Raw genomic sequence first — 275,604 nt, 5'->3', positions numbered from 1 at the left:
GGCATTTATATCTCGGAGGACCTCTCATGGACTATGAATGTTAACATGCTTGTGAAGAAGGCACAGAAGAAGCTGTACTTCCTGAGAACGCTCAGGAAGATAAATCTATCTCAGCATCTACTTCTGTCCTACTATCACAGCACCATTGAGAGTGTCCTGACATACGGCATTCTTGCATGGTATGGGAGCAGCTCTGTAGCGGACAAAAAACGCTCTACAGAGAATCATTAAAACTGCCCAGAATATCATCGGGCTCCAGCTTCCAGCCCTGGATGACATCTTCGAATCTCGCTGTTTGAGAAAGTTGCATAACATTCTCAGAGACTCTTCCCATCCTGCTTACAATCTTTTTGGACTGTTGCCTTCTGGCAGAAGATACAGAACAATTAAAACTTGGACCACACGTCTTCTGAATAGTTTTTATCCCAGAGCTATAATTGCACTCAACAATGAACTAAAGGGCCACCATCAGGGAGCTGTTGGACAGCATTACTTGGTCTGTTGTGTGGATGTTTGGGTGGTTTAGGGGTGGGGAATTTGTGGTGGGTGGGGATGTGTTTAGGGATTGTTATGTGTGTGGTCTTTGGGTGTTAAGTGAATTTCGTTGTATGGGTATACTGTGTATACATGTACAATGACAATAAAGTTATTATTATTATAAGAAAACTAGGAAATTTTCCAGTTTCTCCCTTTTGCTGATGGAAAGCATGGTAGATTATCCAAAAGGAGTATTTTTTTTAAAAAGGAAACTGGATTTTCCTGTTTTTCTTTGAAGACGTTTTGCTTCTCATCCAAGAAGCTTCTTCAGCTCAGAGCTAAAGAAGCTTCTTGGAGGAAAAGCGAAACATCTTCAAAGAAAAACAGAAAAGTCCAGTTGCCTCTTGAAAAAGCATCTTTGGGACAACCATGGCTTGGATGACTGAGAATCCTCCACAGATGTGGTAGATTATAAATCTCTGTTATTCTCTCCCTTGAACCTTGGAATTGAAACCCAGCTTCAGCCCCGTAGGATGCTCAGAAGGGATGCTTGCTTTGGCAAGACCAATGGAAAGGAAGGTCACTCACCATATCTGGGAACAGGGCTGTCGCGGTGGAGCCTTCGAGAGTGAAGAGCTGGGGGATATCAATGATGTCTCGTTCGGTCAGTCCAAGTTCTCGCTTTAAAATACTCCGGTTCCAGTCAATACAACTCTGGGAAGAGGGACAGAAAGACAAGTGTGTGTGTGATGGGTTCCCATCAGGTTAAAGCAGGGGTCTCCAATCTTGGCAACTTTAAGACTTGCGGACTTCCACTCCCAGAATTTTTTTTTTTAACATTTTTATTGAATTACATAATATTACAATTCAACTAATATCGGTTAAGCAGTGTTCATACATATACATATATATAGGTTACTTACATGGTGTCTCTTAAGTCACTTATTCCTATTAATAGTTACACCATCTCCTTCTTTTATTTTATCCTCCATCCACTTGTACCACCCTTCCCACACTATATAGTATTCCGAATTTTCATCATCATTTAACTCATACGTTAATTTACTCATCTCAGCTCATTCAAATACTTTTCTAATTATGTGCTCCTCTGATGGTAATCCCTTTTCTTTCCAGTATTGTGCATATATTATTCTGGCAGCCGTAATAATATGTATAATTAGATACTTCTTTTTTTTTCATATGTCCTTTTTAGTATTCCCAGGAGAAATGTTTCGGGCCCCAAATCAATGTTATCCTCAATTATTTCTTGTATCCATTTTCTAATTTTTTTCCAGTATTTCTTCGCTTCGGGGCATGCCCACCACATATGATAGAAGGTACCCTGATGATAGCCACATTTCCAACAATTTGGGCTTGCAGAGCCAGCAGAGGAATTCTGGGAATTGAAGTCCACAAGTCTTAAAAGTTGCCAAGTTTGGGGACTCCTGTGTTAAAGCTTTAATTCATATTAAAGGTATCCTTTAATATGGTATCCTGTCCTTAAGGTATTTTATACAAAAAGAGTTGTGGGACATGTTATAGAAAGGGACACCTAGGCTTAAAATATACATGCAGTTGTTGATTTAAGGAGTGATTTCAATCTTTCTAAAACGAAACAATAGTCCTTTGCTCAGTTGGAGACACCAAGGAGGTAGTATCAACTATGTGGTATTTCAAAGGATAATAGACCACTTTTCCATCGGATGCAGGGTTTTCTAAACCAAACGCAAAAAAGGACTTTTTTCTACTTGTTAGGAAATAAGAATTTCCTAGGGATTTGAAAACAGGCAGCTGGTAACTCCCTGTTACAATTATTTGACAGATGTCATCCTTAGATCCAAAAAGAGGATCTGACACCAGTCAAGGAAGGAAATTACTAAGAATGGTCTAGACAAAATCTTAGAAGTTGGCTGTTGCAAACCAGCTTCTTAGGAAAGTCTTATGCAAAGGAGCATCCTAAGATTCTGGGTTCATTTTCACACCTCTAAATCCTTGGTAAACGGTTTCTTAATGGTGGGGAATGAATTATGCAATGGAGAACTTCTGCCTTTTGCTGAGAATCAGTTTTTTTTTCTTTAATGTGGTGTGAATTTCCTACCTAATGTAGAAAATGTCACACTTTTGTTACTGTTTTACCTGAACATATTTGCTGTCTTGGCGCACATTTCTGTCCGTCAGGATCTCATCGACGGTAATTTTCCCCACCCTCCTTAGACCTGGAAAAAAATTAAAGATTTATACATGAGGATGGGTAGTCTGGTCTCCCATGGAATCAGCCGGGAAGAATAACCTTAGAGCTCACCTTCAAACAGGGCAGCCTTCCCATAACCTTCTTTTTGCTTCTCTTCAAACAGCTTCAAGCAAGCGAGGGGACTGGCCAGAAGAAGCCGGAAACCCTGCGTGGAGACACACACGCACACAGGAGGGTAAGAATCTGAGTTAAATTTTATTCCCACAGTATAACCGGATGCGGGATGTTTACTGTGGTTTGTTTCAGTGGTGAAATTCAATTTTTTTTACTACCATTTCTGTGGGCGTGGCTTGGTGGGCATGGCAGGGGAAGGATGCTGCAAAATCTCCATTCCCTCCCCATTCCTGGGGGAAGGATGCTGCAAAATCTCCATTCCCAGCCCAGTCCAAGGGAAGGATATTGCAAAATCTCCATTCCCTCCCCACTCCAGGGGAAGGATATTGCAAAATCTCCATTCCCTCCCCACTCCAGGAGAAGGATGCTGCAAAATCTCCATTCCCTCTCCACTCCAGAGGAAGGATATTGCAAAATCTCCATTCCCACCCCACTCCAGGGGAAGGATATTTGCAAAATCTCCATTCCCTCCCTACTCCTGAGGGAAGCATACTGCAAAATCTCCATTCCCTCCCCACTCTGGGGCCAGCCAGAGGTGGCATTTGCCGGTTCTCCGAACTACTCAAAATTTCTGCTACCGGTTTTCCAGAACCTGTCAGAACCTGCTGGATTTCACCCCAGGTTTGCTTCCTGCGATGTCAGTTGAACTAACATGCCGGTTAGTTAGTTAGAATGACAATAGAGGTACTCCTCGACTTACGACCGCAACGGAGACCAAATGTCCCGTTCCTAAGCGAGGCAGTTCTTAAGCTTGTTTTGCCTCATTTTACCACCTTTCTTGCCAGAGTGATTAAGTGGACTGCTGCCATTAGTATCACGGGTTGTGAAGTGAATTTGGCTTCCCCCATTGACTTTGCTGGCCAGAAGATCGCAAAAGGGAATTGTGTGACCGCAACCATCATAAGTATGAATCAGTTGCCAAGCGTCCGAATTTCAATCACGGGACCATGGGGATGCTGAAAATGGTCCTAAGTCGTTTTTTTCCCCAGCCCCTGTATAACTGAGCAGTGACTAAACTGTTGTAAATAGCAGATTACCTGCATAGACAGACCAATTCTATTATTTTACAGAGAAGGAAGATATTATAAAAGAAAAGTTCACACGGGGTTATGCAGATGGCTCAGAGAGCAACAGGTGATACCTGTCAGCGCTTCGACGCTGGCATAGAGAGCAGAGGAGAGAGAGAGGTAAGCTCTGAACTTTTGCCTGCTAAATCCCTTTGAAGTCGGGTTGTTGTGGAAATGAGGGGGGGAGACATTCCTGGGAAATGATGAGGCAAGAAATCTGAAGAATGACTTGGAAGATAGCCAATGAGAAGCAGAGATTTGGGGATCGGAAAGGGAGGGATTGGGGGGCAAAAGGTCAGTCTTATCAGCATCGAGTCATGATCCGGTGGCTGTGCTCAATTAAAGAAAAGATTTCCTTAAAGATTGGCAGTTTGAAAATTCATTTATTTTGAGATAGCATCGAAGTCTGACAATACCTTTGCAGCCAAATAAACTTTTGTAATCTATTAGCAATAGCACTTAGACTTATATACCGCTTCACAATACTTTACATCCCCCTCTAAGTGGCTTACAGAATCAGCATCTATTGCCCCCCAACAATCTGGCTCCTCATTTTACCGACCTTGGAAGGATGGAAGGCTGAGTCAACCTTGAGCCGCTTCAGGATCGAACCGCTGGCAGTCAGCGGAATTAGCCTGCAATACTGCATTTTAACCACTGCGCCACTACGGCTCATCTATGGCTATGCAGGTGAATGCAAGCTTAATTGGGAAAGGGAATTATACAACATAGAGTAATTGGCTTGGAAGGGACCTTGGAGGTCTTCTATGTAATCCAAGGGTCGGCAACCTTAAACACTCAAAGAGCCACAAAGGTCCTAACTGGAAGCCCCATTCAATTCTGGAGCCGACCGGAAGTCCAGTTCCCCCATCATAGTCTCCTCCTAGTGCAGCGTCCTTTTTCCTCTGCTGACCAGAAGTCCGGTTCCCCCACCATAGAGTCTCCTCCTAGCATGGCGTCCTTTTTCCTCTACCTGTCCTAACCGAAAGCCCTATCAATTGTGGAGCCGACCAGCAACAGGGAGCTGCAGCAGAGAGATGAAAGAGCCACATGCGGCTCCAGAGCCACACGGATTGCCGACCCCTGATGTAGTCCAACCCTCTGCCCAATTCCCACATCAATCCATACCTTCTTGCCTGGAGCCGGAACGAAGCTCAAGAATTCATCCACATGACCCACCGTCAGCCAGTCTGAATAAAGCTCTACAGGAGCTTGAACTTTCTGAGCGTAAAGAAAATCTCGGACAACTTTTGTCATTTTCCTGTTGCCGGATCTAAGCGTTGGATAAAGAGAGAAGCGTGAAATGCAGAAGTTCCAGAACAATTCTGATGTCCTACATGTCAAGAAGGATCTCTTGGGGATGTCTCTTTCGAGGTAAAGCTTATAGAAAAACTCCAGGTTTATGTCGCCTCTGGCTCTACATTATTGGTGGGGTAAATAGAAGATTTAGGTCTGGGCTTCCCAACCTTGGCCACCAAATGAGAAGAGAGAACTGATTGGAGAAGACCCTAACGTTTGGAATGATGGACTGCATCATTCTGAAAACGGCCTTCCCCATCCCACTGAAGGCCCTCCAGAGGCCTCTGGGGCGGTGGGGAAGGCCGTTTTAGCCCTCCCCAGGCTCCTAGAAAGGCTCTGGAGCCTGGGGAGAGTGAACAATGTGCCTTTCCCACCCCCACCCCCCAAGGCCCTCTGGAGGCCGGAAGCAGCCTGTTTCCCTACTTCTGGTGGGCCCACTAGGCCCAAAAATCAGTGGGTGTTTCGCTGCGCACTGAAGACCCTGTTGTTCTGTCAGGCAGGGCTATCAACATAATAATTTTAAATTGGGGTATTTTAAATTTTTGGGGTTTTAAATCGGCCAAATCTATTTAATTATTTTAATTTTTAATCATTGTTGTGTCTTGTGTTTTTAAATTGGCTGTGCACCGCCCTGAGTCCTTCGGGAGAAGGGCGGTATAGAAATAAAATAATAATAATAATAATAATAATAATAATAATAATAATAATAATAATAATAATAATAATAATGATGATGATTAAAACCCATCCCTGATGCAATTGACCAGCTATCTGCAAGGAATATAAATCTTTCCATTCCCCACTATCCTGTCAGAGCTGATGAAGCTTCTGGGATGAGAAGCGAAACGTCTTCAAAGACATAGAAAGTCCAATGGCCTCCTGATCATTTTTCTCTGCAGCTGTTTTCAGTCTTTGGAACTCCCTGCCAAGGGAAGCCAGCTTTGCTCCCTCTCTTGCTATTTTCTCCATCGGCAGGACTAATTTTCATCACCGATGACTTTGGTGCTTCAACCGGTTTGGCGACTGCAATGAGCAGAGGGGTGATTAACTTGCCTTCCTACTGCTTTTCATTTACTTTTGCTGAGTGCGGTTGGTCGGTAGATGACATTCAGGAAATAAATCTCAGTTTCCTTGTAACCAAGGCATCTACAGCAGAGGTGGGTTTCAGCAGGTTCTGACCAGTTCTGGAGAACCGGTAGCGGAAATTTTGAGTAATTCGGAGAACCGGTAGTAAAAATTCTGACTGGCCCCACCCCCATCTATTCTCTGCCTCCCGAGTCCCAGCTGATCGGGAGGAAATGGGGATTTTGCAGTAACCTTCCCCTGGATTGAGGTCAGAATAGAGATTTTACAGTGTCCTTCCCCTGGAATGGGGTGGGAATGGAGATTTTACAGTATCCTTCCCCTGCCATGCCCACCAAGCCATGCCCACCAAGCCATGCCACGCCCACCAAGCCACACCCACAGAAGCAGTAGTAAAAAATTTTGAAACTCACCACTGATCTACAAACTTGGTGGTCCGAGGGCGTACAGGCTGAAGAGCCCGAGAAGAGAAGGACCCATGACCATTTATAATCTAGCTTTCTGTTGGTCAGCTGGTAAGTCATGTCCAACTTTTTGCCACCCCATGAACAACATAAATGTACATTTTTATAATAACATTTTCTTTCTCTTCCCCCCCCCCACCTTTCCCCATTTATGATGATATGTGTGAATTTAGTAAAATGAAAAAGTAATTGAAAAGAAAGTAAAAACTGGGATTGCTCGAATACCACCTTGGAAAATACTAAATTGAAAATGAATACAACAATAGAGAGAGAATGGAGAGGGACAGAGGAGAGAAGAGAGGATGGAGAGAGAGGGAAAGGGAAAAGGAAAGGAAGAAAGAGAGAGAGAGGAAACAAGAGTAGGAGAGAAGGTTAGAAGGGAGGAAGAAGAGAGGTGTGGGGGAAAGGAAGGGGAAGGAGAGGAGGAGAAGCAGAGGAGGAAAGAAGAAAGTAGAAGAGTAGATGGAAGAAGGGAGGGAAAGGAAAGGGAGGAAAGGGAGAAGAAGGATTGTTGTAAAACAAGGGAGATGAAATGGTAGAAGAGCAACCCCGAATATTTATTTATTTTAATTTAATCAAATTTCAATAATTAAATTGTTTAGGATGAAGATTGTGTCAGTATGAAAGTTAAAAGAAAATATGTTTGTTAGATAAGAAATTGTACATTTAAGATATGTTTATGAGAAAAATAAAATAAAAAACTTTTTCAAAAAAAAAATAGAAAAAAAAAACCCAGCATGCCAGGCCTCCCTGTCCTTCACTTTCACCCCATTCACGTTTCTTGTGTCGATGGCTCTATCTAACCATCTCATCAAGACCCTACTGTTCCGACAGGCGGGGCTGTCAAATTGAATGATTTTAAATTGGGTTTTAATTTTGGGTTTTAAAATTCGGCCAAAACTATTTAATGATTTTAATTCATTTTAACTAGGATATTGTATATTTGTATATTTGTATTTTAATTCTGGCTGTACACTGCCCTGAGTCCTTCGGGAGAATGGGCGGTATATAAATAAAATAATAATAATAATAATAATAATTATTATTATTATTATTATTATTATTATTAGTTAATTTTTAGTGAGATTCACAGCCTTTGAGGGCGGTTAATAGCTCAGCAGCTGGAGTCCTAACCAAGGACCTAGGAACTGTTAAGGTATCGTCGGAGGATGTAAGCTGTTCCGAGTAAGGTGTTTTTTTGTAGAGTCAAAATGTTCAAGTCCGGCAAATTTAGAATTTCTAAATAGCAGGGTAGTCCTTTGGGTATTGCTCCAAGGGCTCCGATTACAATCGGGACAACACATGATTTCTTTTTCCACAGTCGCTCAACTTCAATTTGCAAGTCCCGATACTTTGTGAGTTTTTCTTGCTGCTTATCTTCAATCCGTGCATCACCAGGTATTGCAATGTCAATGAACCATACTTTTTTTTTCTTTTCAACTATTGTTATGTCAGGTGTGTTGTGGACCAAGTGCCTGTCAGTCCTATTATTATTATTATTATTATTATTATTATTATTATTATTATTATTATTATTATTATTTATTGGTTAATCTTTAGTGAGATTCACAGCCTTTGAGGCTGGTTAATAGCTCAGCAGCTCGAGTCCTAACCAAGGACCTAGGAACTGTTAAGGTATCGTCGGAGAATGTAAGCTGTTCCGAGTAAGGTGGTTTTTTGTAGAGTCAAAATGTTCAAGTCCGGCAAATTTAGAATTTCTAATTATTATTATTATTATTATTATTATTATTATTATTATTATTATTATTTGCTGCCCTCCCCTTCTCCTCTTGCCTTCCATCTTTCCCAACCTCAGGGTTTCTTCCAAAGAATCCTTCTTCTCATTTGGGGGCCAAAGTATTTGAACTTCAGCCTCCGTATCTGTCCTTCCAAAGGACAGTCAGTGTCGATTTCCATTAGGATCTACACTGATCGGAACTCCTTGAAGCCCAAGAGACTCTCAAAAGTCTTCTCCAGCAGTGCATAGTCTGGCTACCTGGCTGCAGGTTTTTTGGTGACCAGTTGTGATGTTGGCTCCTTCAAGTTGTATAAACTCCTTGGTTGTATAAACAGAGGCGTAGAATCAAAATCATGTGAAGTATTAGTATTAAATTAGTATTAGTGATAAATTAGTATTTATCAATCCTTAATAAGGCCACACCTGGAATACCGCATCCAGTTTTGGTCACCAACATTACAAAAAAGAGGTTGAGACTCTGGAAAAAGTGCAGAGAAGAGCAACTAAGACGATCAAAGGCCTGGAGGCTAAAACATATGAAGAACGGTTGCAGGAATTGGGTACGGCCAGTCTGAAGAAAAGAAGGACTGGGGGGGGGGAACGACATGATTGCAATATTCCAATATTTGAGGGGATGCCACAAAGAGGAGGGGGTCAACTTATTTTCCAAAGCACCAGAAGGCAAGACATGAAACAATGAATGGAAACTAATCAAGGAGAGAAGCAACCTAAAACTAAGGAGAAATTTCCTAACAGTGAGGACAATTAACCAGTGGAACAGCTTGCCACCAGAAGTTCTGGGTGCTTCAGCAGTGGTGGTTTTTAAGAAGAGACTTGACAGCCACTTGTCTGACATTGTATAGGGCAGTGATATTGTGTGCCAAAAGCGGGGGGAGCAGGGGGGTCACACGCGCACGTGCCCACACCCATAATTATATGCACCCCACCTCCCGCGCATGCGCTCCCGCCACTTTTGACACGCAATGGCTCAGTGGGCCCAGGAGGCCCGTTTTTTGCTCTCCCCAGGCTCCAGAGCCTCTCTAGGAGCCTCTCCATTTCGGGCTTCTGGAGGGTCTCCGGGGGAGGGTAGGCCATTTTTGCCCTCTCCAGGCTCCTAGAGAGGCTCAGGAGCATGAGGAGAGCAAAAAAGGGGCATTCCGGTCCCACCAGAAGTTGGCAAACAAGCAGTTTTCGGCCTCCAGAGGGCCTCTGGCGTGGTTGGGAAGGCCATTTTCGCCCTCCTCAGGCTCCTAAAGAGACCCTGGAGCCTGGGGAGAGCAAAAACAACCCTTCCCCACCCTCCGGAGGCAGGAAACGGTCTGTTTCCCTACTTCTGGTGGGCCCAGAAGGCCCGAAAATCAGCTGGCCGGAGCACGCATGCGTGCCAGACCTGAGCATGCATGCTTGCCAGACCTGAGCACGCATGCGCGCCAGAGCTGAGTTTGCATGCCCACTGATATGGCTCCACGTGACATCTGTGGCACGTGTGCCATAGGTTCACTGTCACAGGTATAGGGCCTCCTGCTTGAGCACGGGTTTGGACCAGGGGTGGGGTCTACTGACTACCGGTTCGCAATGGGGCCGCGCACATTTTGATGACGTCGGGGTTGGTGGGTGGAGCCGTCAGCCGGTTTTACTACCGGTTCTATAGAACCCATCTATAGATGGGTGGAAAACACTGGTCTCATGACTTCCTTACCCAGGAAAGCTGCTGCCTATGAGGATCCTCCCCAAGGAGTAGTTTTTTCCCTTGACCGAGACAGGTGGGCTGACGTCCAGGTTACCAAAAGAATCCAGACTGGACACTCTCCCGTTTTTGGGTTCCCGAGTGATGTACCCAAAATCAGGGCCCTTGACGGCAATAAAGACAAAGACGATAAGAGCATTGTAAAAGCCTTGAAATGATTATTCTTTTTTTTCCCCAAGAAAACAAACAAACAAACAAACAAATAAATAAGAGACCCACTGAAGAATCTTTTATCCCTTAGAAGCTGAAGTATGTCATTTGTGTCGCAAAGTTTCATGAAGGACTTTTCCGTATTTTTGGTGAAACAGGATAACTTAGTGCGGTTCAGATTCCTTCTGAAAGGCTGCAAGTCAATCCTTATCCTGTTGCGGTTCCTCAGAAGAAGGAAAAATGGCCCTGTTCCTTCTCTATTGTTCTAAGGAGGGGAGAATCTGATCTCTCTTGGCCGAGAAAGGGTGGGAGAAGTTGACTTACCAAAATCTTCTTGAAAGGAAATTCCTTCAGGCCCCGATTCCTGGGAGAATCGAAGACGACGGGGAAGGATTGATGAGGAGCCTCTACATAACCAAACTCCATCTCATCCTGTTAGGGAAAGAATGACAGAATAACAGAGTTGGAAGGGATCCTGGAGGTCTTCTAGTCCAGCTCCCTGTTCTGACCTAGGCTTCCTGAGTCAGTAAAACACATGAGTAGTCTAGTCCCAAAAACCTCTTTTATTGCAACAGCTGTGAATTCTGTTCATTCACAGATGAGTTCCAAATAGTTGTAAAGAGTCCTTCGGGATAAGGCTGATAATCACCCACCTTTATCTCCCTTGACACGCTGCCAAAGACCTAATTGGCAAAGCCACACAGAGTCCAGAATCAAACAAAGCTTCAGACTTTAAACTGCACAGAATTAACAATGTTACTTCCTGCAAAGGCCCATGTGCCTTTGCTCCTCTTTTAAGTCTTATGGGAGAGGCCAATCATCTCCAAGCCCTACTCCTGAGTCGTCCCTTTTGTTTTAGCTGTTCTTGCCTACTGGCAGCTCTGCGCATGCGCACACTGGGAACTGGCTCCCCGTTTCTCTGCCTCGCTGAGGTCCAACTCTGGAAGCTCCGGAGGCAGCACGTACCTCCCAAATGGCCCTTTCTTTGCCTCCAACACAGAGCCCTCGTCCGAGTCTTCCCCAGACTCCAGGACTGGCCCATGGTCCTCCCCAGCCTCCTCACTGTCCGACTCTGCTGCGAGCTCCACAGGCTGCTGGAGGACCATAACACTCCCTGATCAAGCAGGAGACTCTATACAAATGCCTTTCCAGTCTCTTCTTTAAGAAAACCGACAGCTTCTGGAGCCAAGCCATTCTAGTGATCATTTAATTCATTTTCACTGATTAATTGCTGAAAAGTTTTGGTCAAGGGGAATTCAGTCTGCATTTCCTGCGTTGGATAAGGAGAGCACATCTTTCTCCTTCTGTCCTGGCCACTTTTTACAGAGGCACAATTGAGAGTGTTGTAACAAACTGCATCACTGTTTGGTTTGGTGGCAGCAGAGCCTCAGATAGAAAGTCCATATAGAGAGTGGTGAGGACAGCCAAGAAGATTATAGGATGCTTGCTTCCCATTATTCAGGATATTGCTTATAAGTGTGATGTGCTTAGAGCTTAAATCATTGTTAGAGACCCCACACACCCACTTTACGGTCTGTTTCTGTTGCTCCGCTCTGGCAGGAGTTTTCGAAGTATTTCTAATAGGACTACCTGATTCTGTAACGGCTTTGTTCCCTATGTCATCCATCTGGTAAACTCTCAAGGTTCGTTTTTCTTGCCATGTACATAATTAAATCATGAGCCTCGAGCCAAGCTTCAAAAGAAATCCAGTTATTTATTGGGAGCTTCATGTCCGCAGGTTCCAAGTGAAGCCAACTCTGACCCCATGTAATTTATGACCCAGGCTTGACCCTGTTTCCCCCTTCCTCCCAGGTGTGTCATCAGTCATGTTCGCCAATGAAGCAATTTCGCGGGTTGTAGAGATCACACCCCTCCGGCCACTGTGGGTTAACCCGGGAGACAGCCTTGACAGAGATATGTCTGGAATGTGCTTTTGTTTTTGGCTGCTGTGCTGTTTCGCCATGGCTTCAAGTTCATTTTCCCATCCCGCTTGCCTATGGCAACTCGAAAGCAGGCCAGGGATGCCTTGCGAGTTGACATTTACATCCGAACAAGACTGTGTTGTTTCTCTGTGTCATATGCGGGTAAGTGCATCATTTTGTATTTATTTATTTATTTTGTCATGTTTTTTTTTTAAATTTGATTTATATGCCGCCCTTCTCCGGAGATTCAGGGCGGCTTACAATGCGCTAAGCAATAGCCTTCATTTTTTTGTATATTTATACAAAGTCAGCTTATTGCCCCCACAACTGGGTCCTCAATTTACCTACCTTAGAAAGGATGGAAGGCTGAGTCAACCTTGAGCCTTGGCGAGATTCGAACCTGCAGTAATTGCAGGCATCTGATCTTAATAACCAGCTTAATAACAGGGTGCCTTAGACCACTGTACTAAGGCACCCTGTACCAAGGCTCATGTTTATGTAGTGTATATTGGAGGTAGTAACCCTTTGAGAGTTGTATGCAAATAAATTTCATTTTAATATATGCTGATTAGTCTACATTCAAAGTGACAATAAAGTTAGTGTAAGTTTGGGTCCCAAATTTGTGTACCTGAATCCAGCGGTCTCCCCGGTTTTCAACTTCTGGGCAAATGGTTAATTTGCAGTTGGCTTTCCTTGCTAGAAGTTTTATCACCTCCAGGAATTTTCCATTGGCATTTATACCCTTCTCGATGCTAAATGACAAAGAAGATGGCAATAGAAATTGCAACTGAGAAAGTTAGATGATCAAGGAGTGTTCCTTTAATTTAGGAGGCCTCTTTCATAACTGCCCAGTTAAATTCCTGTCCTGTCCTGAGGAATTAATTCTCATTGGAGATGCATTTCCGAAAATCTAAATTTAGGGTTATTTTGGTTAATGAGTCTTGTTATGCCCAGGAAGGGAATCTTGCTGGTGTTTCATGGCTACCTGCAGACGAAGATCTCCAGGGGCCTTTGGGTGTTGGGGGTCATGAGCCAAGGAGCCACGTGGAAAATCACTGTATCCGTGAAAACAGGAGTGGCTGGTGAAGTCTGGAAAGAGAGGGAAGAAAATGTATCAAATTAGGACCAGCACCTTTCAACTCTAACTTGGATCTAACTGTTCCTCTGCCTCATTGAGGTCTGACTTTGGAGGCTCCGGAGGCAGTACGTACCTCCCAGATGGCTCGTTCTCTACCTCGATGCAGAGCCCTCGTCTGAGCCTTCCCCAGACTCCAGGACTGGCCCATGTTCCTCCCAAGCCTCCTCACTGTCTGACTCTGCCAGCTCCACAGGCTGCTGGCGGACCACAACAATCTCTCACTAACCTGAGTCTCAGCCTTTTTGAACCGGACATATCAACGGTTATATCCAAAGAAGACATCTGGGTGTTATGTTTGCCCCTCTGAACAGCTCTGGATCTCCCCTGCATTGCCCGCGGCTTCAAAGGAACTATTTCCTGTTTTGACTCATTGTTCTTTCCCAGGTTTATTAGCTCCCCCAGAGTGACAGCTGTCAAACTGATATAGTTGTGACAAATACAGGATGCCGTATTTTACAATGAAGACAGGAAAGCAGCAGAGGGATAAAGGCAGTGGTGAAATTCAACTTTTTTTACTACCAGTTCTGTGGGCGTGACTTGGTGGGCATGGTGTGGCTTGGTGGGCATGGCTTGGGCATGGCAGGGGAAGGATACTGCAAAATCCCCATTCCCTCCTCACTCCTGGGGGAAGGATATTGCAAAATCTCCATTCCCACCTCACTCTGGGGCCAGCCAGAGGTGGTATTTGCCGGTTCTCCGAACTACTCAAAATTTCCGCTACCGGTTCGCCAGAACCTGTCAGAACCTGCTGGATTTCAGCCCTGAATAAAGGCTAGTGAGAACCCATCTCACACCCAAAACACTGAGAATGAAATGAAAGACCAAAAATAACAGGCTATATATGGATCACGGATTACAATAAAGAATTACCGAGCTAGTCTGCTCCAACAAAGTGGCGTTTAAGGACACGAGGCCGTTGAAGTCTCCGTCTGGGAATGCGAGGCCCTCCACGTAAAACGTATGCTGTCCTCTTCCATCTGTAGGTTGCACCGTGTAGGACAGCTTGTCTGACCCCAATATGTTCTCGTAGTGGGAGACGGAAGTGTTTTCTGTTGAGGGAACAGCATCATATCCAGAGAGGTTTCCATCCAATGATAAAGAAGCCAACAGGAGTAAATAATAATAAGCCACGGAACCAACGCCTCTCATCCAACTTGCAATAGAGAGAAACTCTCAGAATGGAGATGGTTTCTGGATCTACTGCAAATGCAGATGGTGGCATCTCCTTTGAGGCTGGAAACAAAGCCCGTTTTGGTCTGGTTGATTTCTAGAAAGGAGAGTACCTGAAAGACACAGGCTACAGAGAAAAAGCAGTGCTTGAAATATCCTACAAGCTGCATGGACATTTAATCGAGTTGTCTACTTTATATAGAGGCTTCTCCAACCAGATGCTACAAAGCAGGGATGAAATCTACTTACCTTCCCTACTGGCTCGCTTCACTCGTGTATGTGTGTGTGTGTCACATGCGATTTTGGACCCTCTGCACATGCGCAAAGCCTGTGCATGCGCAAAGGGTCAAAAACAACATCCGGGCGTGTGGGCGGAGCCTTGCGCTGCTGCCGCTACTGGTTCTCTGAACCATGCACCGCCTCTGCTATCGGTTCACCCGAACTGGTGCGAACCGATAGCATTTCACCCCTGCTACAAAGCCTCCACACAATTCCCAGAAAGCATGTTGCAAGCTCTTCCATTGTGTAGAAGACCGAGAAAATGACTCTGAAGGACAGGAGGAGAAGCAGCTACCAAGGCAAAGGTCCCATAAGAGTGGTGTGTGATCCCGTTCCAAGAAACTCATCAGAGAAAATCTTTCAAGACAGATCCCTCCTTAGATCAAAAATGAGGTAGGAGAAGCCCATCCAGACCTGCCAGGTTCTGCCATTTCAACTAAAGATCAAGAGTGATCAAGAGGAGTTCTGATCTCGTTGGCTTTGATCTCTTTGTCTGGTCCACCTTGTTGGGCTGACCCATGGGAAAAGCAACGCGATGATATATTAACCCATAAGCACTGGAAGACTCCACCAAGCCAGGGAGCAAGGACCTAGCTCCTTACCAGCCGCGTGGAAAACTCTCACTTTTGCAGCATCAAACATGGAGATGTGAAGGATCAGTTTGTGGTTGTCAAAGATCCCTGCGGGGCTGTTGATATTGAGAATCATAAGGGACAAGTCCTGAAGATCTGGAAAAGAGAAGAGACAAGGGTTTGGTACGGAGACAGTAGGCCATCAGCAACGTCATCTTGGAGGTCCCACCAAGTGGAGTCTTGAGTTGTGAAGAACTCGCTCTTGGATTGCTTGTGTAGGATGGAAAATAAGCTGATCTTTCTGCAGAGAGATCTTAGCATTATGGGATACCCAAGAACCTTATTTGGTCATCCCAGGACCTTCCTTATTATCCCAAGAAAGGTGCAAAATTGATCCATTTGATTTCTACCTTGCTGATTTCACTATGTATTTCTCACTTCCGCACAGCTTTGATCCTTCGTTAAGCAGGGGTTTTCTGGATGCTGCTTTGGATCTTGTCCTCATCAGAAGAGATTGAATTGATTCCACCCTGAACTCATCCAAGCTTCTTTGGCAGAACAAACTCCCTCTTCTGTCACCCTCAGGCAGTAGAGCCAGGAGGAGAGTGACAGCCGTTGGCCCTCCTTTTCTCTTGGGGTTGGCTCACCTCTTACCAACCACCTGCCCTACCCAGATGTCATTGCTTCTTCAAACATTTATTATTCCCCCCATTCTCCTAAGGGCCTCAAGTGAATGACACTCCATAAATATTGTTGGATTAAACAAGACAAGGTCACAAAGATGATCCTTTTAAAATGTCAAACAGCAATAACAAAATACAATAATAGAGAGTATTTGGGGTGGAGGTTTTTTTTTTAGCCACAAAGTCCTGAATCCAAAAAGTGAAATCTTCATCTGGCCCCAAAACACAAAGAGCGTTGACATCAAGAGTGGCCTTCAGGAGAAGTTGACTCAAAACATGGGGTCCCACCGTGAAGAAGGCTCCAGATGTCCCATGATTCCATTCTTTCATTGTTATATGGATGCCTGAACACTTACCTGCCTGGGATCGCACATAAGGATAGGTGTGATCCATGTTTCCATAGCTTGGACCATCTCGGTCACAGTTCACCAGCAATACCGCACCTTCTCCGTCTGGGCCCCAGGTCCATTTGGTCTGTGGGGGAGAAGAAGAAGAAGAAAGAAGTGAAGGATTTCACCATGTCAAGGAGGACTTGAGTGCACCCAATGTGACTTCCAACATCTCTTTCAGCTTTAATGCGAAGAGATTGTCCATGTTTCAGAACGTCTCTATTGACCTCCCTTCCCCAACGTAACTTTTTGAAAGAACAGTTCCATAGCTCTGGAAGAAGAGTCCTTCAGTCTGCATGACCAATGGAGTCCAGAAATAGATCCTTGCATCCAACTTTACCTTGTTGGTGGCGTAGTTCTGGACAGTTCCGGTTCGACCAGTATCGGCATCCAGGGAAAGGGCTAAGAGAGGGACAGAGTTAAAACATTATCTTTCTTCTGCCTTTGTGCTTTCACTTCTCATGTCCAGGACTCTAAAAGAGCTTGAAAACAAGTTTATCCTCCATGTTACCTGGTGTGAGCAAAACTATAATTCCCACCCTTGTTCGCCATGGCGTCCTACCTACCCTACCCTTCACACAGAATTGTTGAGAAACTTTGCAAGGCTAACCCAAAATAAAGCCGGAATCCACAACGTCCCTTGCAGGATGGAGAAATTTTTGAGAGGTGTGCCACCTCCTGCTCCGGGGGCCTTAAGAACATAGGAGAAAGTGCAGGTTGTGGGTTAAACTGGTACTTACCTACACATGTGATGTACACCCAAGCTTCGGCAATCGGCGTGCTCCCGGTTCGATCGTAATAGGACACTCTGATCTACAAAGAGAACAAATGGCCAACTCACTTGCTGAGCTGTCAGACAGGTTAATATGTCAGTTTCCCTCCTGTTGAAACACGACCTGTTTGAGCCCATATTCTGTCATGCACCAGGAAAATACAGATGGCTGGACAGAGAAGTGAACGCAAAGAAGTTCCTAACTTAAGCTTTACACCTCAAGAAGGGCTTACTTATGAGTAGGACCTTGCTCAGGGCCCCTCTGGGATTTCTGATCTTCTCTTCTGAAGACTCTCTCTCTGCTAACCTGGCCCAAAGACCCTTGGGATGCTATTCCCCACCATCTCAGTGGAGCATCAATGCTAGGTCAGCATTGTTCTGAATCACGAAGCAGACTCCTTGTCCGGACAAAAAAACCCCTTTATTTCATTCACAGTGAATTCCTCTCCAGCAAATCTTTCCTCTCCCACAGTCTTAAGATAGTTCACAATGACCAATCTTTATCAGGCTCTGAGAGTGGCCAGGCCGATATCTTTCAGACACCTACGATACTTGGCAAGAATGCAGTAATGAACTAATTGTCTCCTGCAAACTCCACTTCCCTTTCGCTCCTCTTTTATTCCCTCTGGGAGGGGCCCTTCATCGTCCACCTGTGGCCTTACTCCCAAGTCGACCCTTGTTCTTTAGCTGTTCCCTTCATCTGGCAACTCTGCCCATGCGCACACTGGGAACAGGCTCCAGCTGTTCATCTGCCTCACTGATGTCCGACTCTGAAGGCAGCTGATAACTGGCATATGGCCCTGGCCCCCTCTCTGCCTCTGATGCAGAGCCTTCATCAGAGCCTTCCCCAGACTCCAGGACTGGCCCATGTTCCTCCCCAACCTCCTCACTGTCCGAATCTGCCACCAGATCTGCTGGCTGCTGGCAGGCCACAACAAAGATATCCCCCTCACCTTGTTGTCGTTGACCGCACTGCTAACCGCCTTCAGAGACACGATGACCTCGGTGTCTGCGTCAAGAGGCCACCTCTTCGAACCTTCAGGCTTGGGAAGGTGTTTGGGGTCATAGGTCACGTAGACCTGGAGCCCGCCTGTGCCACGGGCTTCAAAAGACGTGGTCCCCCTGGGCCTGGAGCTAAGGTCAAACCAAACAATACAGGTATGTGTGGAATTACTCTACACTACTTGTTTTTTCAAGAACTGATCTAGAGACGGGGCTTTATCTGCACTGCAAACATCGATGGCCAACTTTGGGGTTTGACTCACTGTGTGTGCAGTTTCTGAATTTGTGGCCAGGAAGAAGACTTGCAAAACCAAGAAGGAAATCCCTACTTTTTGGGTGAATTTAAGCCCGAAGGCTACAGCTACTCCAGGTTTGGGTTTGAAGCAGAGGTCGGTTTCAGCAGGTTCTGACCAGTTCTGGAGAACCGGTAGCAGAAATTTTGAGTGGTTCGGAGAACCGGTAAATACCACCTCTGACTGGCCCCACCCCCATCAATTCTCTGCCTCCCGAGTCCCAGCTGATCTGGTGGAAATGGGGATTTTGCAGTACCCTTCCTCTGGAATGGAGAGGGAATGGAGATTTTACAGTATCCTTCCCCTGCCACGCCCACCAAGCCACACCCACAGAACCGGTAGTAAAAGTTTTTGAAACCCATCACTGGTTTGGAGCATGTGCAAAGAAAAAAAATAAAGAGAAATGAGGGGACTCTTCTGCGACCTTCTGACAAGCAAAGCCGATGGGGAAGCCCAGATTCACTTAACAACCGGGTTACTAACTTACTTATCAACTGCAGGGATTCACTTAACAACTGTGGTAAGAAAGGTCATAAAATATCTCACTTAACAACAGAAATTTGGGGCATCTTTGTGGTCACAAGCTACTTCTGCTGACCGCCAGCTGCCACAGTTTGGCAGTTCGATCCTGACCGGCTCAAGGTTGACTCAGCCTTCCAATCCTTCCGAGGTCAGTAAAATGAGGACCCAGATTGTTGGGGGCAAGAGGCTGACTCTGTAAACTGCTTAGAGTGGGCTGTAAAAGCACTGTGAAGTGGCCTATAAGAGCTATTGCTATCTTCCTTCCTTCCTTCCTTCCTTCCTTCCTTCCTTCCTTCCTTCCTTCCTTCCTTCCTTCCTCCCTCCCTCCCTCCCTCCCTCCCTCCCTTTCTTCCCTTCCCTTCCCTTCCCTTCCCTTCCCTTCCTTCCCAGTGGTTAGAATGCAGTATTGCAGGCTGACTCTGCCCACTGCCAGGAGTTCGATCCTTACATGGTTGACTCAGCCTTCCAATCCTTCCGAGGTCAGTAAAATGAGGACCCAGATTGTTGGGGGCAAGTGGCTGACTCTGTAAAACTGCTTAAAGAGGGCTGCAAAGCACTATGAAGTGGTGTACATGTCTAAGTGCTATTCCTATTAAGAATGATGGAGCAGTGGTGAAATTCAAATTTTTTACTACTGGTTCTGTGGTCGTGGCTTGTTGTGGGTGTCAGGGGAAGGATACTGTAAAATCTCCATTCCCTCCCCACTTCTGGAGGAAGGATATTGCAAAATCTCCATTCCCCCCTCCCCGCTTTGGGACCAGCCCGAGGTGGCATTTGCTGGTTCTCCAGACTGCTCGAAATTTCCGCTACCGGTTCTCCAGAACCTGTCAGATTTCACCCCTGCTGTGGGGGCAAAGCAGTGGTGCGTTGCCCCCGGTTCGCAGCGGTTCTATAGAACCGGTAGTAAAACTGGCGGGAGGCTCTGCCCACAGACCCTGATATCATCAAAACGTGCGTGTGTGCGTGTGCGAGCGTTGCGAACCGGTAGTAAAGGTAAGTAGAACCCACCCCTGGGGCAAAGTGGTTAGAATGCGGCATTGCAGGTTAATTCTTCCAACTGCCAGCAGTTTGATCCTAACCGGCTCAAAGTTGACTCAGCCTTCCATCCTTCCGAGGTGGGTAAAATGAGGACCCAGATTGTTGGGGGCAAGAGGCTGACTCTGTAAACCGCTTAGACAGGGCTATAAAGCATCATGAAGCGGTGTCTAAGTGCTATTGCTATAGGGTAGAAAAGGGAAAAAATTACATAGGGAAGAAGAAGGAAGAAAAGGAGAGAGGGAAAGGCTCTCTTCTCTTTCTTTTCTTCTCTCTCTTCAATGTCTTGCAGCGACTTGTTAAGAGATATATTATTCTGTCAGTACACACAATTACACTCAAAAGGGGAGAGTCCATGGCTTTAAATCTTCCCACAAACACTTCTATCGCCGTCTCCTCTTGTAACTGCCTTCCACAGGATTTACAAGCTGTTGTAGCACAGCCACGGACCAACAGCTCCGCTGCGAGAATTTATACCAATGCTGCTTTCCATTTACATGAAAAGAGGCTCCGATTTTTTCCTCCTCCGTCGTCCGCGGAAGGCATGGATTAAAATGCTCCTTAAAAGTCGATTCCACCATGCAAAATTAAAAACCCTCCGCAAACTTTTTTAACTCACTCTCGGCACACTCCCGCGTACACCAAGGAGAGAAAGGGCAAGAAATCAATAAAAGCAGGAAGGGTGGCCTGTTTAATGGTAAAGGGTTAATGGTAAAGGTTAAACGTATGTGCTAGTCGTTCCCAACTCTAGGGGGTGGTGCTCATCTCCGTTTCAAAGCCGAAGGGCCAGCGCTGTCCGAAGACGTCTCCTTGATCATGTGGCCAGCATGACTCAACACCAAAGGCGCATGGAACACTGTTACCTTCCCACCAAAGGTGGTCCCCGTTTTTTCTACTTTCATTTTTTTTTACGTGCTTTCGAACTGCTAGGTTGGCAGAAGTAACGGGAGTTCACCCCATTACGTGGCACTAGGGATTCGAACCGCTGAACTGCTGACCTTTCGATCGACAAGCTCAGCGGCTTAGCCACTGAGCCACCGCGTCCCTTCTGTTTAACTGACCTGATCATAAAAAGAATTCCTGCGCACCCTTGGTGTTTGACAGGAAGAAGAAAAGTTTTGGATGCAGCCACGAAAGTAACCAAGAATTTTGGGTAACCTTTAGAGATGGACAGTTTGAATGACGAATTTGTTTTGACGGGATCTTCTGCGACCCAGAAACGGTTGAGTAAAAAAAATGTGACATCAAAAGCAGCCCTTTTGCTTATTTATTCCACATTCCAGGATTTTTTTTACTGCTGAATCCTGTGGTTTTCCTCTCTGAGCCTGCACACATTCCAAATTACTCACCAAGGTGACCGGGTATTACTCAGTGGGATTGTTGTTTTTTTATCCTTTTTCAAAATAATGCATGGACATGTTTTCTGTCCTACCTGTGTGGTTGAACAACAATTGCGTACTCTTAGAAGGAAATGCAGATGGAACGCAGTGGCTCAGTGGCTAAGATGCTGAGCTTGTCGATCGAAAGGTTGGCAGTTCAGCAGTTCGAATCCCTGGGGCCGCGTAATGGGGTGAGCGCCCGTTCCTTGTCCCAGCTTCTGCCAACCTAGCAGTTCGAAAGCACGTAAAAAATGCAAGTAGAAAAATAGGGACCACCTTTGGTGGACAGCGTTCCATGCGCCTTTGGCATTGAGTCATGCCGGCCACAGGACCACGGAGACGTCTTTGGACAGCGCTGGCTCTTTGGCTTTGAAACGGAGATGAGCACTGCCCCCTAGAGCCGGGAACGACTAGCACATATGTGCGAGGGGAACCTTTACCTTTACTTTAGAAGGAATTGCAGTGGACCCTCAAAAGTATAATTACACCCACATTTTAAACAATGCCTCCTCACTTGAGCCACGGTTTCTTAAATCAAAATATAAAATGCACCGCCATGCTGAAATAAACGGTGGAAAATGTCATCAGCAAGAAAAGCTCCATTTTTTGGAGCAGATTGACTTTTGTTGACTCAGAAATGTGTGTGTCACATTTAAAAGGTTTTTTTATGCCAAAATTGTGCATGTGGCACAACAGGGTTTCTTATCCCTCTCACACTGAAAAGTGCAAGCTGAAAAGCAAGAGAAGAAAACATCCAGAAATCTTTCAATTTTTTTTAGGAACGTGTTTTCAGCGGTGCATGTGAAATCCCTCGGAGTTGTAAATCATAGTTCCCTATCAACTTTTTCGTTTTCCTTTGCACAATTTGGTTCTCTGCACATTTTTTCTGCAAAAAAAATAATAAAATAAATCGCACCTGGGCGTGACAGGGGACAGAAATAGCACCTTGCTCCCAGGGGTGTGCACCACTCACATCTGCATTTCAGGTTTTTGCACGCCTAGTACGTTTAGCGCAGGGGTCTGCAATCTTAAACACTCAAAGAGCCATTTGGACCCGTTTCCCACAGAAAAGAAAACACCGGGAGCCACAAAACCCTTCCCGTGCCTGACTATTTCTTGAGCGGCCACAAAACTAGCATACGTAGTCGAATTAAACGTTCTATTTTCTTCTGAAACTTTTCTTTTCCTGGATTTATCCATGGTTGGCCTACCAGGAGTTGAAAAGCTCAATAAATCGCGTGCCGGCAGGTGTCACACATTGGCGGTTGTGACGCATATTTTGAATGACGGAGCCACAGCAGAGGGGTGAAAGAGCCACATGGGGCTCCAGAGCCGCAGGTTGCTGACCCGTGGTTTAGCAATTCTGATACCCCATCCTTGAAGATTCAAGGGAAAGTTTTATTTTTCCTCCGACTTGCTGGGTTGTATTTTGTCATCTTCTTAATTGTAAAGCCCTCTCTTTCAATCTCTCTCTCTGTTATCGTAATATGATTTGATCTGAAGCCCAAATCTTGTCATTGGGATTCCAAATGAGGATGGTAGAAAAAGATTCTTCATTTTGAAGGATTGCAGTGTTACCCGTTTCTTCTTTGCCTTTATGAAAGACGGGGGGGGGGGGGGAGAAAAAGGCATTTTGCTCCTCTTATCAAGAAAACAAAATAGATGGTATTCATCAGCTCCCCCAGAACTAGGCTGATCTGGAAGGAAACTTGAGATAGAAGCCAATTTGCCTTCTGCAAGCTCAGGAGACCGAAAAACAAGCGATAATCAAATTCTGCAGAACTAAAGCTGAGATAGCTTTTGTTTTCTTTCCATTCTCTCTTTTTTAAGATAGCTTTGGGTTTTTTTAGAAGAAAAAACTATAACACATTTGGATTAGCTTTATTTTTCATTATTAATAGCTCCTGGGGAAATTCAGGAGGCTGACAAAGAGTCAATGATTTCTTTATTTCCTGACTGATCCTTGAGAGGGTTTGCATTCCCTCATTTCTGGCAATGCATTGTTCTCGGTCGTGAGTTCTAAACTACCATTTGGGAAGACTATTTATTCGACGCTATTTTTTTTTTAAAAAAACTTTAAATAGCATTTATTTTAAACTGTCCTGCATCTTACTCCTCGTATATCATCTCTTGTCCTCCTGGGCCTCCTTAGGTGGTCTGCCACAAGAGGTTGGATCAGTAACGGAGTACTGTCACCTGTACTAGGGATTCGAACCGCCGAACTGCCGAACTTTCTGATCGACAAGTTCAGTGTCTTAGCCACGGAGCTCAGCTAGTCCAGGTGTGGAAGTGGAAGGAGAAAGAGGAACTTGCAAAGGCATCGCCCAAGCTGAGATTGGAAGACCACCAGGCCCCACGAGGTCTTCTTTCTGCACCCAACACAAACTCTCTTGAAGACTCGCGGGACTTACCTCTTGATGTCTAAGGAAATCTCCGTCCCCAGCACACAAACCGCGTAGCTCGGCTGCTTGGTGGACACATGAACTACCCTCTGCTTGTTCATCGTGGCTTTCTGCCAAACCAGACCTTCAGATCTGAAGAACCCAAGATCTATTACGTGGTCAAACCAGCATGATTAGCTCAGGAGATAGAAGACTGTCCTTGTTCTGCTTGTCTGACGTCCTAATGGGCAGCTGCTTCTTCTTCTTCTTCTTCTTCTTCTTCTTCTTCTTCTTCTTCTTCTTCTTCTTCTTCTTCTTCTTCTTCTTCTTCTTCTTCTTTTCTCCTCCAGCTTTTATAGACTGTTCTGGGGGAGGAACGAGGAGGAGGAGGTGGAGGTGGAGGAACGATGGTGTGAAATTCAGCCTAAGTCTTCATCAAGGCTGAGGACCAGGCAACGTTGGATCATCAGGGAGGTCCTACTTAAACTGAAAAGAGCAGGTGTGAGAAATGCTATAATTTAGTTATTCCAGTGTGTTTTGAGCAGGTTACTCAGAAAGCCATCAGGTTCTGTGTTTGGTTGGCAAGGAGAAATAGCTCAGCCAGGAATGCTTCATTCCCTGAGTACTGTACAAATAAATAATTTCCTTTCCTCTTTCATCACTATTATTTTTAATTCTTTTGAAGAGGTGACTTCTAAATCACTGTGCAGAGGTTTTTCCATGCTCTTTCCAGAGTTTTGCTTGGCTGACTTCCTGCAGTTGACAAGAACCCTTGGCCAAAAAAAAAAAAAAAAAAATTAAGGAAACGCACGTAGGAAAACCCAAACAATATTTTCAAGTGGATCCTTCACCATCTTTCTAAGTTTTGTGGCAATATCTTTTTTTTTTTAAAAATAATGTTTTTTAATGCGAGCTGAAGACGTGGCTCTTCCGCCAATTAAACTGATCCGGTTGGGGGTACACTGGTATAATTTTAAATCGTTTTTAATTGGGTTACTGATTTTAATTTGGTATTGTATTGTGATTTGTATTGAAGTTGTCATTGTGTAAGCCGCCTTGAGTCCCTAGGGAGAAAGGCGGCATATAAATCGCAATAAATAAATAAATAAATAAATAAATTAAATTTCCAAAGATTAAAATACACAGTACAAAAAGAAACATAATACACAAAAAAATAAAGCAAGAAAAAAACACACACAACCCCCCCCCCCAAAAAAAATATAAACAACCAAAAACAAGCATATCAAAATTTCAATACTAATAACAACTTTTCTGCATCGGTATCTCTAATCTATTTAGCCTCTTTACACAAATTCTACTTCTAAATATCTCTATCTTATATTTACATCTTTATTTAAATTATCTTGATTTCTATTTTATAATTCAATCTCATAACAAAAACATCCCTTAAATTTTATGTTTTACTCTCCAGCCAGGAATACCATTTATTCTATATTAAATAGTACTTGGTGTCCTCCCTCTCCTTCATTTCCATAGATAATCTGTCCATCTCTGCACATTCGTATATTTCTTTTATTATGATTTGATCTGGAGAGGTGTCTGGTTGTTTCCAATTTTGTGCTATCACAATTCTACTTGCTGTTAGTATGTGTAATCTGATATATTGTATACTTTTCTGCATTTTCCCTTCCAGAATACTCAGGAGAAACAGTTCCGGCTTTCTTACTATATTCTGTCCTGTTATTTCATCCAGCCATTTTTTAATCTTGCCCCAAAATTTCCTAATCTTAGGACAGGTCCACCACATGTGGTAGAATGTCCCTTGTTTGTGTTCACACCTCCAACAATTCGGAGACCTATTCAAGAACATTTTTAAAAAAAAACAAAATCTATTGCAGCGGAAACCAGAGTGCTCTACCAGGAAGCTAAAAATACTTCTGCTCCCACTCCATCCTCTTACAATAAAACCCATTTTCACCCGTGAATCTTTCTGCCACGATAAATTGGTTAGTCTTTAAGGGAAGGCTTAACGGCAGAGGAAAGAAATTATTAAGATTTGAAAAAGGGGGTCTCTTACTCTATAAAATCAGCTTTAAACAAAATGCGGGAAGACAAAGCTGATAGGTCGATAAATTGATAATCCACAGGGAGCTGCAAAGCTGCAAGACTTCACCCCTCGTGACTTCTGCAGTGCAGTGTCCCACGTAATGTGGCGTGGTGGGTGAAGGAAAGCGTGGACGAGGAAATACTTTGAACCTGCACTGATGAACCTTGTCTTGGCCTCTTCTGCTGCTTGCTTATCTTCAGTGGTCCAGAAGAAACTCCCATCGAAGTTGGCCTGGCTACAGCTGACAGTTCTGGAGGCACCGACAATCTTAAATCATGGGGGGCGATTGGTCAGTGCAGAAAAACATTGGTAGTCCTCAAACTTACAACTTTTAATTCAGTGACCGTTGAAAGCTACAAGGGCACTGGAAAAGGTGACGTATGACTCTTTTTCACACAAATATATATATATATATATAGTATTTTTCTATCGAGACACCTGGTCTACCCCAGCATGTGGGAGGGAGCAAACTAGGGGTGAAATCTAAAATTTGTTACTACCGGTTCTGTGGGCGTGGCTTGGTGATGGTGGGGGTAATGTGACTGGGTGGGCGTGGTCAACTTTTTTTTTAAAAAAAGCATTTTTTCTACAACCTTAAGAGGCCTTTTAGAAGCCTCTGATGATCAGGCAACTCAGCTGGGATCGCCAGAGGCTTTTAAAGGCATTTTTTTTCCTACAACCTCTTTGGCCAAAGGGGTTGCAGAAAAAAAATGCTTTGAAAAGCCTCTGATGATCCCAGCTGAGCCGCGTGATCATCAGAGGCTTTTTTTTTTAACTTTTAAAAGCATTTTTTCGGCCGAAGAAGTTGTAGAAAAAATGCTTTTAAAAGTTAAAAAAAACCAGCCTCTGATGATCGCGCAGCTCAGCTGGGCATGGGGAGGGGGACGCAGGGATTTTTGCTACCGGTTCTCTGAACCACCCGCCGCCATCGCTACCGGATCGTGTGATCCGGTCTGAACTGGGAGCATTTCACTCCTGGAGCAAACTGGATCCCTTTCACCATTGAGCTCCAATCCAGGAGCCCTCAAGCAGTTGCATTCACGACAAACTATTTTCAGCATGCATATATATATGTGTGTGTGTGTGTGTGTGTGTGTGTGTTTTCTGAGGTTTTCGCGGGTGTTTGTATGTAGGTCTTTGGTTATTCGGGTTTTCTCCCGCGTAAAATTGGAGGTTTCTTGGTGAAGAAACCTCCAATTTTACGCGGGAGAAAACCTGAATAACCAAAGACATATATATATATATTCAGTGTTTCACCAGCTAATCGTGGGCAACGAAGGGACCGTTTACCTGCCTGGTTGGTGTGAGTATTTATTGGGTTAGCCCAAATTGCTCGGATGGGACAGGTGAGGAGGGAGGTGCTGTATCCCTGTGCAAGAAGGGTGAGACAGAGAGGATTATGGGCTGTGAAGTGGGGACAGAAGGAGTTGGTTGTAAGTACACTCTTCTTTGAACCCCTTGAAATCTGGTTTACTATTTGCAACGAACACTACTTTTAGGAGGATATTTTCTTTATTAAGTGTAGATGCTGCCCGTCTCACCCGTTGCTGCTGCGTTTAGTGACCAGATGATGAGAAGTGAATTGGAAGGACCCAAAACTCCAAGTTTGTTTTGGAAGGAAGGCTCATGTCTGGTCTTGTTTTCATGGAATCCCGGGGGCTGGAAAGGGCCTTGGAAGATTTCTAATCCAGCCCCCTGCTCAAAGCAGGAGACCTTACATACCATCCCAGCAGTCTTTTCTTGAGGACTTCGAGCGATGGAGCACCCGTAACTCACAGAGATAATAATTATAATTCTTACAGATGTCCCTGTGTGACAACCCTGTGACCAGGACGCAACCAGAGACAGCCTTGTTCTCTGCTAACCTCCCCAATCTTCTTTCCTAATGAGAGATGCCCCGGTATCTCTTGTGGCAGGGAGTTCCACAGTTTAACTAAAGCACGATCCAACTCCTCTCCGCTCGCTTGATTAAATTCCCTGGGTTAGCAGATTTGGGAAGCCTGCCTAATATATTTATGCAACTGTTTCTGGTCCTTCTCTCTGTATTCCAAAAAGGGTACAAAGATGCTTCAGGTTTACTTCTGGGGATGTTCAGTTTTTGTCCTGAGGAACTGACGGGATCCAGGGGAGGGGCTGAGCAGGGGAAGTGAACAGGCAGGGAAGAATGCCTGTTTGCAGAGAAATTTCTTGACTTCTCCTGGGCTGGAGTTGGCCCTTGGACACATAGGTGTTGAGATGACAGGTACCACCTAGTTCTGGGTGTTAAAAAACATCAGACTTTGTGCCCAGCAGCCATCCATGTGCCAGGGTTATTAGCACCTCTCTCTGTAAAAAAAATTATCCTTCCAATTTGTCACGTAGGGGAGGCGATGACGGGAGGGCGGGCTGTGGAAATCTCTTCCTCCGAAACTGGTTAGGTGGGTTCCTGTTTTTCTTGGGCTGCGGCGTGTCTCCCTCAAGAATGTCCATCAAGAGGTTGGGATTTGAGGTGACAGGGAGGGCGGGACAATCCGGACGGGGTTCTGGATCATCCCCAGCGCTGAAAGAAAGAGCACACCTTGGTTAATTTATTCATGACTCATTCGCAGACGTGGAAGCGGCTCTGTAAAGTTCCCAGTTGGGGACACCTGTCTGGAGGGTTAGTGCAGCCGGCAGCCAGCGGGCGAGGGATTCCGCTTCCCAGAACGATGCGCTGCTGCCTCTAGTGGTGGGAGAGAGGCCAAAGCGGGAAGGTACCTTGGCAAAATTAAATCTTCTTGATGGGTAATCCTCGACGTATGGCCAGAATTCAGCCCAAAATGAGGGGTCCTTGGTGCTCTCCGAGCTTGCTTGCAGGCGTTTCATTACCCTAACTAGGTAACAAAATCAGTGCTAGTACCAAAGAAGAAGGAAGGAAGGAAGGAAGGAAGGAAGGAAGGAAGGAAGGAAGGAAGGAAGGAAGGTAGGAAGGAAGGAAGGAAATAAATTTGTAGCTCAGGGTTGAAATGAGGGATCCTTGATGCTCTGTGAACTTGTTTTCTGGCAGATGTTTCATTACCCAACTAGCTAACATCATCAGTGCTAGTAAGTGCTGTTTGCTTTCAGCTAGTACTCCTTACTAGCACTGATGATGTTAGCTAGTTGGGTCATGAAACGCCTGCCAGAAAACAAGCAAGCTCAGAGAGCATCAAGGACCCCTCCTGTCAACCCTGAGCTACAAATCTTCTCCTTTATTCAGCCCTGAATTTCCGTTGCTAAGTGAGGCAATTGTTAAGTGAGCTTCGCCTCATTTTACGACCTTTCTTGCCTCAGTTGTTAAGCGAATCACTGCAGTCGATGAGTGAGTGGCACAGTTGTTAAGTGAATCTGGCTCCCCCCATTGATTTTGCTCGTCAGACGGTCGCAAAAAGGGGTCACGTGACCTTGGGGACACAGCAACGGTCGTAAGTATGAGTCAGTCACCAAGTGTCTGAATTTTGACCACATTATCAGGGGGAGGTTGCAAAGGTCGTAACTGTGAAAAATGGCCGTAGGTCGCATTTTTCAGTGCCGTCGTAACTTTGAATGGTCGCTAAACAAACTGTTGCAAGTCAAGGACTACCTCTATTTCTTTTGCTCGTTCTGAGGCTTAGGAGAAAGGAAGAGGGGAAAAAACTCCAGCTTAGGACCTACAAGCCTCTGTCAACATTTATGTCTTAGATGTAATCGCGTTTGTGAGCACTCTAACACCATCATTAAGGTTAACACCCAAAATTTCATCAGTTTTAATTGAATGTACAATTTTTAAAAAAAAAACAAAAAACCACAAATTGAACATTTCACGCAAGAGTTTGTGTGGCTTTTGAATGATCACATGCAGGTAATCCTCAATTTACGATTGTAATGGAGCCCTGAATTCCGTCATATGTCATGACGGTGGTAAGTCAAGTCACTCGGGAGACTGACTCAACTTTACAACATGTTTTGCAGTGGTCATTAACCATTGACTATGAGCCCCAAAGGAAGATAATTATGCTTAATACCGTGTTTCCCCCCCCAAAATAAGACCCCTGGGTCTTATATTAATTTTTGCTCCAAAAGACGCATTATGCCTTATTTTTCCGTTAGGTCTTATTTTGGGGGAAATACAATACTAAACACCTCCGTCTGCTGACGATCTTAACTGGGGCTTATTTTGGGGGGTAGGGCTTATATTACAAGCATCCTGAAAAATCATGCTAGGACTTATTTTCCGGTTGGGTCTTATTTTAGGAGAAATACAGTACTAAACGCCTCTGTCTGCTGATGATCTTAACTGGGGCTTATTTTTGGGGTAGGGCTTATATTACGAGCATCCTGAAAAATCATGCTAGGGCTTATTTTCCAGTTGGGTCTTATTTTCGGGGAAACAGGGTACGATCCAGCCAATACTAGCTCAGAAAAGATAAGATAACTTTATTGTCATTTTTTTTTACTACGAGCACATTGGCCCACATTAAAAATGAAATTCTGTTGCCTGGTCTCAAGAGAAAATGTATATCTACCCAAACACATACACAATGCACATATACACATGCTATATACATATGTAAATATATACCTTCACAATAGATAGATAGATAGATAGATAGATAGATAGATAGATAGATAGAGGCTAAAACATATGAAGAATGATTGCAGGCACTGGGTATGTCTAGTTTAATGAAAAGAAGGACTAGGGGAGACATGATAGCAGTCTTCCAATATCTCAGGGGCTGCCCCAAAGAAGAGGGAGTCAAACTATTCTCCAAAGCACCTGAAGGCAGGACAAGAAGCAACGGGTGGGAACTGATCAAGGAGAGAAGCAACTTAGAACTAAGGAGAAATTTCCTGACAGTGAGAACAATTAGTCAGTGGAACAACTTGCCTCCAGAAGTTGTGAATGTTCGCAACACTGGAAGTTTTTAAGATGTTGGATAACCATTTGTCTGAAGTGGTGTAGGGTTTCCTGCCTAAGCAGGGGGTTGGACTAGAAGACCTCCAAGGTCCCTTCCAACTCTGTTCTAGTGGTCCCCAACCTTTTTATCGCCGCGGCCCGCTGAGCGCGCGCAGGGGTGGGGGCACGGCCCAGGAGCTTTTGCGCACGGCCCATTGCGCACGGCCCAGGAGCCTTTGCGCTGCAACGTTCATGTCCCCCGGCCGCTGCGCGGCCCGGTGCCAGGTACTCCACGGCCCGGCACCGGTCCGCGGACCGGGGGTTGGGGACCACTGTTCTATTCTATTCATATTCTGTTCTGTTCTGTTCTATTCTGTTCTGTTCTGTTCTGTTCTGTTCTGTTCTGTTCTATTCTATTCTATTCTATTCTATTCTATTCTATTCTATTCTATTCTATTCTATTCTATTCTACTCCTGTTCTGTTCTGTTCTATTCTACTCCTGTTCTGTTCTGTTCTGTTCTGTTCTGTTCTTTCTGTTCTGTTCTCTTTTGTTCTGTTCTATTCAGATAGATAGATAGATAGATAGATAGATAGATAGATAGATAGATAGATAAATAGATGATAGATAGATGATAGATAGATAGATAGATACAGAGATACAGAGATACAGAGATACAGAGATATAGAGATTAATCACTGTCCATTTTGAAGACGTAGCGAAAAGAGGAAACTTGTGTGTTCACAAGGTTGATGCTACACGGAACAAAACTGTGACTGAATCAAGATGTTCTGCTTTGGATATAAATCCGTGCAGCGTGAATAATAAGGAAGAATAAAGAAAAGCTTCGGTTTTCGGATTTTGCTCTTAACACAGGAAGAAGGATCAAAAGTTTAGCAGAAGAGAAAGTCAAAGTAATTGGCTGAGGCTGTCCCTGAGGGTGCCCAATCTTTTCATTTATTGTAAGTCCCCCCCCCCCACCGAAAGCATTTAAACCCGGCCTAACTATTTTTAAAAGCCATCTGTTTCCAAAGAATGCGGAGGCTGCGAAATCTCTTATCCCTAGGATTTGTGACTCTCTCGATTCGGATTAATCGATTTTGCCATTTCATCAAAGGCTAATACCGTGATCAACGGTGGGTGGGTGGAAATTCTACGCATCTCAGCCTCTGGCTATAAAAGGAGAAAAAAATGTTGCTAGTCCTCAGGGGTAAGGAAGTTCGTAAACAGAGCTGAAATAAATAATCAAACAAGACAAATTTATTTTCAATTTGAAACTCATAAAAGGAAATTGTTTTAAAAGGAAATTGTTTAACCTAAGACCACTAGGGGGCAGCTTCTGCGAACAGAGCCTTAATTGTAGCGCCGTTAATTTTTATCACATTTAATTTAACACACGGACACAAACACACTGCCAATTAGAGCCATATTGAAAACTGAGATTTGGTTCCAAGCCTTTGCAAAACCGTGAAGTCTTTCCCAAGGAGAAAGAAATCCTGGCATCGTAAACCAGGATTCGTGGTTTGTTGGTTTCTACATTCTGCTGCACCCGAGGCCAGTTGAATTCCTCCTGGCTTAGCAGAACAGGTCAAGGCGGCTTCCTCCGTCAGGTGCCTTGGCTGTTTGTCACCCACAGAAGCTGGCATTTCAGATATGAGCCCAGCTCAGGATGATGGTCGCATCTTAAATCCCCTTAAGTATGGTTAGCCTGGTTGCCAGGATGAGCTTTTTTCGATTCCGAGCAGCTGCTGGCTGGGCGCAATTCGGCACATTGCCGGCTTGTTCCTTAGGGTTACATGCATTGTTTTTGTTTTAATTTTTAAGAGTTCACTTCGATGGTCTTAAATTGGAAGAATAAATAAATGAACGGTGACAAGGGAGTGGGGAAGTGTCAACATTGGGCAGAGGTCCCGGAATCGCCGTGGAGTTTTTACTATTTCTTGTTCTCGGCCTTTCGCCCCATCTGACCGCCCCCCACCCCCCCTTTTCAACACCCCACCGTGGCATGTATGTCTTAATTAAGGTATGGAGTTATCTACATGTTGGACCCTATTTTTAATCTTGGGGAGGCGCCAGAAGGATTGTGTGATGGGGAGAAGGTGTTGGGTTAATGACTGATCTCCTTCCTCCCCTGTGATCTATTAGCGGTCTTTAACCCTTCTGCCCCAAACCCCATTTAATTAAAGCCCCCAATGCTTTTTTCAAAAACGCGTGTTGGTTAAATAAGGTGGATAAGATGAATCCCAGAGAAGATTGCAAAGAAAAAGCTGGTTGCCAGGAGTCTTTGCAGGTAGAGTGCTTCTGGAGGTGGAGGATCTGTTCCTTCCCCATCCTCCCCAGTTGGGGAGGGGGAAAGAGAGAGACAAAGGGAATTAGGCAGTGGTGGGATTCAAGTAATTTAACAAACCGGTTCTCTGCAGTGGTGAAATCCATTTTTTTTTTACTACCAGTTCTGTGGGCGTGGCTTGGTGGGCGTGGCTTGGTGGGCGTGACAGGGGAGGATACTGCAAAATCTCCATTCGCCCCCCACTCCAGGGGAAGGATACTGCAGAATCCCCATTCCTTCCCCACTCCTGGGGGAAGAATAGTGCAAAATCTCCATCGCCACCCCAATCTGGGACCAGCCAGAGGTGGTATTTGCCCGTTCTCCGAACTGCTCAACATTTCCGCTACCGGTTCTCCAAAACTGCTCAAAATTTCCGCTACCGGTTCTCCAGAACCTGTCAGAACCTGCTGGATTTCACCCCTGGTTCTCTGCCCTAACAATTTCTTCCGACAACCAGTTTCCCAAACTGCTCAGAAAGTTAACAACTGGTTCTCCAGGAGTGGTGCAAACTGGCTGAAATTCCCACCACTGGAATTAGCGGGAGGGGGATGCAACGGTTTGGTGGCAGCTTGGTCTGGGACTGCTGCTGCTACAAGGGAACCCAATCTATGGCTGGGAATGATGGCCGTTGTAGTTCCCATGGAACCAGAATAGTTTTGATTATTATTATTTTTTTTAAAGGAAAAGACCCTTTAAATTAGAAAGCCCGTCCCTCCCCATCCCGTTCTTGCATTAAAGGACATTCCAGGCGGGTCAGGATGCTGAATTTGCAAGAATAAAAGGCTTGTAAAAGAACGATTGCAGCCCCCACCCCTTTTTAAAGACAGCAACCCCCCCCCCGCCACTTCGTGCAATTGCCAAGGGTTGAGAGAGAAGGGAGCTGGTGGGCAGCCAAAGCCCTCTGCAGCTGCTCAGAGGCGCTGCCGCTTGCCTGCCTCGGCTTCCAGAGCTGAGGGTCGGGGCCGTGTCCTTGGCTGACTCCCACCCACCCACTCACCCACCCACCCCGAGGCGGGGCCAGCAGGGAAGAGGCTTGGAGCAGCCGGTGGGGCGCACAACTGCTGCGCCGGGGACCAGAGCTGGGTCGAGGGAGCCGTGCGCCTGGCGAGGAGATGATGCTGCGCGATCGGACACTTCGGCTGCAGTTCGGCCACCGCCTGGAAGCGGTCTGCGTCTTGGGCACCCGGCTGTCCGTGGACGTCTTCGGGTGAGCCAGAGGCAGAGGCAGCTTTGCAAAAAAAAAACAAAAAACCAAAAACGACCCCTTCCCCTCGGCTCAGCCCCATCCTTCAGACCCCTCTCCCCGCTTTGGTGTTAAACGTGCATCCTTTAGAAAAAAAGGGGTTTTAACTTTTTTTCCCCCTCCCTATAAACATCGTCCCCTTTCCTCTCCCCTCCCCAGTTTGCAATCCCTCAAGATTGCAAACCCCCCTCCAGTTTAAATCTGGAGGCTGCGCCCCCACCACCACCTCCGGGCTCCTTATCAAAAGTATTTCCTTGGAAACAGCCTCTTCTGCTTTTTCCTGAGACGTGAAACAGGTTGGCTTTACTTGCCCGTCCCAAATTATTTCTTCTTCTTCTTCTTCTTCTTCTTCTTCTTCTTCTTCTTCTTCTTCTTCTTCTTCTTCTTCTTCTTCTTCTTCTTCTTCTTCTTCTTCTTCTTCTTCTTCTTCTTCTTCTTCTTCTTCTTCTTCTCCTTCTCCTTCTCCTTCTCCTTCTCCTTCTCCTTCTCCTTCTTCTTCTTCTTCTTTAATCTTTAGTGAGATTCACAGCCTTTAAGGCTGGTTAATAGTTCAGCAGCTCGAGTCCTAACCAAGGACTTAGGAACTGTTAAGGTATCGTCGGAGGATGTATTATTATTATTATTATTATTCTCTTCATTAAAATGAAACTCAGTCAACTGGACATTTAAAAATGCGTCACAAATATCATTGACTGGTGCTAATGGTTGATACGGGTTGCCGCCAGCGTCCTAGTTATCAACCAAGTACCTTCTTAATAATTATATTATTAATTATTATTATTTTCCATTAAACTTGGAATTCTGAACATTTAAAAATGCGTCACAAATAGCATTGACTGGTGCTAATGGTTGATATGGGTTGCTGCCAGCGTCCTAGGTATCAACCAAGTATCTTCTTAAGATGTATGATGTTCCAAGTAGTGCAGTTTTTTGCAGTTCTGCTGATGTTATTGCAGGAAGCTGCAATTTCTTGAAGTGTTTTGTGAAATTCTTGGACATGGTACCAAGTGCCCCGATGACAGTGAGTATCACTGTGACATGTTTCATCCATAGCCATGTAGTTTCGATGGCCAGGTTGCGATATGTCATGATTTTTTCCAGTTCTTTTTCTTCAACTCTGGCATCTCCTGGTACCGCGATGTCAATAAATTGTACGTTTCGGTTTTCGACAACTGTGATATCTGGCACATTGTGTTCCAAGTGACGATCCGTCTGTATTCGAAAGTCCCACAAGATCTTCACCTTCTCCTTTTCTATAACTTCTTCCACTTTATGTTCCCATGACTTTTTGATACAGGTTATTATTATTATTATTATTATTATTATTATTATTATTATTATTATTATTATTATTATTTTGAAAAGACAGTGCCATGCCAGGATAACAATGCAAATAAAGCAGAGCCAGAGAGGAATCAATGGTAAATCTTAACATGCATGCTAATAACTATAACTGTACTAGGTTAACCGTAATTGCAGCACTGCAACCAGAAAAGAAAAGAAAAGAAAAGAAAAGAAAAGAAAAGAAAAGAAAAGAAAAGAAAAGAAAAGAAAAGAAAACTTCAACGAAGTTTCTATTAACTTACTTATTTACAAATTTTTCCATATTATATCCATAGTTTTATACATCTTCGTTATACTGACATTCATAAATGTCCCTCTCATTTCCACCTCCTGTCTCTATCCATTCATGAAATTTATTCCATGTCCTGTAATATTTCAAGTCTTCTTTCGAAGACTTCGAGATTTATTTCTTTAATGGAGATCTTCACTTCGGAGGGGAAGTGGGCAACCGGTGTGAAACGGTGGCACCAAGGGAGACCTCATCCGTGCCTCCTGTCTCCCAATGGCATCCTTTCTTTCCCCGGAGTCTTCCTTGCCGTGTGCCCCGGCATTCAGCTCAACTGGCAGTCGTTAGCTAGCCTGGCATGGCTAAACACTTGGCACTTGGCAGCTTCTCTGCAGCCCCCTCGGATCTGAGGAGACCAGGGTGAGTCAAGCTGCTTTAAGGAGCAGCACCTGTTTGGGGTGGGGGAAGGATAAATGTCATTCCGGGAACCGAGGATTTATTGGGTTATGCGGTCCTCTTGCAGAACCTTTTATTTTTTTATTCATTTTATTTATTTGTCAAGCATATACAAATACAAATTAAAAAAAAGAAAAAAGAAAGAAAGAAAGAAGCATAGATAAGATAATAGATATAATAAGTATAAACACGATTATGAATACAGGAAATGGATACGAATAAATGGGGACTGTAGGACAGGGACGGAAGGCACGCTGGTGCGCTTATGCACGCCCCCTTTATGGACGTCTTAGGAATGGGGTGATGTCAACGGTAGACACTCTAAGATGAAAGTTATGGGGGTTTTAGGATGAAACCACAGAGTCAGGTAGTGCATTCCAGGCATTAACCACTCTGTTGCTGAAGTCGTATTTTCTGCAATCGAGTTTGGAGCGGTTTACCATGAGTTTGTATCTATTGTGTGCTCGTGTATTATTGCGGTTGAAGCCGAAGTAGTCATTGACAGGTAGGACGTTGTAGCAGATAATTTTGTGTACTATGCTTAGGTCAGACCGAAGGCAGTGTAGTTTTAAGTTGTCCAAGCCCAAAATTTCAAGCCTGGTGGCGTAAGGGATTCTATCGTGAGCAGAGGAGTGGAGGACTCTTCTCGTGAAATACCTCTGGACTCGCTCAGTTGTATTAATGTCCGATATACAGTGCGGGTTCCAGGCAGACAAGCTGTATTCAAGAATTGGTCTAGCAAAGGTTTTGTATGCCCTAGTTAGCAGTACAATATTACCGGAGAAGAAGCTTCGCGAGATTAGGTTAACAACTCTTAATGCCTTTTTGGCAATGCTGGTACAGTGAGCTCTGGGGCTTAGATCACAAGAAGTCAACGTTTCTTCTCCTTGCTTGGACCTTGGTTGGTGCAGAGTTGAAGGAAAAAGACATCCAGGATGACCAGAGCCTCTTCTGAAGGCTGCTTATAAAAGAGGTCACTTTTAGCTCCAAGGAGGAGCTGGTGATTCCCAACCTTGGCTGTTCAGGTCCAACAAGGAGAACCTTCTCAGATATCCTGCGATCAACACACCCCGTCGGAAAGGGAGACGCAACTTGTGCTTCACAATCCTTACCTTTCTCCATAATACCTTTTTGTCTGGCTTCTTGGTAAGGAACGACGGGCAATCTGCACATGCCCAGACACCTCTTGGTTGACCTTCCTTTGAAAATGTTCCAAGCCTGAACCTCCAACCACTTTAATCTTGGGGTGGTGCCAGGGGAAAGCTAGTTAGTATTTTGGATGCTGCCCTCCGTTGGGCAGACAGACAGAATCAGCTGCCAGCCGTGCCTGAAAATGCTTATTTATGGTGAATGGACTTTTGTTCGTTTATCCGAAGAGGCTGCCTGCCAAGACATTTTGGGTGCCACGGTCTTGCTCCTATTGTGTGCCCTTTTTTTGTTGTTTGTTTTAAACAAAGCTTGCAAAGATGAGTTATGTCAGAGGGTGATTTAGTGCTCTCTGTGCAGAATAATAAAACATTTTTTCCAGCTTCGTATATCTTCATCCTTCTCCGTCCCTTTCATTTTTTTTATCTAGAACTAGCTGGATACCCGTGCTTCGCTACGAAACTGTGTGATGGGGCTTGATAAATTGACACTTACAGCTTGAAACTTAATGAGTTTTACGATCAGCCTCTCCGCTCCCCTCCTCTCCCTCAGTCTTGCCCCACAGAATCCTCCCCTATCCTATCCCCTTCTCTCCCTCAGCCTTGCCCCACAGAAACATCTCCTATTCTATCCCCTCCACTCCCTCAGGCTTTCTAGCCCCTTCTCTCCCTCAGCCTTGCCCCACAGAATCCTCCCGTATCCTGTCCCCTTCTTTCCCTCAGCCTTGCCCTACAGAATCCTCCCCTATCCTATCCCCTTCTCTCCCTCAGCTTTGCCCCACAGAATCCTCCCCTATCCTATCCCCTTCACTCCCTCAGCCTTGCCCCACAGAAACGTCTCCTATCCTATCCCCTTCTCTCCCTCAGGCTTTCTAACCCCTTCTCTCCCTCAGGCTTTCTAACCCCTTCTCTCCCTCAGGCTTTCTAGCACCTTCTCTCCCTCAGCCTTGCCCCACAGAATCCTCCCCTATTCTATCCTCTCCTCTCCCTCAGCCTTGCCCCACAGAAGCCTGTCCTATGCTATCCCATTCTCTCCAGAGTTATTTTCAAGTTGGGAGGGGAGTAGAACATCTAACTAATTAGCATCAGAGTGTGTTAATCATATATAGGAAATACTAATGCTCTGATGGTCATTTCAAAAAAATCCTTTCTTAGTGAGCACCTAGAAGCCAAGAGGAACATACGTGGCAAATTTCAAGTTTGTAGGCTTTACAATTCTGGAGATTTTTGTGATTACAGCATGAGTGGTTTTTGCTTTTATATATATAATTAAGCCTTTTCACACCGAACTTGATTGGTCAACCAGCCCCTGTGGCAGAGGTGAAATGCTCCCGGTTCGGAACGGATCGCCCGATCCGATAGCGATGGCGGCGGGTGGTTCGGAGAACCGGTAGCAAAAATCCCTGCCCTCCCCCCATGCCCAGCTGAGCCGAAGAGGTTGTAGAAAAAATGGTTTTAAAAGTTAAAAAAAAAAATTGGCCACGCCCACCCAGTCACATACCCCCCCCCCCACCAAGCCAGGCCCACAGAACTGGTAGTAACAAATTTTAGATTTCACCACTGCCCTGTGGGCTTAGCTAAAGTGCTTAAACATGACAAACTGAGATTTAATATCTTCCAAGGAACGGCCGGGATGAGGTTTGCAACCAGCTCTTCGCACCTGCTACTTCATCCAGCCTAAATCCGAACATTAATATTTGATAACTAAAGTGAGAGTTTTTCCCTCTCTCACTCTGATTTCATTGAGTATCAGGACAACTTAAAGAATCTTCTTCAGATCTTTGCCTGTGAGAATTTCCAGAACTTGGGAACGTTACTGGCATCTGTGCTTCAGGCTTCTCCTAAATTGAAGTTTATATTTAACTTCAAGTTTATACACGCGGTGTATATGTTTATACACACCGTGTGTGTGTCATGTCACCTTCTCCCTTGCAAGGAGCAGCGTCCTACATATCAACGAGGTTCCCCAACCTGCCACCATAAAGGGCATGGCTGGCACTGCACTTAAAAATAGATGTGGGGGCACCCTGAGTATTGTGTGAGGTGTAAGATCCAGTGTGCCGGCTCTACCATCTTGGGCTTGGCGCCTTGCTAGCATCCTGCCACCAACTGTTAGGGGCAGGGGTGAAATCCAGCAGGTTCTGAAAGGTTCTGGAGAACCGGTAGCGGAAATTTTGAGCAGTTAGGAGAACCGGTAGCGGAAAGTTTGAGTAGTTCAGAGAACTGGCAAATACCACCTCTGACTGGCCCCAGAGTGGGGTGGGAATGGAGATTTTGCAATATCTTTCTCCTACAACGCCCACCAAGCCACACCCACAGAACCGGTAGTAAAAAAATTTGGATTTCACCACTGGTTAGGGGGGACGGGAAGGAAAGCAAATGGGTAATAAACATGTATGGGGCAGAGATGGGAAATTGGGAGTGGAGGGTGACATCTTGATGGAGATCAGAGATGCAGAGAACCAATATGTGCCAGTTTTCAAGGCCACGAAGCTTGGAAATGGAATGTGGATTGCTCCATACACCTGAGAGGTTCTCAAAACATCTATGGGGCTCGCCATTGGCTGGAGACGAACTAGTCAAGGTGGGGGGAGGGCCAGGATGGAGGGAAAAAGTTTGTAACCTTTTCCTGAGGGAACTTTAGTTCTAGCTTGCCTTTACTGCAGCCAGTAAGCCTTAGCAAAAGAATTTCCACTTAGCATCACTCAAGGCAGTGATCTTGGCCCGATCACAGCTGGATAGCATCGCCTTGTTTAGGCGTCACAATATTTTGCTTTGTGGGCCCACTGGCGAGTCTTTTTTCCTTTTTTTTTTTTTTCTTACAGGGCCGCTCCGCCAGAAGCGGTGAATTTCAGCGTGAAACATTCGCAAGATGTCAGTGTCGAAGTCATAAGCCACGATCAGTCAGATTTGGCACCCGCCAACGGAGCTAAGCAATGGCCGCTGGATCCCGGCACGTTCCTGCAGATCCAGATGACCCAGGCTAGCGTGGAGACCAACGATAGCAAAGTAAGATCCTTTCCCAACCAACGGTGTGCCTGGATTATTGTTTTAAATGGGGCTATAACGGCTAACAGAGCTGAAGAAACTTCTTGGATGAGAAGCGAAATGTCTTCAAAGAAAAACCAGAAAGTCCGCTTGCCGCTTGAAAAAAGCGCCTTTGGGAAAACTGTTGTGACCTAGGCTTACTGAGTCATTACAATACACAATTAGTCCCCCCAAAACCCTATTTTATTGTAACAGCTGAGAATTATGTTCATTCCCAGCTGAGTCCCAATTAGTTGCAAAACAAGTCCTTCGGAAGAAGTCCTTCGGGATAATCACCAACCTTTATCTTCTTTGACACCTTGCCAAAGGCCTTACTTGGCAAAGCCCCACGAAGTTCAGAAACAAACAAGAGATGCTGACTGGAAACAGAGTTAGCAACTTTGCCTTCCCGCAAAAGGCCCCAAGTGCCTTTGTTTCTCTTTTAAGCCTTATGGGAGGGGCCAATCATCTCCTGGCCTTACTCCTGAGTTGTCCCTTTTGCTTTAGCTGCTCTTGCCTTCTGGAAGCTCTGCGCATGCGTGCACTGGGAACAGGCTCCTCCTGTTCCTCTGCCTCTCTGCTGTCCGACTCTGGGGGCTCCAGTGTCCGCACATCGCTCCCAGATGGCCCTGGTCCCATCTCTGCCTCGTCCGGGCCTTCCCCAGACTCCAGGACTGGCCCATGGTCCTCCCCAGCCTCTTCACTGTCCGACTCCGCTGCCAGCTCTGCGAACCATGATCTGGCTGGCTGAGAATTCCCATAGACATTTCTCCGTTAATGTTTTAACCTACTGTCGTTCTTCCGTCTTCCTCTCTAGGTAACCGTAGGATATTACGAGGAGAACGGAGAGCACCCTATAAATCAGGCTGGGGTTTTTCTGACTGGCATTGGTGAGAGTCTTCCTATTTCCCCTCTTTGGTTCTCGCTGGAAATCCTCTTTCCCCTCGCAGAGTATTATTACAGCTTTAATTTGAAAAGAGCCGATGATATCCGAAGCCGAGCAGAGGGCATTCTTTTCCTTACAGATCAACGGGCCCTCTCCGCTCTTAAATTATCTCCAATTAGTAAAATATTCTGGGGAATAGAATAGAACAGTGATGATTAACCTTTTTGGTGCCGAGTGCCCAAAGCCCATGCGTGCCAAGTGCCCAAAGCTTGTGCATGGGGGTTCGCGCGTGCACGAACCCCCAAAATGCAATGTGCCTGTGCGTATGTACCCTGCCCCATGAATTCGCACACGTTCCCTGCACATGCAACCCGCCCCCCCCCCATGTATGCGCCCCAGCCCCCACCCACCCACCTGCCTCGTTTTGGCTTCCAGGTTGGTGCAGGAGGCCTTCCAGGCCCAAAACAGAGTGCAGGGAGTGCGCGTGTGTGAACCCCCAAAATGCAATGCGAGCCACCCCTGCATGCACCCCGCCGAATGGACGTGTGCATCCCCCGCATGCGCCCTGCACCCCACAAATGCACGGCAGAGACCAGAAGACTTAACTGGACAGCGGGAGGCATGCATGCATGGGCGGTGGAGGTGGGCTGGGGCGACGGCTGGCGTGCCCGCAGAGAGGGCTCCACGTGCCACCTGTGGCACGCGTGCCATAGGTTCGCCATCATGGGAATAGAATGAAATGGAATAGGTTAAGAAATACAATAGAATGAATGGAATGGAATAAGAGTAGGAGTAAGAGTAAGAATAGAATAAGAAGAATAAGAACAGAATAAGAAAGAATGGAATGGAATGGAATGGAATAGAATAGAATAGAATAGAATAGAATAGAATAGAATAGAATAGAATAGAATAGAATAGAATAGAATAGAATAGAATAGAAAATACAGAATGGGATGGAATGGGATGGAATAGAATAGAATAGAATAGAATAGAATAGAATAGAATAGAATAGAATAGAATAGAATAGAATATACAGAATGGAATGGAATGGAATGGAATGGAATGGAATAGAATAGAATAGAATATACAGAATGGGATGGGATGGGATGGGATGGAATAGAATAGAATAGAATAGAATAGAATAGAATAGAATAGAATAGAATAGAATAGAATAGAATAGAGAGTGGAATGGAGTGGAGTGGAGTGGAGTAGAATGAGAATGAGACTGGAATGGAATGGAATGGAATGGAGAATGGAACGGAACGGAACGGAACGGAACGGAACGGAACGGAACAGAACAGAACAGAACAGAACAGAATAGAATCTGGAAGGGACCTTGGAGGTTTTCTAGTCCAGCCCCCTGCTCAAGCAGAAGCACCTATACCATCTCAGATAAGTAACTGTCTAGTCTCTTCTTAAAAACCTCCAGGGATGGAGCGCCCGCGACTTCTGGTGGCAAGCTGTTCCACTGGTTTAATTGCCCTTCCTTGGATTCAAAACAGTTTCTTCGTGTTGAGCCCAGCCGGCCACTTGCTCTAGTTTATCCTTCGCCTCTTTGAATCCTTGAGACGGCCAAACCTTTTGCTTTCTAGGAATCTCCCTGGACGTTGACACGGACCGCGATGGCGTGGTGGAGAAGAACAACCCAAAGAAGGTAGCGTCCAGATTCTAAATCTTCCTTGGTCATTGGAAACGTCTCTGCAATAGTCCTTTAGGAGGGATGAATGCTGGCCTTACCTGGCCCTTAAAAAAGGGACACAGCCCTGTGCTCGTATTTCCCAAGCCTTAAACGTCAAACTGTTAATATTTCTACCAAATGGCGCCGAGCAAGGACTTCTCACCCCAAAAAATTGTTGCATGCTTACTCAAGTTTAAATTGATAACGACATTCCTGCTGCTTTGTGGGTGTTTAGTTTCCCTATTGGGGTGGGAGAATAAGACGAGGTGTCCTCTACCACTGATTTTAATTAAGAGGCAAAATTTTGGCCGACGCTCCAAATTTTTCGGGGTAATTTGCCTGCTCTTTCTCCATCCCTTGGGGGTTCACAGCAGCCTCCTCTCATTTTGGCTCCTGGGCCTGGAAGGGCAGTGTTGTGACATGGGTGGGGCTGAGGAGAGGGTCCCTGGTTCACAGACACACACACCCCTCCCCAGTTTCCGAAAAAGAGCCTTCTCTGCAAGCGGGAAGCCGAGGGGCTTCAGGTTCAGCTAGGGTCATCTTTTGCAGCCTGCAAGGCATTCGGATCAATGGAGTTCCCACCCCCTTCTTGGCAAAGGTGCCCGCCGCGTTATATGCGTAATTTGGCACTCGTTCCCCAATGCGGCTCCAGGCCCCCCTGCTGAGACAGTGATTTCCCTCGGTTGGGTTACTGTTCTCTCTCTCAAATCTTTTTTTTTTTCTCTCTCTCTCTTGGGCTAAGACACCTGCAGAGGCTGAAGCAGAAAGGGGCGACTGTCCCTTTAACTGGTCTCCAGGTGTATCCAGACACGGAGGGTAGAGAGCAGGGGTGCAATGCTCCTGGTTCGGACCGGATCGCCCGATCCGGTAGCGATGGCAGCGGGTGGTTCAGAGAACCGGTAGCAAAAATCCCTGCGCCCCCCCCCCCCCATGCCCAGCTGAGCTGCACGATCATCCGAGGCTGTTTTTTTAACTTTTAAAAGCATTTTTTCTACAACCTCTTTGGCCGAAAAAATGCTTTTAAAAGTAAAAAAAGAGAGCCTCTGATGATTGCGTGGCTCAGCTGGGATCGTCAGAGGCTTCTAAAAGCAGCCAAAGAGGTTGTAGAAAAAAAAATGCCTTTAAAAGCATCTGGTGATCCCAGCTGAGTTGCCTGATCGTCAGAGGCTTCTAAAAGCATTTTTTCCTGCAATGTCTTAAGGTTGTAGAAAAATTGCTTTTAAAAGTATTAAAAAAAAGTTGGACACACCCACCCAGTCACATTACCCCCCCATCAAGCCGTGCCCACAGAACTGGTAGTAACAAATTTTACATTTCACCACTGGTAGAGAGCCAGGGAAATGAGTGACCAGTATAGAAATTGGATTAATGAATAAATAAATACGGGATGCAGGAACTCTTCTGAACATTTTTACGCTTTAGATAATATTTGGAAGTGGTTCGGGCAAACACCTCCCTATAAGGAAGAGGAGGAGGAGGAGGAGGAGGAAGAAATTATGTATTTATTCATTTTTAATATTTATTACATTTCTATGCCGCTCCCGTCTCACCTAAATATGACTCTGGGTAGTTCAGAATAGCATAATAAAAAAAAACAGTGGTGAAATCCAATTTTTTTTTACTACCGGTTCTGTGGGTGTGGCTTGGTGGGCGTGGCAGGGGAAGGATACTGCAAAATCCCCATTCCCACCTACTCCAGAGGAAGGATACTGCAAAATCCCCATTGCCACCCACTTCAGAGGAAGGATATTGCAAAATCCCCATTCCCACCCACTCCAGAGGAAGGATACTGCAAAATCCCCATTCCCACCCACTCCAGAGGAAGGATATTGCAAAATCTCCAGTCCCACTCTGGGGCCACTCAGAGGTGGTATTTTCCGGTTCTCCGAACTACTCAAAATTTCCACTGCCGGTTCTCCAGAACCTGTCAGAACCTGCTGGATTTCACCCCTGAAAAAAACCCACATAATTGCAAAAAATAAAAGCCTAGCTTTAAAAAAAAAGAGTTTAAAATGAATGAGAACTTACAAGTAAAAATAAATCAGGCAAATTCAGCAAAATTAAGACTTCCAAGACGGATAAGAATCTAGAACAGCTCCATAAAAGTAGTGTTAGCTTTCCTGCGGAATTGATGGCCCGGGCTGGTTTAGTCGTAGGGCTGATACGGTGGACATGGACTGGACATAGATAGAACTCACCAGTGGTGGGTTTCCAAACCACCTTTCGCACATGTGCCCGGCCTCGAAAACGTGCCTAAATCAGACATCATAGAGCCGGGGCAGGTGGGTGACCCGCGATCTTTGCTACTGGTTAGCCCCAACCAGTACAAATCAGCTGAATACCACCTCTGATAGAACAATTGATTGTATGCAAGATGGTTTCCTTACGAACCGGCTGAATACCAGCTCTGGATAGAACAATTGATTGTATGCAAGACAGTTTCCTTACGAACCGGCTGAATACCAGCTCTGGATAGAACAATTGATTGTATGCAAGGCAGTTTCCTTACGAACCGGCTGAATATCAGCTCTGGATAGAACAATTGATTGTATGCAAGACAGTTTCCTTACGAACCGGCTGAATACCAGCTCTGGATAGAACAATTGATTGTATGCAAGGCAGTTTCCTTACGAACTGGCTGAATATCAGCTCTGGATAGAACAATTGATCGTATGCAAGATGGTTTCCTTAAATTTTGGCCCTTTCCTGTGGTTGTGGAGCACACCAAGTGTTGGAAACATGACTTCCCAATGACAACGACATTTGCCATGAATGGAACCAGGGGTGAAATCCAGCAGGTTCTGACAGGTTCTGGAGGACCGGTAGCGGAAATTTTGAGCAGTTTGAAGAACCGGTAGCGGAAATTTTGAGTAGTTCGGAGAACCGGCAAATACCACCTCTGGCTGGCCACAGAGTGGGGTGGGAATGGAGATTTTGCAATATCCTTCCCCTGGAGTGGTGGGAATGGAGATTTTACAATATCCTTCCCCCAGGAGTGGGGAGGGAATGGGGATTTTGCAGTATCCTTCCCCTGGAGTGGGGTGGGAATGGAGATTTTGCAATATCCTTCCCCTGGAGTGGGGTGGGAATGGAGATTTTGCAATATCCTTCCCCCAGGAGTGGGGAGGGAATGGGGATTTTGTAGTATCCTTCCCCTGGAGTGGGGAGGGAATGGGGATTTTGCAGTATCCTTCCCCTGCCACGCCCACCAAGCCACGCCCACAGAACCAGTAGTAAAAAAAATTGGATTTCACCACTGAATGGAGCCCAGAGGAATCTTTCTAAATCTTTCCTGGCATGTCATAGATAAATCTCTTTCCCGAGTCGACCTGCTTAAATGTGAAATTCTGCCATTCCAGGCCACGTGGACCTGGGGCCCCGACGGCCAAGGGGCCATCCTGTTGGTCAACTGTGACAAAGAAAATCCATTCAGCACCACGGAGGACTGTCAGGATGAGAAAATATTTTCCAAGGAAGGTACAATACGATGGATCTCTCTGGGGCCGCTCTGAAAATTGAAAAGCTGATTGTTGTGGTTAGTCGCGAAGTCGTGTCCGACCCATTGCGACCCCATGGACCACGTTCCTCCAGGCCTTCCTCTCCTCTGGAGTCCATTTAAGTTCCTGCCGACTGCTTCAATGACTCCATCCAGCCACCTCGTTCTCTGCCGTCCCCTTCTTCTTTTGCCCTCCATTGTTCCCAACATTCGGCTCTTCTCCAGGGAGTCCTTCCTTCTCATTAGGTGGCCAAAGGATTTGAGTTTCATCCTCAGGAGCTGATAGGAATCCATTTTGCAGATCAGCCTCTATTGCACAAAACATGGAATCCGGTTTTAAATGCAGCCGAGTGTTTTCCAGTCAGGAGCTAACAAGGAGGAGAAAAATAGGTTTGAGAGTAAAACCATCTGTAATTTAGTAAGACGGAAAAAGGTCAACTTTAAAGCAGAAACCTAATGCTGACACGGTCGTATTGCATTTCAAAATAAAGTCACGCACATTACTTGAAAAAGAAAAAAAAAAAGAAACAGCCTTTAGTAAGTCAGGAATTAAAACGCCCTCGCGATGCGTGTTGGAAAGAAATCACCAGGAAAAGAATGTTTGCGTCTTAAGCAGAAAATTTGAACTCTTGTAAGGAAGTTGCAATAAAGACAAAAATTGCACAAAGTTATAGAAAAGGCGGGCAGTGAGTTGGAGGAAGGGGTGTTAAGATCTAATAAAAGCTAAATGCATTTTCTGAGAAGAGCAGGACAACGGAGGCAGGAGTTGGCATCTGGCGGACATGCGGGAAATGCCACCCTGAGTCCCTGGCATGTCCTGCCTGAAGCCTTTGAAAGTTGGGTTGTGTGAGTCCCATCGGGCCACACCTCAAGTTTGCACAAGGCTTTGTCACGTGTTTTGAACCAAAAAGAATACCAGGTAGTCCTTGACTTACGACCGCAGTGGAAGCGAGACGGTTGTTAAGTGAGTTTTGCCCCCATCTTACGCCCTTTCTCGCCACTGTTGTTAAGTGAATCCCTGCCATCGTTAAGTTAGTCACACAGTCATTAAGTGAGTCTGGCTTTCCCCATGGATGTGGCTTGTCAGAAGATTGCAAAAAAGGGATCCAGTGAGCCTGGGAAAAACAAGAGTCAGTTGCTAAGCTCTGGATTTTGATCACGTGACTACGGGGATGCTGCAACGGTGTGAAAAACCGTCGTGTCACTTTTTTTCAATGCTGTTTGTAACTTCGAACAGTCTCTAAATGAACGTGTCGTAAGTCGAGGACTGCCTGTATGGGAAACTGCGAAGCTCAAAGCGGCAGCCGGATTCAGACAGAATGGGGGGGTTGCAGAAACGAAGCCACGAACTGGAGGCTTTCAAGAATAGACTGGCCAATCATTTAACTGGTGTAGGAAGGGAGCTTCCTACACCAAGGATGGGTATAGTGATGGCTAACCTTTTTGCCATCGTGTGCCAGGGGCGGGGGGGGAGGGGGGGGATGCGCATGCGTGGCCACACCCGTAATTCTATGTGCCCTGCCCCTGTGCATGCGACCCCCCCCCCGCTCTCCCCCCGCTCCTGGCATGTGATGGCACAGTGGGCCTGGTAGGCCCGTTTTTCTCTCTCCCCAGGCTCCTAGAAAGGCTCTGGGGAGAGCAAAAAACAGGCTTTCAGTCCCACCAGAAATTGGCAAAGTTCCGGTCTCTGGGGGGGGGGGAAGGCTGTTTTCGCCCTCCTCAGGCTCCTAGAAAGGCTCTGGAGCCTGGGGAGAGCAAAAAAAACGGGCCTTCCCCCCCACCCCCCCCGAGGCCCTCTGGAGGCAGGAAACAGCCTGTTTCCCTACTTCCGGTGGGCCCAGAAGGCCCGAAAATCAGCTGGCGCCAGAGCTGAGCATGCATGCCCACCGATATGGCTACGCGTGCCATAGGTTTGCCATCACGGGTATAAGGTCTCTTGCCTTGAGCAGGGGGTTGGACTAGAAGACCTCCGAGGTCTCTTCCAACCCTATGATTCTATTCTATATTCTGTGTTCTCTCAGAGCCCAGAATTAGCTCTGGGAAAGAATTTGCCCTGGTCTGCCCAGCGCTCTCATTCCGCCATTCGCCCTTTGGAGCTTTCTCTCTCCAGGAAGACCCTCTCTCAAAGACCCCCCCCTAACTTCACTCTTTCTTCTTTCTTGGGCTTCGAACGCCCAGATCTGGAAGACATGTCCCGGATGATCTTGAGAACGCAAGGCCCAGACCGGCTTCCCGCTGGCTACGAGATGGTTCTCCACATTCCGCTTTCGGACACCGACAAGGTCGGCGTTTTTTACCTGCAGAGTAAGTGCCTTTCCTCTCTCAATTTGAATGGCGAACTACATTCCTGGCTTTTTTATCCGGGTGTAAAAAGCCCTTAACTAGGACCATCCAAGACCTGGGTCGCACCCAGGGGTGAAATGCTACCGGTTTGGTCCGGTTTGGGCACACCGGTAGTGATTTTAAAAAAAAGCTACCGGTTCAGGCAAACTGGTAGTTTAAAAAAGCTACCAGTTCCTCCGAATTGGTATTTCCAACGATCAGCTGTGCCGCGCGGTTTAGCTTTGCTAGAAAGCAGAATGGCAAGGGGTTTTGGGGTTCCATTGTTGTCGCTTTGGGCTGGATTCCAGGGAGCGCCTCTGTTTCTGTCTGGGACGCGGACAGAGGCTTTCTTTCTTATTAAAAACCAATGCCAGAATTGGGGAAGAAAGAAGTTATCGGAGGCTAGTTTGGAATAGAAAAATGAGATTTTTCTGGCTCTCCCATCTCTTTTGAAAAATAGATAATAATAACTTTATTGTAATTGTACCGGTATACACAGTCTACCCATACACCGAAATTCACTTAACACCCAAAAACCAGGTCCAACAGACATAACAATCCCCAAACACCCCCCCTCCACCCACCACAAATTCCCCACCCCTAAACCACCCAAATATCCACACAACAGACCAAGTAATGCTGTCCAAGAGCTCCCTGATGGTGGCCCTTTAGTTCATTGTTGAGTGCAATTATAGCTCTGGGATAAAAACTATTCAGAAGACATGCGGTCCAAGTTTTAATGGTTCTGTATCTTCTGCCAGATGGCAACAGTCCAAAAAGATTGTAAGCAGGACGGGAAGAGTCTCCTGAGAATGTTATGCAACTTTCTCAAACAGCGAGATTCGAAGATATCGTCCAGGGCTGGTAGCTGGAGCCCGATGATATTCTGGGCAGTTTTAATGACTCTCTGTAGAGCTTTTCTGTCTGCTACAGAGCTGCTCCCATACCATGCAAAAAAAAAAAACCCCAAAAAACCCAGGAAGAATTCTCCTATGAAGTCAGAAAAGTTTACATAACTTTTGTGGCAATATGAAGAGAGGGTTTTGCCCAGCCTTCTTTTCCTTTCTTTTTTTTTTTTTTTTACAATTCCCATTCTACGAATTTTCTGGCTCTTTCCATCTCAAACGCAACCCGGGTCCAGCCAGGTGAGAGGTCATAAAACTCAGTAGCTCACGAGTGCTTGAAGGTTCGTGGTGTTTTTTTTTTTTTCTTTCTTTCAACGGGAGAGGAGATGGTGGATGTCTCCATTTCGGTCCACGAATGCAACAGGATACCCCGGGGGCTGCCTTGCCAGGGGATCAGGATATCTGAGCAGGCCCATGTCCATTTGGCTGGTCTCTTCCTTGGGAGACCTTTTGATGCCCTTGGAGTGGCTGCTTTCCTACAGATTACACAAGGTCCTTTTGGAGGAGCTGATGTGGGGCCAGATGTCAGCCAGGACTCCAGAACCATCTTCCACAACATCTCTGTTCTTCTGGGTCCCTCCTCCGCTAAGACCGGTCTCCATTTCCTAAATGTAAGGCTGGAGGACACCTATGACCTGAAGCTCATTAAAACATACAAACATGCCTATACTGGGGAAATCTCTCCATCGCCACCGGTGCCCCTGGAAACATAGCGGTCTGCCTCAGTTTCCTTTCTGTAAAGTCGGAAGAATGTCTTGTCTTTCGCAGGTACAGATAATCCTGAACCTAATAGCAATAGCCCTTAGACTTTATATACCACTTCACAGTGCTTTACAGCCCTCTCTTAAGCGGTTTACGGAGTCAGCCTATTGCCCTCACAACAATCTGAGTCCTCATTTTACCCACTTCGGAAGGATGGAAGGCTGTGTCAACCTTGAGTCGGTCAGGATCGAACTGCTGGCAGTGGGGCAGAGTTAGCGTGCAATACCACATTCTAACCGCTGGGAGGGAGGCAATGAAGGAAGATAGTAGTAACACTTAGACTTATATACCACTTTACAGTGCTTTACTGCCCTCTCTAAGCGGTTTACAGAATCAGCCTCTTGCCCCCAACAATCTGGGTCTTCACTTGACCGACCTTGGAAGAATGAAAGGCTGAGTCAACCTTGAGCCTGGTGGGATTCGAACTGCCAAATTGCAGGCAGCTGGCAGTCAGCAGAAGTAGCCTGCAGTACTATACTCTTAACCACTGCACCACTGCGGCTCATGCCCCACCATCAGGGCCAGAATTCCCATTACTAAGCAAGGAGGTTATTCAGAGAGTCCCACACAATTTTGTGACCCTTTCTGGTTGCTGAGCAGTTGTTAAATGAATCCCATGGTTGTTACATGAATCCCGCTTTCCCCGTTGACTTTGCTTGTGGGAAACTGGCTGGGAAGGTCCCAAATCACGTGACTTTGCAATTGTTGTAAGTACATAGCAGTGTCTGAATTTTTATCCCGTGACTGTGGTGATCCTGTAACGGTCGTAAATGTGAGGACTGGCCCAAAGTCCCTTTTTTCAGTCCTGTTGTAACTTCAGACGGCCGCTAAATAAATGATCACAAATCAAGGACGACCTGCAATCCACAAACCAGTGTCTTTTTCTACTCCTTGCAATAGCAGTAAGTCCCACGCGAAGATTGTGCTTTTTCCATCATTTTAGGACGCTTTCCCATAATTTTAAGGAAAAACAGATCCTGTTCTGCCCCAGCTACGGACCCCAAAGAACGCAGCACACACAAAGTCCGTTCAAACCTTAGTTTACTAAATAAACCAGTCTTTTACCACAACGTCTGTTAATTAATTGCATTAACAGCCACCAAGAATTCAAAGAATAATAACTGAAAGCTTACTATGGTTGGCAAAATGCCCAGATGCAATTTGCAGGAAGCTGATAAGATAAGCAACACAAGACATGAAGGTATATGTTCCCTGCAAATTGTTTCAGTTGGCATTCATCCTTAAATAGGCTAAGGGAGTGGCCAATTAGCCCCAAGCCTTACTCTCGAGGAGACCTCCTCCTGAGGAGCCACTCCTGCCTTTTGGCAACTCTGCGCGCCTGTGCATCAAGAAGAGGCTCCTCCTCTTCTTCCTCTTCATCCATGGAAGCTTCTGGAGGTTCTGAAGGTCCTGGCTGAATCCCCGCCTCTGGCACCACATCTTCTCCAGCCTCCTCATTGTCTGACTCGAGTGCCAGCTGCACAGGCTGCTGGCGCAGCACCACACCAGCCTCTTTGCTGTCTGAATCAGCTCCTAGCTGCACAGGCCGCATACGGGCCACAACAGATCGAAAATCCACTTTTCCTTAAACAGAACCCCGGACTCACAACTGCCCACAGGCCTGATGTAGTTCTGACCCAGCATTTTGACTTCAGTGACCATCATGGCTTGTTCGGTGTTACGATGAATGTCGATGTTGGTTTCCAGAGAGCCCCATGCCTTCTCTTCCTCCTCCGTTCTCCAGATCCGTTCTTCGGCCAGCGCTACATCCACATTCTGGGCAGGAGGAAACTGAGTCATGTGGTGAAGTACACGGGGGGCTCGGCCGAGCTGGAGTTTTTCGTGGAAGGCCTGCGCTTCCCGGACGAGAGTTTCGACGGGCTCGTCTCCGTCCACGTCAGTCTGCTGGAGCCGATGGCCGAGGTTGGTCTCTGGGCAGAGGATGGTTGGGCACCGAGGGTGGTCTTGGTGTCCGTTTTGTCTTCTCTGCCTGCCCCCGTCTCAAAGACTCTCTGGAAATCCTGCTATCCTGGCAGATCTGGGCCTGACATGGCTTTGGCCAGGAGAAAAACCACAGCTTACAATGTACCCACTGTTTGGCATGCTTTTTTCTGCCACCTCCCGCCAATGCGGGAGGTGGCAGTTAGTCTGCCTGTCGTTGCCCCTATAGCAGTGGTGAAATCCAATTTTTTTTACTACCGGCTCTGTGGACGTGCTTGGTGGGCGTGGTATGGCTTGGTGGGCATGGCAGGGGAAGGATACTGCAAAATCCCCATTCCCTCCCCGCTCCTGGGGGAAGGATATTGCAAAATCCCCATTCCCTCCCCACTCCAGGGGAAGGATACTGCAAAATCCCCATTCCCACCCTACTCCTCGGGGAAAGACATTGCAAAATCTCCATTCCCACCCCACTCTGGGGCCAGCCAGAGGTGGTATTTGCCGTTTCTCCGAACTACTCAAAATTTCCGCTACTGGTTCTCCAGAACCTGCTGGATTTCACCCCTGCCCTACAGTGCCAGCCTTCCTTGGCCAAGGGACACCCTTGCTTTCTCACTGCCCGGCCTGCCCCCGGCCGTACCAACCTCCGGATGATTTTAGAACTCTATCAATTGAGCCAGGGATCATGGAAGCTGTTTTTACATTACTTGCTGGTTGCCTTCTCGGGTTGCTGGCCTGCTTGAAATGCCACCTGGGGCTCTTCCAGGAATCAGATGTATCCCCTTGCCTAAAAAATGCAAATTTCATTAGCCTAAAAAATGCAAATTTCATTAGCCTAAAAAATGCAAATTTCATTAGCCTTTATCTGCCAGTTGGGCGTCTTGTTTCTAGCTGCCCAACCTCCTCCATTTGCTCTGGGGTGGGCAGCCTCACCCATTTGTCCAGAAGGTTAGTCCGCGTCCATCATTCCTTGTCCGTTTCTCTCCACCGTCCGAATGCCGGCGGTTTTCAATTTCTCCTACCAATTAGCCAATTAATTATGTTTGCAAGATGAAATCCTGCCCGGGAGCCTCTGAGTTATTTATTTGTGTCTGACACCCGTCTCCTGTGAGCAGGTTGCTTCTCTGTGTTTTTTCTTTCTGTCAAATAACAAAAAACTTGAGTTTTTCATATATATTTTTTAAAAAAAAACAGACTCTGATCTATTTTACACAGGAATGCTTGATGATAGAAAGGCTCCAGTGTTGCATTTCTTATTTATTTATTTTTTTAAGTGTGGCTTTTTAAATAAATCTTCCGGCAGGGTATTCCGCAGGCCCCGATCTTCACCGACACTGTCCTTTTCCGGGTCGCGCCCTGGATCATGACGCCAAACACCTTGTCGCCAATCAGCGTCTTTGTGTGCAGGTAAAGGACTGAAAGGAGTGTAGAGGTTGTCTTCAACTTAATAACTGTTCATTTAATGACTTTCAAAATTGCAACAGCGTCGAAAAAAGTTGAATTGTGACCAGTGGTGAAATCCAATTTTTTTTACTACCGGTTCTGTGGGCATGGCTTGGTGGGTGTGGCAGGGGAAGGATACTGCAAAATCCCCATTCCCACCCCACTCCAGGGGGAAGGATACTGCAAAGTCCAAAAAAAGGTCGTAAAATCAGGCATGTCAACAGCCGCACAGCAATAGAAATTCTGGACCTACTAATGGTAGAAAGGCAAGGACTACCTGTGCGTATGAGTATGTTATTTCTGCCTGTGTGCTTGTGTGCTTGTGTGCCTGTGTGTATTCATTAAATTTACTGGTATATGGCCACTCACATCAACAAATGACATTGGGTGGTGAACAAATTTACATACCTCTTTCTTTCTTCCTCCCTCCCTCCCTCCCTCCCTCCCTCCCTCCCTCCCTCCCCCCCTCCCTCTTTGTTTCTTTCTCTCTCTCTCTCTCTCTCTTTCTTTCTTTCCTTCTTTCTTTCCTTCTTACTTTTTCTTTCTTTCTTCCTCTCTTCCTTCCTCCTTTCTTCTTTCTTTCTTTCTTTTTCTTCCTTCCTTCCTCTCTCCCTCCTTCTTTCCTTCTTCCTTTCTTTCCTTCTTCCTTTTTCTTTCTTTCTTCCTCTTTCTTCCTCCTTTCTTCTTTCTTTCTTTCTTTTTCTTCCTTCCTTCCTCTCTCCCTCCCATCTTCCTCCCTCCCTCCCTCCCTCCCTCTTTCTTCTTTCTTTCTTTCTTTCTTTCTTTCTTTCTTTCTTTCTTTCTTTCTTTCTTTCTTCTTTCTTTTTTTCTTTCTTTCCCTGGATCCACTCAGTCCTCCAAGAAAAAGAGCTAGAGATACAGAGTGGTTTCTTATGTTTATTAGAAACATAACATAACATAAGGAAAGTATTGTTGTAAAATGGGGGACGTGAGCTTAGGTAGAGCCAAAATGGACAGTCTTGGCTGTGAATTCGGTAAGAATTCATTCTGTATCTCCAGCTCTTTTTCTTGGAGGACTGAGGGGGTCCAGGTGTGGGCCACAGGTACCAGACGATGCCCTCTTCAAGGGAAGGTTGCACAGGGACTCCGGCGACACCTCACTTTGTTCTCCTTCCTTCCACACAGTGTCAAGGACAACTATCTCTTCCTGAAGGAGATTAACAGCTTGGTGAGCAAAGCTGGATGCAAAATCAGGGTTTGCTCTCGGTATATGAACCGCAGCGACCGATGGATGCAGGTTAGCACCAGTAGCTGTGGCTAGATGCATTTCATGCAAGCGGGAGTGAATGCTCACTGCGTGTCTTTCAGTCTCCATCAAAATTCTCCATAGTTTGATAAATGTAGATTATATAGGCCATCAAGTCAGCAAGTGGTGCGGTGGCCTAGAGAGGTGGAGCTCTCATCTTGCGATCAGGAGGCTGTGAGTTCGATCCTAGGTTGAGGCAGATATTTCTCTATCTGAGCACAATGAGAATATATCTGCTGAACAAAACTCAGCACTGGCGACAGGCAAGGCATCCGGCCAGTAAACACTCAGCTCCATTCAGTTGCCCAGACTCCACCCCGCAAGGGATTATGGACTCGTTAAAGAGGATGATGATAGGCTGTCAAGTCAGCATCAACTCTTAGCAACCACATAGGTAGATTCTCTCCATGATGAGCTTCTCAATTGTTCATGGGACTTCCCAAATGCAGCCTTGTTTCTCAAACCTGGCAACTTTAAGAATGTGGACGTCAGCTCCCAGAATCCTCTAACCATGCTTTCAATCTCCCCACACCTCGCTTCTTCCCTTCAATCCCCATGCGTTTCAGCTATAAGGAATCTTGCAACCTCCGTAGCCCTGATTCTCCTTCTCTTGCAGGACGAGATTGAATTTGGCTACATTCAGGCGCCCCACAAGCAGTTCCCGGTGGTTTTAGACTCTCCGCGGGATGGAGGCCTCAAATATTTTGCCGTCAAAGAGATTTTGGTAAGAGCTACGGCAGTGCTTTCCTCTCTTAGCGACCTTGTTCTGGGAGCCGAGGCATTCCTCAGTGGCAAAGAAATCTAAAAATATTATTATTATTTATGCAGAAGACTGATAGCAAACTGGCAGGAAAATCCGATTTTTTTTTTTAAAAAAATAGCTTTTCGTTTTACGGTTTTGATGGAGCCCTGCCAGGAAAAGATCTTATTTATTTATTTTTTTATTTTATTTTATTTTATTTTATTTTATTTTATTTTATTTTATTTTATTTTATTTTATTATTTTATTTTATTTTATTTTATTATTTTATTATTTTATTATTTTATTTTATTTTATTTATTTTATTTTATTTTATTTTATTTTATTTTATTTTATTTTATTTTATTTTATTTTATTTTATTTTATTTTATTATTTTATTTTATTTTATTATTTTATTTTATTTTATTTTATTTTATTGGTTTGATTTATATGCCCCCCTTCTCCGGAGACTTAGGGTGGCTTACAATGCATTAAGCAATAGCCTTCATACTTTTGTATATACCTGCTTAGTAGGGCTTTCGGCCCCCCCTAAGCAGTGTTCTTTTTGTATACAAAGTCAGCTTATTGCCCCCACAATCCGGGTCTTCATTTTACCTACCTCAGAAGGATGGAAGGCTGAGTCAACCTTGAGCCTGGTGAGATTCGAACTCACAGTAATTGCAGGCAGCTGGCAGCTAAGTGCTACTTTAACAGCACTTTAGTCCGCTGCGCCACCAAGGCTCCTCTTGACAGACTTGAACAATGGACCCTAACAAAATGAAATGAAATTCAATGAATGAAATTCATTTCAAAAAATGAAATTCGATGTAGATAAAAGTAAGGCTTTATACTTAGGCAAGAAAAAACCAACTGCATAGGTACAGGCTAGGTGAAACTTGGCTTAATGACAGTAATTGCAAAAGGGATCTTGGAGTCCTAGTAGACCAGTGGTGGGTTGCCCCCGGTTCGGACCGGTTTGCAAGAACCAGTAGTAAAACCGGTGGGAGGCTCTGCCCACTGACCCGGATATCATCGTAGGCGATCTGCGCATGTGTAGAAGAGTGCACGTGGGCACGATGCGAACCGGTAGTAAAGGTAAGTAGAACCCACCCCTGTAGTAGACAACTATCCTGTTTCCCTGAAAATAAGACATCCCCTGATAATAAGCCCAATCAGGCTTTTGAGCGCGTGCACTAAAATAAGCCTCCCCCCGAAAATAAGCCCTCCCCAAAAATATTTATACGCAGAGTTGGAAATCAGGTAAGACGGCAAGAGGATCCCCGTCTTGCTCCACACGCCCCAAAATAATAAGACCTTCCTGAAAATAAGGCCAAGCGCTTATTTCGGGGGGGTGGTTCAAAAAAATATAAGACAGGGTCTTATTTTCGGGGAAACACGGTACTTAAATATGTGCCAGCAGTGTGCGGCGGCAGCCAAAAAAGCCAGTGCAATCCTAGGCTGCATTAACAGAGGGATAGATCGCGTGAAGTATTACTACCGCTTTAAAAAGCTTTAGTAAGATCACAGTTGGAATATGGTATCCAGTTCTGGTCACCACAATATAAAAAAGATGTTGAGACTTTGGAAAGAGTGCAGAGAAGAGCAACAAAGATGATTAGGGGACTGGAGGCTAAAACATATGAAGAAACGGTTGCAGGAACTGGGTATGTCTAGTCCAGTGATGGCTAACCTTTTTGCCGTTGCGTGCCAAAAGTGGGGGTCGCATAGAGGGTCGTGGTGCATGTGCCCACATCCATAATTCAATCTGCCCGCCCTCCCGTGCATGTGCACGTGACCCCCCCCACACACACACTTCCCCCTGCTTCTGGCACGCGATGGCACGGTGGGCCCGGTAGGCCCGTTTTTCCACCTCCCCAGGCTCCAGAGGCTTTCTAGGAGTCTGGGGAGGGCAAAAACAGCCTTCCCCATCCTTCCGGAGGCCGGAAACAGCCAGTTTCCCAACTTCCGGTGAGACCGGAAGGCCTGAAAATCAGTTGCCCGGTGTGCGCGTGCACGCTGGAGCTGAGTTAGGGCAACACCCGTGTGCCCACCAATATGGCTCCGCGTGCCACCTGTGGCACCCGTGCCATAGGTTCGCCATCACGGGTATAATCTAATGAAAAGAAGGACTAGGGGTGACATGATGGCAGTGTTCCAATATTTGAGGGGCTGCCACAAAGAAGAGGGGCTCAACCTATTCTCCAAAGGATCAAAAGGCAAGGCAAGAAGCAATGGGTGGAAACTAACGAAGGAGAGAAGCAACCTAGAACCAAGGAGAAATTTCCTGACAGTGAGAACAGTTAATCAGTGAATCAGCATGGCTTCAGAAGTTGTGAATGCTCCAACACTGGAAATTTTTAAGAAGAGATTGGATTGCCACTTGTCTGGAATGGTGTAGGGCAGTCATGGCGAACCTTTTCGGCACTCACGCAGAAATTTTGCGCACAGGCACGCTCGTCAGGCCAATGCTCCGGAAAAGCCGAACTTCCGGGTTCTAGCGTGCATTGCGCACCCAACAATCAGCTGGCCGGCGCATATGCGCCAGCCAGTTTTCGGCACTGCCGCATGCGTGAAAGAATTGCGCTCTGGAAAAGCTGAACTTCCAGGTTCTAGCGTGCATGTGCGGCCAATGGTCAGCTGGCCGGTTTCCAGCACTGCCATGCACGCAAAGGGATCGCGATCCAGTAAAGCCGAACATCCAGGTTCTGGCGCATAAGCGCACCCAACAATCAGCCGGATGGCGCACATGCGCACGCCAGTTTTCACCACTGCCGCACGCACGGACAGCTGATCGTCATGCACGCATGTGCGCCAGAAACCCGGAAGACAAACAGGCAAGGACCCGCGTGCCAGGCGACATGGCTTCGCATGCCACTTTGGGCAAGCGTGCCATAGGTTCCCCATCACGGATATAGGGTCTCCTGCTTGAACAGGGGGTTGGACTAGAGCAGGGGTCTGCAACCTTAAACAATTCAAAGAGCCATTTGGACCCGTTTCCCACAGAAAAGAAAACACCGGGAGCCACAAAACCCTCCCCGTGCCTGACTATTTCTTGAGTGGCCAAAAAACTAGCCTATGTAATTAAATTAAACGTTCTGTTTTCTTCTGAAGCTTTTCTTTTCTTGGATTTATCCATGGTTGGCCTACAGGGGGTTGAAAAGCTCAATATATTGCATGCTGGCGGGTGTCACACATTGGCGGTTGTTACGCATATTTTGAGTGACAGGGAGCCGCAGCAGAGGGGGTGAAAGAGCCACATGCGGCTCCAGAGCCACAGGTTGCTGACTCTTGACTAGAGGACCTGTGAGGTCCCTTCCAATTCTATTATTCTACTTTATGTGCTAAAAGGATTGGCGGCCTAGTAAATAAAGCTTCTAGCCTCTTAAACCCACAAGAGCTCGCTTGCGTTAAGACTTTTCCCGGCAGGCACAATGCAGGAGGAATCCAGCCTTAATGAACCTCTGAGTGCAGGGGGTTGTTTTCAAGATCCCATGTCAATTTGTGGCGTCCAGAAGCGGAATGCACGAACTGGACACTCATATTTTTGGGATGGCATATGCTACGGACGCCCTGCCAAGAATGGGAATGCTCAGACTTCCTCCTCCAAGGACTCGGTCAAGGACTCCGGCTCCCCCCCAAGCGCAAACATGCAGACCCCTAAACTCCGTACGGTCCTCAGTATGACAGTATGACGTGTCAGCACGTCAAGATGCATTTATCCTAGTGCTGACACCTGCAATGCTTCGGCAGGCACCCCTGAAATTTTTTGGGGGGAGCTGCGCGTTTAATCGAATCTCTTGCCGCGAGGCACCAGAACTTGGCTTTTTTCCGAAGCGTAGCTGGTAACCGGAGCCGAGAGCGAGGCAACGCTAGCGTTACACAAAAACACTCCTTATCCGTACATGTTCCTCAGTGTAGGAAATCCATCATATCTCCTGCTCCTCCGATGGGGACATGCACCCCTGAATTGGTCACAGGAGGGAGAAAAATCAGGCCTTTCCAAAAATCCGAGTTAATTGACGGCGCTCAAGCTTGGAGAAAAATTCTACCTGCCTCCTGCCAGAGCGCTTAAATATTAAATAAACCCATCTTTTGTTTAATCTTTCCTCTCCTCACCCCCCCCACCCCCCGCCTTTGTGCCTTCTCATTTTCTGACGAGGCTACTTAGCAAACTCTCTCTCTCACCACTGGCTGGATAATAAGTGCCTGTCCGTAGCCTCTTGAGATGCACTTAATGGAAAAACGAGACCAGGAAGAATTCATTTCTCAGTGGACAGAGAAGAGCAGGGTAGCGATCAGGGTAGAGTTTTGGGATTTCGCGCAGTTTTCTAGAGACATCTGGCCTTACTTAGCTGATTTTTTGCGCACCGCAAATTGTTGTCGTGGAAGAAAGTAGTAAAAGAAATTGTTGAGAGGCGACTGTGGTCAAATATGGCGCTCCTTTGGCCAAGGGCCTTGCAGCAGGGGTGAAATGCTCCCGGTTCGGACCGGATCACCCGATCCGGTAGCAATGGAGGCAGGTGGTTCGGAGAACCGGTAGCAAAAATCCCTGCTTACAAGCTCTTCGGCCAAAAAAAAGCTTTTAAAAGTAAAAAAAAAAAAGCCTCTGATGATCGCATGGCTCAGCTGGGATCATCAAAGGCTTTTAAAAGAAAAAAAAAGCCTCTGACGATCAGGCAACTCAGCTGGGATCGTCAGTCTTTTGAAAGCATTTTTTTACAAAATTGTATGCATTTTTTAAAAAAATGGTTTTAAAAGTAAAAAAAAATTGGCCACGCCCACCCAGTCACATTACCCCCTCACCACCAAGCCACGCCCACAGAAACAGTAGTAACAGATTTTAGATTTCACCACTGCCTTGCAGTTATTTCCTTCCACTTTTTAAACCACCGTCCTGGGCCATCCTGGGTGAGTCAGCTCGGCAGCCAATTTGGGGATATTTGCCCCGCAAGTAAAAGATGCATTAAAACCATGTAGACACATTTAAGGCTTCTGTGTAAGTGCCCGGAGGGATTGCCAAAGACCGGTTGTTAATCCCCGGGGGAATTTGCAAGAAAGCTGAAAAAAGGAACAGGGCAGCCAAGTTGAAAGAAGGCGGATTTTCTTTCCACACCTCTTGAGAATTAATGGCCTTTTTTAACTTTCGCAAAAGCAAGCAGAAACTGAAGCGGTAACTCAAACCCCGCTCCGGCTTTGCCTCCCCGGCTTTCAGAGCCTGGCTGCGGGACGGGGAAAAGGCAAGGGAATTGGGGAAATTTGCAAGAACGAAGGGTGGTGGAACGGGTGTGCAAGATTTTCCAAATATGTAGCAGCTCCTGGTGCCCGCAGGGGCGGATTAAGGCTCACTGGTGCCCTAAGCACTGACAAATCTTGGCGCCCCAAGATTCAATTTTTATCAATTTGTTTTTTATACAGATCTTCCTTGTTTGCTTGTTTTATTCTTTCTCAACTTTGTGGTGCCCCCTTTGGGCCTGGTGCCGTAAGCACATGCTTAGTCTGCTTAATGTCATGATGGCGAACCTATGGCACGTGTGCCACAGGTGGCACACGGAGCCATATCTGTGGGCACGCAAGCGTTGCCCTAGCTCAGCTCCAGCTTGCATGCGTGTGCCAGCCAGCTGATTTTCCAACCTTCCGGTCCCACCGGGAGTTGGGAAACGAGCCGTTTCCGGCCTCCGGAGGGCCTTGGGGGGGGGTAGGGAAGGCAGTTTTCACCCTCCCCAGGCTCCAAGGAAGCCTCTGGAGCCTGGTTAGGGTGAAAAATGGGCCCACCAGGCCATTGCGTGCGAAAAGCGAGGGTCGCGCAGGGGGGTCGCGCACGTATATGTGGGGAGCGAAGTGCATTGAATTTTGGGTATGGGTACATGCACGCATGACCCCGGCTTTTGGCACGCGACGGCAAAAAGGTTAGCCATCACTGGCTTAATGGTTAATACGCCACTGGGTGCCCGCCTTCCTCTCTCAAAGAGCTCCGGCCACATACACACACACGGGCATGCACACGTGTGCCCCTCCCATGCCAACCAGAGACCTTTGCTCAATCTTGGGAGATTTCTTCCTGCCTCGGCTCAGAGATAAAGACGTCGTCGGTGACTCACTGTCAATCTCCGGAGCCCGTGGTTGACATAGTAATTCTGACAAGCATACCTGGCAGGACGAACTGCCCTTCCCTCGGGTCTCTTCCAGCAGTCCCATCCCGGTGGATGGAATTACAGCCGTGTCGCCTGGATGCAAGCCACCTAATTCGCGGCAAAGCCACCCTGGCAGGCTCCCCATGGACCCCGAGTGGGTCTCCGTTTCAAAGCCTTTTCTGTCTTTCTCTCTCTCTTTCTCCCTCCCTCCCTCCCTCCCTGCCCTGAGATTTCTTTGCAAGAAGGAAAAGCCGTCTAGTAGCTTCATCAGGACTGGGGGCTTGACTGCGGACAGATGTAGAGCCCGGATTCCGTAGGTGTAATTGGCGGAGAAGTTGGACGGGCTTTCCTTGCCAGGGAAGTCGGATTTCCTTGGCTTGGCTTGGCTTGAGTCATGTGTTAAAAGTTTCAGAAAAGGGTCTCTTGAAAGGCATGAATGTGCCGAAGGATATTTTTGTACATTTTACTCTGGGGGAAGCTGTGGGGCTCCCTCTTTGCACAGGAGGAGACCATAGCTCTAAAGGAGCTTCTCCAGTGATGCATACCCTCCCTCCCTTCCTTTTTCCTTCCTCCCTTCCCTTTTTCCTTCCTTCCTTCCTCCCTTCCATCCACCCAACCCTTCTTCTCTCATCTCTCTTCCTCCCTTTCTCTCTTCCTTCTCCTTCCTCTCTTCCTTCCTTCCTCCCACCATCCCTCCTTCACTTCCTTCTTCCTTCCTTCCTCCCTTCTTTCCTTCTCCTCCCTCCATCCCTCCCTCCATTCCTTCTTCCTTCCTTCTTTCCTTCTCCTCCCTCCCTCCCTCCCTCACTTCCTTCTCCTTCCTTCCTTCTTTTCTTCTCCTTCCTCCCTCCCTCCCTCCCTTTCCCCATACCTCCCTCAATTCCTTCTTTCTTCTTTCCTTTTCCTTCCTTCCTTCCTTCCTTCCTTCCTCATCCCTTCCTTCTCCTTTCCTTTCCTTCCTCCCTCCCTCCCTTCCTTTCCCCATCCCTCCCTCCATTTCTTCTTCCTTCTTTCCTTTTCCTTCCTTCCTTCCTTCCTCATCCCTTCCTCCCTTCCTTCTCCTTCTTTCCTTTCCTTCCTCCCTCCCTTTCCCCATCCCTACCTCCATTCCTTCTTCCTTCTTTCCTTTTCTTTCCTACCTCCCTCCCTTTCCCCATCCCTCCCTCCATTCCTTCTTTCCTTTTCCTTCTTTCCTTTTCCTTCCTTCCTTCCTTCCTTCCTTCCTTCCTTCCTTTTCCTTCTTTCCTTTTGTTTCCTTCCTTCCTCCCTCTCTCCCTCCCTCCCTCTCGAAAGGTATTGCAGTACTTGCCAAAGGCCTTGTGTGACCTGAACCTTTCCCAGGAATCCATTGTGTGCCTAGCAATACAATGCTACCGTGTCAGGCTTGTCCCGGCTTGGGCATTTAGGAAAGAAAGACTCTCGACTCCCATTTGTAATAGAAGGTATCCTTTTACTAAAACGAAGTGATTACAATATAACCAAACATGGATCTGAATATTTCCGCTCAAAACCTGCCTTTTTTCCTATTTCTTAGGCCCTCCCCCCTTGACCATTCGTTAGGTGTCCAATAATTCAGTTAGTCCTTGACTTACAACAATTCATTTAGTGACCACTTGAAGTTACAACAGCACTGAATAAAGTGACTTATGAACGTCTTCCATACTTATGACCGTTGCAGCATCTTTATAGTCAGATGATCAAAATTCAACTTGGCAACTGGCTCACATTTATGACAGCTGCAGTGTCCCGCTTTTGCAACCTTCTGACAAGCAAAGTCGACGGGGGAGCCAGATTCACTTAACAACCGTGTCACTAACACAACAAATGCAACGATTCTCTTAACCACGGTGGCATGAAAAAAATGGGGCAAAACTCGCTTAACAAATGTTCCACTTAGCGACATAAACCTGGAGCTCAATTGTGGTCGTAATTCGAGATCCCGTATTTGAATTTGGTGTTTTGGTAACGGCTTTAAGCTTTGGCGCCTCTTTGGTGGAGTTTCCCGTTCCGTTCTCACGCTTATGTCCTCGGATGCTCTCGTTTGTTCTGGATTGGCATCTCCGGTTCCTGCGTCCCTCCCCTTCCCACTACATTCCCTTCCTCCCTCCCTCCCTCCCTCCCGCATTTTATGGCTGGATGCCAGCAGAAGCGTTTACGATGGCAGACCCACCTGACCCAGAGCTCGGTTCCTTGTCCCCTTCAGGTAGGCCTCTGCCGTGAAACGTCCCCTCTCTCTTTCCCTCTCCAGGGCCCGGATTTCGGCTACGTGACACGGGAACCTCTCTTTGAAATCGTCAACAGCTTAGACTCCTTCGGGAACCTGGAGGTCAGCCCCCCGGTCTCAGTCCACGGGAAGGAGTATCCTCTGGGCAGGATTCTGATTGGAAGCAGCTTCCCCACGTAAGCGGGAAAAGTTTGAGGAAGCTGAGAAATGCAGCTTATTTATTTTGAAGTATATTATTTCAGCACGTTTCCTTCCTTCTCTCATTTCCTTCCTTCTTTCCTTCCTTCCTCCCTCCCTCCCTCCCTTCCGTCTACCCAACCATTCTTCTCTCATCTTTCCTTCCTTCCTTCCTTCCTTCCTTCCTTCCTTCCTTCCTTCCTTCCTTTTCTTCCTTCCTTCCTTCCTTCCTTCCTTCCTTCTGTCCCTACCCAACTATTATTCTCTCATCTCTTCCTTTCTACCTTCCTTCTTCCCTCCCTCCCTCCTTTTTCCTTCCTTCCATCCACCCAACTATTCTATCATCTCTCCCTTCTCCCTCCTTTTTCCTTCCTCCCTCCATCTCTTCCTTCTGTCTACCCAACCATTCTTCCCTCATCTCTCCCTTCCTTCCTTCCGTCCACCCAACCATTCTTCCCTCATCCTTCCTTCCTTCCTTCCTTCCTTCCTTCCTTCCTTCCTTCCTTCCTTCCTTCCTTCCTTCCGTCTCTACCCAACTATTATTCTCTCATCTCTTCCTTTCTACCTTCCTTCTTCCCTCCCTCCCTTTTTCCTTCCTTCCATCCACCCAACTATTCTTCTATCATCTCTCCTTTCTCCCTTTTTCCTTCCTCCCTCCCTCTCTTCCTTCTGTCTACCCAACCATTCTTCCCTCATCTCTCCCTTTCTCCCTTTTTCCTCCCTCCCTTCCGTCCACCCAACCATTCTTCCCTCATCTCTCCTTTTCTCCTTTTTTTCCTTCCTTCCTTCCCTCCTTCCTTCCTTCTTTCCTTCTGTCTACCCAACCATTCTTCCATTTCTCCCTTTCTCCCACCTTTTTCCTCCCTCCCTCTCTTCCTTCCGTCCACCCAACCATTCTTCCCTTCTCTCCCTTTCTCCCTTTCTCCTTCCTTCCTTCCTTCCCTCCTTCCTTCCATCCACTCAACCATTCTTCTCTCATCTCTTCCTTCTTTCCTTCCTCCCTCCCTTCCTCCCAACCATTCTTTTCTCTCCTTCCTTCCTTCCTTCCTTCCTTCCTTCCTTCCTTCCTCCCTCCCTCCCTCCCTCCCATTCTTCTCTCATCTCCCTTTCTCCCTTCCTTCTAGCTCTGGGGGACGCCGAATGACCAAGGTGGTGCGCGACTTCCTCCAGGCTCAGCGGGTCCAGTCCCCGGTGGAGCTGTATTCAGACTGGCTGACCGTCGGCCACGTGGACGAGTTTGTGACCTTCGTTCCCATCCCTGGCAAAAAGGCGAGGATGGCACAATTTTCCTTTAAAACTTTTGTCTTCCTGCATTCTCCCAGTTGAGGCAGCTTTATGGCACCGTTCACTGCTGGGCTTCCAAAGAGTGCCTCCACCCCTAGAGATGAGGAGTAGTAGTAGTGATGATAATGATGATAATGATGATGATGATGATCATCATCATCATCATAAATCTTAAGAAGGTACTTTGTTGATCCCTAGGACGCTGGCAGCAACCCGTATCAACCATTAGCGCCAGTCAATGGTATTTGTGATATATTTTTGAATGTTCAGTTGACCGAGGTTCATGTTTAATGAATAAAAGAGTAATAATAATAATAATAGTAATAGAAGAAGAAGAAGAAGAAGAAGAAGAAGAAGAAGAAGAAGAAGAAGAAGAAGAAGAAGAAGAAGAAGAAGAAGAAGAAGGCGGTACTTAGTTGATACCTAGGACGCTGGCAGCAACCCGTATCAACTATTAGTGCCAGTCAATGGTATTTGTTACGCATTTTTAAATGTCCAGTTGACTGAGTTTCATGTTTAATGAATAAAGTAAATAATAATAATAATAATAATAATAATAATAATAATAATAATAATAATAATAATAGATACCTAGGACGCTGGTAGCAACCCGTATCAACCATTAGCACCAGTCAACCGTATTTATGACACATTTTTAAATGTTCAGTTGATTGAGTTTCGTGTTTCATGAATAAAAGAGATAACAATATAATATTGAACTTGTATGCCACCTGATGCCCAAGGTGTGGGAAGCAGAGAGGGTCTCATTCCATCTTGCCCTCTGCCCGAATCTGACCTGGCGCTTCCTTCTTTCCCCCAGCAATTCCGGATGCTCATGGCCAGCCCCTCCGCCTGCTACAAGCTTTTCAGGGAGAAGCAGAAAGAAGGCCACGGAGAAGCCACCATGTTTAAAGGTGAGCATCCTCCAAGTGGGTCGGTAGCAGCGTAATTTCTGTGCCGGAGGAAGGATTGCCAAAGCCATCAGCGTGCTTCTGCACAACCATGCCATCTGCTGCAAAGAGTTACAGAAGTTGAAAACCAGGTATCCGGATAGGAAAAGATGCGGTGGCATTTTGGCGCCCAGTTTTATCCCGGGGCTTTTCTAAAGCAGATGTGCCGGACGGGCAACTTTTTCTCCTGCGAGGGTACTTAGCGGATGGGCAGGGCTTGCAATCCTAGCGGAGGCGGGTGGCACCGTCGGAGAATTAGCGAGAGACCCGCTTGACGCCAGGCAGAGCAGGTGGGACGGGATCCCAGACGGGTGACATTTTATTGCGCGACAGCTGGGCCTTCCGAGTGGGCCGTTTCTCTTCATTTAAAAAGGAGCCGAAGGGGACGTAAATCACCGCGCTTCCCAATTCCCAAATGGAGGGGTGTCGTCTCCAACATAGAGATCGGCTGCCAGGACGGTCGGTCCCTCGGCACTGCCTGGATGCGGCCTCTGCTTCGCCGGCTCTGCCTTCCTGGCCGAGGTGGTGGTGGTGGAGGGGGGAAGGTGGACTTTGAAGGAGGCTGAAAGGTGGAGGGTTTTTCTCACGCACCCCATAGGAGATGGAAGAGAACACAACCCTTCACGTCTAATCTCTCTCATTCTGTCTCTGTCTCTCTCTCTCTGTGTCTCTCTCTGTCTTTCTGTGTCTCTCTGCTCTCTCTCTCTCTGTGTCTGTCTCTGTCTCCCTCTCTCTCTCTCTCTCTCTGCTCTTTCTGCTCTCTCTCTCTGTCTCTGTCTGTCTCTCTCTCTGTGTCTATCTCTCTGCTCTGTCTCTCTTTCTCTGTGTCTGTCTTTCTCTCTGCTCTGTCTCTCTGTCTGCGTCTCTCTCTCTCTCTCTCTCTCTGTCTCTCTGCTCTCTTTCTCTCTGTCTCTCTCTCTGCTCTCTCCGTCTCTCTCCCTCTCCCTCTGTCTCTCTGACTCTGTCTCTCTTTCTCCCTCTGTCTTTCTCACTGCTCTCTGTCTCTCTGTCTGTGTCTCTCTGTCTCTGTCTCTCTCTCTGCTCTCTCTGTCTCTGTCTCTCTCTCTGCTCTCTCTGTCTCTGCTCTCTCTCCATCTTTCTCCCTGTCTCTTGTCTCTCTCTCTCTTTCTCTCTCTCTTTCTATCTTTCTCTGTCTGTCTGTCTCTCTCTGTCTCTGCTCTCTCTCTGTCTCTGCCTCTGTCTCCCTCTCTCCAGGATACTCCGGCACAGACACAAAACGCGTCACCATCAACAAGGTCCTTTCTAATGACATTATGGTACAGGAGAACCAATACGTACAGGTGAGGCTTTGCAGGGGTGTGTGCGTGTGTGTGTGTGGGAAACCTTCCTTTCCATTTGCCTCTCTAAATCCCTTTATGATTTGCTTCTGGTCGCCTTCTAACTTTGGTAGAAGGCTCAAAAAGAGATTTGACAAAACCACGATCAGAACAAAATAAGAGAATATAACAAGAGCTGGAAGAGACCTTGGAGGTCTTCTAGTCCAACCTTTCTTAGGCAGGAAACCCTACACCACTTCAGACAAATGGTTATCCAATCTCTTCTTAAAAACTTCTGGTGTTGGAGCATTCACAACTTCTGGTGGCAAGTTGTTCCACTGATTAATTGTTCTGTCAGGAAATTTCTCCTTAGTTCTAGGGTGATTCTCTCCTTGCTTAGTTTCCACCCATTGCTTCTTGTCCTGCCCTCAGGTGCTTTGGAGAATAGCTTGGCTCCCTCTTCTTTGTGGCAGCCCTTCAAACATTGGAACATTGTTATCATGTCGGCCCTTAACCCTTCAATGATTTTCAATATATCTCAGAAATTTGGGGAGCACAGAATATATTTTGAGGTCTAAAAATCTGGAGGACAGTGGGAATTCAAGTGTCTGGGCCCTAAGAGTGGCTGCACCTAACTTACAAGGTATTTTTCTGGAAAGGACTGGAATGTTCCAGATACAATCTTCTAGAGCAGTGATGGCTAACCTTATTGCCATCGCGTGCCGGGAGCAGATGTTTGGCAACCGACCGGCTCTTATTTATGACGGCCGCAGCATCCCGGGGAGTTCACGCGATCCCGTTTTGTGACCTTCTGACCAGCCAAGTTGATGGGGAGGCCGGATTCGTGCTGCTCACTCATCAACGGCAGTGATTCACTTAACAATGGTGGCAAGAAGTCATAAAATGGGGCAGAACTCCCTTTAACAAATGTCTCGCTTAGTAAATGTTGGGATTCAGTTGTGGTTGTGAGGGGAAACGACCTGTAGTTTCTCGTGGATTTTTTTGGGGGGGATTGCGTTTCTGTTTTACGACGTGTCCTTCAAGCTGTGGCTCCTTGTGACTGAAGGTGCCCCTGAGGACACTCATCTTCCAGAGGAAGGGGGTGGCTGTTTGTGTTGTGACCCCGACTCCCGAGCCCGTCCTAACAGAGGAAGAGGACTCAGAAGGTGATGGGGAGGAACTGACAAGGCCTCCCTCCCCAGGACCCTCCTTTCTGGCAATGCCTCAGGTTCCATCCGAAGGCCAGGGGGATGTGCCAGGAGGAAGGCATATCGGAGCACCAATTGATAGGGAGTGAGGATGATGAATCCTGGCTTGATCCCAGGCAGCGTCAGAGGGAGAAGTGTGCGCAACAACGGAAGAGGCGTGGGAGGGCCAGAGATTGAGCTGAGTCACGGAGCCACGCCCCACCAGGAATAAAAGTGGGTGGGATTGCTCTTCAGGCTTTGTGACGGACAAAGTTAAACCCTGAAAGTCACATCGTGATCTCTGAAATTCGGCTTGGATATATTTTGGACTGAACATTGACTAAACTCTTGTCTCGTGGATCATTTGTTACTCCTGGAACGAACTGAAGATAAGTCCCCTTCTGCTTTATGGGAGTGAAAACGGTCTTGGCAGGCATTCGGCAGTTTGCTGCCAAAACCTTGGTCTGCCAAGAATTCTAATCTGTTTACCTAATAAAATATTGGCAGGCGTGCTTGGTATTACGTTTGCCTGTGTGAGGAAGGGGGACAGAACAGTTTGGGAGGCATCCTAATGCTGGGTCCGGCCTCTGCTTCCCCCCCCCTTCCCCAGAGGTGCATCGACTGGAACCGCGACATCCTCAAGAAGGAACTGGGCGTGAGAGAGAAGGACATTATCGACCTGCCTGCCCTCTTCAAGATAGACAAAGGAGGAAAAGCCATCGCCTACTTTCCCAACATGGTGAGCGCGGGTTAAGCCCAAATTAAGATTGTCAACCAGATGGATGCATATAGTACCGTATTTCCCCCAAAATAAGACCCTACCAGAAAATAAGCCCTAGCATGATTTTTCAGGATGCTCGTAATGTAAGCCCTACCCCCAAAATAAGGCCGTTAAGATTGTCAGCCAGATGGATGCGTTTAGTACAGTATTTCCCCCCAAAACAAGACCTAACCAGAAAATAAGTCCTAATGTGTCTTTTGGAGTAAAAATTAATATAAGACCCGGTCTTATTTTCGGGAAAACACAGTATATACAGCTTCACAATGCTTTACAGCCCTCTCCAAGGGATTAAGAAACCAGCATATTCCCCCCACTAACAATCTGGCTCCTCATTTTACCAAAGGATGGAAGTCGCCGAGTCAACCTTGAGCCAGTCAGAATCGAACTGTTGGCAATGGGCAGAATTAGCCTGAAATACTGCATTCTAACCACTGTACTACCAATGGCTTTTCGGGGCCGTGTCCTGCCATGTGCTCGCTTACCCCCTCTTCCCAGTCAGCTTCCGAAAGACAAGGCCATTTCCTGCCCCCCCAAATCCTCTTCCTACCCTTCCCCCACCCCCACTGACTTAACTCACCCCTGGCTTGGTTTTTCTTTAGCGTGGCGCACCCCTCACTTAAGCACGTTGTTTTGGGAGGAAAATAACTGCACGACTGTGAGCTCAAGAGGAGGCTCCCTTTCATTCTGTCTTCTCAGGTGAACATGATCGTGCTCTCCAGGGACCTGGGCATCCCCAAACCGTTTGGGCCCATCATCGAGGGCGAGTGTTGCTTGGAGCAGAACGCCTCCTCCTTGCTGGAGCCCCTGGGGTTGGCCTGCAGCTTCATCGACGACATCTCCTCCTACCACAAGCGCCTGGGAGAGGTGCACTGCGGCACCAACGTCCAGCGGAATCCATTCGCCTTCAAGTGGTGGAACATGGTCCCCTGAATGGGGGGAGGAGGAAGGGGGGGGCGCAGCTGCCGCTCACCGGGAAGTCGAGAGGGGAAGCCGGTTTCAGACACACGCTTTTGACCCCCGCTCTGTGCGCCTGGCTGACTTGCGAGAGCGGGAATCCGGGCGCCTTTGCACACCCGCGAGTCAGAGGGTGCTGCGGGGGAAAACTGTTTGTCTGAACGCTGCAGAGAAGCATGTTGTTTTGTCGATTGGACCCTAAGTGTCTAAGCTCTTATATAAGGAGCGTTGCAGGGCCCAGTCGGGCGTCCTGACAACTGTGTGTGTGTGTGTTGTGGGGTTTCTTTGCCCTCCCTAAATTAACCTTCAGCACCCCCCTTTTCTTTCTTCCTTTCCCCTTCCCCTAATGTAGCCAAGACAAAGCCCCTTCCGCAGGGGAGGGATGCGTGTTACAGCTCTTGGCCTTTGTTGAGAGGGGGGCCACTTTGAAATAAAAATGAGACAACGGTTGTGGCGTGGCCATACTTGCAGTGTGCGCACGGGGGAGGCTTTTGCAGTGTGTGATGTCTTTTCTGAGGGGGGGGATTTGCCACCATGATTTCATATTTATTATTCCTTGAGCAAACATCTTTTGCCGCTACTATTAAGACTCTTTCCACACATCCCCACACACAAATTCATGCACCGTTCACACAGCTGGAAGAATGACTTGGGAGAAATTTGAAGGGTGGGGTTTGGGGTTGAATTGAAAGCTTTTCAGCTTGGATTGCAAGGACACACACGGCTGTTTCCGGAGAGACAGTTTTTTGGTTGTGGGAGAGAGCCAAGGGCATTGGGAGGAAGTGACAGAGAAGACCGAAGACACGAATGCTTTCAGCAGAGGGGGAAATTCCCTTTGTCACTCCCCCATCTAATCCCCTAAACTTGGCTAATTTAATGCGGGGTTCTTTCTGTGGCTCTCTTATGCTCTCTTATGTGGTCCCATTTGAGGTTTAGTGCAATTGTAGAAAATGAGATTATTTAACCACCAGACGTAAACGTCTTATGCAAATGCAGCCAACACTGCAGGCTTTGAACAAAAAGGGAGGTTGCTAGATAAACCTGGGGTGGAATTTCCTTTCATTCCGACAACCAGCATCTCAGCCAGGTTTTGGGACACCCAAGTGCCTTAATTTTGGGGTGCCAGGCAGAGACAGCAGAACAAAAGGGACAGCAGGGAACGAAGCGCAGCACAGAGATGGAGCCGAAAACCACTTGGTTCTGGCTCAGCCTTCCAGCCGAGCCCACCCCGTCAGCTTCCCCCACCCTCCCCCCCAAATTCATAAAACAACATTGAAGCATTGCAAGAAAGCATCCGTCCAACTGGCCAAACTTTTAATTACAGACTTAACGGAACTTCCACCGTAAAGATTTACATAAAACGGTCACCTCTGGCAAGGGAGCCCCCGCTGAACTCTCTCGCCATCCCCCTTGCCCAAACCCATCAAAGAGCATTTTCCTCCCCAGGCACCACCCCCCACCCCGCATCCCACGGCATGAATTAAGCCAACACTGCCCTCTTGTGGCCTGCTTGGAGTGTCACATGAAAGAGTTTGGATTGATAGGATTGCTGTTGAAGCACCAAGTCTGCCCTTTTGAGGTGGGGGGGGGGATTCCTTCCTGACTCCTGTATTCTGAAACGGGGGTCAGCTTTGCTTAACCCACCCAGTGGACTTTCGATTGGTCAGCGCGCTTCCTGCAGGCTTTGCAGGCTTCCCACGTGGAGGATTCGCAGAACAGCAGATTAATTCATTCAGCAGTCAGGTGCAATAGGTTGCATTTAATGCAACCTCGGCCCTCAAGTCTTTGTACGCGGAGGCTGGCAGCATTGCAAGCAGCCAATAATTCTATTTATCCCCTCCTCCCCCCTTTTATAAATAACAAACACATCCTGCGCAAGTCACGACACAAACCTCCCGTCGAGAATTAAGACCCGTTAACCCCGTTTTATTTTCTGATTGGTCCTCTTGTTCCCTCTTGCTTCCTTGCCCATCTTAAAAGCAGGAATTAAAACCCGCTAAGATCCATAGTGTAGACCCTCCCTTTCCCCAGTTTTGCAAAAATGACAGGATAGGGAACTTTGGGGGGAAAGCATGCAAAAAAAATTAAAAAAAAAGAGTCGCCTGAACAAGGCTGACGAGAAGACGACCAGACATCCCTGCATCTTAAAAGACCCTCCCCCGTTATATCCTTCCTCACTGCGTCTGAAAGCGGCGAACGTCGCAGATCCCAAGGAGGGAGTCCCAAGGGCCATCGGTCCACAGAGCCGCTGCCCTAGGGGAACCCTCAAAGCCAACCTGGTTCCCCCCCACTGCTTTGTTCGGTCCTGGCAGCTCAGAACGCTACCCAGAGAAGCTCACAATTTTGCCCGCATCGGGACTCATTTCGCTGTTCTGCACCGGGGGAAGATAGAAGATCCGGAGAGTCCTCAGATGCGGATAGTGTTAATCCGGAGTGGCTGCACGTTTTTCCCGTTGGCGTGGCTCTGTCCAGGGCTGAAGTAGGAGCAGAGTTTCCCCGGGAACTTCTCCCGGAAGGTGTAAAGCCAGGACATGTCGTCGGCGTTGTAGAAAATGAGCAGCCCCTTCGCGTAATCCAGGAAGACCCCAACCTTCTCCAGCTTGCTCTTGACGTTCAGCCGCGTCCAGGGCTCAGTGCAGGCGCTATACTGGTTGCCGTCGTGCATGACGATGCAGTAGAAGCCGCGGCTGGGCTGGATCTGGATGTTGCCCTTGCGGGTGACGGCCTCGTGGGCCAGCCCGATCATCCACTGGGTCTTCTCCGAGACCACCACCTCCCAGTAGTGGATGCCGCTGTTGAAGGCCTCCGAGCCCAGCACCGACACCTCCACGTCAAAGCGCTTGGGCGAGTCCTGCAGCGGCTGCGGGTGCAAGTTGCCGTAGGAGACGAGGGTGCAGTCGTCGGAGAGGATTAGGCGCTGGTGAGCAGTGGCCGGGTCCAGGGTCAGCATGGCAGGCACTGGGGAGGGAATGGGGGGGAGAGAGAGGAGAGAAGCCAGAGTGAGGTCACCTGGTTGGGGAAGAGCCAAGCCCATCTCTAGGGAGTATGGTAGCTCAGTGTTCTGGAAGGGGGTCACCACAAAGAAGGCCGTGCCAAATGGGATAAATATAAGGATTGAAGTCCTTTTTTTGGGGGGGGGGGGGTTTATGTTGGCCTTTGGAGGTGTGAAGGCCTTGGAGTGGGTCTCCCCACCACCTACCTACCTGGGCCAGGAGCTGACTCACCTGGTTGGATGTCCTGGAAGAGGGATTTCCAGATAGTGTACTGCAGAGGCCCCATGTACTTCGATGTGGGAAAGTCCTCGTAGGTGAGACTAGTTTCATGGATCTTCCCCTTCAGCCTTGGGGAGGGGGGGGGAGACTGAGGTTAGCCACTGCTGTGCCCCTTGCCCCGCACCCTGGCACTGCCCACCAGTTCCACTCACCTCTCCGAGAGAGAGGCGATGCCCGCCAGAAAGTTGTGCTTGTCGGTTTCTGCCAGCCTTTCCTGCAGGATCTGGCTACCTTCCTGCACCTTGCGCAACTGCTGGCCGTAGCGCTGGATCTTCTGCTCGATGTCAGTCAGAGTCCGGGCCGTGTCGGCCTCCAGCTCCTCCAGCATGGCCTTCTGGCGCTCACGGAGCAGCCGGTGCAGCCGCTCAAAGGCCTCGCCGATGGTGGCCCTCAAACTCTTGGCAGAGGACTGGAAGAGAGGCAGGCAGGCACCGAGTGGGTCCTGGTCACCAGGGGATGGGAACACCCAGGGCAGAGCCCCTGCCCAGCTCTTACCTTGGTCTCGGCCAGCTGGTGCTTCAGCAGAGCCAGGGCCTCCGTGTGCCCACGCTCGCTGTCCTGGAGGGTCTGCAGCTGCTCCTTCAGCTCTCTCTGGAATGAGACCGGCATTGGGGTGAGGGTCTCTTGGCAGCCCCCAACTTGATCCATCCTCCCAGCCCCAGTGGGCACCCACCCCACTGGGATCATCCATCATGGAGAAGCAGGAAGCCCACCACCCTGCCCCATGGCTACTGTGCAACAGGGGCAGAGCAGAGCCCACTGGCCCAAACCCAGGGAAGCAGGAGTTCCCCTTGGCCAGCCTGACACCGATCCCAGAGACATAGTAGACCCCAGCTGCTCCATGCCAGCTTGGCACCCTCCTGAGGAGGCAAGGAGTCCTTTTCATGTGTATGTGTGTGTCAAAGCAGGGCCCCAAGCTGGCCACCACCCAGGGAAGCCCCTTGGCCAGTCAGGCACCCATCCTGGAGAGGCAAGGAGTCCTTGTGGCCTGGAATGGGGTGCAAAAGCAGGGCCCAAGGTAACCTGCACCCAGGGAAGCAGGAGTGCCCCTTGGACAGCCTGGTACCCACCCAGGAGACATAGTAGATCCCAGCTGCCCCTTATGTCAGTCTGACTCCTATCCTGAGGAGGCAAGGAGTCCCTTTGCACGTGGAGGGGGGTCAAAGCAGGGCCCCAGCTGGGAAGAAGTGCCCCATGGCCAGTTTGGCACCACCCTGGGACCAAATGACACCCCCCCACTGCCCCCATGCCAGCCTGGCACCCATCCTGGAGAGGCAGGGAGCCCCCAAGGTCTGGCCCAGGGGGGGAAATAGGGGATAAAGCAGGATCCCAAGTGCCCTTTGCCCAGGAAAGCAGGAGTGCCCCATGGCCAGCCTGGTCCCCACCCCAGAGACATAGTAGACCCCAGCTGCCCCTTATGCCAGTCTGACACCTATCCTGAGGAGGCAAGGAGTCCCTTTGCATGCGGAGGGAGGGGTCAAAGCAGGGCCCCAGCTGGCTACCACCCAGGAAAGCAGGAGTGCCCCATGCCCAGCTTGCACCACCTTGGGACGAGAGGAGACACCTCCCCAGCTGCCCCCCCCCCCATCCTGGAGAGGCAGGGAGCCCCCAAGGTCTGCCCTGGGGGTGTGTGTGGTAAAGCAGGGCCCCAAGGCTGCCCATAGCCAGCCTGGCACCCACTCCGGGGCCAAAGGAGACCCCCTCCCCAGCTTCCCCCATACCAGTCTGGCACCCATCCTGGAGAGGCAGGGGTTCCCCATGGTCTGGCCCAGGGTGTGTGTGTGTGTGCAAAGCAGGGCCCCAGCTGGCCCCCACCCAGGGAAGCCCCTGGGACAGCCTGGCACTCATCCTGAAGCCAGAAACCCCCCTCCTCCTTCCCCAATGCCAGCCTGGCACCCATCCTGGAGAGGCAGGGAGCCCCCAAAACCAGGGCCGGGGGAGGGGGTAGGAGGTAAAGGAGGGTCCCAAGTGCCCCTTGCCCAGGAAAGCAAGAGTGCCCCATAGCCAGCCTGGCCAATGGAAACCCCCCCTCCCCAGCTTCCCCCATGCCAGCCTGACACCCATCCTGGAGAGGCAGGGAACCCCCCCAAGCTTGGCACCCATCCTGAAGCCAGAGACCCCCCCTCCCCCATGGCAGCCTGGCACCCATTTTGGGGAGACAGGGAGACCCCCTCCCCAACTGGGGGGGAGGGGGAGGGCAGAGCTGCACCCTCCCCCCTGGGAAGCCCCCCCTCCTCCTTCCCCTCCCCCCCCCCCACATCCGCAGACCTGCATCTCCTCGAAGGCCTCGTCCAGGCCGGTGACCTGGTGCTGCTCGTGGAGGGCTGGCCGGTCGCAGAAGAAGCAGACGACGGCGCGGTCGGTCAGGCAGAAGAGCCTGACTTTGGCGTGGGCTTTCCCGCAGGGCGCGGCCCCTCCTCGGCCTCCCCTTCCGGCGCCCATGGAGGCCTCGGGCGGGAAAGCGGCGAAGCGCTCGACGATGTTGGCCAGTTTGAGGCTGGGGGCCAAAGCGGGCGCGGAGAAAGCCCGGCGGCACTCGGGGCAATCCCTAGCCGGGGCGGCCTGAGCTTCCTGCCGGCTCCAGTGCTCGGAGATGCAGCGGCGGCAGAAGTAGTGCTCGCAGCCGAAGCTGACGGGCTCCTGGTAGAGGCCCAGGCAGATCGGGCACAGCAGCTCGTCTTTCAGGCTGCAGCCCGGAGCAGGGACCGCCATGGCGGCGGCGGCCGTTTTCCCTCGCCTGCTTTGAAGGCCGGCGCTCCTTCGGCGCCTGAGGGAAATTAGGCCAGGAAAATAAAAACGGACCGTTCTGAGGGGAGCTTCTCTGTCAGAATGAAAAGGCTTCCGCTCCTTTCCGGAAACGTCGCGCCTGGCTTTCCGGTCTCTCCTCTCTCTTTCTCTCTCTTTCTGTGGGGAGAGGCCGCTCTAGGCCGCCCGTCCGCCCGCGTCCTCGATGGTGGGTTCGTGACGTCACAGAGAGAGAGAGAGAGAGAGAGAGAGAGAGAGAGAGAGAGAGCGAGCGCGAAGCCCCATTTGGCCTTTGGCGCGGCGAGAGAGGCGCTGGTCGGATTTTCCTGTATTTGCGGGGGGAGGGCGCTCTAGTCTAGGCCGCGCGCCGTCCTCGATGGTGGATTCGTGACGTCACACAGAGAGAGAGAGAGAATGGCCCGCGCGCGCATCCCCAAGCCGCAGTTGGCCTTTGGCGCGGCGGGAGGCGCTCCTCGGACTTTTGTTGTCTCTCTTGCGGGGGAGGCCGCTCTAGGCCGCGCCGTCCTCGATGGTGGATTCGTGACGTCACACACAGAGAGAGAGAATGGCCCGCGCGCGCATCCCCAAGCCGCAGTTGGCCTTTGGCGCGGCGGGAGGCTCTCGTTGGACTTTCCTTGTCTCTCTTTGCGGGGGAGGCCGCTCTAGGCCGCGCGCGTCCTCGATGGTGGATTTGTGACGTCACAGTGTGGTGGTGGTGGTGGTGGGTGGCGTGCGCCTGGCCCCAGTGGCCCCTTGGCTTGGCGCTCGTCGGCCTTCCCTCTTATTTTATTTTATTTTTTTTATCTTTTATTTTATGTATGTACTCCGAGAGCGTATGCACCAAGACAAATTCCTTGTGTGTCGAATCCCACTTGGCCAATAAAGAATTCTATTCTATTCTATTTGCGGGAGGCCGCTCTAGGCCGCCCGCGCGCGTCCTCGATGGTGGATTCGTGACGTCACAGAGAGATAATGGCGCGCGCGCCCCCAAGCCACAGTGGGCCTTTGGCGCGGCGGGAGGCGCTCGTCGGACTTTCCTGTCTCTTCGGGGAGGCCGCTCTAGGCCGCCCCGTCGTCGTTGGTAGCCTTGTGACGTCAGAGGGTGGCCCGCGCGGCCTGCCGTGGCGCCTGCGCGGTGAGACGCTCCTTCGGCCCGACGTCTTTGTCGGTCTGAGGGGGAATGGAGCCCGGCGGTGGCCGCCGCGAGAAGCTCCCTCCGCCGCCGCTGGTGTTGCCGCCCGCCAAAGGCAAGGAGGGGCCCGGGTCCAGCGGAGGCAACGCCCGCCTGGAGAAAGCCAAGCAGCGCTCGGCTCAGCAGGAGCTGAAGCAGCGGCAGCGCGCCGAGGTGGGCGGCGGTCTGTCTCTGAGGAGACCCCTGAGGCGGGGGCCCAACTGGAATAGGGCTTGGGGGCCCTACGAAACGCCCCTTCCCCGGTCTCTCAGCTCCCCCACAGGGAATGGAGCCCTGTGGGGTGAGGCGGCGGGGGGGGGGGAGAGAAGAAGCATCCTCGCCCGGGGAACTCCCCGCCACTGCTGAGTCTCACTTAGGCGACTCCTGAGGAGAGATTTGGGGTGGGGTGGGGGTGGGGAGCTCGCTGCTACCTGCCAAGCCCCTCCCTCCGTTTTGACTCCTCCATGTCTCCTGAATACAGGCAGTCCTCGAGTTACGACCATAAGTAAAGCCTGACATTTCCGTTGCTAAGCGAGACATTTAAGGGAATTTTGCCTCGTTTGGCGACCTTCCAGGCCACGGTTGTTAAGGGAATCGCCTGCAGTTGATAAAAAGTTAGTCACACGATTGTTAAGGGAATCCGGGCTTCCCCCTTGACTTTGCTTGTCAGAAAGCCGCAAAACGGGATCGGGTTACACACACACACAGAGCGACCGTCATAAATATGAGCAAAAGTCTGGATTTTTTTTTGATCACATGACCACAGGGGAATGCTGCAGAGGTCGTAACTGTGAAAAAAAAATGGTCCGAAGTCCCTTTTTCCAGGGCCGTTCTAACTTTGGTCACTAAATGAATGGTTGTAAGTGGAGGACTACCTGCATTAGGTAGTAAAGGTGTGGGATAAAGATGACATAAATAATTTTTCGTAGGCAAGAGGGAAGTGGAGGACTTCTTTTCCTCTAGGCCCTAAAACGGTTGGCAACGGTTTTGTGGGAGGGGCAGCTTTCCCTATTGGCAGCTTTCCCCCTGAGGATCTAACCCAGAGTTTTTCAAAAATATCAATATTGACATACACACACACACACACACACACACACACACACACACACACCACACACCAAGGGTCAGTGGCACCATCTAAGATATTCATTGCACAGTCAGGCAAATGTTTAGATTTAGCATTTTCCCCATGTATCAAGTCCTTCCCAAGGACCCAGGATAGGTGATTGGTGGTGTTTGGATTATTATTGTTGTTATTTAAGATTTAATCTTCAATTCGATTCACAGTCTGGGACTGGTAAAAACTTAACAGTCCCAAATCCTAACCAAGGACCTAAGAGTTGTTAAGATAATGTCTGAGTACGTATATTTGTAGATATTTGTATCTATTTTATGTATCCAATCCATGCTTATACTTATTACCAAATGCGTTCTTGACAAAAATAGATAGATAGATAGATAGATAGATAGATAGATAGATAGATAGATAGATAGTTCTGAGTAGGGTGGGGTTTTTTTTTGCAAAGTCAGGATATTTAGGCCTAATAAGTTCAAAATTTCCATGTATCTAGGCAGCCCTTTGGGTATTGCTCCAAGGTCTCCTATTACTATTGGTACAACCATTTATTTCTTCCTCCACAATCGCTCAACTTTAATTTGCAGGTTGCACTATTTTGTGATTCCCCCCCCTTGTTTCTCTTCAATTCGTGCATCACCTGGTATACCAATATTAAAGAATCAAACTTTTCTTTTCCACAATAGAGATGTCAGGCGTGTTATGGGCCAGACGTCTGTCTGGTTAGATCCGAAAGTCCCACAAGATCTTGACCTGTTCATTTTCAAGAACTTTATTATTGTTGTTGTTGTCATTATTATTAAAATTGTATTTATCAGATTATTTTCCTATAATAAATGTTGGGGTGGATGAACAATTTTACGAAGTGATTGATGGATTGAAGAGTTTGGGGACAATGGCTTAACCTCTGCTTTGGTCTGCAGATCTATGCTCTCAACCGGGTGATGACAGAGCTGGAGCAGCAACAGTTCGATGCCTTCTGCAAGCAGATGAGAGCTTCGAGTGAGTGAGCCCTGCAGGCAGCCAGATCTTCACTCCTCACACAAGACTTCACTCAAGGTCTGAACGCTCGACCATGGTCAGTGGTCTGTTAAACCACGGTGGGAAGTCCCCAGACCCTTTTTCCTCTGGGCTACGGTAGTGCCTCTCAGCCTCTTCCAAATCCACCAAAAGTCCAAGTCCTTGCCAAAATGGAGTTTCTCGTTGTTTGAACTGTTTTTTGTAAAATCCTATTTATTAAATAAATGTGTGTTTTATATGTGTGCAAATAAATATCTGTCTGTGAGACCAAAGTCCAGTGCAGATATGGTCATATTTCCAGAAAACCCAAAAGCTGAAGAAAAAATGTTTCCCCTTTCCCACAACAGAGATTCGGGGTAGTCTGCCTCTTCACATGGAGGTGTTACTTGTGGGTGAAGAGTCCTAAGGCTCTTGATTGTTTGGTGTGGTATAAAGTTCAAGTGGTTTCCTGTTGCACAGAAATGTTCTTTTGTATATCTGAAGCCTGATGACCCTCCTCCTATGTGACCCTCGGACACACAGCTGACTTTCTCTGTCTCCCTCCCCTCCTCCCCCTTTTTGTCTGTTTCCATTTGAGTGGCCTTTCTGGACTTAGGCAGTGGCCTTTCTAGGCAGTGGTTAGCCAACAATGTGAGATTTGTGTGGTAATGGAAGAGGATGATGAAGATTGTAACCCCACAGCTTCTCCCCACCCCCCTGCTCCAAACCTTATAAATGTCTCCCTCACTTGTCACAGTTCCCAAGCACACACAAAACCCAAAACACGACAAAGTCTCTTCAATGTTTTCCGAGTTTAATTTTTTTCCTCCAAACACCAGAACATTAGTTTTCAAGTATAGTTTTCCAATGACACAATGTCATCTTCCTGCCTTCTTTTTTTCTCTTGTGTTTTTTATCTAACAGCTCTCGGGAAGGAACCGTTTTCCCAATGTATTTCATTACCCCGATAAATATTTTAAAAAAACATTAAAAGCGCTACCTGCCACACAAGCATTTGGGGCTCCTCTTTTCACAACACAAATCTAGAATGTCTGCCGTGACTCTGGCTAGAATTGAAGTCGGGGTGGAATTGTAGATCGGAGATCTAACCACAAAGGTGTACAAAGAATTCCTTTTGCAAAGCTGGGCAGCTCACAGATGTTGGCAGAAGTTTACGCCTCCCTTTAAGCCTTTTCTGGTGGCAGAGGGATGTGTGGTTGGAAGGGACGCCATATACTGGCCTCTCTGCTTAGCAACTTGCTTCCAGAGATCCTTCTTTATACCAGAAGAGGACTTGGATTTGCAGGCTCAGCTGGAGGGAATAATTCCCAAACTGTCTCCAGCAGCAGTTCCTGCCCATGTTGATGGAGGTTGGCTTAGATTCTGGGTGGGACATTGAGATTTTTCAGATGCCCTGCTTCCTGTCTACTCTGTGGAACAGCTACCCACTCATAGAGTGTAGAATGAGTGCACAGACCCACAACTCTCTAGACAAGTAGTGGAGTCTTTTAAAAGACCCAGAAAAAGCTTGATTAATCAGTTGTGGGTCAAAGATAGCTTAATATCTCGCCCATTAAGAGCCGGACTTTGCTCTTTTACTTGTGTGGGCCTGGATAACAAGAGGGCAGTCATGTGAGAGATAACTTCTTAAGGACCAAATCTGTCTCCAAAAGCAGTGGGACTCCCTTCTGCCTCAGCATAAAGGTTGCAAATTCAGCGAGCTCACCTGTTGCAAAAATCTAGTTAAGGAAGGACCTCTGAAGGATCCAGAGTGAAAACACCACAAAAGTGGCAAGAAAAGAGGTCTGCATTCAAGTTTTCCCCATGTTCCTAAAAGCTATCAGCAAGTAAATTACTGGCATTTAAAAAAAAAATCTAAGCAAGAATTTTGTCTCTTAAACCTATATTGCACTTCATATATATATGTTGTCGTAGATTTTCACGGGTAGAGGTATGCAGGTTTTGGTGTATTCGAGTCTTTTCCCGTGTTAGATTGAGAGTATCAATCTTACACGGGAATTGAGATACTCTCAATCTTACATGGGAAAAGACCCGAATACACCAAAACTTACACACACACACATATATATATATATTTATATATATATATATATATATATTTGTAGGTCTTTGGTTATTCGGGTCTTCTCCCACGTAAAATTGGAAGTGTCTTGGCGACGTTTCGACGAAGTCTCATTCGTCATCTTCAGGCTGGTGTTCTCGGCTTCGTGCTTCCAGGAGCAATGTGAGATCGCAGCTGTCTCTTCCTTTTAACTGCTAGTGGAGGTGTGAGCTGATTGGGTGGGAACTTGGCTGTGTTCTGATTGGGTGGAGGTGTGTTCTGATTGGTTAGGGGCTTGGCTGTGCTCTGATTGGCTGGGGTTGTGTTCTGTTTGGGTGGGGGCTTGGTTGTGCTCAGCTTAGTCTGAGTTGCAGGGGGATTTGAGCTGGTGAGCTGCGTTGTTGTTGTTTGGCTTCGAGCTCGCACGGCCACAAACACGAAGCCAAACAACAACAACGCAGCTCACCAGCTCAAATCCCCCTGCAACTCAGACTAAGCTGAGCACAACCAAGCCCCCACCCAAACAGAACACAACCCCAGCCAATCAGAGCACAGCCAAGCCCCTAACCAATCAGAACACACCTCCACCCAATCAGAACACAGCCAAGTTCCCACCCAATCAGCTCACACCTCCACTAGCAGTTAAAAGGAAGAGACAGCTGCGATCTCACATTGCTCCTGGAAGCACGAAGCCGAGAACACCAGCCTGAAGATGACGAATGAGACTTCGTCGAAACGTCGCCAAGACACTTCCAATTTTACGTGGGAGAAGACCCGAATAACCAAAGACCTACATACAAACACCCGCGAAAACCTGAGAAAACATATATATATTTATATATTTTTATATATATATCTTGGTAGAAAGAATCTGTACATATCTACACTGACCAAAGGCTCAGCTTGTTAGCCAGCTGTTGACTTCATTCTTCAGGCAACAGGCAGCAAGGATAACACTGCCAGAAGCCATGGATAAGTCTCCCAGAAGTTTTATCACCTCAGGTGGATGAAAAACTTTAGGCAAAATACAGATTTTTAAACACAGGATTCGTCGTCCCAGTCGCTGTGAAGACTGCCTGGGCACTGGTGCAGTGCTGGCATCGTCGACTCGCGTCCTCCGACGAGATTAGACTTTGTAACTCCACAAAGTGTTGGGGAAAAAAATGTACGATACAGACCAAATCAGGAAGTAGAGAGAGGCCAGGAAGGAGGCGTGAAACAGGAGCACCAAGATACCTGCAGTGGCCAAGAGAGAAAAAGTTAAAAGAAGCCTCTTGATACGAGCGAGATCGGATTCTGAATCCCTCCCTTGGCAACACGTGATATTTTGAAGACCCATCGGCTTTTCCATTTTTAGGCTATCAGACACAACAGTCTCGTGCCTCCAGATCACAGGTGGATTCCCGCTGCAGATCACCTGATTTATGGGGGCCAAAGTCCCGTTACTCCTGCTCTCTGGAATGTCAGAGCACCTTTGCTTTAATCCCTACCCATTAAGGTTTTTCCCCCGAGGAAACCGGAGTGGACTTTATTTACCATAAAGTTCTTGCAAGGAAAGAGATCAACTGGGAATTGTGGAGTTTGGTATTCAGAAGACGTGAGACAACATCAGTAAAGACCTCACTGCCCCCTGAATCCAGGGTTGCTTGGACATTTAAGAACGAAGGGCATTTAAAACATTTTTATTTTTCCCCAAACCGAACCCTTTTAGCTTCTCGTACCATACAGTCCCCCTTTTTTATTTTTATTTTTGTAACCAGCCCTTCTCCAGGGTCTAATGAGACTGCAGTGTCCCAGATTGGAGCAATCAAATGTTCCTCTAGAGCAGTGATGGCTAACCTTTTTGCCGTCACGTGCCAAAAGCGGGGGGAGCACGGGGAGGTCATGTGCGTGCGTGCCCACAACCATAATTCAATGCTCCCTGCAACCCCCCCGCGCTTGCGCGCGCAACCTCCCCCCGTGCTCCCCCCACTTTTGGCATGCAATGGCAAAAAGGTTATCTGTGGGCCCAATATGCCCGTTTTTCGCCCTCCCTGGGCTCCAGAGACTTTCTTGGAGCATGGGGAGAGCAAAAATGGCCTCCCCCATCCCCCTAGAGGCCCTCCAGAAGCCAGAAACAGCCCGTTTCCCAATTTCCGGTGGGCCCAGAAGGCCCGAAAATCAGCTGGCCAGCGCATGCATGTGCGCTGGAGCTGAGCTAGGGCAACGCTCGCGTGCCCACAGATATGGCTCTGCGTGCCACCTATGGCACACGTGCCATAGGTTCGCCATCACGGCTCTAGAGACTCTTAGCAAAACAACTTCTGAGCTGCTGAAAACCAGCTCAGAGGTTCTTAGATGGGTTCAAACCACTGGTGGGATCCTTCCGGTTTAACAACTGGTTTGAGGATCGCGCGCTTTGCTACGTGTGCAGTTGAACGAAAAATCACCTTCCGTGTTAGTGCATTAGTTAGTCTTTCACGTCCCTGCTTTCCAGACTGGGCAAGTCAGGGAAGGCCCTGGACATACCTCCTCCGAAGATGGCCTTCTTCCAAGCCTGGGACTCCAGCACCTTGTCATGGGGATAGAAACCCTGGTCCACCATGAAGAGGACCATCACTATGGCCATCAGGCGCATGGCCACCAGATGACCTTCGGTCAGGAAGTAGGTGGCTGCTACCATGGAGGCACCGTAGGGGCATGGCAAACCCCGGTACATGAAGGGCATCCCTGCGGATGAAGAGAAGGGAGGAAAAAAGATATGCACGAATTCATTGAGGGGAAGACCGTAGTCCCGTATCCCCTAGCCACACCAAAAAAAATGCACAGGGTATGTTGTGTCATCACAAAGATCTAAAATGTCAGCTCGGCATGTTGAAAAGTGCGCCAATTCCTTTATGGAATATCCAGAATCTTTTACAAAACACAGAATTGAGATGCCACTTTTCCCGTTGAAAAGAACGCTCTTAAACCTAGAGAGAGCTGGCAATGACTACCGTGTTTCCCCGAAAATAAGACCCGGTCTTATTTTATTTTTTGCCACCAAAAAAAGGCACCAGGTCTTTTTTTGGGGGGAGGGAGTCTAATTACTGACTCAACTTGCGGCGGCGGCATCACCAACAGCCCTGCCCAGCAGCAACTCGTTGCCAGCCCACTTCTGCGGCCGTTTGCCGTTGCTCGCGCGTGTTGTCCCCGGCCTCCGTTTCTCCATCAGAGGCCCTCCAGAAAGCCCTCTGCAGCCAAGAAACGAGGTCCGGATTGACATGCGCGGCACCTCCCCGACCTCCATTTCGCCATCAGAGGCCTTCCGGAAAGCCCTCTGCAGCCGATAACAGAGCTCCAGGATAGATCTGGATCGAGGCTGCAGAGGGCCTTCTGGAAGGCCTCTGACGGTGAAACGGAGGCTGGGGGCGACGCGCGCAAGCAGCGGCAAGCAGCGACAGAAGTGGGCCTGCAAGTCAAGGCAGGTGTCGGAGTGTGCGAGGCCTGGTAAGAAGGGCAGCTCCAACCCCCTCCCCATCCCCATCCTAGCTTAATTTTTACCCATGTGTCTCACCCCACCCCCTGCACCCTGGAATGGGTGGGGTCTTAGGGCTTATTTTTCAGGGGGGTAGGGCTTATATTAGGTGCACATGTAAAAATCAAGCTAGGATTTATTTTTGGAATAGGTCGTATTTTTAGGGAAACATGGTACTTGTGGCATCAAAAGGTGGGACAACTTTTCTAAAAGCCCCTCCCTTATCCCACCTACCCCAATGAGACCTTTTCCATCCAGACTCACCACTGGAGAAGAAGCACAGCCGCATGAACACTGCCAGCACGTAGACAATCACCAGCAATCCGTCGAGGATCCCATGGGCCTGCAGAAGGAGCCCCGTGGCCAGGCCGAAGGACGTGAAGTCTGCAAAGTCATCCAGTTTAGCCCCTGCAGGCGATGCGAAAAAGAGACGTGGTTAGTCTCCATCAAAGCCACAATCGGCCCACTGTCGCTAGCCGAGGACAGAAGCCTCTGGTTCCATTCATTCGGGTGACACCAAAAAATAATAATAATAATAACCTCAGCGTTCCCTCTGCTTAGGATGACCTCTCTCTCTTTCTCTCTCTCTCCAAAGGAGTGGAGGCTTCCAGAAAATAAGTCTTAATTGGGGAAGGGGGAATCAATGCCTCCTCCCCAACCTGGCGCCCTTCAGATGCTGACCCAGGAAAGATACCCAGCTGGAAAAACTGCAGTCTCTTAAGGCTAAATAGACTCTGTGTTGAGGGGCCAATGATGGCATTTAAGGCACTAAAGGCAATGAAATGGGATCCTGCCCAGCTCCAGGGGGCATTTTCGGTTTGAAAGAAGTGGTCCCTGGCTCCCTAGATAGCAGCCACAAACTTCTCGGAAGGACTGAGACCTCTCCGATCCTCCCGTGGCTCAGTGAGGTCTCCTTTTTTGGATTCCCCCGCAGTTCCTGGTTTTCCCCTCAGCAGAGCTCCTCTCTTCAAGGACTACCTACCACTGTGATGGCGAACGGGGGGGGGGGAACTCACCCAAGGCAGAGCAGGCGTTGAGTTGCCTCGCGACGGCTCCGTCAGCAAGGTCCAGCACGAAGCCAGTCAGGACCAGCCAGCATGCGTGGTGGTACTGCCTGAAGAAGAAGAAGAAGAAAACACAGGTACTTCCTGTGTCCAGGGATGCTCTCCCCATTTGCCACCCATTCCTGCCATCTCACTTGATCTCTGGCCCACTGGATCCAGAAAAGCCTGGGGAGTAGGAATTCTCTCTGTCGTGAATCCAGCTAGATCCCAACCTTTCCTGCGGAGGCCAGAAGGACGAGACTGCAGCTTGGCATTGGCAGCAGAGAGGCATCTGAAGCTCGGAAAGAAACTGCTGTGTGAAAATATACAGTAGTGGCCAAAATTGTGGGGAAAGTGTATTTTTGAGGTTTGATGGCTAATAACACCACTTTTTTGTGGGGGGGGGAGTATATATATATATATATATATATATATATATATATATATATAGAGAGAGAGAGAGAGAGAGAGAGAGAGAGAGAGAGAGAAGCAAGACATCCTGCGAGCTCCAGAACTTAAAATTTAAAAACTTTAAAAGAATTAAAATTTTATTTTACTAAGCTTTCATCAGCCATCTGCTGACATCGTCAGAGTATTAAATTACCATTACAGAGATCTCTGCCTTTATATGCCATTAATCAATTTGCCCATTGTGCGTGTAATAGGCTCTTCCAGCCGTCTCCCACTGATAATTAGCTGTGTTGTTTTTGCTGCCGTCATGCTGGATAATGGAGGCTTAATTCCTACTGTTTCCTCCCTCCTAGCTTGCTTATCAGTGGGGGGGTGATGTTAGCCTGTCAACCATTGCAATTTGCTGACGATGTCAGCAGATGGCTGACGAAAGCTTAGTAAAATAAAATTTTAATTCTTTTAAAATTTTAAGTTCCAAAGTTCGCAGGATGTCTGTTTCTTTCTTTACTAATATACCTAATACTCGTATTTTTAGAATGCTTTGTTTTATATATCTATATCTATATATATCTATATCTATATCTATATCTATCTATCTATCTATCTATATCTATCTATCTATATCTATTTATCTATCTATCTATCTATCTATCTCAATGGAAAGATAATTTAATCAAGAATGTAATGCTTTTGAACCTTTGAGAGGTAAAAGTGGCTTTTTTTTTCATGGAATTCTAGATTTGAGGCCGAATTCCTGCAGTCTGCGCCGAACAGTCCTTGCAGTCAACTTCACATTGCATGGCGCCATTTCATCTTGTATACACCCAGGTAATTTTCTTCTGTCACGTAGGCACGATCTCTTAATTCTTCTATCATCACTTGCTGTTGTGCACCTTTTCCTGCCTTTTACCAGTGTGGTTTTGTAGTAACTGAGTCTCCTTATACCTCTTCAAAAACTTTAGAAATGCAACTTTGGTTAAGTTTCCACCAATTTTTCTTCCAATTTCTTATATAACTGTAGCCTTGTTCACTTAAAAATGCTATTTTACATTGCTTTCTGGGCGACCAGTCAACTCTTTGCGCCATTACTTGAATTTTATTATGTTTTACAAGCTCACCAGTGGTGGGATTCAAAATTTTTTACTACCAGTTCTGTGGGCATGGCTTGGTGGGTGTGGCATGGCTTGGTGAAGGGAAAGGATACTGTAAAATCTCCATTCCCTCCCCACTCCAGGGGAAGGATACTGCAAAATCCCCATTTCCTCCCGATCAGCTGGGACTCAGGAGGCAGAGAATAGATGGGAGCGGGGCCAGTCAGAGGTGGTATTTACCGGTTCTCCAAACTACTCAAAATTTCCGCTACCGGTTCTCCAGAACCGGTCAGAACCTGCTGAAACCCACCTCTGAAGCTCACTAAATGAAAGACGACCAACCAACTTGATAGCGATCACATAACACATTAAAGATAACACAAATTATCTTTCCATTGATATATAATTTTATGGCACTACTCCCCAAAAAAGCGGTGTTATTAGCCATCGAACCTCAAAACTTTTCCCAAAAGGTTTCCCAAAAGGTTTCCACAATTTTGGCCACTACTGTATATTGGTGCTGCCACTGTGCCCCACGGTTCTCTCTGCCATGGCACAAAAGTGGTGCTGAGGGCCTGTATTGAGACCTTTCCAATCTGCCCAGCGTTGATCCCTCCGAGAGCCACGACGGCCAGGAGGCAGAGCTCCGGGCCAACCTTCCACCTACCCGTTTAGGCTGCAGAGGACGGAGGAGAGGCCCATGAGGAGGTTGGCCACGGAAATCGAGTTGGCCGCATTCTTGCGCAGGAACTCGATGGCTTGTGCGCGGCCGGCCTGCTCGCTCAAGAAAAGCTTCTTGATGTATTGGACGATTCCTGAAAGAAGATATCGGAAAGGACGACGAGTGAGAAGCCGAGAGGATCCCCACCCAAGCCAGCTGCGAAGAAATCCCTCCGTTACCATCCCTGCTCTGAGCACGGCCTGGAAGGCAGCTCCTTCTTGGTTCCAAATGGGAGAAACTCAAGGTTATGAGATGGACCAAGGCCAGCTGTCTTCAGCCTGCACATCCTGGGCATCGGAAGCCTGCACATATTGCAGAAGCATGCAGATGGAAGCGGGCCCTGCATGCAACATCCTCAAGTGTTACAGTCTCCCCCCACCCCCGTGCTTAGTTCATCCTGTCCATCTACGTTATACCCGCACCTGCCACAAGGCTACACACACAGGCTGGCAGCTGCGTTATCAGCCTCTGAAGCCTTCACTCCGGTGGGTGATTGACATGGCAAGCCCGCCTGGCACAAAGAGGTGGCTGGGGTTCAGCCAGGAGGGGCAGGTGCTGCTGACTCAACCCAGGGACTCAAGGAGGCAACGGATGACCCACTGCCCGCATCATCAGCGACCTAGATTCTCTGCCTCATTGGAAACCTGCGGGCAGCTGCGGGCATTGGGTGGCCAGAGGATTTCATGCGATTCCAGATGACAGATCCGAGATGTGGAGGGCTGTGCCGAAAGGAGAGCAGGTCAAAGGGCCTGGGGGGGGGAGGGAGTTGGGGCAGGAAGCGGCCCTTCAATTTCATTCAGGGCCTCAGAACAGTCCGAAGGGCACGGTCAGGGAGGGCAAGACCCCTCCCCGCAAACAAAGCCAAACAGACCTCATTTCTTCACATGGCTTGGAACGTATCAGTCAGGGGTGAAATCTACTTACCTTCCTTACCGGTTCGGAAGCACAAGTACATACACAGACCTTCTGCGCATGTGCAAAACCACCTGTGCATGCGCAGGAAGTAATGACACCTGGGCGGGTGGGCGGATCTTTGCTCCACCATCGCTACCGGATCGCCGAACCACCGGCCAGGATCGCTACCAGATCGGGCGATCCGATCCGATCCTGGAGCATTTCACCCCTGCTATCAGTGTATTCATTGGCTGGTTAGTTTTAGTGACAAAAAGGCAGCGGTAATAATCACTTAGAAAGGAGCAAAGTTCAGATTGCGCATCCGTTCTGGTTGTTTAAGCTTGCAAGAACAATTTGCACCCAAATCCAAATTCCTGTTGTGGCCCGTCAGCAGCCTGTGCAGATTGTAGCTGATTCCGACAACGAGGAGGCTGGTGTGGTGCTGCGCCAGCAGCCTGTGCAGCTGGCGCTCGAGTCGGACAGTGAGGAGGCTGGAGAAGATGCGGTGCCAGAGGCAGGGATTCAGAACTTCCAGAAGCTCCTTTAAGTGAAGAGGACGAAGAGGAGGAGCCTCTTCTCAATGCACGGGCGCGCAGAGTTGCCAAAAGGCAGGAGTGGCTCCTCAGGAGGAGGTCTCCTTGAGAGTAAGGCTTGGGGCTAATTGGCCACTCCCTTAGCCTATTTAAGGAGGAATGCCGACTGAAGCAAGCTGTAGGGAACAACTTTAGTTCACTCTCCTTCGCGTCTGGATTCTCTGCAAAATTGCTTCTGGGTTTTCTGCCAACTCTAGTAAGACTGTGATTACCTTATCTTAGAATTCTGGTAGGCTGTTAAGACAGTTTATTAACAGCCTTTGGTTGATAAAGACTAAGTTATTTGAGTAAAATAAGGTTTGTATAGCGTTTGTGTGTGCTGCGTTCTTTGGGGTCCGTAGCTGGGGCAGAACAATTCCAATGATTCCAAGCCCAAGCTGGATGCCTCTGTATGAGTGCTGAGGTTTTTTTCCTCCTGTCCCAATGCCAGAGTTTGCCCCGGGGCCCGAACTTCCAGCTCTCCAAGCTGGGTTAATCACTTGCCACAAAAGCAACAAACCATCATGTTATGTATTCATTCACCAGCTTTTTTTTTTTTTTTTTGGCTTACAGTCTTGAGAACGGGCGCACTCGACGAGCTGTGTTCAAGCATTACACTTAGCCAGATGACAGGTGGACACGGCAGTTAAGTTCTTGCCATCAAGACCATAAACCTGTCCCCAGGGAAGATACCCATACCAGGAGAGATGGAAGCAGGGGTGGGCTGCTGGGGGTTCGCAGGGGTTCGGGAGAACCTCTAGTTTAAGATTCTGTGCAGTTCGGAGAACCCCCAAATTCCACTCCTGGCTGGCCCCACCCACCCCTCCCTACCCCTCCCAGGAGTCCCCACGCAGCCCGTTTTGGATGCAGGTAAGTGCAGGGCGCGCCCAGAGGCTCAGGGAGGGCAAAAAACGAGCCTAATGGAAGTTTGGGAAGGCCTCCAGAGGGCCTCTGGAGCCTGGGGAGGCCATTTTCGCCCTCCCGGAGGCTCAAAAAAAGCCTCCGGAGCCCGGGGAGGGCAAAAATGCCCCTCCCCACTGTGGTGCAGGAAGCTGACTAGGCCATGTCCACGCCCACCCAGCAACCAGGCAGAGAACCCCATACTAAAATTTTTGAAGCCCACCCCTGGGTGGAAGGGAAGGGAGATGGGGAGAAAGCCAGAGACCACCCACCCAAAAGAAATGGGCCCCCGTCTGCTTTAGAGGGTCGCTGCTGAAATCCAAGGACAGCTTTCAGGGCAAAGGGAAGCAGAAGGAGGGCAGGTGCAGCGGATCAAAGTAAGTCTCACTTGAGCTTTACGGGAGATGATTGTCCTTTCACGCTTTGTGGGCCGAAAGAGGACCCCGTTGCCTTTGGGGTGGCTTCCCTTCTAGATTATTGGCCCCTCTGGTTCCCAGGTTATTTTGGGTGGGGTGGGGAGGAATTGAGCTGCTTCTGCCTATTGAAGACCAACCATTTGGATTAGATTAAATTAACAGAGTTGGAAGGGACATTATAGGTCATCTAGTCCAACCCCCCGCTCAAGCAGGAGACCCTACACCATTTCTGACAGATGGCATGTCCAATCTCTTCTTGAAAGTCTCCAGCGATGAAGCTTCCACAACTTCTGAAGGAAACTGCTGTTCCATGGATTGATTGATTGATTGATTGATTGATTGTTCTCATTGTCAGAGAATTCCTCCTCATTTCTAGATTGAATCTCTCCTTGGTCAGTTTCCATCCATTATTCCTTGTCTGGCCTTCGGGTGCTTTGGAAAACAGCTTGACCCCCCTCCTCTCTGTGGCAGCCCCTCAAGTATTGGAAGATGCTATCCTGTCTCCCCTGGTCCTTCTCTTCACTAGACCAGCCATGCCCAGTTCCTGCAACTGTTCATCGTCTGTTTTAGCCTCCAGTCGCCTCATCATCCTGGTTGCTCTTCTCTGCACTTTTTCTAGAGTGTCAACATCTTTTTTTCTACTGTGGTGACCAAAACTGGATGCAGGATTCTAGGTGTGGTCTCACTAAGGCTTTATAGAGTGGTATTAGTACCTCCCTTGATCGTGATTGTATCCAGTTGTTAATGCGATTTAACAGATTGCATTGGCTTTTTCGGCTGCCACTGCACACTCCTAACTCATATTTAGCTGGTTGTGCACTAAGATTTCCTCTCACAGTTACTGCTATTAAGCCTGGTTTCACCCAGTCTATATGTGTACTTCTGGTTTTTCTTGCCTAATCTTAGGACCTTACTACAAGGGTTCAAGGGTCAGGGTCCAGGGTTCAAGTCTGTCAAGATCCATCTGGCTCTTGAGCCTCTCTTCTAGGATGTTAGCTATTCCTGCCAGCTTAGCATCATCTAAGAAAATTAAAATTGGAGGGGGAGAGGAGACCTGGCGGGTGGAAGGGGAAGTGCTCAGCTATGTAACTGACTTACCGGAAGGGGGAGATGCTATCCACATTGTGCTCGACGTTTAGCCGGAAATCCCTGCCCACTGATGTCCCTGAAATTGAAACGGGCCAGTTAGAAGCCTGCCTGCCGGTTGGCAGAGACAGCCATAAAAACAAAGCACAGGAGAGGGGGGAGAGGGGGGGTGTTTGTCTGCTTGTAAACAACGAGCAAGATTCAACGAGCAAGATTCACTTCCCGGGCAAGCCAGTAAGTCTAGCATTTTCCCCTCCTTGCTAGCATCGGTCAATCCCTTTGGGGTGGCAGCGAGGTTGAAGACGAATGGAAGAGAATAACAAGAGTCGGAAGGGACCTCGGAGGTCTTCTAGTCCAACCCCCTGCGTAGGCAGGGAACCCTACGTCACTTCAGTCAAATAGTTACCCAATTGAAGAGGCAGGGATGAAGGAGGAAGTCCAGAAGGGACACTCCCCCCCCACCACCCACCCACAAATGAGATGGATCATTTCATGCGCCTGAAGCCGGTTTGGTCTCGTGGGGGAAGGCACCAGGTTAAAAAAAAAAAAAAGAAAAACCCAGGCGACGGTGACTTCTAGTCCGCCCTTCGCCCATTAAAAGCCTTTGGGCCAGTCCGTCCCTTTTCAGCCCAACTTACATCACAGGAAAGCTGCTTAAGGTGCCAACCGAAGGAAGGTAGAGGATTAGGTGTGGGTTTAGGGAGAGAGGATTCAAAGAGGGATGGGGTGGGGTGGGGTGGGGGGGGACAGCTCCCTCTTCTGAACTCCCTGCACTCCGGTCGCCTTCCCTTCCAAGTGGGGTGGGGTGGGGGGGGGACAGAGGGAAGGAAGGCAGCTTGGGGAGAGGGGAATCCAAGGGAGCCTTCTGGGCAGGTGCAGAGGTCCCCCGTACCCTGGTACCCCTCCGCGGGGGCATCGGGAGCCCTGCCTGGTCTTCAGAAGCCCAGGTTGGGGAGGGGGGTCGCTTTCCTGGGGTCACCGCGCACAGCCCCCATTGCAAGCTCATTGCAGAAGCCGGAGGCAACTGAACTGCAGATGCACCCGATCCCTTCCCTCCCTGCGCATCCCTTCCCGTCCTTGCAAGGGGGAAGGAGCCCCAGGTAGACTGCCCCGAAGGTGGAAGCTCCTCCACCGGCCACTCTCTCTCTCTCTCTCCCCCCCCTCCCTCCCACCGCCCCGGGACGAGCTCTCCCGCTTACCTTCCGCAGTCGCCCCGCTGCCCCGCAGCTTCGCAACCGCTTTTATGCTGCGCATCTCGGCGCCGCCGCTACTCCGGAAAATTCCACTAGAAGGGAAAGGGCGGGGACCGCCGTCCCTCCTCCGAGCGTCCCCCCCCAGGCGCTCGGCCCGCCTTGCCCGGAGGGTCCCCTCCTTCCCTCCCCCCCCCCCCACGCGCGCAGGGAAAAGCCTTGCCCCGTTTCAGCACCCGCCAGTCGGGGAGGGAGGGGGGCAAACGAAGCGATTTCCCCCCCTCCCTCCCCATTCGCTTCTTTTGGCTGCTTGCCAAAGCGCCCCATGGCAACTTTGTATAGGTCTTCTGTGTGAGCAGGGGGTTGGAATAGATGACCTCCAAGGTCCCTTCCAATTTTGTTACTGTCCTGGGCAGCGCCCCTCCCCTCCCCAACTCCTTCTCCCTTTCCCTCCACTGCAAAATCAGATCTCCCCACCCCACTTGCTGAAGCAACGAGGTAGCCCCTCAAACCGAGACCCACGCACAACCTTGCAAATGGAAACGTTGGGCAATGCCCACCCTATACCCTGTTGCCTTTCAGACCCGTGCCTTTCTCCGCCTGGCCCCGGTTCCATCATTTTTATTTTTTTTTTAAGATTTCTCTCTTCCTTAAACGCATCGGGTGTCTTAAGCATCACTTCCTCTTAAGAGATACGGAGGATAAATCACGCGTCTTCCTGAATTCCCACTGATGTGGCATGCTTTGCCCCACGGCCCCCTCTCCGGGCATTAAAAGGTAAAGGTTCCCCTTGCACATATGTGCTAGTCGTTCCCGACTCTAGGGGGCGGTGCTCATCTCCATTTCAAAGCCGAAGAGCCAGCGCTGCCTGAAGACGTCTCTGTGGTCATGTGGCCGGCATGACTCAACGCCAAGGGCGCACGGAACGCTGTTCCCTTCCCACCAAAGGGGGTCCCTATTTTTTTCTACTTGCATTTTTTACATACTTTCGAACTGCTAGGTTGGCAGAAGCTGGGACAAGGAACGGGAGCTCACTCTAGGGATTCGAACCGCTGAACTGCCGACCTTTCGATCGACAAGCTCAGCGTCTGAGCCACCGCCTCCTCTGAATTCCCACTGATGTGGCATGCTCTGCCCCATGGCCCCTCTCCAGGACATTAAGAGGGCACTTGTGCTAAAGTGTCAGATCTTTCTCTGCCGCTCACGGGATTTAATTTAATTTAATTTAATTAATTCAATTTATATGCCGCCCCTCTCTGAAGACTCAGGATTGCCACTCCTTGATAAGATGGCCTGCTGGAGAACGGTGTGGTTGAGTCATGGCTGAGTGCTCTACTGGCCAGTCTTCGAAAACCCCATTTTTTGTCTGGATAGGAGCCACTTGTGGGATCTTTACCCAAAGCAGCAATCAAGATTATTCTAAATTATGCTTTCCCTCCCCCCTTTGGGACTATCGTGCCCCCTTCTGACAGGAGGGTGATGGGCAGGCAAGGTGGGCCAGGGTTGGCACCTCCGTCCCCTTCTCAGAGGCTCCCCCCCCTCCGGTGGGCAGGTCTACCTACCCTCAAAATGACACTATAGAGCACTGCACACCAGAACAAGTAGACACAAGGACAGTTTTTTCTCGAAGACCATCACTCTGCTAAACAAATAATTCCCTCAACACTGTCAAACTATTCACTAAGTCTGCGTTACTATTACTATTAATCTTCTCATTGTTCCTATCACCCATCTCCTCCCACTTATGACTGTATGACTATAACCTTCTTGCTGGTATCCTCACGATTTATATTGATATTGTTTCCTAGTATGATTTGATTGCTTATTTGTACCCTATGACTATCATTACGTGTTGTCCCTTATGATTCTTGACGAGTGTATCTTGACTTTTTATGTACACTGAGAGCTTATGCACCAAAGACAAATTCCTTGTGGGTCCAATCACACTTGGCCAATAAAGAATTCTATTCTATTCTATTCTATTCTATTCTATTCTATTCTATTCTATTCTATTCTATTCTATTCTATTCTATTCTACTCCCCATTTTCTCTTCTCTTCTCTTCTCTTCTCTTCTCTTCTCTTCTCTTCTCTTCTCTTCTACTCTACTCTACTCTACTCTACTCTACTCTACTCTACTCTACTCTACTCTACTCTACTCTATCCTCCCAGATGTAGATTCTCCTTAGTGGGGCACTGAGTTAATCACCCCTTCGGTGGTGATCCGTGGTTGCCGGAATTAAGCCTCTCAGCTTTGTGCCTGTGTTTTCTCTTCTGAACCTGGTCACTTCTTTATGTTGGCCCCCGTCAGGCCATAGCCCGGCCAGCTCTTTTCTGGCTGGGCCTGGTGAGCAGGCAATGGATGGTGTTGGGAGAGGCCAGAAGAGAGGGAAGGGGAAGGTTCTGCAATCGCTGAGCTAGCACTGGGTCCCGGGGTTGTGTGAAGGGTGCTCTGTGCCTGGACTATTTCTAGTCTCTGTCCTGCAAAGCATATCCTCTGTGAGAACAGCAGAGGAAATAAAGCCAGAGTCCCAGAAGATAGAAATCCATTTCTTGGGTGGGCTGGCATGATATCTGAGCTCAGTCTATTGGGATCTATCAGGCATTAGGGTGAAAGAGCCATGGTGGTGCAGTGGTTAGAATGCAGTATTGCAGGCTAACTCTGCCTACTGCTAGCAGTTCGATCCTGGCCGTCTCAAGCCTTCCGTCCTTCCAAAGTCGGTAAAACGGGGACCCAGATTGTTGAGGGCAAGATGCTGACTCTGTAAACCGCTTAGAGAGGGTGTGAAGCACTGTGAAGCGTCATATAAGTCTAAGTGCTAGTGTTATTGCTATATAAGAGCTATGGTGGCACAGTGGTTAGAATGCGGTATTGCAGGCTAACTCTGCCCACTGCCAGCAGTTCGATCCTGATCGACTAAAGGTTGACTCAGCCTTCCGTCTTTCCAAAGTCGGTAAAACGGGAACCCAGATTGTTGGGGGTAAGATGCTGACTCTGTAAACCGCTTAGAGAGGGCTGTGAAGCACTGTGAAGCGTCATATAAGTCTAAGTGCTATCGCTAAGTGCTACCATGGGAAAACTAAGACGGGTTTAGCACAAAGTGTTACAGAAGTCGAAGGATCTTGTTCGCCTTCCAAACAAATCCACCTGTGAGGATGAGGAAGCAAAACAATCCTGTCTTGGACTCTTCCGACCCGGGAGCAATATAGATTTAATCTTTAACATTTTTTTAAATACTGTCTGATGTCTGGCTGTGCGGTGACAGTGACCCCAGACAAGCTGTCCTATCACGGCCATAAACTGGGAAACGAGGGCTCTTTAAATTGCCCGGCGGACGGACACATTCCAGGCCCTGGCCATAAAAAGCGGTTGTAAAAGACGAGTAATCATTGCAGGAGAAGCCTTTGTCTTTTTACTACTGTGAGGTTCTCGGAAATGGAGCGATGTTTGGAGCCCTATATAAGTGTGACCTTGGCTTTGATCCAGGAAGGGAGACGGGTTCTCCTTTGCCCTCCTTTTGGGGGTTGCCACAGGAGAAGGAGGGAGCACAGGTGCGGATATCTGGACAGGGGACAGTCTTGAGGCTGGCCCCCTACTTTCCCATGTGGGTGGGCTCCAACTCCTGGGGATGTGTGCGGAGGGAAGGGGGTTCGTGGCCCTGCACCTTGAAAGCAATGGGGTGGCTGAGGGATATGTTGGGTTTTAGTTTCTCCGTCACCCAAAGTCCTATCCAGCCACCCCCTCGGCCAGTGGTGAAATTCAAATATTTTTACTACCGGTTCTGTGGGCGTGGCTTGGTAGGCGTGGTGTGGCTTGGTAGGTGTGGCAGGGGAAGGATACTGCAAAATCTCCATTCCCACCCCACTCCAGGGGAAGGACATTGCAAAATCCCCATTCCCACCCCACTCTGGGGCCAGCCAGAGGTGGCATTTGCTGGTTCTCCGAACTACTCAAAACGTCCGCTACCGGTTCTCCAGAACCTGTCAGAACCTGCTGAATTTCACTCCTGCCCCCGGCCTTCCTCATCCTATCCCCTCCCCACCCCAGACTGGCTTCTTTTCTGAGCTGCGTTTTCCCACTTTCTTGGAGACCACCCAAACAGCACTTGTAGGAGCCATGGAAACGGGCGTGAATCACTTTCCGCCAGGAGGCATCTCCCAAAATAGCCATAATAACCAGGAGTGCACTTCAAAAATTGTAGCAAGGGGTTCTCTGCTCGGTTCCTGGGTGGGCATGGCTGCGGTGGAGCATAGCCTAGTCGGTCTCCTGCACCACGGCGGGGTAGGGGGCATTTTTGCCCTCCCCAGGCTCCTGAGGCTTTTCTCGAGCCTCTGGGAGGCTGAAAATGGCCTCCCCAAGCTCTGGAGGTCCTCTGGATGCCAGAAACGGGTAGGCCCATTTTTTGCTGTCCCCGAGCCTCCATGCGCACCCTGCACTTACCTGCATCCAAAACAGGCCGCGTGGGGACTCCTGGGAGGGGCAGGGTATGGTGGGCGGGGCCAGCCAGGAGCGGGATTTTAGGGGTTCTCCGAACCGCACAGAATCTTAGCTAGAGGTTCTCCCGAACCCCCATCAGCTCACTCCTGAGAATAACCCAATCGGTTCCAGAAAGCACAGATGAGGGCGGAGCTCCCCGGGTGAATCTCCCTGGGAAAAAGGGGTGCAGGTGAGGGGCAGCCCAGCCCAGACAGTCTTCCTTGCCCTCCCCCACCCACCGTAATCTGGTTTGTTTGAAAGAAAGGAAACTTGTAAACAAACTCGAGGGGCTGTTTACCAATCCCCCCCCCCCCAAAGTCTAGCAAAGTGGAAGCTTGGGACTTTTGCTCTAAGTGCCATGGTGCCCTTTGGCCCGTCTGGATTTTTGAGGGATGGGCCAAGCCCAGCTCCACTTCGGGCACCTGCCTGCTGAACTCACTCCCCCCCCCCCGCCACCTCCCTGCCACCGAGAAGCCGTGAGAACAGGCACTTCTCTAGGCGAAAGGCAGATTGCAAAAGTGTGTCATTCTAGCGAAGAAGCGATAACAAGCAGGGCCTTTGAAACTGCACGCAGCTATAAAACCTCTCCAGGCCCTGAGCCTCCTTATAGGAGGAAGAAGGGAAACCCACCCAGCTCCTCAGACACACAGCCCCCCCCTCCACCCAGGGAGAGGGGCTTCAGCTTCGGGAGGGAGGGAGAGGTGCTGCTTGAGACAAGGACATGTCCAGCCCCAGTCCCTGGCAAGTGGTAGGATGCCAAAAAAGAGTCCTGGTCCAGGCTTTTGAACAGAATAACAAGAGTTGGAAGGGACCTTGGAGGCCATCTAGTCCAACTCCCCACCCAAGCAGGAGATCCTACACCATTTCTGACAGGTGGCAGTCCAGTCTCTTCTTGAAAGCCTCCAGGGATGAAGCTCTCACAACTTCCAAAGGCAACTTCTGTTCCATGGATTGATGGTTCTCACTGTCAAAAAAATTCTCCTTATTTTCAGGTTGAATCTCTCCTTGGTCAGTTCCCATCCGTTATTCCTTGTCCGGCCTTCGGGTGCCTTGGAAAATAGCTTGACCCCCTCCTCTCTGTGGCAGCCCCTCAAATATTGGAAGACGGCTATCCTGTCTCCCCTGGTCCTTCTCTTCACTAGACTAGCCATGCCCAGTTCCTGCAACCGTTCATTGTATGTTTCAGCCTCCAGTCCCCTAATCCTCTTGGTTGCTCTTCTCTGCACTTTTTCTAGAGTCTCAACATCTTTTTTATAGTGTGGTGACCAAAACTGGATGCAGTACTCTAGGTGTGGACTTACTAAGGCTTTATAGAGTGGTATTAGTACCTCCCTTGATCTTGATTGTACCCCTCTGTTAATGCAATTTAGGATTGCACTGGCTTTTTTTTTTGCTGCTGGCTCATATTTAGCTGGTTGTCCACTAAGACTCCAAGATCCCTTTCACAATTACTGCTATTAAGTCTGCTTTCACTCAATATATATGTGTAATTTTGGTTTTTTTCTTGCCTAAATGCAAGACTTTACTTTTCTCTGAATTGAATTCCATTTTGTTAGCTTTGCCTTTCGGCCAGAGAGGTGCCTGATGGCCGGACAGTGCTGAATTGCATCTGCCACCCCTCCACCTTGCTTAACTCTCTCCAAACAGCCCCTCCCCGCCCCCCAGCATCCTAGGCAAAAGAGAAGCGCTGGCTCTCTGCCAAGAGCTGCCCATGCCTGTAGGCACCATTGAGTGGGCAGCGAGGGACGGGGGGGTCTCTGGCCCTGTTACTTACGGAAGGGGGAACTTTGTGTCCAGGGAATCAGGCAGGCTTTTGAGTCCACGTTTTTGTGGGATGAGTAAGAGGGAGGCCGCTTGGGGGGTGTGTGTGTTTCTGGATGCCTAATTCATCAGCTCCCAGGAATGCCACCCTCCCTCCCTCCCGCCCTCCACTGTCGGAGCTCTGAGCTCCTTGCTCTCTCCCTCTTGCTGATTCTCTCAGTGCCACCATCTCTGTCTCTCTGCCCCGCCTAACTAGCACTGACCTCCTGGTGGGGTGGGACAGGTGTCCTCCCTGCTTTTGACCCTGCTGGGAGGTGAACCCTGAGCAGCCCGTCCTGGCTCTGGTGTGTCTCGGTTGTGGCCATCGGTCCCAGCCAGCCCTTGCTGGATTGTGTAGGCCTGTGGCAGTGGTGAAATTCAGCTGGTTCTATCTGGATCGTGTGAACCGGTAGCGCCGGTGGCAGGAGGCTCCGCCCACCCTCCTGGATGTCAATCATGTCCCGTAGAGGAGGCATACACGAGCATAGCGAGTGAGCGCGCACGCACACATGCGTTCATATTTGCAAACCTTTAGCGAAGGTAAGTGAATTCCACCCCTAGCCTGCGGTCCCATTTCCTGCCTGACCTGCCACAGGCTCCCTCTGCCCCCATCTCCCACCCCTTCCCACAGCCAGCAGCCTGCACATGTAGCCCCGTCAATCAAACTCCGGGCCAGGTGCCAAGACAGTATCTCCTCTAAGGCGGGCCGGGTTCTGAGTTCACAGGGTTTGTTAGCGTCAAGGAGTGCGCGGCGCGTGTTCTCGGGTGCAAGCTGGACGCAGCCAATGCCGAAGGATCCCGGGACTTTTCAGTGTGCTGCCGGAGGGGGGGCGTTTGGTTCGGGATGTTCCCAGCCTCGTTATTTGACGCCTGCGGCGATAAACACGGTCCTTTGCCAAAAAATCTTGGCTCCCGGCAGCTGCAGGATTTATGAGAAGAGGACAGGGCAAAAACAGGCTTGCTCTGTCCCGGCCTCTCCTCTCCGGAGCTCCACATGCTCAGTTGCACTTCGTAACCTTTTGTCCGGCCGAGAGAGGCGAGCGTGCTGAGGTTCAATGGAGGGCTGTCTGTCTGTCTGGAAGCATTAATACTTCCAGACAGACATATTCAGCCAAGGGCAGGGGTGAAATGCTTCTGGTTCGGACCGGATCGCCCGATCCGGTAACGATGGAGGCGGGTGGTTTGGAGAACCGGTAGCAAAAATCCTTGCCCTCCCCCCACCACCCATGCCCAGCTGAGCCTCACAATCATCAGAGGCTTTTTTTTTATTTTATTTTTAAAAGCATTTTTTGTACAACCTCTTCAGGCAAAAAATGCTTTTAAAAGTAAAAAAAAAAGCCTCTGATGATCACGCAGCTCAGCTGGGATCGTCAAAGGCTTTTAAAAGAAAAAAAAAGGGGGTTTTTTTCTTTTAAATGCCTCTGACGATCCCAGCTGAGTTGCCTGATCGGCAGAGGCTTTTTTTTTTTACTTTTAAATGCCTCTAACGATCAGGCAACTCAGCTTGGATCGTCAGAGGCTTTTGAAAGCATTGTTTTTACAACCTCTTCGCCGAAGAGGTTGTAGAAAAAATGGTTTTAAAAGTAAAAATAAAAAATAAAAAATGGCCACGCTCACCCAGTCACACACACCCCCACACACCAAGCCACACCCACAGAACCAGTAGTAACAAATTCTAGATTTCACCACTGGCCAAGACGCTTTCCCTTTTCAACACGGACTGGCAGGAGCCCCACCGGCTGCTTCCTTACAGATCTCTGAGCCTTGAGGCAGGCAGGGGGACAAGGGGCGGCGATGGCTTGGCCAAGTTGGGAGCTTCATCACTGGAAGCTTTCAAGAAGAGACTGGACTGCCGTTTGTCAGAAATGGTGTTCGGCCGTGATGGCGAATCCAACACTGGACGTTTTTAAGAAGATGTTGGATAATCATTTGTCTGAAGTGGTGGAGGGTTTCCTGCCTAAGCAGGGAGTTGGACTAGAAGACCTCCAAGGTCCCTTCCAACTTTGTTACTCTATTCTACGCGTGCCGGAAGTGGCACGCAGAACCATTTTTCCGGGCACGCGAGCTGTCGCCCAACTCACCTGTTGCTGAGTATGCGTTTGCGCGCCCCAGCTGGTGTTCGGCCCTCTGGTGCGCATGCGTGCAATTCAGGGGACCCAGCGGGTCTTCGGAGCTGTCCCGTGCATCTGTGCCTGTTTGCGGCAGCGCACAACAGTACTGGTACGCAGTGTGCGCATGCAAGCGCACGTGTGCATTGCGTGTGTGAAAACCACGTGCATGCACAGATGGTCCGACAGCATGTGCAGCACACGGTGGGGCGCGTGCGTGAAAAGCTGTGGTGCATGCGCAGATGGTGCGGTGGCACAACGCGGCAGTGGTCGGTTCCGCCCAGTTCCGCCGAGCCAGTAGCGGTGATGATATGATATCACCGAACCGGTTCTGCCCCCCCCCCCGCGTTATTCTTACCTTTTATTTATTTATTATTTATTTATTTATTACATGTATTTATATGCCGCCATTCTCCCGAAGGACTCAGGGCGGCGAACACAAGTTAATTTGGCCCCACCCCCAATCTATTCGCTGCCTCCCGAGTCCCAGCTGATCGACTAGAAGGAAAAAAATCTGTTTAAACTCTTGCCACAGGGCTTCAAAGGGCCGCCCTACAGCTGATCAGTGTTAAAAGGCAGTGTGGTGGTAGACCGGTGCCTCCAAAAACAAATGAGTAGACCGGTACAGCTCTGCAAGCAATTAAAAGCTTCGCTGTCTTTGATGGGTACGAAGACATTGCCATCTGCTGGCGGAAGCTGTTTGGGTCCCTGCTATGGTCATCTTAAAGCAGGGCTGATCGACTCCGGCCTCTTTACGATCTGTGGATTTCAACTCCCAGCATGGCCAGCTCAGGAATCCTGGGAGTTGAAGTCCACAAGTCCTCAAGGCCTGCAACACACACACACACATACACACCTTGCCCATCGCAGCTCTGCCTTTGGGTCCAGAGCCAGGGCATGGGATGTCAGTTGTGTTTGTGGCAGGTTTTAACCCCGTCCATTCTCTATAGGGTGGACGCGATGTGTGGACTCAGTGGCTCAGTGGCTAAGACGCTGAGCTTGTCGATCAGAAAGGTCGGCAGTTTGAGTCCCTAGTGCATCATAACGGGGTGAGCTCCTGTGACTTGTCCCAGCTTCTGCCAACCTAGCAGTTCGAAGGCACGTAAAAAAAAATGCAAGTAGAAAAAATAGGGACCACCTTTGGTGGGAAGGGAACAGCGTTCCGTGCACCTTTGGCGTTGAGTCACGCTGGCCACGTGACCACGGAGACGTCTTCGGACAGCGCTGGCTCTTCGGCTTTGAAACAGAGATGAGCATCGCCCCCCTAGAGTCGGAAACGACTAGTACGTATGTGCGAGGGGAACCTTTACCTTTTTACCTATTCTTTATAGGCTTGGCAAGGGGTTATGGGGTGAGGCTGTGTTCACCGCATGGCGGAAAGCCGGAAAACGGATTCCTTCACGGCCTCGTGCACCTCTTTTGCATGCCGAGGAGGCTTTTTTGGGAGAGGAGATGGGGACACCCCAGAGACTTTAGCCAAAATGCTTTTTTGGGGTGGACTGTTTTTCCCATTCATAGAAAGGCCCCTGTTGTGCCCAGGTTCCCTCCCTCCTCTGTCCTCCCCAACGCGGAGAGGAAATAAGACTCAAACGCAAGACCAGACGGCATCTCCAAAGTGACTTTATTCTGGAACTTAAAAGGCTGGCATGTTCTCCTCCTCACTGCCCTTTGAGTGTCTGAAAGGAAAGGAAGAAGGTCTTAGAGACAGCAGGTGAGGGCAAGGATAGTGGCGCAGTGGTTAGAGTGCAGTACTGCAGGCTACTTCAGCTGACTGCTAGCTGCAGTTCAGCAGCTCGAATCTCACCAGGCTCAAGGTTGACTCAGCCTTCCATCTTTCCCAGGTGGGTAAAACGAGGACCCAGATTGTTGGGGGCAAGAGGCTGACTCTCTAAAACTGCTTAGAGAGGGCTGTAAAAGCACTGTGAAGCGGTATATAAGTCTTACGTGCTATTGCTATGGTTTACAAGGAAGAAATTGAGCAGTATCCGCCCCCTCTTTCTTCAGCTCGAAATAGCTGTATGGGAACTACGATGTTGCAGGTTCCCCTCAAGGCCACCAACCTTTCAGACTTCAGGGACCACTAAATTCATAATTTTAAATCTCTTGGTCCACTAATATGATCTGCCTAATGACTGGCTGGGTGGGTGTGGCTAGTTGGTCATGTGACTGGGTGGGCATGGCCAACTCGATGTCACTCACGTCGAGGGGTGCCTCACCAGCTTCTATTCACCCCTCCCCTCCCAGCCACTCGTCACCTCCCCGCCCGGGCTCCTTAGGGCCCCAACAGGAAGCAGTTGTTGGAGCTAAGCAGCCACCAGGAGAAAGAGTTGGCAAAACAGCTCAGCTCAAATTGGATCTAGCTGAGAAGGAGGCTCAGCAGAAGCACCTCACTGAGGACTAGGAGCATAGGCTTTCCAAGCAGAGGGAAGACCTGCAGGAGTGCAAAGCCAGGTATCGGCGCCTGGAGGCTTACTGGGCTGAGATGGTCAGCCAGTTCCAGCCCATAATGCAGTCCCACTGGAACGAGGCCCTCTGGCTCTTTGCCACCAGCAGCACTTCCCTCCAGCCTTTGCCCAAAGCCCCACACCAGGAGGCTGAAGCAGACCCCAAGTTGGAATTTCTGCCCCCCTCCAACCCACACAAAAAGACCCCAAAGGGGGAGACTCTCTGCAGCAACACAAACATTCATTGCATGTACCTGTCCCAGGGGCCGTAGTTTGAGGATTTAGTGCAATATAAGAAATGCAAATAATTTTTCCGTGGACCACCAAAATTTTCTAATGGAGCACCAGTCGTCCATGGACCACCAGTTGGTGACCGCTGATCAAGAGGTTTCTCGTAGCTAAGGGAAAGGGGTGGGGCAGCAGCATCTCACCTTCAGGATCCAGCCGTCGAAGGCAGAGACTCTGGTGAAGACGGTGGGCTTCTTCAAGGTGTTGCAGCCCATAGCGGACACGAAGCTGGTAATCCCGTGGACGTACCACCGGCCATCGTTGCCCTGGCAGTTGAGCGGGCCACCGGAGTCACCCTGTCATGTGGCACAGAAAGTCTGTGATTCCCCAGCATTTGTTTCTCTGAATCCGGCCCAGCTTCGCCCCATGATAAGATTTGATCAAGGCTGCTCAGGAAATTGGACATGTCAATGTAATGCAGATTTAAAGCTGACCAGCCCCTTTAAGACTGAGGATAAGTCAGCAGGGGTATTGCCCTTTAAGAAGCTGTCTATATAAGGGAGGCCATTAGAGGGCATCTCTCTCTCTCTCTCTCATGTATCTCTCTCTTCATGGTGTTCTATCTGCATTGTAGTTCTCTGTGTAGAGTTGAAGAAGACTGATTGCTTGCCTGGTATGTGCCTATCACTTGTATGTCTGTATATAGAAGTCTTGTATATAAACTCTCTCTTCATGGTGTTCTATCTGCATTGTAGTTCTCTGTGTAGAGTTGAAGAAGACTGATTGCTTGCCTGGTATGTGCCTATCACTTGTATGTCTGTATATAGAAGTCTTGTATATAAACTCTCTCTTCATGGTGTTCTATCTGCATTGTAGTTCTCTGTGTAGAGTTGAAGAAGACTGATTGCTTGCCTGGTATGTGCCTACCACTTGTATGTCTGTATATAGAAGTCTTGTATATAAACCACTGTTTGTAAGACAAAACCTCTGTGTCCTGTACTTTGCTCCTGGGTTGTCTCAAAATAGTAGTCAAGCTGTAAACACTCTGACAGGACAAGAGGGGAGAGCAGAAGCCACAGCTAAACTAACATTCTGGGGTACGTCAAGGCAGCATAAAGGAAGATACACACACATACCCTGCTCTTCCCTGCCAGCTATGATGGCCCGAGACGGAAGGGCCAGATGCCCTGATTTTAATCAGATATAAAAAAAGATGTGGAGACTCTAGAAAGAGTGCAGAAAAGAGCAACAAAGACGATTAGGAGACTGGAGGCTAAAACATATGAAGAACGGTTGCAGGAACTGGGTATGTCTAGTTTGATGAAAAGAAGGACTAGGGGAGACATGATAGCAGGGTTCCAATATTTGAGGGGCTGCCACAGAGAGGAGGAGGGGGGTCTAGCTGTTTTCCAAGGCACCTGAAGGCCAGACAAGGATTAATGGATGGAAGCTGATCAAGGAGAGATTCAACCTGGAAATGAGGAGGAATTTCCTGACAATGGGAACAATTAACCGATGGAACAGAAGTTGCCTTCGGAAGTTGTGGGAGCTTCACCACTGGAAGCTTTCAAGAAGTGACTGGGCTGCCATCTGTCAGAAATGGTGTAGGGTCTCCTGCTCGGGAGGGGGCGGGTTGGACTAAATGACCTCCAAGGGCCCTTCCAACTCTGTCAGTCTGTTAAAGATGCCCAGCACTTTGGAAATGGGCAGGAGAGAACGCTGCCCTCTCTGCCCCTTGGACTCGTTTCAACGTGGCAAACTTCAGGAAAGGCTTTTTCTGCCGGCTTTCTGCTCTCAGGAGCATCCCAACATTAAAAATAAAATAAAAACAGGGGTACACCGAGCACCATCTTCCCTGCAGTACAGTAAATGTCTTCAGGTGCTGCCTCCTGGTGGTCACCTTTAGTCATTACGCAGAAGAGCCAAGTTCTCTGCCACCTCGTCTTTCCCCCCACTTCCTTGATTTTTCTCCTGGCATCTATCCCATTTCTTAACTATTCCCAATTCCCTTTCGCAATTTCCATATTTATGTCCCACGGAGTCTTTGAAACGGGGAGACAGACTAGATTTATTCCTGTATGACTCTCCTACCTACTTGGCCTGTGGCTGGCTTGGGGAATTCTGGGAGTTGAAATCTAAACATGTTCTGAAAAGTGTTTGCCAAGTTTGAAAAACATACGGTCTAAAATTTACTTCTGTTTGGCTAGATGCCTTCACATTTAGAGGCTTTTTCTGACCGGGGGCGGGGGGGTGAGGGAAGTAGCTCCTCCTGCTTTGCTCCAGGAGTTTCAAGAATGCGAGAACGTATCGATCAAGTGAACAAAAATATTAAGAATTGGCCCCCAAAAGGCAGCCCGTTTTTCTGTATTTGACCATTTACATTCCCTTTCTAAACTAAGATCATGGCATCCGGCCCTCTCAATTCCTAGCAAATAGATGGAGAAGAAATGGAGGTAGTGACAGATTTTATTTTCCTGGGCTCCAAGATCATTGCAGATGGGGACTGCAGCCAAGGAATCAAAAGACGCTTGCTCCTGCTATGGCAAATCTAGACAGCATGCTAAAAAGCAGAGACATCACCCTGCCAACAAAAGAGCGTATAGTCAAGGCTATGATTTTCCCAGTTGCAATGGATGGCTGTGAAAGTTGGACCATAAGGAAAGTTGAGTGCCAAAGAATGGAGGCCTTTGAACTCTGGTGCTGGAGAAGACTCCCGTGAGTCCCTTGGACTGCAAGGCCATCCAACCGGTCAGTCCTAGAGGAGATCAACCCTGGACTGCTCTTGAGAAGGCCAAGATCCTGAAGATGAAACTCAAACACTTTGGCCACCTAATGAGAAGGAAGGACTCCCTGGAGAAGAGCCTAATGCTGGGAACAATGGAGGGTAAAAGAAGAAGGGGACGACAGAGAACGAGGTGGCTGGATGGAGTCACCGAAGCAGTCGGCGTGAGCTTCAATGGACTCTGGGGGAAGATAGAGGACAGGGAGGCCTGGAAGAACATTGTCCATGGGGTCATGATGGGTCGGACACGACTTCGCAACTAACAACAAATTCCCTTTGTAGTGTAGTGCCTCCTATCGGCCACCAGAGGGTAGCATTCGCCATCCCTTCCTGCTTTGAAGATTCTTTCCTAAATGCTGCTCTGTAGTTTTTACTATTCGATTTTTCTTGTTTTGACAGGCTGTTTAACAGCCTGTAGAGCTTTGCCAGAGCAGTTTAAGGAAACGAGACCGTGCCCAATGGTGTTCCTCCTTCCAGGCGCCCACTTACGTTGCAGCCGGATTGGATGTCACCTCCAGCGCAGACCATGCTTGGACGGACGGAGCCTCCCCACCAGTCGGGCTTCCTGCAGTGGTCATAGTCCACCACGGGCAGGAGAGCCTGCTGCAGCTTGGTGGACAGAGGCCCTCCAGCTGTGGAGGGAAAAACAGCGTCAGGCCTTCCTACCAGGCCCTCTGCCCTCCCCCCTCCCCTCCAGAGAGCACCCCACGTACTGAAAATACGTCCCCAGCCCGTGATGTAACAAGGGTATCCGTTGGGCAGGACGGTCTCTGGCTCGGGAATGCAGGCCAGGCTGACTTTGTCGTTGAGTTCCGCCCGGCGGGAAAGTTTCAGCAGGGCGATGTCATTGCTGGAGCAGAAGAGGGAGACAGACGTGGGGGTGGGAGTCCAGGGGTTTGCTGGGTGGGCGTGGCCTTGTCGGCCTCCTGCACCATGGTGGGGGGTGGGTGTTTTTGCCCTCCCCGGGCTCCGGAGGCTTTCCTTGAGCTTCTGGGAGGGCGAAAACGGCCTCCCCAGGCTCCGGAGGCCCTCTGGAGGCCTTCCCGAACTTCCGGAATGCCCGTTTTTCACCCTCCCTGAACCTCCACCTACGCCCTGCACTTACCTGCATCCAAAATGGGTGGCGTGGGGACTCCTGGGAGGGGCGGGGTGGGCGGGACGGGGCCAGCCAGGAGTGGGATTTGGGGTTGTCCGAACTGCACAGAATCTTAGCTAGAGGTTCTCCCGAACCCCCAGGGTCCCACCCCCAGCAGCGTGTGGGACGCTGGAGGCTTTCCTTCTCTCTTCCCCCCCCCTCCCCAAATGACAGACATTCTTTGCCTACCCGCAGGACACACAACTGGGTTTCCAGCTGGGATTCACGAAAATGTCTTCGGGTTTGATGGGGATGTGTTGCTCAGGTCCTTCCTCGGCTGTGAGGTCGTAATCCCCCAGCACCACCTTATACGTCCGAGATCGCCTGTGGAAGAAATCGCCCAGCGGCTTTCAGAGGGCAGGGGAGGGTGCTCAGGGGGTCTGCATGCATCCCCCTCCCCCGCAGACCGGAGGGGTTGGGTGACCTCACTCCTTACTTTGGAAAAAAAGAACCTAAACAGGACCAGGGGCTCCCAAAGGTGCTTTTGACCTGGATGACTGAGAATCTCTATAGATTTTTAGGACCACCTTGTGATATGTCTACAAAGGATGAAAGCAGGAAAAACTGACTTTAAACAAAGGGGGCAAGAGAGAAGAAGGAAAGGAGAGAGGGAAAGAAATGAGAAGAAGGAGCTAGAAATAAGAAAGAGGAAAGGAAGAAGAAAATAGATGGAAGAAGGAAGGAAGGAAGGAAGGCAGGAAGGCAGGAAGGCAGGAAGGCAGGAAGACAGAAATAAGGACGGAATAGAATGAGGAGGGGAAGACATGAGAAGAAGGAAGGAAGGAGATAGAAATGAGAAGAAGGAAGGAAGGAAGAAGAAAATAGATGGAGGAAGGAAGGAAGGAAGATAGAAACAAGGAAGGAACAGAATGAGGAGGGGAAGACATGAGAAGAAGGAAGGAAGGAGATAGAAATGAGAAGAAAGAAGGAAGGAAGAAGAAAATAGATGGAAATTGGAAGGAAGGAAGGAAGGAAGATAGAAATAAGGAAGGAATAGAATGAGGAGGGAAAGACATGAGAAGAAGGAAGGAAGGAGATAGAAATGAGAAGAAGGAAGGAAGGAAGAAGAAAATAGATGGAAATTGGAAGGAAGGAAGATAGAAACAAGGAAGGAATAGAATGAGGAGGGAAGAAATGAGAAGAAGGAAGAAGAAAATAGATGGAAATAAGAAAGAAGGAAGGAAGATGGAGATAAGGAAGGGAATGAGAAGAGGGCAAGGAGAATAAGGAAGGAAGGAGATAGAAATGAGAATAAGGAAGGAAGGAAAAAAGAAAATAGGAAGGAAGGAAGGAAGGAAGGAAGGAAGGAAGGAAGGAAGGAAGGAAGGAAGGAAGATGGGCTCCAAGGAGGAAAGGGGGAGGCTCCCCATGCAAAGCCTCTCTGGACTCCAGAGGGAGGGCGATGCTCCAGCTGTGCCCGGAAAACTTACGAGATGCAGTGGGCAGCTGTCATGACCCAGTCGGGGGTAATGAGGGACCCTCCGCAGGTATGACGGAAGACTCCATCTCTCTCATACTGGAGGGAGATCTGCGGGAGTGCAGAGAGAGGGAGACGCTGGGAAGGGGGAGATGTCACCCACCCTAAAGAACACCTGGTCCAGCCGCTCCACACTCAGGCCAGGCTTTCTCAGCCTCTCCTGGAGACGCTGGGGGGGATGGGGCAGCCTAATTGCCAGCCAGCCAGGCCGGTCCGGTTCGTTCGGTTCAAGGCAGAGCTCTTTGCCTGTGATGGCTGTCAGTCCTCTGCGGTGCTGATTGGGTGCTCCTGACGGGGAGGAGTGGGGCCACGTTACCTGCCAGGGCCAGCTGTAAGGCTCAGCGTCTTCGCCGTTCACCACTCGGCTGTTGGAAGAATAGGCTGGTTGCCCACACCCAGCGGCTGCGGAAGAGAAGAGGGGGGACTGTCTGAGACCCCGGACACTGAGCCCTCCGAGGAGTAGAGACCTTTTGATCTTTTCCTCCTCCAAGACCAGGGCAAGGGGCTAGGAGACCCCCGGTGATGGGGGGTGGGAGGGCGGGGGATGCGTCTTTACCACCGGCCACCAACAGGACGTTAATCAGCAGCGGAAGCATCTTTTCAGGATGAGTGTCAGGCCATCCTGAGCCTTAAATACCCCTCCCCACAGGTGCCACGATGACCTTGGGCACAGCAGGTGTGACAATGCCCATGGCCCTGGCGGGGTCAGCCAAGGCCTGCTCCCCAGGGAAAGCAACAGCTGGCGCCTTGGCCAGGCAAGGAGGGCCTGGAAGCTGCCAAGGCCAGGGGCGAAGTTGACGTAGAGGGCATGAGACGCTTCCTCCCCGTTGTGTCCCCCCGTAACGGCGGCCGATTCCCACCTCTCCATGGGGGGGAAAAACAAAAAAAATAAGGATTTCTGGGCTGGCTCCCAGGGGATTTCCTGGCAGATCCAGCTGGGGTGCTAAAAAAACACCCTGAATTTTTCTCCTGCTTGGAATTAGCCCGTCATACGATCCAGACGTGGCGGTCAGAAATGATCCTTTTGTTTCCAGAGGTTTATGTAACACGGGTAGTGTGATTTTTTTTTTTTAATTTAATTTTTTTTGCCCAGAACGGCTTACTTGGCAAGCCTTGGCTCAGCGGTGTGTAATCTAGAAAGGATGTGAACGCCACATGTGTGTGTGTGTGTGTGTATGTGTGTAACCCAAAGGTGTGTGTTTCTTGCCCGGTGGAGAAATTGTGTGTGTGGGGTGTCTGGGGAGGCAGCGTCCCTCCCTCTGGCTCCTTGTCCTCCTTTCCCTGTGCAGGGAAATCCCATTTCCTGACAAGGACCCGTTCCTGTGAACAGCAGACCGAAGGCGCCCCGATTTCACCAGGGGGCTGTTGTGGCTGACACCCCTCCCCCCCTCTGCTATGCTAAAAGAGAGTAGATCCAAGATGGTATTCAGTTACTTTCCCTACCAGTTTGCAAATGTGAAGGCATGCGCGCACGTGCGCCTAACCTTTCGTGCATGTGCTTTGCTGGTGTGTGCGCCTTCCATGCATGTAACTGGCTTCAAAAACATGCCTAAATAGGATGGCATAGAGCCGGTGCGGGTAGACGGGCCCACCCGCGATTTCCGCTACCGGTTTGGGTGAACCGATCCGAACCGGCTGAATACCACCATAAGTTCAGCTACCTTTTCAGGTGAACTGGTCTGAACTGGCTGAATACCACCATAAGTTCAGCTACCGGTTCAGGTGAACCGTTCCGAACCGGCTGAATACCACCATAAGTTTAGCTATCATTTTGGCTGAACCGGTCCGAACCAGCTGGATACCACCATAAGTTCAGCTACCTGTTCGGGTGAACCGGTCCGAACCAGCTGGATACCACCATAAGTTCAGCTATCATTTCGGGTGAACCGGTCCGAACCAGCTGGATACCACCATAAGTTCAGCTACCTGTTCGGGTGAACTGGTCTGAACCGGCTGAATACCACCATAAGTTCAGTTACTGGTTCCGGTGAATGGGCTTTGGAATCATTTGGAATAAGAAGAAAAGGGGACATCTCCAAACTTCAAGTCCCAGACTCTTTTCTCCCTGTGATTCTGGCCAGCCCGCCAAGTGTACAGGGTCATTCGTATTTCCTTCAATGCTTTGGGTTAGACTAAATGACCTCTGAGTATCTGCCAGTTCTGCACAGCTATATATGTGTACAGGTAGTCGACTGACAACAGTTTGTTTAGTGACCGTTCAAGGTTACGATGGCGCTGTAAAAAAGGAACCTGCGACCATGTTTCACACTTACGACCGTTGCACGTGATTTACATTCGGACTCTTGGCAAGCGACTCATATTTACGATGGTTGCAGCGTCTCAGAGCGAGGTGAATGGGGGAGCCAGATTCACTTAACAACGATGTCCCTAACTTAACAACCGCAGGGGTTCGCTGAACGGACACTCTAGAAGAAAATGGGGCAAAGCTCACTGAATAAGTTTCTCGCTTAGCAATGTAAATGTCGGGTTCAATTCTGGCTGTACCTTGAGGACTACTGGCATGATAAGTATCTATTCCAGCAAAGAATAATCTTAACAGGAGAACGTCCATCCAGGTGGGTGGGTGGGGATATACCCAGGAACCACTTCAGCCGATGGGCATCAGTCTTCCTCCCTGCCTTGCTGTGCCTTGAGGGGGGGGGCTGCCTCTGTGCAAACCAGCCCCAAGCCCCTCCATTCCCAGATAGGGATGTCGCAACTTTCCCCCCTCAATCAGCGTATTTGCTTGGCCAAAGGGTAAACGTAAAGGTTCCACTCACACGTATGTGCTAGTCGTTCCCGACTCTAGGCGGCGATGTTCCTCTCCGTTTCAAAGCCGAAGAGCCAGCGCTGTCTGAAGACGTCTCCGTGGTCATGTGGCCGGCATGACTCAACGCCAAAGGCGCACGGAACGCTGTTCCCTTCCCACCAAAGGTGGTCCTTATTTTTCTACTTGCATTTTTTTTTTTCGTGCTTTCGAACTGCTAGGTTGGCAGAAGCTGGGACAAGTCACGGGAGCTCACCCCATTCTGCGGCGCTGGGATTCGAACCGCTGAATTGCCGACCTTTCGATTGACAAGCTCAGCGTCTTAGCCACTGAGCCACCGCGTTCCTGAAGGGCTTATTAGGAAGGGGATTATTCTGCCTGCATCTCTGGACCAGCCCCTTTCGTAACTCTGGCTTTGGGGAGAAAATTTAGACCTCCCCCACCCCCAATTAGGATAGCCTGCCTAAGGTTGGAAAAGTGGGGAGGGGGGGCTCTGAAGGTTCTGTTTTGTAGCAACCCACGTGAATTGTGGCCGCACAGAGGGCCATCAATCGCTCGCTTGTCCGAATATGCTTATCCTTCTTTGTGAACAGGCTCTTCTGGCCGAGAGCTGGACAAGTGGGCCCTGACCCCACATGTAGCTTTCTTCTGAGCCCCCCACCCAACCTTTTCCCAGCCGGCCCACGAGAGAGAAAGACAGGTGAAAGAAAAGGTAAGAGATGCATCTTCTTCTTTGATGTTGGACTGATTTCTCTCTCTCTTTTTCTCTTTCTTTCTTTCTTTCTTTCTTTCTTCCTTTCTTTCATTCTTTCTCTTCCTCTTTCTTTCTCTTTCTCTTTCTCTACCTCCTTTTCTCACTTTTTCTTTCCTTTCTTTTCCTTTCACTTTCTCTCCCTCCTTTTCTTTTTCTTTCTTTCTTGTTCTTTCTTTCTCCTCTCCCTCCTCTCCCTCCTTTTCTTTTTCTTTCTTTCCTTCCTCTTCCTTTTTCTTTTTCTTTTTCTTTCTCTCCTTTCTTTTTCTTTCTCTCTATCTCTTTCCTTCTTTCCTTTTCTTTCTGTCCCTCATTTTCTCTTTTTTTTCTTTCTGTCTCTTTCTTTCTCCTCTCCCTTCTTTTCTTTTTTTCTTTCTTTCCTTCCTCTTTCTCTTTTTTCTTTCTCTCCTTTCTTTCTTTCTTTCTCTTTCTGTCCTTCCTTTTCTCTTCTTCTTTCTTTCTTTCTTTCTTTCTTTCTTTCTTTCTTTCTCTTTCTTTCTCTCCTTTCTTTCTTTCTTTCTTTCTTTCTTTCTTTCTTTCTTTCTTTCTTTCTTTCTCCTTCTCCCCCTCCTTTTCTTTTTCTTTCTCTTTCTTTCCTTCCCTTTTCTTTTTCTTTCTCTCCCTCTTTCTCTCTTTCTCTCTTTTTCTTTCTCTCTTTTTCTTTCTTTCTCTTTTTCTCCCCCCCCCCCCCTCTCCTGCTTGTGGAGTTTAGAGGAATGCTTGAGATTTTATGTACATCACAGAGGATGAAACACACATTGAATGTGGGTCCAAAGCGGTGAAATCCAACTTTTTTTTACTACTGGTTCTGTGGGCGTGGTGTGGTGGGCGTGGTGTGGTGTGGCTTGGTGGTCATGGCAGCTGAAGGATATTGCAAAATCTCCATTCCCACCCCACTCTGGGGCCAGCCAGAGGTGGTATTTGCTGGTTCTCCAAACTGCTCAAAATTTCCGCTACCGATTCGCCAGAACCTGCTGGATTTCACCCTGGTCCAAAGTGGTGACAGGGGGGAAAATGAATACTCATGTCGCCTCTGTAGAAATTAATTCCCAAGGGTGTGTGTGTATGTGTGTATATATAGCACAGGTATATATTTTCATTAAAAAGGGCAGATCATGTGGGTTTAGTTCTGCCAGATTTTGCACACCCTTCATCAGGGGCAGAGTGGGTGAAGAAGGGATCAGGGAATGGAAGCCTCCTTGGGGCATGTGTCCCCCACTCCAAACACAGTGGCACCCCCCCCAAAATGACAGTGGAGAGGAGAGGATTCGAACAAGACCAAGAAGAAGAAGAAGAAGAAGAAGAGGACAACATGCTGCAGCCAGGAAAATATTTATTATTATTACTATTATTTTTTATACAAGTACAGCCCAGTCTGGAAACGCCACAGGTTTCTGCTTAACTGGAATAGTTGGAAATGATCTGCAAGGCAAAACCCGACGATCTGGCATTAGGGAGTTGTGCGAGGAGGGCACGTTGGTTTGTGAGCGTGCAAAAACGGCCTGACCAGGGGTGGGCTTCAAAAATTTTAGCAAGGGGTTCTCTGCCCGGTTGCTGGGTGGGCATGGCCATGGTGGGCGTGGCCTAGTCGGCCTCCTGCACCATGGCGGGAGGGGTGTGCATTTTTGCCCTCCCCGGGCTCCGGAGCCTTTTTTTGAGCCTCCAGGAGAGTGAAAATGGCCTCCCCAGGCTCCGGAGGCCCTCTGGAGGCTGGAAACTTCAGGTAGGCCCGTTTTTTGCCCTCCCCAAGCCTCCGTGCGCGCCTGCACTTATCTGCATCCAAAACGGCCTGCATGGGGACTCAAGGGAGGGAAGGGGTTGGCGTGGCCAGCCAGGAGTGGAATTTGGGGGTTTTCCGAACTGCACAGGATCTTAGCTAGAGGTTTTCCCGAACCCCTGCGAACCCCCAGCAGCCCACCGCTGGGCCTGACCTATACAAAACTTGGTTTCCCTCACTGGCCTGAGGCGATAAGAGGCTGTCGAGTTGGCCGGTGGGAAAAGGGAAGGCCGTTTTGGAAGACCCCGTTGCATCGCTCAAGCGCAAACGTCGACCGAATTGTCCCGCTTGGAGGGGAAGGGACGGACACGGGGAGCTCCGAAGAGGGCAAGGGAATCTCGCCATCCTCCCCACCCTCCCACCTGTCCCCTCCCCCTCCCCCAAATATGGAGGCTGGGCAATACCTGCTCCATCCAGGGGATGAAAGCAGAGACACGGGTGAAGACTGTGGGCTTCTGCAGGACGTTGCAGCCCCATATCGAGACGAAGCTGGTCACCCCATGAACGTACCACCGGCCGTCAGCAGCTGGGCAATTGAGGGGGCCACCGGAGTCACCCTGAAATATGTAGTTTATCCTTAGAAACATGCTTTCCCCCCACTCCCTAAGCTGCCTGGAAAGCTTGTTAGCGGTAGGACAAGGCAAATATTTCTCTGCTGCTGTCTCCCTGGGAGGGGGCTGTTGCTCACAGAGCCCCTCCCCCCCATCCCCCCAGCTCAAGGACAGGATCCTCACAGTGGTGGAATTCAAATTTTTTTACTACCGGTTCTGAGGGCATGGCTTGGTGGGCGTGGCAGGGGAAGGATACTGCAAAATCCCCATTCCCTCCCCACTCCTGGTGGAAGGATACTGCAAAATCCCCATTCCCTCCGAACTCTTGAGGGAAGGATACTGCAAAATCCCCATTCCCTCCCCAGTCCTGGGGGAAGGATACTACAAAATCCCCATTCCCTCCCCACTCCTGAGGGAAGGATACTGCAAAATCCCCATTCCCTCCCCACTCCTGGGGGAAGGATATTGCAAAATTCCAATTCCCTCCCCACTCCTGAGGGAAGGATACTGCAAAGTCTTCATTCCGACCCTACTATGGGGCCAGCCATAGGTGGTATTTGCCGCTTCTCTAAACTACTCAAAATTTCCGCTACCGGTTCTCTAGAACCTGTCAGAACCTGCTGAATTTCACCCCTGGATATTCGGAGAGATTTTCTCCAGCATTTTCTAGCTTTTTGTCCAGACACACAACGCAGTAAGGGGCAGCCTAATTTCCCCTGCATTGCCGTCCCTGGAGGTTTTTAAGACAATATTGACTTGTCTGGAATGGTATAAGGCAGCGACGGCTAACCTTTTTGCCATTGCGTGCCAAAAGTGGGGGGGAGTGCAGGGGGGGGGTCGCACACACGCATGCCCACACCCATAATTCTATGCGCCTCGCCCCCGTGCATATGTGTGCGACCCCTCTGTGCTTCCCCCGCTTTTGGCACGTGACGGCATCGTGGGTGCAGTAAGCCTGTTTTTTCGCCCTCTCTAGGCTCCAGAGCCTTTCTAGGAGCCTGGGGAGGGCAAAAACGGCCTTCCCCAGCCTGACTTTCAGTGGGCCGAGAAGGTCCAAAAGCTGAGCTTGCATGCCCACCAATATGGCTCCGTGTATAGGTTCGCCATCACGGGTATAGGGTCTCCTGCTCGAGCAGGTGGTTGGACTAGAAGACCTCCAAGGTTCCCTCCAGGTAGCTCTATTCTGATTGGATCGGATTGGGTTGCTAATCCAGGAAAGGAGATTCCAGTTTCCTTTGTCCCCTGATCTCCAAACCCCAGACTGTACCCGGCCGGGACCCCTCCGGGCTTCTACTCACGTGACAGGCGGATTTGATGTCCCCGCCGGCACACACCATGTTCCCCTTGGCCGAAGTTCCCCACCAGTCCGGCTGGGAGCAATGCACGTGGTCCACCACTGGCAGAAGTGCCTGCTGCAGTACGTCAGGGGTGGGGCCTCCGGCTGGAAGAGAAACATTCCCACCCCACCCCCGGTGAATGGTTTCGCTCTTTCCAGGGTGGCCCAGTGGTTAGGATGCGGTATTGCAGGCTAACTCTGCCCACTGCCAGCAGTTCGATCCTGATCGGCTTAAGGTTGACTCAGCCTTCTGTCCTTCCGAGGTGGGTAAAATGAGGACCCAGATTGTTTGGGGGGCAAGAGGCTGACTCCGTAAACTGCTTAGAGAGGGCTGTAAAAGCACTGTGAAGCGGTATATAAGTCTTAAGTGCTATTGCTATTCCCGCGGCCGTCTTCTCCGCCACCCCCCTCACAGCCGGGACCTACTGTAGAGCCTGCCCCAGCCAGAGATGTAGCAGGGATGATGGTTAGGGAGCACTTCTCCTCGTGGCGGGAGGCACGCCAGCTGCACCTTGTCATTGAGAACGGCCGGGCGGGAGAGTTTGATCAGAGCGATGTCGTCTCTGCAAGAAGAGCCGGCGCCGGTGTTGGGGAGCGGATTTTTTTCCTTCCCCGCCTGGGATTTCCTTTACAAGAAGACCACCCCCCACACCCCCGCCCCCCAGCCAGCAACCCCCTTTGAAGCAGGAACGGTTCTACTCACCCGCAGGTGATGCAGTTGGGGTTCCAGCCGGGATGCACGAAGATGTCCCCGGAGTTGATTAAGATCTTTTGTTCTGGGCCTTCTTCCTTGCGCAGGTTATAGTCACCCAGGACGACCCTGTAGCGTTTCTGTGGACTGAGGGAAGTGGGCAGCGGGGTGAGACCAGGGGGGAGGACGCTGGGTCTCCTTCTAGCCCTCCATTAGCGAGCGCCTCCTTCCCCTGCCCTGCGCCAGGAGTGCCTAGGTGCCCAAGGGAGACTCACGAGATGCAGTGCCCAGCAGTGATCACCCAGTTGGGATGGATGAGGCTCCCCCCGCAGTTGTGGTAGAAGTCATCTCCAGCCTGGTATTGCAGAGACACCTGCGGCAAACGAGGGAGAGGGCGGACTTGTTAATCCCCTCCCCCTCCAAAGTTCTCCAGAGTTCTTACCCAACCTTCTGCCTTTGTGGTGCGGCTACTGGGAGTAGGGAGGGGAATCGCCCACTTACCTGCCAGGGCCAGCTGTAAGGAATGGCATCTTCTCCGTTAACTACCTTCCCGATTCGGACGGGGGAATACACGGACTCTCCACAGCCGTGGGCTGAGCAAAAGGTGGGGGGAGAAAAATCACACAATCAGTTACAGAGTTGGAAGGGACCTCGGAGGTCATCTAGTCCAGCCCCCTAATCACGCAGGAGACCTGGACTAAGGGGATTCGAACCACCGAACTGCCGACATTTCTGATCGACAAAGATCAGTGTCTTAGCCACTGAGCCGCCTCGTCAGGCGAATCACCTAATTTAGTCACACGGAGTTGCCTTTCCAAGGACTGCTTCTCCCGTCTTCCTGGCCACTAACTCTCTACATGGGTGCATAGCCACGCACAGACACTCAACGAGTTACTACCCTGTTTTCCCCGAAAATAAGACCTCCCCTGATAATAAGCCCAATTGGACTTTTGAGCGCATGCACTAAAATAAGCCTTCCCTCCCCCCGAAAATAAGCCCTTCCCTAAAATATTTAAACGCAGAGCTGGAAATCAGGTAAGACGGCAAGAGGAGCCCCGTCTTGCTCCACGCGCCCCCAAATAATAAGACCTCCCCTGAAAATAAGGCCAAGCACTTATTTCGGGGTTCAAAAAAATATATAACACAGGGTCTTATTTTCGGGGAAACACGATTGTGCAAGACGTGGATTGTTGGTGCCCAACCTCTACCACCACTTCTGCAAATGCCAGTTCAATGCCTAAAGCTGCGGAAAGGGATCTGGTGTCCCTGTTGCCACAATAGCCCGAGTGCCACCCTACCCCCCCCATGCCTGCTTTGGCTGAACAGCCCTTCAGCCCCCAACTCCTGGGAGTCAGGGATGATGTCCAGTGGCTCGGGGGAGAAAGGAGAGGCGATTCTTCCAGCCCAGCTGAATGAAGCAGAAAATCCCAACCGCAAAAGATTTGGGCAGCATGGGGAGATTGGGGACACATTTCACCCTCGTTCTCCGGCTTTTCTGGGAGCCCAGCATAGGTGCCGAGTGCCTCTGCCCAGGTGGTGGGTTTTACCCTCGGCGGCCAGCAGGAATGCGAGAAGGAGTTTCCACATGCTGATGGCAGAGTGGCTCTCTGGGACGGAGGGAGTAGCCCGCAGCCCCTTTTATGCCGCCCCTTTCCGAGCCTAGCGGGGGGACACGTTGCCACTTCTGGCGGCCCAAGGACAGAGTTTAGCCTTGTGTCCCAAACTCCTATCTGCCCTCCCCCTCCCGCCCCACAGGAGACACAGCTGTTCGGAGGACGGGGGGGGCAGGGAGGTTTGCGGGAGAACAAGAAGGGGCACTGCCAATCCGTGCCGGCAGGGCAAAGGCCTTGCTGGCCAAACAGCACCAGGAGTTTCGTCTGATCTTACTCAGGTTAACCTGAGCCAGGCGGGACTAGAACCTTGTCTCAGTTTGGAGAAGGGACCCAGTTGCTCAGAGACAAGGCAGGGAGATCTCACACACTGAAGACCAAGGGTTCGAGGCTTGGTGAAGCCGGCAGCTAACCTGCCAGCCCTGGCCGGCCTCTTCTTGACAGAGCAGGGCTGACCTGCCATGAAGCCTCTTCCTCAATGCTGGCGGGAAGAGTAACAGAATAACAGAGTTGGAAGGGACCTTGGAGGTCATCTAGTCCAACCCCCCACTCCACCCCAAGCAGGAAACCCTACACCATTTCTGACAGATGGCAGTCCAGTCTCTTCTTGAAAGCCTCCAGTGATGAAGCTCCCACAACTTTTGAAGGCAACTTCTGTTCCATGGGTTGATTGTTCTCACTGTCAGAAAACACCTCCTCATTTCTAGCTTGAATCTCTCCTTGGTCAGTTTCCATCCATTATTCCTTGTCTGACCTTCAGGTGCCTTGGAAAATAACTTGACCCCCTCCTCTCTGTGGCAGCCCCTCAAATATTGGAAGACTTCTGTCATGTCTCCCCCAGTCCTTCTCTTCACTAGACTTGCCATGCCCAGTTCCTGCATCCGTTCATCGTATATTTGAGCCTCCGGTCCCCTCATCATCCTGGTTGCTCTTCTCTGCACTTTTTCTAGAGTCCCAACATCATTTTTCTACTGTGGTGACCAAAACTGGACGCAATATTCTAGGTGTAGTCTTACTAAGGCTTTAGAGAGTGGTATTACTATCTCACTTGATCTTGATTGTTGTTGTTAGTTGCGAAGTCCTGTCTGACCCATCGCGACCCCATGGACGACGTTCCTCCAGGCCTTCCTGTCCTCTACCATCCTCTGGAGTCCATTTAAGCTCCTGCCGACTTCTTCGGTGACTCCATCCAGCCACCTCGTTCTCTGCCATCCCCTTCTTCTTTTGCCCTCAATCTTTCCCAGCATTCGGCTCTTCTCCAGGGAGTCCTTCCTTCTCATTAGGTGGCCAAAGGATTTGAGTTTCCTCTCCAGGATCTGGCCTTCTAAAGAGCAGTCAGTAAGGGTTGATCTCCTCTAGGACTGACCAGTTTGATGGCCTTGCAGTCCAAGGGACTCGCAGGAGTCTTCTCCAGCACCAGAGTTCAAAGGCCTCCATTCTTTGGCTCTCAGCCTTCCTTATGGTCCGACTTTCACAGCCATCCATTGCAACTGGGAAAACCATAGCCTTGACTGTACGCACTTTTGTTGGCAGGTTGATGTCTCTGCTTTTTAGTATGCTCTCTAGATTTGCCATGGCTTTTCTCTCCAGGAGCAAGGGTCTTTTGATTCCTTGGCTGCAGTCCCCATCTGCGGTGATCTTGGAACCCAGGAAAATAAAATCTGTCACTCCCTCCATTTCTTCCCCATCTATTTGTATCTTGATTGTATCCCTCTGTTAATGCAATTTAGGATTGCATTGGATTTTTGGGTGGCGCCACACAGCATGTTGGACTACAGCACCCATCTCCCCCACCAGGCTATCAGAGAGAGAGAGAGAGAATGCACGTTCAAAGGATATAGAGGTAATCCTCCACTTACAACAGTTCATTTTAGTGACCGTTCAAAGTTAACAACGGCACTGGAAAAAAAAGGGACTCCCCACCGTTTTTCACACTTACAACCATCGCAGCGTCTCTCGTGGTCATGTGACCACGCTTCGGACGCTGGGCAACTGGCTCATATTTACGACGGTCGATTTGCACCCCTAAGGTCACGTGATCCCCTTTTGCAACCTTCTGAGAGGCAACGTCAATGGGGAAGCCACTTAACCACCGTGGCAAGAATAGAAGAGAATAAACAGAGTTGGAAGGGACCTTGGAGGTCTTCTAGTCCAACCCCCTGCTTAGGCAGGAAACCCTGCACCACTTCAGACAAATGGTTATCCAACCTCTTCTTAAAAACTGTCCACTGTTGGAGAATTCACAACTTCTGGAGGCAAATTGTTCCACTGGTTGATTGTTCTCACTGTCAGAAATTTCTTCTTAGTTAGAACTAAGTTGCTTCTCTCCTTGATTAGTTTCCACCCATTGCTTCTTGTCCTGCCCTCAGGTGCTTTGGAGAATAGCTTGACTCCCTCTTCTTTGGGGCAGCCCCTGAGATATTGGAAGACTGCTGTCATGTCTCCCCTAGTCCTTCTCTTCATCAAACTAGACATACCCAGTTTCTGCAACCGTTTGAAAAAGGAAAGTTGTAAAACGGGACCAAAATTCACGTCGCAAATGTTTCGCTCAGCAACATAAATGTTACACTCAAAATTGGGGTTGTAAACCGAGGATTACCAGTAGTGCCTCTGAGCATCAGCAGAGTGGCCTCTTCTGTGACAACACCCCCCCCCACTCCCCAGAAACATAAACATCCTAAATAGGATGGCATAGAGCTGGTGTGGGTAGATGGGCCCACCCGCGATTTCCGCTACCGGTTTGGGTGAACCGGTCCTAACTGGCTGAATACCACCCTAAGTTCAGCTAACAGTTCGGGTGAACCAGTCTGAACCGGCTGAATACCACCATAAATTCAGCTACCAGTTTGAATGAACCAGTCCGAACCGGCTGAATACCACCATAAGTGCTGCTACCGATTTGGGTGAACCGATCCAAACTGGCTGAATACCACCATTCTTTCTCTTTCTCTCCCTCCTTTTCTTTTTCTTTCTTTCTTTCTCTTTCTTTCTTCTCTCCCTCTTTTTCTTTTAATTTCTCTCCCTCTTTCTTTTTCCTTCTCTCTCTCTCTTTCTTTTTCTTTCTGTCCCTCCTTTTCTCTTTATCTTTCTTTCTTTCTCTTTCTTCCCCCCTCTCTCCCTCCTTTTCTTTTTCTTTCTCTTTCTTTCCTTCCTCTTTCTTTCTTTTTTTCTTTCTCTCCCTCTTTCTTTTTCTTTCTTTCTCCCTCTCTTTCTCTCTCTCCTACTTGCGGAGTTAAGAGAAGCAATGCTTGAGATTTTATGGCCATCACAGAGGATGAAACACACATTATATGTGGGTCCAAAGCAGTGGTGAAATCCAATTTTTTTTTACTACCGGTTCTGTGGGCATGGCTTGGTGGGCATGGTGTGGCTTGGAGGGCGTGGCTTGATGGGCATGGCAACTGAAGGATATTGCAAAATCTCCATTCCCACCCCACTCTGGGGCCAGCCAGAGGTGGTATTTGCCGGTTCTCCAAACTGCTCAAAATTTCCGCTACCAGTTCTCCAGAACCTGTCGGAACCTGCTGCTCCCGGTCCAAAGTGGTGTCAGGCGGGAAAAGCGAATACTCATGTCGCCTCTGTAGAAATTAATTCCCAAGGGTCTGTGTGCATGTGTGTATATATAGCACAGGTATATATTTTCATTAAAAAAGGCAGATGAGTTACTACATGGCACTCAGAAATGAAGCGCCTGGATTTAACGCTCTCTTCTCCTTAAATTTATGGGTTTTATGTATTTATTTATATCCCACCTTTATTTTGGCTTCGACCTCCAACTCTTCCTCTTACTACATAAAGGATGTAGTGACTAGTGACTCTCTTTCAAAGCTTAGTAAAAGATTTTCCTTTCCATTTATTTATTTATTTATTTATTTATTTATTTATTTATTTATTTAATTAATTAATTAATTAATTTATATACTGCCCTTCTCCCAAAGGGAATCAGGGCGGTGTACAGCCAGCATAAAACCCACAAATATAAAATTTAAAAAACAGTTTAAAAATATTAAATAGTTTGGCCCGTAATTCAAATAAACAACCCAATTTAAATAATTTAAAAAAGAATAAAATTTAAAAAAATTAGGCCAGCCCGGCTTGTTGAAATAGAAGTGTCTTGAGGGCCTGGCGGAAGGTGCGCAAGTCGGGAATCCTCCGCATCTCGGGGGGCAATTCGTTCCAGAGGGCAGGAGCCCCCACAGAGAAGGCTCTCCCCCTGGGGGTCGCCAGCCGACATTGCTTGACTGACGGCACCTGGAGGAGCCCCTCTCTGTGGGAGCGAGTTGGCCGGTGGGAGGCTATTAGTAGCAGAAGGCGGTCTTGTAAATACCTGGATCCTAAGCCATGGAGCGCTCTAAAGGTGGTAACCAATACCTTGAATTGCACCCGAAGGACCACCGGAAGCCAGTGTAGCTCGCGCAGGAGAGGTGTTACATGGGAGCGCCATGACACTCCCATAACCACCTGCGCGGCCGCATTCTGGACCAGTTGGAGCCTCCGAGTGCTCCTCAAGGGGAGCCCCATGTAGAGAGCATTACAATAGTCCAGGCGGGATTTGAATCTTTGGAGAGCTTCTGCGGGCATCATGTGGGTTTAGTTCTGCCAGGTTTTGCACACCCTTCATCAGGGGCAGGGAGGGTGAAGGAGGGATCAGGGAATGGAAGCCTCCCCCCCCCCAAATGACAGTGGAGAGGAGAGGATTCGAACAAGACCAAGAAGAAGAAGAAGAACAAGAGGACAACATGTTGCAGCCAGGAAAATATTTATTATCCTTACTATTATTTTTTATACAAGCAGAGCCCAATCCGGGAACGCCACACGTTTCTGCTTAACGGGAATAGCTGGAAATGATCTGCAAGGCAAAACCCGACGATCTGGCATTAGGGAGTTGTGCGAGGAGGGCACGCTATGCGGCCTGAACAGGGGTGGGCTTCAAAAATTTTAGCAAGGGGTTCTCTGCCCGGTTGCTGGGTGGGCGTGGCCATGGCGGGCATGGCCTAGTCGGCCTCCTGCACCACGGCGGGAGAGGTGTGCATTTTTGCCCTCCCCGGGCTCCGGAGGCTTTTCTTGAGCCTCCGGGAAGACGAAAATGCCCTCCCCAGGCTCTGGAGGCCCTCTGGAAAAGGGAAGGCCGTTTTGGAAGGCCCCGTTGCATCGCTCAAGTGCAAACGTCGACCGAATTGTCCCGCTTGGAGGGGAAGGGATAGACACGGGGAGCTCCGAAGAGGGCAAGGGGGTCTTTCCGTCCTCCCCACTCACCCACATGCCCCTCTGATATGGGGGCTGGGCAATACCTGCTCAATCCAGGGGACGAAAGCAGAGACCTGGGTGAAGACAGTGGGCTTCTTCAGGGTGTTGCAGCCCCATGCCGAGACGAAGCTGGCCACTCCCTGAACGTACCACCGGCCATCAGCAGCTGGGCAATTGAGGGGGCCACCAGAGTCACCCTGAAATATGTAGTTTATCCTTAGAAACATGCTTTTTCCCTCCCCCTCTCCCTAAACTGCCTGGAAAGCTTGTTAGTGGCAGGACAAGGTGAGTCGTTTCTTGGACATCTGTGCAAATATTTCTCTGCTGCTGTCTCCCAGGGAGGGGGCTGTTGCTCACAGAGCCCCCCCCATCCCCCCAGCTCAGGGACAGGATCCTCACAGTGGTGGAATTCAATTTTTTTTATTACCGGTTCTGAGGGCGTGGCTTGGTGGGCGTGGCAGGGGAAGGATACTGCAAAATCCCCATTCCCTCCCCACTCCAGGGGGAAGAATACTGCAAAATCTCCATTCCCTCCCCACTCCTGGGGGAAGGATACTGCAAAATCTCCATTCCCTCCACACTCCTGGGGGAAGGATACTGCAAAATTATCATTCCCACCCTATTCTGGGGCCAGCCACAGGTGATATTTGCTGTTCTCTAAACTACTCAAAATTTCCGCTACCAGTTCGTCAGAACCTGCTGAATTTCACCCCTGGATCCTCGGAGGGATTTTCTCCAGCATTTTCTAGCTTTTTGTCCAAACATACAACGCAGTAAGGGGCAGCCTAATTTCCCCCGCATTGCCATCCCTGGAGGTTTTTAAGACAATATTGATTTGTCTGGAATGGTATACGGTCTCCTGCTCGGACAGGGGGTTGGACTAGAAGATCTCCAAGGTCTCTTCCAGCTAGCTCTATTCTGATTGGATCGGATTGGGTTGCTAATCCAGGAAAGGAGATTCCAGTTTCCTTTGTCCCCTGATCTCCAAACCCCAGACTGTACCCAGCCGGGACCCCTCCGGGCTTCTACTCACATTACAGCCGGCTTTGATGTCCCCGCCGGCACACACCATGCTCTCCTTGACCGCGGTTCCCCACCAGTCCGGCTGGGAGCAATGCGCGTGGTCCACCACTGGCAGAAGTGCCTGCTGCAGGATGTCAGGGATGGGGCCTCCGGCTGGAAGAGAAACATTCCCACCCCACCCCCGGTGAATGGTTTCGCTCTTTCCAGGGTGGCCCAGTGGTTAGGATGAGGTATTGCAGGCTAACTCTTCCCCACTGCCAGCAGTTCGATCCGGTTTCAAGGTTGACTCAGCCTTCTGTCCTTCCGAGGTGGATAAAATGAGGGTCCAGATTGCTAGGGGTGGGCAAGAGGCTGACTCTGTAAACCGCTTAGAGAGGGCTGTAAAAGCACTGTGAAGCGGTATATAAGTCTATTGCTATCTTCCTTTCCTTCCTAACCTTCCTTTCTTCCTTCCTCCCCTCCCTTCCTCCTGCCCTCCCTCTCAGTGGTTAGAATACAGTATTGCAGGCTAATTCTACCCCACTGCCAGCAGTTCGAACTTGACCTGCTCAGGGTTGACACAGCCTTCCATCCTTCTGAGGTGGATAAAATGAGGACCCAGATAGTTGGGGGCAATATATGTTAACTCTGTAAGCCGCTTAGAGAGGGCTGTAAGGCATTGTAAAGCAGTATATAGGTGCTATTGCAATCTTCCTTCCTTCCTTCCTTCCTTCCTTCCTTCCTTCCTTCCTTCCTTCCTTCGTTCCTTCCTTCCTTCTTCCCTTCTTCCCTTCCTTCCGTCCTTCCCTCCCTCCGTCTCAGTGGTTAGAATGCAGTATTGCAGGCGAACTCTGCCCACTGCCAGCAGTTCAATCCTGATTGGCTCAAGGTTGACTTAGCCTTCCATCCTTCCAAGGTGGTTAAAATACGGACCCAGATTGTTTTGGGGGCAAGAGGCTGACTCTGTAAACCGCTTAGAGAGGGCTGTAAAAGCACTGTGAAGCGGTATATAAGTCTTAAGTGCTATTGCTATTCCCGCGGCCGTCATCTTCCCTGCCCCCCTCCCCCCCACCTCAGCTGGGACCTACTGTAGAGCGTGCCCCAGCCAGAGATGTAGCAGGGATGATGGTTAGGGAGCACTTCTCCTCGTGGGGGGAGGCACGCCAGCTGCACCTTGTCGTTGAGGACGGCCGGGCGGGAGAGTTTGATCAGAGCGATGTCATCTCTGCAAGAAGAGGCGGCGCCGGTGTTGTGGAGGGGATTTATTTCTTTCCCTGCCTGGGATTTCCTTTGCAAGAAGACACCCACACCCACACCCACCCACCCCGGCCAGCCACCCCCTTTGAAGCAGGAACGGTTCTACTCACCCGCAGGAAATGCAGTTGGGGTTCCAGCCGGGATGCACGAAGATCTCCCCAGGGTTGATTAAGATCACCTGTTCCGGGCCTTCTTCCTTGCGCAGGTTATAGTCACCCAGGACGACCCTGTAGCGGTACTGTGGACTGAGGGAAGGGGGCAGCGGGGTGAGACCAGGGGGGAGGGCGCTAGGTCTCCTTCTAGCCAGGGGTGAAATGCTCCCGGTTCGGACTGGATCGCCCAATCCGGTAGCGATGGCGGGTGGTTCGGAGAACCGGTAGCAATAATCCCTGCACCCCCTCCCCCATGCCCAGCTCAGCCGCACGATCATCAGAGGCTTTTTTTTTTTTAACTTTTAAAAGCATTTTTTCTACAACCTCTTCCGACGAAAAAAATGCTTTCAAAAGTAAAAAAAAAAAAGGCTGTGATGATCGCACGGCTCAGCTGGGATCGTCAGAGGCTTTTCAAAGCATTTTTTTCTGCAACCTCTTGGCCGAAGAGGTAATAAAAAAAATGCTTTGAAAAGTCTCTGACGATCCAGGCTGAGTTACCTGATCGGCAGAGAGGCTTTTCAAAGCATTTGAAAAAAATTGAAAAGTTAAAAAAAATAAAAAAGTTGGCCATGCCCACCCAGTCACATTACCCTACCCTCCCACCAAGCCACGCCCACAGAACCGGTAGTAATAAATTTTACTTTTCACCCCTGCTTCTAGCCTTCCATTAGCGAGCGCCTCCTTCCCCTGCCCTGCGCCCATTCTCCCAGCCCGGCGCCAGGAGCGCCTAGGTGCCCGAGGGAGACTCACAAGATGCAGTGCCCGGCGGTCATCACCCAGTTGGGGTGGATGAGGCTCCCCCCGCAGGTGTGGTAGAAGTAATCTCCAGCCTGGTATTGCAGAGACACCTGCGGCAAACGAGGGAGAGGGCAGACTTGTTAATGTTGCCCACCAAGACCTTCCTCTCCCCCTCCCCTTCCTCTCCCCCTCCCCGCCTTTGTGGTGCAGCTACTGGGAGTAGTGGGGGAAATCGCCCACTTACCTGCCACGGCCAGCTGTAAGGAATGGCATCTTCTCCGTTAACTACCCTCCCAGTTCGGACGGGGGAATACACAGGCTCTCCGCAGCCGTGGGCTGAGCAAAAGGGGGGGGAGAAAAATCACACAATCAGTTACAGAGTTGGAAGGGACCTCGGAGGTCATCTAGTCCAGCCCCCTACTCACGGAGGAGACCTGGACTAGGGGGATTCGTACTGCCGACCTTTCTGATCGGCAAAGCTCAGTGTCTTATCCACTGAACCGCCTCGTCAGGCGAATCACCTAATCTAGTCACATGGAGTTGCCTTTCCAAGGACTGCTTCTCCGGTCTTTCTAACCACTAACTCTGTACATGGGTGCGTAGCCACGCACAGACACTCAATGAGTTACTACCCTGTTTCCCCCGAAAATAAGACCTCCTCTGATAATAAGCCCAATCGGGCTTTTGAGCGCATGCACTAAAATAAGCCTTCCCTCCCCCTGAAAATAAGCCCTCCCCGAAAATATTTAAACGCAGAGCTGGAAATCAGGTAAGATGGCAAGAGGAGCCCCTTCTTGCTCCACGCGCCCCCAAATAATAAGACCTCCCCCGAAAATAAGGCCAAGCGCTTATTTCGGGGTTCAAAAAAAATATATAAGACAGGGTCTTATTTTCGGGGAAACACGGGTAGTCGACGATTGTGCAAGACGTCGGTTGTTGGTGCCCAGCTGCTACCACCGCTTCTGCAAATGCCAGTTCAATGCCTAAAGCTGCGGAAAGGGAGTTGGTGTCCCTGTTGCCACAATAGCCCGAGTGCCACCCTACCCCGCCCCATGCCTGCTTTGGCTGAACAGCCCTTCAGCCCCCCAACTCCTGGGAGTCAGGGATGATGTCCAGGGGGAGAAAGGAGAGCTGAATGAAGCAGAAAATCCCAACCGCAAAAGATTTGGGCAGCATGGGGGACTTGTCACCCTCGTTCTCCAGCTTTTCCGGGAGCCCAGCATAGGTGCCGAGTTCCCCTGCCCAGGTGGTGGGTTTTACCCTCGGCGGCCAGCAGGAACGCGAGAAGGAGTTTCCACATGGTGATGGCAGAGTGGCTCTCTGGGACGGAGGGAGTAGCCCGCAGCCCCTTTTATGCCACCCCTTACCGAGCCCAGGGGGAGCGGACACGTTGCCACTTCTGGCGGCCCAAGGACAGAGTTTAGCCTTGTGTCCCAAACTCCTATCTGCCCTCCCTCTCCCGCCCCACAGGAGACACAGCTGTTCGGAGGACAAGGGGGGGCAGGGAGGTTTGCGGGAGAACAAGAAGGGGCACTGCCAATCCGTGCCGGCAAGGCAAAGGCCTTGCTGGCCAAACAGCACCAGGAGTTTCTTCTGATCTTACTCAGGTTAACCTGTATCTGGGGCCAGGAGGGACTAGAACCTTGTCTCAGTTTGGAGAAGGGACCCAGTTGCTCAGAGACAAGGCGGGGAGATCTCACACACTGAAGACCAAGGGTTCGAGGCTTGGTGAAGCCGGCAGCTAACCTGCCAGCCCTGGCCGGCCTCTTCTTGACAGAGCAGGGCTGACCTGCCATGAAGCTTCTTCCTCAATGCTGGCGGGAGGAGTAACAGAATAACACTGATGTCCCAGTGCCTGGAGGCCGTGCGGGCCTGGATGGGGAGAAACAGGCTCCGACTCAACCCCTCCAAGACCGAGTGGCTGTGGCTTCCAGCGTCCCGATATAGTCAGCTGACGCCATCGCTGGCTATTTGGGGCGAATTACTCGCCCCCACGGAGAGGGCTCGTAACTTGGGCGTCCTCCTGGACGCACGGCTGTCTTTAGAAGATCATTTGACGGCCGTGGCCAGGGGGGCTTTTTATCAGGTTCGCCTGATACGCCAGTTGCGCCCCTTTCTAGATCGGGACTCCCTACGCACAGTCACTCAGGCACTCGTCACTTCCCACCTGGACTACTGCAACACTCTCTACATGGGGCTCCCCCTGGGGTGCACCCGGAAGCTCCAGCTGGTCCAGAACGCGGCCGCGTGGGGGATTATGGGGGCGACGAGGCGCTCCCATGTGACACCTCTCCTGCGCGAGCTGCACTGGCTCCCGGTGGTCTTCCGGGTGCACTTCAAGGTGTTGGTGACCACTTTTAAAGCGCTCCATGGCTTAGGGCCGGGGTACTTACGAGACCGCCTTCTGCCACCAATAGCCTCCCACCGGCCAGTACGCTCACACAGAAAGGGCCTCCTCAGGGTGCCGTCCACCAGACAATATCGGCTGGCGACCCCCAGGGGGAGAGTCTTCTCTGTGGTGGCACCCATCCTCTGGAACAACCTCCCCCCAGAGATACGTACAATACCAGACCTCCGGATTTTTCGTCGGGCCCTGAAAACCTATTTATTTCAACTAGCTGGGCTGGCTTGAGTTAAATTTTAAATTGATTTTAAATTGAGTTGTTTTAATTTACGGCCAAAATATTTAATTATTTTAAACTGTTTTTAAATTTTGTATGTTCTGTTTTTTACTTTGGCTGTTCACCGCCCTGAGTCCTATTGGAGAAGGGCAGTATAGAAATGGAAACAAACAAACAAACAAACAAACAAACAAATAAATAAATAAATAAATAAATAAATAAATAAATAAATAAATAAATAAACAGAGTTGGAAGGGACCTTGGAGGTCATCTAGTCCAACCCCCCACCCCAAGCAGGAGACCCTGCACCATTTCTGACAGATGGCAGTCCAGTCTCTTCTTGAAAGCTCCCAGTGATGAAGCTCCCACAACTTCTGAAGGCAACTTCTGTTCCATGGGTTGATTGCTCTCACTGTCAGAAAATTTCTCCTTATTTCTATGTTGAATCTCTCTCCTTGGTCAGTTTCCATCCATTATTCCTTGTCTGGCCTTCAGGTGCTTTGGAGAATAGCTTGACCCCCTTCCTCCTCTCTGTGGCAGCCCTTCAAATATTGGAAGACGGCTATCCTGTCTCCCCTGGTCCTTCTCTTCACTAGACTAGCCATGCCCAGTTCCTGCAACCGTTCATTGTATGTTTTAGTCTCCAGTCCCCTCATCATCCTGGTTGCTCTTCTCTGCACTTTTTCTAGAGTCTCAACATTGTTTTTATAGTGTGGTGACCAAAACTGGATGCAGTACTCTAGGTGTGGTCTTACTAAGGCTTTAGAGAGTGGTATTACTACCTCACTTGATCTTGATTGTTGTTGTTAGTTGCGAAGTCCTGTCCGACCCATCGCAACCCCATGGACGACGTTCCTCCAGGCCTTCCTGTCCTCTACCATCCTCCGGAGACCATTGAAGCTCACGCCAACTGCTTCGGTGACTCCATCCAGCCACCTCGCTCTCTGCCGTCCCCTTCTTCTTTTGCCCTCCATTGTTCCCAGCATTAGGCTCTTCTCCAGGAAGTCCTTCCTTCTCATTCAGTGGCCAAAGGATTTGAGTTTCATCCTCAGGATCTGGCCTTCCTTATAGTCCGACTTTCACAGCCATCCATTACAACTGGGAAAACCATCACCTTGATTATACGCTCTTTTGTTGGCAGGGTGATGTCTCTGCTTTTTAGTATGCTGTCTAACATTGCCATAGCTTTCCTCCCCGGGAGCAAGTGTCTTTTCATTTCTTGGCTGCAGTCCTCATCTTGGAGCCCAGGAAAATAAAATCTGTCACTCCCTCCATTTCTTCCCCATCTATTTGTATCTTGATTGTATCCCTCTGTTAATGTAATTTAGGATTGCATTGGCTTTTTTGGTTGCTGCCACACAGCATGTTGGACTACAGCACCCATCTCCCCCACCAGGCTATCAGAGAGAGAGAGAGAATGCACGTTCAAAGGATATAGAGGTAACCCTCCACTTACAACAGTTCATTTTAGTGACCGTTCAAAGTTAACGGCGCTGGAAAAAAAAGGGACTCCCCACCGTTTTTCACACTTACAACCATCGCAGCATCTCTCGTGGTCATGTGACCACGCTTCGGACGCTGGGCAACTGGCTCATATTTACGACGGTCGATTTGCACCCCTAAGATCACGTGATCCCCTTTTGCAACCTTCTGAGAGGCAACGTCAATGGGGAAGCCACTTAACCACCGTGGCAAGAATAGAAGAGAATAACAGAGTTGGAAGGGACCTTGGAGGTCTTCTAGTCCAACCCCCTGCTTAGGCAGGAAACCCTGCACCACTTCAGACAAATGGTTATCCACCCTCTTCTTAAAAACTCCAGTGTTGGAGCATTCACAACTTCTGGAGGCAAATTGTTCCACTGGTTGATTGTTCTCACTGTCAGAAATTTCTTCTTAGTTAGAACTAAGTTGCTTCTCTCCTTGATTAGTTTCCACCCATTGCTTCTTGTCCTGCCCTCAGGTGCTTTGGAGAATAGCTTGACTCCCTCTTCTTTGGGGCAGCCCCTGAGATATTGGAAGACTGCTGTCATGTCTCCCCTAGTCCTTCTCTTCATCAGACTAGACATACCCAGTTCCTGAAACCGTTCGAAAAAGGAAAGTTGTAAAATGGGACCAAAATTCACATCGCAAATGTTTCGCTCAGCAACATAAACGTTGGGCTCAAAATTGGGGTCGTAAACCGAGGATTACCAGTAGTGCCTCTGAGCATCAGCAGAGTGGCCTCCTCTGTGACAACACCCCCCCCCACTCCCCAGAAACATAAACATCCTAAATAGGATGGCATAGAGCTGGTGCGGGTAGATAGGCCCACCCACGATTTCCGCTACTGGTTTGGGTGAACCGGTCCTAACCGGCTGAATACCACCATAAGTTCAGCTACCGGTTCGGGTTAACCGGTCTGAACCGGATGAATACCACCATAAGTTCAGCTACCAGTTCCAGTGAACCAGTCCAAACCGGCTGAATACCACCATAAGTTCAGCTACCGGTTTGGGTGAACCAGTCCGAACCGGTTGAATGCCACCGTAGGTTTAGCTACCGATTCGGATGAACGGGTCCAAACCGGCTGAATACCACCATAAGTTCAGCTACCGGTTCGGGTTAACCGGTCTGAACCGGATGAATACCACCATAAGTTCAGCTACCAGTTCCAGTGAACCAGTCCAAACCGGCTGAATACCACCATAAGTTCAGCTACCGGTTTGGGTGAACCAGTCCGAACCAGTTGAATGCCACCGTAGGTTTAGCTACCGATTCGGATGAACGGGTCCAAACCGGCTGAATACCACCATAATTCAGCTACCGGTTCAGGTGAACCTGTCCGAACCGGTTGAATACCACCATAAGTTCAGCTACTGGTTCAGGTGAACCAGTTCAAACCGGCTGAATGCCACCATAGGTTCAGCTACCAGTTCTGGTGAACCGGTCAGAACCGGCTGAATACCACCGTAGGTTCAGCAACCAGTTGGAGTGAACTGGTAGGTGTCTCCAGAACCTGTAGAACTGGTGGCTGAACTCCAGAACCTGTCAGAACCTACTGGATTTCACCCCGGTCCAAAGTGGTGTCAGGGGGAAAAAGAGAATACTCATGTCGCCTCTGTAGAAATTAACCCCCAAGGGTGTGTGTATATGTGTGTATATATAGCACAGGTATATATTTTCATTTAAAAAGGCAGATGAGTTACTACATGGCACTCAGAAATGAAGCATCTGGATTTAACTCTCTCTTCTCCTTAAATTTATGGGGTTTATGCAGGAGTGAAATGCTCCCGGTTTGGACCCGATCGCCCGATCCAGTAGCGATGGCGGCGGGTGGTTCGGAGAACTGGTAGCAAAAATCCCTGCCCCCTCCCCCACCATGCCCAGCTGAGCTGCATGATCATCAGAGGCTTTTTTTTTTTTTTACTTTTAAAAACATTTTTTCTACAACCTCTTCCGATGAAAAAATGCTTTTAAAAGTTTTTTTAAAAAAGCCTCTGATGATCGCGCGGCTCAGCTGGGATCGTCAGAGGCTTTTCAAAGCATTTTTTTCTGCAGCCTCTTGGCCGAAGAGGTGGTAAAAAAAATGCTTTGAAAAGTCTCTGACGATCCCAGCTGAGTTGCCTGATCGGCAGAGGCTTTTCAAAGCATTAGAAAAAATGCTTTGAAAAGTTAAAAAGAAAAAGGTTGGCCACGCACACCCAGTCACATTACCCCCCCCAAGCCACGCCCACAGAACCGGTAGTAACACATTTTACATTTCACCTCTGGGTTTATGTATTTATTTATATCCCACCTTTATTTTGGCTTGGACCTCCAACTCTTCCTCTTACTACAGAAAGGGTGTAGTAACTAGTGACTCTCTTTCAAAGCTTTGAATCTTTGGAGAGCTTCTGCGGGAATCATGTGGGTTTTGCACACCCTTTATCAGGGGCAGGGAGGGTGAACGAAAGATCAGGGAATGGAAGCCTCCTTGGGGCATGTGTCCCCCACTCCAAACACAGTGTTATCCCCACCCCCCAAATGACAGTGGAGAGGAGAGGATTCGAACAAGACCAAGAAGAAAAGAAGAACAAGAGGACAACATGCTGCAGCCAGGAAAATATTTATTATTATTATTACTATTATTTTTTATACAGGCAGAGCCCAATCTGGAAACGCCTCACGTTTCTGCTTAACGGGAATAGCTGGAAATGATCTGCAAGGCAAAAACCGATGATCTGGCATTAGGGAGTTGTGCGAGGAGGGCACGCTATACGGCCTGACCAGGGGTGGGCTTCAAAAATTTTAGCAAGGGGTTCTCTGCCCGGTTGCTGGGTGGGCGTGGCCATGGCGGGCATGGCCTAGTCGGCCTCCTGCACCACGGCGGGAGAGGTGTGCATTTTTGCCCTCCCCGGGCTCCAGAGGCTTTTCTTGAGCCTCCGGGAAGACGAAAATGGCTTCCCCAGGCTCTGGAGGCCCTCTGGAAAAGGGAAGGCCGTTTTGGAAGGCCCCGTTGCATCGCTCAAGGGCAAACGTCGACCGAATTGTCCTGCTTGGAGGGGAAGGGACGGACACGGGGAGCTCCGAAGAGGGCAAGGGGGTCTCTCCATCCTCCCCACCCACCCACATGCCCCTCTGATATGGGGGCTGGGCAATACCTGCTCAATCCAGGGGACGAAAGCAGAGACACGGGTGAAGACGGTGGGCTTCTGCAGGGTGTTGCAGCCCCATATCGAGACGAAGCTGGCTATTCCCTGAACATACCACCGGCCGTCAGCAGCTGGGCAATTGAGGGGGCCACCGGAGTCACCCTGAAATATGTAGTTTATCCTTAGAAACATGCTTTCCCCCCACTCCCTAAGCTGCCTGGAAAGCTTGTTAGTGGTAGGACAAGGCAAATATTTCTCTGCTGCTGTCTCCCTGGGAGGGGGCTGTTGCTCACAGAGCCCCTCCCCCCCATCCCCCCAGCTCAAGGACAGGATCCTCACAGTGGTGGAATTCAATTTTTTTTACTACCGGTTCTGAGGGCATGGCTTGGTGGGCGTGGCAGGGGAAGAATACTGCAAAATCCACATTCCCTCCGAACTCCTGAGGGAAGGATACTGCAAAATCCACATTCCCTCTCCACTCCTGGGGGAAGGATACTGCAAAATCCCCATTTCCTCCCCACTCCCAGGGGAAGGATACTGCAAAATCTCCATTCCCTCCACACTCCTGGGGGAAGAATACTGCAAAATCTTCATTCCCACCCTACTCTGGGGCCAGCCACAGGTGATATTTGCCGGTTCTCTTAACTACTCAAAATTTCCGCTACCGGTTCGGCAGAATCTGCTGAATTTCACCCCTGGATCCTCGGAGGGATTTTCTCCAGCATTTTCTAGCTTTTTGTCCAAACACACAACGCAGTAAGGGGCAGCCTAATTTCCCCCGCATTGCCATCCCTGGAGGTTTTTAAGACGATATTGACTTGTCTGGATGGTATACGGTCTCCTGCTCGAGCAGGTGGTTGGACTAGAAGACCTCCAAGGTTCCCTCCAGGTAGCTCTATTCTGATTGGATCGGATTGGGTTGCTAATCCAGGAAAGGAGATTCCAGTTTCCTTTGTCCCCTGATCTCCAAACCCCAGACTGTACCCGGCCGGGACCCCTCCGGGCTTCTACTCACGTTACAGCCGGCTTTGATGTCCCCGCCGGCACACACCATGCTCTCCTTGACCGAAGTTCCCCACCAGTCCGGCTGGGAGCAATGCGCGTGGTCCACCACTGGTAGAAGTGCCTGCTGCAGGATGTCAGGGGTGGGGCCTCCGGCTGGAAGAGAAACATTCCCACCCCACCCCCAGTGAATGGTTTCGCTCTTTCCAGGGTGGCCCAGTGGTTAGGATGTGGTATTGCAGGCGAACTCTACCCCACTGCCAGCAGTTCGATCTGGTTTCAAGGTTGACTCAGCCTTCCGAGGTGGATAAAATGAGGGCCCAGAAGGTTGGGGGCAAGAGGCTGACTCTGTAAACTGCTTAGAGAGGGCTGTAAAAGCACTGTGAAGCGGTATATAAGTCTAAGTGCTATTGCTATCTTCTTTTCCTTCCTAACCTTCCTTTCTTCCTTCCTTCCTTCCCTCCCTCCCCTCCCTCCCTCCCAGTGGTTAGAATGCAGTAGTGCAGGCTAATTCTGCCCCACTGCCAGCAGTTTGATCCTGACCAGCTCAAGGTTGACTCAGCCTTCCATCCTTCCAAGGTGGGTAAAATGAGGACCCAGATTGTTTTGGGGGCAAGAGGCTGACTCTGTAAACTGTTTAGAGAGGGCTTTAAAAGCACTGTGAAGCGGTATATAAGTCTTAAGTGCTATTGCTATTCCCGCGGCTGTCTTCTCCGTCCCCCCACCTCCCGGCCGGGACCTACTGTAGAGCCTGCCCCAGCCAGTGATGTAGCAGGGATGATAGTTAGGAAGCACTTCTCCTCGTGGGGGGAGGCACGCCAGTTGCACCTTGTCGTTGAGAATGGCGGGGCGGGAGAGTTTGATCAGAGCGATGTCGTCCCTGCAAGAAGAGGCGGCGCCGGTGTTGGGGAGGGGATTTTTTTCCTTCCCCGCCTGGGATTTCCTTTACAAGAAGATACCCACACCCACACCCACCTCCCGGCCAGGCACTCCCTTTGAAGCAGGAACGGTTCTACTCACCCGCAGGTGATGCAGTTGGGGTTCCAGCTGGGATGCATAAAGATCTCCCCAGGGTTGATTAAGATCACCTGTTCCGGGCCTTCTTTCTTGCGCAGGTCATAGTCACCAAGGACGACCCTGTAGCGGTTCTGTGGACTGAGGGAAGGGGGCAGCGGGGTGAGACCAGGGGGGAGGACGCTGGGTCTCCTTCCAGCCGTCCATTAGCGAGCGCCTCCTTCCCCTGCCCTGCGCCAGGAGCGCCTAGGTGCCCGAGGGATGGAAGGAGCTAGGGCTCCTTCTAGCCAGGGGTGAAATGCTCCCGGTTCAGACCGGATCATCCGATCCGGTAGCGATGGTGGCTGGTGGTTCGGAGAACCGATAGCAAAAATCCCTGCCCCCCCCCCCCGCATGCCCAGCTCAGCCGCACGATCATCAGAGGTGTTTTTTTTTAACTTTTAAAAGCATTTTTTCTACAACCTCCTCCGACGAAAAAATGTTTTTAAAAGTTTAAAAAAAAAGAGCCTCTGATGATCGCACGGCTCAGCTGGGATCATCAGAGACTTTTCAAAGCATTTTTTTCTGCAACCTCTTGGCCAAAGAGGTGGTTAAAAAAAAAGCTTTGAAAAGTCTCTGACGATCCCAGCTGAGTTGCCTGATCGGCAGAGGCTTTTCAAAGCATTAGAAAAAAATTGAAAAGTTAAAAAAAAAAAAAGGTTGGCCACACCCACCCAGTCACATTACCCCTCCCCCTCAAGCCACACCCACAGGACTGGTAGTAATAAATTTTACATTTCACCCCTGCTTCTAGCCCTCCATTAGCGAGCGCCTACTTCCCCTGCCCTGCACCCATTCTCCCAGCCCCGCGCCAGAAGCGCCTAGGTGCCCGAGGGAGACTCACGAGATGCAGTGCCCAGCGGTCATCACCCAGTTGGGGTGGATGAGGCTCCCCCCGCAGGTGTGGTAGAAGTAATCTCCAGCCTGGTATTGCAGAGACACCTGCGGCAAACAAGGGAGACGGCGGACTTGTTAATCCTCTCCCCCTCCAAAGTTTTCACCCGACCTTCTGCCTTTGTGGTGCTGCTACTGGGAGTAGAGGGGGGAATCACCCACTTACCTGCCAGGGCCAGCTGTAAGGAATCGCATCTTCTCCGTTAACTACCCTCCCGGTTCGGACGGGGGAATACACGGGGTCTCCACAGCCGTGGGCTGAGCAAAACGGGGGGGGGGGGGAGAGAAAAATCACACAATCAGTTACAGAATTGGAAGGGACCTCGGAGGTCATCTAGTCCAGCCCCCTACTCACGCAGGAGACCTGGATTAGGGGGATTCGAACCGCCGAACTGCCGACGTTTCTGATCGACAAAGCTCGGTGTTTTAGCTACCGAGCCGCCTCGTCGGGCGAATCACCTAATCTAGTCACACAGAGTTGCCTTTCCAAGGACTGCTTCTCCCGTCTTTCCAACCACTAACTCTCTACATGGATGCGTAGCCACGCATAGACACTCAATGAGTTACTACCCTGTTTCCCCCGAAAATAAGACCTCCCCTGATAATAAGCCCAATCGGGCTTTTAAGCACATGCGCTAAAATAAGCCTTCCCTTCCCCCAAAAATAAAGCCTCCCCGAAAATATTTAAATGCAGAGCTGGAAATCAGGTAAGACGGCAAGAGGAGCCCCGTCTTGCTCCACGCGCCCCGAAATAATAAGACCTCCCCAAAAATAAGGCCAAGCGCTTATTTCGGGGTTCAAAAAAAAAAATATAAAACAGGGTCTTATTTTCGGGAAAACGGGTAGTCGACGATTGTGCAAGACGTGGATTGTTGGTGCCCAGCCACTACCACCGCTTCTGCAAATGCCAGTTCAATGCCTAAAGCTGCGGAAAGGGAGCTGGTGTCCCTGGTGCCACAATAGCCCGACTGCCACCCTACCCCGCCCCCCCCCCATGCCTGCTTTGGCTGAACAGCCCTTCAGCCCCCCAACTCCTGGGAGTCAGAGATGATGTCCAGGGGGAGAAAGGCGAGCTGAATGAAGCAGAAAAACCCAAACCACAAAAGATTTGGGGGCTTGGGGGCACATGTCACGCTCGTTCTCCGGCTTTTCCGGGAGCCCAGCATAGGTGCCAAGTGCCCCTGCCCAGGTGGTGGGTTTTACCCTCGGCGGCCAGCAGGAACGCGAGAAGGAGTTTCCACATGCTGATGGCAGAGTGGCTCTCTGGGACGGAGGGAGTAGCCCGCAGCCCCTTTTATGCCGCCCCTTTCCGAGCCCAGGGATGGGGACACGTTGCCACTTCTGGCAGCCCAAGGACAGAGTTTAGCCTTGTGTCCCAAACTCCTATCTGCCCTCCCCCTCCTGCCCCACAGGAGACGCAGCTGTTCGGAGGACAAGTGGGGGGGCAGGGAGGTTTGCGGGACAAGAAGGGGCACTGCCAACCCATGCTGGCAGGGCAAATGCCTTGCTGGCCAAACACCACCAGGAGTTTCTTCTGATTTTACTCAGGTTAACCTGTATCTGGGGCCAGGAGGGACTAGAACCTTGTCTCAGTTTGCTCACTGAAGGCCAAGGGTTCGAGGCTTGGTGAAGCCAGCAGCTAACCTGCCAGCCCTGGCCGGCCTCTTCTTGACAGAGCAGGGCTGACCTGCCATGAAGCCTCTTCCTCAATGCTGACAGAATAAACAGCCTTGAATAACAAGAGTTGGAAGGGACCTTGGAGGTCATCTAGCCCAACCCCCCCCCCCCCCCCCGTAAGTGTGAAAAGGAAAGTTGTAAAACGGGACCAAAATTCACGTCGCAAACGTTTCGCTCAGCAACATAAATGTTGGGCTCAAAATTTGGGGTCGTAAGTTGAGGATTACCAGTAGTGCCCCTGAGCATCAGCAGAGCGGCCTCTCCTGTGACAACACCCCCCCCCCCACCCGCCACCCCCCCTCCCCAGAAAGTAGAGCCAGGGAGAGGCTGAGCCGAAGGGGCATTTTTTGGCCCGTCTTTTCTTGGCGTCTCCTCCGGCTGTAGCCGCAAAGTCCTGGAAATCCCTCGGCTCTCTCTTTCATAGCCTTTCATGGTAATATGGGTGACTCTTCCCCCGTCCCAACCCCCCTTTAATATGTTCATTCAACGCCCGGCCAGCTAAGGAGGAAAGGAGAAAGATTTCGGCAGATCCTTAGTGAGATAAGGAAGGGAAGTGACCGGTGACACCATCCTGCCTGCCCGCCCAGCCGGAGAAGGGAGCGGTCAGCTGTCCAAGCTTGCTCGGCAGAATCATTTGCACTTTCCGGAATTGTGGCTGCCTGTTTTGGGGGGTTTTCCACCGGAAAAGCCAAATCTCAGAGACGATGGGGGCTCTGAGAAAGTGTTTGATAGGAGACCTGGGCATGCTTGCCCCCATACTCCACCCCAACACCACCTTCAGCCCAAAGGGAGCCAGAATGGAAGTCTCTCTACAGATGTGCTCTGCCCTTTCTCCAATGGGGTGTCCTTCAGCTGCTCTTTGGGGGGGCCCCCCCTGGAGCCCAGCCAGGATGTCCCTGAAGCCCTGCCGTCTGCTGCTTCTCCCAGCAGGGCCTGGGAGACCAGCAGATGAGACAGGTTAGGCTGAGAAATCATTAACCTGCTGGAGCCAGGAAGGAAGGAAGGAAGGTGATTCTCGGAGCACTTTGGGGCCAAGCCAGGTGGCAGGGGAGGGGGAAGAGGGAGCGGGGAGGGGAGGGGAAAGTAAAGGAGGGCCCCTTCTTGGACCCCTCTGTAGCTGGGCAGCTGGTCCTTCCCTGGCTTGGCAGAGGCTCAGTGCCCAGGACTGGGCATTTTCTGCCGCTTCCATTCCCAGAAAGGTCTAGCGGATACCTTGGAAGGGGCTCTCAGGGAAAAGGGTCTTTTTGAGCAGGGGGAGAGGGGGCTCTGCTCCCAAAGGATCACCCGGCCCCTCACCGGATCCAGAGGGCCTGCGGCTGCGGCAAATGTGGCTCAGGGGGTGCAGGAATGCAAACGTGCCAGGTTTATGGCTTCCTAGTGGGACGTGCCAGGCTACCTCGCCTTCCGTCAAATTGCGCTGCCGAACAAGCCGCCATGAAGTCCCAAAGTCTCGGATGCCAGGCCAGGGAGCCGGTTTGGCAGAGCCACAGCTAAACCCCGGCGACAAGGCAAGCCGCAGATGGCAGAAATCCAACCTGCAAGGAAGACATGTCTGATCCAGGCTGGCATTCCTTGTCATTTCTTCCCGGCAGTCTGTGCTCAAAAGGTAGACTGCTCTTGAATGTGTAAGCTCCCTTTGTAAGAATCAGCAGGGGCCGTCCTTTCTGTCCATCTCTCCAAGCCATGAGAGAGGAGAGGTTGGTGTTGCTTCCGCTGGCCTAAAAACCAGTGGTGAAATCCACATTTTTTTACTACCGGTTCGGTGGTTGGTGGGCGTGGCAGGGGAAGGATACTGCAAAATCTCCATTCCTTCCCCACTCCAGGGGGAAGGATATTGCAAAATCTCCTTTCCTTCCCCACTCCTGGGGGAAAGATATTGCAAAATCTCCATTCCTGCCCCTCTCCAGGGGGAAGGATACTGCAAAATCTCCATTCCTGCCCCACTCCTGGGGGAAAGATTTTGCAAAATCTCCATTCCTGCCCCTCTCCAGGGGGAAGGATACTGCAAAATCTCCATTCCCTCCCCACTCCTGGGGGAAAGATACTGCAAAATTCCCATTCCCACCCCGCTCTAGGGGAAGGATACTGCAAATTCCCCATTCCCTCCCCGTTCCAGGGGAAGGATACTGCAAATTCCCCATTTCCACCTCACTCTGAGGCCAGCCAGAGGTGGCATTTGCCGGTTCTCTGAACTGCTCAAGATTTCCGCTACCGGTTCGCCAGAACCTGTCTGAACCTGCTGGATTTCACCCCTGCTAAAAACCAACCCCATTCCTGAGCCCTATAGCACAAGAACAGCACCCCACGATGCTATTCTGATGGATGTTGAGCCTCAAAATTGTGCCTCTATCATTTCCTCCTCCTCCTCCTCCTCCTCCTCCTCCTCCTCCTCCTCCCCCCCCCAACCATCCTTTTCAGGGGGGCAGAGAGGCCTTCTTGCTTGCTATTTAAGGACTGGTCGTGCCAACCAGGGCGTTCTTGTAAGGCAGAATTTCACTCTTTGGCATGCTTCAGCCCTGGGATCTAATCCAGGGAAGAATATATGAATCGCTTTTTAAAAAAAAATTTTTTTTACACCCGCTTCTCCGGGGCCCGCTCTTTTTTCTAGAGGAGAAACCGGTGCCAGGCAGTGCCAGGTTTTCTGGCATGCAAACTAAGACTCAGGTCGTGCGTGGAGGGGAAGAAATCTCTTAGTGCCAGCATGGAGGCTGGCAGCTTTCCTGTCCATTCGTCAGTGCTTCGGCTGTGATTGTCGTTTCTCGGAAGGGCGCGCAGGGCCGTGTCTGCAGGGGGCACAGCTGGTTTTTCTGCATCTGGATCTGTCTGAGGTACCTGGGCCGTTGTCCGGCCTCTCCTCAAAGAGGACTAGAAACAGCTTTCTTTCTGAGGGCTCCGTAGAATCCATACCGGAGGGGGTGGCCTCCTTGGGACGACCCACCCCCCAGCTTGCTGGCCTGATCACCTGGAAGGGGCAGCTGTGCCCACAGGTCAAATTCATCACAATTCCTCTGTGGCCAAACAGATAGGAGTCAGCCGTGTGTGGCCACCGCCGCCGCCGAAAAAGCGAATACAATCCTGGATTGTATAAACAGAGGCATAGAATCAAGATGACCTGAAGGAGTAGTACCGCTTTACAAAACCCCTAGTAAGGCCACACCTGGAATACTGCAAGCAATGTTGGTCACTGTGCCACAAAAAAAAAAAAGAAAGATGTTGAGACTTTGGTAAAAAGTGCAGAGAAGAGCAACTAAGACGATTAAAGGCCTGGAGACTAAAACATAGGAAGAACGGTCGCAGGATTTGGGTAGGGCCAGTCTAGAGAAGAGAAGGATTAGGGGGTGGGGACGTGATAGCAGTATTTCAGTATTTGAGGGGCTGCCCCAAAGAAGAGAAGGGGGCCGAACTATTTACCAAAACACGGGAAGGCAAGACAAGAAACAATGGATGGAAACTAACCAAAGAGAAAAGCAACCTGGAATTAAGGAGAAACTTCCTAGTAGTGAGGACAATTAACCAGTGGAACAGCTTGCCACCAGAAATCGTGGGTGCTCCATCACTGGAGGTCTATTCTATTCTATTCTATTCTATTCTATTCTATTCTATTCTATTCTATTCTATTCTATTCTATTCTATTCTATTCTATTCCATTCCATTCCATTCCATTCCATTCCATATTTTCTTTTCTATTCTGTTCCGTTTCATTCCGTTCCGTTCCATTCCATATTTTCTATTCTATTCTATTCTATTCTATTCTATTCTATTCTATTCTATTCTATTCTATTCTATTCTATTCTGTATTTTCTATTCTATTCTGTTCTGTTGTTCTGTTCTGTTCCATTCTATTCCATTCCATATTTTCTATTCTATTCTATTCTATTCTATTCTATTCTATTCTATTCTATTCCATTCCATTCCATTCCATTCCATTCCATTCCATTCCGTATTTTCTTTTCTTTTCTGTTCTGTTCTGTTCTGTTCTGTTCTGTTCTGTTCCGTTCCATATTTTCTATTTTATTCTGTTCCGTTTCGTTCCGTTCCGTTCCATTCCGTATTTTCTGTTCTGTTCTGTTCTGTTCCGTTCCGTTCCGTTCCATTCTGTTCTGTTGTTCTCTTCTGTTCCATTCTATTCCATTCCATATATTCTATTCTATTCTATTCTATTCTATTCTATTCTATTCTATTCTATTCTATTCTATTCTATTCTATTCTATGAGGGCCGCAATTACAGATTTTGGTCACAGAAACTTCAAAAGTGAGCAAGGACTAGGTTCCCATGGCTCAAATGATAGCACCGTCCATGCCGGACATCCTGCCCCAAAGGGGAGCAAGAAAAGGTGCAGAGGGGCCATGCATGTTCCCACCACCACACATGCAGTTAACCCATGGGACCCACTGCCACAAGATGGAGCCACACGTACGCAGGCAGCCCTCGACTTAACAACAGTTCCTTTCGTGGCCATTCAAAGTTACAACAGCACTGGAAAAAAAAGTGACTTAGGATCATTTTTTTCACACTTACGACCATAGCCACGTGATCCAAATTCAGACGCTTGGACCCCGGCTCATATTTTTGACGGTCGCAGTGCCCCGGGGGGGGTCACGTGATCCCCTTTTGTGACAAACCGACAAGCAAAGTCCACGGGGAAGGCAAGTTCACCTTAACGACCGTGTGGCTAACTGAAACGACTGCAGTGATTCATTTGGCAAGAAAGGCCATAAAATGGGACAGCGCTCACTTCACAAATGTCTCCCTGAACAACAGAAATGTTGGGCCCAATTGTGGTCATGAGTGTATTTGGTTGGCATCCGAGGGGGAAATGGCATCACAGCGGCCAGTCAAACTCTCCTACAGCAGTGGCAGTCTACCTGTCAAAGAGGACTAAGCAGTGGCCTTATGGCGCATGCCACCTCTTGAAGGTAGCTCAGAGGAGGCAGAGCAGCCTTGTGCCCACAGCAGCGTCGGAAGGAGCATCCTGTGTGGCCAGCAGGGGTGGGCTAGATGACCTCTAGGTCGCCTTCCAACACCACTCTCTGCCTTAGGGTCAGTTTCAGGGAGGAAAGGCCGGCCTGGAGGGTCAGTTTCTTCAGAGGAAGCAGAGGGCAGCCTTGTCAGAGAGGCCCACAATGGCCAGCAGGGGTGGGCTAGCCTAGATGACCTCTAGGATCCCCTTCCCAACATCACTCTCTGCTGTAGGGTCAGTTTCAGGGAGGAAAGGCCGGCCTGGAGGATCAGTTTCCTCAGAGGAGGCAGAACAGCTTTGTCAGAGAGGCCCACAGCAGTGTCAGAAGGAGCGTCCTGCAGCTAGCAGGGGTAGCCTAGATGACCTCTAGGTCCCCTTTCCAACATGACTCTCTGCCTCGGCTCCGTTTCAGAGAGGAAAGCTGGCCTGGAGGGTCAGTTTCCTCAGACGAGACAGAGAGCAGCCTTGTCGGAGAGGCCCATAGCGGCCTCAGAAGGAGCATCCTGGGGCCAGGAGGGGTGGGCTAGATGACCTCTAGGTCCCCTTTCCAACATCACTCTCTGCCATAGGGTCAGTTTCAGGGAGGAAGGCCGGCCTGGAGGCTCAGTTTCCTCAGAGAAGGCAGCCTTGTCGGAGAGGCCCACAGCAGCATCGGAAGGAGCGTCCTGTAGCCAGCAAGGGTGGGCTAGCCTAGATGACCTCTAGGTCCCTTTTCCAACATCACTCTCTGCCATAGGGTCAGTTTCAGGGAGGAAGGCCAGCCTGGAGGGTCAGTTTCCTCAGAGGAGGCAGAGGGCAGCCTTGTCGGAGAGGCCCACAGTGGCCAGCAGGGGTGGGCTAGCCTAGATGACCTCTAGGGTGCCCTTCCCAACATCACTCTCTGCTGTAGGGTCAGTTTCAAGTTGGAAAGGCCGGCCTGGAGGAAACGGGTTTGTGTGTGTGTGCACGTGTGTGTAGGCGAGGCATTGCCGGCGTGTCTTCCACGTCGTCCGTTCTAGTGAGACGGCGAGTGGGGACGAATCGGGCGGGGGGGGGGGAGAACTTCCCAAGCCCGCCCGCCCCGGCTTTGCCACTCTCGCCCGTCCGCCTGGGAATCCAGGCCGGGTTTGCTGAGTCGCCGGCGGGGCTGGGGGCGGGGCCAAGCCGTCCCGGGAAAAAAAAAAAAAAAAAAGTTTGGCTGGGTCTTTGGCGCGGGCTCGCCCTTTTTTTTCGCCGCGCGGAGCAAAGCAGCGAGCGAGCGAGCGAGAGAGAGAGAGAGGCAGACGGGCTCCGGTTGGCTTTGCGAGGACTCGCCACGGGAACCGCCGGGATGCTGGGTGGCCGGGCGCTGGTGGCGGCCGTCTGCGCCGCGGCATTGCTGAGCGTAAGCGGGGCAGGCAGGGCTGCGGGGGTCGCGGCTGCTTTAGACTTTGGGAGGGCGGGGGGGGTTGGTGGTCCTGCCCGGTGGCTCTAATTTTAAACGCGGTGGTGGCACCCGGGCTCTATCCGTGGCGCTGGCTGGGCTGCCCGCCCGGATTTGACTCAACCCGGCCTCCCTTCGCCACGTCTCGGGGGCATCGCCGATCCCGCAGGGCGAGGAGGGGAAAACCGCGCAGTCTGATGCTTCCCGGGCAGTCCCCGATCCTGCTTCCCGGGCGCATCTGCCCCCCGGGTACGTTTTTTTTGCAGGGAAAGCGTTCCATGCCCAGCCCGGAGGCTTGGCACTCTCCTCGGTCCCTTGACCGGGCAGCTTCCTTGGGTTCCTTCCTGGCTCCCAGGTGGGCAGCCTCCTTTTCCCCACCCGCCCGGCCGGCTGGTTGAACAATGGGCACCCTTGTTGGCTGACTTTTTGGGTGGGTGGGCTCCTTGCTCCACCCTGCATTCCGGGAGGGTGGGTGGGTGGAGTAGATGACCTCTAGGTCCCCTTTCCAACATGACTCTCCGCCTTAGGCTCAGTTTCAGGGAGGAAAGGCCGGCCTGGAGGGTCAGTTTCCTCAGAGGAGACAGTAAGCAGCCTTGTCGGAGAGGCCCACAGCAGCGTCGGAAGGAGCGTCCTGCGGCTAGCAGGGGTGGGCTAGATGACCTCTAGGTTCCCCTTCCAACATTTCTGTCTGCTGTAGGGTCAGTTTCCTCAGAGGAGACAGAGCAGCCTTGCTGGAGACACTGCCCGCAGCAGCATGGGAAGAAGTGTCCCGTGGCCAGCAGGGGTGGGCTAGATGACCTCTAGGGTTCCCTTCCAACATGACTCTCTGCCGTAGGCTCAGTTTCAGGGAGGAAAGGCCGGCCTGGAGGGTCAGTTTCCTCAGAGGAGACGGAGCAGCCTTGTCGGAGAGGCCCACAGTGGCCAGCAGGGATGGGCTAGCCTAGATTTATTAGTTCAATTTATATGCCGCCTTTCTCCGGAGACTCAGGGCGGCTAGATGACCTCTAGGGTCCTCTTTCCAACATGACTCTCTGCCATAGGCTCAGTTTCAGGCAGGAAAGGCCGGCCTTTCAGAGGAGACAGTGAGCAGCCTTGTCGGAGAGGCCCACAGTGGCCAGCAGGGGTGTGCTAGCCTAGATGACCTCTAGGGTTCCCTTCCAACATGACTCTCTGCCGTAGGGTCGGTTTCAGGGGGGAAAGCCCGCCTGGAGGGTCAGTTTCCTCAGAGGAGACAGAGCAGCCTTGTCGGAGAGGTCCACAGTGGCCAGCAGGGGTGTGCTAGCCTAGATGACCTCTAGGGTTCCCTTCCAACATGACTCTCTGCCGTAGGGTCGGTTTCAGGGGGGAAAGCCCGCCTGGAGGGTCAGTTTCCTCAGAGGCGACAGAGCAGCCTTGTCGGAGAGGCCCACAGCGGCGTCGGAAGGCTAGCAGGGGTGGGCTAGATGATCTCTAGGTCCCCTTCCAATATGACTCTCTGCCGTAGGGTCGGTTTCAGGGAGGAAAGCCGGCCTGGAGGGTCAGTTTCCTTAGGGGGAGACAGAGAGTAGTCTTGCTTAGTGGGCAAGCCTGGCTGTGGGTCCCCTCCGGCCGGACAACAGGAGGATGGGGCAACAGTCTGGATGGGCATCTGGGTACCCCATTGGACAAGCAGATGACAAGGTGCCCCACTTCTCCATGCCTGATGCCCTGGGCACAGCCTTGCTTTGGCCTTGTTCTCCAGCTGGTCCATGCGACCTTCTATTCTGGGCATCCGAGCGCTTGGAAAGGTAATGAAAGATGGCATCGGCGGGTCGCCCAGACGCCGCCCAGTGCCAGCCCCAGAGTGCAGGGTAATGTGGGGAGGGACTCCCCTTCTTGCCTAAAACTGGTGCAGAAGCTGCGTTAGGTCGGTTGTCGACCAGTGTTTCATCTCAGCCCTGTTTAACCTTTGAGGGTGTGTATAGTGGAGATTTATTTATTATTAGTTCAATTTATATGCCACCTTTCTCGGGAGACTCAGGGTGGCTGACGGCGGCCAAAAGATGGGCTCATTCGGGAAAGATTTCAACGGTGGGTGGACGGGTAATGCATTTTCCATATGGGTTGATTGGTTTAGTTGTATTCGGGATTGTAATTGTCTTCTTAAGGTACACTTTGCAAATTACACAGATATTAGAATAACTTTTCTTCTTCTGGTCGGATAGGCCTGCTTTGATTTTCTTGCGTAGTAGTAGTGAAATAAAATGCTGTGTTTTGGCACTTTTTTTGATGGGGGAGAGGGGGGCCTCCCTGACCAGCCTTGCGTCCTTCTTGGGGGCATCTGACTTCTTTGGGGGGGCCGGTTTGATTGTAGAGAAGCATTTAAGCCACACGATCCTGAGTGGTCAGTGAACTTGGCTGCCTCTTGTCCTCTGTCCGATTGATCGCGCAGGCTCTCTGTGAGGTCCTTATTAGAACAAAATAAACAGAGTTGGAAGGGACCTTGGAGGTCTTCTAGTCCAACCCCCTACCCAGGCAGGAAACCCTACACCACTTCAGACAAACGGTCATCCAACATCTCCTTTAAAAACTATCCAGTGTTGGAGCATTTACAACTTCTGGAGGCAAGTTGTTCCACGGGTTAATTGTTCTAACGGTCAGGAAATTTCTCCTTAGTTCTTATGTTTTGGAAACCTTCATTCAGTCTTCGGGCGCCTCGTTTTGAGGACTCTCTCAGTGGGGTGAGAAAGGGAGGGATGCCTTCCGTGGGGCTTAGAAGGGGCACTTCCAGCTACTTAGCTACTCTATACCTGTCGGGCACCCCACCTGGGATGAAAAAAAGAGCCTTGATAGTACAGGGGTTTAGTGCCCCCTGTTATTAACACAGCTGCCTGCAATTTCTGCTGGTTCGAATCTCTCCAAGGCTCAAGGTTGACTCAGCCTTCCATCCTTTCTAAGGTAGGTGAAATGAGGACCCAGATTGTGGGGGCAATAAGCTGACTTTGTATAAAATATACAAAAGAATGAAGGCTATTGCTTAACACATTGTAAGCCGCCCTGAGTCTCCGGAGAAGGGCGGCATATAAATCAAATTAAAAAAAATTAAAAAAAAATGCTTGCACCCCCTCCCCGCCAATGATCTGCACCCCCTTTCCCTCCTAGCACTCCGCAGATAATTCTCGGCTTCCCTCTCTACAGAAAAGAGCTTCGTGTGCTCAAAGCAAGGGGGTCCAAGGTGAGACCCTCTCCGGATGGACGGCCTTTCTCCCCCAATGGAGTGCATTCCTTTGGGTGGAGGCCGCCCGGCTCAAACCTGCCGTTCCCCTCCTCTTCCTGGGTGTGTTGTTTCGATGCAAGGGGTTAAGCTGGGGAGGCCTTTTTTCGCTTTTCCCCCCCACACTTCCCCGCTGGCTGCAAAGAGGGCAAAGAGCATGCGAGGAATGCTTGATAAGCAGGTCGGAGGGGGTGGGACCGCGGGAGGTAGCCGTGCCAGTGATGCGGTGGGTCTAAGGGAGGAGGGAAGCCCGGCTGGAGGCAGCTTGGCCGGCAAGGTAATCTTTCCCCCCCTCCTGTGTTGAGGGGGGGGAGATTCCCCCCTTGCCCCCCAGGCTTTCTGTCCTGCAAGCAACGGGTGGGTCCTGGCCCCTGGCCCACACCTGTAGATCCTTCCCACCGGTTGATGCATCAGGCTGTTTGGAAAAAAAAAAAACTTCTTTCCAGGGGTGTGGCCTTGCTGTTGGCCAACCCTCCCCACTCCTCGTTGCCCAGTCTCCAGAGAAGTTGGGCCGCTGCCCCTAGTCTCCGGCCAGTCCAATGCGTTTGGAATGAGACCGGAGGAGGCAGTTATAACTGGCCCCAAACCCACCGTGGGCATCAAAACCCTTTTTGACTGGCTGCTTGAATTCTCGGAAGGCTGCCTTCTTTTCCTGGTGATTTTGGGGGGGAAATGATTTCCTTCCCCTACCCATTTCATCCTCCCCCACTTCAATCTCTCCCTGTGCCTGCCGGTGGCTGCTATTTTTGAGTGAGCTCAGAAGGATAATTTAGGCAGCGAGACAGAGAGTGGAATGTCCCTGCTTTTTGGGACCAGAAGCTGGAGCAAAGAATAGCCGGAGGAGCTAAACTCTATTCAGAGCCCATCGGAGGGTCAAGGAGACGAAGTTGGCGGCTGGGGCAATGAGCACCGACTGGGCAGGCCTGCTTTCTGCCTCCGGAGCTTCCTGGAAGCGGGCATCGCCTTCCTTGGGCAGCTGTGCCAGCTCTCCAAATCCTTGGAAACTCACGTGTTAGCAATTAAACATAGTTAAGAGCCCTTCTCTCTCCCTGCTTCTTGGACTCGTATTTCAGACCATGCCCCCCACACCATCCAACCATGGGTTGGAAATGTTTTAACTGCCCCCTTCACGCACTGAGGTTTTTAAAAACTCTGTGTCTTCCCTTCTCCCTGCAATTAACTTCTCTCTCTCTCTCTCTCTCTCTCCTCTCTGCGTGTATTTCGGATGTGTTTGTATACAACCGGCTCAGAAATTGGCGCAGAAGAGGGGATTCCATGTGTCGTCCCCCCTGCAGAGCCTACTACCCATGTTTCCCCGAAAATAAGACCCTGTCTTATTTTTTTTTTTTGAACCCCGAAAAAAGCGCTTGGCCTTGTTTTCGGGGAAGTCTTATTATTTTGGGGCACGTGGAGCAAGACGGGCAGTGGTGGAATTCAAATAATTTAACAACTGGTTCTCTGCCCTAATGGCCAGATGGGTAGACGTGGCTCGGTGGTCATGTGACCGTGTGGGCATGGCCAACTCAATGTCACTCAGGTTGGTGGGCGCTTCATCTTAGCTGTTACAATGTAATAAGGGTTAACCAGAGAGGCAGTTTCTGTAAACAGGGCAATAAAGGTTAGGCTAGAAACAACACCAGAATGTTTCCTTCCTGCCTTCCTTACAGGATTAGCCCTGTATAAAGTGGAAAAAAACAAAATAAGATTTCTTCCAACAACCAGTTCTCCGAACTGCTTAGAAAGTTAACAACCGGTTCTCCCGAATAGATGCAAACTGGCTGAATCCCACCACTGAAGACGGGGCTCCTCTTGCCGTCTTACCTGATTTCCAGCTCTGCTTTTAAATATTTTTGGGGGAGGGCTTATTTTTTGGGGAGGGAGACTTATTTTATAAGAGCCTTGGTAGTACAGTGGTCTAAGGCACCCTGTTATTAAGCTGGTTATTAAGACCAGCTGCCTGCAATTACTGCAGGTTTGAATCTCCCCAGGCTCAAGGTCGACTCAGCCTTCCATCCTTTCTAAGGTAGGTAAATTGAGGACCCAGTTGTGGGGGCAATAAGCTGATTTTGTATAAATGTACAAAAGGATGAAGGCTATTGCTGAGCACATTGTAAGCCGCCCTGAGTCTCCGGAGAAGGGCGGCATATAAATCAAATTAAAAAAAAAAAAAAAATTTAGCGCATGCGCCCAAAAGCCCGATTGTTATCTTATTATCGGGGAGGTCTTTTTTTCGGGGAAACAGGGTAGCTCTTCCTTCGCCCTCTTCTTGGCATCAGCTTAAAATTTCCCCGTCTATTTGGTTTGGTGGGTACGTTCCTGGCATCTCGTTTAATGAAGGGACGCATGGAAATGCCTGAATGAAATACAATGGAAGCTGAAGGTGCAGAGAGCTATTTTCTCTGGCCTGGGGGCGTCAGCTGCCCTTCTGCCTGTGTCGAAGGGAAGCCTGGCAGATGCCCCTTCCTGACCCTGTGGCCCCTTTGCCCCCATAGCACGTTCCTTGGCTCTGTCTTGCTCTCCGTAAATGGCTAGCGAGTCCTTTCCTTAGCCACAAAGAGGTTAGCCCCACTCCCCAATCACCTGCAATTGCCTGTGGTTGGCCTGGTGTGTTCCCCATCATCCCTCATCTGGGCAGACCAGGTTGCAACTGGGATCGGTGGGCATCTTGCCCAGATGTTGCACGGAGGCTTCTGGAGTGCGAGATTCTGCCTTGCCCTCCTTCTGGGTTGAACTTGTAGCGGCGCTGGCCGTTTGCCCAGAAAGGAGACGGAGAAGAGATGGACATGGCTGGGCTGTTGGCATCTTCCCCGCAGCAGAAGCAAAGCCATTTCCCTTCGGCAGCGTTGGGGCTGTTCCCTTGGGCCTAGGGGCCCTCGCCTCGCTTGAACCCGGCTTCCCTGCCAGACAAGAGGGGCCCGGAGTTGATACCGGCAGGCAGGAAACACCGTCCTGGTCTCACGTCCTGTGGCACAAGTAGGCAGGAAATAGCTGGGCTGGTATTAATAGTCTCCCTGCCCCATGGAGGCTGCCCCCTCTCTCCGTTCTCAAGGCTGGGGCTCCCTGCTTGGGGAAAGGCTCATCCAGACCTGGCGGGTGTCAGCCACGGTGAAACGGTCTTCATCCCAAACCGTCATCCCTTGCCAATGTGCCCTAAAACGCCAGCTATGCCTGGCCTTGGAAAAGCCTCTAGGCTACTGCTCCCCACACGGCGGCTCAAACAAAGCTGTGGCTGGGCCTCTAGGCTAGGAGTCTGCAACCTTTAAACACTCTGTTTGGACCCGTTTCCCACAGAAAAGAAAACACCGGGAGCCACAAAACCCTTCCCGTGCCTGACGATTTCTTGAGCGGCCACTAAACTAGCCTATGTAGTTGAATTAAATGTTCTGTTTTCTTCTGAAATTTTTCTTTTCTTGGATTTATCCATGGTTGGCCTACGGGGGCGTTGAAAAGCTCAATAAATCGCGTGCTGGTGGGTGTCGCACATTGGCGGTGGTGATGCATATTTTGACTGACGGGGAGCCACAGCAGAGGGATGAAAGAGCCACATGCGGCTCCAGAGCCACAGGATGCTGACTCCTGCTCTAGGACAAGAGCCCCCCCCCCGCCCCTCAGAGTTCTGCCCCACATTGGCAGGGACTCTGTTCATTCTCGCCCCCCGCTTGCCGAGACGGCTTCTCCCTCCCCGACCCTCGATTTCGCCCCATTGGAACAGCCTCTGGCTGCAGACGTCCGTGCCATGCGGGGCAGAGCTATATTCCAGATGGAGCTGAGACAATGCAGGCCCTGCGGGAAAAACCTAACTTCCCCTTAGCATGTAAAGAAGTAAACATAAGGGCCAGCCTCCTCCCCCACCCACCCCCCTCTTCGGTTCCACCCCAAAGACGCTCAGCGAGATGGAGAGACGTGGCCCCCAGTGTTGGAAAAGATGCTTCGGTCCTAGGCAGGACGGGGCCCCTTGCAGAGGCAAAAACAGCAAGAGGGCAGAGGATGGAGGGGGATACCCACAGAAAATCTAGGGCAGGGTTGGGGACTGTAACTGGGCCCTCTGGGCTAAAGATATCCTGGGCTGTGCCCCTTGGCACTGCATACCACCGCTGGATTTTGCCATCTCAGTGCCTCCCTTTCTGCTTAGAAGGCTATTGGGGGAGGGTGGCAGTCTCCAGAGGTGGCTTGGGGACCCGTCCAGCTGCTCTCCAGAGGTTTCGGCTGGGCACAGGGCTAAGCCTTGCCAGCCGCAGCCAGACTGGTGCGCCACAACTAAAGCTGGCTCGGTCTTTGCATTCCCTAAAGGGCATCGTTGCAGGCCTCTGGGCCTGGCTTGCCCACCGGGCAAAGGCTGCCTGGGTTGGCACGGGGCACGAAAGGGATCTTGGCTCCTACGGGTGCGCTTGCCCTGCCGCCATCTCGGCTGCCGACGGGTGTATTTTTGGTGCCCTCGAAAGCGATATCGTCTCATTGGTGCGACAGCTAAACGCGGTTGGGTTTGCACATTGCTAAATAAATACATTTATACACGCGGATGGCTGTATAAATAAAAAATGACTTATTGGTTGGCTGGGTTTCCTGCTGGAAGGGCGGCGGCTCTCCCGATGAAGTCCTTGATTGTGGGGGTCAGCTCCCCCACCTCACTGGACAGCCTCAACTGACCCACGGGGGGGGGGAGGGCAGCCACAGCTCCCAGTGTCTGCATTCTGGGTCTTGTATCCCAGCATATCTGCTCAGCCTTCTCATTGCCCCATTACCAGGTCTTGCCCGCTGCTTGCCTTTGGCCTCTGGGCACTGCCCTTCTCTTGACAGCTAGTTGGGGGCATTGGAGGTGGGAGGGATGATCTTTTGGTAACCCAAAGGATGGTTAGAGAATAAAAATGGAAGTTAAAAATAGAGAAACAAAACAGCGATATATAGAAAATGTGTTAAGAGAGAGATGTAAACACTATGATTGTTATTATTTTTATGGCTATTAGGATTATTACCGTGTTTCCCTGAAAATAAGACCCTGTCTTATATATTTTTTTGAACCCTGAAATAAACGCTTGGCCTTATTGCCATGCGCTCAAAAGCCCGATTGGGCTTATTATCAGGGGGTGTCTTATTTTGGGGGAAACAGGATAGATAGATGGATGGATGGATGGATGGATGGATGCATGGATGGATGGATGCATGGATGGATGGATGCATGGATGGATGGATGATACCGTGTTTCCCCGAAAATAAGACCCTGTCTTATATTTCTTTGAACCCTGAAATAAGTGCTTGGCCTTATTGCCATGCGCTCAAAAGCCCGATTGGGCTTATTATCAGGGGATGTCTTATTTTGGGGAAAACAGGGTATATTAAATATTACCGTGTTTCCCCGAGAATAAGACCTTGTCTTATATTTCTTTTGAACCCTGAAATAAGCGCCTGGCCTTATTGCCATGCGCTCAAAAGCCCGATTGGGCTTATATCAGGAGAGGTCTTATTTTGGGGGAAACAGGGTATATTAAATATTACCGTGTTTCCCCGAAAATAAGACCTTGTCTTATATTTTTTTGAACCCTGAAATAAGCACTTGGTCTTATTGCCATGCGCTCAAAAGCCCGATTGGGCTTATTATCAGGGGGTGTCTTATTTTGGGGGAAACAGGGTATTATTATTATTTTCCTATTAGAAGTTATGTCAAGAGGGAGAAGCGAATATGTTTATCATGTCCAATATCAGCATTGTGAATGGAATAGAATAGAACAGAATTCTTCATTGGCCAAGCGTGACCGGACCGATTAAATCGGACAATCAAATTTAAATCGGACAATCAAATTTAAATCGGACAATCAAATTAGAGAAGTAATACTAATGTCATGAATACCGTTGTAATTTTGGATTATTATTGCACAAAGATACGTGTGCCCAGACGACACACTGTTTAATGGACGATGGAACTATTATACTAAAAAATTAAAAATTTGGAAAAGAAAAGTGGGGGGGGGGAGGCTGGAAGCACTGGGCAGGGATAGCTACCTCAACCATAGTCTGACCCAGCTGGACTCTCCTTCCTGCTGCAGTAGAGCCCACCTCCTCCTATTTTACGCCCCCTCCCCGCTCCGTTTCCTCCCTTTGGAAGTGAGTGTGTGTGGGGGGGAATCATTGGGGCTTGCCAAGAAGCAGTAGGCCCCCAGTCACAGCCTGTGGAAAGCGATAACAGAATCCTCCCCATGGAAAGAGTGACTGGGCAGTTTGGGAAGCAGCCGTGGGGAGGAAGGGGCTCAGATTCGGGGCCGGGAGGGGGACGCCCGGCTGTTGTTTCTGCCTGCAGCCTCAGGCCCAGGGTGGGGAGGGGGCTGGGGACCAGGATGGAGCCGGTTCCAGTGGGGGGGTTTGAGGGGAGGAATTAAAAAAAAACCTCTTTTTCTTTCTTTCCTAACTTTCTCCTTCCCTCCCTCTTTCTTTCTTTCTTTCTTTCTTTCTTTCTTTCTTTCTTTCTTTCTTTCTTTCTTTCTCTCTCTCTCTCTCTCTTTCCTTCCTTCCTTCCTTCCTTCCTTCCTTCCTTCCTTCCTTCCTTCCTTCCTTTTTTCCCCCCAAGTTTTTTTAATTTTTTTTTATAAAGAGATCAAATCAATGCGTGAAGAGTGTGGCACCTGAATGTCAGACATTCTAATGCAAATGAAATAATCAGATTAATCGTAATCCTTACATTCAATCTGCTTATGTATTTCCTAACAAGAATAATAATAATAATAATACACGCTTGGGTGAAGTTATAGTCTTCTCGTTGTTCAATCGTTCCACGTTTTCTCTTCCTGTTACTTTCATTTTTACGATATAAAGAGGTATACGCTATTATCGCTCCCTCTTTTTATCTGTTTGTCTTCGCAACCTTTGGAGTTCTCCCGATCCCTGGAAGCGAAGGGATCTATTTTGAAGGCCAAACCTACTGTTTGTATGCAAAGGGACAGGCGGGAATCCGGCTTTTGGGCGGCAGATAATTAGAGGGAAGATTAGCAAAGGGCAACTTACTTACTTAATTACTTTCTTTCTTTCTTTCTTTCTTTCTTTCTTTCTTTCTTTCTTTCTTTCCTTCCTTCCTTCCTTCCTTCCTTCCTTTCTTCCTTCCTTCCCTCCCTCCCTCCCTCCCTCTTTCTTTCTTTCATTTCCTCCCTCCCTCCCTCTTTCTTTCTTCCTTCCTTCCTTCCCTCCCTCCCTTCCTTTCCTTCCTTCCCTCCCTCCCTCCCTTCTTTTTTCTTTCTTTCTTTCCTTCCTTCCTTTGCTCTTTCTTTCTTTCTTTCTTTCTTTCTTTCTTTCTTTCTTTCTTTCTTTCTTTCATTCCCTCCCTACCTCTTTCTTCCTTCCTTCCTTCCTTCCCGCCTTCCCTCCCTCCCTCTTTCTTTCCTTCCTTCCCTCCTTCCCTCCCTCCCTCTTTCTTTCTTTCCTTCCTTCCTTCCCACCCTCTTTCTTTCCTTCCTTCTTTCCTTCCCTCCTTCCTTCTTTCGGTCTTTCGTTCCTTCCTTCCCTCCTTCCTTCTATCATTTTCCTTTTTTCTTTTTTCTTTCTTTTTTTCCTTCCTTCCCTCCTTCCTTCTTTCATTCTTCCTTCCTTCCCTCCTTCCTTCTTTCGTTCTTTTCTCCTTCCTTCCTTCCCTCCCTTCCTCTCCCTCTCTTTCTCTCCCACTCTCCCCTTTTTTTTTGGGTGGGTGGGGAGGAAGGGGCCAGTGGCCTCGGTGCCCACAGAGAGTCGGCCCGGATGAAAGGGCTCCTTTCAAAGCCATGCAGCCATGCAATCTCAGATACACAATTGCCCATGTGTGGAAAGGAACAGCGCCCACCACAGCTCTCACTCTCTTCGGTATTTTAATTTTGTTGAATAAAACCCTCCTTTACCCCCCTTTTTTTATCAATGAATGAAAAACGAAGACGTTAACTGGCGAGAGGATATAATATAATTCTCATCATGTTGAGGATCCTCGCTAAGCCGCCCATGTAACGGTGGTTGGAGTTCAGGGTGGAACTTTGAGGACTAGAAGCTTGCACGGTCCTGAACTTTGATCCAAAGCGCGGCTAAGGCGTGTAGGTTTTTCGGTATCGTTGGCTGTGGAGAAAAAGCAGCGTCCTTCCTCCCGGAGGCTCCATCCCGCCTCCCCTTCCTTCTCCTCCTCTCTTGGCACCTGATTTGGGGAATTTTGGGGAGGGGGGGAGAGGTCTTCTTCCTTGAGCCCTGTGTTTACTCTCTGGAGCCGGCAGAAGATGGATGGTGCCCTGGGGGGCCACACCTTTCCTCCCCTTCCTGTATGGAGTCCCTTGGAAGTGTCCGAGAAGGAAGCACGTGGCCTTCACATCCACAGGCTCTCCTGCTGGCAAGGGCTTTCTGGGGGTGGGGAGTCGGGGAGGGGGCTGGAGAGAAGGAAACCTGCGAGTGGTTCAGCAGCTGGTGGGCGGGGGAGAGACACGAAACGTGGTAACCGGGACAGGGAAAAAGTGGGGCAGGAGTTGCAGGCATGAACAGGAGCTGGAGTCAGGCTTGTTTCATAACTTTGGGGGGCAGTGGAAAAAGTACTTCCCCCAGCCCCCCAGCTAATTTGGTCTAGTGGTGAAGGCACAAGGCTAGAAACCAGGGGACTGGAAGTTCTAGTCCCATCTTAGGCGTGAGAGCAGACTGGATGACTTTGGGCCAATCACCAGGAAACTGGAAGTTCTAGTCCCGTCTTAAACATGAGAACCAGCTGGATGACTTTGGGCCAATCACCAGGAGACTGGAAGTTCTAGTCCCATCGTAGGCGTGAGAGCAGGCTGAGTGACTTTGGGGCAATCACCAGGAGACTGGAAGTTCTAGTCACATCTTAAACATGAAAACCATCTGGGTGACTTTGGGGCAATCACCAGGAGACTGGAAGTTCTAGTCCCGTCTTAAACATGAGAACTATCTGGGTGACTTTGGGCCAATCACCAGGAGACTGGAAGTTTTAGTCCCGTCTTAAACATGAGAACCATCTGGGTGACTTTGGGCCAATCACCAGGAGACTGGAAGTTCTAGTCCCGTCTTAGACATGAGAGCCGACTGGGTGGCTTTGGGCCAATCACCAGGAGACTGGAAGTTCTAGTCGCGTCATAGGCATGAGAGCTGGCTGGTTGACTTTGGGCCAATCACCAGGAGACTGGAAGTTCTAATCCCATCGTAGGCATGAGAGTCAGCTGGGTGATTTTGGGCCAATCACCAGGAGACTGGAAGTTCTAGTCCCGTCTTAAACATGAGAACCAGCTGGGTGACTTTGGGCCGATCACCAGGAGACTGGAAGTTCTAGCCGCGTCCTAGGCATGAGAGCCGGCTGGGTGACTTTGGGCCAGTCCCTCTCTCTCAGCCCACCCAAAAAGGTTATTGTTGTAGAGAAAATAGGAGGATTAGGTATGTTCACTGCCTTATTTGTAGAAATGGCTTCTTGGTCTCAACGGCTCCCCGAATGGGACGTGGCTGCTCTGCCTTGCTTGTTTTAAAGGCATTTTTTGTAGGAGCCACCTCCAAAAAGGCCCTGCTTACCCCCACACCCCGAAGGGCCGTCCCTGCAATGGGTCACCTGAGAAGCCTTTGGACTTTTCCCACGGCCAAAGCGCTGGGCATTCTCCTTTGGGACACATTTGGGAGCAGGAACGGAAGACTGGGGAGAGCCTTGTGGGGTGGGGGGGCAGGGGGGGGAAGAGGAAGGAACTGGGAGCTTTCAGGCGGCTCGACATGTTTGCACAAGGCTTCTCCCCTCGCAGGACAATTTCAGGAAACTGGTCAAGGCCACCCAGGCTTTAAATAGTGTCGTGATGTTGCGGGAAGAGCCGGTCATTGTTTGGGGGGAGCGGGCGGGAAATGCAGCTTCATTTTCCTAACCGTAGGGGGAAAGGGGTGTAAAATGAGCTGCGGAGGAGTTCTATTGTGCTCAGCTCTTGAGTGGGGATGATGGGATTTGTAGATCTGAAACATCTGGACTTACAAATTTGGGGAGAGAGGCTTCTCCATATAAAGGGGGTCCTTTGCTTGGTTAGCCGTCCTCGTCCAGGGGAACCGCAGGTCGGGGCAACCCCCGAACCCCCCCTACCGCCAAGGGCTTTCATCCGAGGGTGCCCTCTTCCCCTGAGCTTCAGGATCCCAGTTCCAATCCTGCCCTCTGATTTGGGTCTCCGACGCAGCCCAGAGGACTTCAGCAGCCAGCAATCGGCTCTCATCTCGCCAGGCTGCAGGGTGGAGGCAGGAGAAGCACAAGGCAGAGCCGTGTGCGTGCGCTCGTCCTCGTGCCCAGATGTTCCCCTGCCAGCCGCGGGAGGCGTTGCCCGGTGGGAGAAGTGGCGTACCTGCTTCCCTGCCCCGCTAGCTGCTGGCAATGGTTCTGCCCTCCAGCAGCTGTCTTTCACCGCTCCTCCCTTTGTACCCGGTGCCAAAAGGGGCCGACGTTCCTCTTTTCATGGGGGGGGGAGGGAGGGCGGGGGGCTCTCACAGGGCAGGAATTTCCAGCCTGACTCAGGAAGCCGCCTGGAGTGATGGCCGCAGAGGGCAGGTTGACGGCTCAGCATCCTGAAAGCTGCCCCGGGCGCTAGGCAGGACGGGCAGGGAGGAGCTGGTAGGGAGACGGCCTGGAGGGCAGGAAAGAAGCATCCCTGCCCTCCCCGTCCCATGGCATTCTCCCAGAGCAACCTTCCCCTCCCCCCGGGCACCAATCTACCGTGCCACACTTCCCCCAAACCTCCAGGTCAGCTGAACACAAGTGGCCACATTCACACAACCTGTGCAAGATTAGCGAACGTCCTTCGTTTGCTCGCCTGAGGAGGTGGCTTCTCGGGTTGGTTTTAGGGTATTGGGCAACTCAAGAAAAGGGGGTGCCTCATATAAACCTCACCTTAAGAAGAAGTTTCTTCCCCCCCTCCTTTGGGGAGGGGCTGTGTCTGCCTATCTGGGATCCAGCACCAGGCAAGGCAGGCGGCTGTGACCTATTGTCCTCTGGATAACTGTTGGCTTGCTTTGCCAATGCCTGTGCCAGCCTTTTTGGCGTGAGTGGCTGAGGGAGGCTTGATTGGCAGCTCGGCTCTCCTTCCCCAGGGGGCAGGTGGGCACCTCTGGGGCTGCACAAGGAGAAGGAAGATCGGCTCTCCCTTTTACCCCACCCCCACACTTCTCCCTCCCGGCCTCCCCGTCCGTGATCCAGAGGTCTATTTTTTTCCTGCGATGTTCGGTCTCATTGCACGGCCGAAGGCTTTAATAGACGCTGTTTTCAATCCAGCCCCTGACTCTGGTGACAGGTGCAGTGGGTCTCGGTAGGGGGAGGAGGGAGAAGAGAGGGAGGGGGGTGTTTTCTTTCCGGCCAGGCCTGGCTGGGGATCCAAAGGGGGGGTGTAAACAATCCCAAAACAGGCTCCAGTGTCTGTCTCTGCAGCCAGCTGGGATTACGGGCGAACTGGGCTTCTCACTGCATCCCTGAATGGGGGGTAGTGGGGGGCGGATTTGGTTACTGTTGCTGCTGCTGCTTAGCGCGTATTGGTGGCTGACCAGCCTCTAGTTCCATGATGGCGAACCTATGGCATGTCTGCCAGAAGTGACACACAGAGCCATCTCTCTGGGCACGCGAGGCGTCGCCTGTTGCTTTTCCAGGGTTCCTGTGCGCAGGCCAGCTGGTTTTCACACGCGCGGGAGCACCGGAAACCGGAAGAGCAGCCGCCTGGCGTGCTTGTGTATGCTGGGAAGGTGATCTCCTGGTTTCCAGCGTGCGCATGCCCACCGGCTAGTTGGCCTTTGCACGCACAAGTGCGCCAGAAACCGGAAAATCATCTTCTCAGCACGCCAGAGGTGGGTTTCAGCAGGTTCTGACCAGTTCTGGAGAACCGGTAGCGGAAATTTTGAGTAGTTCGGAGAACCGGTAGTAAAAATTCTGACTGGCCCCGGCCCCCATCTATTCTCTGCCTCCCGGGTCCCAGCTGATCGGGAGGAAATGGGGATTTTGCAGTAACCTTCCTCTGGATTGGGGAGGGAATGGAGATTTTATAGTATCCTTCCCCTGCCACGCCCACCAAGCCATGCCACGCCCACCAAGCCATGCCCACAGAACCGGTAGTAAAAAAATTTGAAACCCACCACTGCAGCACGCACACGTGCACCAGGCAGCTGCTCTTCCGGTTTCCGGCACGCACGCGTGGACTCCCGTTTCGGCAGTCAGTGCCGAAAAGGTTCACCAACACTGCTCTAGTTTATCTTCCCTTGATTTTGGGGGTGGCAGGGGCTGGAAGCAGGCAGCTGGAAGACCCAGGCTGGCTGAGAAGTGGAAAGGTCTTTGCAATGGAGGAAGGGCCCTGGATGTGTTCATTTGGGGGTGTGGGGGGCAAGGGGGCAGAATTACTTCATTCCCCCGGAGAGGGGAGAGATACCTTCAAGGCATCCGCTGGCTTGAGAGCGGCTCAGAAACCCTTGGAGTTGAACTCCAGCTCTCCCACTGTCAAATTGAGAGCGGTCAGTACTGAATGCCGCAGTATTTGAAGGTGGCTCTTCCTCGCTTCCATCCGGGAGAGGCTGGAGACTGAATATGAGGGCTCAGCCCCCCAAAGTGGCTTCGGTCTTCCTGGGCATTAGGCCCCCTTCCTTTCCATGAAGGATTTTGCATGCTTGGGACTCTGTGTGAGTGTGTGAATGGAGTGGTGAGATGATATGACCCCCCTCTGCACCCAAGAGCTTTTGGGCAGCGCTGGGCACCCTATTGGGCAGGAATTTCCCTTGTCTTCTCCGAGGAGATGGATCTCCCCTCCTGCGGGCATCTTCCTCCACCTGTGCCCCCCATCCAGCGGGCAATGCCTATGCCAGCTTTCCTGGCCGGACCAAGGCCGCTGGCTGTCCAGTTTACAAGCACCTGGACGAGGCAGAGCCCCGAGTACCAAGACAGATGCCGTCAGGTTGGCACAGTGCCCTGCCCGCCTTCCCAGGCCCCCACGGTTCCCCAGCTCCTACTTCCCCTCTTCCTTTCACAAAGGGGCGGCCGTCCAGTTAAATCCCCTTTTTTATGCCGGCAGCTCAGTCCTTTGTCCCCAGCCCGGCCAGCCTGCAGTAATGTGGTCGGCCGTGTTTGCATAGGAAAATGCTGCTTTGACGAATTCCTGTCCCCGATCTGTAGCCCTGGGCAGCCCACTGCCCGGGCGGTGGGACTGGCTGCTTTGTCTTCACCTGAGTCCTCTTGAGGAGAGGGGCTGTTGGAAGTAGCTCTTAAGACCTCCCCTAACTCTGGATCATGACTGTCTGCTTCCTTACCGTAAACCAGGGGTCAGCAACCTGCGGCTCTGGAGCCGCATGTGGCTCTTTCATCCCTCTGCTGCGGCTCCCTGTCACTCAAAATATGCGTCACCACCGCCAATGTGCGATACCCACCGGCACACGATTTTATTGAGCTTTTCGATCCCCGGTAGGCCAATCATGGATAAATCCAAGAAAAGAAAAGTTTCAGAAGAAAACAGAAGGTTTAATTCAACTACATATGCTAGTTTTGTGGCCGCTTAAGAAATAGTCAGGCACGGGAAGGTTTTTGTGGCTCCCGGTGTTTTCTTTTCTGTGGGAAACGGGTCCAAATGGCTCTTTGAGTGTTTAAGGTTGCAGACCCCTGCTCTAAACCAGCAGGCAGAAAGATTCAGGGGGCTGAAGGGATCACAGGGAATCCTCTCAGTCCCAGCTGGGGAGCTCAGTGTGCCAATCTTCCTGAACCTGCTGGCGGGCAGGGGGCTGCCCAGCCTCTCAATCCTTGCTTTATCTCTGGGACCTACCTGGCAGCACAGAACGATTTCTGCCCCACCAGGAGAGAGAAACCCAGGCAGACAGACAGACAAGGTGGGATTGAGCTCCTCTATTTGCTTTGCGGCCGCCGGTGTGTGTGTGTGTTTGTTTGTTTGTTTGTATGTGTGTGTATGTGCCTTCTGCCCAGGTCTCCTGCTCATTTGGCATGTCCTTCCAGGCTCAGGAACTTCTGGTGAAGGGCATCTTCTTAAACGTGTTGGTTTTCGAAGTGGCAGGCCAGGGTTGCTCTAAAAGACAGAACCTCCATCACTAGGGGAAGTCTGTCCCCGAATTCCTAAGGCGTGCTTAGAGTAGGAGGGGGCTCCTTGAGACTCTTGGCCTCCCTTCAAACCTGGAAGCCACAGTTGCCAGCACAGAACCCCTTTCCGTGCAAGAATTTCGGGTTTGCTGCATGTTCCCCCGTTCTTTCTTCAGGGATGCCCTGCGGCTGCCCCTTGAGTGGCAACCATGGGGCAAAGCTGGCAGCGGCTGCAAGGCAGGAGGGGAGGGGCCAGGTCAAGGAGAGTTTTCCTGCCAGGGGTGCTGAACGGGCAACCTCTCCGGCCCCTGGAGTGAACGCTCAACCTGAGCCCTCTCCTTCCTGCATCGCTCTCTCGTTGTGAACTGTGTACAACACCTGGGAGGTGGGTTGACTTGGCTGCCAGTGCTAAGGCTGGCATCTGTCCTTCCCAGACAGAGCCCATCCCAGGAAAACAGAGACCCTCCCACTCAGTGCATAGGATTCCTTGGTCGCTTACTGAACAATCAGAGGATTGACCTAACCAGGCAGTCCTGAGGTTTTGACAAATTCAGCCTCTTTTTGCCATTATGGCGGGGGTGGGAGGAAATAACCAGAGGTGGTATTCAGCCGGTTCGTACTGGTTCAAGCGAACCGGTAGTGGAGATTGCAGGTGGCCCCGCCCACCCACCCCAGCTCTATGCTGTCCTATTTAGGCACAGTTTTGAGACCGGGCGCATATGCGAAAGACGCATGCGAGAGAAAGCGTATGTGCGGAGGTTCGGGCGCATGTACGGAAGATGCGCTTGTGCGCCGAACCGGTAGCAACAAAATGTGAAACCCACTGTTGCAAATAACTTTTCCCGCATTTGCAAAGGTGCTAATCTGAATCGCAGGTCTGCAAGTAGGAGAGCCCTGTTTGGTAGGCATGCCAGCGTGGCCGTGGGCATCCCTTCTCCAAGGCCGATCTTTGCTCCTGCCTGCCCTGGAGCGGTGGGAAATTCGGTTCAGAGCATCGTCTTCAGGTTTTCCGGGTTGGCTGAGAATCCGTGCCATCTGCTTCCCACCCTGCCTCTCTCTTGGTGCGGGGATGAAGGATGGCTGGGCTGGCTGCTTCGCGTGGCATTCCTTCACCCCTCTCCCTCCCGAGAGCTCTCGAGGTCCCAGCCCCAAGAGTCATGGCACCCACCCTTCCGCCCCAGAGCACTTTGAGGACTCTCGTCTTCCGCTCTCGATGGGTCTCTTGCGCCCTTCGGAACAAGCCCCCTTTGAAGTCTGCCAGTTTAGGCTCTTGCCAAGGCAGTTTAAGTGGCCGTAATCCCCTTGGTGCTATTTCTCTAGGCAGGGAGGTGTTTTCCTTGCATGGCACCCGGGGTTGCAACCAGCCCGGAGGGAGAGGGGGGAGGGAAGGGAGCTTTGCCCTCTGCTCAGCATCTTGCAAGCAGGATTTGGGCATCGGGAGGCAGGAGGAGGCTGGAGCTGCCTGGTTGTGATGCGGGCAGGAGGTGAGCCGAGGCTGCGAGATAGCCCCCCTCTAACCCTCCTCCTCACTTTTGCAGGTGGCTCAGGCCTCCAGCCGACTGGACGAGGCCTCGTTCCCGGAGGACACCGAGTCAGAGATCACGCACTGGTTCCGGAAGAGTTACGATAGCACTTTTGACGATGAGGATCTCATGGCTGGTGGTCCCTCCGGAGGTGAGCCTGGAAGAGGATGAGCCGGGGAGGGGTGTCTCCCAGGGTCTTTGGAGACTGGCTGAGCTGCTTCACGCGCCCCCTTTGGCCCTCCTGCTGTCCACTGACCTTCTGGTTGTTGCAGATGAGTACGGCAGCGGAGACAACGGCAGTGGGACCATCTCAGTCGAGCCCCCGGGCAGCTCCAGCGAGTCTCTTCTCTCTACAGGTGAGTGTGTTGGCGGTCGGATTGGGGAGCTGTCCGAGATCTTGTATAAAGGGAGGGTGGCTGGTGAGACAGGAGGGGCACCCCTGCGGTTCTCCCAAGTACCTCCGGAGCTCCGTTCCTTGGTGAAGGGTCTGGTTCTGGACCAGCCCCCTTGCACCCCGCTTCAAATTTCTGGGATCCAGGTTGGCGGGTCTGCAGAGCTGCAGAGGATGCTGGGAACAGCTGGTTTTCCAGTGCTTATCGGGAGCCGAGGCCAAAGCTGGTCCACGTGCAGGACTCTCTGGCAGCGCACGGAGAAGATCATCCGGGGGCGTGGATGGGAAGGGCTGCAGGCCGGTCTGTCTGGAAGGATCCCTGGGGCCGATTGCTGCCTGTTCTTGAGAGTGTTCTAGCAGATGGTTTCCCTTCCTTCCTTCTCCCGCCAGGAACGGCCTTCTGGCGAGGGAGGAAAAGATGCTTTCTCACTCTTTGAGGCCTTCCCGGTGCGGGGAAAAATACCAAAGAGGCCACGTTTGCTTTCAGCCATCCGTGCAAGGTCAGGGTCCCCAGCGCAAGGGGATCCCTCTGAGGAGCCTCGGACGGCAGCTCCCCTTGCTGCATCCAGAGCCGGCAGCTGGAAAGTTTTACTGGGTGGGGTCAGGCTTCTTCTGCCTGCCTGCCCCATGCAAAATCCGCTCCCCGGTGGAGCTCAAAAAGTGGCTCTTTTCGGACGTCCTTGTCCTTTCTTGAACCTGGCTCTTTCAGCTGCCCTCCACCCCCCCTGGTTTTCATTTGCTGCTGCTCTTTCCTCTGCGAGCCCGACAGATGTGTGGTGTGTGTGTGTTTATTTGTTTGTTTCTTCCCCTCTTGCTGAGAAGCAGCAAGGAGATCTGGCCGCCTCTGGGCTCACTTATTTCGGACAACCGCGCGGTCCAGAAAGCAGAAGCCTGCCCCCCTCCCTCGGCTCTCTTGGTTTTTTTCCCGGGACATCTGGCGCAGCGGTTCATCAGAGGCAGCTCGGCTTCGACAGGCCAAGGCCTTGCCGATGTGGGTGTGTGTAGAATACGAGTGTACTCACACCCAATCTGGGGACGTGCCTCTCTCCCCCAACCTCAGTCTAGCCATTCTCCCACACGTCTATCTGTGGGTCAAGTCTAGAAGCCGGGGCTACTATCAGACGCCTTGTGGCTTTGACTTCCTGGGAATTTCCCCGAGGTGGGAGGGAAAGAGGACAAAGGCCTTCTGCTCTGGGCTTTGTTGGGCGTGGCGGATCTCCATGAGAAGCCTTCAGGAGAGGTCCCGCAATGGAGGTGGCTAGTCAGGGCTCCGAGGGAGAAGAAAGAGTGGGGTTCCCACGCGAGGTGGGCCCGGAGCGACCGAATCTGCATTTTGTCCTCTGCTTCTGGCCTTGCATCTTCAGCTGGACGTTTCCAGATGTTTCTTCCTTTCGCCTTTCCCCTTCTTTTCTCTTCTCTGCAGACCTCCCATCTCCTCCTCTTCTTCCTTCTCCTTCTCCTCTTCCTTCTCCTGCGGGGCCCCCTGCGCCTGCCAACCTGGCTGCCCCCGAGCCGGACGACGAGGCTCCGCTCAGTAAGTGGCCGGTCCACTCGGGCTATAGGATCCCAGGATGAAGAGGTCAAAGAAATCAGTTCCAGGCCGGAAGTGCAGTGGGACCCGTTGTGCCCTGGACGGGATGGGTGTCAAGGCCTCACCGGGAGAGACGGGTCACCCCTCCTTAACACCCACACTCCTAGCCTGACTAGGTGGCTCAGCGGCTAGGACACTGAGCTTGTAGATCAGAAAGGTCGGCAGTTCGGCGGTTCAAATCCCAGGTCTCCTGTGTGAGCTCCAAGATCCCTTCGAACTCTGTTACTGGTACATACACACCCGTTGGCCAAGCAACTAGGAAAGTCCAAGGCCGACCCAATCCTGCTCTCCCCTCTATCCCCCCCACCACAGGCAGAGCTAGCAGCCAGGGCTCCTTGGTGGCTGGCCCAGGGGTCAAACACGTTTTCAGCTTGGCTTGGCTTGGTATCTGATCAGAACTCAGTTGGGATTTGATCAGCTGGGCCAAAGTGACTTTTCTGGGGGCCGTGAGCTTTTGAGGTCCCCATATCTCAGGTGAAATACTCCCACCCCCCCACCCTCCCCCAGTCTCCTGGTGTTCTCTACTCTCCCTTCCCCCCACCCTCCAAGCTTCCCTGCAAAGTCCAGGGCCTCTGAACATGTCCAGGGGAAGCTGACTCAGCCCCGGAGCCCATTCCGCATTGTTCTCCTTCGCAGCTGCAAGCAGCAGCTCCCCGCCGCCTTAAAAGGAGGCAAAACTCCAGCTCTGCTTTGTGCCCCCCTGCAGAAGGACCGGTGTGGGGAAGGAGGGAGGGAGGGCCACGGCCGACACGGCAGGCCAGTCTTCCTGGCTTCCCCTCCCCACCTCTGGACCTGGGGGCCGTGGCTTCTCCCCCAGACTCACTCTCTCCCTCTGACTCACTCTGCTCTTTTGCAACTGCTGCGGCCTGGGTTAGTGGCTGAGACATCATCTCTCTCTCTCTCTCCCCCACCTCCTTTCACATCTGGAAGTCCAGATGTGCTAACAACACCCCCCCATCCCACCCGCCCATCCCCCAAACGCACCCTGGGGGGAGAAGCCCCGCAGCTCTCTCATCCCAAAAGAGCTTGTGGAAAAACGGCTGAGTCAGGGACCCCTTCTTTTTTTTTCCTCCTGAGCCCCCCCCAAAGAGATTTCCCCAGTCTTTCCTCTGTGGTCTCAGCCGCGGCACTCTGCAGGCGGTCAGGGGAAACGTTTCCTTCCTCTGAAAGCCGAGTTGCTGGTTGCGGAGAGGTGTGTGGAAGGAAAGAGGCAGGGCTCAGGGCACGCCTGGCACATTCCCCACCGGGCGCTGTGGGACAGCTTGCCCGCAGGAAGCTGGAAAAACCCCCCTCCTTTCCCCCCTCCATGCCTTCAAATGCAGGGGCAAGGCAACATTCTTTCAGGGTGACTCTGCAGGCGGGTGGGGCCCTCGAGGAGCGGCTGGGCCAAGTCACGGGGGCACCGTAGGCAGCCGAGCTCTGAATGGGGCTATTATGAGTGAGGGATGAACAACAGCCCCTCCTGCCTTGTGCTACGAGCGGCCCTGGAGAGGGTGGGCACCCTGGAATCTAAGAATGTGCGGGTGGGTAGGGGCCGAAGATTCGCCTGGGCTCTCCGTCTCCCTGGTATTTTTCACCCGGCGTGAACCGGGAATGGGCGCTGTCCAGGCTGAGGGAGGCCAACCCGTCTTTCCATGATGCCCTCCTTCCCGTCCTGGAGCTGGGCACGGAGGGGAGGGGGGCTCTGCAGCCAGCCAGGTTGTCCTCCTGCATCTCTTCCCCCAGGCGGAAGCTCCTCCTGTCCCCACCAGACCTGGCTAAGTGGCTCAGTGGCTAAGACGCTGAGCTGGTCGATCAGAAAGGTTGGCCGTTTCGGCGGTTCGAATCCCTAGTATAGGCCTCCTGCGTGAGCAGGGGGTTAGACTAGATGACCTCCAAGGTCCCTTCCAACACTGTTACAGTCTCCTCCTTCCATGGCTGGCCTCTCTCCTCTCCCTCTCGGAAAGGGGACGAGACCAGGGCATGATCAGAGGCGACCCGCAGATTCTTAGCAATGGAAAGCGCTGGAGGAAATCGGGAGGCTGTGGTTGCTGTCCCAGTCGAAGGCTGCGGCCGCCAGCACCTGACACAGGCCAGCCTGTGGGCCTTCTCCCACTCCATCCCTGCAGCTGAATTTGGCCTCGGCCACTGGCCGTCCAGCTGGGCCTGGAATCGGCCGCTGGCCGGGCCTCTCGGCAGGCTGCCCTTGTGAAAGCCGGGGGTGTAAGACCTTGGCCCCTTCTCTTCCTGGCTCGCCTGCCCCCACAGTTGCCTCAGAGGAGGAAAGGGTCTGAGGGACAGGCGCCCAGCAATGCTGGGTGTCCTCCAGACTTTCTCCTCGGGGACCGGAGGGATCGGACCCTCTTAATCCCACCCAAACATCTGCTCGGCACCAGGGGCTTCAGGGCAGGGCTTCCTTTGGGCTCCGGCCATGCAGGCAGGAAGTTAGCAAAGAGGGTTGTGTGAAGGGTTTGCTCAGCACGGTTTCATCCCTTCCCTTGCAAAGCGAGGTGTGTATGTGTGAGCGGCATGCTTGGCACCCCCTGCAGAGGGTGGCCAGGCCTTCCTCACCTGGAGCCCCTTTTCTCCGCAGTCTACTTCCGGGCCCTGGTGAACTTCACCCATTCCATCGAGTACAGCCCCCGCCTGGAAGATGTCAACTCGGAGCTCTTCCAGGAGGTGTCCGAAGCGGTTGTGGATACGGTGAGGGCCCTCCCCTCTGTCCTTCTCCCTCTCAGGAGCAGATGCCCCGAGCTCCTCGGTAAAAGTCAGCCCTGGTTCCCTCAATCCATCGGCAGCAGAGGGCAGCAGGCTCAGGAGTTCGCAGGGGTTCAGGAGAACCTCTAGCTTCGATTCGGCTAAGGTGCAGTTCGGAGAACCCCCAAATCCCACTCCTGGCTGGCCCTGCCTACCCCTCCGCTCCCAGGAGTCCCCACGCGGCCTGTTTTGGATGCCGGTAAGTACAGGGTGCACATGGAGACTCGAGCAGGGTGAAAAATGGGCCTACCGGAAGTTCAGGGCCTCCAGAGGGTCTCCGGAGCCTGGCGAGGCTGTTTTCGCCCTCCCGGAGGCTCGAGAAAAGCCTCCGGAGCCCAGGGAGGGCAAAAACGCCTCCCCCATCTTGGTGCAGGAGGCCGACTAGGCCACGCCCACCATGGCCACGCCCCCCCCAGCAACTGGGCAGAGAACCCCCTGCTAAAATTTGTGAAGCCCACCGTGAACAGGCCTGGCTCTTCCTTCCCTCCCTGCTGCCTTTTATCCTCACAGCAACCTTGTGAGGTAGGCCAGGCTGAGAGAGGGATCTGGCTCAGATTCCCGCAGCCAATTCTGAGCCCCCCTTCTTTAAACGATATTTATCGGAGCTTGGGGTTCTGAAAACACATTGGATTTAAAATTACTCGGAGCTGGCGTTCCTGACCGTGAAATCCCCATGGATCACTGGGAGAGATCCCATCTTCCTCCTCCTCTTCCTAAGAGATCCTCAGATCGAACCGCGGTCCAGAAGCTGACCGGGGGTAGGTTAGAGCGCTGCCCCAAAAATCTCTGAACTGGTTTTTTTCCCCCTCCTCTCTTAAGCTGGAATCTGAATACCTCAAGATCCCCGGTGAGCAGTCGGTCAGTGTGGTTTTTATCAAGTGAGTATCCGGGGTGTTTTGCGGTAGAGTTCGAACCCGTGTCCTCTACAGAAATCCCAAGCAGAAGGTTCACCCTTGTCAAAGCAGCAGTAGTTTTGGGGCAACCTGTGACAATTTACCCGCCGTTTTCCGTCCTGCCCCCGCAGGGAGATCGATGGCTACAGCTTTGTGGAGCTGGACGTGGGATCCGAGGGGAACACGAACGATCAGCAGATCCGCGAGGTGCTTTTCTCCGTCGTGGCCAGCGGGTCCATCGCCTCCTACCGCACCTCCCGGAGGGGATTCCAGTTCCGGCGCCTGGGAGCAGGTGAAGGAGCTGCCCGCTGACTTTTAACCAGAGGGGGGCGAAAGTAGATGGGTCGGTGGTGGTGGTGGGAGATTGGGAAGGAGGGTCCCCCCTGCCATGCCGCTAACTCTGAGTTTGCTTCCAGCCCAAACCCCGCCTCCCCCCATCTCTGAGGCGCCGCCAGGTGAGTCAGGAGCCGGAGAGGTGCATGGGGGCCTGTGTGCGGCCTACCAATTTGGCTGCCCAGAGACAGCCGTTCCCCTTTTCTCTCTGCACGCCCTTGGCCTCCCTGGCATCTTGGCCGGAAGCGAGTCTTAACAGGGAAGACACTTGTCCCTTGAGGGGGCTCCGGTTTCAGCAGCTGCAGGGTGCTCGGCCCCATAGATGGAGGAGGGGGAGGAAGAGGAGGAGGCTGCTGCGAAGGCTGGTCTTTTGTCCTTCTCGGCCCAGATTTTGTCTGGAACTGGGAGTCCACCCACTCCCTTCCTCCTGCACACCGAGCCCGCTCTCCCTCCCTCTCTTCCTCGCTGCCCAGGGCATTTGCAGGCCTCCTTGCAAGCCTCTCCTTGTGCTCCTTGTGGATGTGAGTGTGTAGCATGTAGATCTTGGCCTTTGATGTGAGCAGTTTGCAATTCTCAGCCCCTCTGGATGGAGCTTCCAAGCAGGGGCTCCATTGGACGGGCGGCGATGCATAGCTATGTAGCTCTAGCACACCCCAGAAGTCCAGTAGGCACAGCCTGCCTTCCCCTCCCCCCCCAACACACCACTGCCCCAGTTCCTTCCCTTGCTGTCGTGTTGTTGTGTGTTGCTGAGCAAAAACTGGGAAGCAAGAAGCTACTTGAAAAGTGCATCTTGCTGAGCTTGCCTATTGCTTCTAGACTCTGGCTGCGTGCTGTGAGGTTTGTGGGCGCTGCCCCCGACGAGCAAGGCGAGGGGTTGGCAGCCTGGTGTGGGAGGGGGAGGGGAGAGTTTTAGCCGGAGGACTTGGGTGCAATCACAACATAGCGAGAGTGGCACATGGGATCTCGTTTGAAGGGTGCACTCCCACTCCGGAAAGGCCTTTGGCAGCAGAGTTTTAAAATCGGAAAAATCTGCTTCCCGTTTGTTTGCATTCCAAGGGTCGTGGCAGGGTGCAGATGCCCAAGACAAGCTGGAACCCAAAACTTGATCGTTGGGATGTCAGATGTGGGATTACCCCCCCAAGTCCTGCCCACATCACTGCGTTTTGTTCAGGGGGGCTGTGCTTCGAAGGCCTTCCCAAAGAGGCAGGAAAAGCATTCATGACCTTTGGGTCTTTCCTGTCTCCCTGCCCCCCGGGTCAGATCACAGCCACCTCCTAACCCCAACCTCTCCTCCAGTCTCCCCAGAGATCCGGCCCTGCACGGCGGACGAATTCTCTTGCCTGAGCGGGGAGTGCATCGCCCGCGAATTCTTCTGCGACCGGCGACCAGATTGCCGCGACATGTCAGATGAGCTGGACTGCGGTGAGCATTTGGGGCCATGGGGCAGCTTTGGGCTCCTGGTCCCCTTCACCATGAGGGTGTGTTTGTCAGCTGTGCTTCTCTCCGCCCCACAGAGGAGCCCGAGCCCGCCGAGTGTGCCCAGCAGGAGTTTGCCTGTGACAGTGGTGAATGTGTGCTCCGAGAGTTGCGCTGCAACGGACACCCCGACTGCGGAGACGCTTCTGACGAGGATGGCTGCGGTGAGTGTGTGTGTGTGTGTAGGGTGTGAGGTGACAACCTCTGCATGTCTTCCTGAGAATCTCCTGTCATTTCGCCTTGACGAAGCCTCTCCTATGTGGGAGGCAGGTGAAGTTCCTCTTTGGATACAGCTGCTTTCAATCAACACGGAGGTAGTCAGGTTTGAGTTCCAGGCGTGGTACAAATGTGACTGTTGCGTTTACTTGAAACTTATAGTAAAGGGAATGCATAATTAATTATACACGTATTAACCGCAGCTAGAATTGTATTTGCACAAAACTGGAAAAGCCGAGAGATTCCCTACTGATGAGAATGTGATTAGGAAAATAGTAGAATGTGCAGAAATGAATAGATTAACGCTTGCTATAAAGGAGAAAGAAAAAACTGAATGTTAGATGACATGGGAGTTATTTTATGAATGGTTGGAAAGTACCAATAGAAGTTCGAAATAAATGGAGATCAGTGAAAGATAGAAAACCTGCTAAGACAGAGAAGCAAACAATATGATGATTCTTACTAATATGACTATTAAGATTATTATATTTAATATTATTAAATATATTCTTATTAGAGGATATGTTAATAGGGAGAAATTAATACATGCATTATGCTCATCATTGTAAGATCAGAGAATCAATATCAGTGTAATGAATTTACAGTTGTAAATTTTGATGCTGATTGCACAGAGATATCTGTACCCAGACAACACGCTGTTCAATGGAAGATGGAATGTTTAAGTTAAAAAATTGAAAAAAAGAGAAAAGAGAAAAGAAAAGAATGTGACTGTTGCGGTTTGTAAAGCCGAGCGACTGTGTGACCCGAGCCACGTCATGCCTTCCGCTCTGCCTACTTTGGGCTTCCTTTTGCACCCGGGCACAGGCGAGGGAAAGCCTCGTCCGCTGCCACTCCTCTTGACCCATCGCTCTCCTTCTCTGCTCCAGCAGAACTCGAGAGACCTTTGGAGCCTGCCTCTTCCCTGTGGCCCAGCACTGCCCGGCTCCCTGCCACCACCTCCCCCATCACCACCCGCCGGGCGCCGGTCACCGTGCCTCCTCGGGTGGAGATTTCCAAGACCCAACTGGTCCCTGGATTGCGCCCTTGCCCGAAAGACGAGACCCTGTGCGCCAACGGGCAATGCATCCGCCGGGACTACTTATGCGACGGCGAGCGGGACTGCCCGGATGGCAGCGACGAACAGAACTGCAGTGAGTCCCGGGGGATGCAGGTGTGCTGTGCGCTTGCAGTTGCGGGAAAGAGAGAGAGAGAGAGAACCGCAACGGTAACTCTCCTTTTGTCCCCCCCTCCAAGGCACCCCCTCGCCCTGCGAACCCAATGAGTTCCGATGCCGGAACGGGCACTGCGCCCTCACGCTCTGGCGCTGCGACGGGGACAATGACTGCGCCGACGGCTCTGACGAGCTGGACTGCCGTGAGGATCGAGAGCTCGGCGGGCGGGTTGTGGTGGTGGTAGGGGAGACGCCTTCTGCAAATCTTGGGTTCACGGGGGGCCAAAGCGAGGCGAATGCTGAAAACGAGGAAATCACAAACTTGGGTACTGGTATGGGAAAGAATTGGCTCCGAATTAAGGCCTCGCAGGACCCCCTGAAGCCGTTCAAGTGGGGCAGCTGGTTAAGACTCCTGATGCAGAGAATGTTGATCCTCCCCCCCACTTCCTTCCTTCCTCCCTGCAGCCACCAAGGGCCCCGGAGACACCTGTGGCCCCGATCAGTTTGTCTGCCTCTCCAGCCACACCTGCATCCCAGCCAGCTACCAGTGTGATGACGAGGCCGACTGCCAGGACCGCTCGGACGAGATCGGCTGCAGTGAGTGCGAGGAAGCGAGCAAGGCCAGGCGGGGATGGAGGCCGAAGAGAGCGCAAGGGGGATTGGCTTCTTGGAGATCCTCTCCCGGGAAGCCCCAAAAGACTCAGCCTTCTCTCCCAAATGGGCTGCCTCTGGAAGTGGAAGCTTTACCTAACCCTACAAGTTGTCAGCTTCAATGCTGCCACAAGTATTGCTAGGCCACCCCTCCGTATTCCCCTCCCCTGGTGCCTTTTAAGATAATTCACATTCCATTTTGCCCGACTCACCATCCTTGCCACTTCTCCCTGTGCCTTCCTCCCCATCTCCCAGTCCCTCCACAGGTCATCACTCCCCCAGAGGAGTTCATCCAGGCCACCCCAGGGGACACCGTTCGCTTCACCTGCGTGGCCGTGGGCGTGCCGACCCCCCTCATCTCCTGGAGGCTCAACTGGGGCCATATCCCCACCAGCCGCAGGTAGGCCAGCCCTGGTCGAGCCCCAACTGCTCCCCGTCCCTCCCTCAAAACTTCAGGGTGTGCTCAGTTCCTTCTGTGCCTACAGGGTGAGCTTCACCAGCGAGAATGGCCGTGGGACACTAGTCATCCAAGATGTCAAGGAGGCCGACCAAGGGGCTTACACCTGCGAGGCCATCAATGCCCGGGGAATGGTTTTCGGCATCCCGGATGGCGTTTTGAGCCTCACTCCCGGCCAAGGTGAGCTGCAGGAGGAGGAGGAGCAGAGCTGGAGAATGGCGCCCCTCTGTTCCCGCTCAGGATGAAGAGGCCTTCCTCAGCTTGTCAGTTTCTGAGCCTCCCATCCCTTCACCATCTAGGACCGTGCCCCGAGAGGCACTTCCACGTTGAAGGGACCGGCCAGTGCTTGCCCTGTTTCTGCTTCGGGGTCGCCAAATCATGTCGCAGCACCGGCCGCTACCGTCAACAAATCCACCTCCGATTCGATGAACACAACAATTTCAAAGGTGAGCCAGTGGGGCAGTTTCCTCCTCCCAAGGACAGGACAGGGTGGTCTTCCCCTAGCTCCCCCTTGACCCCCTCGGCTTGTTCCATTCCTCTTTATTCCCAGGGGTGAACGTGACCACGCTCGATCAGCCCGGCACGCCTCCCCTCGCCTCTACGCAGATGCACATCGACCACAGCGCGCAGGAGTTCCAGCTGGTCGATCTCTCTCGGCGCTTCCTGGTGCACGACTCCTTCTGGGCCCTCCCCAAGCAGTTCCTGGGGAACAAGGCAAGGGCACAGCAGATGGCACGCTCCCTGGATGCCCACCCATCTCCTGAGTTTGGGCACTCTTGAATACCCGCTTACCAGTGGTGGTATTCAGCTGGTTCTATCCAGTTTGGACGAACTGGTAGCGACGGCTGCGGGAGGCTCCGCCGACCCACCCGGACGTAATCACGTCCCATTTATCCATGTTTTTTACACTCTGCACATGCCCAGAAGGCCCTGCGCATGTGCCTAGGTGCTCGCATGTGCAAACCAGTAGTGGGCGCACTCACATTTGCGAACCGGTAACAAAGGTAAGTGAATACCACCTCTGCCACTTACCCCTAGCAACCAGCTTTCCTCACTTTCCCTTGCAGGTGGATTCCTACGGAGGCTCCCTCCAGTACACGGTGCGCTACCACCTAGGCCGAGGACAGTCAGAGCCCGTCCCGAAGCCGGACGTGGTCCTTGTGGGCAATGGGCAGAAGCTGCTTTACCGGCTGCAGGCGCTTCCCGAGCCCTTTGTGACCAACCGACGCCAGGTCCATTTCACAGAGGTGAGTGCCAGGGGAGCCAGGGAGGGGGAGGGGGGATGGAGGAGGAGGAGAACATTTGTCTCTTGCTGGGAGGGTCTCCTGAGATGGACCCTGTAAAGACACTCCCCCCCCCGCCAAATGGGACATAACACTCCCAATATTTTAAATGCTTCCAGGGATTTCATCCTTGTAATAACCTGTTGTGACCTAGGCTTACTGAGTCATTACAAGACACAATTAGTCCCAAACAAACCTATTTTATTGTAACAGCTGAGAATTACGTTCATTCTCAGCTGAGTCCCAACTAGTTGCAAAACAAGGCCTTCGGAAGAAGTCCTTCGGGATAATCACCAACCTTTATCTTCTTTGACACCCTGACAAAGGCCTTACTTGGCAAAGCCCCACGAAGTTCAGAAACAAACAGATGCCGACTGGAAACAGAGTTAGCAACGTTGCTTTCCTGCAAAAGACCCAAGTGCCGTTTTTTAAGCCTTATGGGAGGGGCCAGTCATCTCCTGGCCTTACTCCCGAGTCGCCCCTTTTGCTTTAGCTGCTCTTGCCTTCTAGCAGCTTTGCGCATGCGTGCACTAGGAACAGGCTCCTCCTGTTCCTCTGCCTCTCTGCTGTCCAACTCTGGGAGCTCCAGAATCCGTGCATCACTCCCAGATGGCCCTGGCCCCATCTCTGCCTCCGATGCAGAGCCCTCATCCGGGCCTTCCCCAGACTCCAGGACTGACCCATGTTCCTCCCCAGCCTCCTGACTGTCCGACTCTGCAGCTCTGCAAACTGCTGGCGGACCACAATATAACCAAGATCTGAAGTAACTCTTGCTTGGAAGCGGAAACTGCCCCGCCCAGTAGGCCACCTTGGCTCCTACTTGTGGCTCAAAGAAATAAGCCAAGCTACAAGCCACGGGAGGGCAAATCCACACTCGTCTCTGCTTCCGGTTGAGATTGGCGCCGTCTGATCATGTTTCCTGCCTACAGGGGAGCTGGCAGAAGGAGTCCGGGGAGCCCGTCAGCCGAGAGGAGCTGCTCCTCACCCTGCAGAACCTGGAGGCCCTCATGATCCAGACGGTGTACGATAATCGGATGGCCACGGTGGGACTGAGCAACATCGTCATGGACACCACCACCACGGAGGTCACCGGCCTGGGTGTGGCGCATCACGTGGAAGAGTGCAGGTGCCAGCTGGGAAACGGTCTAGGATGGGGCTACTTCTGGGGAATCTCTAGGACCAAAAATCTGTTTGAGGGAAGAGGGCTTACCGGAGCACACATTCCCCATAATCAAACCTGCTCTAGAGTCAGATAACACTTTTAATTAGTTTATTCCCCGGTTTGTTGTGGGTCAGAGGGTCTGAACAGGGAAGAGAGGGCTAACAGAATGTGTGTGTGTGTGTGTGTGTGTGTGTGTGTCCCCTCCATCATAGAGATGGGAGCCTCCAAGGGCTGGAAAACCAGGGCCACTCTAGGACTCCTCTAACATTTGCCTTCCCTCTTCCCACGACCCACAGCTTCCGCTCTGATCAGGCAGCAGACATTTTTTTTTTGCACTAAAATATGATTTGCCTCCTTGCGCGGAACCGCCATTTTGTAGGCCTGTCTAGGATTCCCACAAACATCGCGGTCCTCTCTTTGTATCCAGCCCTGGTTGTCAGTGCTGGAGAAAAACATTTACCCCGAGTAGACCTATTGGGCACGGCTGTGCCCTGAAACCCCCACCTTGACCTCTCCGGTGCAATCGTGCTTCCACCCAGAGTCGTTCTGAAGTAGCCAGAACAAGGACAAGCTTTGCTACTAACCCCTTGCCCGCTCTCTCCACTGAGCAGGGGCAACTGGTAGTTGTAGCTGCTGCTGCTGTCAGCTCCACTCATCCTACCTTCTGCAGGTGCCCCGTGGGCTACTCTGGCCTTTCCTGCGAACAGTGCGAGCCTCACTTCAAGAGAGTGTCCGGCGGCCCCTACCTGGGAATCTGTTCCGGCTGCAGCTGCCACGGCCACTCCACCTCCTGCGATCCCTTCTCTGGCTACTGTCTGGTGAGCGGCTCGGCACCAGGCATTGGGGAGGGGCAGGGTGGGCCCTAAAGATGCGGGGAGTGCTCCAAAACAAGCTTTAGACTTAGGGGTGCTGAGTGGAGAAAGTCTGAGAAGGCACCTAGGGGGAATGGCTGGGAAATTTTTCAAGCAGCCTGTCCTACAATTGCGGTGGAGGCGCAGTGGTTAGAGTGCAGGATTGCAGGCTAATTCTGCCGACTGCCGGCAGTTCGATTCTCACCAGGCCCAAGGTTGACTTCAGCCTTCCATCCTTTCGAGGTCGGTCAAATGAGGACCCCGATTGTCAGGGGGGAAAGATGCTGACTTTGTAAACCGCTTAGAGAGGGCTGTAAAGCACTGTGAAGCGGTATATAAGTCTTTTTTTTAAAATTTTATTTATTCCTTTACAAACAAAGTATTTATTCACATACAGATCGTGACGGGAGCTTTACACAATATATTAACTTCAGTCAAAATATACAAATAAGATATAAAATCTACACTAACCTTATCTTCTTTTTATTCTATTATTCAACCAAGTATACCATTGGTCCCAGCATTGAAAATATGCGGAATCCTTTTGATCTCTCAAAATTTTTGTTAACCTGTCAGCTTCCGCATATTCAATAATTTTTCCCAAAATCAAATCTTCAGCCGATAGGTCTTTCCCCTTCCAATATTGAGCAAAACATATTCTTGCTGCAGTTGTGATATATACAATCAAACACCATGTATTCGTGCCTATCTTATCTGGCCTGATATTTAATAGATAGTATTCTGGTTTCAATTGTAATTTATATCCAATAATTTCTAATATCCATCCCTGTATAAGTCTCCAAAACTCAATTACCTTGGGGCAGGTCCACCATACGTGAAAATAAGTACCTACCTCCCCACATTTCCAACAGTTTGGGGAGAGTCCTGGAAACATTTTGGATAGTCGGGCAGGAGGGAGATGCCATCTATACACCATCTTATACAAGTTTTCTTTGTAAGTGGTTGCCATCAGGAGTTTCAATTGTTTCGTCCATATTTCTTCCCATTTTACCAACTCAATTCAGTAATCAATATTTCTCCCCAGGAGAATAAGTCTTAAGTGCTATTGCTAAGTGATGGCATCGCACTGTTTGGTGCACAGGGCAAAAAAAAAAAATTAAGATTTGCGAAGCTGGGACACAGACACATACCCCAAGTCCTTGTACTCCTCTGTCATGCCACCCCCCCCCACCCCTCCAAGCACACTTCCCCTTCTCGCCTGCAAACTCCCCAAATGCATCTATACTGAGTCCGGGCAGCCCCAGTGCATGAAACTCTGTGGAGGTCCCAGATCCAAAAGGCAGTGATTCTTGGACCGGAGGAGAGTCCGGCCTCTCACGGCCTTTTCCTGACCCTCCTCCTCTCTCTTCCTTCAGAACTGCCAGCACAACACCGAAGGACCACGATGCGACAAATGCAAGCTGGGCTTCTTTGGCGATGCCACCCAAGCCACCCCGACGGCCTGTCGGCCTTGCCCGTGCCCGTACACCGAAGCTCCGCGCAGGTAAGGGAGGGGCGGGGTTGTCTAGGGGGGAAGTGCTTGGGGCAGCTTCAGCATACATCTCTGCGCAGATTTCTGTAGTGCGCCATGGTGGCGCGGTGGTTACAGTGCAGTACTGCAGACTCCTTCTGCTGACTGCCGGCTGCCTGCAGTTTGGCAGTTCAAATCTCACCAGGCTCAAGGTTGACTCAGCCTTCCATCCTTCTGAAGTTGGTAAAACGAGGACCCAGATTGTTGGGGGCAATAAGCTGACTCTGTAAACCGCTTAGAGAGGAGTGTGAAGCACTGTGAAGCAGTATATAAATCTACGTACTATTGATATTGGATGTTGTCGTCCCCATTGCCTTCCCACTCCCGCAGGAAAGAAAACTAAACTCCCAGTGGCTGAGAGAAGCCAGGTTCCCTTCTCCTCCCCCCACATACACACCTTTCCACAGCCATCTTCAGGTGCTGCACTGGTGCAACTTCTGCTCTTTGAGTGAGCTGCGCCAGTGGGGCTCGCTGGAGGCAGGACAGAGTTCCCTGGCAGTCAGCCTTAATGACGTTTTCCCTCTGGCAGGTTTTCCAACTCTTGCTTCTTGGATACGGACAGTCAGGCGACCTGCGATGCCTGCTTCCCGGGCTACACAGGACGCCGCTGCGAAAGGTAAAAGACGCAGAGCTCTTGCCTCAACCCGCCCCACTCCAGAAGTGCGGAGCCGCAGCAGTTGCTTAGTGCTAAGCTGCGTGGGGGGGAGGGGGAGGTTATGGTTAGGTGACATATCCGAGGGAGGGCTTTCCTTTCAAGAGGGGGGTGGTCTCTGACCCAGTGGTGGGATCCTTCCAGTTTAACAACCGGTTCGTTGATTGCGCGCAAACTGTGCACGTGCACAGGTCCACGAAAAATCACCTTCCATGTTAGTGTTAGGGAATTAAAACAGCTGAGGCACGGCTATCTGCTCTGCCGAGCTAAATCAGCTGCGAAGATAAAGGTAAATATCCAAGCTGATTGTTGGAACCCAGCTGATTGTCCGAGCGAACCGGTTTGCTCCCAACTGGTCATCAGAGCTACCAGTTTGCCTGAACTGATCCGAACCGGTAGAATCCCACCCACGCCTCTGACTGGCCGTGTCCATCCCTGCCCTTCCCAGGTGCGCTCCTGGCTACAAAGGCAACCCCATCCAGCCCGGCGGGAAGTGCGTGCTGATTGGAGGAGACATCGACATTCCAGGTAACCTCCTTGGGATCTCAGAGGGCTATTTCAAAGTCCCTGAAGGCCCGGCGGGACTGACCGTCCTCGGGGAGAGGGGAGGATGTCGAGAAAGACTTTGTCTTGCCGTTATGAAATTTCTGCTTTTATTCCAACTGTTGTGTGGGGCTCTTCTTGGGAGCCCCATCTCGGAGCAAACCCATCTCCCGGAAGCCGGCTCCTTGGCCTCTCCCATCCTCCACAGCCAGCCTCACATCCCAGAGAGAGGGGTAGTTTGTGAAACTAGGCTGGGCCTGAAGGAGGCGCTCTCCTCTATTCACTTGTCTCTCTATAGGGGAGGAGGTCGTCTGCGACGAGCGAGGGGGCAGGAAGGCTTCGAATGGGGGCTGCCGCTGCAAGGTAAGCTGATGGCACTGGGGGCGGAGCACCGTTTTAGGAAAGGAGGCAGTTTGCAAGCACGCACACACACACACACACACACACACACACACACACACATACACACACCTGTTTCAAAACCCAGCTCCTTCCCCAAGAGGTTGGTACCTCTGGAACAGTGAAGTGGTCTGGAGCTCAGCCAAATGAAAAGGACTTTGGATGCTGAAATTCCAAATTAGGAGGGACTCTGTGTCTATACGTGCAATCCAGGGGTGGGATTCTACTGGTTCGGACCGGTTCGGACGAACTGGTAGCTCCGATGATCAGCTGGGAGCAAACCGGTTCGCCCTGCTGATCAGCTGGGAGCGAACCAGTTCCCCGCCCGCCTGCTCACCCCTGCACTTTACTTATCTTTATCTTCGCAGCTGATTAGCATGGAAAAGCAGATTTGCTGCGCCTCAGCTAGCACAGGGGTTGGCAACCTTAAACCCTCAAAGAGCCACAAAGGTCTTAACCGGAAGCCTCCTGTTCAATTCTGGAGCCAACCGGAAGTCCGGTTTCCCCACCATAGAGTCTCCTCCTAGTGTGGTGTCCTTTTTCCTCTACCTGTCCTAACCAAAAGCCCTATCAATTGTGGAGCCGACTGGAAAACCCGTCCCTTGCCATAAAGTCTCCTCCTGGCATGCCATACTCTCCCCACCCCCCACTAACCGGAAGCTCCTCTCAAAATTGTGGCGCCGACCAGTGACAGGGAGCCGCAGCAGAGGGATGAAAGAGCCACATGCGGCTCCAGAGCCACGGGTTGCCGACCCCTGCCCTAGCACTAACGTGGAAGGTGATTTTTTTTGTTGAACCGTGCACACGCCTGCAGCGCGCGATCACCGAGCCGGTTGTTAACCCGGAAGGATCCCACCACTGGTGCAAGCACACACCAGTCCACCCTCAGGAAAGAGTTGTGCCGAGCAAACCGTGGCCTCGGGGCCCTTGTTTCCCTTACGAACGTCTGAATCCGAGAGGGCGTGAGATTAAAATATTAGAAAGCGTTTGGCCCTGCAGAATGTCAATAGGAGGATCTGTTTGGCAGAGCCCCCTCCTTCTGGGGGGAGGGTCCATGGGGGATGCCCGGAGTGTGAAAAGGCTGACCGGGAGTCAACAAACGGGCTGCTTGGCTTAAGGTGGCTGGGTGACCTCAACCATCCCCGTTTGGCAGCCGAGGTTTAGGGCGGAGGCCGTTTACAGAGCCGGCCACTGTTTTGGCACCCTGTGTGAACTCTCTCTCTGTCTCTCTTCTCTCTCTCACCAGCCGAACGTCCAGGGGCCGTCCTGCAACGAGTGCGCCACGGGCAGCTTCCACTTGAGCCACAGGAACCCCGAGGGCTGCCTCCGCTGCTTCTGCATGGGGGTCTCACGCCAGTGCGCCAGCTCCTCTTGGAACAGGGATCAGGTAGATCCCTCGGGACTGACTCCTTCAAGGAGGGGTGGGTGGGAACGGGCAACCCCCAGGAAGGTGCAGCTAACTCCAAGGTCCTTTCTGGAATTGACCCCCCTCTTTGCTCCTGGCTCTAGGTGCAGCTGACTCACGAGGATGCCCAGAGGGGGCAGTTCAGCCTCGCCAATTCTGCCAACACCCGGACGGTCAGCGAGGGGATCCGCTTTACGGAGGGCTCGGAGCTCACCTTCTCTTCCTTCCACATTCTGCCACGGGACGTCTACTACTGGGTGCTGCCCGAGCGCTTCAGGGGAGACAAGGTGCTTTGGGGGAGGGAAGAGAAGAGCGGGACGGGGGGGGTTCAGATGGAGAGTGGGGTCCTTCCAGGCTGTCCTCCCCTGAAAGTAGCTGTCCTTAAGCGGCTTCTACAGATGTAACCAGAGTTGTTGGTTAACAAGATAGACATCAAATCAGTTTCATAATAAAAATAAACACAGGCAGTCCTTGATTTACAACAGTCCTCGTTTAGCACCATTCAAAGTTACAACGGTGCTGAAAAAAAAGTGACTTATGACCGATTTTCACATTAGCGACCGTTGCAGCACCCTCCCTGATCGAAATTCAGATGCTTGGCAACTGACTTCTATTTATGACCGTCGCAGCGTCCCCGGGGATCACGGGATCCCCTTTTGTGACGAGCAGAGTCCACGCATGGGGCATCTGCCAGAGTCACTGTGTGACTCACTATAGCGATTCACTTAACAACGCTGCCAAGAAAGGGCCGTAAAATGGGGGCAAAACTCACTTGAAGAAATGTTTCATTCGGCGACATAAATTTGGGGCTCTGTTGTGGGTCGTAACTCGAGGGCTACCTGTACAGATTTCAATCCTGGGGCTCCCCCTGGTGGAAAGATTTGACCCAGCGCTGAGCCTGATCTCTGCTCCGTCCCCAGGTGACCTCGTACGGAGGAGAACTCCGCTACACCATCAGCCACGATGCCTTCCCCGGCTCCCCTCTGCTGCGCGGCCGGGCCGACGTTCTGATCCAGGGAAACGGCATTTTCCTGGAACACGTGGCTGCAAGCACTCCTCTGCCCGGGGAGCCAACCACCTTCACGGTGTCCTTCCGGGAGGTGAGAACCTAGCTCCGTGTTGGGGAACCTATGGCACATGTGCCACAGGTGGCACAAAAGAGCCCTCTCTGCAGGCATGCGAGCCGTCGCCCAGCTCAGCTCCACCCCACATGTGTATGCGCCTCCTGCCAGCCAGCTGATTTTCGGGTCTCTGCCGCGCATGCGTGGGGGTCGGGGCGCATGTGGGAGAAACGTGCATGCCCATGGGAGCAGGGGGTAGTGCGCACATGCGCGAGGCAGGGGGAGCGCGCGGGGTGCCATTTTGGGCCTAGCAGGCCTCCCTGCAGCTTCCTGGGACCAAAAACAGTCCGCGGGGACCCCCCCATGGCCCGTTTTTGGTCCCAGGAGGCTGCAGGGAGGCCTGCTAGGCCCAAAACTGGGCGCGGGGGTGGTGTGTGTGTGTGGGGGGGGTTCGCGTGCGCAGGAGGCAAGGGAAGCATGGGGACGGTCGCACACATGTTATAGGTGTGGGCACGCTTTCGGCACGCGACAACAAAAAAGTTAGCCATCACTGAGCTAGCCTGTCAGGAAGTAGCCTTAGATTCTACCTGGGCCTTCGGTTCATCTGCCCAGCCACAGAGGCAATTCAGCCGCCGCCGCTGCCACACAAATGGGGGGAGCCTCTGTGCAAAAGGGAGGCTGTGTGTGTGTGTATGTTTGTGTTGTGGTTTTCGTTTCCCCAAAGGCAACATTCACACACATACCCAACTTCTTTTTTAGCAAGCCTGGCACCGTGCCGATGGGCAGAACGCCACTCGGCAGCACCTCCTGATGGCGCTGGCTGACATTGATGTTTTCATGATCCGGGCCTCTTACGCCGAGCGACCTTCCGAGACCAGGTAAGGGGGCCCTGAACTGTGCCGGACAGGAGGGAAGCCAAGGGGCTTGTGGGTGGGTGGGCTCTTGATGGCTCATCGGTCATTCCTGCCTTTCTCCAGGCAGGAGCCCTTGGTCTTAACTTGGTTTCATCCGACAGGATCTCCGATATCCACATGGATGTGGCAGTACCACACACCACAGGCCTGAGCCCAGCCCCGGAGGTCGAGGAGTGCACTTGCCCGCCCGGCTACCGAGGGCCATCCTGCCAGGTGAGCAGCTGGTGGGGAGTGGGCATTGCTCCCTGAGCCTGGCGGAGGGGCTGCGTGGAGAAAGCACCCAGCAAGTGGGTGTTGTGGCGTGCCAGTGGCCAGCAGAGCTGGTAGCAGATTCGGACAGTGAGGAGGTTGGGGAGGAACGTGGGCCAGTCCTGGAGTCTGGGGAAGGCTCTGATGAAGGCTCTGCATCGGAAGCAGAGAGGGGGCCAGGACCGCATGCCAGTTATCAGTTTCCTTCAGAGTCGGACATCAGTGGGGCAGAAGAACAGCTGGAGCCTGTTCCCAGTGTGCGCATGCACAGAGTTGCCAGACAAAAGGAACAACTAAAGAACAAAGGTCGACTTGGGAGTAAGGCCACAGGTGGATGATGAATGGCCCCTCTCAGAGGGAATAAAGAGGAGCGAAAGGGGAGTGGAGTTTGCAGGAGATAATTAGTTTGCTTAATTGGTTCATGACTCCTTGCCACGTTTTGAAGATATCGGCCTGGCAGCTCTCCAAGCCAGATAAGGTCTGTGACTGTAAATTCTCCCTTGAAAGACTTTGCTGAAGGTGAATGAGAGGAATTCACAGTAACTTAATAAAAAGGGGTTTTTGTCGGGACAAGGAGTCTGACTTTGTGGTTTGGGAATGCCTAGGTCAGAACAGGGGGGCAGCCCAGAGCCCAGCTGATCGCCTTCCCGTCTGCTGCTGTTGAGTTGCCCCTTCCCTCCTGTGTTGCAGGACTGCGACGTTGGGTACACCCGCAGCACCAGCGGCCTCTACCTGGGCACCTGCGAGCCATGCAGTTGCAACAGGCACGCAACCGAGTGCGATGTGGAGACGGGAGAGTGCCAGGTGGGTAGGCCACAGGCTGGGAGCAGGAGAAGAGGGTACCCCACCCCTTGGCAGTGCAAGGAGGGTCTTGGACTGCTTGGCTCTCACCGGACCAGCAGCCGTTCCTAGAAGAACGTTCTCGGTGCTGAGGAGGCACCTAGGAAACTTCCCCCCCTGGCCTGGCCCTCGTGGCTGACCCACGGCTCCCCTCTGCTTCCAGGGCTGCCAGCACCACACGGAAGGATTCCACTGTGACCGCTGCCAGCCTGGATTCTACGGAGATGCCCAACACGGGATGCCCGGAGACTGCCGGCCGTGCCCCTGCCACGGACCATCCTCAGCCATCCAGTAGGTGGAAGCCGTAACTGTTGGCAGGCCAATCCTCGCCACGAGAGACCCTTTGACCCCCTTTTCTTTCGCCACCGCAGAGAATCCGGGACCTGCTTTGTGGACGCCGACGGAGAGCCAACCTGTGACTCCTGTGCTCCGGGTTACATCGGGCGCCAGTGTGAAAGGTAGGCAGGCCGAGAGAGAGAGAGCTCGGGGCCTGGGCTCAGCCGGGTCTTCTGCTGGCATCGGGGAAGTCCTGACAGGGGGCTGCCTGTTGGCTTTCAGCTGGGGCCGGTCTGGCTCCAGTTTCCGCTTCTTTTCTTAACTGAGCCTGTTCTCTTGGCCCAGGTGTGCTCCGGGCTTCGTTGGGAACCCTAGCCAGGGTCAGCCCTGCACAGGTGAGTTCAGAGGAAGGAGGACAGGTGGGTGATGGGGAGTTGGCTATGTAGGGAGGGGACGCTTCCCCTGATAGGGTGGAATCAGAACTGGCGTGGAAAGAAAGAGAGAGAGAGGGAGGGAGGGGGAGGGGAGGAAGAGAGAGAAAAAGGAAGGAAGGAAGAAAAAAGGAAGGAGACAGAGAGAAAGAGACGGGGAGGGATGGAGGGGGAGGGAGAGAGAAGAAGGAAGGAAGAAAATGGAAGGAAGGATAGAGAGAGAGAAAGAGGGAGGGGGAGGGAGGGAGAGAGAAAAGGGAAGGAAGGAAGAAAAAAGAAAAAGAAAGGGAGGGGGAGAGAAAAAGGAAGGAAGGAAGAAAAAAGGAAGGAGAGAGAGAGAAAGAGAGGGATGGAGGGGGAGGGAGAGAAAAGAAGGAAGGAAGAAGGGAGGAAGGAGAGAGAGAAAGGGAGGGGGAGGGAGAGAGAAAAGGGAAGGAAGGAAGAAAAAAGAGAAAGGGAGGGGGAGAGAAAAAAGGAAGGAAGGAAGAAAAAAGGAACGAGGGGGAGGGAGGGAGAGAGAAAAAGGAAGGAAGGAAGGAAGAAAAAAGGAAGAGAGAGGGAGTGGGAGGGACGGAGGGGGAGGGAGAGAGAAGAAGGAAGGAAGAAGAAAGGAAGGAAGGAGAGAGAGAAAGGGAGGGGGAGAGAAAAAAGGAAGGAAGGAAGAAAAAAGGAAGGAGAGAGAGAGGGGGGAGGAAGGGGGAGGGACCGAGAAAAAGGAAGGAAGGAAGAAAAAGGAAAGAAAAAGAAAGAAAGAGAAAGAAAGAAAGAAAGAAGAAAGGAAGGAAGGAAGGAAGGAAGGAAGGAAGGAAGGAAGGAAGGAAGAATAACTTTAAGGCACAGAAGGGGAGGTGGAAAGGGGGAAGGAGGTGGGAAAGAACCTTCCAGAGTGCACCCCAGACCACAGCACTTTTTCTCTTCGCCTCCGTCCAGATTCCACCTCCGGATGCCATTGCAACCCACACGGCAGCCTCAGCAACCGCTGCGATGCCAGCAGGCAATGCCAGTGTAAGGTAGGCAGGGGGGAAGGGAGGAGGGCAGAGGGAAGAGGCATGGTGCTTTCCACCTCCTCCTCACTGCCCCCTTCCTCTGCAGAGGAGGGCTAGCCTCGTCTCCCTCTTGCCCAGCTCCCTTGACTGACCCCCAGGTCTCCCACCATGCTCCAGCCGGCCTTCCTTAGTTTGCTCCCTGCCTCTCCACCCAGAGTCTCTGTGTGTGAATTTGTGTCTTCCTGCTCCACGCCAGCCCCTTTTGCTTCCTTCCAGGACCACGTCGAGGGCCTCTCCTGCGACAGCTGCCGCCCTCATCACTTCCATCTGAGTGCGGAGAACCCCCTCGGCTGCCTGCCCTGCTTCTGCATGGGAGTGACCCAGCTATGCACCAGCTCATCCTACCACCGCGACGTGGTAAGGCATGGGGGGGGCAATCAAAACTCGATTTCATTGAGGGCCGCATCAGGGTTGTGTTTGACCTCGGGTGTGTGTTTGGTCAGGTGGGCGTGGCCAGCTCGACGTAACTCCTGTCGGGGGGCCCGAGCGCTTTGCCAGCGAAAATGGGCCCCCGAGCTCCATTTTCGGCCACCACGGCCTCCTGCAACCCTCTGGCAGTGAAAACGGAGCTCGGGAGGGCCTAAGTACCCCGCGGGGCCAGATCCGGCCCCCGGGCCTTGAGTTTGACACCGTCAAACCTCTTACTACCGTTGCGGTAAGAGGTCACGGCTTCCTTCCTGGGGGGGTCAGGGGTATCAGAGGTCTTCTGACGGGCTTTTCCTCAGCCCATTCTGCCGTCCCCCCCCCCGCAGGTCAGCACCTCCTTCCATCCCGGCGACTTCCAGGGCTTTGCGCTGGTCAACCGGCAGCGCAGCGTCCGCCTCCCGAGCGGCTTTGCGGTAGAGATGTCCCCCGAGGGCCCTCAGCTCTCCTACGACCAATTTAGGGAGCTGAGCCAGGAGTCTTATTACTGGCAGCTGCCGGACGCCTACCTGGGAGACAAGGTGAGTCCGGGTGGGAGGGCAGGGCTAACCCGGCACCCTACAGGACATCTCTAGGAGCTTTGGTGGTGGTGGGGGGAACCCTTCTGTCTGGCCAGAATGGAGGGGGCCTGTGCATAGGGAGGGTGCCCCATAGAGGACGCTGGCTCAGATCAGGAGCTTCTGTTCCGTGGGGAGTGGGGGCGGGGGGTGACACAGGAAATCTCTTGAGTTTTCCTCCAGGGAACGCCGACAATTTATGTTCCTCTCTCCAGTCAGTGTGAGGGTGCGGGTAGATTCCAGAACCCATGTGCCTGGTGTCTGAACTGAGAATCGGAGCGAAGGGCACGCAATTTTCCTCCCTTTCGACTGGCATTCAGCCCTCCCGCTCCAACCAGTGTGCCTCTATATATCCTCTATATATCCTCTATATATTTACAGTATTTTTTGGAGTATAAGATGCTCCGAAGTATAAGCTTTGGAGCACCTAGCTTTTGGGGAGGAAAACAAGAAAAAAAAATCTGCCTCTGCCTCCCAGCAATTTGCCCCCTAAAAGCAAACAGCCCTTTCAGTTTCAGCTTCAGCACAGCCTGATTAGCACAAGCAGCTGATTGTCGGTTGGATCATCTTACCGACATCAGCTGTTTCAGACTGCAGGGATTGCCATAGCCTATTGCTGCTCTGCATGACCCATTTTCGGCCTCCGCATCCGGTTTCCAGCCTCCGCATGCCCCGTTTTCGGCTCCCACGTGCCCCATTTTCTGCCCGTTCCAGGCGGCGGGAATCGGTATGAGCAGAAAACGAGGCGCACGGTGGCCAAAAACACACACGGAGGCCAAACATGGGACATGGAGGCTGAAATTGGGGGCATGCGTAGGTGGCAATAGGCAATGGCAATCCCTGCAGCCTGAAACAGCTGATGTCGACGGGCCGATCCAACTGACAATCAGCTGCTTGTGCTAATCAGGCTGAAACAGGCTGTTTGCTGCAAGGAAGCAAATTGCTGGGAGGCAGAGGGCAAAGGGTGGGGGCTGGCGGGTGGGCGGGCGGGGCTACATTCGTATACGTCTTATACACTCATGTATAAGACGTACCCAAATTTTCACTCTCTTTTAGGGGGGGAAAAGTGCATTTTAAACACCAAAAAATACGGTATATATCTATAAATACCTTTATATCCATCTTCCCTAAAATCCTGGGGTCGTCGCAGCATCAATATCTTTTCTCCCCTTTTGGCTCCACAGTGGGCAGAAGTGCGCAGGAGGATCAGGGAGTGGCATGTTGGGGGGCCTTTTTGCCCCCCCTCCTGCCCCCCCAAGACCGAGGCCAGTGTGTGGGGAAGGCAATGGGGAGATGGCTCTACTTGACTTCTCTGTTTCTTTTTCCTCCTTTTTCTTCCTTCTTTCCTGCCTGACCCGTTTGCCAGGGGGAGACCTATTATGCCCGGATGCGTCGTGCCCACAAGGTACGCTGACCCAGGCCCATCCAGGAGCCCCGGAGAGCGTGGGGCAGCTCCTAAACCTCTCTGGTGTTGGGCTGAGGAAATGCAAGGACTCAGACCTGTCTTGCTCTATTCTTTTTTGGCACCGGCGTCCTTCCAAATTTGCGCCCTTGCGTGTGGTGGCTCCTCTTGTTCGTGGCTCGCTGTGCCCACCGCAGTTGGGCAGCTAGCCTCCCCATTGCGTTCTTGAGCTTCCCTAGGGGACAAACGGTGGCGTGTGGGGTTGACGGCTTTGGAAGGGCAGCTGGCATGGCCCTCACCAGCCTGCCTCCCTCCCTCCCGGCAGAACTCCACGTCCCTCTCGGAGGAGCAGCTGAGGAAGGAGGTGGCCGCGGGGCGGATCCCCGGCCCTCTGGCCCTCCAGAGCAGGGGCAGGCGAGCTGCTCAGGTAACGGGCCCGGGTGAGAGCTGCAGAGCCTCTCTGGCTCCAGGCTGTGCCACGGACGAGGCCACGGATGAGCAATGTGGGGTCAGCTCTGAGCCTGTCGGCTCTTGTGGACTTGGGAAGGGCCTGAGGAACTTTGGAAATCTGCCAGCCTCCTCTTCTCTTCTCTTCTCTTCTCTTCTCTTCTCTTCTCTTCTCTTCTCCTCTCCTCTCCTCTCCTCCCCTCCCCTCCCCTCCCCTCCTCTCCTCTCCACTCGACTCGACTCGACTCGACTCGACTCAACTCGACTTCTCTCTCTTGCCTTGCTTTGCCTTGCCTTTTCTCTTTTTTCTCTTCTCTTCTCCTCTCCTCTGCTCTCCTCTGCTCTGCTCTCTTGACTTGCCTCTGTTCTCTCTTGCCTTTTCTCTTTTTTCCCTTCCCTTCCCTTTCCTTCTCTTCTCTTCTCTTTTCTTTACTTGACTTGACTTCTCTCTCTTGCCTTGCTTTGCCTTGCTTTTTTTTCTCTTTTTTCCTCTTCTCTTCTCTTCTCTTCTCTTCTCTTCTCTTCTCTTCTCTTCTCTTCTCTTCTCTTCTCCTCTTCTCTCCTCTCCTCTCCTCTCCTCTCCTCTCCTCTCCTCTCCTCTCCTCTCCTCTCCTCTCTGGACCTGCCTCTTTTCTCTCGCCTTTTCTCTTTTTTTTCTTCTCTTGACTTGACTTCTCTCTCTTGACTTGCTTCTTTTCTCTCTTGCCTTTTCTCTTTTTTCTCTTTTCTTCTCTTGATTTGAGTTGAGTTCTCTTGCCTCTTCTCTTTCTCTTTCTCTTCTCTTCTCTTCTCTTCTCTTCTCTTCTCTTCTCTTCTCTTCTCTTCTCTTCTCTTCTCTTCCCTTCCCTTCCCTTCCCTTCCCTTCCCTTCCCATCTCTATCTCTATCTCTATCTCTATCTCTATCTCTCCCTTTCTTTCCCTTTTTTTTCTCTGCTCCACCATCAGACCCAGGAAACCCAGCTGAGACAGGATGCCGACATCTGGGAGATGCTTTCCCGCATTGCAGCAGAAGGCAACCCCCCCAAATCCCCCCCACCTGCCAAACTGCGGAGACCCTCTGTGGCCCGCAGAGGCTCTCTGCATCCTCCTCGCTTGGCTGCTCCCCCAGGCAGGTCTTCTCTTCTCCCTCCTTCTCTGGCCGCCCCTCCCGGCTCAGTCCCCCAGGTACACCTCTTCTACCTTGACCTCTGCACGCGTCTGGCCGGAAAGGGGGGTGGCTGGCAACCCCTACTTTCCTCAGGGCAACCTTGCCTTGCTGGCTCCCTCTGGGGCAGTTGACCCCAAACTCATCCTTCCCTTCCTTTTAACTAAGTTGCCAGCCTGGGTGGATCAAAACATGTCTTCTTTTCCTTCCTTCCTTCCTTCCTTCCTTCCTTCCTTCCTTCCTTCCTTCCTTCCTTCCTTCCTTCCTTCTCTCTGGATGGGGCCGCACCTCCTCTGCCCTGGAGTCCAGGCAGGTGGCCTTCCCACAGGACAATCTGTTGATGCCAACAAACACCTGCTTTCTGCTTCCAAGCGCCGGCTCTGGGGGGCTCAGGCCCCAAAGGTACCCTTGCATGAGCTGGAGTTGCTTTAGGTGGCATCTCACAGACAAGGCAGGCGGGGCTGGGAGTGGGCTTTGGGCAGGGGGAGCCTTTTCTTTTGTGGGTGGGTGGGTAGGAAGGAAGGGAAGAGAGAAGGTAAGATTAGGGAAGAGAGAAGGAAAGGAAAGGGGGCAGGAAGGTGGAAGGAATGAAGGAAGGAAAGAAAAGGAAAGGAAGGAGGGAGGAAAGAAAGGGAAGAGAGAAGGAAAGGAAAGGGAGGAAGGAAAGAGAAGGGAATATTAGGGAAGAGAGAAGGAAAGGAAAGGGAGGGAAGGTGGAAGGAATGAAGGAAGGAAAGGGAAAGGAAAGGAAGGAGGGAAGGAGGGAGGAAAGAAAGGGAAGAGAGAAGGAAAGGAAAGGGAGGAAGGAAAGAGAAGGGAATATTAGGGAAGAGAGAAGGAAAGGAAAGGGAGGGCAGGTGGAAGGAATGAAGGAGGGAAAGGAAAGGAAGGGAAAGAGGGAGGAAAGAAAGGGAAGAGAAGGGAGGAAGGAAGGGAAGATTAGGGAAGAGGAAAGGAAAAGGGAGGAAGGAAAGAGAAGGGAATATTAGGGAAGAGAGAAGGAAAGGAAAGGGGGAGGGAAGGTGGAAGGAATGAAGGAGGGAAAGGAAAGGAAGGGAAAGAGGGAGGAAAGAAAGGGAAGAGAAGGGAGGAAGGAAGGGAAGATTAGGGAAGAGGAAAGGAAAAGGGGAGGGAAGGTTGAAGGAAGGAAAGGGAAAGGAAAGAGGGAAGGAGGAAATAAAGGGAAGAGAGAAGGAAAGGAAAGAAGGGAGGAAGGAAGGAAAGGAAGGAGGGAAGGAAAGGGAAAGGAAAGGAAAGGAGGGAGGAAAAGGGTAGAGAGAAGGAAAGGGAAGGAAGGTGGAAGGAAGGAAGGAAAGGGAAAAGAAGAAGAAAGGAAAGAGAAAGAAAAGAAAGAAAAAGAGAAGGGAAGAGAGAAGGAAAGGAAAGAACGGAAGGAGGGAAGGAGTGGGCTGCTTTCCCTCCCAAGGTCCTTCTTCCTTAAAATGGCGGCGGTGTGTGCATGTGCTTTGTTCCGCCTTGAATTTCGGGACCCCCTTTTCTTGGGGGAGCGTGAGTGGGTGTGAGGGAAAACAGATGTGCTCTTGGGTGGGCTGGGCTGTGGAATTGGTGTGAGCCTTGTGTGCGTGAGCAGCGTTGTCGGGGTGCACTGGAACCGGCTCCCCTCTTCTCTCTCAGCGCTGGCTGCTCTACCGAGGCCTTCCCAAGCTTCCTGAAGCCACTTTCTACTGGGAGCTGCCCAGGCCTTTCCTGGGGAACCAGGTAACCTTCCTTCCCAGATGGTGAGGCTGGGACCCAGCATGGTGTGGTTTCCCTCTCATAATGACCGTCCTGCGTGGCAGCAGTTCATTACAGGTAGTCCTCGACTTACAACGGTTCGTTTAGTGACCGAAATTACAACATCGCCGAAAAAGGCGGCTTACGACCGCCTCTCACACTTAACGGCCATTGCGGCATTCCCCATGGTCACGGGGGTTAAAAATTCAGATTGTTGGCAGCCGTCTCAGAGTTATGACGGTTCCCGGGATGCACGCGATCCTTTGTGGCGACCTTCGGCCAAGCAAACTAGATTCACGGAACCGCTGCGTTCCTCACCGAACGACCGCGACGATTCACTTTTAACAACCGAGGCGAGAAAGGCTGTTAAACGGAGCGAAGCTCGCTTGGGGACAAACGCCTCGCTGAGCAACGGAAACGTTGGGCTCTCTTGTGGTCGTAAGTCGAGGATTACCTGCCTTGCACGGAGCCTTCTTCCAGCGTGTGGTGCTTCTCTGTCGCGGAGAATGTGAGCTACGTAATTCTCAGGTTGATTTTTTTCCAGAGCTTTTACTCGAATGAGGTTGTGCCCAGCAATGGTTTGTGTGAATTAATACTGGGGGAAAGTTTTTAGAAAGGACGTTTCTTCTCCAGAGGATCTGAGGGAGATTCCTCATTTAAGGGGTGCAGGCGCGTCTGAAGGCCTCGTGAGCTAAGCCAGCAGAGAGAAATCCCATCGAATGGCTTTTCGATTCGTGCCTGCTCGATTTGTTGCGTGAGGGTTGTGAGAAAAAGGCGCAGAAGTAGGGAAGCCCGTGGCAGACAGCCTGCCTTCTGCCTGGCCTACCTCGCAGGGTCGCAGAGAGGATTAAAATCTCCGCTGGGTCCAAGCAGGTTACGAGGGCCCGGCCTTGAGCTGCCTGGACAGCAGTGGTGATATTTAGCTGGTTCTATCCGGTTCGGGCGAATCAGTAGCGGCGGCTGCGGAAGGCTTTGCCCACCCACCTGGACGTCATCACGTCCCATTTATCCACCTTTTTGATGCTCTGTGTATGCGCGGAAGGCCCTGAACATGCGCGGATGTGGCGCGAACAGGTAGCGAAGGTGAATACTATCCCTGCTGGACAGGAATCTTCCCCCTAAGCCTAAACGCCACACTTTGAACACTGGTCCCTCTCTGTCCTGGCTGGAACCGGAAGCCCCGCCTGGCCAAGGGGGAACGAGTGACCGAACAGAGGGTCTCCACTTTCACCCTTGCAGGTGGGATCCTACGGGGGACGCCTCCGCTACACCCTTTCCTACTCGGCCGGAGGGAGAGGCACCCCGGTGCCCGATGCGGATGTACAGATTACCGTAAGTTGGGGAGGGGGGCACCCTGCCTGGAAGTGGTCTTTTGGGGGGAGGGAGAAGCTGGAGCCCCTCCCTCAGGATTCCCCCTTCCCTTTTATCTTGCTCGAGTTTGTGGCTTCTCTCAAGCGCTCTGCCTGGCCTTCCCCGTCTTGGAGGAAGGATTAGCAATTGGCTTCTCTGCCCCGTAGGAAGTGGGTGGGTGGGTGGGGAGGGGCTAGGGCAAATGGGGCTCTCCTTGGGGACCCTTCTGGCTGCTGTGGAAGTCTCCCCCCTAGGGATGGACTGCTGGGGGTTCGCAGGGGTTCGGGAGAACCTATAGCTAAGATTCTGTGCAGTTCAGAGAACCCCCAAATCTCACTCCTGGCTGGCCCTGCCCACCCCACCCCACCCTTCCCAGGAGTCCCCACACGGCCCGTTTTGGATGCAAGTAAGTGCAGGGCACACGCGGAGGCTCGGGGATGGTGAAAAACGGCCCTATCAGAGGGCCTCCAGAGCCTGGGGAGGCCGTTTTCCGCCCTCCCGGAAGCTTGAGGAAAGCCTCTGGAGCCTGGGGAGGGCAAAAATGCCCCTCCCCACCATGGGTGCAGGAGGCCGGCTAGGCCACGCCTACCATGGCCACACCCACCAACCGCTCCCCCCCCTTGCTCTTCCTCTCCTTCAGGGCAATGACATCACCCTAGTGGCCTACCTGTCCGAGCTGCGGCCTCACGAGCACAAGGCTTTTGAGGTCATCTTCCGGGAGGTAAGGCAAAGGGAGAGTCACGGGGGAGGGAGGGAGGAAGGGAGCAAGCAGGCTGGCATTCCTGCACCCCAGTGGGTCCCTTGTTGCCTCCTGGCTGAGCTGCAGAACCAGTCCAGCTGCCGATCCCACCTGTGGCCCCTGCCCTGCCCCTTTCCATGCTTAACGGACCTCCCACCTCCTTTCTCTTTCCCCAGCAATTCTGGAAGCGGCCGGATGGGCAGCCCGCCACGCGGGAGCACTTGCTGATGGCCTTGGCCGACCTGGACGAGATCCTCATCCGGGCCACCCACTCCACGGACATGCTTTCAGCGGGCATTACCGGCGTCAGCATGGAGACTGCGGTGCCCACCTACACCAGCCTGCCCCGGGCTTTGGAAGTGGAGCAATGCCGCTGCCCGCCCGGATACGAGGGCCTTTCTTGCCAGGTGAGCCAACCGGCTGGGCCCGGCGGGACCTGGAGGCCTCAGGGGAGGCACTGACTGACACACACACACACCCCACTTCCTGCCTTCTCTCTCTCCCGCAGGACTGCGCGGCTGGCTACACCCGGACCGGCGGAGGGCTGTACCTGGGCCACTGCACACTGTGTGAATGCAACGGGCACTCGGAGTCCTGCCACCCTGAGACTGGCACTTGCTCGGTGAGACCCCCTTCTGGGTTGCTGTCCTCCCCCTGAGTTTCTGGGATGGGGGGGGCGGGCTTTGCCCCTTCTCTGAGCTTTGCCAAAGACACTAGCAAAGAGGGAGGAGCAGGAATAAGGAATACCGTATTTTTCGGAATATAAGACGCACCGGAGTGTAAGATGCACCTACCTTTTTGGGTGAGGAAAAGAAGAAAAAGAAATCTTCCTCTGCCTCTGCCTCTGCCTCTGAGCAATTTTGCCTCCTTGCAACAAACAGCAAACAGCCTGCTTTACTTTCAGTTTCGTTTTCAGCATAGCTCGATTAGCAAAGGAAAAAAAAATCTGCTCCAGCAATTTACCTCCTTGCAGCAAGCAGCAGAGCCCTGCGCAAAACAGCTGAGAGTCAGGAGGCCGATCCAATCAACTTGTGCTAATTGGCCTGTGCTGAAGCTGAAAGGAGCTGTTTTTTCTTGCTGTTTACTTGCAAGGACATAACTGCTGCGAGGCAGAGGCCAGAGGGTGGGTGGGGCTACATTCGGTGTATAAGAAGCACCTAAATTTTCACCCCCTTTTAGGGGGGAAAAAGGTGTGTCTTACACTCCGAAAAATGTGGTAATTTTGGGGAGGCAGCTAGGAGGAGGAGGAGCCTTTTTGATCCTATCAGGAGAGCTTGAACTGGAATCCCCCCCCACTCCCCAGATGCCAAGCAGGGTCTCTGCCCAGAGCGGCAGTCCTTTCCTCCCAGAGAAGGGCATCCGTGCCGCTTGCAGCGGCTTCGGCTGGGCTGCTCAAAGCTCTAAAGCTGGCATGGAATCTGGCAGCCGAGAGAAGAGTATGTGGGGCTGGGGGGAGGGGAAGGGGGTGAGGGAAATGATTTACGTTATGCAACTGGGAGTTGGGATACTTTGGCAGTGATGAAACGGGTCTGTTTTGAATTGTCCATCCAATTTATCCTGTTCTTAATTAATTGGATCAAACGGGGCTTTTCTTTAAAACGAGCGTTTTCGTTTGGAAAAAGCCGCAGTGGAAACTTGTGGGTAGGTTTGGCTTCTGATGTGGCCTTCTTAAGTCTCTCTTTTTCTCTGGGTTTCCGTTCCCCTTTCTTTCCCACAATGACGATCCTTCCTTCCTTCCTTCCTTCCTTCCTTCCTTCCTTCCTTCCTTCCTTCCTTCTCCCTCCCTTCCTCCCTCCCTCCCTTTTCCCACCCTCCCTCCCTCCCTCCTTCCTTCTTCTGTTGCTCCCTCCCTCCTTTCCCCCGTCCTTCCTTTCTTCCTCCCTCCCTTCCTCCCTCCCTTTCTTCTCCCTCCTTTCCTCCTTCCTTTCCCCTTCCTTCCTTCTTTCCTGTTGTCCCTCCCTCCTTTCGCCCTTCCTTCCTTCCTTCCTTCCTTCCTTCCTTCCTTCCTTCCTTCCTTCCTCTGTCGCTCCCTCCCTCCTTTTACCCTTCCTTCCTTCCTTCCTTCCTTCCTTCCTTCCTTCCTTCCTTCCTTCCTTCTCCCTCCCTCCCTCCCTTCCTCCTTCCTTCCTCCCTCCCTCCCTTTTCCCACCCTCCCTCCCTCTCTCCTTCCTTCCTCTGTTGCTCCCTCCCTCCTTTCCCCCGTCCTTCCTTTCTTCCTCCCTCCCTTCCTCCCTCCCTTCCTTCTCCCTCCTTTCCTCCTTCCTTTCCCCTTCCTTCCTTCCTTCCTCTGTCGCTCTCTCCCTCCATTTACCCTCCCTTCCTCCCTCCCTTCCTTCTCCCTCCTTTCCTCCTTCCTTTCCCCTTCCTTCCTTCTTTCCTGTTGTCCCTCCCTCCTTTCGCCCTTCCTTCCTTCCTTCCTTCCTTCCTTCCTTCCTTCCTTCCTTCCTTCCTTCCTTCCTTCCTGCCTTCCTTCCTGCCTTCCTCTGTTGCTCCCTCCCTCCATTTACCCTTCCTTCCTTCCTTCCTCCCTTCCTTCCCTCTCCAGCACTGCCTGCACCACGCGGCTGGGGAGTTCTGCGAACGGTGCGCCCCTGGCTACTACGGAGATGCCACCGCCGGGACACCCGAGGACTGCCAGCCATGCGCTTGCCCATTGCCGGATCCTGAGAACCAGTAAGCCACCTACCCTCTTGTGGAGGGAGCAGGGCGTGGCAGGAATCCCTCTCGGCCAGAGCTCAGGATGGCACCTTTTTCTTTTTCGGCAGATTCTCGCAGACGTGCGAGATCCTGGAAGGCGGCGGCTATCGCTGCACCGCCTGCGAACCTGGTTACACCGGCCAGTATTGCGAACAGTGAGTGGATGTTTCCCTGGAAGGGCTGAGCTGGGGTAGCGCAGCAGCCCTTGAGAGCCTCCTGATGGGTCTCTGATTCTCCCCCTAGATGTGCCTCTGGATATACGGGCAACCCCAACATCCGTGGGCAGAAATGTCTTCCTTCGGGTGAGCAAAGACGCGCTTGCTAGTTGTGGAATTGTCGTATGAAAGGGGGTGGTAGTGCTGATGGCTCTGTTTTTCACAGTCGGGAGTGGGGGAGCTGAGCTGCCCCCTCACCTTGGCCTCTCCCTCTGCCTCCTGCTCCTTCTCAGGACCCCCCGACCAGCCCCGCCTGGTGGTCCAAATCCATCCCTCCCGGACAGCTGTGTCCCAGGGCAGCGACGTGACGCTGCGTTGCCAGGTCAGTGGGGAGCCCCCCCATTACTTCTACTGGTCCCGGGAAGACGGGCGCCCTGTGCCAAGTACTGCCCAGCGCAGGGAGCAAGGTGAGTCTGTGTCATCCCTCAACTAGGCAGATTGCAAAAGCGGGGAAGGGAGGGAGACCCACAAGGGGAGGGACAGCGACCCGGGCGGGGAGCATCGTGTTTTTGCAGTCAAAGGAATTGGCGCTTGGCCAGGGAGGATCCCTTGAGCTTGAATTGATCTCTGAAGGGCCCTTCACGGGGTCCTTGCTTCCTTTTCTCGGCCGAGTGTTGCTGCATTCTCGGCTATGTACTTGGTTTTGAAGTGGGAAGCTTCCCTAGAGTGGCTGGGGTTCCCTACCGGTTCTGTGGGCCTGGCTTGGTGGGCGTGGCTTGGTGGGATCATGTGACTGGGTGGGCGTGGTCAACTCTTTTTTTAGCATTTTTTAACTAAAAAAAGTTTTTAAAAAAGTTCTGACGATCAGCTGTGCCACATGATCGTCGGAATCTTTTTTTTACTTTCTTAAAGCATTTTTTTTTTAAATTTGATTTATATGCCGCCCTTCTCCGGAGACTCAGGGCGGCTCACAATGTGTTAAGCACTAGCCTTCATAGTTTTGTATATTTATACAAAGTCAGCTTATTGCCCCCACAAACTGGGTCCTCAATTTACCTACCTTAGAAAGGATGGAAGGCTGAGTCAACTTTGAGCCTTGGCGAGATTCGAACCTGCAGTAATTGCAGGCAGCTGTGTTAATAACAGGGTGCTTAGACCACTGTACTATCAAGGCTCTTTTACTACCGGTTCGGGTGTATAGTTAATAAAAAATGGTTTTCAAAAGTAAAAAAAGGGTTCCGACAATCAGCTGTGACAATCAGCTGTGCCGCCCGATCGCCGGAACCTTTTTTTTTTTTTTTTACTTAATTTAAAGCATTTTTTTTTTACTACTGGTTCGGGCGAATCGGTAGCATTTTTTACTACTGGTTCAGGCGAACCGGCCTGAACTGGTAGCATTTCACCCCTTAGTTGGGGCCTTCTGCAGGGTGAGCAGGCGCTCTGTGCTCTAGCCTTAAAAGGAAAGCAAAGGTTCTAGTTCTCAAGATTTCAACAGAGTAGGGGTGGGGAGACAAACGGCAGCCTATTCTGTAGACCAGAGTTCCCCAAACTTTGCGGACCGGCGAGGGGGGAAGAGGGGATGGTTCTCCGCAAGCCATGTGTGCACGTACGCCATTTACACGTACAGTGTGCGCGTGCACCCACCAGTCATGCAAATGGAGCACGTGTGCAGGCGCTCGCCCGCCGCTCGAACAAGTGGGATTGCGTGTCACCGCCTGCCTGGTTGCAAACAACCCAAGGCCCATTAGTGGGGTGCGGCCCAGAGGTCGGGGACCCTTGCTTGTAGGCAAAGCAACCGGCTGGTTTTTGACCCTGAACTTCCGGAATCCCCCGCAGGCGTCGAGCTGCACTTTGCTAGCATCCGGCCCTCGGAGGCCGGCGTCTATGTCTGCACCTGCCGAAACCCCCAGTTCACCAACTCCAGCCGCAGCGAGGTGATCGTCACAGGTGAGACAGAAACTTCCACTCAGAGACTGGGCTGCCGAGCGCAGGGAGGCGTGTAAGGGGACACCCCGCCCCGCCCCGATCCCCCGGCAGAGCTGACGAGGGCCGGTTCCCTCTTTCCCTGGTGAGAGAGAGAGAGAGTGAGAGCCAGAGGTCAGGACCAGCTGGGCAAGGCTGACCGGCTTCTCTCGGCCAGCGCAGAAGGTCCCAGCAAGGCTATCTCCGTGACGGTGGAAGAGCAGAAGGTGCAGAACGTAAAACCAGGCAGTGACGTCACTTTCCTCTGCACGGCCAGGAGCAAGGTGAGTCTTTGGGGTGGGGGGCGGGGAAGGGATAGAGAGAGAAAGGGGTCTGGTTTGTTTTGCTGGTGAGCAAGTGGCAGGCAGAAGTACACCTGGTGGGGTCCCGGGGGGGGGGGGCGGTTGAGACCTGCAGATCCACTGCAGCGCACAGGGGAAGCGTGAGAACCAACGTGGTTGCCTCTCGGCTCAGCATGCCGAGATTCCAGGGGTGGACTGCTGGGGTTTCGCAGGGGTTCGGGAGAACCTCTAACTAAGATTCTGTGCAGTTCGGAGAACCCCCAAATCCCAGTCCTGGCTGCCCCCTCCCACCTATCCCCTCCCCTCCCAGGAGTCCCCAGACGGCCCCGTTTTGGATGCTGGCGTGCGCGGAGGCTCGGGGAGGGTGAAAAAAGGGCCTACTGGAAGTTTGGGAAGGCCCGTTTCTGGCCTCCAGAAGGCCTCCGGAGCCTGGGGAGGCCGTTTTCCGCCCTCCCGGAGGCTCAAAGAAGGAAGACAAAGCCCGGGGAGGGCAAAAATGCCCCCCCCCCACGCCGCCCATAGCCACGCCCACACAGCAACCAGGCAGAGAACCCCGTGCTAAAATTTTTGAAGCCCACCCCTGCAAGATTCCTCCTGGATGTCCAGCTTTCCAGCTGCGGACACCGCCTCCCTTTCCCGAATCGGGCAGGGTGGGCTCATTCGGACCCTTTCCTGCCTCTCCTCCCCCTACTCCTTTCTCTCACCCGTCCACCTCCTGCCTTCTCCCGCAGTCTCCCGCTTACACGCTGGCGTGGACACGGCAGAACAACGCGAAGCTGCCCAGCCGCGCCATGGACTTCAACGGCATCCTGACCATCCGGAACGTGCAGCCGGAGGACGCCGGCATCTACATCTGCACGGGCTCCAACATGTTTGACATGGACGAGGGGACGGCCACCCTCTACGTACAAGGTGGGGCTTCGGCTCTTGTGCCTGCCGGATGGGCAGGGAGGGACGCCTCCAACTTGGTCCAGCAGCCCGCATCTCCCGAGCGCTACACTGGTCCGGGCTGCCACCCCAGGACCAGCGGCTTCCTCACAGGCTCACGCAAAGACACGCTTCTGCTCTCATCCACAGGGCGGGAGGGGTGGGTGGGAATGGGGGGCCGGTCTTCTTAAGACGGCTCCTGGACTCGCGAGGCTCCTGCTTGAGGCAGCTCATCACGCGGCCAACCTTTTCACACGCCACCCCCCCTCTCCCCCAACCCTGTTTTCAGCTCCATCGAAGACCCAGATGTTCTACGGTCCCGTAGAAATGGTGGAAGGCCACAGACCTTGTAAGTCGGTTTGGCCTGCAGGTGCCTGTCCACCCCCCCACCCCCACCCCCCACTGGAACACCTCTTTGGCTGGTGCTGTTTGACTTTTCGCCTCCTCTTCTTCCTTCTCCTCTTTCCTCTTCCTCCTTTTCCTCCCCTTCTCTTTTTCCTCTTCTTCCTCCTCCCTCCTCCTCCCTCCTCCTTCCTTCCTCCTCCTCTTCCTCCTTTTTCCTCCTCCTTTTCTTCTCCTCTTTCTTCTTTCCTCCCCCTTTTCCTCCTTTTCCTCCTCCTTCTCTTTTTCCTCTTCCCCCTCTTCTTCCTTCTCCTCCTTTTTCCTCCTCCTTCTCTTCTCCTCCTTTTTCTCTTTCCTCCTCCCTCTTCCTCTTCTTCCTTTTCCTCTTCTTCTTTTTCCTTTTCCCCCTCCCTCCTCCTCCCTCCTTCTCTTCTTTCTTCCTCCTCCTCTTCCTCCTCCTTTTTCCTCCTCCTTTTCTCCTCCTCCTCTTTCCTCTTTCCTCCTCCCTCTTCCTCCTTTTCCTTCTCCTTTTTTCCTCTTCTCCCTCCTCTTCCCCCTCCTCCCTCCTTCTCTTCTTCCCACCTCTTCCTCCTCCTCCCTCCTTCTCTTCTTCCTCCTCCTTTTTCCTCCTCCTTTTCTCCTCCTCCTCCTCTTTCCTCTTTTCTCCTCCCTCTTCCTCCTTTTCCTTCTCTTTTTCCTCTTCCCCTCCCTCCTCCTCCCTCCTCTTCTTCCTTCCTCCTCCTCGCCCTCCTACTCCTTTTCTTCTCCTCCTCTTTCCTCCTCCTTCTCTTTTTCCTCTTCCCCCTCCTCCTCCCTCCTCCTCCTCCCACCTTCTCTTCTTCCTCCTCCCTCCTCCTCTTCCCTCCTCTGCCTCCTCCTCCATTCTCTGGGATGCTGAGTTGCCCTTCTGACTCATAGGCCAACAAAGCAAAGGGTAGGCAGACTCTTCTATCTGCCCCCGTTCTCCCCACCCCTACCCCCACCCACTTTCCATGCCCTGTTCTTCTGGTCATGTTTCTGTCCATGCTTGCCTCGCATTCTCTTGCCTGCATGTGCATAGTGTGCTCGGCCATTTCTTCCAGCAGGGATCTCAGGCCTTGCCAAGGATTTCAGCCCTGTCTCTGGAATCCTTGTGGGCACCTTCCCCTCTCCCTGCACCCACCCTGCCCAGCTCTGACCAAGCCGAACCTGCTTCCTCTTGCAGCTGCCGCTGCCGTCCAGCCCACGGCCGCCATTGAACCCTCCCAGCTGAGCGTCCAGCCAGGTCAACCAGCCGAGTTTCGCTGCATCGTGACCGGAAGCCCAGAGCCCACCGTGGAGTGGATCGGTAAGCCCTGAAATTGCTCTGAAAGAGACTCCCTCAAGCCAGCCGGTCTGGCTGACCTCGGCTTGGCAACCAGGAAGGCTCAGACCAGGTGGGCAACCTTAAGAAGCCTCAAAACCCCAAAAGTGCTTTTTTTTCAAGAGGCAACTGGATTTTCTGGGTTTTTTCTCTGAAGACGTTTCGCTTCTCATCCCAGAAGCTTCTTCGGCTCTTTTCAAGAGGCAACTGGATTATCTGGATTTTTTCTCTGAAGTCGTTTCGCTTCTCATCCCAGAAGCTTCTTCAATTGACATCTTCAAAGAAAAACAATAGAATAGAATAGAATAGAATAGAATAGAATAGAATAGAATAGAATAGAATAGAATAGAATAGAATAGAATAGAATAGAATATATCCTGAGTCTTCGGAGAGGGGCGGCATATAAATTAAATTAAATTAATTAAATTAATTAAATTAATTAAATTAATTAAATTAATTAAATTAATTAAATTATTAAATTAAATTAAATGAATAAAATAGAATAGAATAGAATAGAATAGAATAGAATAGAATTCTTTATTGGCCAAGTGTGATTGGACACACAAGGAATTTGTCTTGCTGCATACTCTCTCGGTGTACATAAAAGAAAAGATACGTTCATCAAGGATCATAAGGTACAACACTTAATGATAGTCATATCATTGTGCAGGATACACATGTACTTTAACGCGGGATTGTGCTGTTTATAGGGGAACCTTCTAAAGCAGGGGTATCAAACTCGATTTCATTGAGGGCCGCATCAGGGTGGGGTTTGACCTCGGGGGTGGGGGGGCATGGCCAGCTCAAGTCACTCGTGTCGGTGGTCCCTGTGGTGTCCCGAATGCTCTATCAGCGAAAACGGGCTCCCAAGCTCTGTTTTTGACTGCGACGTCCTCCTGCAACCCTCTGCCAGCGAAAACGGAGCTCGGGAGGGCTGCGTGGGCCAGTCTTTCGCTGTTTCCAGGTCAGCCCCGTGGGCCAGATCTAAGCACCTCAAGGGGCCAGATCCGGCCCGCGGCGCCTTGAGTTTGACACCCCTATTCTAAAGGATGCATCACTGTGTCTAGCTTGGCTGATTTTGTTTTCAGCTGGGTGTTCCAAGACTCGGTTTTGTGCCCAGCGTGGGGCAGAACGGAGGGGCCCAGCATCCTCTCTCCCCATAAGCAGAAAAAACCCCTCTCTTCAGATAACTGGGAAGCTTTTGTCTTTGCTCCAGGAGGACCCAGGGGCGTCATCTCCCCCAAGGCCGTAATCCAGGACGGGATCTTGCGTTTCCCTTCAGTCGAGCCTGCCGACGAGTCCCAGTACCTGTGCCGAGTGCAAAACAGCGCCGGGCAGCACATGGCCCGAGCTTTCCTACAAGTGCAAAGTAAGTTGAGGTGGGGTCTCTCCGGCCACAAGGACGAAGCGTGCCACAAGGCGGATGTCACAGGGAGAGGTGGCCCCCAGCAACCCTTCAGTTCTCCCTTCCTCAGCGTGAGATTGAAGACAATGGGGCTCTTCCGAGTGCCTCCCCAGTCCTCAGAGTCCATCCATCCAGGAGGATTTATTCTTCAGGCAGAAAGAGTAGGGACTTAGCTGATCATCATCTTTTAAAGACCCCATAATCCCTTGCAGGGTGGAGTCTGGGCAATTAAATGGAGCTGGCAGAGTGTTTTACTGGCCGGATGCCCTTCCTGTTGCCAGTGCTGAGTTTTGTTCAGCAGATATATTCTCATTGTGCCCAGAGAGAGAAATACCTGCCTCTACCTAGGATCGAACTCACAGCCTCCTGATTGTGAGGCGAGAGCTCCACCTCTAGGCCACCGCACCACTCTTTCAGCTGCCAACGAATCATCATCATCATTTAATGACCCCATAATCCCTTGCGGGGTGGAGTCTGGGCAACAGAATGGAGCTGGCAGAGTGTTTACTGGCTGGATGCCCTTCCTGTCTCCAGTGCGGAGTTTTGTTCAGCAGATATATTCTCATTGTGCCCAGAGAGAGAAATATCTGCCTCTACCTAGGATCGAACTCACAGCCTCCTGAGGCGGGAGTTCCACCTCTAGGCCACCGCACCACTTGGAGAGTTAGCTGATACCTAATCAAATTTGCCAAAGGCAAGAAATCTCCGCGGTGAATTTAAGTGGGGCGACCAGAGAACCAAGCCATAAATGGTGTGATGGTCTGAGAGGGAGAGGGAGAGGGAGGGAGAGAGAGAGAGAGAGAGAGAGAGAGGACTGACCTCCCCTTTGCTCCTGGGCAGGTACCAACGTCCCCCAAGTGCAGGTGAGCCCCGAACGGACAGAGGTGCAGGAGGGCAGCACCGTCAGACTGTACTGCCGGGCTGCGGGCTCCCCAGCGGCCACCATCACCTGGGAGAAAGAGGGCAGCAGCCTGCCTCCACAGGTAAGGCCTGGTCTCCCCGGGAGGAGGGCCCTTCCCAGACCTTGGGGTCCAGGTGAGGTTGCCCGAAGGAAGATGTGGGCCAGGAGCAGACCCAGCCTGTGATGCCTTCTTTGGGGCTTCTGATTTTTCTGGCGGCCTCTATGCTTCCTTCTCCCTTTCTCTCCTTCTCTCTCTTGCCCCCCCCCCCCCCTCCTGGGCCAGGCGCTTCCTGTCTTTGGGTTCTTCCACTTTCAAAGTGGCAGCTGGGAAGCCGTCCGGCAGCGAATACGGGAGTTCCAGCAGGTATCCCTCTGCATGAGCCCCTCGTGTTGGTCTGCCGGTCGTCTCCATCTTCCTCCTTTGGCTTTCAGTCTCTGGTTCTCCAGCGGAGAGAAGCAAGGTCTCCCCCAAACTGCGTCGTGTTTCCCCATCCTCCCAGATTGTGCTGGCTGCACCCCGATTCTGCGTCCCCTTCGCCTGTTGCTTCCGGCTCTTTTCTTGCTTGTGCCCGGGCTCATGGATGCTATGAGGGCGGCCCCGCCCAGCTCTGGGCCCTCCTTGGCCCTCCCTTCCCCATGTGGCCCAGGAGGGTGGGAAGCCAGCCGCCGCTTGTGGGTCTCCCAACGTGGGTTTCCCTTTGTGTCTGCAGTCCCACACCGAGAGAACCGACATCTCCACCCTGGTGATACCCTCCATCACGGCTGCCGACGGAGGGGTGTACTTGTGCGTGGGCAGCAGCTCGATGGGAGTCGGCAGAGCCCGCATTGAAGTAGCGGTCATTCGGGGTAAGGCGCGACCTCTTTCTTCTGAGGGAAGGGGAGACAGACTTGAATCATTTTCAGCTGCGGTGCCCAGTGCATGCATCTCTCTCTGTGGGTAGCCAGCCTTCCACCTGAAACATCAACCAAGCAAGCGGCTGGTTTGAGCAAAATGCCGAGCCCGTCAAGGTCAGCCCAAGGACAGCCTATTCCAGTGATGGCTAACCTTTTTCTTGTCGTGTGCCAAAACCCATAATGCAATGCCCACCCCCCCGTGCATGCATGCATGACCCCCCACACTCCTCCCACCCCCCATGCATGTGCATGACCCCTCCCCCACACTCCACCTGCCCCCCCACACATGTGCACGTAACCCCCTCCCCCCCATTTTGGGTCTAGTAGGCCTCCCTGCAGCCTCCTGAGCCCAAAAATGGACCATGGGGGCGGACACGCCACTGCCCCCCGCCCCCTGTTTTGGGCCTAGTAGGCCTCCCTGCAGCCTCCCAGGGCCAAAATGGGGCATGGGGGGCACATCGCACCTCCCGTACCCCGTTTTGGGTCTAGTAGGCTTCCCTGCAGCCTCCTGGGCCCGAAAATGGACCATGGGGGCGGACACGCCACTCCCCCCCACCCCCTGGTTTGAGCCCAGTAGGCCTCCCTGCAGCCTCCCTGGGCCAAAATGGGATGTGGGGGGCGCATCGCACCCCCGTACCCCCGTTTTGGGTCTAGTAGGCTTTCCTGCAGCCTCCTGGGCCCAAAAATGGGCCATGGGGGGGCGCTGCGCCCCACCCCCCGTGCTGCCCTCCATCCCCATGCATGCGCGCAGAACCTCCTCGCCCCACGCATGTGCACGCAAACCCCCCTGTGCATGTGTGTGCATCTCCTGCATGCACCACACCCCCTGTGCATGCTGAAAATCAGCTGGCCGGTAGGAGGCATGCGCGCACATGCACGATGGAGCTGAGCTGGGCGACGTGCCCGCAGAGAGGGCTTTGCCTGCCATGCATGCCATAGGTTCGCCATCACGGGCCTATGCAAACCTGGACTGGAACTCGTCCCCTCGCAGTGCAAGTCATGTCCTTCCCTCTTTTCTTTTTGCCCTTTGTGTCCGTTCAGCGTCCGGCGTCTCACCGATCGTCAAGATTGAACCTTCGTCCTCTTCGGTCACCGAAGGCCAGTCCTTGGACTTGAACTGTGTGGTCGCCGGCCATCCTACAGCGTCCGTCACGTGGTACCGGCGTGGAGGGGCCCTGCCAGCCAACCACCAGGTTCGGACTCTCCCGGGGATCAAGGGGGAGTGGGCGGCCGCATCCCCCCTTCTCTGTGGGGGCCTCCTGGTTTCATTCTGGGCAACGAAAGGGGGGAAGTTGGAAAAGAGCCTCCCTGGCTTGCCAGAAACGATAAAGAGTTTCCTCTTGATTAGGAGGAGAAAGAATACATTGTTGTGGCTCGGCAATGACCAGCCGATCTGGCAGCCGATTTGGAGAGTGAGGAGGTTGGGGAGGAACATGAGCCAATCCTGGAGTCTGGGGAAGGCTCTGATGAGGGCTCTGTGTCAAAGGCAGAGATGGGGCCAGGGCCGGATGCCAGTTATCAGCTGCCTTCAGAGTCAGACATCAGTGAGGCAGAAGAACAGCTGGAGCCTGTTCCCAGTGTGCGCATGCACAGAGTTGTCAGACGAAGGGAACAGCTAAAGAACAAGGGGCGACTCAGGAGTAAGGCCACAGGTTGAAGATGAATGGCCCCTCCCAGAGGGAATCAAAGAGGAGCGAAAGGGGAGTGGAGTTTGCAGGAGACAATTAGTTTGCTTAATTGATTCGTGACTCCTTGCCACGTTTCGGCCTGGCAGCTCTCCAAGCCAGATAAGGTCTGTGACTGTAAATTCTCCCTTGAAAGACTTTGCTGGATGTGGAGGAGTTCACAGTAACTTAATAAAAACGGGGGTTTTTTTTTCTTTTTTTTTTTTTATTGCAAAAGTTTTACAATTACATTTTCACCCCTTTTTCCCCCCCACCTCCCCCCCCCAAACTTCCCAACCTCCCTAACCCTCCCCAACCCTCCCCTCCCCCCAGACTTCCCTATAATATACTCATAATCATGAAGAATCCTAATATAACACTTATATATAAACTTGAGCCCCTCCCTCCCCTGTATAATTTTTCTCTTTATCTCATTGCCTTAAAAAATTTCTAGTACATTATTTTCAAGTAAAAGCTATTTGATACTTTCTAGTTTGATATTTGTTCTGAACATATTCTATCCACCTTTTCCATTCCCACTCATAAGTCTCTTGTGAACAGTCTTTTAAATATGCTGAAATCTTCGCCATCTCTGCAAAACTGGCCATCTTCAAAGTCCATTCCTCAATAGTGGGCAAAGCTTCATTCTTCCAGTATTTACCTATCAACAATCTTGCTGCTGTTATCATATACAATATCAATTTTGTTTCACCCAATGTAAAACCCTTAACTATACCCAATAAAAACAGTTGTGGAGAAAATTGAATTTTTTTCTTCAAAACATTCTGCATGACCCACCAAATTTTTATCCAAAAAGCCTTAACTTTCCTACAGGTCCACCAAACATGATAATACGTAGCATCCAAACATTCACATCTCCAACATTTTGGCTGAACATTAGGGTACATACATGACAACTTTTTGGGATCTAAATGCCATCTATAAAACATTTTGTAAAAATTTTCCCTCAGGTTCTGCGACTGTGTAAATTTAACATTCTGAACCCAAATTTTTTCCCATGTTTCCAGCATCACTGGCTCTTCAAAATTTTGTGCCCACTTAATCATACAATCTTTAACTAATTCAGTTTCTGAATCTCTTTCTAGCAAAACATTATAAAGCCTTTTGATATGCATTGGACCTTTCTCTTTTATATGTCTAACCAATTCTTCCTCATGCAACATAATACCATTTTTTTGGTCCTCTTTCCATCTCAATTGTAATTGATTATATTGTAACCAAGTTAAATTAATCCCTTCATCCAACAGTGTCTGCAATGTCTTCAGCTGCCATCTGCCCGCATCTGTAAAAAGAACCTCTTTATATAAAAACCCCCCGAGTGACATTATATTTGTATTCCACAAGATATGACCAAGATCCAGCCATAGCGGTATTTTATAATCCCATTTGAGTCGGTGCTTCTTCCAAACTCTCATCAAAGAATCTCTAAGTATATGACTTTTAAATACTTTATCTACTTTGTCGTCGTAAAATAAGTAAGCATGCCATCCAAATTCAAGATCAAAACTTTCTGCATTCAATATTCCAGTCTTTTTCCTTCCAAACCAATCACTTGTTAAAGTTAAAGCTGCTGCATCATAATATAGCTGTAGGTTTGGAAGTTTAAGACCTCCTCTTTCTGGAACATCTTGCATAATTTTCAATTTCACTCTTGGCTTCTTCTCGTTCCAGACAAACTTGTTCACTCCAGATTGCCAAACTTTCAATTGTTTATCACTTTTAAGCACCGGAATCATTTGAAACAAAAAAAGAAATCTTGGCAAAATGTTCATCTTAACTGCTGCTATTCTTCCAAGTAAAGACAGCTGCAGTTTTTTCCAAGTCTCCATGTCTTTCTGCACCTCTCGCCACAACACCTCATAGTTATTTTGAAACAATTTCATGTTTGATTCTGCAACCTGAACTCCTAGATATTTTACCTTAGGTACAGTCTCAAAACCTGCCCTCCTTTCAAGCTCATATTTACGATCTTGTGTCATGTTTTTAACTATCATTTTAGTCTTTTTTGGATTCAGTCTAAAACCTGAAACTTTACCATAGTCTTGTATAATGTCCTTCATCAGGATTAATAAAAACGGGTTTTTTGTCGGGACAAGGAGTCTGCTTCGTGCTCTTGGGAAGCCTAGATCAGAACATATGTTTCATTCAGAGCGGTTGGTCTCATCCGGCCCTAAAGATCTCTCTCTCTCTCTCTTTTTTTTTCTCCAAAGAATGCATAAGATTAAATTTTCTCAGGACGTTTTTCAGAAAAGAGGGCTGTAATTGTAAGAGGACGAAGAATTCCGCTCAATTATAAGCCAGGATCCCAGTAAAGAAATAAAGCTGTGATGGAGTCGGGGGTGGGGGGGGGGGTGGGGGCAGATACAGGTAGTCCTTGAATTACAACAGTTCATTTAGTTACTGTTCGAAGTTAACAATGGCACTGGAAAAAATTACTTAAGGCTATTTATGACGGTTGCAATGTCCCGAGATCACGCGACAGATTAATTTAACAACGGGGTTACTGAGTTCACGATGGCAGCGGGTCACTTGAGAACGGTGGTGTTGTGACCCAGGCCCAAGTAAGTGGTATTAGACGCAAACCGTTCCAAAACAAACAGACTTTATTAGAACAGCTGAGAATTAAACTCATTCTCAGCGTAGTCCAAACTAAATCAAAACAAATTCTTCGTAACACAAATTCTTCAGTCTAATCACCAACCTTGGTATAATTAGGCAAACTGCCAAAGACTTCTCTTGGCAAAAGTTCAGGAGCAGAAGACACTGACCAGAGATAAGTGCAGCAAGACAAGAACAAGTCTATCAACGTTGTTTTCTGACAAAGAGCCCAAGAGCCTTTGCTGGTCTTTTAAGCCTTATGGGAGGGGCCAATCATCTCTTGGCCTTACTCCCAAGTCGTCCTCTTTGCTTTAGCTGCTCTTGCCGTCTGGCAGCTCTTCTCATACGTGCACTAGGAACAGGCTCCTCCTGTTCCTCTGCCTCTCTACTGTCAGCCTATGGAGGCTCCGGAGTCTGCATATCACACCCAGATGGCCCTGGCCCCATCTCTGCCTCCGACGCAGAGCCCTCATCCGGGCCTTCCCCAGCCTCCAGGACTGGCCCATGTTCTTCCTCAGCCTCCTCGCTCTCCGACTCCTCTGCCAGCTCCGCAGGCTGCTGGCGGACCACAACAGGTGGCAAGAAAAGTTGTAAAATGGGGACCAAAAGTCATTTAAGCAATGTTTTGCTTAGCAACAGAAATTATGGGCTCTGTTGTGGTCGTAAGTTGAGGACTACCTGTATTAAACACTTAAAGAAAAGGGGGGGGAGACTTCCACGGTGTAACAGGTGTCGTGGCAGATAGCAACGCTGCTTCCTCCCTAGATCTATGGGTCCCTCCTGCGAATCTTAGAGGTCTCGGCCGCTGACTCCGGAGAATATGTCTGCCGAGTCAGCAACGGAGCCGGCCCGAAGGAAGCCTCCATCAAGGTGACCATCCAGCAGAGCCCCACTTCCTCTCAAGGTAAGGGCAAAGACCACACCTGAGTGTGGGAAGGAGAGCCAGGAGTCACCAACTGGGGCACAAAAAGGCAATGTTCAGGGGGGCGGGGAGGGCGTCCTTTTTGTCTCCCTTCCCAGCCATCTTTGCTTGGGAACAGAGCCCTGGAATTGGTGGGCGAGAGAAGCTGACCCGTCTTCTGACTTCCTCAGGGCCTCAGTCGCCAGTCCAGATTGACTCTGCCTCCTCTTCCATCGCCGAGGGTCAGTCCTTGGACCTCACCTGCCAGGTCACTGGCCTCTCGCAGCCCAGAGTCACTTGGTACAAGCGGGATGGGTCCCTCCCGACTAATCGCAAGGTACGGCGGGCACGGCTGGAGACCCTTGGCTAGAGCGCGGGCTTCTTCCTCCCTTTTTGGGGTCCTCGCCACATTTCTCAACCGCCTTCTCCCTTCAGATTTCCGGCCTCCATTTGAGGATTCTCAAAGCCACAGTGGCGGACTCGGGCGAATATGTGTGTCGGGTGACTGACGGTGACAGCGGCGTCGTTCGAGAGGCGTCCAGCGTGATCACTGTGCACAGCAGCTCCGAAAGTGACTCAGAAGCTCGGGTCCCAGGTTAGGATCCGGAACCTGTGCGTTTTATCGGTCCAGCCCTTGGAGATGGAAGGGCCAAAGAAGGCAGGCCAAGCCCAAGGGGAACCAGGGCATTTCCAGGGGATGTTCAGCTCTCCCCTTCCAACCAGGCCCATAGAAACCTGTAAGGGAGGGCTGGCAGGAGGGGAGAGGTCTGTTAATGGATGGTCAGTTCCTTCCTCCTATCTTTGCAGCCTCGGGAGTTAGGCCTCCGCTCTGGATCGAGCCTTCGTCGCTCTCCCTTGTCCCAGGACAAGCCTTGGACTTGAACTGTGTCATGGCCGGCCAAACTGGCGCCACCATCACATGGTATAAACGAGGCGGATCTTTGCCAGCTGGCCACCAGGTATGGGAGCCCCTCGGGGCTGGGGGGGGGAACCTCTCCTCCGTGGGAGGGTGTTTACAGCAGCGTCCCCCAACTTTTTGGGCACCAGGGACCGGTTCCGTGGAGAGAGGCTTTTCCACGGACCGGAGTGGGCGTGATTTCTCATGCTGCCTGCATCTGGCGGATGGGACTTTGCTTGTTTGCGTGGCCCAGTTTCTGGCATGCCACAGCCCGGTGACTGGTACACGGATTGGGGATTGGTGAACCCTGGTTTACGGCATCCCTTTCATTTGTGTGCCGACTGTCTCGTCTTCCTCAACCCACAGGTCTCCGGTTCCCATCTGCGCATCCCCCGAATCTCCCCGGCTGACTTGGGGGAATACGTCTGCCGCGTCAACCTCGATTCCCTCACCCGAGAAGCTTCCATCCTCATCTCCATCACCCGCTCCTCCTCCAGTAGGTGTGGGGCTTCCTGCAGGAGGGCCGGGGTTGCTGGGGGCTGGCGGGTTCCTCACCTTCCCTTCTGCTCTCTCCAGCTTTTGGCGTGGCTGCCCCGGTGAGGATCGAGGCCTCCTCGTCTGTCATAGCGGAAGGGCAAACACTGGAGCTGGACTGTGTGGTTGCCCGTTCGGAGCAGGCCATGGTTACCTGGTACAGACGGGGTGAAGCCCTGCCAGCCCACCACCAGGTACAGGCATGACATAGCCTTAACTGGATAACAGCTTTGGGGCCACTTTGGCATTTGGGAGCTAGAAGCTACAGTCTCGAAGGGACCTCGTTGCCCGCAGAGTGCCCTAAATTAGCTCTTGGGCACAATGCCAGTTTCAAAGCACTTTGATTAGCTGGAAAACACTCTTCAGACTTTGGAGCCCAGAAATTGCTGCTGGGGAAACAGTATGATGACCTGGGGCGTGGCACGAAAGCAACACAGCTAGAGAGCAGGTCTAACTCCCCTTTATTGCTCCAACTTTGCCCCCAAACGTCCCCACGTTTACTACAAGTCTTGGAGCAAAGCTCTCACACACACCTTCAGCAGCCTCTGGCTGCGAGCAGTCCAGTAAGCCAGGTTAGCCAAACAGTAACCAGAGCAAGAAGTGGGCAAACCGGACAGAGCACAGAGCACAGTAATCTCCAGGCGTTGGGAAGTGCACATGAGGCTCCACTGATTCAACGCTTGTTCCTGACAAATGTCCCTCCCACCGGCACCTCCTTACATCTCAGTCCCAAATGTGCCTTGTAAAGGGGGGGCGGGGTACTCTCCTCCCTGGTAGCTGGCTCAGTCTGCGTTGTTCTCGCCTTCTCTCTTCTCTCCGTGATCTAGGATCAGGAGGGGGTGGTCCTTGCTCTTCAACTGAGCTCTGTCTCTCCTGCTCCTCCCTGTCTGCAAGCCTTTCTAATCCTGAAAAGCCCTCCCCGAACTGACTATGCCCTTCCCCAGTTTCCTCCAAGGCCAACGGAGCCGCCCTCTTAATCTCCGTCGGCTCCTGTTCCAACTCATCTTCCCCCACAGATTCAGACTCCAGCAGGGGCATGACAAACAGAATCAGGTGTCTCCAAAGTCTGGCTCACCAGGCCTGGCCTTAAGTCTGTGTACGAACTGAGCTCCGTCTGCCTCTGAGATAGACATTGGTGATGCAGGGCGGATACGGTGGGCCATTCTGCAAAGGCTGCTATATAAAGGATCATTATTTTCAACCAAGGATTCGGAAACGTCTCCTCGCTCCGAATACAAAAGAAGGGCATTATTTTCATTATTTTTTTTAGGGTTTTAGAATCATCAGGTTTTTTTTCCTCCAGCGTAAAATCTATAAATCCATACTTCATAGTCAGTGCAGCGAGGTTGATTTAAGGGCGTGCTGATAAGGGTGCCATCCTCTTTCAGGCATTAGGAACTCGCCTGCGTCTGGTCAAGATCTCTCCGGCCGACTCCGGAGAGTACGTTTGCCGGGTCAGCTCCGATGCCGCCAGCCAGGAAGCCTCCGTCTTGGTCACCGTCCAGCAGCAGGAGAGCAGCCCCAATTTCCGTAAGGACTCCTTTCTCTTGAAGCTGCTCCAGAGGTGGGATTCAGCCGGTTCGGTCTGGTTCAGGCGAACCGGTACTGGCGAAGGGAGGGAATACAGGCAGTCCTCGGCTTACAACAGTCCACTTAGTGACTTTTCAACATTAACGACAGCACTGAAAAAAAAGGGACTTTATGACCATTTTTCACACTTATGACCGTTTGCAGTATCCTTGGGATTTACATTCCAATGCTTGGCAACTGGTTTGTATATATGACGGTCGTAGTGTCCCGGGGGGGGTCATTCGATTCTTTTTTTTGCGACCTTCTGACAAGCAAAACCAATAGGGAAGCCGGACTCACTTAGCAATGGTGTTACTCATTTAACAAAAACTGCCGTGACTTGCTTAACAAACGTGGCGAGAAAAGACGTAAAATGGGGCAAACGGTCTCACTTAGCAACATAAATTCTGGGCTCAATTGTGGTCGTAAGTTGAGGACTAGCTATACAGGGTCCTGAAAGGAATTCTAAGCCTGGAACACTTAAAGCAGGGGTGAAATGCTCCTGGTTCGGACCGGATCGCCCAATCCAGTAGTGATGGCAGCGGGTGGTTCAGATAACCGGTAGCAAAAATCCCTGCACCCCTCCCTATGCCCAGCTGAGCCGCGCAATCATCAGAGGCTGTTTTTTTTACTTTTAAAAGCATTTTTTCTACAACCTCTTTGGCCGAAAAAATGCTTTTAAAAGTAAAAAAAAAAAAAAATCTTCTGATGATCGTGCGGCTCAGCTGGGATCGTCAGAGGCTTTTAAAAGCATTTTTTCTACAACCTGTTTGGCCGAAGAGGTTGTAGAAAAAAATGCTTTTAAAAGCCTCGGACGATCCCAGCTGAGTTGCCTGATCATCAGAGGCTTCTAAAAGCATTTTTTTCTGCAACCTCTTTGGCCGAAAAAATGCTTTTAAAAGTAAAAAAAAAAATCTTCTGATGATCGTGCGGCTCAGCTGGGATCATCAGAGGTTTTTAAAAGCATTTTTTCTACCACCTCTTTGGCCGAATAGGTTGTAGAAAAAATGTTTTTAAAAGCCTCTGACGATCCTAGCTGAGTTGCCTGATCATCAGAGGCTTTTAAAAGCATTTTTTTTACAACCTCTTCAGCCAAAAAGGTTGTAGAAAAAATGCTTTTAAAAGTTTTTAAAAAAAAAAGTTGGCCACGCCCACCCAGTCACATTACCCACCACCACCAAGCCACACCCACAGAACCGGTAGTAACAAATTTTAGATTTCACCCCTGACTTAAAGGGTCTGCTTCTTTGCCTCCCAAGAGTTACGAAGAGAAGGCAGCAACTCTGGGACCTCTCCAAGGCTTGGCTTCTCCCTGGCTGGGTGGGGGGCATTTGGCGACAGCCCTGACCTGTCTTCTCTTGTGCCTGTTGCAGCCGCTGGGGTGGTCCCACCAGTACAGATCGAGTCTTCTTTCACCTCGCCCTCCGAGGGCCACACCTTAGACCTGAAATGCATTGTGGCTGCCTCTGTGCCGCAGGCGAAAATCACCTGGTATAAGCGAGGAGGTGCTCTTCCTGCCGGCCACCAGGTATGGCACCGCCCACGCGGGGCTCACCAAAAGGGGCATTTGTCCTGGAAACGCCTCCAGGTGCTGCGAGGAAGAAAGCCAGTGCCTGGAAGGCGCTTCCCATCCCTGTTCACCCTCGCCTCGCCTCTCCCCAGGTCTCCGGCTTCCTCCTCCGCATCCCACAGGCTTCACCAGCTGACTCTGGAGAATACGTCTGTCGCGTCAGTCACGGCTCGGCCATTCACGAGGCCTCGCTGCTGGTGACCATCAAGGGTGAATTGGGCTCCTACTGTAAGTCCCCCTCCCCACGGGAGCTGGGCTGGAGGATGTGATTGCCTGCTCCATGGGGCTCTCTGTCATTAAAATGGATCTGTCGAGGGGAGGCGGGGCTGGCGTCGCGACGAGACGACGGGAAGTTTCGGGGCTCCGAAACTACCGCCGATATCTCCACCGCTGGACGGTCCAATTTGGATCTCAACGCAAAACTTTATTGTGTACATCATTTCGGCACAGAATGAAAGCAAAATCAGCTCTGGCTAATTTCCTACGCAATTCAATATAATTGAAGTATCGATTCCTCCCTCCCTCCAAATAGTGCAGGTCACATTGTCCAATTAAGTGTCACAGTATTGTTATGAGAAGATGCTCTGGAAGGTCTGGCAAGCACCTGCTGAAGTGACCTTGGTTCTCACAGGCTGAGTGCTTGATGGTTACAATCCACATTCCAATTCTCCCTTCCCTCCCCCAATAGTTCATTGGCAAGCTGAGAAGCAGTAAAAATGAAAGCAGCATGAATACGCTTCGGATCTTGACAGGATCCCTGTTTTCTCCTTCCCCCTGGCTCTTCCAGCTGTGGGCGTCACTCCCCCGATCAGGATTGAAACCCCCTCCTCAGTCATCTCCGAGGGGCAGACCTTGGACCTGAACTGCCTGGTGGCCGGTCAGTCCCAAGCCAGGGTGATGTGGTACAAGCGCGAGGGCGCCCTGCCCGTCCACAGTCAGGTAAGGGGACGTGGCAGAGATTCCCGCAGCATTTGAGCAAAGGTGGGCTTTGGGAGACCCAGAGGCTGCAGAGGGAGGCTGATGGAAAGGAAGCGGGCTTGTGATTATAGGCAAACTGGATTATCCAGACATTAGTTTTTCAGAATGTGTGTTATGCATTTTTGGTCTTGTGATGAGGGATCTCCTGAAATGCCTTGGTGTAATATTTGGGGGCTTAAGAAATGGAAACCGAGTGTCAAGGATGAAACTTTAACAGCTGTGTGCCTCTTCGTTTCAACTTACCATTAGAGTGGGGAGGGAGGTATTGGTTTAGAATGTGTTAGATGGAGAAACTTTGCGATTTCGCTGAAGACTCTGAGAGCCTGAAACCTTCTCAAGGACATCATAACAGGTGTGGGGTTGAAGCAGACGGTTCCCATAACTAAGTGAGGACAATGTGAGAGGTCGGGGGTTTGGCTGGGAAAATTATTGTTTAATTCTATCAACTGGTGTTTGGGAACCTCAGAGTTAGTTTTACTTCGACGTTACCATGCAGTGTATTCAATAAACAGCAAGATTTTCGGGAACAGAATGAACCTGGAGTTTTATTTGGATTCTCGTGCTGGACCTTGACATCGGGGCTTTGGGAAATCCAAGGAGGGTGGGGGTGGAAAATGGTTTCAGTTGGTAAAAGAAATCAGCTCTTCGTTGTCTGCTTTTTTTCCCTCGGCAACAGATTTTTGGAACCCACCTCCGGATCTCGCAAGTTTCGACGGCCGATTCGGGCGAGTACGTCTGCTACGTGAACGATGGCACCAGCCGACTGGAGACGTCCATCATGGTGTCCATTCCCAGCAGCTCAGGCGGCTCATCCAGTAGGTGCCCGTTGTGGCATGTGGCAGGCCCCTCCCTGGCCAGAGGGAAAAGAGGAGGAAGGGAAATTGGGGAGCCAGGCAACGGGGGATGCAATCCAACATTTCCTCATTCTCTGCAGCTTCTGGGGTAATCCTGCCGGTATGGATTGAATCTTCCTCCTCTTCCCTCGCCGAGGGGCAGACCATGGAGCTGAACTGCCTCGTGGCTGGCCAGACGCACCCCAAAGTCAGCTGGTTCAAGAGAGGAGGACCCCTCCCACCCAACCACCAGGTAGAGAGGGAAAGGCCCGTCTGCTTCGCTTCACTTGGGTGAGGGTGGCAAGCAGTGGTGGTATTCAGCCGGTTCTATCCGGTTCGGGCAAACCGGTAGCGGTGGCTGCGGGAGACTCTGCCCACCCTCCCAGACATCATCACGTCCCGTTTTTGATGCTCTGCGCATGCACAGAAGGCCCTGCTCATGCACGGGAGGTCTTGCTCATGCACAGAAGGCCCCGCGTGCGCGCTCACATTTGCGAACCGGTAGCGAAGGTAAGTAAATACCACCCCTGGTGGCAATCCTCGATCCTTTCAGCCTTCCCAGCTCCTCTCTGAGGAAGGAGAGCCAGCGGGAGAGCCAAATACCAACGGGGGCACCATTGCGGTGAGTGGGTAACTTACCTCTCCTTGACAGGTCTCGGGCACTCGCCTCCGCATCCCGCAGGTCTCCTCCGCCCACTCCGGCGAGTACGTCTGCCGCGTCAGCAGCCCCAATGCCGTCCAGGAGGCGGCGTTGGTGGTCACCATCCAGGATAGCGAGGGCCCCTCCCACCGTAAGATTCCTCTGCTCCCCTCTCTGTCGCTAGGCAACCCAGACGTGCTTCATGACAGGCCCGGCTCATTTGAGGTGTTTTCTACTCCCTTCGTGCAGCCGCAGGGTCTGCCCCAGCCCTGAGGATTGAGGCTTCCTCCTCCTCCGCTGTTGAAGGAGAGACCCTGGATCTGTCGTGCGTTGCTCCAGGCCAGCCCCAGGCCACATTCACCTGGTATCGGCGAGAGGGTCAGCTGCCTGCGGGTCACCAGGTAGGGGTGAGCCTGTCCACTATGGGGGAAAGAAGACAGCCTTATTGATAGAAAAGAGGCCTCATGGAGGTGGGGAAATCAGAAATCTGCAATGCTTTTCCTCTTCCTTCCTGGCTCCCACAGGTCTCCAACGCCCACCTGCGACTGGTTCGACTCACCCCTGCCGACTCTGGCGAATATGTCTGCCGTGTTAGTGGAGGCAGGGTCCCGCAAGAGGCATCCTTCGTGGTGTCTGTCGTGGCCAACACCAGTCCCGCTTCCCGTATGTCTGGCATTCCAGGCGGGGGTGAGAGTGGGCGGGTGGAGGGTGTTCAGACTCCAGGGGTCACTTTCACTCTCTCCTGGCAGGTCTGCAGAGCCCCATCATCTCCATAGAGCCCCACAGCGTGGTTGTGCGCGGAGGGGAAGAGGTCTCCTTCAGGTGCCACGTCCACAAAGGCACCCCGCCTCTCGAGATCACCTGGAAGCTTCCCAATGACCAACTGCTAGGTGAGGTTTTGGGGCTGCCAGGTAAACAGCTAGACCAGGTGGTTTGGGGGGGTGCTGATTCTGGGGAGCGCCCTGTTAAGGATATTCTTGGCTCATAACTGACGTTGTAGATTATTGAGCAGAGTACCCCGAGTATACGCATGAAAGCAACTGGGAGTGGTTGTGAACTATCACAGTTAACACACAAGCACACTGAGTTGTGGTAGTCTTTTACTTTTAGGAAAAAATAAAGCAAAGTCCAAAAACAATCCAAGTCATACACAAATAAAGCGAGAGTTAAAAGATCAATCCAGGGATATTTCAAGTACAAAGTCTTCTTACCAGTTGTAGTCATACACAATAAAACAGTTCTTCTTGAGTTTCAAAACAGGAACAAGTTCAATATCAAAACATTCAATAAATAATAGAAAGCAACATGTAGCTATGATCAAACAGTGATCATGCAGAGAGATCAGGTAGAGAGTTAAAGCAAATAAGCAGGTAAAATGGTGTAGTGTCCACACAAGCCATGATTCAGGCTTCCCTTAAGTACATTGGCTACAGAGCTTAGCCAATCAGGATACAGGATGATGCAATACAGTCTCAAATGAATATAATGCCTTTTGACTGCAAACATACATTGTTAATTTATATATTGCCTGACCAACTAGTTAGACAAATAGCCATTTCCTAACATGCCCTCCCCCCCCTGGTAATTCCTTCCATCTTCTCTGCAGATAATGTGAGGATCAGCCCTAACGGCTCTGCGATCACCATCTCCAATGCCCGTCCGGAAAACCACGGTGCCTACCGGTGTGTGGTCTCCAACCAGTTTGGGATTGCCAACAGCCTAGTCAACGTCCTGGTCCAAGGTGAGGGACAACACTGAGGGTCTCTCCAGGACAGCAAGGGCGAGGACCCCTTTCGTTCTCGTCCAGCCGAGGCTAAAGTTGGACTCTGAAGGAACGCCGGAGCGGAGGGTCTTCCGAAGGCCCTGGGTGAACTCCGGTGCCGCTCTCTACTCCTAGGACTGCCTACCGTCTCGGTGGTGCCGAAGGGACCCCTGCAGCTCAAAGTGGGCAAATCCATCAGCGTGGACTGCCTGGCAGACGGGGATCCCCGGGCTGTGGTACGCTGGACCAAGCTGGGAGCCTGGAAGAAGCTGGAAAACCAGAGGATGCTGCCCTTGGAAAGCAGAGCGGTGCTGCAGGTGGGTGGAGGATGCTTCTAAGGGCAGGGATCTGAGGCCTTCCAGTGGCCGAAACTTCCTTTGCTGGCTGGGGCTGGTCGGAGTCGGTGGGTATTTTATTTTATTTTTTATTAGATTTATATGCCGCCCTTCTCCGGAGACTCAGGGCGGCTTACAATGCGTTAAGCAATAGCCTTTAAGTTCACAAGAGACTTATGAATGGGAATGGAAAAAGTGGATAGAATATGTTCAGAACAAATATCAAACTAGAAAGTATCAAATAGCTTTTATTTGAAAATAATGTATTAGAAATATTTTAATGTAATGAGGGTAAAAAGAAAAATTATAAAGGGGAGGGAGGGGTTCAAGTTTTTACACAAGTTTTATATTAAGGGTTTTTTTTTTGTTTTTTTTTACCAGATATGAGTATAATATAGGGAAGTCTGGGGGGAGGGGAGGGTTAGGGAGGGTTAGGGAGGTTGGGAAGTTTGGGGAGGGTGGGGGGGGGGAAAAGGGGTGAAAATGTAATTGTAAAACTTTTGCAATAAAAAAAAAAAAAAGCAATAGCCTTCATACTTTTGTATATTTATACAAAGTCAGCTTATTGCCCCCACAAACTGGGTCCTCATTTCACCTACCTTAGAAAGGATGGAAGGCTGAGTCGACCTTGAGCCTGGTGAGATTTGAACTTGCAGTAATTGCAGGCAGCAGATGTTAATAACAGTGCTTTAGTCCACTGTACTACAGGCTCTTCCGGGTATTGCCCAGGACACCGGAACCAGACATAACTTCTGGCTGCCTGGTGGGTATAGATAGTCCTCGACTTACAGCAGTTCATTTAGCGACCGTTCAAAGTTACAACGACACTGGAAAAAGTGACTTTAGGACCCTGTTTTCACAGTTAACAACCTTTGCGGCATCCCCATGATTTCATCATCATCTTTTAATGACCCCATAATCCCTTGCGGGGTGGAGTCTGGGCAATTGAATGGAGCTAGCAGAGTGTTTAATGGCCGGATGCCATTCCTGTCGCCAATGCGGAGTTTTGTTCAGCAGATATATCAGTGTTGGCGAACCTTTTCAGCACTGCCGAAACGGGAGCGTTCGCTAGAAACCAGAAGAACAGCCACCCGGTGCACATGTGCGCACCGGGTGGCTGCTTTTCTGGTTTCCGGCACTCCCATGCGTGTGAAGACCAACTGGCTGGTTTGCCGGAACCCCAAAAAGCATCAGGTGACAGCTCATGTGCCCGACCTACGCGTGCCATAGGTTCACCATCACGGAGATATATTCTCATTGTGCCCGGAGAGAGAAATATCTGCCTCTACCTAGGATTGAACTCACAGCCTCCTGATTGTGAGGCAAGAGCTCCACCTCCAGGCCACCGCACCACTCCGCATACCCATGATTATGTGATCAAAATTCAAACGCTTGGCCATGACTCATATTTATGACCGTTGTAATGTCTTGGTGTCACGTGATCCCCTTTTGCGACCTCCTGGGGGGAAGCTAGGTTCTCTTAACAGCCGGGTTACTAACTTATCAACTGCTGTGGTTCACTTAACAGCAGTGGCAAGGAAGGTCGTAAAATGGGGCAAAACTCACTTAACAGAGCAAGAGAAGTTTGTGGCTCAATTGTGGCTGTAAGTCGAGGACTTACCCATATAAAGCCTCCAGCATCAGGAGCAGTGTATCTTAGAGTAACAGTTGCTGGGAAGGAAACGGAAGGAATGGAGGGCTGGTGCAGCCACAGTTAACTCACCTGTCCTGGCAAGTTCTCATTTTTTCGGCCGCGATCTCTCCAGGGAGCCCCCAGTGCTGGTCCTTATTCCATGCTCAAAGAGAGAAAACGGCGGCCAGTGGCCACTCCCGACATCCTAAAGGATACCTTGATTCCTCCGTTTGAGTGGGAATCAGGCTGAAGGTGTTGTGTGGGCTCCTCTCCCTTCCCAGATCTCCTCTGCAAAGCTGGGAGATGCCGGCACCTACGTGTGCGTGGCCCAGAACTCCGTGGGCACCACAGAGGCGCAGGTGGACGTAAGCGTGGAGGCGGTACATGGCAACAGAGGAGTCCCCGAAATCCACGTGACTCCGACCCAGACAGTGAAGGCGGGACAGACGGCTCGGCTCCATTGCTCTGCTACAGGTGTGTGTTTGTATAGGGGGAGTTATTTGGCCCTGACTGGTCCCCCCCACCCACCAAGATGACAAGCCTGTCTTGGGGTCCCCTGTGCCAAGGCTACCTGGGCTGCTGGTCGGCCAGGCTCACCGCTGCTTCCTTTTTCTGGGATCAACAGGTGACCCAACTCCCACCATCCACTGGTCCAAGCTGCGGGCTCCCTTGCCATGGCAGCATCAGGTGGTGAATGACACTCTCATCATCCCCCGGGCGGCTCAGCAGGACTCGGGCCAGTACATCTGCAACGCCAGCAACTCTGCGGGGTTCACCGAAGCCTTCGTGGTGCTGGATGTGGAGGGTGAGTGTGCCAGGAGGAGGACGGATGGGACTCAAACAGAGGTGCTGCGGTGGTCCCTGGGCGGCCTTGGGTTGAGAGGGAGATAGCAAAAGAGGGGAAAAATGCCAAGCACACACACACCCATGGACCCTTGGCACTCATGGACTAGCCAACGCCATGAAACGGAATTCAGTGCCTTCCTTGGGAAGGCTGGTGCCTGTGCCAAGCTCTTTCTCCCCCCTCTCTCTCTGCCCAGTACCACCCTACGCCACCAGTCTTCCCAACCGAGCAGTGGTGCACGAGGGTGACGCGGTGCAGCTGCAGTGCCTGGCCCACGGCACGCCCCCCCTGCGTTACCAGTGGACCAAGGTGAACGGCAGTCTCCCCGGACGGGCCACGGTGCGAGATGGTGTCTTGCAGTTCAGCCCGGCCGGGCACCGGGATTCAGGCACCTACCGTTGTCACGTCAGCAACCGGGTGGGCTCCGCTGAGGCTTTAGCCCAGGTCTATGTGCAAGGTGAGTGGGCATCCAGATGGGAAGTTCAGCCAAGGGGGTGACTAGAAGGGGTGCGGGGCTCGATCCTGCTTCGTAACCAGGGGTGAAATGCTAGGAAGTCTGCTACCGGTTCGCTTTCCTACCGGTTCGCTTTGTGTGCGCATGTGCAGCGCGTGCCAAACTCATACGCACCGCAGGCACTACCGCGCAATGTTGAAAAAGAAGGATTAAGAAGCCTTTTCTGAGTCTTCAAAAGTAAGTAGAATGGAGGGGGGGAACAGCTGTGCCGCACGATTTAGATTCACTAGAAAGCAGGATATTCTAGCGAATATAAATCGCACGACACAGCTGATCGTCGGAAATACTGGTTCGTCTGAACCGGTAGCATTTTTTATTACCGGTTTGGGCGAACCGGTCCAAACCGGTAGCATTTCACACCTGCTCATAACTTTTAATCCTCTCAAATTTGGGAGATTAAAAAATAGGCTGCTGGTATAAAAGGAGCCCCCAAGGACTTGTGGGTCAATCCTAGGATTCCTGAGAACTTTGAAAAACTGGCTTTGATCCCAGCCTTGGACCTGATATATTTATGTATTATTGTATGTCTGGGTCTATGTTTCTTGTCGTATTCGCGCTGACTTGTGTTGTGTCCTCCTCATTGTCCCCAATGCAGGCCATGCTGGAGGACCCCTCTCTGTTCAGGTCACCCCGCAGAGTGACACCAAAGCCGTGGGTGCCACAGCAGAGTTTGTGTGCTCCATTTCCGGGGATCCCAGGGCACAGATCGAGTGGCTCAAAGAGGGTGGAGAGCTGCCTCCCACTCATACCATCCGCAATGGAGTGCTGCGGTGAGTGGGGCAGATGAGGGCCATGACATGGCGTGGCATGTTGGGGAGGAGATGGTGGCACTGGGCAACTGCATCTGGGGCAAAGAGCTCAGGGATTCACAAAGCGGCTGCTTCCCTCCAGGATTGAGAAACTGGACCTGGAGTGCCAGGGGGTATATGTGTGTCGGGCCAGGAGTCCCTCCGGCCAGGCCCAGGAGAGGGTCAGCCTGACTGTCCGGGGTAAGTAAGCGTCATGCCAGCTGGTGGACCAGGTGTCCTACCTGTAGGAGACAGGAAGCCTCCTCTTCCCTCTCTGGAAACCCCCGTTTCTCTTCTCAGCCCTCCCCAAAGTGATGATCAACATCCGGACTTCGGTGCAGACCGTCCTGGCAGGCAACGCTGTGGAGTTTGAGTGCCTGGCCTTTGGGGACCCCAAGCCGGACCTCACCTGGAGCAAGGTGGGCGGACAGCTGCGCCCAGGAGTGCTGGCCAGCGGAGGCCTGGTGAAGATCGAGCGGGTGGAGCAGGCCGACGCGGGAAAGTACCGCTGCACAGCCACCAACAACATCGGCACCGTCCAGTCCCACGTCATCCTGCACGTCCAGTGTAAGCTTGGTCTTCTCCTGGAGGGGCATCCTCCATGGCTTTGCTCTCCATGGCTGACGGGGTGGGCCCTCCTCTTTTCTCCCCACAGCTGTCCCGCAAGTGGCCACCCAGCCAGAAGTGAAGGAGGTTTCCGCCGGTTCCACCGTGGTTTTCCCTTGCTCAGTCTCTGGGTTCCCCGTCCCAGAAATCAAGTGGACCAAGGTAAGTCTCGGACGGGAGTGACCTCTCCTCCTCTCTCTCTCCAGGCAGGATGCATGGAGAGGGAGGTGCTGCTGCGGAAGTGTTGGGGGATGTGCTGCAGGGTTGCCCCTTTGGTTCTGGGACAGGGGCAGGAGTGAAATTCACTTACCTTCGCTACCAGTTCGCAAATGTGAGCTTGCACATCTCCATTCATGCGCAGAGTCCTCTGCGCATATGCAGAGGGTCAAAAATGGGACGATGACATCCGGGCAGGTGGGCGGAGCCTCCCACCGCCGGTGCTACCGGATCACGAGATCCGGATAGCTGAATTTCACCACTGGACGGGGGGACCTGTTTTGGGGGTGGTGGTGGCAGGCCTGCTAGGGGGTTCTGTGGCTCACTGTCTTGCAGCTGGAGGGGGAGCTGCCCCGGCATGCCCAACTGGAGGGCCACAGCCTGACCATCCCTTTGGCTCGCCCGGAAGACACGGGCGTCTATGTGTGCACGGCGTCCAACCAGCAGGGGAAGGGGACGGCCTTCTCCATGCTCAAAGTCCGAGGTCAGTGTGGCACGCGCCTCTCTCTCCCACTCTGGCCCACAGGAGACGGAGGAGGGGGGGCAAAGAGCGGGCCCTAATCCTTCCCCCATGGGTGGTAGTAGTCCTCTAGAACAGGAATGTCCAACCTTGGCAACTTTAAGACTTGTGGACTTCAACTCCCAGAATTCCTCAGCCAGCTTTGCTTTCTCCCACTGTCTTCCTCCTCCTGCCCGGCCCTTTCCCTTGTGGGCACGAGAGGAGTCAGGGAGGAGGACCTGGGCAGAGGCTCATCACGTGCCTGTTGTAGCCTCTGCCAGCTTTGTCCAGGCCTACGCCAAATGCTTCCCACCCACCCCTGCCTGGGTCTTGCCCATCTGCAGAAGAGGCGGAGGACTCAACTGTCCTCACGCCCTTTTTCCCTCCCCTCGCAGAGCGAGTGGTACCCTATTTTACCCAGAATCCTCAGTCCTACCTGGTCCTGCCAACCATGAAAGATGCCTACCGGGTGTTTGCCCTCGAAATCACCTTCCGTCCTGACACTCCAGATGGTAAGAGAGGCTGCGGGGTGGGCGGGCGAGGGTATAGCCACTCTTCTTCTTGTTGTGGATGCGAATCCTGATTGCTCTCTCTTCTGAGTATCTCTCACTCAACCTCTCTTCCCTTCATCTGCCCCTCCTCCTCCTCCTCCTCTCACCTCTTCCCCTCTTTCCTCCCTCTGCCCTTCCAGCTCTCATGCTTTACTCAGGTGAGTTGTGCCCCTGCTGGGCACTGCGGGCATTGCGGGCTTCCTGCCCAGCACCCGGCATCTTTCTAACTCTTTCTGCCTCTGCAGTGTGTGTGTGTGTGTGTGTGTGTGTGGGCGGGGTGGGGTGGGGTGGGGTGGGGAGGAGTGAGCCTCCTGAGCCACGTGAGTTACTGGCTAACTGACTAATATACCAGGAGCTCCCGAGCCTCCTCATCCAGCTGCAGTCTACCTTATTCCTATTAGCTGGGTTGCACTGTTTGGACCTAATCTTCCTTTGCTAACTCCTGCAAAGGGAAGCTGCTGCTTCCCAGGAAGCAAGGGTATACCCTGTTTCCCCGAAAATAAGACATCCCCTGATAAAATGCCCATTCGGGCTTTTGAGCACATACGCTAAAATAAGCCCTCCCCGAAAATAAGCCCTCCCCGAAACTATTTAAATGCATGCACAGCCGGTCCCCGCCATTTCTTCTGGTTAGGGTTAAGGAGACAGAGCGGAAAATCAGGTAAGACGGCAAGAGGAGCCGTCCACGTGCTGCAAAATAATAAAGCCTCCACAAAAATAAGGCCAAGTGCTTATTTCGGTGTTCAAAAAAATATAAGACAGGGTCTTATTTTCGGGGAAACACAGTATGTGTGTATGCGTGTGCAGGCAGGTCCGGCGCTGCCCCTTTGCCTGGCTGTGGGGCTGGGAGGGCCGCTCAGCCTTGGGTTCAAAGACTCCTGTTCACCCCTTCAGGCTCCCAGGGCCTGGGGAAAGACAGGAGGCAGAGCATGGCGGATCTGAGCTCAGCACCCTGCATGATGCTGCCAAGGGACCTGGGGACCGCGTTGTGGGGGGTGTCTCTCGCCCCGAGCTCCCCTGAGTTTACCCCTCTGCTCTCCACAGGGATGTTGGTTTACAATGGCCAGAAGAAGAACACGGGCAGCGATTTCGTCTCCTTTGGGCTGGTGGGGGGCCGCCCTGAACTCAGGTGAGGCCGGGGTCCCTGCGGGGGTGATCGAGCTGACCAGTTGTGCCCCCTGGCTCAGAGTCTGCCAGGTCGCCTCTTTCCCATAGCTTCCCTTTGGTAGCCTTTTGCCAAAGATTTCTGGAGCTGGGTAATGATTTCTGGGGGATGGAGGGGAGGGGAGGGTGCTGCCCCTCAGGAAAAAGGCATTTGAGGGCCAGCCAGCCATGATGGGCGACTGAAGCTGCCCCCCCCCCCTGTCTCGTAATGGCAGGTTCGATGCCGGTTCCGGCATGGCCACCATCCGGCACCCTTCGATCCTCAACCTCGGCGAGTTCCACACCGTCCATCTCTATCGTAACCTGACTCAGGGATCTCTGGTGGTGGATGGCTACCCCCCTGTGAACGGCAGCTCCCAGGTGAGCCCTGGTGGAAGGAAGGGGGGGCGTGTCTTTCTCTTGAGACCTGGGCGGGGATGGAGAGGGGGCCGTGGGTTACGGTTAGGGTTACCCCCTCCCCAGGGCTGGGCTTCAAAAATTTTAGCAAGGGGTTCTCTGCCCGGTTGCTGAGTGGCCGTGGCCATGCTGGGTATTTCCTAGTTGGCCTTCTGCACCACGGTGGGGTAGGGGGCGTTTTTGCCCTCCTCGAGCTTTGGAGGCTTTTCTTGAGCCTCCGGGAGGACAAAAACGGCCTCCCCAGGCTCCAGAGGCCCTCTGGAGGCCAGAAACGTAGGCCCGTTTTTCACCCTCCCCGTGCGCCCTGCGCTTACCTGCAACCAAAATGGGCCGCGTGGGGACTAATGGGAGGGGAGGGGCAGGGTGGGTGGGTCCAGCCAGGAGTGGGATTTGGGGGTTCTCCGAATAGCGCAGAATCTTAGCTAGAGGTTCTTCCGAACACTTGCGAACCCCCAACAGCCCATCCCTGCCCCTCCCCCCTGGAGGTTCCATTCCCCCAGAAGAGCAGGAGGCCTTCGTCTCCCCTCTCTCTGGGAAACTGAGGCAGGCAGGAGCTGGATTCGTTAATGCCAGCTAAGCTGTTTACGTGGACCGAGTTTTGTGCCTTCGGTTAGCGGGCCTGATGGAGAAAGCCCCCCCCCGAAAACTCCACAGGGAGGGAGGGGTGGTCACTTGTGGGCCTGTCTTCTGGCCCTTTCAGACCAAAGGTTTTCTGCTTGTGTGTCATTCCAGGGCAGGTTTCAAGGCCTGGATCTCAACGAGGAGCTCTACCTGGGCGGGTACCCCAATTATGCAGCCATCGCAAAAACCGGCCTCAGCAGTGGATTTGTAGGTGAGATGAGGGTGGATGGATGGAGTAGATGGGGAACGGGTCAGAATGGTGGAGTTTAACCCAGATTTGCTAATCTGGAGAAGGTTTACTCGGCCTCTCCTGCCAGGTGTTTTTTCTGGGTTCTTTATTTACCTCTTATCCCTAATGACAGTGTAGCAATAGCAGTAGCATTTATATACCACTTTACAGCCTTCTCTAAGCAGTTTACAGAGTTAGCCTGTTGCCCTCAACAATCTGGGTCTTCATTTTACCCACCTCGGAAGGATGGAAGGCTGAGTTAACCTTGAGCTGGTCAGGATCGAACTGTTGGCAGTGGGCAGAGTTAGCCTGCAATACTGCATTCTAATCACAGAGAGGGAGGGAGGGAGGGAGGGAGGGAGGGAGGGAAGGAAGGAAGGAAGGAAGGAAGGAAGGAAGGAAGGAAGGAAGGAAGGAATAGCACTTAGACTTATATACCGCTTCACAGTGCTTTTACAGCCCTCTCTAAGCGGTTTACAGAGTCAGCCTCTTGCCCCCAACCATCTGGGCCCTCATTTTACTGACCTTAGAAGGATGGGAGGCTGAGTCAACCTTAAGCAGGTTGACTCAGGTTGACTCGAACTTCTGTCCGTTGGCAGAATTAGCCTGCAATACTGCATTCTAACCACTGCGCCACCACGGATCTTAGTCTAGTAAGGGAAGAAGTGTGCTTGGTTGGCCAAAGGATATGAGATTGTGCTCTCTCTCCCTTGCCTGGTGCTGGGTCACATGTGGCTATTCATGTTGGGCCTGTTCATGCCAAGTGCCGAGGCCTTCTAAGCGTGCCCCTTCCCCTGCTGCCCCCCTGCAGGATGCGTGCGCCAGCTGATCATTCAAGGCAAGGAGGTGATCTTCAAGGATTTTGACCTGCAAGCTCACGGAGTCTCCAACTGCCCCACCTGCCAAGACCAACCGTGTCAGGTAGCCCTCTGTTCATAATTTTGGGGAAGGAAGCAGATAATCCTGATGACCTCAAAGAGGGTGCCCACAGGGTGCCCAGAGCAGTTGCGAGCCAGGGACCTTAACAGCACTACTGCCTTCCCTCCCTTCCCCTTCTCTGGCCAGAACGGAGGGGTCTGCAGAGACTCGGAGAGCAGTAGCTACGTATGTGAGTGTCCCCAGGGGTTCGCTGGGAGCAACTGCGAGCATCCTCAGGCCCTGCGCTGTCATCCAGGTAAGACTGCCCCCCCCTCAATTCTCCCCTCCCGTTGTGACCTAGGCCCAAGTAGTTATTACCAGACACAATCAGTCCTAAACAAACATATTTTATTAAAAACATCGGAGAACTACTTCATTCTCAGCTTAGTTTCAAAACAAATTCTTCATAAACAGTCCTTCGGCCTTATCAACAACCTTTGTCTTCTTTAGCACTGTGCCAAAGGCTTTTCTTGGCAAAAGTTCAGAAGCAAGAGATGCTGACAAGAAACAAAATGTAACAACATTGCTTTCCTACAAAGATCCCAAGAGCTGTTGCTGCTCTTTTAAGCCTTCTGGGAGGGGCCAATCATCTCCTGGCCTTACTCCCGAGTTGTCCTTTTTGCTTTAACTGCTCTTGCCTTCTGGCAGCTCTTCACATGAATGCACTAGGAACAGGGTCCTCCTGTTCCTCTGCCTCTCTGCTTTCCGCCTCTGGAGGCTCCGGAGTCTGCTCATCGCTCCCAGATGGCCCTGGCCCCATTTCTGCTTCCGACGCAGAGCCCTCGTCCGGGCCTTCCCCTGACTCAAGGGTTGGCCCATTCTCCTCCCCAACCTCCTCACTGTCTGACTCCGCTGCCAGCTCCGCAGGCTGCTGGCAGACCACAACACCTCTATCTCACCTCATGTGCCAGGAACTGGGGGCAATATGCCCGGAGCAGAGGTGGGACTTTGCCAAGCCTGAAAGCGTTTGAGCCCAGGACCTTCTGCCTGCTTTTCTCCCCACAGAGGCCTGTGGGCCGGACGCCACCTGCGTGAACCAAGCCTCCGGGGAGGGCTACACCTGCCGTTGCCTCTTGGGCCGACACGGGAAGAAGTGCATGGCGGGTGAGTGAGGCACAGGCTCAGCCCTGCTCACGAGGAAGCCGGCAGAGGCCCGGGTAACCCCCTGTTTTTTCCCCTTTCACAGGCCTCACAGTGACCACCCCCCTCTTTCCGGGTGGGAACGCTTTCATCTCCTACCAGACCCTCACCAGAAACCCATACGAGCTGCGGCTAGAGATTGAGGTCAAGCCGCTCTCCCCCAATGGCCTCGTTCTGTTCAACGGGGGTGATGGGACCCCCGTGGCCGACTTCGTCTCGCTCAACATGGTCAATGGGCACTTGGAGTTCCGCTACGAGTTGGGCTCAGGTAGGATCCCTGGTGCCACCTATCCCTTCCCTCTTTGGATGCCTTCGGCCACTCCGGACTCTCCAAGCTGGTCTTTCTTCGCAGGTACCGCTGTGCTTCGGAGCCACAAGCCCCTGGCCCTGGGGCAGTGGCACAAGGTGGCGGCCGAGCGCCTGAACAAAGACGGCACCCTGCAGGTGGACGAGGAGCGGCCCGTCAAGAGGTCGTCCCCCGGGAAGAGCCAGGGCCTCAACCTGCGCACTTCTCTCTACCTTGGAGGGGTGGACAACACAATCAAGCTCCCGGCAGCCGCCAACATCTCTAGCCACTTCCACGGGTGCATCGGAGAGGTGGGCTGTTAGCGGGGAGGGAAGCGCCTGCCTCCTCTGCTCAGCCAGTCAAGGCGGCAGCATCCATCCCTTCCCCTCCTTCCTGGGAAATCCAGAAACAGGGAGGGTGTCCCTCGCAAGCGAAAGTTTGCACCTGTCCGGCCTCCTCCTCTTATGAGGAGCCTAGGGTGCCAATTCTGGTTCTCTCCTTCCAGGTTTCAGTCAACGGGAAGAAGGTGGACATTTCCTACAGCTTCCTGGAGAGTCGCGGCATCTCGCAGTGCGCCGACAGCTCCCCTTGCGACCGCAGGCCTTGCCAGCATGGCGGCCAGTGCTTGCTCACGGGGGAGTACGAGTTCCAGTGCCTATGTCCGGATGGCTTCACGGGTGAGGCGGAAAGGCTAGCGGAAGCTCTTGGTGGGGTATCCCCAGAGGTGGGATTCAGCTGGTTCTGTCCGGTTCGGGTGAATTGGTAGTGGCGACTGTGGGAGGCTCCGCCCACCTGCCCGGATGTCATGCACGAGCACTGTGCATGCACGGAAGGCCGTGCACATGCGGAAAGGTGGCACATGCGCTCACATATGCCAACCGGTAGGGAAGGTAAATGAATCCCATCTCTGGGTATCCCCCTGCCTGCCCCTGCTCCACCTGGTACTCACAGGAGCACCTCTCTACCCGCAGGGGAACGCTGCGAGGTGCCCGAGGCCCACTGCCAGCTCCATCATCCCTGCCTGAATGGGGGCATCTGCAGGGGCACCGCCTGTCTCTGCCGCCAGGGCTTCTCAGGGCTGTACTGTGAACACGGTGAGCATTGGGGCAGGGAGATCCCAAATGTGAAGCGGCCACTTTAACCAGCTCTGAGGGTCTCTGCTGACTCGGCTTTGCTTCGGGTGGGAGAGGAGCTTTTGTAGGACCCTGCTTGACGTGAGCCTCTCCCTTTGCCCTCTAGACGAACTGCAGCACCAGCTGAAAGCCGAATGGCCGGAAGGCAGCGGAGGAAACGGTAAGCTTGGCCCTCTTTGGACCCCTCCCCTCCCTGGTTTTCTTATCTGTTGCTGGTCCAGCTGACTTGGATGCTTTTTCCCTCTGACAGACGCTCCTGGACAGTACGGAGCCTATTTCTGCAACGGGGGCTACGTGGCGCTACCGAGACACACTTTCCCCAGGAGGTGAGGGGTTGGTGGCGGCTGAACGCGGTGTGTGTTAGGGTGCTGCCCACGCCCTCCGTGTTGAGGGGCACTGCGGTTGGTGCTGGGAAAAGACCCCTCTGAGGGCTGGGCCCTTCTTCTACAGAGGCCCACAGATGATCGGGGGAAGGACAACGGGGGAAGCCCATGGTAGAGAAAGGGAGGATTCAAAGGGGGGAGCATATTTCAGTGGGGTGGGGAGGTGAAGCCATTGCAGAAAATCAGCCAATGTATTTGGATGGTTTGCCGGGCAATTTCGGGAAAACGGGGGAGCGGCAGGGAAGCAAAATGGGGCATTTCCGCTTATAGCGGGGAAAAGGGGAATTGGTGTTTCTAATTGGGGGTCGCCTTTCTCGCAGTCTTCCTGAGTCGCCGGAGACCATTGAGTTGGAAGTGCGCACTACCTCTGCAAACGGGCTGCTCTTCTGGCAGGGGGTGGTGAGTGGCCAAGAGATGGCGGGTATGGGAGGGACTGGGGGCAGAGGGCAGTCCGGCGGCCCCATGGGGAGTGGCCTTGGGAAGATCGTTCGAGTGACGCTAGGTGGATTGGTGTGAGCTTGCTTAAAAACATCCCCAGTGGCGACAGCCGTCCCTGGACAATCGGCGAGGTCTCGACCCACTCGGTGCTGCCGAGAACATCTGGACCGTGGAGAGCCACCCCAAAAGAAGGGGTTTAGTGCAAGGGAAGGGCCTCTGCCTTCACCTGCTGAGCTGAGAAACCGCAACTGGGCGCTTGATAGTCTCTCGCATGCGTTGCATGGCGGTGGCTGCAGATGCTGCACCCGTTGCATGGCCAGCAGGGTCTTGCTGAAACGTGCGTGGCTTCTGCATGTCCTTTTGTCTTTCCAGGCCACGGGCGAGCCGGGTGCCCCGCAGCATGTTGCTATCCAGGTATTCAACCGCTTGGATGGTTGGGCTTGTGGAGTTCTGAACAGGTGCTCAAAGCATGCGAGGGGAGCAGTGCATGGGAGTGGCTCCCCAATGTGGCCAGGAGGCGGTCGTAGGGTTGCCCCACCCCCAACCCCACCAAAGGAGAAGGCTGAGATGGTGGCATCACAGTGCTCTCTTTCTCTCTCACACACACACACAGGAGGAAGGGGAACCAGGCAAAGGGAAGGACTTCATTAGCCTCGGGCTGAAGGACGGGCACCTGCTGTTCAGGTGAGTCGGGCTGCCTATTCTGATCTAGGCTCCCCAAGAGCATGAAGCAGACTCCTTGTCCCGAACAAAAACCCCTTTTTATTAAGTTACTGTGAATTCTTCTCCTTCACATTCTGAAAAGTCTTTCAAGGGAGAATTTACAGTCACAGACTTTATCTGGCTTGGAAAGCTGCCAGGCCGATATCTTCAAAACTTGGCAAGGAGTCACGAACCAATTACGCAAACTAATTGTCTCCTGCAAACTCCACTCCCCTTTCGCTCCTCTTTTATTGCCTCTGGGAGGGGCCATTCATCGTCCACCTGTGGCCTTACTCCCAAGACAACCCTTGTTCTTTAGCTGTTCCCTTCGTCTGGCAACTCTGTGCAGGCGCACACTGGGAACAGGCTCCAGCTGTTCTTCTGCCCCACTAATGTCCAACTCCGAAGGCAGCTGATAACTGGCATACGGCCCTGGCCCCCTCTACCTCCGACGCAGAGCCCTCATCAGAGCCTTCCCCAGACTCCAGGACTGGCTCATGTTCCTCCCCAACCTCCTCACTGTCCGAATCTGCTGCCAGCTGGGCTTTCCCCCTGCTAGGGCAATCTGGCTGGCGGGGCCAGACTGACCCAGTGTGTCTTCCGCAGTTACCAACTGGGAAGCGGAGAGGCCAACATCCGTTCTGAAGACCCCGTGGACGATGGAGAGTGGCATCGAGTGACCGCTGTCCGGTAAGAGGAGATGGCTGGGGTTTGGCCGAGTGGGTTTCGGTCAGCACGGAACCCACCCCCCCCCGCCCTTCTGACGCAAAACTCCCGTTTTCTGTAGGGAAGGGAAACGAGGCTCCCTTCAGGTGGATGGAGAGGAGGCAACGACCGGAGAATCTTCCGGCAGGAATGTCATGGTCAACACCAAAGGCCGGATCTATATAGGTGAGCGGTTAGGGCCCTGGAAAGCAGCCAAAGTCGATTGCACAGCCTTCTGGATTGCGCAGTTCCAAAAAAGCAGCCCTTTTCTACCTGCTGGTGCCTTTTTCTGCCCCAGTGGTTGCTCTTGTGTCCGTCAGCCTCTGATTGGAGAAAGAGGCTCAGTGGCTAAGATGCTGAGCTTGTTGATCGAAAGGTCGGCAGTTCAGCAGTTCAGATCTCTAGTGCCGCATAATGGGGTGAGCTCCCGTTACTTGTCCCAGCTTCTGCCAACCTAGCAGTTCAAAAGCATGTAAAAAATGCAAGTAGAAAAAATGGGAACCAACTTTGGCAGGAAGGTAACAGCATTCTGTGCGCCTTTGGCATTTAGTCATGCTGGCCACATGACCACAGAGACATCTTCAGACAGCGCTGGCTCTTTGGCTTTGAAACAGAGATGAGCGCCGCCCCCTAGAGTCGGGAACGACTAGCACATATGTGCAAGGGGAACCTTTACCTTTATAGCTTCTTATGTCCACTGCTTTGTAGTCGCAGGAGGGTCATTTGAAGATCTTTTTCTACGAAGCCGCTTCAGGGGTCGTCTCAGGGGACCCACCTGAAAGTGGCACCAACCTCCTCGCTTGCTGTCCAGAGATAACTGCCAAGGAGTTCAATATCCCAGGCTAATAGGATTGAGCGAAAGCGTGGGTCTTCTGGGTTGCCCCTCCCCCACTTCTCTCCCTCCCCTGACTTCTTTGAGACTGGACAATCACTTCCTCTGCTGAGAGCTTTGCCTTTTTCTGCTCAGGAGGCGCGCCCGACATCCAGACGCTCACGGCCGGGAAATATGCCTCGGGGATCACAGGCTGCCTCAAAAACGTAGTTCTGGTCAACGCCCGGCCAGGTCAAGAACCCCGGCAGCCCGTAGACCTGCACCATCAAGCGGAAATGTCCCTGAACATTCAGGAGTGCCCCTCATAGGGGAGGAGGGCCCCACCACCACCTTCCACCCTTCTGCTCTTCGTTGCCATCGCCGGGCCAAAGGAGAGACATCTACGCTGATTATCATTATTTTATTATTATTATTATTATTACAAATTTTTTAAAAGGAAGAAACACACAAACGGTGCTTTTTGCTGCTGCCAAAAAGGGGAAAGGGCGGAGGGAGTTGGCTCACGGCGTCTTCGGCCTGTGCCGGCAGGAAAGGAGCCCCGCGCGGGCCTTCTCGAAGGACCAGGGAGCCATGCTACGTTGCCGCCAGAAGCTGCAGAAAGGAGGCCAGAAACAGGTCGGCTTCCCAGAATTCGGCAAGCAAGCCGGGTGCCCAGACGGCTGTTCTGCTGAGCCAGCTGGCTGTGACTGACCAAAGATCCTGCCTTCGCCCTCCCTGGGGCAGCGAGAGGATCCCAGGAAGGTGGTCTCAGCACATCCCCCGTGCCCAGCAAATGCCATATAGGAGACAGATCCTTCTGAAGTCCCGTCTTGTTGCCCTGCACAGCCGCAGTGCTTCTGAGAGGTGCCCCCCTCCTCCCATTTCGCCAGCTGCCTTAACCCCTAGATCGTGCCTAGGAGCCCTGGGGTCTCGCCCCGTGGAAGGGGCAACCCTGCTGCACCTTGGGAGGTGTCTTTCCCATCGCCTTTGGGTTGCTTCAGTGCCTTATTGGGGGGTGGGTTTGTCTCCTAACGGATGCACGTGCTATCTCCCAGCCCAATCTCCTCTCACCCACTCTCCGTTGCCTGCTTTGAGTGTTATTTCTCACAGCAAAACTTCTGGAAATGAGGCTGCTTCTTGGGTGGGTGGGCGCAGAGAGCAGAGGGGCCCCAATCGCCAGAAAGTCCTGCCCGTTATGGGTCAGAACCAGAAGGATTTTTTTTTTACCGCTTTCCAAGGAGAAAAGGAGCTTTGTCTAACTAGCCAAGTCCAAAGAAACTTCCATTGCTTGGACAGGAGATTGCTGACGGCTGGCACTGCTGTCCGCCGGCATCCTTGTCTTCTCCTGCCAGCCGTCTCCCATACACTGGGACCGGCAGCTTTTTGCCTCGGGGGTGCCTTGTGCCTTTCAGCCGGGGCGCCCCACAGTTCTCATGTGGTCTAGCTGCCCTGGGCATTTTGGGGCAGCCCCCGTGTCCAGGATCGGAGCAGCCAGCCTCTCTGCTTCTCCCACTCTCCTTCCCTTGACTGTTCTTGTACTTCTTTTTCTTAATAAATGGTGCTGAAACCCCACAATTGTAGAGACTGGATTTTTTTTTCTTGTTGTGGAGGAGTGTGAGATTGTGGTATTGCAGTGAGATAGATGGAAAAATTGTCCCATAACCAGACAGGGAACAAATCCCCAGGTCCAGCCATCTCATTTGGGTTTCTTCTCTAAAAAAAAAAAAACTCCAAGCCCTTCCAGTTTCAACCAGGGGCATCCAGTTCCATGGCTACTGGGTGAGTGGGGAGCGTATGACCCATCCTCAAGGCCAGGAATGGGGCCTCGTCCTAAAAGGGGGGCAGCCCACTCTGGTGGTAGCTCGCCACTTCCCCTTAGCAGGCTTCTTGAGGGAGATGGCAGCTAGGCAGGTGACTGCAGGCACCAATTCTCCAAGTGAAGCAGGCTCTGCCCTCTGCCAGGGTCCTGAGATGCTTTGTGCCAGGGGGCAGGAGCTGTTGTCCTGATCAAGCCCCTCGCCCAGGAGTGGGGAGTAGGGTGGCTGCGGAGGAGGCCGACGGGTGCAGGGGCTCAGGATGCGGAGAGCGGTGGGGCTGCAAGCAGGATGCCCACGCAGATGCCCCCGTAGCTCGGAAAGTCAAACGAAAATATGTAAATCAAGATTCAATCATCCAGGCCAAAAGTATCTCAAAAAGGTTAATAAACCTTTTAATAAATTTTGGTCCAGTTGCCATGGTTTAACCTTTTAATAGACAGGTAGTCTTCAACTTATGAACACAATTGAGCCCAAAACTTAGGTTACTAAGCGAGACAGTTGTTCAGTGAATTTTTCCCCATTTTACAACCTTTCTTGCCCCAGTTGTTAAATGATTATCAAGGTTGTGAAGTGAATCTGGCTTCCCGCATTGATTTTGCTTGTTCAAAAGGCCACAAAAGGGGATCACGTGACACCCACCCCGCCGGGAGACTGCGACCGTCATAAATCTGAGTCAGTTGCCAACTATCTGAATTTTAATCATGTGACCACCCAGGGATGTTGCAACGGTGTGAAAAACAGCCATAAGTCATTTTTTTTCAGTGATGATGTAACTTCGAACGGTCACTAAATGAACTTGTAAGTCGAGGACTTTTGGCCTGGAGGATGGTATCTTTGCTTTCAAGTTGCTTTTCATTTTGGGGAGAAACCCCACTGCAACTCTATATGGTGAGATTTGGTTCTTTCCAACGGTCCTCTAGTCCGTTATTAACCAAATTCTCATTTGGACTAAAGAAGCTACTTGGATGGGTAACGAACCATCTGTTTTAATAGACATTGGTCCAGTTGCCCTGATTTAATCTTTCAAGATTCAAAGGAAAAGTGCTCATTAAATGCTTTTATTGCAAATGTGGTCCCTTCAGGAATGCCCCCTGCTACAGCCCCTCTTCTGGGGCAAGGAGGACACAGCTTGTCTGGTTCTCCTTGAGCAGGGAGCTGGACTAGAAGACCTCCAAGGCTCTCCTCTCCCTTCTTTCTTCTCTTCCGTCATTTCTCTCTTCTCTTCTTTCTCTCTTTTTTCTCTTCTCTCGCCAAGTTTTGCTCCTCTCCTATCCCTTCTTTGTCATCTCTCTCCTCTTCCTTCTCTTCTCTTGTCCTCTCCCCTCTCCTTTCTTCTCTTGTCATCTCTCTCTTCTCTTCTCCCCTCCATCTCTTCCTTCGTCTCTTCTGTCGTCTCTCTCCTTTCTCTCTTCTCCTCCCCTCTCACTTCTGTCATCTCTCTTCTTTCTCCTCTTCTCTTTTCTCGCCGTGCCAAGTTTTGCTCCTCTCTCTTCTTTCTTCTGTCATCTCTCCTCTTCTTTTTCTCCTCTTTTCTTCTCTCCTCTTTCTCTCTTCTTTCTTCTCCTTTCTCTCTTCTCCTCTCCTTTCTTCTCTTCTGTCATCTCTCTTCTTTCTCTCTTCTCTCTCTCTTCTCTTCTCCCCTCCCCCTCTCCTTTCGTCTCTTCTGTCATCTTTCTTCTCTCTCCTCACTTCTTTCTTCTATTGTCATCTCTCTTCTTTCTCTCTTTCTCTCCTCTTCTTTCTTCTCATCTCTCTTCTCCCCTCCCTCTCTTCTTTCGTCTCTTCTGTCATCTCTCTCTTCTTTCTCTCTCCTTTTCTCTTCTTTCTCACTTCTCTCAAGTTTTGCTCGTCCGCGGCTACGAGAACGCGCCAGGCTGTCAAGAGGCGTCAAGCTCTCAGCTGGCCCGCCCCTGCACAGCCAGCTTCCGGACCAGAGGGAGGGGTCTCTTCCGGTGTGAGCCCAGGGGCTACTGGGAGTTGTAGTCTTTCCCGGGTATAGAGAGACTTTAATGTATATCCCCCTCCCAGGTCGTGGTGAGCGGCTCTTTGCCACAATGGCGTCGTGGAGGCGCGTTAGCATGTGAAATAAACACGTGGATTGAAGGCCCGCGGGGAAACGGAGTGGGGGGGGGACGTTGAAAGCAGCACCAGCCGCGCCAGAGAGCAAGAGGGCAGCCATTTTAAAAGGGTCAAAAGCGCCTCATTATTTTCCCTCCTGAATCCCCACATTTAGGTTGTTATGGGTTTTTATTAAAAAAAAATAAAATAAAAAACTTGGCGATTATACAAAAAAAAATATTTAGTTCAAAAGAGACAAAACTGAGGGGGAGGCGCAATGGATTGTGGGGAACTTTGCCTCAGAAGGGCGAGCTTTGGTGTGCGCATGCTCCGCTCGTCCAACGGCTTTCTCAAATCTTTCCCTCCCCTCCTCATTATCTTCGCCGTGAAGGGAAGAAAGAAAGAAAGACACACGGAGAGGAGGCGGGCACTTTCCGAGAGAGCGCCGCCCTATTGGACGTGGCGGGCCACGCCCCTCCAAACTTTCTCTCCCACAGCCGTTGGCGTGACGTCAGAGCCGAGCGCGCCAGGTAGAGCGAGTCGCCCCGCGCGCGCGCGCCTCCCCCCCCCGCAGGAGGCGTGGCCTGGAGGCTGCCAAAAGGGACCCCCTTGTTGTTTTTTGAGGCCGGTTCCGCTTCCGGGGTCGCCCGGTCTCTCTTTCCGCTTCCGGAATCGCCCTCCGGAAGCCCTGTTCCCCGCTCGGGCCGGTCCCGGGATGGCTCCGCGGCTGCAGTTGGAGAAAGCGGCCTGGCGCTGGACGGAGACGGTGCCGCCCGAAGCCGTGACGCAGGAGCACATCGAGGCGGCCTACCGGATCGGGTTGGAGCCCTGCCAGCGGGGCGCTTGCAGGTGAGGCGACGCCCCAGGTGGGCGCGGCCTTTCTGCTGCTCGGACCTAGGCTCGAGTTAAGGAACCTGGAAACACCCCCCCCCAGGCCTAATGGAAGTGGGGCCCCCAAGGGGCACGACAGGTGCCATTGTCTGGGCGTGACCCCGGGTGGAGCCCAACGCGGGTATCGAAATCCTGCCAAGGGGGTGGCTGTGCCCCATGGGTTATGATTGCCAGGCGTCCCCCTCTCTCCCTATGGGCACGAGTGCTTTGGGTGGGGGTGGAGGGGGGCTTCCTTTTTTCAGTTTGACTATGGGTCAAATCGGGGAAGTTTTGCCTTTCTTTCCCTTGGGAGCACCTAGTGGTGCCCTTTCCCTTCTGCTCCTCCTCACAGCTCTGAGGTTGGCTTAAAAAAAAAGAGAGAGAGATCAATGGACCTGCCTTCTGCAAAAATTCCCTATGGGGGGGTGTCTAACTGGGGTTTGGGGGTCTCTTGCAATCCAGACCCTAGCACAGGAGTCGGCAACCTGCGGCTCTGGAGCCTCCTGTGGCTCTTTCGCCCCTCTGCTGCGGCGCCTTGTCATTCAAATAGGCGTCACAACCGCCAATGGGCAACACCCGTCGGTCTCCGGTAGGCCAACCATGGATAAATTCAAGATAAGAAAAAGAAAAGAAAAGTTTCAGAAGAAAACAGAACGTTTAATTCAACTACATATGCTAGTTTTGTGGCTATTCAAGAAATAGTCAGGCACGGGAAAGTTTTTGTGGCTCCCGGTGTTTTCTTTTCTGTGGGAAACGGGTCCAAATGGCTCTTTGAGTGTTTAAGGTTGCAGACCCCTGGACTAGTGCAGGGCTAGTGCTTACAGCCAGATGGGGAAGCTTCCTTTTTTTAAAAAAAATAAAATACAAATAAAATACAAATAATCCCAACTGTACCGCACCTTCATCAGCATCCTACAAAACGCTGCCCAGGTGTTGTTTGAGGTCCTAAGTTGTCCATTCACCTGGTTAGAAGCCAGGGTAGCATCTTTCCCCCCACCCCCCATAAACATATCTTAAATGTACAATTTCTTATCTCTTTTTTTTTTTAAGTTTTTTCAGTTTTATTTTTTTTATACACACAATATAAAATGTACATTTTCTTATACATAATTAATCATATATATATATATATATATATTATATATATATATGCAAAAAATTAAAATCTCGGGTGTTTTCCCGCGTCATGTTAAATAAGTTAGTAAAATGTTTAAAATTCTGGTTAAAATCCTAGTTTAAAATCTTCCAAAAATCCTTACAGAGCACTTTGCAAGGTCCTTTAAAACCTTAGCGTTTTAAAGGACCTTGCAGAGTGCTCTGTAAGGATTTTTGGAAGATTTTAAACTAGGATTTTAACCAGAATTTTAAACATTTTAACTAACTTTTTTTTTTAATTGAAAAAGTTTTACAAATACATTTTCTCCCCAATTTCACCCCCCTAACCCTCCCTGACCCCCCCTAACCCTCCCTAACCCCCCCTAACCTCCCCTCCCCCCCGGACTTCCACAGAGTATAATCCAAATCAAAAACATATTTTATAAAACTTGAACCCCTCCACCCACTATATGTTCTTCACATTTTCACAATCCAATTATTCTATCACTATATAATACATTCAATTAAAAGCTTTCTGATATTTCCTAGTTTGATATTTGTTCTGCACATAATCTATCCACTTTTTCCACTCCCATACATAAGTCTCTTGTGTCTGATCTTTTATTAACTAACTTATTTAACATGACGCGGGAAAACACCCGAGATTTTATTTTTTTGCATATACACACCCACAAAAACTTAAGAAGACATATATATATATATATATATATATATATATATATATATATATATATATATATATATATATATATATATATATATATATATATATATGCATGCTTTAAGGAATATATATATATATATATATATATATATATATATATATATATATATTCCTTAAAGCATTAAAATAAGACATTTTAATTAACATATTTTCTTTCAACTTTCATACCGATAACAATCTTCATCCTAAACAATTTAATTATATTTGGGGTTGCTCTTCTACCATTTCATCTCCCTGTGTTTTACAAACAATCCTTCTTTTCCCTTTCCCCTCTTTCCTTTCCCTCCCTTCCCAGGGTGGCATCTTGTTTGATGCCAATTAAGTTTTGTCAATCATGGAAGAGGGTGTTTTTCTCCCACTTCCTGGGTTAGCGTAGCTGTAATACATTACTTTATGATTATTTGCCAGTTGGGTGGAAAACGCCATGATTGGTTTTTACTAATTAAATATTTTCCTTCGTAAATAGCTTTGCACAATCGATTAGCAGCTGCAGGGGAAGCATAAGGAAACGTCTTTAATAAAGGATAAATTACCTTAGCTCAGTTATTGTTTGCAAGGACACCTGTTTTTTGCTAGCTGTAGGAGCTAATGACAAGCTTTGCTTGCTTCCATTATCGGCTCCCTCAACTATTGTTCCTGCTGTCGAAACAAAAACAAACAAAAAAACTACATAAAAAGAACCTTAGTCTACATCTCTGCCTTTCAGCTTTTGTTATTTTGCTAATTTCAGGTTATGTGGGAGTAGGAGTATTTTTATCTCTTTTCAAACACTAGTTGTTATATTATTTTTATCAGTGCTTTATTGTTTTTGGGGGGGGGGTTATATTGGTGCTTGTGCCTTGACAGCAAAGACAGCCACAATAAGGATCTTGCAAAATAAATACTGTTGAATTAAGGAGGGCGGTAATTGCAAGATGGCCTCTACTCTTGAAGATTTAAATTTTTAGTTTCGAAGTTCTTCCTAAAATTTTATAAATCCCCTCCCCCCAAGTCCACTAAAGTGGGCATCTATATTAGGTAAAAAGGTTCCCCTCGCACATGTGTGCTAGTCGTTCCCGACTCTAGGGGGCGGTGCTCATCTCCGCTTCAAAGCTGAAGAGCCAGCGCTGTCCGAAGACGTCTCCGTGGTCATGTGGCCGGCATGACTACATGCCAAAGGCGCACAGAACGCTGTTACCTTCCCACCAAAGGTAGTCCCTATTTTTTCTACTTGCATTTTTTTTTATGGGCTTTTGAACTGCTAGGTTGGCAGAAGCTGGGACAAGTAACGGGAGCTCACCCCATTACACAGCACTAGGGATTCGAACCACTTAACTGCTGACCTTTCGATCGGCAAGTTCAGCCACTGAGCCACCGCATCCCTTCTATATTAAGTTAATAAATAACAATAATTTTCAGAGGCCGTCTCCACCCTCGCTTTCCCCCCCAGATTTTCTTCCTGCCTCCTTGGATGTCTACCGTGTTTTCCCGAAAATAAGACCCTGTCTTATATTTTTTGAACCCTGAAATAAGCGCTTGGTCTTATTGCCATGTGCTCAAAAGCCCAATTGGGCTTATTATCAGGGGATGTCTTATTTTGGGGAAAACGGGGTATCTTTTAGCTACCAAGGCTGACTGTGGAGCCTCTGTTTTTCCCTTGAGAGGATTAAGGAGCATATATCAAAATATAATGCAGTGAGGGACCAGAGAGAGCTGTCTTCATCGGACGAAGAGGGAGCTGGTGCAGAATCATCCTGATTTAAGTAAAGCTGAAACATCAAGCTTGTTGAAAAAACTTCCTTTGCAGGATTTGTTTGGGTTGTGTGCAAATAATTTAATTTAATTAATTCAATTTATATGCCGCCCCTCTCCGAAGACCCAGGGCGGCTCACAATACATTCCAAAAAATCATTATAAAAAAAACATTTAAAAATTAAAAACATTAAAAACTCATTCACGCCACTCATTCCAGGCCTGCCCGAAAAGCCAGATCTTCACCGCTTTTCGGAAGGCCAATAGGGTGGGGATGGTCCAGACCTCAGGAGGTAACTGGTTCCAGAGAGCTGGGGCAGCCACAGAGAAGGCCCTCCCCCGCGGGCCCTCCAGCCGGCATTGTTTAGCTGACGGGACCCGGAGGAGACCAACTCTGTGGGATCTTACCGGTCGCTGGGAGCTATGCGGTAGAAGGCGGTCTCGAAGATAACCTGGCCCTGAGCCATGTAGGGCTTTAAAGGTAATAACCAACACCTTGAATTGTGACCGGAGACCAATAGGGAGCCAGTGCAGCTCGCGGAGAATTGGTGTAATGTCGGTGTACCTAGGTGCACCCATGACAGCTCGCGCGGCTGCGTTCTGGACCAACTGTAGTCTCCGAACACTTTTCAAGGGTAGTCCCATGTAGAGCGTGGGGTGAGGTGACAAGGGCATGAGTGACCGTGAGGAGAAATAACAACGTGGCTGTCTCCAAAGGGCACCACTCGAAGCTCTCTTCAGAATCCTCCATCCCCCAGCTGTGAGGGGGCCCGCTTTCTTTTCCTCCCAGAAATAAAGAGATTTTGGAACCAGAAGGGGAATGCTAACCAACAGGCAACCTCTGAACTGTTCCTGGAAAATGGCGGGCGGGAAAATAACCCAACCTGTGGCTTTGCTTCTGCAGGAGAAACTGCAGAGGGAATCCCAACTGCCTGGTGGGGATCGGAGAGCACATTTGGCTGGGGGAGATCGACGAAAACACCTTTCACAACATCGACGATCCCAACTTCGAGAGGCGGAAAAAGGTACGTCTGTGGTTTTCTGGCCTGATCGAGAAGGGTTGTTTTTTCCCCCGCCGAAGGGACCTCCTGTCTTTGCAGTTAGTGCTTTAAGTCTGCCGCCCAGAATTGCCGAAGCTGAAATTGCCTCCGTTCCCAAGATCTACGGAGGTTGGTTGGCTGTGAAGAATCCAAGTTGGGCCTGGGAGGCAATTTGGTATCGCAAGGAGGGAGCCTCTGGGGACGGGGCGGGGGGCGGGGACACAAAGTTTCATTCAGCTGGGTCTTTTCTTATGTATCTTCTTTTTTTTTTAAACAACTTTATTAAATTATCAAAGAATTATAAAAACAATTAAAACCATAATAAGATATTTATATACATAGATCATATCATATATTTGACATTTCATTTCTATTCTTTTACATTTCTATATATATTCTTCTTCTCTACACATTATATATTTCTTAACCTAGTCCCATACTCATTTTCCTGACGGTGAAGTCGTTGTTGGTATTTATATGAAGTAAGCATGGAAATACACACTCAGTTATCAGTTCTCAATTTAAAATTCACTATTAAAGAAAGGTAAAATTTAGTACTCATTAAGGTTATCTATATGATTTACTACGTATATCCTTATCCACTTTCTTTTTGCTTAATCCAATCGTACCACTTGTCCCATACCTTAAAATATGTATCTTGTGTATCTTCAAAGCTGTGAAATTGCGAGTCTGGTTTCTCTCGTGATGGGAAGCCACTTCTGAGCCGGTGCAAGTTAAGCGGGCATGTTTGGATTTTTTCCCCCCCAAACATACTTAATTTGGGTATGTTTTTCTGTGTGTCTATGAAGATTTTCAGTCATCCAAGTCACAGTTGTCCCAAAGGTGTTTTTTTCCAAGAGGCAATGGGACTTTCTGGTTTTTCTTGGAAGGCCTTTCGCTTCTCATCCAAGAAGCTTCTTCAACTCTGACTCCGTTCCCTTTATTTTATTTTTTATGTTATTAATCATATTTCTATGCCGCCCACTCTCCGAGGACTCTGGACGGCTTACAACAATTGACAGTATACTAAATAGCATATTGCCCCCAACAATCTGGGTCCTCATTTTACCCACCTCGGAAGGATGGAAGGCTGAGTCAACCTTGAGCCGGTGAGATTTGATCCGCTGATCTGCTGAACTAGCAGTCAGGTGACGTAGCTGCAGTACAGTACTCTAACCACTGCGCCACCTTGACTCTTCCCCGCCATCCAATCAGAGCTGAAGAAGCTGAAGTGAAACGTCTTCAAAGAAAAACCAGAATGTTTTTTCTGTGTGTTTTTTTTTTAAAAAGCGGAGCATTTTAAGGACAGCAAGATAGAAAAGCATTTCAAAGTGGAACTTGTCCTGTGCTTAGATAACGGAAGAATAGACCCATTGAATTGCGGTTGCAAAATCAAAAGTATTTTTTTAACAATGCATCGATGTTCTCTCAAACTGCTCAGAGCGCCTTGCGCCAGCTTTCCTTTCTGGAGGAACTAATTCCGCTATTGTCAAAGGAGAAAAAGACCTCGCTAAAATGGCCTATCCTTGAGCTGCTCTGCTTTTTGGCTGGCCTCACCTCTGACGACCTCTTGTTTCACTTCTCCTTCCCCACCAGAATGCATTTGTAGGCCTCACCAACCTCGGAGCCACTTGCTACGTCAACACTTTCCTACAGATGTGGTTCCTAAATCTGGAGCTGCGGCAGGCGCTGTACCTGTGTCCGGTTGCCCGCCCTGAATATGTCACAGCGGAAAAGAAAGGTATTTTGGAAGCATCCTTGCTGTGTTAGAAGCAGGCAGTTTTCTAAGATTCATCGGCTTTGAACCCCAAATGGTTGGCCAGGCCTAAATATCATCACTGTACTTTGTACAGATACCGTGTTTCCCCCAAAAAATAAAACCGGGTCTTATATTAATTTTTGCTCCAAAAGACACATTAGGGCTTATTTTCTGGTTAGGTCTTATTTTCAGGAAAGTATGGTACTAAGCTGATGATTTTAGGGGACGCGGTGGCTCAATGGCTAAGACCTGAGCTTGTCGATCGAAAGGTCGGTAATTGGTAGTACAGTGGTCTAAAGCACCCTGATATTAAGACCAGCTGCCCGCAATTACTGCAGGTTCGAATCTCGCCAGGCTCAAGGTTGACTCAGCCTTCCATCCTTTCTAAGATAGGTAAATTGAGGACCCAGTTGTGGGGGCAATAAGCTGACTTTGTATAAATATACAAAAGGATGAAGGCTATTGCTTAGCACATTGTAAGCCGCCCTGAGTCTCCGGAGAAGGGCGGCATATAAATCAAAATTTTAAAAAAATAATAATAATTCAGCGGTTCGAATCCCGAGTGCCCCATAACGGGGTGAGCTCCCGTGACTTGCTTCAGCTTCTGCCAACCTAGCAGTTCGAAACCACGTAAAAAAATGAAAGTAGAAAAAATAGGGACCACCTTTGGTGGGAAGGGAACAGCGTTCCGTGCGCCTTTGGCATTGAGTCATGCCGGCCACATGACCACGGAGACGTCTTCGGACAGCGCTGACTCTTTGGCTTTGAAACAGAGATGAGCACCGCCCCCTAGAGTCAGGAACAACTAACACATGTGCGAGGGGAACCTTTACCTTAAGCTGATGATTTTAACTGGGGCTTATTTTGGGGGTAGGGCTTACGTTACAAGCATCCTGAAAAATCATGCAAGGGCTTATTTTCTGGTTGGGTCTTATTTTCGGGGAAACACGGTACTCCTCAACTTACCACAGTTCATTTAGCGACCGTTCAAAGTTCCAATGGTACTGAAAAAAGTGACTTATGACCATATTCCACACTTAACACCATTGTAGCATCCCCACGGTCATATGATCCAAATTCAGACGCTTGGCAATTAGTTCATACTTACGACCGTTGCAGTGTCTCGGGTGTGTGTGTGTATGTGTATCATGTGATCACCTTTGTGACCGTCTGACGAGCAAAGTCAGTGGGGAATCAAGATTCCCTTAACAACCGTGTTGCCTACTTAAAAATTCAACGATTCACTTAACAAGTGTGGCAAGAAAAGTCGTAAAATGGGGGCAAGAGCTGTCTTTTAACAAGTGTTTCAACATAAATTTTGCGCTCAATGGTGATCGTAATTCCAGGACCGTTTTATATCTTAAGTTGCTTCACAAATTCCGCTTGAGGAAGATTGTTCCCATTTGACAGAGAAGCGTTTGGCTTGTTGCTGCTCTCTGTTAAGCGAGGGACGAAAGAATTCCTTCGCAGGTCCCAAGTCTACATCCTGTTGTGACCTAGGCTCATTTAGTCATTACAAGACACAATTAGTCCCAAACAAAACTGTTTTATTATAACAGCTGAGAATTACTTCATTCCCAGCTTAGTCCAAATTAATTCCAAAGCAAATCCTTCAGAAAAAGTCCTTCGGGCTTATCACAAACCTTTATCTTCTTTGGTACTCTTCCAAAGGCCTTTCTTGGCAAAGCCACACGAAGTTCAGAAACAGGAGACGCTGACTGGAAACAGATTTAGCAATGCTGCTTTCCTACAAAGAGCCTAAGAGCATTTTCTGCTCTTTAAAGCCTTATGAGAGGGACCAATCATCTCCTGGCCTTACTCCTGAGTCGTCCCTTTTGCTTTAGCTGCTCTTGCCTTCTGGCAGCTCTGCACATGCATACACTAGGAACAGGCTCCTCCTGTTCCTCTGCCTCTCTGCTGTCCGACTCTGGAGGCTCCGGAGTGCACGCATCACTCCCAGATGGCCCTGGCCCCATCTCTGCCTCCGACGCAGAGCCCTCGTCCGGGTCTTCCCCAGACTCCAGAACTGGCCTATAGTCCTCCCCAGACTCCTGACTGTCCGACTCCACTGACAGCTGCGCGGGCTGCTGGTGGACCACAACACATTCTGCATTTTAATCAAGCTTTTTATCCCTTGACAGATTACGAACCGCAGACCATTTGCGAGCACCTCCAGTATTTGTTTGCCTTGCTCCAAAACAGCAAAAGGCGATACATTGACCCATCCGGATTTGTGAAAGCGCTTGGCTTGGACACAGGTCAGCAACAGGTAAGGTTCGAGGCACCCGGGTCAGCTTCTCTCTTTTGCCTCTCGGAATGACATGTTTAAAAAAAACCGTTCCCACGCTGAGGGAAAACCAGGAATCCTTTGACAGCGGAAAAATAATAAGCCCTTCTCGTTTTGCTTGGGGTACTCAGCCGTTGGAGGGGGTTGCCTCTTTCGGAGGATTTTCTGACAATACCTCCCTTAACGGGATTAAAATGAAATGTTTGTGCCTCTGGGTCGTCACGATGTAAAAAAAGAGGTTGAGACTCTAGAAAGAGTGCAGAGAAGAGCAACCAAGATGATTAGGGGACTGGAGCAGAGGTGGGGTTTCAGCAGGTTCTGATCAGTTCTGGAAAACCGGTAGCGGAAATTTTGAGTAGTTCGGAGAATCGGTAGTAAAAATTCTGACTGGCCCCGCCCCCATCAATTCTCTGCCTCCCAAGTCCCAGCTGATTGAGAGGAAATGGGGATTTTGCAGTAACCTTCCCCTGGATTGGGGAGGAATGGAGATTTTACAGTATGCTTCCCCTGCCACGCCTACCAAGCCATGCCACGCCCACCAAGCCACACCCACAGAACCGGTAGTAAAAAAAATTGAAACCCACCACTGGACTGGAGGCTAAAAGATACGAAGAACAGTTGCTGGAACTGGATATGTCTAGTTTAATGAAAAGAAGGACTAGGGGAGACATGATAGCAGTCTTCCAATATCTAAGGGGCTGCCACAAAGAAGAGGGAGTCAAGCTATTCTCCAAAGCACCTGAGGGCAGGACAAGAAGCAATGGGTGGAAACAAATCAAGAAGAGAAGCAATTTAGAACTAAGGAGAAATTTCCAGACAGTGAGAACAATTAACCTATTTCTATTCTGGGTACCCCTGCCCTGTTTCCTTGAACTCACCTCCTTCCCGTTCCGCTGTTCTTCTAGGACGCTCAGGAGTTTTCCAAGCTGTTCATGTCCCTGCTGGAGGACACTCTGTCTTCTCAGAAAAACCCGGACGTGCGCGACATCGTCCAGAAGCAGTTTTGCGGAGAGTATGCCTACGTTACAGTGTAAGGGCTTTTCCTCGCGCGGTTGCTTCATTGCTTCCTTGTCCTGCTTCGGACGACGGGCCTGCGGGCGCTCACGGCTGTCTCTGCTTTGCTCTCCAGTTGCAACCAGTGCGGCCGAGAGTCCAAACTTATCTCCAAGTTTTATGAGCTTGAATTAAACATCCAGGGCCACAAGCAGCTGTCGGACTGCATCACAGAGTTCCTGAAGGTACCCCGTCCATGAGGTGGGGAAGGGCCAAGCTGCTTTGGGAGCAGCCTAGGTGTTCTGACCGAAGCTTCCTTAAGTAGGAAGAAGCAGAGTCTTAGTCCCGGTAAAACCCCTTTGATTTACACGACTGTGAATTACGTTCATTGACAGTCAGCACGGCTTTGCAGTCTTTCAGAGGCATATTTATCAACACAAACCTTATCTCGCTGGGAAAGCTGCCAGATAACTTAGTTTCCAACCGCAGAGTAAGGCAAAACTTGGCACGAACAGAACTTTCCACTCTTGAAATGAACGAACGAATAGTTTCCTGCAAAAGCCCCCTCCCCATTCACTCCTCTTTTGTGTCCTATGGGAGGGGCCAATCACTTTCAAGGTGTGGCTTTATTCCCGAGTCGACCCTGCTTTCTTAGTTCTTATCTTCTGGTAGCTCTGCGCATGCGCACACTGGGAACGGGCTCAAGCTGTTCCTCTGCTTCACTGCTGTCTATCCCCCTCTCTGCCTCCATGCAGAGCCCTCGCCCGAGCTTTCCCCAGCCCCCAGGACTGGCCCATGTTCCTCCCCAACCTCCTCACTGTCCGACTCTGCTGCCAGCTCTGCAGGCCGCCCGGCGGGACACAACACTAGGGACCTGGGCGGGGGGGAGTCTCACCCCTGAGCTTGGTTGGTGCGAGTTGATGGCTTTGGGGTCCTGCTGCCAAGCAGGTCGGGTGGCCTCTTCAAGCCTGCAACTGGTTTTGTTCTTTTTTTATTTTTCCCCTGGCAGGAGGAGAAGCTGGAGGGGGACAATCGTTACTTCTGCGAGTCCTGCCAGAGCAAACAGAATGCCACCAGGAGGATACGTCTGCTCAGCCTTCCTTGCACCCTCAACCTCCAGCTCATGCGCTTCGTGTTCGATAGGTGAGCCGCCTCTCACACTCGTTCAAAGCTTTCGTTTTACAGCGGGATCCCATCCCCGTCTGAAAGTGGGCTGCCTGGCGAGGCTTGAACCGAACAGGCTGGGCATGAAGTATATTCAGGACAACACACAGAGAGAGAGAGAGAGAGAGAGAGAGAGAGAGAGAGAGAGAGAGAGAGAGAGACAGACAGACAGACAGACAGACAGACAGACAGACAGACAGAGAGAGGCAGGCAGCTGCTCAGCTTACATTTGTCTTGCTTGTTGTGTCCTACCTTTGAGCAACTCAAGGCGATCTATTTAGAACTTAGAATAACAGAGTTGGAAGGGACCTTGGAGGTCTTCTAGTCCGACCCTCTGCCTCCTGTTCCTACGAAGAGAGGGTTGGGCTGAGAGAGAGAGATTGGTTTAATGTCAACTGTCCAGTTGGGGAAAATCCAAGAGTACTAAACTTAAATAAATCCACTTTGGCACAGAAGAAGCAAAACCGGCTCTGGGTTTCCCTGCACAAACGCACGCATAGTACATTCTCCCTTTCCCTACGGGTCCATCCAGAGTGGGTTACATCCACCAAATCGCTTCTGTTGGTTTTGTTGTGGGAACCAGCCGCCCGTGCTGGGACATCTGCTCTGGATTTCCTTGGGGTGGCGCGGGGAGCACAAGAACCCATGATGCTTGGAAGGCCGTTCCCCCCCAACCTTGCATTCCAATACACACACACACACACACCATTCTTTGTCAAGCTGCGAGAGAAGAGGAATATAGGTGAACGTTCGAGTCCGCCTTGACACGAAGGGCCCAAAGTCACCCAGACGGCTTCTGTCCCTGAGGGGCACCGACACCAGGGGGAATCTCCTGGTGCCCAGTTCAGCCCCCCACCCACCTCCCCGCACGCTTGATGTGGAAAGGGCCACTGTGCTCTGCTGTTGCCGCTGTTACCTTGTGTTGGCCCTGCCAGGCAGAAAGGGGTGAATGAGAGCAATCCTCTTTAGGCAAACGGGGCATAAGAAGAAGCTGAACGCTTACATCGAGTTCTCCGAGCTGCTGGACCTGGGACCCTTCATGGAAGACAAAGGTAGGCAGAGTTGGGGGTGGGCGTCTTTCCTTCCGTTTCGGGTCCCCTGAATTGTGCGTCAGGGCCCTTCTCCCACCACCTGTGCGCACCTGGAAGCCTAGTATGTTATGGGGAGGAGGGGTGGGTGGGCTTGCTGCTCCTGCCCACGGCTGTGGAAGAGCAAGGATGGGGAGTGTGGGGAGGGGAAAAGCCTGGCCGTTCCCTGAGCCTTGAGCGTGTGCCTGCCTGCCCTCGTTTCAGCCAGCGTCTTCGTCTACGAGCTCAGCGCGATCCTCATCCACCGGGGGGTCAGCGCCTACTCGGGCCACTACATCGCCCACGTGAAGGACCCCCAAACCGGGGAGTGGTACCGATTTAACGACGAAGAGATCGAGAAGATGGAAGGCAAGAAGCTGCAGCTGGGAGCGGAAGAGGACCTGGGTAAATGAGCAGCTGGCTTCTTCTTTGAACCGAACTCGGGTGGCCTGCGGGTCGGCGCCAGGCCCCTCTCCTCGGCTCGCTACAACTTGGGCCCGCCCGAGAATGTCTCGGGGGGTGGTGGGGGAAAGAGAAGCGGGGCAGGAGAACAAAACTCCCCAGCACTTGCTTCCTTTGCCTTCCCCTCTCCCTCCAGAACCCTCTAAATCTCAGTCTCGAAAGCCCAAGTGCGGGAAGGGGATTTACCGCTCCCGAAACGCCTACATGTTGGTGTATAGGTTGCAGTCGCGGGAGAAGTCCCTGGCTGTTGAACTCCCAGGTGAGGCTTCCGCGTGTCCCGCTCTCGGCCTTTCCTCCCACCCGTCAACCACGCATGCGCGTCGGTGCGTAAGGACATCCAAACACTCTCCTGTCCCAGGAGCACACACGGGTTAGAAGCCGCAACGTCGGCTGCCCGGTTCAAAATTCAGAATCGGGATGTGCTGGGATATTTATTTATTTTTTGGAAGAAGCCGCCTTCTACCAGCCCCTCCCTGAGGGGAAGGAAGAGCTTGGGGAAGGCTGCTCAAAGAGAGCCCTGAAGGAGGAAGCCTCCCCCAAGCTCTTCCTTCCCCTCAGGGAGGGGATGGTAGAAGGCGGCTTCTTCCAAAAAAAATAAAAATAAATAAATATCCCAGCACATCCCGATTCTGAATTTTGAACCGGGCAGCCGACGTTGCGGCTTCTAACCCGTGTGTGCTCCTGGGACAGGAGAGTGTTTGGATGTCCTTCTGTGTAGGCGGCTCCCTGGGGCAGGGAGGAGGACGAGGCCTCCTCACCTTTGGGCTTGGCGGGGCTCCACCTGCCCTCCCTCTCCTCGGCTTCTCCCCGTCTTAGCTTTCCTGCAGGAGCTGGTGGAAGAGGACAACAGCAGGTTTGAGGAGTGGTGCCACGAAATGGCCGAGATGCGGAAGCAGAGCGTGGCGCGGGGCAAGGTCAAGCACGAAGAGGTGAAGGAGCTCTACCAGAAGTTGCCTGCCAAAGCTGGTCTGTAAGACCTTCCAATTACGTGTCTCTTTCTGTAGGGCGGCTCTGGGCCAGGCAGGAGGGGAGGGGAGGGGGCAGCTCTGGCATCATCCGTTCCCGGGTTTGAAAACTTCCTTACATACGATTCTAGGTACTCCCCCCATCCATCCTCTCCCAAGAGAGCCCACCCAGCATGGCCTGCTTCCTGGTGGGGGGGGGAAACGGGGGAACGTCCATATTTATTCGGCAGGAACGTTTTAGGATGTCCCCTCGCTTTGGCGGCCATCATCCGAGCTCGGCAAGCCGGGCAAGAGAGATTGGCGCAAGAGGGGGCACTGGGCAGAGGCTCTCCTGTTGCCCCATGGGCTTTGGCTGGTGGGGAAGGAGGGGCTGGAGCCCTCGGTCTGAGTTGCAGCCCCCCACACACACACACAAACACAGGGCAGAGGGCAAGAACATGACAGAAGCTGACGGCTGTTGCATAGCAAGGGAAAGGGTGGGGGATGGGGTTGATCGATTGTTTGAAGGTGAGGGGGGAGAAGATGCACGATCTTAACTTTGCACGCACGTCGCAATCGGGGTGTTGGAGGAGGAGGAGAGGCGGAGGAGCTGGGGGTGCTGATGCTCTGGCCCTCTGCGCCCCCCCTCTCTTCCCCCGCCACCCTCAGGCTGCCCCTACGACTTTGTCTCCCTGGAATGGCTACAGCAGTGGCTGGACGAATCAACGCCCCCCAAGGCCATCGACAACACGGCCTGTTTGTGCTCCCACGGCAAGCTGCACCCGGATAAGATCTCCACCGTCAAGCGGGTCTCGGAGGACGTGGCCGAGTACTTCTATACGAGATACGGGGGAGGACCCAGGCTGACAGGTGAGGAGGGAGGGTGCCCTTCCTGGACGAGGTCGGCTTTGGCCCTGGCCGCTGCCGCCGCCTCCTTGGTGTGATCCCTTCTGCTTTAGGGGGGAAGGAGCAAGGAAGGGAAAGGCAGAGGAATACCAGGCAGATGGAGCTGCTTATGCTTTTGCAGAGAAGGGGGGGAGCCTCCCAGCCCCGCAGGAGGTGTGATCTTTCACACAATTGCAAAGTTGGCGTTACACCTAACTGGTGTAACGCCAACTTTGCCACATTTGTCAGTATCCTCCCTTCTCCCCCCCCCCCCCCCCCCCCGCACCTTCCCCAGCACGTTTTCTCGGAGCTGCCTCTGGAGAGGCGAGGTGCGACCCAAGGAATCCCCCTTGGCAAAAGCGGCGCCCGCCCACGAGAGCTCAGGGAGATTGCCTTTCGCCTTCCTTCCTTCCTTCCTCCTTCCGCGGGCGGGAGTTCCCTGCTGGGTCTCCTCCATAGGGTGGGCAGTGGGATGGCAGAGACTGCCCCCCCTTGCCAAACGGCCGAGGCGGGGGCCCTGACGCTGCCTTTCAGCTTCCTGGCCTCCTTCCTCTTCCTCAGTGAAAGCCCTCTGCAAGGACTGCGTGGTGGAGAGGTGCCGGGTGCTGCGGCTGAAGAGCCGGCTAAGCGAGGACTACAAAACCGTCTGTAACCTCCTCAAAGCAGCGGTCAAGGGGTGAGTGGCTCCCACCAGGCAGAGGAAGGATTCAGGAGGGAGGGGCGGGCAAGAGGTGGGATTCCCAAATTCCACTGCTCCCTCCCTGCCTCTTCTGGGCTGTGAGTTGCTCCCCCCGCTCTCGCCCCGCAGGACTGACGGGTTTTGGGTAGGGAAGTCCTCCCTGCGGAGCTGGCGCCAGCTGGCCCTGGAGCAGCTGGACGACTCGGACGAGGATACCGAGCAGAGCAACGGCAAGATGAACGGCGATGCCAAGGAGAGAGGTAGCTCCCTCCTCACCCTTCCCCGCCCCCACCCCCCTTAGTCAAGGCAGGCCTGGCGTCTCTGTACAGCCCGCAGGGTTGGTTTTCCCTGGGCCAGCCCCTGTTTTCCAGCCTCAAAAGGTTTTCAGGATGGCTCAGGGATTCAGCCTTAACCCTGATCCTCCCGGTTTGAGCTCGGGACAAACCTGAAGCGAACTCGTCTTCCCTAGTTAAAGACTCTGCGGAAGCCCTGCTGGTGGCAGCAACCCACTGGGCCTCTGCAGACTGACCGTTTTCCTCTGCTTTCAGAGGAAGAGAGGGAGCAAGGAAGGAAAGGAGAGGACAAGAAAGAAGGGAAGGAAGGAAGGAGAGGAGAGGACAAGAAAGGGGAAGACAAAGAATGGGAGGAAGGTAGGATAAGAATGGGAAGAAGGAAGGGAAGGACAAGAAAGGGAGGGAAGGAAGGGAAGGGAAGGGGAGGACAAAGAAGGGAAGGAAGGAAGGGGAGGGGAGGGGAGGACAGAATGGGAGGAAGGGGAGAGGAGGATATGAAAGGGAAGGAAGGAAGGACAAGAAAGGGAAGGAAGGAAGGAAAGGAGGACAAAGGGAAGGAAGGAAGGAAGGGGAGAGGAGGATAAGAAAGGGAAGGAAGGACAAGAAAAGGGAAGGAAGGAAAGGGGAGGACAAAGAAAGGGAAGGAAGGAAGGAAAGAGGAGGACAAAGAAAGGGAAGGAAGGAAGGACAAGAAAGAAGGGAAGGAAGGAAGGAAAGGGGAGGACAAAGAATGGGAGTAAGGAGGGACAAGAAAGAAGGGAAGGAAGGAAGGAAAGAGGAGGACAAAGAAAGGGAAGGAAGGAAGGACAAGAAAGAAGGGAAGGAAGGAAGGAAAGGGGAGGACAAAGAATGGGAGTAAGGAGGGACAAGAAAGAAGGGAAGGAAGGAAGGAAAGAGGACAAAGAAAGGGAAGGAAGGAAGGAAGGGGAGAGGAGGATAAGAAAGGGAAGGAAGGAAGGAAGGAAGGGGAGAAGAAGGCAAAGGCAGGAGATGAAAAAGGAAGAAAAGGAAGGCTCCAGGGCAAGTGCTCCAGAGAGTTCAGAGTGCAGCCAACCTGCCTCTGTTCTGTGGAGGGAGGACCACCGAGCCCCATCTCGTCCCTTCTACCAGATTGCAAGAGGGTCTCTGACTTGGTTTCTCTCCCCCCCCACATTGCTTTTTCTACTCCACAGAGGAGTCCAGTTCAGAGAAACGAGAAGAAGAGGAGCTGAAGTTCAACGAGGACATTGTGTGCCCCCACGGTGAGCAGGGGGGGGAGGGGAGGGCAAGGACAGATCCTCACTCGGTTCTAGCAGCGTAAGGCAATTCCCTCCCTTGGGAGGAGCCAGTTTCTGCAACTGGCTTTCCAAGGAATTACTTGTTTCCAGTCTCCCTTCCAAGCCTGGCTGGGCACGTGATGGGGATCCAGCTGTTTGGCGTCTTTCAAATCCAGGAAGCGTCGAGAGAGTCCTTGGTTCTTCTGGTCAGGCTGACACAGGCATCCCAAGGGCGCTCGCTCACCTTGACTGGAAAAACATTTGCAGCTGTGGCTGTTGTGGCCTGCCAGCTGCCAGCAGAGCTGGCAGCAGATTCAGACAGTGAGGAGGTTGGGGAGGAACATTGGCCAATCCTGGAGGCTGGGGAAGGCTCTGATGAGGGCTCTGCGTCGGAGGCAGAGAGGGGGCCAGAGCCGTATGCCAGTTATCAGCTGCCTTTGCAGCCAGACATCAGTGGGGCAGAAGAACAGCTGGAGCCTGTTCCCAGTGTGCGCATGCGCAGAATTTCCAGATGAAAGGAACAGCTAAAGAACAAGGGTCGACTTGGGAGTAAGGCCACAGGTGGATGATGAATGGCCCCTCCCAGAGGGAATAAAAGAGGAGCGAAAGGGGAGGGGAGTTTGCAGGAGATGGGGTGGGGGTACACACCTCCCGCCAGGCCCTCCTAATTCCACTTTCAGATGAACTGAAGACTGGTTGGAGATGGCCCCAGCGGGGATCATACCCTCCCCCCGCTTGAAATTACGCGCCCAGACTGCGGCCCCTAGGATGGTGGACTCCAGTGAGGAGGAGGGGGGGAAGCTCCCTGTCTTTGCAGTTGCCAAGAAAGAGGCCTCGAGCGACCTCTGAGCACAAGCAGGGTTAATGCATCCCCAGAGGGAGAAGAGCAGGGCGAAGAACAGGGTGGATAGTTGGCTACCGTATTTTTTGGAGTATAAGACACATCTTAGCTTTTGGGGAGGAAAAAAAAATTCTGCCTACCAGGTATTCATCTGGCTAGCGTCCTTAGCCTGGTCAGCTTCAGCACATTACTTCGCTCACTGGTTTTGAGATTGGAACTGAAAAGCAGCTTCAAAAGCACAGCTGATCGTCAGAGCAGCAATTAGAAAAGCAGGCAAAGCACGGAAGATCGCTTTGCTCGCGTTGGGGCTAAAAAGCAGCTTCAAAAGCACAGCTGATCGTCGGAGGGAGCAGCAATTAGAAAAGCAGGCAGAGTACGGAAGATCGCTTTGCTCGCGTTGGGGCTAAAAAGCAGCTTCAAAAGCACAGCTGATCGTCGGAGGGAGCAGCAATTAGAAAAGCAGGCAAAGCACGGAAGATCGCTTCGCTCACAAGCTCCTGTGTTGGGGCCGAAAAACAGCTTCTCCTGTTGCCCTGCTAGATAGAGCTTCCCTTGGCTTGAAAGTCTGTAGAGGTCCAGGTTGTCCCAGAGGTGCTTTTTCAGGAGGCAACTGGACTTTCTGGTTTTTCTTTGAAGACGTTTCGCTTCTCATCCAAGAAACTTCTTCAGCTCTGACCGGATGGTGGGGAAGGGAAGGATTTATATTCCTTGCAGACAGCTGGTCATTTGCAACTTTTTAGAGAGTCTTCAAGCAACCTCCAAGTGCTTCGAGGTTTATCTGTGTCCTCAGGGTCACCTGAGTGATACTCCTGGTTCCTGTAGTCTGCAATTTTCCCTCTGGAAATCCATTCCTACTCCCACACCATTCAAAGGGTGTCCATCCCAAATTCTATAGCTAAAGGTCTGTAGAGATTCTCAAGTCATCCAGGTGTCCCAAAGGTGCCTTTTTCAGGAGGCCATTGGACTTTCTGGGTTTTTTCTCTTTTTCTTTTGAAGACGTTTCTCTTCTCCTCCCAAGAAGCTTCTTCGGCTCTGACAGGATGATGGTGGGGAAGGGAAGGATTGATATGCAAGATTTAGGTCTGCAAGGAGTATTGATCCTTCCCTTCCCCACCATCCAGTCAAGAGGTGAAGAAGCTTCTTGGACGAGAAGCGAAACGTCTTCAAAAGAATAAAAAAAAAACAGAAAGTCCAGTGGCCTCCTGAAAAGAAAAAAAAACACAACACCTTTGGCCTGGGGGTTTGAGCTCGTTGTGATGTGCCCAGGAGGCCATTTGGGGGCATCGCGAGGTGTGTTGTGTCGTGCCAGTACACATGTGCAGGCGCGAGCGCGCACCTCTGGCCGCCCCTGCCAGCGTACCCCTCGGGGAGCTTAGGTAGGTGTTTCTCGGGATCTAATCCCTCCTTTTGTGCCACCGCAGAGCAGCAGAAACAAAGCAGGTTCCCCATCGGCTTAATTGCCGGCTGCCTCCTTCGTAATTGGCCCGTAACCTTAGCGACAGCTCTGGAAGAAGTTGGATGGCAACGGGGCTCCTCCAGATGTTCCCTTTTTGCTGCGGGAGCAGCAGCAGTGAGCGGAGGCCTTTTTGTGTGTGCACGCTCTGCTCGAGAGGCGGGCGGCCAGGAGAGGGACTCCCAATTTTGGTGGGGGGGGAGAGGAGGAGGAGCCAGCCAGGGGTTGGGAAGCAGCCCTCTGCGAAAGTTTGGGAGTGGGAAGGAGGGGCTCTTTGGAGGAGCCAGCTGCTGCAGGAGAGAGTGGACAAGACAGTGTCCCAACATCCATTCCCTCCACCCCTCCGTGGTGAAAGCTGGCAATTTTTGGGCGTCTGAATGACGGCATCCCAAAAGGATGCTTGATGGTGGTCAGGCAAAACCACTCCTTCCAGCAACCCCATTTTGTGGTCAGTTCCAATGTCCTCCATGGGGACAGAGAGTGGGGGTCCCGGAAGGAAGGGGTCTTGAGGCAGCTGCGCCGGCGGTGGCGCAGTGGTTAGAGTGCGGTGCTGCAGGCTACTTCAGCTGACTGCCAGCTGCCAGCGGTTCGAATCTCACCAGGCTCAAGGTTGACTGAGCCTTCCATCCTTCCGAGGTTGGTAAAATGAGGACCCAGATTGTTGGGGGCAAGAGGCTGACTCTGTTAGCCGCTTAGAGGGAGCTGTAAAAGCCCTGTGAAGCGGTATATAAGTCTAAGTGTTACTGCTATCTTCCTTCCTTCCCTCCCAGTGGTTAGAATGCAGTATTGCAGGCTAACTCTGCCCAATGCCAACAGTTCGATCCTGACCTGCTTGCAGGTTGACTCAGCCAGTCTTAAGTGCTACTGCTAGTGTGGGAGAGATCTGTGTGGGCGCACTTCCCTGGCAGGGCAGCTCTCCTACTCTGGGGTTCCTTGCGCTGTTGGCAGAGAAGCCAAAGGGCGACCGGAGTCGTCGTGGTCAGGATCGACCCCTCGGCCATCCGGACAGCGTCTCCGCCGCTTCCGTCCGCAGGCAACCTTTGCATCTTGGAGAACGAGAGGCGCGTGGTCTGCAGGGATGCCTGGGAGAAGCTTCAGCGCTACTTCCGGAACGCCCCAGAGTTCCCCAGCAGCAGAGACTCCTGCTCCCAGTGCAAGGTGCGGGGGGATGCTTCGGAGGAAAGGAGGGAGGAAAAAGCCCCCCACCCACCCCAAAGCAAAGTCGAGCACGGAGAAGTCACGTGAGGGGCTCCCGGAGGCTTCTGCATTGCATTCAAGATAGAGACCGGCTCTGGAGTCGGGACTGAAGCCCTCGCTCCAGGAAGGCATTTTGGGGAGGGGGGTTGTTTTCCTGGGGGGGGGGAGGCTTGAGACCTAGAGGGGCTTGGTATCGGTTTCCTTCCAGCCTTTGGAATTGGCAAGATTGCAACTTCGCCGCCTTCCGCTGTTGTTGCTTTGCCCGGTGATTCTCCTGGAAGGCTCCGGGCCCCCCACCTCTCCTCCCCACATCCTAAAAACAGACCCTCACCCCCTCCAGGAAGGGGATCTGTGACCAGCCCTTGCCTTTCTGCAGATTCTGGAACGGGAAGGGGAGGAGAACGAAGCCCTGCATAAGATGATGGCCGGCGAGCAGAAGGGCAACCTGCCTCACCTCTTCCAGGACAAGAACCGACCTTGTCTCAATAGCTGGCCTGAGGTGGGGGAGACCAGAGGGGGGAGCGACTCAAGGCTCTGGCCAAGGTGTAACGCTGGGGAAGGGGGACTGCCCAGTTAAGGGAGGGACCGGTATGACCGTTGAGGTCTCTCCACCAGCCCTGCAAATCAGCCGCCGCGGTAAAAGATGCAGCTTTTAAACAGAATTTACTGAATTGTGCGTACACACGCATACATACTGTGCAGCCTGTGTGGTCCTTTGGGAGCAGGAAACCGAGGCAGAATCTCCCTGGAGTCCTTCTGGCTTTGCACTCCCCACTTCCCTCCCCCCAAAAGGCTTAAGCTCTCCTGCAGCCTCGTTGAGTGCCGGTCCTCCCTTTGGGATCCTTGTGGGGGTGGTGGGGGGCGCCTGAATGATGAAATCTCTTTCCCCCAGGAGGTGGGGGAGCTCTACGTGGTCTCCAGGTTCTTTGTGGAGGAATGGCGGAAGTTTGTGAGGTGAGCCGCCTTCCTCCTCCTCCTCCTCCTTTGCAAACCCCGCTCCCTTCTAGCCCTGAGGATGTTCCCTACTTGGGTGATGAAATGTCCTGAAGAAAGGAACCAAGCTCAGTGAGCACCAAGGACCCAACAGTTCTCCTCCTCCTCCTCTCCCTCCTTTTCCCCCTCTCTTCCCCCTCCTCTTCCCCCTCTCCCCCTCTTTCCTTGCATGTAGGGCAGCCCTGGTGGGAACGGCTTCTCCATCCCGTCCGCATCCTTTGGTTCTCTTGTGTGCCCACTCCTTTCTCCCTCTCACCCCCCCACCCCTCTGTTCCATTGGACTCACGCACGCAACCCCACCCCCATTTCTGCCAGCCAAAGGGAGTCTGCAATACCCCCCCTCCCCTTTTCTCGCCTTCCACCAGGAGGCCCACCCGATGCAGCCCCGTCTCTTCCGTCGGAAACCGAGAACTGCTCTGCCCCCACGGAGGGCTGATGTTCACCGTTGCGTCCATGACCAAGGATGACTCTAAACTGTGAGTGTCTTCCTTCCGGCCCCTTTTAGCTGGAAGCCTGAGAGAAGAGCCGAACGGCTCAGGGCACCGGGTGTGTGTGTGTGTATGATTGTGACTCCAGCAGCGTATGACACACACACACACACACACACACACTGCCCAAACGGCCTTTGCACAAGGCATCAGCCTCCCCCCCCGCGACCCTTCCCCACGACTGGCGTGACCGTCTCTGGGGGATTGGCTGGAGGTCCGAGGGGCCGTGGCTGGCCTTTGAGAGAAGACAGCAGGTTCTGCTTCTTGGCACAGTATAGCTCTGATATGGCCCGACGAATGGGAAAAGATCCGAAAGCTTTTCGTGGTGGATCACGCCATCCGAGTCATCAGGAGGGAGGCCCCCCAGGAGAGCGCAGAGCGCCTGCTGTACATGACCGAGCCTGGTGAGTGAGCGAGCGGAAGGGTGGCAAAGAGGAAGTGACACGTTGGCATCACGTTGCGCTGCTCCCTTGAGCTCCGGGCATTTCTCGGCAGGCTATGTTGTGGCCCGCCAGCGGATCTGGCAGCAGATTTGGACAGTGAGGAGGTTTTGGGGAGGAACATGGGCCAGTCCTGGAGTCTGGGGAAGGCTCTGATGAGGGCTCTGCATCGGAGGCAGAGAGGGGGCCAGGGCCGTATGCCAGTTATCAGCTGCCTTCGGAGGCAGACATCAGTGAGGCAGAGGAACAGCTGGAGCCTGTTCCTAGTGTGAGCATGCCCAGAGTTGCCAGACGAAGGGAACAGCTAAAGAACAAGGGTCGACTTGGGAGTAAGGCCACAGGTGGACAATGAAGGGCCCTTCCCAGAGGGGATAAAAGAGGAGCGAAAGGGGAGGGGAGTTTGCAGGAGACAATTAGTTCACTTAATTGGTTCGTGACTCCTGGCCAAGTTTTGAAGATATCGGCCTGGCAGCTCTCCAAGCCAGATAAGGTCTGTGATTGTCAATTCTCTCTTGAAAGACTTTTGCTGGCTGTGAATGAGAGGAATTCACAGTCACTTAATAAAAAGGGGATTTTGTCGGGACAAGGAGTCTGCTTTGTGCTCTTGGGAAGCCTAGGTCAGAATAGTCTGGAAGCTCAGGTCTCCTACTGCTGAAGTGGCCTGGTGGGCAGCCGGGTGCTTGGGCAGCCTCTCTGCCGGGACCCTCAGAGCAGACGCCCCTTTGCCGGGAGAAGAAATGTTGGTTGCGGGCTGCGCCTCCTTCCTTCCCCTCGGTTCCGTTGGCTGAGATCCTGCAGAGCACACCGGGGGGGGGGGGGGGTTCTTTGCAAAGACGGACCTCTTTCCTCGGGAGTGGGATTCGACCGGTTCGGGCGAAGCAGTAGCTCCGACGATCAGGTCGGAGCTTGACTTATCTTTATCTTCTCAGCTGATTGGCGGGGCAAAGCCGCCAATCAGCTTGTTACTCCCAAGTGGTAACGCGGAAGGTTAATGTTTGTAAAAGCTGCGTGCTCGCGCAATTACCCAGTTGCTAAAACCGGCGGCGTCTCGTCACTGCCTTTCCTCCTTGCTCTCTTTCCCGCAGAGCTGTGCCTGGACTGCCGAGAAGGGCTGTTGTACCAGCAGCAAAGAGACCTGCGCGAATATACCCAGGCCACTATCTACGTACGGAAAGTGGTGGATGATAAAAAGGTCGGTTTTCCCGCATTCCTCCTTCTCTCCGGCCAGAAAAATCAAGGATTCAAGTGTGTGTGTGTGGGAGGGGGGGGTAGATAGAAGAGCTAGCAACGGGACCCGGATACTCTGCTCTTGGGCTTCAACACCCCCCCCCCCGCCCCTCCTCTGGGCTGGAATCTCATCCCCGGTGGGTGTTTCTGCTCCATTAGGTGGCCGAGGAATGGAGGGCCTGAAACAGACGTCCATTAGGGGTTTTGTAAGCCGTTCCTTCTAAGTGTGTGTGTGTGGAGGGGGGGATTCATTAAAGGCCGGGTTGCTTCTTCGATATGACAATCCATCCAGGCCCTTCAGCAATTCTCTTAAAAGCAAGAGGAAAAAAAGAAAACCACCTCCATTTGTTAAATGCACCTCCCAATGGCAGCCCCTCAGACTTCGGCTTTGTCCACGGTGGCTGCATCACCTCCTCCACCCCCCACCCAAAATTCAAAGCCAGCCAGGGCTTGGGCTCAGATCAAGGCTGATTTGCTTATGTTTATGTTTTATTAAATTTATATACCGCCCTACTCCCGAAGGACTCGGGGTGGTGAACAGGCACAAAATAAAATACATCAATAACAAAAGTTAGAAACATAATTAAAACCAAATTAAATAATTGAGCCCAAGACAATTCAAAATCCCAATAATTTAAAACAAATTAAAATTCCAATTTTAAATTTTAAAAGAAAGGGGAGGAAAATTAGGCCAGGCCGGCTTGCTGGAATAGGAGGGTCTTAAGAGCACAGCGGAAAGTGCGCAGATCCGGGATCCTCCGTATCTCCGGGGGGAGCTCGTTCCAGATAGTGGGTGCCCTCACAGAGAAGGCCCTCCCCCTGGGGGCCGCCAGTCGACACTGCTTGGCTGACGGCACCCAGAGGAGCCCCTCTCTGAGATTTAAACCATAAGGGCTTAACCATAAGGGCTTGGGCCCTTCTGGCTGTTTTCCACAGTGCACTTTCTACAAAACCTTGACCTCCTCTCTTGTTTGCAAATCCTCCTTTTTTTTTTTCCAAGAGGCAACTGGGATTTCTGGTTTTCCTTTGAAGACGTTTTCGCTTCTCATCCAAGAAGCTTCTTCAGCTCTTGACGGGACGGTGCCTCCTTCCATTCCCCCACCATCCCGTCCGTCAGAGCTGAAGAAGCTTCTTGGATGAAAGGCGTAATGTCTTCTGGGAAGAAGAGCTGAAGAAGAAGAAGAAGAAGCTTCTTGGATGAGAAGCGATAACCGTGACCTTGGATGACTTGAGAATCTCCGTACACAGCTCTGTCGGGTCTATCCTCATTTTTGGGGCCCGGACACCAGGCTTTTGAGTATCTCCCAAGGGGTTGTTATTAGTGAGTCCAGCTCTGTTCCACTCGGTGTGAACAGTGAATTCCAGAGAAGAATAGAATAGAATAGAATAGAATAGAATAGAATAGAATAGAATAGAATAGAATAGAATAGAATAGAATAGAATAGAATAGAATAGAATATTTGATAGAATAATGAAAGAATAGAAGAATAGAATAGAATAATGAAGGGATGGAATAATGAAGGAATAGAAGAATAGAATAGAATAATGAAGGGAAAGAATGAAGGAATAGAAGAATAGAATAGAGTAATGAAGGGACAGAATAATGAATAGAATAGAATAATTGATAGAATAATGAAGGAATAGAATAGAATAGAACAGAATGGAACGGAACGGGACGGAACAGAACAGAACAGAACAACAGAATAGAATAGAATAGAATAGAATAGAATAGAATAGAATAGAATAGAATAGAATAGAATAGAATAGAATAATGAAGGAATTAGAATAGAATAGAACAGAAGAATGAAGGAATAGAAGAATGAAGGGATAGAATAGAATAATTGAAAGAATAATGAAAGAATAGAATGAAGAGAAGAATGAAGGAATAGAATAGAAGAATTGATAGAATAATGAAGGAATAGAAGAATAGAATAGAATAATGGATAGAAGAATAAAGGAATAGAAGAATAGAATAGAAGAATGAAGGAATAGAAGAATGAAGGAATAGAATAGAATAATTGAGAGAAGAATGAAGGAATAGAATAGAAGAATTGATAGAATAATGAAGGAATAGAAGAATAGAATAGAATAATGAAGGGATAGAAGAATAGAATAGAATAGAATAGAATAGAATAGAATAGAATAGAATAGAATAGAATAGAATAGAATAGAATAGAATAATGAAGGGTTAGGATAGGACAGGATAAGATAACTTTATTGTCACTTTAAATGTACACTAATCAGCATACATTAAAGTGACATTTTCTTGCATACAACTCTCAAAGGATCACCACCTCCAATACACACTGCCTAATATAACAGGAATAAATAAATAAATATAGATAAATTCAGAATGATGCACATACCCACATATATTATTAGGGGAGGCTAAGTCCACTTCCTGTCTCCCCTCCCCACCCCAGGTCATGAAGGAGGCTGCTCCGGAGCTGAACGTGAGCAGTTCGGAGGCCGAAGAAGAGCGGGAGGAGACCAGGACAGAAGGGGAACACGATCCTGATTTCAACCAGGTAAAATTCTGGTCTTGGGGAATGGAAGCGGTTCTCCGGCAGCTCCGAATTCTCATCCGGGGTTTCCTCCTTGGCCTCGGACTGGTTTGGGCGAGTGGGAAGACTTATGAACAACGTGGCGAAGGAGGCAGCATGGTGTTTTTTGGTGGCTGAGACGCTGAGCTTGTCGATGGAAAGGTCGGCAGTTCAGCGGTTCGAATCCCCGAGTGCTGCGTAACGGGACGAGCTCCAGTTCCTTGTCCCAGCTTCTGCCAAACTAGCAGTTCGAAAGCACGTAAAAAAAAAAATGCAAGTAGAAAAATAGGGACCACCTTTGGTGGGAAGGGAACAGCGTTCCGTGCACCTTTGGCATTGAGTCACGCTGGCCACATGACCACGGAGACGTCTTGGGACAGCGCTGGCTCTTCGGCTTTGAAACGGAGATGAGCACCGTCCCCTAGAGTCAGGAATGACTAGCACATATGTGTGAGGGGAACCTTTACTTTAGTGTTTGTGTTAAATCAGGATTGGCCAGATGAGAACCCCGATTGCCCTGGGCAGCAGCTCCCATGCTGAGTGGTCAACTTGAGGGTTCCCTGGAGGCTACAGGTAGTCCTTGACTTACAACAATTCGATTAGTGACATTTCAAAGTTACAACAGCATTTGAAAAAGTGGATTTACCATCGTTTTTCACACTTGGGACCATTTCAGCATCTCGGGGGTCACGTGATTTTTGGATGCTTTGACAACTGATTCGCATTTATGATAGTCCCAGAGTCATGTGATCCTCTTTTGCGACTTCCTGACAAGCAAAGGCCAACGGGGAAACCAGATTTGCTTAGCGGCCGTGTCGCTGATTTAACAACGAGAGCGATTCGCTTAAATCGGGGATCGGCAACCTTAAACACTCAATGAGCCGCAAAGGTCCTAACCGGAAGCCCGCCATTCAATTGTGGAGCCAACCGGAAGTCCGGTTCCCATACCATAGAGTCTCCTCCTAGCGCGGTGTCCTTTTTCCTCTACCTGTCCTAACTGAAAGCCTTATCAATTGTGGAGCCGACCAGCGACAAGGAGCCGCAGCAGAGGGATGAAAGAGCCACATGCGGCTCCAGAGCCGCGGGTTGCTGACCCCTGGCTTAGATAAACGCGGCAAGAAAAATGAGGTGTAAAATGGGGCAAAACTCACGTGACAAACTTCACCCTTAGCGACATAAATGCTGGGCTCCATTTTTGGTCGTAAGTCGAGGCCTACCTGTACTGACCTGTTCAGTGAGACTTTGGATTTGCCATAGGGAAGGGTAGCTTTGGGGAGGGGGTTCTCGGGATCCCCGGCGTGGCCTTGATCAAAGCAAAGGGCCCAGCAGGTTGGGGAAGAGGTAGGTGGGACTCAGTTTCCCCCCTGCTGGAATCTCTTCTCACTCCCAGGCGAACAGCAACGCCAAGCGGCAGAAAGTCTCCCACCCCAACTCCGTTGTCTGTCAGAAGCAGGGCATCCGGCGCAGCACCCGACACAGGAGGATACGGGGGGAAAAAGCCCTCCTCGTCTCCGCCAACCAGACACTGAAGGACCTGAAGATCCAGGTGAGGCCACACCGTTGCTGCCCTCCAGCAGCCTCCCTCCTGCCCATGCACAGAGGGCCCCCGTTTCTCAGAACAGAAGGAGCATTGCAGCTGCTTGTGTTGAGGCCATTCCCCATGGCCTTCCAGCTGTTCAGGAAGCAGAGGATGCCAAGGGTGGAGGGTTGGAGTTCTGCAGGAGAAAGGTGTGATGGGGGGGAGGGTCTCCCCAGGTAGGCAGGTCTTCCCTGCAGGGAAGCTCACCTGTTCAGTTAGCCAGCCGGGTGTCGGCCTTCCAAGTAATGCCCCCATAGAAAGCAGGGAAATTCCTCAAAGAATTTATTGGATACATCCTATTGGCACAAGTGGTGAAAAAACAGACTCTGAAAGTTCCCGCGGTTTTCACCTAATTAAAAAAGTAAAAGTTTCCCCTCCCCCCCAAAAAAACTCCCTGGTCACGCTGTCCAATCCAGTTGCTGGCCGGTTGCTTGGTTACTTCGCTCCTCCTCTGCCCAGCCGCCTGTGAGAATGACCTTGGTTCCCACAAGAAAACTTTATTGCTTTGACTAACAAAACCTCATCTAGCTATTTCCCCTCCCTCGGTTGTGTGGCAACCCTGAAGAGGCTCCAAGATGGCCTCGCTTCAAGGGTTGACACCGTGCGGTCTTTGGCGCAGATCATGCACGCTTTCTCCGTGGCTCCCTTTGACCAGAACCTCTCGATCGACGGGACGGTGCTGTCCGACGACGTGGCCACGCTGGGCAGCCTGGGGGTCACTCCCGAATCCGTGGTTCTGTTGAAGGTGAGCGAGGCGCGGCCCTCGACGCAGTTCTCCCAGCGGTGCCCCCCCCCCAAAAAAAATCTTTGCTCACGGTTGCTGCTCTGCTTCGGCTCGGAGGGTCAGCCGGAGGTCCTGTGGGGTGGGGTGGGGGGCAATCTTCGCACCATCTTAAAACACCTGGTTTTCCCCTCTTCTCCAAAAAACAGGCCGATGAGCCAATTGTGGATTACGCAGCGATAGATGACGTTATGCAAGGTAACCTCTCTCCTCCGGCATCCCTGGTTTCCCCTTCCGCCCCAGCGCTGCGGGATGGGGGTGGGGGGGCAGAGGCCCCGAATTCTCCTGTCAGCAAGGTAGAGCGTGATGAGCTCTGGAGGCTTCTCTGACTTGCGTTTTCTCTTCCTTTTCCAGTCTGCATTCCGGAGGAAGGCTTTAAAGGTAGGTTAGGCCTCGCCCTCCCTTGCCCGATCTCCCTCCCTACTCTTCCTCAGACCCACCTCCTCCTTTGCTGAAAACTCCCACCCACCCTCTTTCCTTTTGTTTCCAGGGACGGGTCTCCTTGGACACTAACGCTCGTTCTTCGGCCAGCCGGCCACTCCTGAAATCGCCAGGATTGGGAAAGGATTTGGGGGGTCCCCTCTGGGAAAAGTGGAACTGAAAGAACGGCAGCCTCTCGGAGGGACACCCCTCCCCCACCTTCAGCCAGGCCGCCCCGGAGGACCACATCTGGGGACAGAGAGAGAACGAGGACTCCCAGAGGGGAGCCCCTATTTTGAGGTCCCTCTTGAAACAGATGCTTCACTTATACAAACAGAGGAAGAAGACGCCAACGCAGGAGGGGGGGAGGAAGCCGCGTCGACCCCAGAGCTCCTCGAGAAAGTTGCAGCCGGCAGGAGCAGAGAAAGCAGCCAACACTCTTTTCGGGACCCCTTTCCTGAGCACCTCCGCTTCTCATTTTTGGGGGGCCGCTGTCCCTGCAACAGAGGGAGCCCCCCACCCCTCCATCCCCCAAATTTGGGGCTTCTCTGCAGGACAGCTGTGACATCTGACCGAGGGAAGGGCTTGATGGGCTCCCAACCATTTGCAAGCCGCTTCCTCAGTTCCTTTTAGACCCAAAAGCAACAGAGGCCCCCGAGAGGGGTGTGGTCCTGATGTGGCGGGGGTCTTTTTATTTTTTTATTTTTTGGCCACACGTGAGGAGGCCGGGCTCGCCCATAAATCCTTCCGGGCCACCCCAAAGCTGGGCCAGCAGGTTAACAAACCGCTCGAGCAATTTCTGGGGAAAAAAAGGCAGGCGGGGCGGGGGGGAGAGCAAAATTGTTGAGATTTTTTTTTAGGGTATGGGAGGGGGAAAACAGAGGTTCGACGTCTCGGCTGTCATTCCAGGACTGTGTTTGCCATGAATGATGGTTTGGGAGGGGGGAAGCAGCCCAGCAAGACGAGGTAGGGCAGGGATGCTGGGCACCATTTGGGGGTCCGTCCTTTCCAGAGCCTGCCTTTTCCTAGAAAGTGTGGGGGGGGGGAATGGATCCTCACTGAGTTCGCAGCTCTTCCCCTGAAGCGAAGAGGGGGAGGCCTGGATCTCTCCTGCCCTGTTCTCTCCTCCCCAACCCCCCCACCCCACAAGGGCTGCCTGACTGTATTGGTGGTAGGGGCTCTCCGGCATCTCCCACCCCATCCTTGCCTTCCCCTCCCTCTCTCTCTCTCTCTCTCTCTCTCTCATGCCAACCTCCTGGATGGAAAAATTAACCCTGGATGGAAATCTTTTTTAAGCGCCGGGAGAGCCGATCTGTTGCCCCAGATGAGGGTCGGAGAGTTGCTCGGGTCTGGCCCGGTTTGGGAGAGGTGTGGGGGGCAAGCCCTCACCCGCCCCCCCCCTTCCATCGCCCCCATCTGCCTGCGCTGCAAACATTTTGGGACTAGTCTTTCAGAGCCTTATTAAAAGTATGTAACACGTGGTCGATTTTCTTTGTATCGTATTGCCTTGCATAAAATGTTTTTTTTTTTTCCACTCGGCTCTTCGGGCAATCGGTTCCGTGCTTTTTTTATATGTATATATTAAAAAGATTTTAGAATATATATTCTAATGTATATTTAGAATATATGTATGTATAGTTAGAATATATATTTTTTAGAATATATATATTCTACAATCTCCCCCCAGGATCGGGCTTGGGGTCAGAGTGACCCCTCTCCGCCGTCTCCTCCGTCTTTGGGGTTGCAGCTTGCTCTCTCTCTCTCTTCCCCGCAGGGTCGTTCAGGACGATGGGAGTCGGAGTCTCTCATTCGTATTAAAAGCGAGACCGGTTGGTACCCTGCCTCTTGGCCAGCGGCTTAAGGTTGTGGGGGGGGGGTGACACACAGAGGAGGAAGGTTGGGCTGGGAGGCAGCCGCTCGGACATTTGTGTGTTCTCGCATAGGCGCGCTCGGTTGGCTCTTAGGAAAATCCGTTTGGATTGCCTCGGAGGGCCCCTCCAGCCGATCTCGCCCAAGAATCGATCGCCTGCCGCTAACACCCTTTGTGAAAAACATGGCAGGACTGGGAGCAAAACGGCAAGAAGCGTTAAAGGCGTCTTTTAATTGTAACTCCCGCTAAGAAGGGGGCACAGCTGGTATTTTCTCTCGGCGCCTTGCCCGTTAAGACAATGCCCCGTCCTCGGGCTGCTATTGGCCTTTCCTCCTATTTGCAAACCTGGCGGCTTCTGCCCCCCCCTCTCCCCCCCCCAATCCATCCATCCACCTACCTGCCAGGGATGGGCAGCCTGGCCTGGTTCAAAGTCCATCAGCCTCTGCGTGGGCATCCATCCATCCTCGGCCCTTTTTTCACCCGTTGCTTAGAGCCAGGGGGGCCGTACGCCTTTCGTCTCTGGCCAGGGACAATGGAAGGTGTTGTCCCAGGTCTGAATGCTGCTGGTATCTACCAGCCCATAATAGCACAGAGGCTGGGAGACTTATCCGGAGGGGTGGATAGCATTTAGCTTTCCTTTTAAATCGACTGGAACAATGAGGACTAGAGCCCCCTTTTTTCTTTTAGCAATTCATTGTTAGAAGCACACGCTTATTTGAGTGCAGAAAATCAGAAAAGAGGAAATCAGCTGGACCGAGGGCTGGGTTAGGGAGGCCTCTAGGGCGGGGTCCCCATCCCTGTTACCCCTCCTCCAATTTGTCTGAAGTAGTGCAGGGTTTCTTGCCTAAGCGAGGGGTTGGACTAGAAGACCTCCAAGGTCCCTTCCAACTCCGTTATTCTATTCTGTTCTTCATTCCACTATTCTATCCTATCCTATTTTTTATTCCACCTATTCTAGTCTTCATTCCACTCTTCTATCCTTATCCTTATCCTTTTTATTCTATTCTTCATTCCACTATTCTATTCTATTCTATTTTCTCTTCTCCTTCTCCTTATTCTATTCTTCATTCCTCTCTTCTCTTCTATCCTTATCCTTATGCTTATTCTGCTCTATTCTTCATTCCTCTCTTCTCTCCTTATCCTTATCCTTATCCTTATCCTTATCCTTATTCTACTCTATTCTTCATTCCACTATTCTATTCTCTCCTCTCCCCTCCCCTCTCCTCTCCTTATCCTTATTCCGCTCTATTCTTCATTCCACTATTCTATTCTATTCTATTCTATTCTCTCCCCTCCCCTCTCCTCTCATCCTTATCCTTATTCCACTCTATTCTTCATTCCACTCTTCTCTCATCCTTATCCTTATTCTACTCTATTCTTCATTCCACTATTCTATTCTATTCTCCCCTCTCCTCTCCTTATCCTTATTCCGCTCTATTCTTCATTCCACTATTCTATTCTATTCTATTCTATTCTCTCCCCTCCCCTCTCCTCTCATCCTTATCCTTATTCCACTCTATTCTTCATTCCACTCTTCTCTCATCCTTATCCTTATTCTACTCTATTCTTCATTCCACTATTCTATTCTATTCTCCCCTCTCCTCTCCTTATCCTTATCCCACTCTATTCTTCATTCCACTATTCTCCTCTCCTCTCCTCTCCTCTCCTCTCCTCTCCTCTCCTCTCCTCTCCTCTCCTCTCCTCTCTTCTCTTCTCTTCTCTTCTCTTCTCTTCTCATCCTTATCCCTATCCCTATTCTATTCTATTCATTCCATATTTTCTATTCTATTCTATTCTATTCTATTCTATTCTCTCCTCTCCCCTCCCCTCCCCTCCCCTCTCCTCTCCTCTCCTTATCCTTATTGCACTCTATTCTTCATTCCACTCTTCTCTTCTCTTCTCTTCTCTTCTCCTTATCCCTATCCCTATCCCTATTCTATTCATTCCATATTTTCTATTCTATTCTATTCTATTCTATTCTCTCCTCTCCCCTCCCCTCCCCTCCCCTCCCCTCTCCTCTCCTCTCCTCTCCTTATCCTTATTGCACTCTATTCTTCATTCCACTCTTCTCTTCTCTTCTCCTTATCCCTATCCCTATCCCTATTCTATTCATTCCATATTTTCTATTCTATTCTATTCTTATTCTCTCCTCTTCCCTTTTCTCTCCTGTTCTCTTCCCCCCCTAAACCCAGGTGTTGCCAGGCTCTCCAAAGGGCGCACTGGGTAGCAGCGCGTTCCGCAGGGGCCAAAGACTGCCCCCCCCACCACTTCATCCCTTCCCGAGCGGCGGGCACGAGCATCTCCGGTGCGCGCGTCCCCCGTTGGCGCCCCTCCTCCTCCTCCTCCTGCTCCTGCTCCTGCGGCGGGGCGTCCAATGGGCACGCGCGGAGGGGGCCGGAGCTGGCATTGCGCGAAGGCGAGAGAGCGGCTCCTGCCCGGCTTGGCTGTGAGGGGAGACGAAAGCGGCGGCTCCGGTAGGTCCTCTTCTTCCCCCCCCCCACCGCTTCTGGCTTCTCCCCCCCCCCCTCAACCCCCGGCTTCAAGAGCCTCCGCGTTCCCGGGTGCCAGGCGGGCACCACACCGGGCGAGGGCTTGGCCGCAGGGCCGCTTTGCCAAGGGGAGGCGCGCGGAGACCCCGACCGACCCCTTTCGAGGGAGGAGGGGAGACCCCCACCCAACCCTCCAGGTTCTCCCACCCCCCTCTCCGCTCCCCACCCCACTCCGCATCCTCTGGAGGTTGGCATCCGCGGAGGATGCCAACCATCCCTCCCTCCTTGGGGAGGAGTGGGGGGGTCTCTTTCTAGGAACGGGGGTGGGGGTGGGGGGGGCTCCAGTCTGGCGTCTCCGGCTGAAGCTGCCTCCTTCCTCCCCCCCACCCCCGACTCCGCGCCTGGCTGCCAGTGCGCGCCTCAGTCTGGCTGGCAGCCAGACGGAAGGCTCGCCGGGAGCCTACGGAATCCCGGGCTGGGGTCTCATGTCCGTCCGTGGGTCGGAAGCCCCTCGCCAAAACGCCTCCCCCACCCCTCTCCCCCATACATCCCGCCTCCCCTGGGCTGGCTGGGGAAGCTGGCATTTGGAGAGGGGGGGGCTGCGGGTGGAGTAGTGGGCACGGGGTTGCGGGAGGAGCGAGAAAGTGGGGGAGGAGAAAAGGAGAAAGAGAGTTTCCCGGAGTCTGGTAAGGGGCGTCTTCCTCCCTCCCTCCCTCCCTCCTTCCCTCCATTCCCCCGTCCCCCCTCCCCGCGTGTGCTTGGGCAGGTAGAGCCCCCCCCCTCGAGGCGGCTCTTTGAAGGGCACAGAAGGTTGTGCCAGGTAAGAGAGGGCTTCCATACAGCTGCATCATCTGGGCCCGATCCTGGATGGCTGACGTGGGGGTGGGTGGGATGGGGGGCGAGGAGGAAGAGAAGAGAGAGTCCGGTAACTGGCGGAGACTGGCAGGCGCCCTGCGAGAAACCGTGCCCAGCCTCTGCCCCCGTCTTGCTTGCCACGTGCCCCCCCTCCTGGCCTCGTGCACCCCCCTCCCCCCATCCCTTCTGCCTGCCGCACTTCGATGAGGGGTGGGGAGGGTGTCTGTGGCCTCCCTCATCCCCCTTCCCTGTGGGTTTCTGCATGAAGAAATGGTGGCCTGAATTTCCCCGTGCCCTGCAAGAGGAGGAGGAGGAGGAGGAGGAGGAGGAGAAGGGTGGCAGAGATGCCTTTTCTTGGGAATAGTTCCCCCTTTAACAGGGGCTCTGTGTTTTTTCCATCCGTCCTTGCCAGGGGTCCTGGCAAGGTTTAGTCTTCCCACAGGATGCCATCCCACCTCTCCTACCCTGTGCCCAGCCCTCCTCTCTGCCCTCCCTGCTGCCTTGCCCGCTTCCCTGCCCTCCCCGGTGGCTGAGGCTTTGCTTCTGCCCCTATTCGCTCATTTCAATTTCTCTCCCCTCCCCACCTCCCAGTTCCTTGTTACTCAGCTCCGGCTTCCTTCTGCCAGATTTGAAAATGTGGCCCACACTCCTCGGCGGCTTCACACCTCCTACCAACCACCCGCTACCCCACGCCTGGCAATATTTCCGTGCCAGGCTTTGTCTCCCAGAAACAGGGGAGGGGTGCCAGCTCTTGCCTGCGTGCCTCATCCAGATCCGTCACGAGCTCATTAGCCAAGGCAGCCTGTTCTTGAGCCTCAGTCTTCCCATCTGTAGCATGGGAGACACAATTTCAGAGCGACATCTCCTAAGGGCTGAATTGTACAGCGGGTGGGTGGGGGGTGGGGTGGGAAAGGCCCCAGGCCCGGCTTCCTTGCTGCATCGCTTATTATGGGCATCCAGGTTGGAGAGACCCCTGAGGAAACCGTGGGGTGGCAAGCTCTGCCCAGGGCCACTGGTGGGGGCACAAAGATGCCAACAAGTCCTGGGCTCTGTTTGTTTGGCTCCTCTCTTCAAGCCGCTCCGAGTTTAAACCTCACAACCAGGAGTTGTATCGGCCCCAAAGAGCTTCCCATGAAAGCTAAAGAGAAAGGAACTCTTAGCAGAGGTGTCAGCAACCTGCGGCTCTGGAGCCGCATGTGGCTCTTTCACCCCTCTGCTGCAGCTCCCTGCGTGTCACAACCGTCGATGCGCGAGACCCGCCGGCGTGCGATTTTTTGAGCTTTTCAACCCCCGGTAGGCCAACCATGGATAAATCCAAGAAAAAGAAAATTCAGAAGAAAACAGAACGTTTAATTCCATGACATATGCTAGTTTTGTGGCTGCTCAGGAAATAGTAAGCACGAGAAGAGTTTTTGTGGCTCCCGGTGTTTTCTTTCCTGTGGGAAACGGGTCCAAAAGGCTCTTTTGAGTGTTTGACCCCTGCCTTAGCAATACCGTGGCCCAGGCAGAGCTGCTGGGAGTTGAACCCAGAGTTGCCTCTCTGCCCTCTGTGAGCCATCATTCCCTTCCAGAGCCCGCCCTCCCCCCCCCCACTCCGCTTCTGGCCCTGGTGAGCTGCGGCCTGCGT

General features: G+C 51.4%; 11 protein-coding genes across 16 annotated transcripts in view; 4 read left to right on the top strand and 7 right to left on the bottom strand.

The window, feature by feature from the left end:
- Positions 1–24,049, bottom strand: part of LOC139325913 (protein-arginine deiminase type-1-like) — a 25,780-nt gene extending 1,731 nt beyond the window's left edge. Inside the window, exons 1-16 of the mRNA XM_070955947.1 lie at positions 23,958–24,049; positions 18,269–18,449; positions 17,284–17,356; positions 16,884–16,945; positions 16,511–16,628; positions 15,502–15,627; positions 14,334–14,499; positions 13,583–13,589; positions 13,298–13,401; positions 12,941–13,064; positions 10,715–10,822; positions 10,193–10,344; positions 5,038–5,182; positions 2,780–2,873; positions 2,614–2,693; positions 1,066–1,191 (exon numbers count right to left, since the gene is read on the bottom strand). Of these exons, the coding sequence (XP_070812048.1) occupies positions 1,066–1,191; positions 2,614–2,693; positions 2,780–2,873; positions 5,038–5,182; positions 10,193–10,344; positions 10,715–10,822; positions 12,941–13,064; positions 13,298–13,401; positions 13,583–13,589; positions 14,334–14,499; positions 15,502–15,627; positions 16,511–16,628; positions 16,884–16,945; positions 17,284–17,356; positions 18,269–18,449; positions 23,958–24,049 (1,758 nt within the window). The remainder of the gene's footprint in view (positions 1–1,065; positions 1,192–2,613; positions 2,694–2,779; positions 2,874–5,037; positions 5,183–10,192; positions 10,345–10,714; positions 10,823–12,940; positions 13,065–13,297; positions 13,402–13,582; positions 13,590–14,333; positions 14,500–15,501; positions 15,628–16,510; positions 16,629–16,883; positions 16,946–17,283; positions 17,357–18,268; positions 18,450–23,957) is intronic.
- Positions 24,050–34,265: 10,216 nt separating this feature from the next.
- LOC139326118 (protein-arginine deiminase type-2-like) lies at positions 34,266–71,478 on the top strand. The gene is made up of 16 exons (XM_070956244.1): positions 34,266–34,400; positions 40,433–40,616; positions 41,452–41,524; positions 43,113–43,174; positions 46,558–46,675; positions 48,873–48,998; positions 52,428–52,606; positions 53,925–54,028; positions 55,211–55,322; positions 55,948–56,055; positions 64,451–64,602; positions 65,728–65,872; positions 66,708–66,801; positions 68,053–68,138; positions 69,912–70,040; positions 70,779–71,478. Exons 1-16 carry the CDS (start codon positions 34,306–34,308, stop codon positions 71,010–71,012), a joined length of 2,001 nt encoding a protein of 666 aa, XP_070812345.1. The 5' UTR covers positions 34,266–34,305; the 3' UTR covers positions 71,013–71,478.
- Positions 71,479–72,349: 871 nt separating this feature from the next.
- ERMAP (erythroblast membrane associated protein (Scianna blood group)) lies at positions 72,350–77,180 on the bottom strand. Its single transcript, XM_070955999.1, has 5 exons — positions 76,577–77,180; positions 74,804–74,899; positions 74,461–74,717; positions 74,261–74,376; positions 72,350–73,994 (listed from the first exon to the last, which is right to left on the bottom strand). The coding sequence occupies exons 1-5, from the start codon at positions 77,018–77,020 to the stop codon at positions 73,444–73,446; spliced, it is 1,464 nt and encodes a 487-aa protein (XP_070812100.1). The 5' UTR covers positions 77,021–77,180; the 3' UTR covers positions 72,350–73,443.
- Positions 77,181–78,140: 960 nt separating this feature from the next.
- Positions 78,141–88,153, top strand: SVBP (small vasohibin binding protein). Of its 3 annotated transcripts, none has more exons than XM_070956043.1 (3): positions 78,141–78,398; positions 80,223–80,358; positions 88,049–88,153. In XM_070956043.1, exons 1-2 carry the CDS (start codon positions 78,234–78,236, stop codon positions 80,307–80,309), a joined length of 252 nt encoding a protein of 83 aa, XP_070812144.1. In that variant the 5' UTR covers positions 78,141–78,233; the 3' UTR covers positions 80,310–80,358; positions 88,049–88,153. The 3 variants fall into 3 exon arrangements, with proteins under 3 accessions (XP_070812144.1, XP_070812143.1, XP_070812142.1); XM_070956042.1 differs by lacking the exon at positions 88,049–88,153 and adding an exon at positions 86,115–86,250; XM_070956041.1 differs by lacking the exon at positions 88,049–88,153 and having other exon boundaries at positions 78,142–78,398; positions 80,223–80,591.
- TMEM269 (transmembrane protein 269) lies at positions 83,112–94,260 on the bottom strand. Its single transcript, XM_070956040.1, has 7 exons — positions 94,190–94,260; positions 93,003–93,069; positions 89,069–89,216; positions 86,873–86,970; positions 86,121–86,264; positions 84,869–85,069; positions 83,112–83,596 (listed from the first exon to the last, which is right to left on the bottom strand). Exons 2-7 carry the CDS (start codon positions 93,025–93,027, stop codon positions 83,487–83,489), a joined length of 726 nt encoding a protein of 241 aa, XP_070812141.1. The 5' UTR covers positions 93,028–93,069; positions 94,190–94,260; the 3' UTR covers positions 83,112–83,486.
- Positions 94,261–104,189: 9,929 nt separating this feature from the next.
- Positions 104,190–111,225, bottom strand: LOC139325948 (chymotrypsin-like elastase family member 3B). Its single transcript, XM_070956005.1, has 8 exons — positions 111,186–111,225; positions 110,946–111,031; positions 110,583–110,680; positions 109,342–109,476; positions 108,731–108,867; positions 108,507–108,649; positions 105,439–105,591; positions 104,190–104,239 (listed from the first exon to the last, which is right to left on the bottom strand). Exons 1-8 carry the CDS (start codon positions 111,223–111,225, stop codon positions 104,222–104,224), a joined length of 810 nt encoding a protein of 269 aa, XP_070812106.1. The 3' UTR covers positions 104,190–104,221.
- A 4,320-nt stretch (positions 111,226–115,545) lies between these two features.
- LOC139326160 (proproteinase E-like) lies at positions 115,546–120,089 on the bottom strand. Its single transcript, XM_070956293.1, has 8 exons — positions 120,050–120,089; positions 119,004–119,095; positions 118,778–118,875; positions 118,515–118,649; positions 118,238–118,374; positions 117,774–117,916; positions 116,329–116,481; positions 115,546–115,569 (listed from the first exon to the last, which is right to left on the bottom strand). The coding sequence occupies exons 1-8, from the start codon at positions 120,087–120,089 to the stop codon at positions 115,546–115,548; spliced, it is 822 nt and encodes a 273-aa protein (XP_070812394.1).
- A 4,848-nt stretch (positions 120,090–124,937) lies between these two features.
- On the bottom strand, positions 124,938–129,808 carry LOC139326121 (proproteinase E-like). The gene is made up of 8 exons (XM_070956250.1): positions 129,769–129,808; positions 128,753–128,844; positions 128,521–128,618; positions 127,729–127,863; positions 127,450–127,586; positions 126,393–126,535; positions 125,404–125,556; positions 124,938–124,961 (listed from the first exon to the last, which is right to left on the bottom strand). Exons 1-8 carry the CDS (start codon positions 129,806–129,808, stop codon positions 124,938–124,940), a joined length of 822 nt encoding a protein of 273 aa, XP_070812351.1.
- A 5,474-nt stretch (positions 129,809–135,282) lies between these two features.
- LOC139325945 (proproteinase E-like) lies at positions 135,283–139,931 on the bottom strand. Its single transcript, XM_070956001.1, has 8 exons — positions 139,892–139,931; positions 138,855–138,946; positions 138,639–138,736; positions 137,762–137,896; positions 137,485–137,621; positions 136,755–136,897; positions 135,749–135,901; positions 135,283–135,306 (listed from the first exon to the last, which is right to left on the bottom strand). Exons 1-8 carry the CDS (start codon positions 139,929–139,931, stop codon positions 135,283–135,285), a joined length of 822 nt encoding a protein of 273 aa, XP_070812102.1.
- A 6,686-nt stretch (positions 139,932–146,617) lies between these two features.
- On the top strand, positions 146,618–236,120 carry HSPG2 (heparan sulfate proteoglycan 2). Its single transcript, XM_070956229.1, has 95 exons — positions 146,618–146,689; positions 165,510–165,645; positions 165,767–165,850; positions 170,049–170,158; positions 171,032–171,090; positions 171,237–171,397; positions 172,735–172,860; positions 172,953–173,078; positions 174,018–174,281; positions 174,385–174,504; positions 174,767–174,898; positions 175,208–175,352; positions 175,438–175,589; positions 175,709–175,855; positions 175,960–176,123; positions 176,477–176,656; positions 177,622–177,818; positions 178,525–178,672; positions 180,082–180,209; positions 180,766–180,852; positions 181,337–181,416; positions 181,730–181,794; positions 183,077–183,217; positions 183,340–183,522; positions 184,156–184,335; positions 185,056–185,174; positions 185,312–185,423; positions 186,150–186,263; positions 186,463–186,590; positions 186,671–186,757; positions 186,921–186,970; positions 187,937–188,016; positions 188,269–188,409; positions 188,805–188,996; positions 195,000–195,092; positions 195,751–195,831; positions 196,026–196,256; positions 196,358–196,471; positions 198,395–198,522; positions 198,615–198,701; positions 198,790–198,848; positions 198,995–199,168; positions 200,538–200,648; positions 200,847–200,947; positions 201,697–201,877; positions 203,439–203,561; positions 204,793–204,945; positions 205,822–205,964; positions 206,593–206,728; positions 207,818–207,969; positions 211,825–211,963; positions 212,152–212,297; positions 212,396–212,555; positions 212,768–212,919; positions 213,225–213,354; positions 213,435–213,586; positions 214,781–214,922; positions 216,335–216,489; positions 216,624–216,759; positions 217,319–217,470; positions 218,186–218,324; positions 218,444–218,595; positions 218,995–219,133; positions 219,232–219,383; positions 219,507–219,645; positions 219,732–219,872; positions 220,589–220,723; positions 220,880–221,061; positions 222,994–223,186; positions 223,338–223,517; positions 223,753–224,013; positions 224,666–224,840; positions 224,962–225,059; positions 225,159–225,425; positions 225,514–225,626; positions 226,017–226,164; positions 226,575–226,691; positions 227,775–227,859; positions 228,110–228,254; positions 229,023–229,122; positions 229,952–230,061; positions 230,206–230,314; positions 231,064–231,162; positions 231,245–231,466; positions 231,551–231,795; positions 231,990–232,161; positions 232,456–232,578; positions 232,724–232,777; positions 232,868–232,943; positions 233,321–233,399; positions 233,811–233,852; positions 234,052–234,122; positions 234,747–234,830; positions 234,928–235,031; positions 235,813–236,120. Exons 1-95 carry the CDS (start codon positions 146,636–146,638, stop codon positions 235,983–235,985), a joined length of 12,747 nt encoding a protein of 4,248 aa, XP_070812330.1. The 5' UTR covers positions 146,618–146,635; the 3' UTR covers positions 235,986–236,120.
- A 4,104-nt stretch (positions 236,121–240,224) lies between these two features.
- Positions 240,225–270,365, top strand: USP48 (ubiquitin specific peptidase 48). 4 transcript variants are annotated; one of them, XM_070956307.1, is made up of 28 exons: positions 240,225–240,380; positions 244,877–244,997; positions 246,609–246,753; positions 248,913–249,040; positions 249,964–250,088; positions 250,188–250,296; positions 251,061–251,194; positions 252,185–252,267; positions 252,508–252,687; positions 252,881–253,003; positions 253,561–253,710; positions 254,358–254,558; positions 255,135–255,249; positions 255,382–255,512; positions 255,801–255,902; positions 256,718–256,786; positions 260,129–260,253; positions 260,669–260,791; positions 261,188–261,246; positions 261,651–261,761; positions 262,047–262,177; positions 263,299–263,405; positions 265,864–265,968; positions 267,374–267,529; positions 268,182–268,307; positions 268,493–268,541; positions 268,698–268,724; positions 268,834–270,365. In XM_070956307.1, the coding sequence occupies exons 1-28, from the start codon at positions 240,247–240,249 to the stop codon at positions 268,854–268,856; spliced, it is 3,192 nt and encodes a 1,063-aa protein (XP_070812408.1). In that variant the 5' UTR covers positions 240,225–240,246; the 3' UTR covers positions 268,857–270,365. The 4 variants fall into 4 exon arrangements, with proteins under 4 accessions (XP_070812408.1, XP_070812406.1, XP_070812409.1 ...); XM_070956305.1 differs by having other exon boundaries at positions 261,185–261,246; XM_070956308.1 differs by lacking the exon at positions 255,801–255,902 and having other exon boundaries at positions 261,185–261,246.
- The last annotated feature ends 5,239 nt before the right edge of the window (positions 270,366–275,604 follow it).

Source organism: Pituophis catenifer, unplaced genomic scaffold (assembly GCF_029215685.1).
Source record: "Pituophis catenifer annectens isolate HBS135680 unplaced genomic scaffold, rPitCat1.0.hap2 SCAF_18, whole genome shotgun sequence".
Classification (NCBI taxonomy): domain Eukaryota; kingdom Metazoa; phylum Chordata; class Lepidosauria; order Squamata; family Colubridae; genus Pituophis; species Pituophis catenifer.
Note: the sequence above shows the minus strand (reverse complement) of the source record. Positions and strands in the feature narration are given on the sequence as shown.

What these genes read in the sequence shown, in the direction of transcription:
- LOC139326121 (XM_070956250.1), bottom strand. Translation starts at nt 129,808, where the DNA reads ATGTGGAAACTCCTTCTCGCGTTCCTGCTGGCCGCCGAGG. An exon ending in GTTCCTGCTGGCCGCCGAGG is followed by an intron (nt 128,845 to 129,768) that starts GTAAAACCCACC and finishes CCTTTTGCTCAG; the next exon opens with CCCACGGCTGCGGAGAGCCT. An exon ending in CCCAACTGCATTTCCTGCGG is followed by an intron (nt 127,587 to 127,728) that starts GTGAGTAGAACC and finishes CTCTTCTTGCAG; the next exon opens with AGATGACATCGCTCTGATCA.
- LOC139325945 (XM_070956001.1), bottom strand. Translation starts at nt 139,931, where the DNA reads ATGTGGAAACTCCTTCTCGCGTTCCTGCTGGCCGCCGAGG. An exon ending in ACCGCTGGGCACTGCATCTC is followed by an intron (nt 137,897 to 138,638) that starts GTGAGTCTCCCT and finishes CCCTTCCCTCAG; the next exon opens with TCCACAGAACCGCTACAGGG. An exon ending in TCGTCCCCTGGATTGAGCAG is followed by an intron (nt 135,307 to 135,748) that starts GTATTGCCCAGC and finishes TTTGCCTTGCAG; the next exon opens with ATCATTTCCAGCTATTCCCG.
- USP48 (XM_070956305.1), top strand. Translation starts at nt 240,247, where the DNA reads ATGGCTCCGCGGCTGCAGTTGGAGAAAGCGGCCTGGCGCTGGACGGAG. An exon ending in ATGCGCTTCGTGTTCGATAG is followed by an intron (nt 251,195 to 252,184) that starts GTGAGCCGCCTC and finishes AATCCTCTTTAG; the next exon opens with GCAAACGGGGCATAAGAAGA. An exon ending in GTCTCAATAGCTGGCCTGAG is followed by an intron (nt 260,792 to 261,184) that starts GTGGGGGAGACC and finishes TCTTTCCCCCAG; the next exon opens with GAGGTGGGGGAGCTCTACGT.
- HSPG2 (XM_070956229.1), top strand. Translation starts at nt 146,636, where the DNA reads ATGCTGGGTGGCCGGGCGCTGGTGGCGGCCGTCTGCGCCGCGGCATTG. An exon ending in ACCGGCCAGTATTGCGAACA is followed by an intron (nt 198,702 to 198,789) that starts GTGAGTGGATGT and finishes TTCTCCCCCTAG; the next exon opens with ATGTGCCTCTGGATATACGG. An exon ending in AAAGCAGAGCGGTGCTGCAG is followed by an intron (nt 221,062 to 222,993) that starts GTGGGTGGAGGA and finishes CTCCCTTCCCAG; the next exon opens with ATCTCCTCTGCAAAGCTGGG.
- ERMAP (XM_070955999.1), bottom strand. Translation starts at nt 77,020, where the DNA reads ATGGCGGTCCCTGCTCCGGGCTGCAGCCTGAAAGACGAGCTGCTGTGC. An exon ending in AGGCCTTCGAGGAGATGCAG is followed by an intron (nt 74,900 to 76,576) that starts GTCTGCGGATGT and finishes GTCTCATTCCAG; the next exon opens with AGAGAGCTGAAGGAGCAGCT. An exon ending in ACCAGCTGGCCGAGACCAAG is followed by an intron (nt 74,718 to 74,803) that starts GTAAGAGCTGGG and finishes CCTCTCTTCCAG; the next exon opens with TCCTCTGCCAAGAGTTTGAG.
- LOC139326118 (XM_070956244.1), top strand. Translation starts at nt 34,306, where the DNA reads ATGATGCTGCGCGATCGGACACTTCGGCTGCAGTTCGGCCACCGCCTG. An exon ending in TGGAGACCAACGATAGCAAA is followed by an intron (nt 40,617 to 41,451) that starts GTAAGATCCTTT and finishes CTTCCTCTCTAG; the next exon opens with GTAACCGTAGGATATTACGA. An exon ending in TTCCCATCCCTGGCAAAAAG is followed by an intron (nt 65,873 to 66,707) that starts GCGAGGATGGCA and finishes TCTTTCCCCCAG; the next exon opens with CAATTCCGGATGCTCATGGC.
- TMEM269 (XM_070956040.1), bottom strand. Translation starts at nt 93,027, where the DNA reads ATGTGGATAGCATCTCCCCCTTCCG. An exon ending in GATAGCATCTCCCCCTTCCG is followed by an intron (nt 89,217 to 93,002) that starts GTAAGTCAGTTA and finishes ATCTTCTTTCAG; the next exon opens with GAATCGTCCAATACATCAAG. An exon ending in GTCCTCTGCAGCCTAAACGG is followed by an intron (nt 86,971 to 89,068) that starts GTAGGTGGAAGG and finishes CTTCTTCTTCAG; the next exon opens with GCAGTACCACCACGCATGCT.
- SVBP (XM_070956043.1), top strand. Translation starts at nt 78,234, where the DNA reads ATGGAGCCCGGCGGTGGCCGCCGCGAGAAGCTCCCTCCGCCGCCGCTG. An exon ending in AGCAGCGGCAGCGCGCCGAG is followed by an intron (nt 78,399 to 80,222) that starts GTGGGCGGCGGT and finishes TTTGGTCTGCAG; the next exon opens with ATCTATGCTCTCAACCGGGT.
- LOC139326160 (XM_070956293.1), bottom strand. Translation starts at nt 120,089, where the DNA reads ATGTGGAAACTCCTTCTCGCATTCCTGCTGGCCGCCGAGG. An exon ending in CTTACAGCTGGCCCTGGCAG is followed by an intron (nt 118,876 to 119,003) that starts GTAAGTGGGCGA and finishes CGTTTGCCGCAG; the next exon opens with GTGTCTCTGCAATACCAGGC. An exon ending in ACTGCTGGGCACTGCATCTC is followed by an intron (nt 118,650 to 118,777) that starts GTGAGTCTCCCT and finishes CACTTCCCTCAG; the next exon opens with TCCACAGAAACGCTACAGGG.
- LOC139325948 (XM_070956005.1), bottom strand. Translation starts at nt 111,225, where the DNA reads ATGCTTCCGCTGCTGATTAACGTCCTGTTGGTGGCCGGTG. An exon ending in GGGCTGGGGACGTATTTTCA is followed by an intron (nt 108,650 to 108,730) that starts GTACGTGGGGTG and finishes TTCCCTCCACAG; the next exon opens with CTGGAGGGCCTCTGTCCACC. An exon ending in ACATCCAATCCGGCTGCAAC is followed by an intron (nt 105,592 to 108,506) that starts GTAAGTGGGCGC and finishes GCCACATGACAG; the next exon opens with GGTGACTCCGGTGGCCCGCT.